The 211356-nt window shown below is 45.1% G+C and overlaps 4 protein-coding genes and 1 long non-coding RNA gene across 7 annotated transcripts; 2 read left to right on the top strand and 3 right to left on the bottom strand.

Moving 5' to 3' along the window:
• Positions 1-15240: 15240 nt before the first annotated feature.
• LOC142570723 (uncharacterized) lies at positions 15241-16542 on the bottom strand. Its single transcript, XM_075679068.1, has 2 exons — positions 16447-16542; positions 15241-16038 (listed from the first exon to the last, which is right to left on the bottom strand). The coding sequence occupies exons 1-2, from the start codon at positions 16540-16542 to the stop codon at positions 15241-15243; spliced, it is 894 nt and encodes a 297-aa protein (XP_075535183.1).
• Positions 16543-37519: 20977 nt separating this feature from the next.
• On the top strand, positions 37520-65326 carry LOC142573161 (uncharacterized). The gene is made up of 2 exons (XR_012826234.1): positions 37520-37598; positions 65056-65326. It is a non-coding gene; the product is annotated as an uncharacterized LOC142573161 (long non-coding RNA).
• rho-7 (rhomboid family intramembrane serine protease rho-7) lies at positions 56535-115977 on the bottom strand. Its single transcript, XM_075682720.1, has 9 exons — positions 115751-115977; positions 107585-107702; positions 98752-98874; positions 84902-85046; positions 75239-75388; positions 65079-65149; positions 62357-62458; positions 61533-61630; positions 56535-56740 (listed from the first exon to the last, which is right to left on the bottom strand). Exons 1-9 carry the CDS (start codon positions 115786-115788, stop codon positions 56647-56649), a joined length of 939 nt encoding a protein of 312 aa, XP_075538835.1. The 5' UTR covers positions 115789-115977; the 3' UTR covers positions 56535-56646.
• Positions 115978-116182: 205 nt separating this feature from the next.
• Bcs1 (mitochondrial chaperone BCS1) lies at positions 116183-206403 on the top strand. 3 transcript variants are annotated; one of them, XM_075682718.1, is made up of 9 exons: positions 116183-116366; positions 118427-118551; positions 123997-124208; positions 130548-130687; positions 139574-139768; positions 161592-161655; positions 164304-164473; positions 165735-165852; positions 203984-206403. In XM_075682718.1, the coding sequence occupies exons 2-9, from the start codon at positions 118441-118443 to the stop codon at positions 204243-204245; spliced, it is 1272 nt and encodes a 423-aa protein (XP_075538833.1). In that variant the 5' UTR covers positions 116183-116366; positions 118427-118440; the 3' UTR covers positions 204246-206403. The 3 variants fall into 3 exon arrangements, with proteins under 3 accessions (XP_075538833.1, XP_075538832.1, XP_075538834.1); XM_075682717.1 differs by having other exon boundaries at positions 116183-116375; XM_075682719.1 differs by lacking the exon at positions 116183-116366 and adding an exon at positions 116420-116561.
• LOC142573158 (uncharacterized) lies at positions 178062-187260 on the bottom strand. The gene has a single exon (XM_075682716.1). The coding sequence runs from the start codon at positions 186885-186887 to the stop codon at positions 185910-185912; it is 978 nt and encodes a 325-aa protein (XP_075538831.1). The 5' UTR covers positions 186888-187260; the 3' UTR covers positions 178062-185909.
• Positions 206404-211356: the final 4953 nt, after the last annotated feature.

Genomic DNA, 211356 nt, shown 5'->3' with positions numbered 1-211356 from the left:
GGTGAGCTCTTCTTCGTGCGTGCGATAACAAACTCTAGGTGTGCCACCGAGGTAAAAGACTACGTTGGCGAGCATAATAGTAGGGTCCCACCGGTTATTGCGGCTGACATGTTCATACAGGTTGATCCAGTCATCGACGTCTTCCCCATCTTTGCCTGAGAATACGCCAGGATCATGGGGAGCGGGGACAGTGATGTAGGTCGTCGAAGTGGCAGCAGGTGTCGGAGCCGGCGGAGTCGGGTTGTCGTCGCCGGGAGCCATGAAGGAAGGCTCGACGTACCGTCCACTGCGAAGCTCCGTGACGAGGTACAGGGAACGTCCACCTCCACCAGATATGTTACGTAGGAAGACACCGACGAAAAGCTATTTACAAGTATATTTACAAGGCAGTACGCTTCGCTTGTCCAAGAGGCAACAGCCCGCGCTAGCTTCTAATCGTCGTCGTCGTCTTCACACTGCTCGCCTTTCGTGATCGCACATATTGTGCCGTAGCAATATCTTCTAATCCAAAGCATTATTCTGCGAGTAGAGCCACTTTTTGGTGGCCAAGCCTATCTCGCCATTTTCGTGGACTGATCACGGTGATAATGCCGTCTAAAATTATGTGCCACATTGGCTAATGGGCATGTGCTACAGCATATGTGCCACTAGGTATCAGTCTGCTTTGAATCTTATATCTTACCATTACAAACACTATCTTACTTATAAATATCAGCACAACATTTAATCTCTACAGTTGCGCCAGCCAAACATGTTGAGTCGACCAACTGCAGTAGAGTTGGCCGAAATTATCGTGTTAGGTGACAACGCATCCGAACAGTCTTAATGCCGGTTCTTGACGTTATCTATCCAAAAGATGAAAATTTCAATAATCAAGCTCTTGTTGTAACTGCAGAAATATATTTCCCCTTCGAAGCCTCACTGACAGCGACACTGGCTGGAAAAAGGGGCGCAATCGGTCTCGCCCCTTCTCTTTCGAAACGCCGTCACAAATGGCCTCACGAGTTGGGGCCTAGGACAGGATTGTTGTTGTTGTTGTTGTTGTTGTACCCAGTGGTAGGTCTGTTCTTGGCCCTATTCTCTTCCTACCGTTCACAAACGACATTTCGTCCGCAATTCGACACTCTTCACTTCTTCTAATATACATGTATAAGCTGATTACTTAAAGCTATTTAAAACTTTCAACGGCGTCCACGACTGCATAGCCCTCCAAAAATACATTTTTTCCCTCTCAAACTGGTGCATAAATAATAAACTCCTAAGTGCTTCCAAAACTACGGTATGAAATTATAAACTTAAAACATGCCATGTGCAATTGCCGTGAACCCTTCGGAATGCTCCACTGCGCCGGGTCGATGAAATGGTGCGTACTTCGATAAAACGCTAAACTTCTCTTGACACGCAAAAAAAAAATAAATTGACTTGCCATCCTCGTCCTGCAAAAGTGGATGTCCAGCGAAGCTGTTGAAGACGGCCCACTTCAACTGCTGCTGGCGCGGGTACTTATTGCTCCATTCCTCCTCCGCGGCGCATTGTTCAGCCGCAGGGTAATGCGCAAATGCGGACTTCTTTGTGTTTGCTGGAATTCCACGGCAATGCGACCAGCGGCTACTCATAGCGGTGCTGCAACAACAATGAAATCGGTTGCTAGGCTGGTTCTGTTATATATGAAAGTCTTGTGACGTCACTCCCCACGCTGCTAGATGCCTTGCCGGAAAACGTACACGCTTCGCATTGTTAGTCGGAGCGCCTTATCACCAATTATGGGGTCTGGATGCTTGTTTTGTGCTTGTTCTTTATTGAAACGAATGATGTGCTGCTGTGCTGTATGCTGTATGCGTGATGCCAAAATGTATGCACTTTTCGCTTCAATCGCTGAAGTTTTCTTTTGTTGTTGTTGTTGTCTCTGAGCGCCATGCCGCGAAAAATCCCGACGAACTAGAGGCTAGCCGCTTCGATGCAGTATCTGAAACAAGGTACCCTTCCCGCTCTTGGTATCGTTTGTCGTATATCGCATAACTTCCTTTCCCCTGTTGCCTTTCTGAAGTTAATTGTATTCAACTTTGTGACTTGCGCTACTAGAGTATGACTCTGGTTTGGGATGGACCATGCAAATCTAATGCTGACCTCATTGAACTTGTTCAAAATAAATTTATATCTATTTTCAAGCACCGGTATTGCCGTTCTGGTGAACATAGTTCCGTCCTTTCAGATATACCTCAACTCATACCTCTAAAATCAAAATGTAATAAATGAGGCCTTTAGTTCTTGTATAAGGTGGCCCATCGTTTTATAATTTGCCCAACGCTTCTTGATCATGTGCAATTTTTCTTGCTGCAACAGTATACCAGGCAACATTCGGCATTCTCTGCCTGGCCTTGTTGCATTAAAGATTGTCTTGTGGCACGACCGCAAAAAACATGCAATAAGTTTTTTGCCTATACTGACATATTTCAGAGTTCATTTCCTGTGTTTTCTATAAATGTCGGAAATCATGTTATATGAATAACTCCCCTTTACGCACGCCTCCTCCCCTTTCTGTTTCGCTATTTGTTTCTCCATCTCGGATTGATTTTCTCTCCACATTTATTTATTAAAAATACTTGCAGGGCCCAAAGGCACTACAGAAAAGAGTGGGGGAATATTGCAAGACGGTGCAGCTAACAAAAAAATATATTACAAGGCATATTGTAAAGCGATATTGAACTCGTAGTCATCAGTTATGCTGGCGATTGTGCAGGGATGGTGGTTCCATGCGACGCTTGTTCTAGGAATAAAAGAGTCATTACACAGTCTTGTGCAAGACGGTAGACCCACCTTGACGCGATGATCCTTGAACATATATAATGAGGTGTATGAAACAGAACGTCCTTCAAATCGTTGTTACAATAATAGATTTTATGAAAAAGGTTAAGGGCGACATAACTTTCGACGCAACGAAAGGTCAGACAAGTTTAAGGTTTTCTTCATGGATGTGACACTGGAATGGTGTGAATAATTCGATAAGTTCAAACGTGCTGCACGATTCTGAATGACTTCAAGAGTTTGAATGAGCATAGCCCGAGCAGGATCCCATATGGTGCACGCGTGCTCTAATTTAGAACGTACCAAGGGTTTGTAAATTGTTAACTTCAGGAACGATGGTCATCAAAAAAGTTTCGACGCAGTTAACCAAGCATGCGATTCGCGTTGTTGGTTACGTATTCGACATGCGTATTCCACCAAAGATTAGATGAAATGTTAGCACCAAGGTATTTGTAGCTGTGAACAGATGGTAATGGAATATTATTGAGGGAGTAAGTACGCGGACAATGATTAGTGCTGTGGAGAGAAACTTGCATGCTTTTACATTTAGTTGTATTAAGTGTCATGAGCCACTTACTGCACCATTCAAATACCTTATCTAGATCGCGAAAAAAGGCAAGTAGGAAGATCATTAGTATAAATCAAGCAGAGGGCCCAGAACGGTCCGTTTTAGGTCCTCTTTCGGGACACCAGATGTCACGGCAGAAATACGTGAACAAAAGTCATTAGCCGTCACATACTGACTACGGTTAAAAATTCCTTATTTCATGCAAGTACATTGGAGTCTATGATAAGTTGATTAAGCGTGAAGATAAATATATCGTATGAGACGGAGTCAAATGCTTTAGCAAAATCTAAATATATGCATTCAGTATCAAAGTCGTCATCCGCGTTAATAAACAAGTCGTTGGTAAAACATAGCGATTGCATTTCGCACGAAACTCCTTTCTGGAATCCATGCTGATAAACACTGAAGAAGGAATTGGACACAAGGAATTCAATCAGGTGCGAGTATATATGTTCTAGGGTTTTTACTGGAATGGATATTAGTGACATCGGACGGTAATTAGGGGGGGGGGAATATACATCACCAGATTTATGCACAGAGACCACCTTCTGTATCTTCCAATCAGAGGGCAATGTAGACATACGTAATGACTGTTAAAAAGCTTTGACAATATGAATGAAGAATAACCTTGTGTACTCTACAGCATTTTTGCTGAGATACAATGTGGATCAGTCGATGAAGACACTTTTAAGTGGACAATCAGCTTTTCGACAACAATTGCATCAATAGCGATGAAATCTATTGGTAAGAGGTTCGTTTTTGGTATATGCAGAAATACAGTGGGGGTGCTCTTATGAAAATGAGTTACAAACACATTGTTCAGGACATTGCAGCATTCGCTTTGAACGACTGGCACATTAGACTGGATTAATTGAATGTGTGTCCTTTTAGCACGGGTAATAAAGCTCCAAAATTTACGGGGGTTAGAACGCAGTACCAAAGGAAGAGTTTTATCAAAGAATTCCTTCCTGGCTTTTGAAAGCGCAGTACAGAATTCTCCGTTAAATTTTTGATAGCAAAGCCGGTGGTCTCTTCTGGCTGTTAATTTTGCGCGTCGCAATATCAGCTTATTTTTGTCGCGCAAGTACTTTAATGTGTTTTTAAACCATGGAAAGCGAGTACTTGATGAAACTTTTCTTTTAGGCACAAAACGATCAATTATATACAAGAGTTTGTTTTTATAAAGTAACCAACCGATCGCTGCTCAAAACCAGCGAACAACCGATCAACAAAGACCTGCAATGCCCTGTTCGTTCAAGTAACATCTGATTTACCGTAGTTTTGGATGACCCTAGCTTTTTTTTTTGGAACCTCTGCCCGTAGAATGGAGTGGTCGCTAATTCCAGGTGAATGAGTCAGCAGGAAGCTAAGTCTGGTGTAGTGGTATGTATTAGGTCTAGAATAATAGCGAAAGTGGGAGTTATGCGAGTGGGGAGGTTAACGAGCTGAGTTAAGTTGATGTTCTCACAAAAAGTTAAAAATTATTTGCTTTCAATTGCCTTGGGTTTTAAGGAAACCGAATCTCTTTCCCACCTGGTGTCAGGGAAATTGAAGTTGCGAAGTACAAAGAGGGGCCGTTTGGGGTATCTGACGAACGGCTGATTGACAACAACGTGTAGTTCATTACAGAAGAGCAGCGATGCAGTTGGTGGTCGATAACAGACACGATAACGTGAGAATCAATGAGCATGCGCACAGACACAAACTCAAGTGAGGATAGAATTGGAATGACATGAAATGCAAGAATATCGGCAACCGCCAGCAGAACACCACCGCCATACTGGTAATCAGGATCACATCGGTAAAATTTGTAGCACTTCTCGCAGTCCTAAATTTCTTCATTTTCAACTTTGCAGAAAGCCAAGTCTCCGTCACACCAACAATCAGCAGGGCAGGAATCAATAGCGGAAGACAATTCAACGCGTTTATTCAGAATACTGCGAACATTGGAAGGAAAAACAGGGGCGTTTTTTTGCGCAGAATCTAGGCAGACATAGCTATGATGCACTGGAAGTGCCAGCACGTGCAGATACAATGCCCGCGCTATCATGCGCATCTGTTGATCGTGGTAAAGTAATTTAGCGTACGCTGTCACTTACTGCGCAGTAAACAAACATTTTCTTATTCATGATTAGTTTATTCATGCGAAAAGAGTACGGCTTCCCGGCTACTTTTGAAAAATCTGTTAGTTTCCTCCTTGAGTTTCGTGAAGCTCTGCAATAATCTTCGCTAGCTGACACACCAGTCCTCTAGAGCTTATATTTCTGCACGCAGATTGCACCCCTGGCTTTAGAAGACGACAACTTGATAATTGGTCGAGTCTTTTTATCGGTGTAGGATCCTAACCTGTGCACGCGGGAAACTTCTTCTGAGTCGGAAAATTGTATCTTAAAGTGACGAGACAAAACATCTTGAACAAGGCCTTCTGACTGAGCCCATGTCTCAGTCGGGCAGTTCAGTATTCCAAAGAACAATAGGTTATCTCGTTTGGATCTGTCTTCAAGATCGTCTAGTCGAGAACTGAGTGCCTGGCCTTCCATTTCGACGGCTTCGGAGATTAGACGTGGCGCATCATTGAGAATTGCATGCAGAACCGTCTAATGATTCGACGAATGTATAAACCGCGGATAAACTCCTGTTAAGTTGGCGACGGTTTGTACTAAGGCCTCCTGTCTTGTCATTAGGTCGTCAAGAACTTCTATGACTTCAAGGTGACGGTGGTCAACTCTTCCAGAAAGTTTAGTGATAGCATCAAGTATTTCTTTGTTAGTAGGACCAGGGTTTAGTTCAATGTCACCGCACCATATTATGAGCTTTGTAACAAATACGCATTCGCACAAGAACTCAATGAGTACACTTGGGCACGGTAGAGGCAGCAGGCAGGCAGGCATTGCTAGTCCGCCTACAATTAAGAGGAGGGGGTTTACTACCCTGCACATAAAAAAATCGGGTTTTTGAGCGACTGCATGGCTGCCGCCCCACCATGCCTACTCACTATGTCTTCTTTGTGCATTTCGTCTCGCGTCTGCGCCAGTACTGACGTAGTTGGTCTCCGTCGCAGCCGAGAGCACGCGCACCAGTTTCTCTCGGGCTCCGAAATGGGTAGTCTACGCGTCATAGAGTGCGCAAGTAAGAGGGCTCCGTAGTTGTTCCTGGGCACTATAATAAACATTATATATAAAATTCGGTCGGTCGGTCATTCTGTCATTTTCCCCCTTTCACTTCTGCAGTAGTTATTTACGTATGCTTCACCACCAGACCTTATACGGAGGGTTCCTGCTAGAGCTTTAGCTTGTCCGGTATTCGGGTAAATGCAGGTGGACTGGGCGTTGGGGCGGAGGCGCATACATGAGCGGCCTGTATGGTGCAGCAACCTGGTGGCGCCGAGCTCAAACAGAGAAAAAACAGCTAATGTTGCAGTAACCAAATGTTTTCTACTTTGCTGCAGGTGTTAATTTTCGGCAGCAACGGGATTAGGCTACTGCCAAAATTGAGGTGAGACACCACATACCATACCATATATAACAGGGTAAGCAGACATTCATAGAAGCAGCAAATGTCAGAGGCGCAGCATCCACGATTAGCAAATGCCATGAACAGAGTACTGCAAGCATATCTGTGTTGTTCCACATTCAAAAATCAAGCCGCATGTGATCAGACATTTCCAAAGTGCTTGCGCCCAAGATAGGTGCTTGGTTGAGCTTTACTGTGCGCTTGGATAGTATAAACAGACAATATATAATTCATCAGACATTGTAAGAAAAGCAATTTATGCAGAGTACCATTATATAGCAGTTCACGAGACAATGCTGCTGGGTCAACTTTTCACCGTTGTTCATGTTAACTTAGTGTTGTGGCAATACATCTTTGAGACACAGACTAGTTGACGCACCTTTTTATTTTTCCATTCAAACAATATGCGGTGTTGGGCTCGAGTGATGAGACCTAAGACCCAGCGGCTTCAGTGTGACAAAAGGGCATGCTTTAGACTGGGACAACATACACCTATAAACAGATGTGCATACATACATAGCAGTGACAGTTAAACATTTACATCTCTCTAGCTCTGTCACCTTTTAACTTGATTATTCATCGTTGGAGCCTATTGGACGGGCTCGCGTTGAGATACAGAACATGCCTGAGACTTATGGTTGAGAATCGCCCAAGGGGCAGACTGCGGAGAAGCGATTGTGAATGCACTGATCCATACAAGTAACTTGAGTACGAGTAATGTACCCTTTTCAAATACTTCTACATGTGAAAGGGACCTAGATGGATCAGTTCATTTACATACATTAGTGAAAAAAAGCCCATATAGAATACATCTCGCATGACACTTCACATTCATTTGGAAGGCTTTCTTACAGAATACAGTACTTAGTGGTAGTCTTCAACTTCTGTATACATGGAAGAGAGCATTTCACATTTGACAAACGCTCATGTTCAAACCTCCCCAATGACTGGCTCACAACAGAAACTACTGCTCACTTTGTAGTCTCTCGAGTGAAAACATGTATCGGACATTTCAGTGAGAAGTAACGTGAGTACAAGTAATGTACCCTTTCGCATTCCTTTACAGTATACACTAAAATTTCTGCAAGAAGAAACATTCTGGGTGCATTTTTGTATTACGCCATACCAATTTATAAAAAAATAAATTTCCTTATAGTTACATTCCATTATCGGCGAGAATTTGGAATGGCGCCCTCTTGCGAGTGACGTCACGGCCAGGACGCCGCTCGCTCCGACTCGCTCGATCGGCTGCCGCTCGCGCTCGTTCCCTTCGTGCGTGCTTGGGGTATCGAGTCGTACTTGCAGAAGGCTGTTTGGGATTATTTTTGCTTCGGTGCCTGAACCGCAGTTTGTTCGTCGAAACCGCGTGAGTCATGAAAATTTGCGACTTGGATATCGCAAGCTATGTAGCGCTGAAGGGGTCGGCATTGCAATACATATATGCGCCGTGTCTGTTCATAAATTTTGTTTAAAAAGAATGTCTGCCAGTTCAACACGTGGAGTTATTTATGATGCTCCTCTAAACACTTAACATTCCCTTATTACTTAAGCATGAGAGACGTACCATTTTACATGGAAAAAATACCTTGATATTTGGTGTCAACATTTTAAATCCGTGTTAGAAGGGCACTGCCCAGCGAAGCTTTCATCATGATTATTATTACTCTGGTGAGTCATTTTATTGAAATGTGACAGCTGTATTAAGGCTTAAAAGGAACAGATAGGCGCGCGTTTTGTGTGAAAAGGTGTGGTACTACTTTCCCCGTTTTCTGAAATAGGCACCCAGAAACGCATTGGGTGTTAACACGATGGAGCATCGTGTATAGTATATATATACTTCACGAATACCATAACAGCAATCACATGAAAGAAAATTTCGTGGTTAAGATCGAGAACCAATCAAATGCAACCGATGAAATGTGTCATAGCGGCCCTCAGCAGCTTTTATCGACGATATGGCGCACCCCTCCCTCAATGGAAGCAACCGACTGTCGTTATGGCGAGGCGCGCACTGTTCGCGAAACCCAGCAGTTCCCTACAACTTCTAATTGAAACCATGAAGTAGCTCTTTACAGCTCCAATTACAATGCCTATAGCACACTCGAGGCACTACAGTGCAGCTTAGGCTGCGTTGAAATGGAAAATACAAACACAGTCCGCCTCACCATGTCTCGATCCTGCGTTGTTTATTTATACAAACTGAAAACCATTTGCTTCGTCAGTGCACAAAAGAGAACCTCCCATACCCGCCTCATAAAGAAGACGCCACAAGCCTCCCATGAATACTTAAATTCCACTGGAGAACAATGATATCTTCCAATATGTGCCACACTACTAATGAATGGGGCTTCGGCGTCTTGCTGGCTCCAGCGAAACGGTCCAAAAGGCTTATTTCACTCAAATATTTGAGCCGAGCAGCCTGTGTCAGTTCTCCAAACGGATTCATAATGTCTGTTTCTTAAGCAAGAAGCACCAGTAAATTGCTCAAGTGAGTTGAACGTGTAGCGCGGAAAGGGAATAAAGATTGGTACATTTCTTTCCGTGTGCTGCAAACAGCTGCAAGCCTCAATCAGCTTTACTTCAAGTTACCGCAACTGAAATTCAACCGGTGTAGAACGGCCTAATTTTAAGAACCAGTTAAAAACGCAAGTGGGTGCTGGCCGAATCTAAACTGCAGTCTTACTTAAGTCCTCGTGTTACAGCCGAACGCTTCTGTGAAGACATAGAAAAATTCGATATCGTACCGTGAACTATTCGTCGTGAGCAAACATGTTTTAGCGGGTTAAAATCAAAATAGATGTTGCAGAAGTCATATATAGCCAGCGTTTAATTGTGACACGCATATTGCACCATGTGGGTATGGAATCTTAACTGGATTCTTATGTGCTATGCTTTTGCGTCTACGCTTTTATTATTCACGTGAGCTACCACTGCAAAGTGTAGATCCGCGCATGAAAAACCCGTAATGGGATGGTCTGAGATCTCTCGGGTGGCACTATAGAACTGCTTTTGAGAAATATATTGTCGTCTAGGAAATAAGCTCCTTGATTACATTTTCGCGAACGAAGACGTCGTAAAATATATATTTGAGAGGCCCGTCATAAGTATAGAAGCATTGGGAATGAGAGCGAACAAGCGGAAACACTGCAGAACTCGCCCGGACACCGCCAGAACTGCAGCAGACGACAGGCGCGAGTCCGTGCCCTGACGTCACGCGAACTACGCTCGCAGCGCCCCTCTAGGTCGTTCTCGGGGCTAATAGCACTTTTCTACTTCAAGAAGGCATGGACATTGACAAAGCATTATTGAAAAACAGAGGAAGGAAATTATTTTTGACGTAGTCCTTGAACAAGTTTTGAAGGCAATGGAATTCCGGCTGGCTCTGCCTTCTGGATATGACTGACGTTGAGTTGACGTCCTCAGCAAGAACACTGTGAGTACCTCGGTGAAGAAGTCCGTGCTTCCAGAGATGATCGCAGTAGCCAAGTCTCACTAAGTAACATAGAACATTGCACATCACTGAAGACTGGCCGAAGAAGTGCCACTGACGGCACAATGTGCATCTACAGAGACGAATGTGGGCAACATTGTAAAGCGAGTTTGTGCTTTCAGGAGTCCCCAAGGTGGTTCCTGATGCACAAGTAGGCTCAGGAGGTGATGGTCATGTCTCATATTGCCTCGCAGGCCGACGAGGAGATGAAGTAGGACTTTGTGTATGCGAAGACGCTTGTTAAGCCGGCCAGCGTGTTGACACTAGCAGGTGCAGGGTCTCAACCAGGGCAAGATAAAGATGTATGAGGTTCGATCCCCAATACTGTCAGGCAACTACCAGTTATACAACGGTGCAAGATATCTTCTGGCCTGGTGCTTGGTTTCTCTGGAGTGAAATGCTTGGCAAATTAGTTCTTGAGCCCCCTCCCTCCTTGTGTAAAGAAAAAGGGCCACAATGGGCTTTACCACACAACGCGCATTTCAGTCACTTGAGAATCGATGATCCGTTGAGGCGTCGAGGGGTAGGCAGAAAAATCTTTAAGTCATGACTGGATGCAGTACTTGACTGCAGTGAACTGTACCCTGGTCTACGTTGATTCAAAGGGAGCTATAAGTATGTCCGTGGAGCACTGCTTCAATATACTAAGGCCGCACTCCCCCTCGGGAATGCGATCACATCAAGATCGTGACTGCATCGGGGCAACGTATCCTCGAAGTTCCCAAGAACAGGGTCCTGGGCCTGCTGATAAACAAGAGCGGTCGCAACGACGAGACCATCTACAAGCTTATCACTAAGGCAATGGACACCATCCGGCTCATACACCGAGTCTCGACACGACGGGCGGGCATGCTTGAAGACAGTCTCGTGCGTCTTGTCCAGTCGTTCGTGATCAGTCACATCGCCTACGTTGCGGCCTACCTCAACTGGCAGGTCACTGACAGGACCAAGATCAACACGCTGATCAGACGGGCTCACAAGACGGCGCTGGGCTTAATGGAGGCCACGAGTACGGCTCGGCTCCTGCAGCTCGGCGTCCATAACACCCTAGAAGAAACAGCCGAGGCACAGCTCACCGCGGAAATGGACCGCTCTCGACTACCAAGACGGGCCGCAGTATACTGACGTCCCTGGGTTACGACCCGCAAGCTCCCAGGCAGCAACCGTGCCAGATCAACGAGGAGGCGCGGGCCCGCATCCACGTGGACCCCATCCCGAAGAACATGCACCCCGAGCACAACCAAGAACGGCGGCAGGCACGGGCCAAGGCCCTCACCGAACACGCCCAAGACCCACACGCCCGGTACGTGGAGGCAGCGGAATGCAAGCGGGAAGGCTTCACGGCTGTGGTCGTTGCGGCGGTTACCGGCACCAAGACAACGGCAGCGAGTGTGTGGTGCACGGACGCCACAGACGCCGAGCAGGTTGCCATCTCTCTGGCGATCACCGAGGTCGAGTGTCGCACCGTGCTCAGTGACTCGAGGAACGCCGTGCGCAACTTTGCCAAGGGGCGAGTATGCGCGCCGGCGGCCGCCATAATTGACAAGCTCCAGCTCCAAGACCGCGGTAGCACCATCCGCATCAAGTGGTTCCCGGCACACGCCGGCGAGTGTGCACCCTCGCCGAACCACAACGAGACGTCCCGTTCGGCGGCGCGAGCGCTTACTCTCCGCGCCTCTGAGAGTTGACCGTTTCGCGTTGTGGTTCGAAACCAAGCACCGAGTGACCAGTTATGGCGAAGTTACCAAGTGTTACCGCTTAGATCGACGAACAATGACGCGTCCCCACCCGGCACTCAGTCGGGGGAAGGCCGTCATCCTAAGGCAGATACAGGCCGCGCCCCGGCAGTGCTACACGTGCTTCACCCAGAACTCTATCCGAGTGGTATGTGCGGTGTTGGTGCACTGGATACTGCAGACCAATGGCACATCATGTGGGACTGTCCAGGACACACCCGCACCCGCACCCGCCCGAACTTCAAAATGCAGTGCAGTCTACAGACAAGGACACTCAACCATGGGCCGTCCAGCACGCTAGGGGTGCGCCCGAACAGCACGAGCCTCACGACCCACCACAAACGGGTCGAAGTGGGGTAATGCAGAATAGGTCGACGCTTGGCCAACGTCACGACGCTTTAAACCTTCGGTTGCCGGCATTTTAATGAAGTTATTCCTGTCCTACCCTATCCTACTAAAGATATGCCAGAGTCAGGGTCAGAAGTTCTTTTATTTAGGCATAAAATGAATTTCAAAAATTTGTGTATATGTATACAGAAGGAGGTCCCATAGTCAGAGACTGAATCGGGACCTTTAAAGCAGCAACCACAGTAGCGAAATCAAACGATAAAATACTTCGCAGGGAAAAAAGAAACAAAGAGCAGTAAACAAAGGAACCAAAAGTCACTATTAGACAGGGTAAAAGCAAAGGTAATTCAACACTCCTAAGCAGTTGCCGGATGGTTGCATGGTGAAAATACTTAAATTAAACGGAAAAAAGAAAACATAAAGAAGTCGCATTCATTTTGAGCACTACAAAAGAGCCCCTGATAAGAAGCTTCATCAAGGTGGACAGGTAGGTGTGATAGGAAGCGGGACAACAAAAAGAAATAACCACACTTATGCAGAATATGGAATGGGTGTGAGGATAGCTTTCAGTTCTTTTTTGAATTTGCCAATTGATTGAGAGCTTTTGATTGCCAGTGGTATGGTATGCCAGAGACGGATTCCGGTAAGTATACCGTTTGTTTCCCATAGTTGGTATGAGCAGAGGGTAAAATGAAATTCTGATTATGTGCAGACCTTGTCAAGTTCGTATTCACTTAGTTGGATTGAGGAATGATGAACAGAGGAAGCCGATTGTTGATTTCCTTGAATAATTACCTATAGCTTGTATTTGAAAGTGTTATCAACCGTTAGGATGTTGTTGTGGTGTAAGAGTGTTTTCGCGTCACTGCGATAGGAACTACGGGTAAGTATTCTGCATGATGGATTGATTTTGTAAAGTTTGAAGGGAGACAAGGTGGCTGCTGTAGGTATTGGCCCAAGGTGTGATACAGTAATTATTATTGGAATGAATAAAAGCGTAGTGTAACGAAAGTAAAGTAGGTTGAGAAAATATATCACTAGATTGAATTAAAACATGTATGCCGCAAGCCATTTTTTTTCGCAGGTGAACAACATGCGAGTCATATTTCAAGTGAAAGTCCATTGGAATCCCTAAAACGTAGCCTTTCCGTCTGTTTTAATGGCAACTTGATTTAAATATAACGGCGCGATATAATTATGCACACGCTGATGAGAATGAAAGAAAACGAACTTCGCTTTAGTGGGATTAATTTGCAATTAATTATGGAAGCATGAAGCATCCAGGCTTGACAGGTCATTATTTAGCCTGTGTGTCAGAGATAGGAGGCATTTATCAGTGTTAACAATTGTTGTGTAATCTGCATAAAGTAAGCATTCTTAAGTAGTAAGAGAAGTTGCCGAATCATTTATGTAAATTATGAAAAGAAGTGGGCCGAGAATGGAACCTTGGGGTACTCCTATATTTGTTACTCTAGGTATAGATTTATAATTTAACAGACTAAAAACGTTACTGCTGTGAAGTAATCTTTTATTAATGAGAGTGTGAGACCAGTTATACCTATTACATCAAGCTTCATAAGAAGAATGTGGAGGTTGATAGTGTCAAATGCTTTGGTGAAATCTACAAATACAGAGCCTGCGCAGTAGCCACGAATTGCTTTCTTTAAATATAACAAAGCGAGGTCAGTAGAATATGCTTCACGAAAGCCAAATTGGGAAGGTGGTAGAATTTTAAATTTATTGAGGTATTTCGTAAGGAGAATTTCAAGTAATTTTTCAAATATTTTACTGAAAAAAGGTAGTATGCAAATGGGTCGATAGTTGGTTGTTAGCGTGCAGTCACCCTTTTTAAGAACGGGAACGACTTTACCTCTTTTCAGTTCTACAGGAAAGATGCCAGATTTGAAAGCTAGGTTGATAATGGTTGCCAGAATATAAGAAACAGCATGCGCAATCACTTTTATGTAGGCGGGTGAATACCATCAAGACCAGCACTTCTTCTCAGGTTGCGAATGACGTCATGAACTTCATGAGATGTTGTCGGAAATAAGAAGGATTGTGGCAAACGATGTGATCCACATCTTCTAGTTGAGCTCGTATGGCATGACAACTGCTCTTGCGTTATGAATGATGTACTCGTGAGCTCAGAGACCTTCAGTTGTGCAACATGCAACATTAATAGAATCAACAGCTCTACCGACAAAGCTAAAGCCATTGATCAAAGGTTCAGCCTGGTACAAGAGGGCTAAAAAACCTGCACTAAAGGGGCACAGATGCGCATGTAGTCGAAGTGAAACGTGGCAGAGGACACAAAATACAGGAAGGAGGACACCTTTGGAGTGTGTGTTAGCCATAGTGTAGTCGAGGTGAGACGTAGCAGCAGGCATAGTCAAGCAGCAGTGAGGACATCTAGGGAGCGTGCGTCAGTCACCGTGTAGTCTAGGTGAGACACCAGTCGGCACAGTCAAGCAGCAGCAATGATGACACATGTGAGGCATTCGTCAGTCATCGTGTAGTCCAGGTGAGACATGGTAGCGGGCACAGTCAAGCAGCAGCAGCGAGGAAACGTGAGGAGCGTGCGTGAGCTATCGTATACTATGCCAGCTCACTGAAATGGCTCAGTGCCAGAGAGTTCCGATTCATTCGTGTTACCACTTCCCAGATTGATGATGATTGGCTCCATCATGTCACTAAACCCACGCAACTCCCAGAAGTGTGTTTCAACGCCCTTCACATGCTGCACAGCCTTGGCCCAGTTCTCTCGTGTGACATTCTCCAATTCAGCAAGGAAAATTGTTGTGCACATCCTTGGTCTTGAATCTGGTGTTCATCGCTGCCACTCCATTCTTAATCTGTGTCAAAATGAGTTCTATGGAGTTACAATAACAGCGATATGGAGAATGCCTGAGGACAATAAAGCCAGCACATTCAGCAGCCGCATCAACCCGGTACTTGATAAATTTAGTCTTGACGGTGGCCACAGTGTCAAGCAGCTGCTTCTTGGTCATGGCGGCATGGCACGGAATCGCCTTCGAGCCCCAGTCTTGGATCTCTGCCCTCCGCCATGACAGCGACGGGATTTTCTCCACGTGCCTGGAGTGGTAAGACGCATTGTCCTCGACACTGACGCGTCGCGGTGGCGGCCTATGGACGACCGAGATGAACCACGTGTCGAAACGGTTGCCGTCCATTTCCTTGTGGTAGTCACCTGTTTTCTTTGCTAGAAACACATTCAGGCAACCATCAACAAATCCGTCCTCACTAACAACATGAGTCGCGATCAGCCGCTGTCCTTTTCCCGACGGCTGCTTGATCCCTGTTGTTAAGCCGCGCAGGTACGCGTCGTGTGACGACTTCACTGTCTTATCAGCCCAGACTTTACTCACTGTGTGGCCAGCAGTGACCCACGTTTCATCAAGACAGAATATATTGCGCCCTTCTTCCCTGTACCGAGCAATCTCGTAAAGATACTTGTGCTCGCACCGCAACAAGTCTTCGCGCTCGATGAGCGAGGAGTTCCTTCCACGTTTCTCGCTCTTCCAGCCGATGTCCACGAGGAGGCGGCGGATGGTCCACGGCTGGAGGGTCGGCAGATCAACTGTGGTTGCGGATGCTAATTCCGCAACGATATTCTGCACGCCTGGGATCTCAATGCGGCGGAAAAATCCGTGAACGCAGTTTCTTAGTGCGGTTAGTGTCAAGCTGTCGTAAGTATGTAGGCCCCTCTTACAGCCTTGATCTCTAGGCCGCTTCCGTGGAGGCGTCCGTCGTTCTCCGTCCATGCAGTGCACCTGGCCTCAAAAATTTTGCGTAAGCTCACATCGGTAAATTCGCTCACCCGCTCACAGATCTGCAGGATCGCAACATTCGGTTGCTGTTTTCGTAGCTTCATATACACATTCAGGAAGATTTGCACAGCGCCACTGCAGAGGGCATTCCCACTACTGTTTCTCTTGAACACGTAGCCTGGAACGCCTGAAGCGCACCTGATGGCGCAGTGGATGAGCCGAGCTCGATGAAGCAGGAATGGCAAATGCATAATCGTGCTCAGCGAAAAACGCTTCCGCAGGAGACACGTCCATGTTGGGAACTGGAGTATGTCTAAGCCCCGATTACGTCAAATTCTGGTCTTTGCTTCGAGATGTTGACAAATTAGACGTCGCCCTGCCATCTGCTAGCCACCTGATTAGCTCAGATGGTAGAGCGGCTGCCCCGGAAAGCCGGTGGCCCCAGGTTCCAGTCCAGGACCAAGGCAAATTTTCCTTCAACTGTGAGGCTTTTCTTTCGAGGAACCCGTATGGGTTTCCTTCGTAGAACTTCGATACGTTCGGATCGATGTTTCATTTTTCCTTTGTTAATTATTTCTCTCCACCTTGCGGGTTTCCGCAGAGCTATTACGTCAAACTCTTGTCTTCGCTTCGAGTTGTTGAGAAATTAGACTTGATCATGGTTAATAGTGATAGAACCAGGCACGCTGTTCGCAATTTAAGTAGAGATTATAATTTTAAATTGGCAAAGAAAATCTCAAAGGCCAGTAAGTGGCGAGGCCTGACAATGAAATATTGGTACTTCGGAGGTAGCCTATGAGATTACTGTAATTTGGCTGGTATTAAAGGGACACTAAAGGTTACTATGAAGTCAAATTAATGTGATAAAGCAATGCTTTAGAACGTCTAAGGCGTCAATATAATCACGAACAGAGCTTTAGTAACCGAGAAATTGAGGTAAATGCATGACACGATTTGAGACCCCCCAGCGACATTCTGGCACTAGCCCGAGGACGAAGGCACTCCTCATCATAATTTATATCACTGGTACTCAATTACTCGTATTAAAAAGATTACTTCGTTAGATTACAAGACGGAAGAAAATGCTACTTGTCTACTTCTATTCGATTCCAAGAAAAAATAACATTTGACGTTACCCTTGAGTAGTATGCGTGGTCGAAAGGTTTCGTTTTCGCTCGACTCTGCGCCGCGCGCGCTTTGGAGTTTCAGTTGTTTCGTTATCGCGTCGTGCTGCGCTGGTTCTGCTGGCTCGTGAAACTTGCATTTGAAACAAGCAGTGAGAATGCCACGTCGATTTGATGTCATGGGATGCGCGAACGGTCCGTGGAACTTGGTCAAGGGCAGCTGCAGCGGCGAATATACTTATCACTGTGTGCACTCCACACAGTGCACTCTTAAGTTCTCCTGGAGTTCCCAACGAGTGAACCTAAGTGCCGTACCTATGCCACAGCGCGTTGGAAAAGAGCCGAAAAATTGCACAGTGTGCTCGCTGAACTTTCGTCCAGAGGATTACGAGTTCAACGCCGGCTTACTGAAGTCGTGTGGAGTGCCTTTCAAAGCAATACTTTCCCGTAACGCTGTTCTGTAGGTCTTGCCGGCATTATCCGAAGCGCAAGAACTGCAGGTCGCAGACGGGGCGGTGAGCGCGGCATTTGCTTTTCACGAAGGAAAAGCTAAAAATGTGCGAATATGTACAGCCATGACATAGAGTTGCCGTCGTAGTGGCACGCAACGACGCCGGCAGCGCGAACCCTCAGCAGCAGGTCACGTTCATCAGTGCTTAAATCGCTGAAGTCGAGCCCAGCATCGCGAGCCAATATGTCGTTGTCAGGCTCGTCCATTGCAACTAGCGTCGAAGTTGGCGTCACAAAATGCTTATCGTCGTGCACTGTCCCTTTTGCTAGCCACCATAGTTCCCCCCGCAGGGGCGTCTGCGTAAGCAGGCGTTTGGTGTGTTGCGACACCACGTACCCGAGCACACGAGGGTTGGACCCTCCCGCGTGTAGCCGTGCGCGGCTTAGCCGTGCCTGGGGAAAAGGGGATCCTGGGGGTTGAGCCGATGCTGGGTGTTTGGACCTTTTAAGGCCCCCCGGCGGAGGCAACACACCTCTTCGGCCTCGGCTTCACATAGACGGCACCTCCAGGCTGACCCACCTGGAGGACATCGGCAGTCGCCTTTTCCTGTCTCTTCCTACAACCTTCGTCTTTCCCTTACTTTCCACCTTTCCTGTCTCCTTCTCTCTTCTATTCACTTCCTTCTTCTTGGCGGCAAGGGTTAACCCTGTGTGGCTATCCAACTTTGGGTACACCATATTTGGCTATAGTGGCGGCGTACGACTGGCGTCGTGCAGACTTGCATGCAAGCTCTGCCGCGTCCCCCCGTTGGGCTCCGTGGTGGGCGGTCGGCGCTGTTGCCGAATGTATACATTTTTCATGGAAACTTCTTTCCCCTCCCTTGCTGATCGCCCTCAATTACGAGGGCGCACCGAAGATGTTTTCAAGTTTTTTGGACGCCAAACCCAGAATTTTCCCCGCTTCCACGTTATTCATTCCGAAAAGCCAAACAAAGCAGTGCGAAACATTTCACCATTCCTTGTTTCAGGGTCCCTGACTGATGTTTTTGGTCCAGGATACAAGGTGTCGAGGATGGCAAGCGGCGACCTCCTCTTGGAGCTCCGCGATGTAAAACAATATGAAAAACTACAGCAACTAGTGTCATTTGGAGAGACCCCCATAACAGTAACCCCGCACCGTACAATGAACACCACCGGCGGCGTTGTGTCAGACGATGACTTGCTGGAGCTCACTGAGGCTGAACTCTTGGAGGGCTTCAGCGAGCAAAATGTTATCAATGTCAAAAGAATAAAGATGGGGCGAGATGGTAAAGAGATCCAAACCAAGCACCTAATAATCACCTTTGGTTCAAGTGTCCTGCCCGAGTCAATCGAGGCCGGGTACATCAAGCTTCGTGTCAGGCCATACGTGCCCAATCCACTGCGATGTTTCAAATGCCAGCGCTTCGGCCACAGTTCGCAGAGTTGCCGAGGCCGCCAAACATGTGCGAAGTGCAGTGCCCACGAACACACCTCTGAAGCTTGTGACAATGCTCTCCACTGTGTAAACTGTGATGGGGAGCACGCCGCGTACTCGCGATCGTGCCCATCCTGGAAAAAAGAAAAGGAAATAGTAACAGCTAAAGTAAAAGAAAATATAAGTTTCAAAGAGGCACGCAGGCGGGTATCTTACCTGCCCAAGAAAACATTTGCCGATGTGGCGCGTAAGGGGGCAGCGTCACAACGGCCTCCGGTGGCTGTCCGACCCACAGGCAGTGAGTTGGCAGTTACGCCATCTGCCCCCGCGACGGTTGCAGCTAGCGCTGCTCCGCCAACCGAGGAGAAGGGACCATCGACCCCGAAGGTGGGCGCAGCCGAGGCTGCCTCAACCTCCCAGGTCCCTTCCAGCGCTGGCAACGGCCGGCGCAGCCAAATTCCCCAGGGAGCCCCATCGACCTCCGGGCTGGTGGGCGCAGGGGTCTTGCCCTCCAAGGCGGGACCCTCGCTGGTAACTTCCCGCTCGTAAGAGCACGTGTCCGGCGCCTCGCAAGAGGCAATGGACACTACACATGTCCTCAAGGCGCAACAAACGCCTAAGGAGCGGCGAGGCTCCCTCGAACGCTCCAGAAAGGCCAGAACCCCCGTTACAGGGCCTCGAAAGAGCTCTGTAACCTAAATCACCACCTCCCTTTCCGTACACACAGCACTCATTTACTTTCAACATGGATACACAAATCATTCAATGGAATGTCAGAGGTCTTCTTAGGAACCTTGATGATGTGCAAGAGATTATACACAAACACAATCCAAAAGTGCTGTGTCTACAGGAAACACACCTAAAAACACAACACACAAGCTTTCTCCGACAGCATGTTACTTTTCGCAAAGATCGCGATGATGCAATCGCATCATCGGGAGGTGTTGCAATTGTAATCCAAAAGAGCATAGCATGTCAACATTTACAGCTACGAACGGCCCTTGAAGCAGTGGCGGTTCGAATAGTTTTGCTTAACAAACTTATCACTATTTGCTCGATTTATATACCCCCACACTACAAACTAAACAAACATGAATTTCAGTCCTTCATAGATGAATTGCCAGAACCCTATGTTGTTCTTGGCGATTTCAATGCACACAGCACCTTGTGGGGAGACTCTCGTATCGATGCGCGAGGGCGTCTCGTTGAACAGTTCCTTTACTCTTCTGGAGCGTGCCTTCTAAATAAGAAAGAACCCACATATTACTCTCTTGCGAACAGAACCTTTTCGTCAATAGATCTAAGTATAGTTTCCGCCTCTTTACTGCTCGAACTCGAATGGGAAGTTACGAGCAATCCTTACGGGAGCGATCACTTCCCCGTATTGCTAAGAACGTCTAAAGAAAATGAATTTCCTCCACAAGCTCCTAGGTGGAAGATTGATACAGCAGACTGGGAGAAATTCCGAACTTTAAGTAGTATTTCATGGGATGACGTGTCCTCGTTAGGAATTGATTCTGCCGTGGAATATTTTACAGCCTTCATAATAGATGCCGCAGCTAAATGTATATCACAAGTAAATGGATTGGCATGCAAACGGCGTGTCCCGTGGTGGAACGACGATTGTAGGATCGCTCGTAAGAAACAAAACAGAACGTGGGGGTTGCTGCGCGCCTCCCCCACTGCGGAGAATCTTATCAGTTTTAAAAAAGTAAAATCCCAAGGCAGGCGCGTCCGCCGACAGGCCAGAAGAGAGAGTTGGCAGAAGTTTTTATCCGGTATCAACTCCTATACAGATGAGGCCAAAGCCTGGAACAGGGTTAATAGGATAAAAGGGCGACAAACATATTCACTTCCTTTGGTGAACACACAAGGTGAAACACTGAAAGATCAGGCAGACTCACTTGGAGAACACTTTGAGAACGTGTCGAGTTCAAACCATTATTCGCAATCCTTTTTGAAATACAAGCAAATAGAAGAATGCAAGCCAATAATACAAAAATCCAGACAGAATGAACCTTATAACCGGCCGTTCAGTATTGCTGAGTTGAGAGCTGCCTTGACCACATGCAAAAGCTCTGCACCGGGACCTGATAGAGTCATGTACGAAATGATCAGAAACTTACACACTGACACCAAACTTACACTACTCACGCTTTTCAACGCTATTTGGGCTACGGGATACCTCCCATCCACATGGAAAGATGCGATTGTGGTCCCTGTTCTTAAGCAGGGTAAGGACCCTTCCTTGGGTGCAAGTTACCGTCCGATAGCTCTTAGAAATTGTCTTTGTAAGCTTTTTGAAAAAATGGTTAACCGCAGACTTGTGCATTTCCTTGAACTCAACAATATCCTCGATCCCTTTCAGTGTGGCTTCAGAGAAAGGCGGTCCACGACCGATCACCTTGTGCGCATTGAGGGAAACATTCGCGACGCCTTTCTACATAAACAATATTTCCTATCCGTATTCCTCGATATAGAGAAGGCGTACGACACTACGTGGCGCTATGGAATCTTGAGAGACTTGTCGGGAATTGGCATCTGTGGCAATATGCTCGTCCTAATAGAAAGCTATTTGTCCAACCGTACATTCCGCGTGAAAATCGGCAATTCATTGTCGCGACCTTTTATACAGGAAACTGGTGTACCTCAAGGTGGTGTACTTAGTTGCACGCTCTTCATCGTGAAAATGAACTCCCTTCGTGCTTCATTACCGCCAGCCATTTTTTATTCTGTTTACGTAGACGACATACAGATAGGCTTCAAATCCTGCAACCTTGCTGTATGTGAGAGGCAAGTTCAACAGGGCTTGAACAAAGTGTCCAAATGGGCAGAAGAAAACGGATTTAAAGTTAACCCCAACAAAAGTTCTTGTGTGCTTTTCACAAGAAAGAGAGGGCTCATTGCAGAACCCAGTATCGAAATGAATGGTCAGCGAATTCCTGTGAACAAAGAACACAAATTCTTAGGCATCATACTTGATTCGAAATTAACTTTTATTCCACACATAAAGTACCTCAAGGTCAAATGTTTAAAAACAATGAACTTACTCAAAGTGTTATCCCACACAACATGGGGCAGCGACAGGAAATGTTTAATGAATCTTTACAAGAGCCTCATCCGATCACGGTTGGACTACGGTGCCGTGATCTATCATTCTGCAGCCCCGAGCGCGCTAAAGATGCTAGATCCGGTCCACCATCTAGGAATCCGACTGGCCACTGGAGCTTTCAGAACAAGTCCTATTGAAAGCTTATATGCAGAATCGAATGAGTGGTCACTTCATATCCAGAGAACATACATCAGCCAAACATATTTTTTGAAAGTCCACTCTAATCCTGAACATCCCTGTTTTAACACCATTAATGATATGACATATGCTACACTGTTTCGTAACCGTCCTTCCGTAAGACAGCCTTTCTCGCTGCGTGTGAGGGAGCTTAGTCATGAAATGCGTGTTCCACTCCTCGAACTTCGCCTAATGCATCCAGCCAAGCTGCTACCTCCTTGGGAGTGGCAGCTCATACAATGTGATATATCTTTCATGCAAGTTACGAAACACGCTTCAGACATTGAAATCAAAATGCATTTCCGGGAACTCCAGCACAAACACTCCTGCACGGAGTTCTACACAGACGCATCGAAGTCACAATGCGGGGTGTCCTACGCAGCCGTCGGGCCATCTTTCTCGGAAACCGATGTACTACATGCGGAAACTAGTATCTTTACGGCTGAGGCCTACGCACTATTGTCGGCTGTGAAACATATCAGAAAATCAAAACTCCAGAAAGCAGTCATATATACGGATTCCCTTAGTGTTGTGAAGGCCTTGATGGCATTCTCTAACCACAAAAATCCGGTAATTAACGAACTCTATTCTGCTCTGTGTAAAGCATATATAGGTAATCAGCACGTCATCATATGCTGGGTGCCAGGTCATAGAGGCATCGAAGGTAACGTTGTGGCGGACCAGATGGCCACGTCAGTTGCATCACATTCTGCTAATCACACCGCTGCAGTTCCTGTCACAGACCTGAAGCTCTTCTTACGGAGGAAACTACGGAACCAGTGGCAACGCCTATGGGACGCGGAAACAAATAATAAGCTCCACGTGATAAAGCCACAGTTAGGATTCTGGCCTTCCGTAACAAAATCACGCCGGACAGATGTCCATTTCTGTCGTCTAAGAATAGGACACACATTTGGCACACATAACTTTTTACTCACCGGAAACGAGCCTCCAACATACGGTAGATGCGGGGAGAGGCTCACCGTCCTCCACGTCCTTCTGGAGTGTCGGAAAGCCGAATATGAAAGAAAGAAACACTTTCCCATAGCATACCGGCAGCAGATCCCCCTTCATCCAGTAATGTTACTCGGCCCAGAACCGTTATTTGACACCAACGCGGTCCTAAGTTATCTGAAAGATGTTGTGTTTCATGTTTTTAGCCCCACATGTTCGTAGCGTCTCCTCTCTTCAGAAAATGGCGCTGTGATAACTATTTTTGAATAGCACATGCCTCTAGGCCCTTGTGGTTCAAGGGCTCTGGCGAGGCAGCAGTGCTCCAAGAAATTTTACCATCTTATATATTTTATATTTTGCATCATCCTTCTACGATGGATTTTAATGTTCATAGTACTCGTCATTAATCATCGCCATAATTTTATAGCACATAGATTTTACGCACTTTACAGCGACTATTTTTAGGCCACTTTACAGCCAAGTCACATCTTCGTCACAGAACTCATCATTCCACCGCGAAATCACTAACACTGTCTTGGCGCTTTTTGGCCATATCTGGCCCTTGCGCCACTAAACCACATACATTCAATTCAATTCAATTCAATTACCATAGTTCCGCTTTCGCGTTGCTGTCGGCTCTGTTTTGGCCGTGCGTTTGAGTTTTGCGCAGAACAGCCGTAGTGCCGTCTGCGGGCGCCGTTTTACTCACCAACGGCGCAACTTTACTATGAGACCATGACGTCACCACACCTCAATCAGAGGGCGGGCGATTTAAACTGCGCTAGAGGTACGCGGACGCTTCAGAACGCATTTTCTCCTAAAGGGACCCTGAAACGATTATGACGATTTTCTACAAACGTACTGAGTTGTTAGAATAGGTCCGCCTGATAATTAATTGACGCATCTAAGTGCTCCGCGTAAAGCGTGTAATTTATTATAAGGTTTCAAAAATGCACATCGCTGCTGATCGAAGCGCACTGCGCGGCGGAATTTTAATCCGCCCCTACCCATATGACGCAAATCACCCATATGACGTCAGTGGGGCGAGCTATCCGATTGGCTGACCAGGGCGCGTGATCGATAATTTTTCCAACTTTATGGTAAACAAATGATGTTTATAATAGTGGGAATGTTAGTTAATTTGTTTTTATAAAAGAAATTAACATAAAGGGAATGCACAATTAAGAATAATTTTTCAGTACACTTAAAGGGCCCCTGAAACGGTTCGGACAAATTTTGTAGACGCGTAGGGTACAGCTTAAGTAGAACATTCGCACCGCAATTTAAGTGAAGCGTAAAGTATTAATGGATTTACAAGCGATTACAAGTTACCCTCCTCCCTAACCATGCTTTTCCTCCTCAACTCGTTCGCCGAGCGAGCGGGGCTAAGCTCCGCCTTCACTGGTTCTGCGTCACGATGCGATGTCACATCGTCCACTTCCGTTTGTTTCGGAGCCCACCCCCGACCGCGCGAGACCTCTCCGCTAGCCGCTTGGCCGTCGACCGAGAGCTATCGAAGCAGCGTGCGTTGCGAGCATTCTGTCGTAGCGCCGAACGCCTCTGGTATTCCGGTAACCATAGGCAAGCTGGTCATTTCGGCAGATGACTGGAGGCATAAACTCAAGCTGATGAAGGAACTTTAGCGTAGACGTACGTGAGCGGCCTGATCGGTCTGCACGGTCCAGACACTTGTTGGCGCAGCGCTTGACCAGCCAAACATAGCGCTAATATTGCTCTAACCAGGTGTAAAACATTTTAAAATTTATAAAAACAACGTGTTCATGATTACACTCCTGCGAAAAATTTACACCAGCAGCATAGGGTATAGGGCAAACGCAAGCGCAAGGGGACACGGTCTGACCGCTTGACTGTGCCGTAACAGGATGAACCATGAGATGAGCAGAAGCGCAAACGTGAATGGTCTGCACGGTGCAGCCACCTGGTGGCATAGAGCTCAACCATACATAGTAACAGTAACAAAATGTATTCTTCGCTGCTGGTGTAAATTTTTCGCAGGAGTGTAACCATCAACACGTTGCTTTTTGTGAAGGTTTGAAATGTTTTACACTTGGTTAGAGCAATATTAGCTCTTTCTTTGGCTGGTTAAGCTCTGCGCCACGGGTGGCTGGACCGTGCAGACCGATCAGACAGCTCACGTACGTCTACACTAAAGTTCCTTCATCAGCTTGAGTTTATGCCTCCATCGTTCCATCGAAACGTTCAGCTAGCGTGTGGTTACCGGAATACCAGACACGTGCGGCGCTGCGACAGAATGCTCGCAACGCATGCTGCTTCGTTAGCTCTCGCTTGAGGTCGACGGCCAAGCGGTACGCGGAGAGGTTTCGCGCGGGCGGGCTCCAAAACAACCGGAAGTGGACGATGTGACGTCGCATCGTGACGCAGAACCAGTGAAGGCGACGTGACAAAATAACAAGAGCCTTGTTTGAATTGCCTTTGAAGAGCAATAACTTTAATATAATTTGTCATTTTGAAAAATAAATTACTACAAGAATTTGTTTTATCCGCCTCGCAACCGAACCGAATAAATTCACAGTTGAAAATGCTAACAAGAGTTTTTATACTCACCGGTGCACACACCGAGAGGCTGCAAAGTTAATCCGCTTTCTTGGGTAGTTTCCAAACAGACTGTGCTCGGTTCCAGCGACGAGTTTTCACGCTAGCTAGCATATTTTCTTCACGCAACACGTCATTACAGGGCGAGATGCGGCAAATCACTGACGACGGAAGCCAAGTATGTAGCCATTATGCCAGTAAAGCGCCGCAGCTGATAAAATTCACCGTCTTTAAACACGTTCGCCTGGTAGCGGCTATCGAATGTCGGACGCATAATCTGGCTGAGATATTATTGTGGTCTAAATAAAACGAACCTGCGTGATGATGTACAAAGGAAACGACCACCCCGTGTCCAAATAAAACCGCCGTACAATTTGAATGGATAAACGGCACGGACTGCAATCGATACCAGTGTGCTGCTGCTTACCACACGTCAGTGAGGTCTCAAAATCTTTATTCAAGTGATAAAGCACAGGCTTTAATAACCGAAGTCCAACAAAAACAACTGTCTGCTTATTTTCCAAAAAAAAAAACTACACGTTAACTATGTTTGACGGTTGCTATATTTAATTTATGCATCAAATATTTAGCCGCATTTAGCACACCTAGCAGAAAAATACAAATTAAAGCATGCGACTGTGGACGAAATTTTCAGCAGCTCCACTTGCGCGCTTCTGCACGAGATTCATTTGAGGGATCGCGAGCCGTTCGTGCGCAGGTGCGAGTAAGAGCGGGCGCGAGAGAGAAAATCTGGGGGCTTTTGCTCCTTGAACATATGTGAATCTGCGCAAAAGCCCCCAGATTTTCTCACGCGCCCGCTCATACTCGCGCCTGCGCACAAACGACTGGCGATCCCTCAAATGAAAGTGTCGTCGCTTACGCTGGATGTATGGATGGATGTTATGAGCGTCCCCTTCGGAAGGAGGCGATGGGTTGCGCCACCAAGCTCTTGCTATTATACTTCCTAATGTCCTACCTATGTTAAACAAAATATAAAGAAAAAAACAATATGAACTTCCACAATCAAATTTTCTGACCACCTATTGTGAACTTTGCTTTTGTACGTCTCCGTTTTCTGTCGTTTCCCTACTTTTCTTCCACCAATCTTCCAATCGCCTCTTACTAATCTCTATTGCGGACATGTTTACTTTTCACCTGCCCTCGCTGTACCCAAGGTAGAGTGTACTAGAATGGGGGAATGGGTCCAACGGAGGCCACAGTAAGCAGCTAGTGAAGCAAAAAACGTTGAACTTTGCGGCGGCGCTGCAGTCGCCTTCTCAATGTTCCTCCTTCTTCTGACGTTCCGGCCAATCCGGCACCTCGGCAGCTCGGCGGAACCACGCCTACCGACGGCGGTTAGGGCGGCGCCGAGCTGTCGTCTACTCGACGCGACGCCGTCTACTGAACACAACGTCGTGCTTGTGTTTGTTTTGTCAATTTTTTTTCCTAGTATGTGCGAAAAAAAAAGAATACAATAAAATTACTGCTTTAGCATGAATTGAGGTTCCTCGCTTCCGTGAAACGATGTCGTCTGCACGATGTTTACGCGCGCAGACGGCCTTCGCATATGTCTATAGTTCGTCTCGTAACTCGGCGACTTGGCAGAGTGTTCGAAGAATGAGAGGATGAGCATACCTCGGCGAAAGAACTACTGTTGTTTAGTGGGTTGCAAAACCGTATACAGTAGATTGAAAGGTCCCAGGCTAAGCTCTCGCTCTTCAGTGTCCCTAAAGATGAAGAAAGAAGAAAGGCGACTCGCGCGGGAGCTCAATCTTCACCGCACCGATCGGCCCTGGAAGTCACCGACTCCATTTGTGAGCTGCACTTTGATGCAAAGTGCATACTGAGGCATTATGTGCATATCATCGAAGGCCAAGGAGTATCTACACAGCGTGGAAAGCCTGCGCTTCGGTCTGATGCGGTACCCACAATATTTTGCCATATTTCTCGGAGTATCTCTACGAGCAGCCTACACGAAAGAGAACCGCCTCATATGCAACAGATGAAGGCCGGTCATCAAAGATAACGCTCCCGCTCTCAGTTGAACCGTCATTCAGATTGGAGGCATGTGACAATGGAAACCTGCGCGAGCTCGAAGACATAGACAACCGATAAAATGCTTCCTAATCGAAGCAAATATAAACAATGTGTTTTGCTTTATTCACCCAGGGAATCTGGAAAACCAACTACATCTCAGGCGTATGACGCATAAAAATAGGGAAGAAAACGGCTATCCCGTAAACATTTTCAAAACACACAATTAACCTACAAAAAAATGTGCTGCACGTAACGAATAATGTGACCCACATTCTCTCTAAATGTCAAATTGTTGCCGTTATTAGCGCATCGGGGAAATTTTGTTAGCATTCAATATATCACCTTGAGAAACGAAGGAAAAAAAGGCTTATTAATTTTTATTTCACCCAATTGTGCCACACAGTTCATTTATTCCTGTACCTCATCCCGTTACTGCACATGATCCCCATTTCTTCGGAATATGAGTTCTGCATTTCATTACCTCATGACACAGTGAAACACGCACATAAGCTTTAAAAAGGAAAGCAAATTGCAAACGGGGGGGGGGGGGGGGGGGGCGGTCCATCTGACTGCGTGGCTCCCATTAATCCAGGCACGGTCCTCCACGAGCGCAACGGAAACGCTGCGCTCGACCGCGGCCGACTTCTCTTCGATCGGCACGCTCTGACAAGGGAAACTGTACCTTTCGCAGTGGTTCGAAAATAAGCAGCGGCAGCGCATGGAACTTACTTAAGTGGACGCCAGATGACGTTGCTCAATCCGGAAGCGGAAGTACACTTTTTTTTTTAGAACAAAATCCAATATGGCCGTTTTTCGCCGGTCGCGTACGCTGGTATGCGCCGTGCTTGTCCTGCCGGCTATGCGGAATGCCTCAATGCCTTCGCTGCCGCGTAGCTGGTGCGTTCTAATTGCCAAGAGCCTCTACTGACGCCCATACAAACAAGCCACAAGTGAGTGAACAGAACGTGCGACTTTATTGGCAGAAGACAAGCAATGTACATTCTCGTGCAATAGCAGAAATAAAATTTGCATGTCGAGATACGCTGGAATCATTGACGCGAGCTCGTAAACGGCTCACCGTCGTCGTCGCACGTGGTGGTCAGGTTAACGAGCGACAACCAGTAGCGGAAACAGATTGGACAGTGTGCCACCTGTTTGCAGCGACAGTCGCTGTTAAAGATGAGCAACTTGCAGTGCGAAGCAATCGGATGACGCAGGCATCTGCTGCCGCAGCCTACACAGCGACATGGACTACCCCGGATTTTAGCCGTTCACTCCTTTCCAACCTGCACGTTTCTTTTCTTTCGGGGGCCGCTAATGTGTGGCTCACACTTGATGTCTCACATTGTCTCAATATGGACAAGTCGATTTCGTGGGCATCGCTTTCATCAGCTACTTTTGCGGGCCTTTCCAACCATGTGGCTATCAACTTCATACGCATCGGACTATGTAAGCACGTATGCTGGTATCCGTTCATGCCTAATCGCGGCCGAGAAAGGCCAGAGGCACAATTTGCCCATGGCTGCAGCATGAAAGGGTGAACGAGGAGCACAAATCACGGTGTGTGTAAATTGGGAGTCTATGTCGCTCTGCAGGCTGCAGGAGCAAATGCTTACTTCGAGAGACTGCTTCCCAGTGCAACCGACCAGGCCACAATATTCAAAAAAGATAACACTGCAACCGTAACCAAGTGACATAACAGCAAAATAAACAGCAATCAGTCACCGCATGAGGTTCAGACAATACATTATACATTGGCTACGAACCATCTTACAGGCATAATGCTTGCCTTTGTCGCATGTGGTGGTCTGGTAACGTGCAACAACCAGTGGTACAAACAGATTGGACAGATCCTCGCACCTATTTGAACCAACAGTTGCCATTGAAGATGAACAACTTCGATTGCGAAGCAATCAGGTGACGCAGGCATCTGCTGCCACAAACACAGCAGCATGGACTACCCGGCATTTTAGCGTTAACTCCTTTCCAAGCTGCAAATTTATTTTCTTTCAAGGGCCGCTAATGTGTGGCTCACACTTTGTGTCCCACTTTGTCTCAATGTGGACAAGTCGCTTTTGTGGGCATACCTTCGGCAGCCATTTTTGCGGGCCTTTTCAACCATACGGCTATCAACTTCATATACTTCGAACCATGTAAGCACATATGCTGGTCTCCGTTTTGAGCAAATCATGGCCGAGGTAGGCCACAAGCACAATTTGCCCATGGCTGCAGCAGGCAAGAACGAACGGGGATCACCAGTTACGGTGTGTGTATAGTGGGGGTCTATGTCGCTTTGCGGACTGCAGGAGCAAATGCTTACCTCGAGGAACTGCTTACCAATGCAACTGACCAGGCACCCACATCCGAGAAACGTAACACAGTTACCACAACCAAGTGGGCAGCAAAACCGGATTCTGCAATCAATCACTTCAGTGTAGCTTGCGCAAAGACCCAGGCTTTGAGGAAGAAGAGCAATCATCAACGAGACTAGGAATATGGAAAATGAGAAAGCTTGCATTCAAGAGAGAAGCCACTCTGCTCTGCAGGCATTGAAGGTTAAAAACATAAAGAAAAGTAAAATGGTGCATAGCACATGGTGCATAGGTTAATGCAAGACACACGTCGATGCTGCATCAGCTATTTCAGGAGAGTAATTGTGCATGACAACATACACTAGAAGATACTGCTACAGATATGTTAGACTACTCGACAGTGACTGGTATTAAGTATCAGCGAAGAATCGGTTGACCTTTATGTTTGGATGAGGATGAATGATCTCTAACAAAAATGGGCAATGAAAAAGCTTGCATTTATAGAAGAAAAAATACACTTGGCACAAACGGAATTGACATGGCTAGGAAGCTGATTAGGGGCAAACTGACGGAATTCGAACTTTTGGCCAGCGTCGCTCGTGCTTGGTCGGATGTTGCAGGTGCATGTGAAGACGAAGAATGTCTAGAAAGTCCTTTTTGAGTTATCTGGATGACTCAGCCAAATGTCCGTGCTGGTGGAGTGGTGACTGAAGCTCTGTTAAGTGTTAACACAGTCCTCTGCAGACGTGATATCTCATCCATATTCTTCTGCATGCGCTTCTTTGTTCGTGGTGTAAAAGCCTTGCAAATTCGGCTCCAGCCCCTTCCTGTTGGTGCCGATAGGAGCTCCTGTGATGACCAAGATTTGCTTGGCATAGACTCTGTTGGGGCAGAACGGTGACACATGAGATACAGCACAGATTAGCCAAACTCATGTGCATTTTCTTTTATGTTCGAACCAATTATACTGAACCATAATATGAACAAACATTCATATCTACTGCAAACAGCAAGCCAATACAGCATATATCAAACATATTTATTTCTGAACCACGCGTTGTTTACCTTGTAGTAGTAGCCAACGTCCACACAACGACCTTGTTGTAGCAGGCAGCAGCTTCTGTTTAGTGCGTGGAGTGTGTTGCTTTATACTGGTGCCGTCCTCACTACTGCATGTCTGGAACAGAAATTTTGACTGAATCAGAAATTGAAAAAGCAAAATTTTGCAATATGAAATGCAAAAAGGTGTGACATATATATTGTAATGGTTTGCGACTACAGAACACATGCAAATGTACACAGTCTGTTCTAGGGTGCTTAAGCAGCATGTTAAATAAATATTGCTATTGTCCATAAAACTGATGTCTGCCTAACTACAATGCATGTCAACAGCTTAAGTATTATTAAGATCACAAATGAGAACATTTGTGCGTTCATTTATACACTAGAAGAGATCACACTGCTGGTTCCACAAGCAAATGCATGAAAGTCATGAAGTTATTAGAACTGATGCATTATTTTTCTGCACGAACGTGATGCACCGCTTCACTACTGCGAAAATAAATGCCCTACGGTAAACCAAACTGAACAGCAAGAACATTTGGAACCAACAAGTACGAAATAAGGGCGAATTATCATGCTTGCAACTGTTTAATACATTAAATTCTGTACTTTCACTTCATTTTACCAAAGGATTATTCGGTTTTGTGGACGAAAGAAGTTGCCGGCGGACTCGAAAAAAAAGTTTAATATGTATATTGATAAGGCTACTCAGTCACCTACCACCACGGCTACAATAAGATGAAAAGTAAGACGCGCGTTCCGATATCGCTCTTTCTTTCCTGCTTGTGTGTGTATAACGACAGCATCGCAAGTAAAGGTTTATTTAGGAAACAGCAACTGAGATCCTGACTGCCCATATGTAATGCAGGATCTAGTTCGTTAACTTGTGCCCGCCTGGAAGGTAATGAGACGGATGTTATATAACGATTCAAGCAGCGGTGTTAAACGACTCACCGTTATTGCCGTTGTCAGCCGCAGCAAAATCCGGCTCCCGTTTCGATGCAGACGTGTTCCGAATGGCTCACGACCGAAACCCAACTTCCGGGCTTACATGTCCGCTTGCAAACACGTAACTTCACCCCAAGTTAAATAACGCGAGACATCGAAGCGCAAGAAACTAGTTTTAGAAACAAAGAAGCAACCAGTCTGAGTGTACGAACGAATGAATCCGTGCCGCCGTGCACTCGAAAATACCGGTAAAAATTTTAAATCCAGGCCAGAGGTCACGTGAAAGATCGATGATGCTGAACGCTATTTGCGTTTATAATGACGAAGAAACAATAAACTTACTAACAAAGAGTACAATATCTAATTAGCAATGATAATTTTGCCCTGTTTTTTATGTAACGAAAATGCTTCGGTAATTGTAAGAGAAAGTTTGTAAGATAAAATTGCGCTTATTACGACGCCTCTACAGGGAAATGTTGGAACTAACATAAGTATCCCGAAGTGATGCTACTACGCTGGCTTTGTTAGCAGCAGCGCGGGGTCGATTTTTTCGCCCTCTGTGGCCATTTGTTGAACTTGAGAGTGTGCTATCCCTCTCTGACGCTGCCGAACGGCGCCTCCGCGGCCTCCAGAAGGCGACGGTGGCGCCATCTGGATTTTCAATTCAATATGCCTCAGCGCGGAGTCCTCGTTGGACCCACTCCCCCAGTCTAGTACACTCTACCCCAGGGCTTCAAGGAAGCCAGTGGTGCCTGAATCGACCTCTGGGCAGATGTCAAACGCGCCCCGGTCGATCTTTCGCCCTCTGTGGCGATCGCTGGAACTTGAGAGAGTGCGAGGCCGTTTCGCGCGCTCGCTCCTACAGAACCGGAAGTCGACGACACGACGTGCCATCATGACGCAGAGCCGGTGAAGGCGGAGCTTAGCCCCGATCACTCGGCGAACGAGTTGAGGAGAAAATGCATGACTGTGGAGAAGGGTAACTTGTAATCGTGCGTAACTCTCTTAATATGAGACGTTTCACACAAATTGTGGTGCGAATGATTAACTTTAGCTGTACCCTACGCGTCTACAAAATTTTTCCGGATCGTTTCAGGGGCCCTTTAAAATTGTAGTTGCTATAATATTAGACACTTGCGCTTTCTATGCTTCGGAAATCAAAAGCGCACGCGTGGCTACGGCAACACGCTGAACTGCGTGTCACAAGTAAAATCGTCGTTTCGTTTTCAATCCAATTGGTTTCGCGTTGAGTGTTTAACTGGTTTAACTCTTTGTGTACCGCGACATTGTACATAGTTATCCCGATAACGATAGTTTGAAACGCCGCTTTGTAAACCTTCCGCGCCGCTCACGGACACACTGCGCTATTGTACGTGAAAAAGGAGAACTATATTTTTGTTTTGCAAGCAGTTCGCCTTTTTCCAACCAGGAGGATATTTTTGAACGCTCTTTGATGTTTCGCGATCATCAAAGTAGAAACATGGTAGAACGGAAAAATGGCCGCCCGCTATGGGTTGTTTAAAAGGCCGCTATGGTGGAGAAGAAGCACATTTTTGTTTACTAAGCAGTTAGATTTTTTCACGCCAGGCGGTAATTTTTTAATGCGCTCCGAATTTCCGCGATCGTCAAAGTAGAAAGCAAAGATGGCCGCCTCCAGGAGTGGTGCGTGCGCTTCGAAAGAACGCAGATGTCGCGATCCTCGTCGGTCTGCGGCTGACTTTATCGATGGATCGAGCAGCAGTGAGTCTCAGGATGCTGCCTATTCGACTTTGACTCAGATAGCGACGACGATGCTAACCAGACCGGAACATGCGCGGCACGCCCTGCTGTAGTGCTTACAGTTAAATTTTTGTAGTGGGATACCTGTTCAATGAAAAATTGATTTTTTCGGAGGTAGTGCCTATTAGACGGTAATACATTTTGTTAATCTCATAACTTTTAGTACATGTTTTTCTTCGTAGATACAAGCATGTCTTTACAAACGTTGTTCAATCTTATCCCACAATATTGATTCTGGCAATTTGTATTTTTTATGACATACATCTCGTTAATAAATCTTTATTGCGAAAAGTGCATTCATTCCGCTTTTTGTTTATCTATTACGTAAAATATTTAGTGCAGCATTTCCTTCAGAAAAAGAATCTGGCGTAACCTACAAAATACACCTATTTTCCCCATGGTAGGGAAAGAGTTAAATACCAAAGCAGTTGGGCAGGAAACAGTGGGAAACACGTAGCTATTACTGCAGAATTAAAGAGGTGGAGACACCAAAATTTTCGTTCAAACGTTTGTTGATTCAAACGTTGCGTCATGCTTCAGAGAGCACGATAGACACAGCGGGATTCATATATATCCGATAAATAATTTAACAATAGCATTATTATACCGAGCGATTTCGGTTTCGGTTTCTGGGCTCCGGGGAATGCTATGACGTCACAGAGGAGGAAACGCAACATGGCTTGGTCACGTGGGCCACAAAAAATAGTGACGTAAAACTATGCTGCGTCGTCCGCTCGCGCATACGCGTGCTCTGCCAGCAGAGGTCAACAACTGGCGATTCGAAGTGCATGTCGCGATTATATAATTATTGCGAAGAGCGACAACAACGGTAAGAAAATATTGCGGCTTGTGAGAGTCAGTGATTCATTCCGAAGCGCCGTAAACTTTAGCTTTGAAGTGAACCGGAAAAGGCCTAGCGACGATATCGGCGGCGCCGAACGATCAGAGGCGGTGAAGCTGCCGTCGGTGCCAGAGTGACCATTCCTCTGTCGCTGATTGGCCGCTTCGCCGTACGGCTGCCGCACAAATGGGTCCCGGGCCCGTCCTCTCTACGGCAAGGAAATCTCGCCGTTCGCGAGAAAAACCGCCGTCGCACGGGGGCCCGCGAACGGCAAACGGCGTGCGGCGAGTTTCCGTGCCGGTAACGTGGATGGGCCCTCACATTGAGAAAGGCCAAGCGAACAAGAGACCGCTCCGAGCTGTCGAACTATGCGACTATGCAAGGAGAGAAGCGGACAACACGAACGCCGCATATCCTGGTCCCTTTCGGAGTCGGCCGGCTAGTGTTACACTCAAACGTGTGAAGGCCCGTCCGCCTGGCAACTCGCCGCACGCAGTTTGCCGTTCACGGGTCGCCGTGCGGCGTTCGTGTTATCCACTTCTCTCCTCTTGTGTCCGTGTCTGCACGTCTTACCCCTTCTTTGCATTAAGAAAGGATTTCTATATGCCTGTAGCTCGGTCATAGTGGAGGCTATGCTCGGTACCCGCCGTGGTTGCTCAGTGGCTATGGTGTTGGGCTGCTGAGCACGAGGTCGCGGGATCGAATCCCGGCCACGGCGGCCGCATTTCGATGGGGGCGAAATGCGAAAACACCCGTGTGCTTAGATTTAGGTGCACGTTAAAGAACCCCAGGTGGTCAAAATTTCCGGAGTCCTCCACTACGGCGTGCCTCATAATCAGAAAGTGGTTTTGGCACGTAAAACCCCAAATATTATTATTATTATTATTAGCTATGCTCGGTCGCTCGGCTCAGCAGGCTCAGTAATCGGCATTTCATCGCTACTCATCATACGTCACGTTTTTGTGCTAGTATGCTATGACGTCAATATTTTCGTTCCTCCTCTGTGACGTAGTAACTGCCGCGCTAGCGATGGGTCTCGACTACGAGAAGGAGTTTTTAATGACTTTTTGGAGCTGAATTAAAATTATTTTGAAATGTTTGCAGCGTCCAATACCTCGTTCTGGGTGTCTTTGCATACGGAAGCAGCCTACAACATGCTTTTTATAGCCTCAATATTTGGTGTCCCAAGCCCTTTAACTCTTCGGAAAACATGAGTCGCAGGAACGTTGAATTGTTAGACAAAATACTTTGTCGCAGTTACGACCGCACTTGTCGTCTGCCTCCCACTAATGCCGGCGTATAATAGCTACCGCGCTCACCTATCACCGCCTTCAGCAAGCTTACAGTGAACGTCTACATCCTCACTGAAGATCAAAAATTCTGATAAGGAATGCTCCATGGCGTTTTCCGCGTTACCACTTCTTGATTACACACATTGACCGGTAAGCTTTCCAGTGCATTAAAAAATAGGTACCATGAAAATTGGTTCTCAGTCCCCTTAATCTTCAGCTTTAAGAGTAGAACGCGATAGCATTTAAAGATCCCCGACTGCTTCCCACGCTTGCCGGCAACTGCAGCTTGTGTAACCATAATGTTTACCTGCAAACGCTGGAGGAAAACGATATACCCGAAGGCGAACTTTCTGGTTCTTTTTTTTTTAGAGCGCAGCTCTTTGGCGTCCGTTCCTGTGTTTCGCGTCGGCGTCGTCGTCGGCCTCGTAACCAGCTCCGCCCCCCTTTCATCCCCCCAGCGCTAGCAGCGATCGACTGATACCGCTGGATGCCGCTGACGCCGCTAGAGAGTCAAGATAACGTGACTGCATAGAACACCGTCGCCGCCATGCAGAAAGAGGAGGAAAGGGTCCCCCCCCCCCTGTTCTTGTGTGGCGGATAGGGGGCTCTTCAGTTGCCGACGCGCCGGTTATTCATTGTCCCTGAAACCAACTCCGCAGCTGGGGTTGACTCACTATCGGCGTCAGCGGCATCAGTCAGTCGCTGCTATCTCTTCCCTCCTCCCTTTATCGTGTTGTCCGCTTGCTGCGCGCGCTTCTGCCCCCATCGTTTGCCGCTGGGTGTACACTTATGCGGGAGAACATCCCGTTCCTCTCGCTCGTAACGCGTCCCACGGCTGTGACAACCTCGCGAGGCACTTGTATACATCTCGTCTTTGAGAATCAAGCATTGGTGTACCAAGTCGAACATATATCAGTCTATTTCTCCGACCACAAACCTTCCTTCATGACTGTCAAGAACTGTTAGTGGAGTCTTTGTTAAAGGAATACGTGTGAAAAATAAAAAAAAATTCTGTGATAGCGCATACATGTGTTGCTAGATTTCTTTGCCTCAATCTATCGAAAAGGTGAAACAGCTTATTTGCTGCGCTCAAATTTCGCATTAGGAAGTAACGTAATCGTCGGCAATTTTTTTTCATTCCACCCTCACGGTAGGCACCGCCGCTGCCGCGGAGGCGAGTGCCATCTGGATGGTGTTGCAAGGGACCAAGCGGGGTGCGCCGTTCCTACTTGGTAGGAACCGCTTGTCCTCGTTTTTTCCCGTGTCCCCTGTCCCACTTAGCACTGCACCACAGTCTTATGGAAAACCAACTAGCCCAAACCATCACCATCCTAATAAGACGTCGAACAGCAGCTGGAAAAAGGGTTTGTGTTCGAGGCTCTGCGTAACAAACATATGTTTTCTCGTATATTCAAATTACCATTCAACGCTACTATGTCTGCAGGTTGAGTGTAAGTCTTACTTTACGAATATTCTAACGCGTTTTTGAGAAATCCAATTATTTCAGTCACGCATATGCTCCAGCCGAAGGGCCTATGTGGTTCGGGATAATTTTTCTCACACATACAACGGCACCGAGGCCGGATCTTTTGCGACACGGCGCTCTTAACGCTATCGCGTTAAAGTTCATCTGGCACACAAAGGAAAATGACAATAAAGATTTTTAGTAGAGTAGTCTGCTGGGCCAGTTGATGCATGGTGAATGTGTAATGGTTTCCAGCAAGTACGGACGCGAGCACAAGTAAAAGCAGACAGGACAATGCTGGACTTACAACTGAAGTTTATTGTGAAAACATTCCACAAATCTCCGCCACGCATGCGCATACAACCAAGAACAATAACAAGGTTTGTAGTCAATTATCAACAAAAGTTCTACACGTACACAAAAGCGTAGTCACACCCCTTCCCGACAAAGGCAACAACACGTGGATTAACATGATAAATTTAGAAATTGCAGTTCTTTATCATTGATATGAACCGAAGGTTCACTCACACATGTATGCACGCCCAACTTTTTCATGTGGAACGCTTCGCTAATTTCTCTTTCCAGTTTGCTGCGCTCTCTCCCCACTATCGATACACTATCAAAAACTGATCGGCATTCATGCTTTTTGCAATGCAGTGGCAAGTTCCCTCCTGTGCCTGTAGGTAGCAAATAGCGACGCTCACGCATGCGGTCATTAATGCAACGACCTGTCTGGCCGATATAGGACAGTCCGCATGAGAGAGGTATGCGATACACAACGGAAGATGCACAGTTTTTGTGAAAAAAAGTGGTGTGCTTTCTTCCACAGCCACTAGTCGCATCTTTTTTTCTCTCCTGTGATGCTTTTGCACAGCCTAACCAGTTTGCTCGGCGCCGAAAGCACGAGTGTGACACCATTCTTAGTGGCCACCCTCTTAAGATTATGAGACAAGCCATGCAAATACGGCATCACTACGACCTTTTTTCTTTTTGAAGAATCATTGTCGTCCGCGGTTTCCACGGTTTTCTTTTTTGAGTACTTTCTAAACAAGGATTCTGACACAGCCATCAAAAGTGAGACTGGGTACCCTGCCGACATTAATCTCGCCTTCTGGGGTTCAAAACTCTACTGCAATGAGTGGGTGCAACTCTTGTTCAGAGCGTTCGTCAAGCACAAGGAGACTATGCCATGTTTTATTAATTGGGAGTGGGACGATTCGTACGGGAGGAGCGATTTTTTTCGATCTAGGGCAATGCTGCCAACACACAGACTCTGACTTTTAAATTTAATTTCCAAATCAAGAAATTTGATCAAGTTTTCTTTGCAAAGTTCGAACGTGAACCTGAGATCTCGGGAGGACTCTTCGAAACACGTTAAAATCCTTCTCGCGTTTGATTCAAGGCTGTCATCGGAGTTTCACCTTAAAGGGACACTAAAGGTTACTATTAAGTCAACGTGGACTGTTGAAATACCATCACAGAAACCTCGAAACGCTTGTTTCGTGCCAAGGAGAGACTTATTTTAAGAGAAAATGCGTTCTGAAGCGTCCGCGTACCTCTAGCGCAGTTCAAATCGCCCGCCCTCCGATCGAGGAGTACTGACATCATGGTCTCATAGTGACGTTGCGCCATCGGTGAGTAGAACGGCGTCCGCAGACGGCGCTATGGCTTTTCTGCGCAAAACGCGAACGCGCGGCCAGAAACAGAGCCAAGACAGAGCCGACAGCAGAGCGAAAGCGGGAGTATGGTGGCTAGCGGAAGGAGAAACGAATTACGTCCCACATTACGTCCCACGGCACACGGAGAGTCCGTTTTCGTTAAAATATAGGCTGCGGCGAGCTCGCAGCGTGGTCGGCGTGGTCTATGAGAAGCGACGAGCCTTTTCGCACTCGCAACAGGGCATAAAAATGTGCGAATCGACGCAAAACTCGGCCTAGAAACGTGCTTCGCCACAGCCAGGGCTCAATACGACCCAAGCTGGCACGACCCAGATGTCGTTTCCCGCACCGCCACCAGGCGCCGCTACTATACCTCAAACTCCAGCGCAAGACGCCCATAAGCTGGTACTTCATTCTATGACGCTAACTTCGACGCTCGTCGCAATGGACCCTGACACCGACAGATTGGCTCGCGATAGTGGGCTCAACTTCAGCGATTTGAGCACCGACGAGCGCGACCTGCTGCTGAGTGCTCGCACTGCCGGCGTCGTTGCGTATTACGACGGCGGCCTCGACACCGGCTCTCCGGAGCGGGAAAGCAACGAGGGCTTCCCACGACATCACATGGACGTGGCATTCTCGCTGCTTGTTCCAAATGAAAGTTTCGCGAGCCAGCAGAACCCTCACAGCACGACTCGATAACGAAACTACTGAAACTCCAAAGCGTGCGCGGCGCAGAGTCGAGCGCGCAGAGTCGAGCGAAAACGAAACCTTTCGAACACCCATATTACTGAAGGGCAACGTCAAAATGTTATTTTTTCTTAGAATCGAATAGACGTAGACAAGTAGCATTTTTTTTTCGTCTTATAATCGAATGAAATGATATTTTTAATACGAGTAGTTGAGTATTAGTAACACAAATTATGAGGAGTCCTTTCGTCATCGGGCTAGTACCGGAATGTCGCTGGGGGGTCTCAAATCGTGTCATGCATTTACCTCAATTTCTCGGTTACTAAAGCTCTGTTCGCGATTATATTGACGCCTTAGACGTTCTAGAACATTGCTCTACCACTTTAACTTGAGTTTCTGGTAACCTTTAGTGTCCCTTTAAAAGCACTAAAAAATCATCCACATACCTAAAAATTCGCACAATACGTTTGTCCTGCAGCCTGCGAATTACATTACTGTCAAACATTGATAAAAAAATGTTACACAATACAGGAGCAACCTTAGGTCCGATGCAAATACCCTTTCTGTGAATGAAAACATCTTTGTTAAAGGACAGCGCAGTGGTTGACAGGTAAAACTTGAGAAGTTCCATAAAAGACTCAAGTGACAAAGCGCAGGAATTCATAAAAGCTACTTCCCCACTTTCTTCAATCAGATCACGTACAGCTGTGCACAGGTCATCGTGTGGGATAGAATAGAATGCTCGCGTTCGTACTTACTGGAAACTATTATACGTTCACAATAAAGCTTACCGTGAGAAACGCGGAGTAGGTGCAAAGCTGTGCCCAGCGCAATACTTCAATCAGACGCCTTCGCCATGGACACACTGGAGCGTGCCATCTACCCATGTTTCCCTTCTTTCATGCTGGCGCCACGATTGCCCGACTCCACTGTTCTCCGTTTCTGAGCATAGCCACGTCAGTACAGTGTGCTGTGAAATGCCCTCCACTCCCAGGCACATTCCGATGCCCGGTGATCGGGTGTCGGGATAAGACGAAGGTGAGACGACGTTGCTGGCATAAATGTTATAATGGTGAAGCGCGGTGTAAATTTAAGTGCGTCAAGGATGAAAATCACCGGCCCAGAAAACGATGCACTAAGGGGGGGGGGGGGGGCACTTCGCGCACACACGCACAGCCGCGCTGCCGGCTCAAGCAGTTAAAACATAGCCTTCGAGATTTGTTTCTGCTCGATCAGAGTCACCTCTGGAGAGTGGATTAAGGCGCCACTTATAGCCCAAACAATGCCAAATCGCAGATTTTCAGTAGCCCAAATATAGCCACGCCAAACATCTTTTTCTGCAGTCCAATTTGGCTATATATAGCTTTGGTGGAAACAAACTTGCTGTTTCGGTTGGGCCCAGGATCATTTTAATCATGACACGGCAGACGGGAGCTTTTTACATGCAACATGGACTTTATACAGACACGCTAGCACGACACAGACAATTTACATACACGCGGACTAGAATTCGGAACTCGTTTGTCTTTCTATGCATGTATAAGGATGTGCCTAGCACTCATGCACCACGCCTCGCCGGTGTGCGTCGTCGTCGCGGTGACTCTGACGGTTGTCGTTGCGCAGTGCGTCGCTGCGTGGTCTGACACTTGAAGACAGCTGGTGTGTTGCTTGCAACGGCCACGTCTTACGCCATCATCATCACGCCGCACCTTGTTGCGACGTGGAAGCAGGGGAGCAGCAGGCCGGCAGAACACCACGCTATTGCTGTAGCTGGCCCGTAACGCCTGGCCTGTAACGCCTCGGCCGCTAGAACGTCGGGCTCAGTCGGCAGACAGGTAGTTCAGGCAGGTAGCAACAGCAGGTGCCCAGCAGGAAGCACTGCACCAGGCCGCTATAACAGCTAGCCGCTGGTGCACCGGAGAGCTCAGCCACGAGCGGGATCTCCGACTAGGTCTGCACGGTAGCAGGACACCTGGTCGCCAGACATCGAGCTCGCTCAGCAGGCAGGTAGCTCAGGTCCTCAGCAGGAACAGGAAGCGCTGTACCAGACCGCTATAACAGCAGGCCGCTGGTGCGCAGAAGGGCCCAGCCACGAGCGGGATCTCCGACCAGGTCCGCACAGTAGCAGGACACCCGGTCGCCAGTAATAGAGCCTTGCACCACCGTTCTTGTCTTGTGTCCCAGACAGTGGCGCATACCCACTATGGGGGATTGGCCAAGAAGCAGGCGGTTTTTCGTATGCTTAGAAGTAAAGCCAAACTAGATTTAAATTGTGGAGCGTCAGACTAGAACTGTGATTTAGACGTGCCAGCTGCCGCTCGAGACTTCCGCTCGCTCTCACGCTCTGCACGCCGCTTCCTTGTTCGTGGCACGTGGTCTTCTTCCGGAAGCACCATCACCAATTCTATTCTTCTTGTTGCTACAACATAATCATCATTCCAAGCAGGTCTTGTCACCGCCACATGCCACTGTCCACATCATCAAAATAGCCAAACCTGGCAACACTGCGCTTGACGGCCCGCTGGTTGTCCTTGGCTGGTTGCAATTTCGATAGCACTGACGGAAACGAGTCGGCGTCGCGCCCGTAAAGTTGGCTTCGCAGCGGTGCAGTTGAACATTTGACGTCATTTTGCACCACGTGATAGCACTCCGCGAATAGTGGTGCGGGCGTCGTCGGAAAAGTTATGCGCAACTCTGCTCCCTGTGGGAGCATGTGCAGGAACACTATTGTAGGCGAGATCGGCGCTCTATTTAAATATTATAAAGATTTCTTTTTTAAGGGGGGACGTGGCTTTGAAGATCAACTTCCTTATTTCTTGATGGATTTTGATGAAAATTGGCACAAATGTTTAGAATGTCTCCCTGATGCTTCCATAAAAGTTTCAGAGCGATATCTTGAGAACATTTTATTCAATTTCATTGAGCTGAATTTTTCACCCTCTTACTTTCTGGAGAGCCAGCGGAACGTAAAGAACGTGATAGAAGGCTTGTTAAAGTATTGACTGCATAGCTAAATGCGTGCTGAAGGTCGTGGCATTCTTGCATTCTTTCGCAACACAAGTATTTTGGAGTGCCATATTTTATGTTACCTTCACATCAAGCACACTTTCAGGGTAGACGAATAGAATATCATAAACTCACAAAAGGTCAAGATAAGAAGGCGAGAATGTCACGAACTGCACTGCAGCCCAAGGAACCTGACAAACAAAAAAAAGCGGAGTCAGAATATGTTAAACAGTAACAAAGAAACAGTTCCAGAAACTGAGCAGAAAGGCAGAAAATCAGTTTTGAGAAAACGGCTCTCAAAGTTTCAACTTCTCTTCAGTTCTCTAAAAGGCACCAAATTTGTAGTCTTTGGGATGTTTTGTGATGTGGGGCTTCTTGTACATGTGGCCTCTGGTCTGGGGTGCTTCCCCCCCCCCTTTCTTTTTATAGGGCATTCTTTGCTGCTTTTGCTCTACAAAGAGCATGGTGCCTAGGTTTCAAACCAAGTGACGTGCAGAACTCTGTGTGGGCATGAATATAGTTCCAGTGTACATTCAGGCAGCCTGTACCCGCATGCCCGATTGTTGGCAATCTCCAGTACAATCAGTGAGGCTTTCTTTTTTTTTTGTAGAATTGACCATGTTACTGAATGAAGGCTCTGAGTGTCAGCAGCCTCCCAAGTCATCGTTACTTGACAATGGCTGTAGAACTTAGGATCAGAGAGCCAGTGATAGATCTACAGTTGCTAGGTGCTTTCCAGAATTTTACTTTCGTATGATGCCTCGGTCACTTCTGCAGCCAGGTGCCTGTGCCAGCCCAAGGGGCCTAGTGAACAGAGCTCATGATAAAGTTCTCTTTATGAAGGGGCGGTATGATAGATATTGTTACGAGTTATAGTGACAATATGATAATAGAGTGAACGCGCAATATGCTTGGTTGCGGGTCCGAAGTGCCGATGTGCGAAATGCCTAGCCGCAGATACAAGGACCCGACGCGCGATGTGCTTAGTCGCGCAGTCCGAGGTGCTGATGCGCGAAACGCCTAGTCGCGGGCTCGAGGAGTCGACCCTCGACGCGCTTATTCGCACAGTCTGAGGTGCCGACGCGCAAAATGCTTAGGTGAGGGTCCGAGGAGTCCGCGCACGATGTGCATGATCGCCGAGCCGGAGACTCCCTATGCGCGAAATGTTTAGCCGCGTGTCCGAGGATAGCGTGTGCGATGTGTTTCGTCACGAATTCCGAAACACCGAGTACTGAAAGGCTTATGGCGTTTTTTCACTGGTCGATCTGGAGCGGCCGCCGAAATCCTCGAGCGAGCGCTCGGGTTTCACAAATCCGAATAGGCCATCGAAGCGCAAAAACGCTCCGCGGCGGATCACACAGGAAGTCTGCGTACACGTCGCACGAACCGGTTCCGAAAACCATGCCCTACTTCCGTTCTGTACGTTTCCACGGCAACCAAACTCGCCGTCCCCCGAGTGTAATTTGACCGTGGCAGGCGCATAGTCCGTCATGTCGCGCCCGCAAGGATTGTGCATGGACATCATCATCATCATCATCAGCTTGGTTACGCCCACTGCAGGGCAAAGGCCTCTCCCATACTTCTCCAACAACCCCGGTCATTTACTAATTGTGGCCATGACATGCCTGCAAACTTCTTAATCTCATCCGCCCACCTAACTTTCTGCCGCCCCCTGCTACGCTTCCCTTCCCTTGGGATCCAGTCCGTAACCCTTAATGACCATCGGTTATCTTCCCTCCTCATTACATGTCCTGCCCATGCCCATTTCTTTTTCTTGATTTCGACTAAGATGTCATTAACTCGCGTTTGTTCCCTCACCCAATCTGCTCTTTTCTTATCCCTTAACGTTACACTTATCATTCTTCTTTCCATAGCTCGTTGCGTCGTCCTCAATTTGAGTAGAACCCTCATCGTAAGCCTCCAGGTTTCTGCCCCGTAGGTGAGTACTGGTAAGACACAGCTATTATATACTTTTCTCTTGAGGGATAATGGCAACCCGCTGTTCATGATCTGAGAATGCCTGCCAAACGCACCCCAGCCCATTCTTATTCTTCTGATTATTTCCGTCTCATGATCCGGATCCGCCGTCACTACCTGCCCTAAGTAAATGTATTCCCTTACGACTTCCAGTGCCTCGCTGCCTATTGTAAATTGCTGTTCTCTTCCGAGACTGTTAAGCATTACTTTAGTTTTCTGCGGATTAATTTTTAGACCCACTCTTCTGCTTTGCCTCTCCAGGTCAGTGAGCATGCATTGCAATTGGTCCCCTGAGTTACTAAGCAAGTCAATATCATCAGCGAATCGCAAGTTACTAAGGTATTCTCCATTAACTTTTATCCCCAATTCTTCCCAATCCAGGTCTCTGAATACCTCCTGTAAACACGCTGTGAATAGGATTGGAGATATCGCATCTCCCTGCCTGACGCCTTTCTTTATTGGGATTTTGTTGCTTGCTTTATGGAGTACTACGGTGGCTGTGGAGCCGCTATAGATATCTTTCAGTATTCAGTTTTCTTTCAGTGCATGGACAACGTGCATAGAAGTCTTCGTACAGCACCTGCGTCACTTCGTAATCGCTGTCGTCCGAGCTCTCATCGCTAAACGCGAGCGCTGTAGCAGCACCGAACGTAGCCATTTTGCGTAAAGCAACACAATGTTGTGCGTACGAACCGAGTACCGATTTCGCTTGAAGACGGAAGTGACGCGAGCTATTTCCGCCCGAATCCGCGCCTCGGCGGCGGAGCAAGTGAGAGCGATCCGGCGCGGAGCGAGTTGATCCGAAACGACCAGTGGAATGCGCGAACCCGCTCCAGATCGACCAGTGAAATTCGGATTCGTTGCCGCGGAGCAAGAAATCCTGCTCCGAATCGACCAGTGAAAAACTCCATTAGCCGCATGTTCAAGGATTTCGCGCGTGAATAGAAAGTTTTAGAATAGGGGCCCCAAAGAAATAGCGTCGAAGCCACTGCGCATGCGCAAGACGCAAACTACCTTTGGGTTTTGCGTTGGGAACGCTATTTCACCGATTTAGCGGGAGCCCAAATAGCGGCCCCAAAAGTTTTGCGCCGGCAAATATGGCGGCACCCATCGAAGCGACGGCTCTAACCTAGCACCAAACTGGGTTCGATTCGCGGTAACGCGTGAAGTTCGCAAGCTAGGATGAAGTGACTGCGGTTATCGCTTTCTCTCAACTAGCGTGTGTTATGAAGATTGACTCATTAGACGCCGCTGATTTTGAATTCGATTGTGAATTTTATGGCTCGTAGGCCTAACATGGCTAAGCTTGGCTGGTGAAGGCTAGTAAAGTTGGTTTGCTCAAAACTATAGCTAATTGTTTGCTGCTTACAGAATAACCTCCAAATTGTAATTAAACGCGAATACACACAAGTCAAAATTACTATTCCTGTCATAAAATGGTATATTTTATTTAATTATTCCTAATAGCTCTTATTTGACGCCGTAGTGGCGCTGTCAGCGCAACACGCTATCCGCACACGTAAAATTCTAAATCTTCTTATTCTAAATCCCTTCACTTCTTCGTGCCCCAACGCTAACACCCGCAAAACTCTTTGGGGCCCCAAACTATTGGGGCCTCTAGTACGGCGAGTGGAGACTCGCGAGGTGCAAAGAGCCGAGCAGACGACGCGAGCGCCGAACCAATGGCGGACCGCGCTGGAGTCACGTGGCGGGTGCGGCCAATCGCAGACTCCGGCACGACCTTCAATCATTTGCTTTTTGTGCGCTTGTTTCTGTATGGAGGGGATCGCTCAAGCGGCGAATTTGAAGACGGAGAAAAGCGCTTTCCAACGAGACCAAGATGGCGGCGCTCGGTCGCGCCGTTCCGGATATATTGCGGCATGAAAAACGCTGTTCTTTCTTGATTTCTCCGAGAGTATTTGCCACCTTAGCTGATGTAACGAATTTTTAGAGCACTTCTAAGTGGTTTACAGAGATGATATTTGGGTATCGGTAGAAAAAGGGTTATAGAAATTGAATATGTGAGTTTCAAAAAAATCATTTTTTTTTTTTTGGCAATTTCTCGCGCAGCGAAAGCCGCGTTCCCTTTTAAGTCAATCCAGCCTCGTTTGAGATTTTGTGTTGTGTTGTTTAATTCTTTTGCCTGTCTCAGGCATAGAATCATGTCAAGCAGGGGAGCAATGAGTAACACAGTATAAACAAAAGTAACCCTGCTCTCCACGCGTCTGCGCATGCGTGTCGTCGCAAGTGAGCGCAACGTGGCCACGACCTACTGCATAAGGGGCGACCTGCGCGTGCGGCGCTCCGCCAGCGCCGCTGATTTGCTTTTGCTTGTGTGGCTTTTTTTAGTTTTCCAAACCGCCGCCGCGAACAGTAGCGCTAGTGCTCACCCCCACCTACCCCAACCCCGTGGCCGGCCGCACGCACGGGCAGCAAGCAGCGAGAGCACGGAAGGACGCAAACGCACGCGCGCGAAACAATCGATTAGCTGAGTGCTTGGTGATCTGTTGGTGTCGCTAGACCTTGATTACCAAATTCTATTTCAGTGACACTGTGATTCTCAGCCCCGTGGGCGCCGGCTTTCGCGTTTGCGGCTTCTTCATGCACGATGGTTTACTTCTGCATACCGTTGTGAAAGTCAAGCGGCCGAGCATCAAGAGGAATTTCATTTCATGAGTTCCCCGTGACCGATGTTAGAAACCAATGGTTGAAACCTGAACAACAACAACAACAAAAAAAATGGCTGGGGCTTAGCTAAGGTTAAGCCTGGATATCTCGAAGCGATAAGGTTCGGTGATGCTTATGGTTTAGCTTATAGTTATGCTTTATGATTTAGCCCATGATTATTCTTACGGTTTAGCTTATGATTATGCTTCATGATTTCGCCTATGGATATGCTTACGGTTTAACTTATGGATATGCTTATGGTTTAAGTTATGGATATGGCTTACGGTTTAGCTTATGCTTTATGATTTAGCCTATGGTTATATATGCTTATGGTTTCACTTATGGATGTGCTTTGGTAAGATGGTTATGCTATACGTGTGCCTTGTGTAGTGATGCAAATTTCTTATGAATGATATATACCATAAGTTATGCAGGATTATTAATCTTCTTTATTCATCGTTGTTGGGCACATTGCATGTCTTGCGATTTCTACAGCCATAAACACAGAGCTCTGTATCGGTAGTGTAACTCTCTTCTCCTTCCATGTTGAATGCGCACGCCTGTTCTCCGGCAAGCGGTTATATAGTCTGCCTCCGCGATAAACACGCGCTTGCGGCGAACGTCAAACGACGACGCATAGCGCGCGGCAGTGGCCACCTGCGCCGACTCCGAACACGCTTACGGAGCCAATTCCGACATACGCCGGCTCGCGCGAAGCGTCGTGTCGACTAACGTAGCGAAGCTTTTCGTTTCAAAAGCCCAACTCCAGAAAAGTGCTTAAAGTGTAGTGACTATCTGTGTGATGGCACAATAAAGCGCCCTTGGAATTTTTCAAGCTAGACTTTCGTTATCATTTGGTAAAGTGGCGTAAATAAATACGTCAATAACAGCACGTTTTTACGATTGTGGCATGCACTGCAATTAAAACCACTCACGTTCTGCCGCGCTCTCAACGGCACGTCACTTCAGTGAACGTGCCGAATGCAGCAAAGGAACGCGTGGGCCCTGCAAAGCGGTACGTAGTGCGTTCATTGCGCCCGGCTCGGGACTAGCGAAAGCTACGGGAGAATGAAGTGCGGGCGCGCTCAGACCTCGGCTAGCGCGGCAAGTGCGCACCAGACCTTATTGGCACCACAGCACTAACCAACATTTTAGCAGACGATGAGGGGGAAAAAAAAAGCTCTAAGGGATTACACTATTTCAATCCTGGCAGCCGCGCGGCCGCGCCTTCAAAGTAGTTAATTTCATTGCACTGCACAGCGAAGATACCAAATATCTGGGGCATGTATCGATGCGGATTTTTCTAGCCGCACCCTGTCAATAACGTGAAATGCCGAGTTTACTGCAGCTCCTCTGCGAATTTTTACCGTCATCGCCGTACTCCTAAAGGCAGGGCCAGAGCGTTTCGGGCGTTGCTGTGAGGGTGAGCACTGGCGGCCTCTGTCGGCACGCTTGGTCCCTACTCAATGATCACGTGGTATTTCTTCGGCCGCGCGCTGCCGTAGGCGACCACGGGATGCGCAGGTCGCCCTTTCTACAGTAGGTCGTGAACGTGGCATTCCAAAACTTGACCAAAAACGTAATATGGCGCAACGAGAAGAAACAGCCACCTTGCAACGTAGGAATGACGGTTTGAGGGTCGTCGGCACTGTAGTTGCAGGTCGAATAGGATATGTCTTATAGTGGCATCAACGCGATAGATGCAACTTGTAGCAAGGTAGAAATTTCTGGCCTCGATGTGCTAAAAGATGCCGGTTGGAAGTTTTTGCATTATTCCGGCCGTTGCATTCGAAGGAGCTTTTCTACATTTTTACGTGTAAAAAATATTTTTACATGTTTACTGCATGGTGCTGTTTCTATGTAGCTTTAATATAAAAGATTGAATGCAACTGACAGTGAGAGCTGCAATGAGCTATAAAATAGTTTCAATGTGCAGGTTAAAAAAAATTTTCTCGAGAATAATTGTGCATTCAAGCAATGCCTGCATTTCTACTAATCCATACTTAGTTCATTCAACCTGGTGATGCAAGTTAACAAATTGAGCATATGTATTTTTTACCGCATCATAACATATGCCTCAGCTGAAAAGAAATGTTCAGCTAGTGCAGAAAAAAAAGTATTTCGATTCCTTTTTCTGCAGGGAAAAAGGACGTTATAACAAAAGTTACATAAGCAAAGGGTGATTAATATTCAGAACAAGTGATTTCGCTTGTAGTTTAGTCGCTAAGGTGGGTTATAACATCTGCTGATTGGTTGACAGCTTAAGCGCTGAACCCAGCAAACGTTTGTCATAGAAAAGGTCATAGAACAGCCATCGGCTACGACTCGGGTATGCAGTAAGCACAGATGCGAGGATTTCTGCTACGGCGTCTGGACTGCGATGTTTGCCGAGTAGCAGAAAATGCGCACTGAAATGCTCGCCCGCGTCCACTGCTCGGCTTATGTCATGACGCTTTATTTGGTCTATGAACTTGTTGATACTAGATTCTGCCAAGTTCACTGGAATGGAAAGGGAGCGGTAAGAAGCGCAATAAAAAAACGCATGGCACCAGGTCTCAGCAGCGGGAAATCGCACGCTGAGAAGACTGATGACCATACAGTGCGACGCAACCTGAGTAATAATTTTCAAACGTCCAAGAATTAAGAAAAAGGAAAGATCGAATTGTCGCGACGACACATCACAGTCATCGTAGGCGTCGAAGTCTCTCTAACAAAATTATTTTTGAACAGCTCTGATAGCATCCACGCCACAATGGTTGCTTGTGTACAGTCAAGTGCTCATATTCTGCACCCTAAAGTTCACGGCATGGTGCGAAAACGCGCTCGCAACGAAAGCAAAACATTGTGCGCAGACATGCTTGCAGACGCGCAGTCGGTCACTGCAAACCCGTGTGATCGATGCATTGAGGCTTCATTCTGTTATGCTCCATTCAGTTATACAGAGGGCCCACTATAAGAACACATTTCACATAGTTTGTTTTCAGCCATTTGCCTACCTTTCACGTAAGAAGCCGGTTCGAGAGACTCCATCGCGGTGACCGCGCATTGTGACGTTCACTGTACTGTCGTGAGCAATATGAGCGGGTACCTAGGAGCGCGCGTCAGATAGCCTCGAGCACTGCTATGGGTGATACGTGGCGGCCGTGTTCAGAAACAAAGTAGAAAGGAGGACATTGTTCTTATAACTGTTGGCACTCCCACCATGCGTCTCTTTATACGAAGTGCGGAACTTCGCATCGCCAGCGCACATTGATAAAGCTGTTTGATATTGTGTTTACTGATAACTTTGTGCACTGAAGCGTGGCCCATAGCAGCACTGTTTTGATGCTTACACATTCGGTAGCTACTTCCCTGGGAAATCTGTCCATATGTCTGGGACGCCTGAAACGATGCGCTCCATAATATATTCATGAGGTCCTAAAGGGATATATCTGAAAATACTTTGCACTAAACGCAGGAACGGGTGCCTAAGAACTGTGCTCTCAAAAAAAAAGAAGGAAAGCATGACTGAAAAAAAAAATGACTCGCTGTAAGCTACTGTGCACGTAACCGTATTATCGGCTATCGGCGGCCAGTGAAATGCCGTAAGCTGCCGTTTTCGACAAACGCAGGCGGAACAGTTCGCGGAAAAGCGCCCCATCCGCGTATCGCTCTAACTCGGTTTCGAGGCTACTTGCCACGCGTTCGCGTGTTCCCGCTCATATTGCTCACGATAGTACCTATTCAGTAAAAAGAGAGCGTCTGTAAACAATTCTGGTGCTTCCAGTTTGCCCAAGATTATTATGGTGACAGTAAAGAACTTCCCTCGTTTTGAGAGTATACTTACAGAAATGACCAGAAGGGCTGCCGCGTGGTGTTTTTAGAGCACCGTAAGCCAAACCTATGAGGAGCACGCCGTGTTATCTCGCATACTACGCAAGGGAGACACTTCCAACAGATGCCGACTCCGTAAGTCCTCGCCCCCAATAGCAAGCCACTGGTTATCGCACAGGTTATCTGCTAATGCTCATCATACATATGCCATCCACATACACTAAGACTGATAGCGATTGCTCTAACACTACTCCATTCTACTTACGTGAGAGGTTAAATCATATTTTACTGCTCTTTTTCTTTCCTGTCGCCTTACATAAATTATCTTAAGAAAGTGCCGATGTACAGTCCTCTCGCAGACCTTCGCTGTCTACAGTTCCCTGTATACATAAGCCTAGCTGCAAAATCTGAACTTTATTTTCCATGTATATTTCCGTTACCAGTTCTGTCTTCATTCACTTGCCCCCCTGTAAAGAGTATTTAACAGTTTTCTATTTAAATTGTCATGTGCACCACAAATGCCAGGAAAGCTGTGTTACAGTTTAGTTTCGGCCTCTGCTACTTTTATACACGGCATTAGCACAGGTTATCGTTAACCCATAGAGATACCCGTACCACCATAAAAGTTTATAATGACGGATGCATGTTTTGGCTTCAGTGATGGGAAAGAGAATTTGCTGTAACTTTAGCACTGACTGCAAAATAATTTCTTAGCCTTCTCATCATCATCATCAGCCTATTTTATGTCCACTGCAGGACGAAGGCATCTCCCTGCGATATCCGATTACCCCTGTCCTGCACCAGCTGATTCCAACTAGTGCCTGCAAATTTCTTAATTTCATCACCCTACCTAGTCTTCTGCCGTCCTCAACTGCACTTCCCTTCTCTTGGCACCCTTTCTGTAACCCTAATCAGTGGTCGACCGATTATCTAACCTACGCATTACATGACCTGCCTAGCTCCATTTTTTTCTCTTAATGCCAATTAGAATATCAGCTAACCCCATTTGCTCTCTGATCCACACCACTCTCTTCCTGTCTCTTAACATTATGCCCAACATTCTTCATTCCATCGCTCTTTGCGCAGTCCTTAACTTGTTTTTGAGCTTCTTTGTCAGTTTCTGCCCCATATGTTAGCACCGGTAGAATGCATCGATTGTGCACCTTTCTATTCAATGACAATGGTAAGCTTCCAGTCAGGATCTAACAATGTCAGTCGTATGCACTCCAACCCATTTTTATTCTTCCGTAAGTTTCCTTCTCATGATCAGGGTCCTCTGTGAGTAATTGACCTAGGTAAACACTCCTTCACAGACTCTAGAAGCTGGCTGGCAATCCCGAATTCTTGCTCCCTTGCCCGGCTGTTGATCGTTATTTGTTTTCTGCACGTAATCTTCAACCCCACACTTACAGTCTCTCTGTTAAAGTCCTCAATCATTTGCGGTAACTTGTCTGCATTGTTGCTGAATAGAACAATGTCATCGGCAAACCGAAGGTTGCCGAGATATTCGCTGTCGATCCTTTCTCCTAAGCCTTCCCCAGTTTAATAGCTTGAATACTTCTTCCAAGCATGCAGTGAATAGGACTGGAGAAATTGTGTATCCTTGTCTGACCCCTTTCTTTACAGGCATCTTCCTACTTTTCTTGTGTAGAATTAAGGTAGCTGTGGAACCTCTGTAAATATCTACCTAAGCGTTCTGTACTCCTTGATTATGTAATACCTCTGGTGGTATCTCTACTGAATCAAATGCCTTTTCGTAATCTATGAAAGCCATATAGAGAGGCTTATTGTACTCTGCACATTCCATGATAACCTGATTAATGACATGGATGTGACCTATTGTAGTATATCACTTCCTGAAGCCAGCTTGTTCCCTTGGTTGACTGAAGTCCCGTGTTGCATTATTAATGGGAAATTTTGATGGCGAATATTTTATATAATACTGGGAGTAAGCTAATCAGCCTATAATTCTCAATTCTTTAACGTCTCCCTTTTTGTGGATTAGTATAATGTTGGCATTCTTCCAGTTCTCTGGGACCCTTGATTTCATAGACAGTTCATATAAAGGGCCGCCGGTTTTTCAAGCATTATGTCCCCTCCATTTTTGATTAAATTGACTTATTCTATTGTCTCCTGCCACATATCCCCATTTCATGTCTTGCAAGGCCATTCTAACTTCATCGCAAGTTATAGAAGGAGCCTCTGTAACCTGTTCATTACTACTTTCAATGGAGGTATCCTGGCTGCTCTAGGTATTGTAGAGACCAGTATAAAAGACTTCTGCTGCTTTTACTATATCTTCGAAGTTGCTGATGATATTACCCTGCTTACCTTACAGGGCATACATCTAGGTTTGTCCTATGCCAAGTTTTCTCCTGACTGATTTAATGCTGTGTCCATTTTTTACTGCTTCCTCAGCCTTTTTCACATTATAATTTCGGATATTCTGTATTTTCTTGTTGATCAGTTTTGACGGTTTCGTGAATTCTATCTGATCCCTTGAGTTGGGCCATTCTTTGCCATTTCTTTATTAGGTCCTTTGCTACTTGGGAGAGCTTACCTACTGGTTGTCTTGGTGCATTACCTCCCACTTAAATTGCTACTTCTGAAGCCAGCCTAGTTACGGTTTCATTCATTACCTCAATGTAATCTTCATTTCTCTGTTCTAAGGCTGCACATTTGTTTGCAAGTACCAGTCTCAGGTGACCTACTTTTACACTTACAGCATCTAGGTTGAACTTTTTCTTCTTGATCAATTTCGCTCTTTCTCTATTCAAATTGAGGTGAATCCTAGCCCTCATTAACCTATGATCACTGCACTTCACCTTACTTAACACTTCTACATTCTGCACTATGCTGGGATCGGCAGAAAGTATGAAGTCAATTTCATTTCTTGTTTCACTATTAGGCTTTTCCAGTTCTACTTTCTGTTGCTACATTTCCTGAAGAAGGCGTTTATTATTCACAGCTTATTCCTTTCTGGAATTCTACCAACATCTCTCCTTGAGTGTTCATAGAATCGACGCCGTAGTTGCCAATTGCTTGTTCACCAGCCTACTTTTTCCCCACTTTTGCATTGAAGTCACCCATTGCTACAGTATTCTGAGTTAGTACTTTCCACATCGCTAATTCAACATCTTCATAAAACTTATCTACTTCATCATCATCAAGACTGGAGGTTGGAGCATGGGCTTGTACTACTTTTAATCTATACCTCATATTAAGTTTTATTACAACTACTGCTATCCTTTCATTAATACTGTAGAATTCATCAATGTTGCTCGCTATCTGCTTATGGATTCGGAATCTTACTCTGTACTGCTTCTTATCTGGAAGTCCTTCATAGCAGAGGATGTTGCCATTTGTCAGCACTGTATAAGCCTCACCAGTTCTAACGACACTAAGGCCAATGATATTCCAAACAATGCCTGGTAGTTCATGAAAGAGCGCTGCTAAGTTAGCTTCACTCGAGAGGGTTCGGGTGTTAAAGGTTGCAAGGGTCAGTTTCCATTGGCGGCCTGTCCGGGTCTAGAGATTCTGAGCACCCTCTGCTGTGTTACAGATCTGAGCGCCGCCTTGATCAGGTGCTCCGCAGCTGCTGGGGACTGAGGGCAATTGGTTGATCGAATGAGTTATTTGGGAGGGAATGGCCGAATACTGCACCAAGGAGGCCAATTCCTGTTCTGATGAGGAAGTGTCTTTTGTTGAAGCTTAAAGGCCCTTCCTAATTTGGTTGTACCTGGATTAGTATAGCTCCCCTGGCTCTCGGCATTCTTGCTGGTGTCAGGCACCACTCCAAGCCTCGAGTGGCGCCTCTTAAAGTCGAGACCAAATCAGCCACTTACCTTAATGTCAGCACAGTAGCTGACTGAGCCAGGATAGCACCATGTGCAGGGTTCAGAAGTTTTGGTTTAAAGCGAGGAGAAAAAAAAAAAGAAACAAAAAAGCTACACCAATATTTTGCTCAAGAATTTGGTTTTAGCCAAAAACAGCCAGTCAAAGCAAATTTACCAGAGAGCTAAGTCACCAATCGTGACCAAACTGTGAGTCTACATAAGCTCCACTGCAAAGAGCCTGGTGAGGTCAAGGTCATACTTTAACCTGCCGCTCAAATAACCTGAACTTTTTTGAATATTTGCTCCCTTTTGCTGGTCACAGTGATGAAATTTAGAGGCAGCGAGGGAGGTGTTGGTGCACAGAGGTCAGGTGAGCCCACATACTTGCGGTCTCATTATGGTGGTAAGGTGCAACAGGGCGTGAAAGAAAGTGAAGTAAAAAAATACAGGAAGGATGAGTGATGGCTTTTCCTGTCTTGGTTTTCCCTCATTTTGTCTAGTGCCCTGTTACACTGTAATAAATATGAACCAACTAGCCCAGCAACAAGTAGTGGTACATTACAGTCCTTGCAGTCTTCGCACTGTGGCCACTATGGTGGGCAAACTGGTAAAGTTCAGTGATGGTACCGTAGTGTTGCACCAATATTTCATGTTTTTTTAAAATGATTTGTTGGATCTCTGTACCCACATAAAATAAGGTCCCTTTCCATTTTTTGTTGACTAATAAATGTATCCTTTTCATTCTTTCATAGTAACATTGGCATGTGGCATAGTGCCTTCCTATAGAGTGCTTCTCAAAAAGTTTGTGAATCTGTATTGAATACAGCTACAGTGTTGAGAAGTAGGATGTGCATTGATACAACATGCTTCAGCATCAACTAGTGGACCAGATATTTATTGAAAGAGAGGTTCAACATAAAAGATTACCTAGAAAAAAAAAAACTGTGGAAGGCCTCAACAAAAATATATTCAAGAAATTTTTGGGTGGGAATAAAAACCAAGATCGCTGAACCCTAATGTGTTACCTGCAATATATCTATGAAACGAGTCATTGCGCAAATATACTCCGTTTTTATTTATAGCTCAATCGCAAAGTGTCCACAGACTATACCGTAACCCAGGAAGCAGGGTGACCCTGTAACATCGAACGGTGCCTTCACCTGGGTCATCAACCACGACCCCAGCTTTCGCGCAGCTGGTGCCATGTCTTGAGGATAGGCTCCCTGCGCTTCCACATCTCCTGGCCATACAGCACATAGCCCCTGCAATGGTGTGCGGGCATGTCATGCTTTAAGCAGCGAAAACATGGCTCATGCAGTATAAGATATCAGAACCCTTCTATTACTTTCTCATCATGTAAGGCTTCAAACTGTGAAAACTTGTCATTTGTGTCATCGAGACATGCAGACGCCTGCCTACAGATGACATACACGTAGGACCCTGATGTGCACTAACATGCATGCATGAATTGCGTGGCCTCATCTTCATTATCCAAATTTCAAGCCGATTTTTTTGAGCATGGCCGAGGCTGCAAGAATGCCCTAACAACTGGACAGTCCCGAAAAAAGAAAAATATATTGACTGTAAAATTAATTTAGCTGTTTCTCACAATGCCAGTGCAGCGGAATATTCGATCACAGAATTTTGCTCTAGCTCGTGCTTCACTGTAACAAAATCTACTTGAAATTTTGCAATGATTGAGGTTGCGAGTGCACATTGCGTACGCCCATAGCACAGACCAATATGCCTGGTGTGTGCAGTCGTAAAGTGCTGATATCGTGCACGTGTATGAAACTCACAGAAGCTGTCACTTTAGCTTTGTAGCACAACTTAAGTTTAGAGCTTTATGCCCAGATTGACCTTATGTCAGTATATTCAGCAAGTACAAATACAAAATTGGTAGGTGTCCACAATTAGTTACCGACTGGGAACCTGTGGTCCCAAACTATACATCATATGCTGGTCAGTCTAGCCCGTGCACGAGATCTCATGCCAAATCTCTGATGTAGTCCTCTACGAGTATGAACATATTAAGGGCGAACTTCCCACGATGGCTTGCTACCTGCCATTTTCACCGGTTAGGCCTAACCAGCGCCGCACCGTCGCCAGTCAAACTTGTGGTTTGGTGCCAAGTCAACAAAGCTTCTTGCAGCAGCCGTACGGCATGCTAAAAACCTAGGAACCACCTTGACAAGGAAATTGACAGCACAGAAACAGCCTGAACTACACAAAGTTTGTTTGTGGTAGCCATGTTTTCAACATTGTGCGCACGCATATACAAGTCCGAAAAATCAAGCAACCAAATATGCGATGTCCGAAATATCGGCCGCCATGACATTGCCTATGTAATGCAGTAAGCAGTGGTGCTACAGGGAAGCCCCAGTAATCGAAGGTCAGAAAAACAAGCCGCCGACTCGTATGCCATAAGCAAGAATCGATGACTGCTGTATGTCCAATGGTTACAGGAGGTATTCAGAGACCTGTATTGGGAAGAATTGGGGATAAGAGTTAATGGACAATACCTTAGTAACTTGAGATTCGCTGATGATATTGCCTTGCTTAGTAACTCAGGGGACCAATTGCAAGACATGCTCACTGACCTGTAGAGGCAAAGCAGAAGGGTGGGTCTAAAAATTAATCTGCAGAAAACTAAAGTAATGTTTAACAGTCTCGGAAGAGAACAGCAGTTTACGATAGGTAGCGAGGCACTGGAAGTGGCAAGGGAATACATCTACTTAGGGCAGGTAGTGACCGCGGATCTGGATCATGAGACTGAAATAATCAGAAGAATAAAAATGGGCTGGGGTACGTTTGGCAGGCATTCTCAGATCATGAACAGCAGGTTGTCATTATCCCTCAAGAGAAAAGTGTATAACAGCTGTGCCTTACCAGTACTCACGTACGGGGCAGAAACCTGGAGGCTTACAAAAAAGGTTCTACTTAAATTGAGGACGACGCAACGAGCTATGGAAAGAAGAATGATGGGTGTAACGTTAAGGGATAAGAAAAGAGCAGATTGAGTGAGGGAACAAACACGAGTTAATGAAATTTTAGTTGAAATCAAGAAAAGGAAATGGGCATGGGCAGGACATGTAATGAGGAGGGAAGATAACCGATGGTCATTAAGGGTTACGGAATGGATTCCAAGGGAAGGGAAGCGTAGCAGGGGGTGGCAGAAAATTAGGTGGGCGGATGAGATTAAGAAGTTTGCAGGGACGACATGGACACAATTTGTACATGACTGGGGTAGTTGGAGAAGTATGGGAGAGGCCTTTGCCCTGCAGTGGGCTTAACCAGGCTGATGATGATGATGATGATGTATGCCCAATGCAAGGGTTGCACTTTTTTCAATTAAATTTACTAGGTAAGATCCATAACCAACAAAAATTTAACGAGCATCTGCTTTGATAAATAGATAAGCTTGCTGCAGCATACCTGACAACCTTAAGTTTACCTCCATCTGCTGTCTCATTCATTGTCACCAGCATGCAACCACAAATCCAGAATTACTGCAGTCTGGTTCACTGGAAATGCACTCTCTGTGTATGGTTATCAGATAAAGCCGTCATGGGACATTCATTCACACATTGCACCGTGCAAAAAGTTGCAGTATACACAGCAAACTCTAGTTAACTCAAACTCTGTTATCTCAAAATATCGGTTAAGTCGAGTTTCTTTCCCAGCCATGGTTTCAAACCATGTGTTTTTCACCTTTCATCTCAAAAAGTTTATTGCCAGTCGCCACATATCTCAAAACCTTGACTCTGAAAATACCAGGAAAAAGACTATGGGGCAGCTTCAGACAGCACTACCTGCTTATTTTTCCCCCATCTGACTATCTATCACTGCTCGCTGCCACCTTGTTGTGGCCTCAAGCAGCAGTGGTGAACTGGGAATGTATATATATTTTTTTTTGCTTCAATTAAGACAATCTCAGTGATGCATCAGTGTGGTCACAGCGCAATAATCAATCACTTGTGGGCGTCTGCTAAAGGCGTGACAACAGCAGTTTCGTAGTTTCGGCTTTTTCAGTTAAATTTTCAAGAGTTAATTACGATTACGGCACAGAAAGTAATAGTGTGAGTGAGCTTTATGGATGTCTGAAAACGGTTATGCTCAGATGGCCGGCTTCAAATATTATAAGGATCAATCGTCAAGACTCTGCTAAGCACGTGGTTTTGGCACAGTGCCAGTAATGCCATTGCCCGTATACATTGACGTCTCCAGTGCCGATGCATGCGAAAATGACTGAAAATATTACTAGACTTACTTTGGGAAAGGCCCCATGCAGTCTATGCATGCTGAGCAGGAGTCCAGTTTTTGCAATTTCACTTATCTTGCATTTTTTCTTTCAGTTTTTAAATGTTTGAATTAATGGGGTTTACAGCATATACATTAAACCTCGAGACAACGAAGTAGGTGACATTGGCAATTAGCTTCACTATATAAATATTTGACCGCTTATGCAAATAAGTACACTTGCCGATGGATTTTTTCTCAAACGGAAGGGGCCACAAAATATTCTGAATCATCGGGCAATCAGAAAACGAAAATTTGAATGTTAAAAAATTAATTTTGTTGAATTTGAGAATCTATGAGAAGAGGTACGGTTCCTTGCCATGTCGACGATATCTTCACATTGGCAGTACCAAGCGAAGCCAGCCACGTTTTCGTGTCCACTCTACTCCCGCGACTGATGGTGTCACACGTGCAGTGGTACGATACTATCGTGGAAAGCACTGGCAGTGGGGAGCGAATGCTTCATCTGTTTCTGGCTACGAGTCTTGAGATTATGCAACCTCCAGAAATCAACATGCAGGAAGGAAGTGCATGATTCCATGCCACCTCAGCTCACCCAGTTTTTGCACACTCAGCAGATAAAGCTCTAAAACAGGGCGCATAGGCTGTGTGTGCACCTTCAGTCACACCGACAGCCATGCGCAGCCACGGCTGCACTAGAAAAGGAGACGCACTTGACTGTGTTACCGTGAGCTCACTCCCCTTTTCTCTTTCTTGTGCAGGAAGATGGGATTCATCAAGCCACCATCCTTCTCAGCTCACCCTCGCGTGCTTTCATTTGTGCCCGAAGCACAGTGTGTGGGGCGTGATAGCATCTTATCCCACTTGCACTTTATATGGGGAAAACACGGGGAAGGCAGGAGATGAAAATTCAAGATGATGAGCAAAACGAGAACAAGCTGAAAGCAGGAGCCAACGTTTCGACAAGTGGACTTGTCTTCTTCATAGCGACATATGCTATGGAGGGCACCCTCCCGCCTTACACCCTCCCCCCTTTAGAAGAACTCCACCTGCACCTCCCGCCTTACACCCTCTTCCCTTTAGAAGAACCCCCCCCCCTATATATACTGTGGCGAGGAAAGCATACGTCACCTTGAAGAAGACAAGTCCACTTGTCGAAACGTTGGCTCCTGCTTTCAGCTTGTTCTCATTTTGCTCATCGTCTTGCACTTTATATGAAACATAATGTTGCTCAACTTTGGCGGTTGCTTTTGGTCATGCAGCGTGCTATTAGATAGGTGCGTTCACAAGCAGTTACATGTAATTAAACTATCTGAACATCTCTGTCCATGGAAGTCTCTACTTAATGTCTTGGCATTCCTTCGCGGTGGCAGTGAAATTTCATTAGATTGAAATTTTGTATAAACACACTTCGTTATATTGAGGTACAAAATACATGGTGCTCTATGGACAAGAAGTTATAAAGAGTTAAATACTTCATTATACATGTATTCAGAATTTTGTTATATTGAAGGTCATTATATCGAGGTTTAGCTGCATGCATACATATGTACTATATATACACATGTCCTGTGGCATTTTGTCCTGTATTTTGCAATTGCATTGTAGCTCAACCATCGGCTGACGTGTTCATTACTAGAGATTAATCATTAGATACCAACACTGGCGATGATGATGGGACAGAAACAGAGAGATGTTGCGTCTTCATGATGCTTTCTTTCTGTTGCTGCGTCCTCAGCAGTGCTACTTTCCGACGATTACCATGATGACGCCAAAGAGTGTGCGAGTACTCACACGCCGAACAAGGTGCCTCCTAAATGGGCCGCATGATCCAGTAGGCGCCACCGCAACAGCATACCGGCCGTGTCAAACACCAATACACCTTTCAATGCCTGCAGACCACACACCAGCAGAGTTAACATGAAAGAATGTACGTGAGGTACTGTGGCACAGCACCTATTAGGCACTAATGAGAAGCTCTACTTTGGGAACATACATAGGAACAGAGAAATCATGCTGTATGGCATCCTCTGAAACGATTCTGATGAGATGTGTTAACCTTAAACGATATGCTAAATCTACTGACTCTTGGAAGCAGACTTTTTTATTTAGGCATAAAATTTTTGGCCATGAAACGGAAAATTGAAAGGCTTTAATAAAGAAGAAAAATGAAACGTCAGGTTTAGAACTCTGCTACTCAGCAACGAAAATGAAAAACAAACGCAGGAGCGAAACATGACACTCACATAATGCCGCCTGCAGCAGGTAATGGTGGTGCATTTGGGTTATCACCTACTAAAAGCGTGCAGCACATTTAGATCAGTGATATGCCCCACGCACTGTAAAACAGATAAGTGAAGATGCTCATCGCAATAGGGTTGCCGGTGATAGCCATGAATGCGGCGTGCGACGACCCCAGAGTTGATTTGCTGGTATCGGAATAAGAAATTTAGCAAGCACCGGCGTTTTCACGTGAGTCAGGCGCACAAGTATTAAACTGAAGCTGCCGCGGTGGGCGGCTACTGTCCTCCATCGTGTGCATCTGCATTCGATCTTCGTAGTCTGCAGCCGCATCCAAGAAAGCAGGCGTGCTAGCATTGCTTGAGAAACGGACTCACCGCAGCAGCCGAGAAGGTGAAGAAAGGCAAGAAGATGATGCTGAGCTGTGCATCTGGGTACTGCAAGCACAGGGCTCCCACCACGGCCAGGATGGCTCCCGACTGCAGGCACAGTGACACATAGTGGACAGGTCAGCACAAAATACAGCACCCCGTCACACAGCTGGCAAAAGGTACAACTACTTTCTTCCTCTTCCACATGAACTGAGTTATGCAGCACACAATGTTCAGCATGTGATCTGCTGCAGTAACAGATGCTGAAATTAAGCGATTGGTGGAAATCGTCTAAACAAGACACATGATACTTAATAAGATAATACAAAGTCAAAACAAAACACTTATGATGTTTCCAGGTTCCTTGGGGAACCCTTGTTCACAATGGCGGCAGTTTTGTGGGAAACTTAGTATATGCATCTGATTTAGCAATTATGCTAAAGGATAACAAGGCTACATTGTATTACAAGCGATAAAATATTGTAGGTAAATTTCACTCAATGGCTACAATTTTAGTTTATCTTGTGTCCAGTCTTGTCACAAGATAAATTGGGTTGGGCCTGAGATTGTGATCACTGAGCAAAAATTACATAAGAATTAATATCGATGCTAAATCCTGGTGCATGCTAAGATGTACAGTTAAACCTTGATATAGTGAACTTCAATATAACAAAATTCTTGATACAACAAAATATTTAACTTTTTACAACTTCTTGTCCATAGAACACCATGTATTTAGAATGTCAATACTATAACAAAGTTTGCTTATATATTATTTCAATTTTAAAAAGTTTAACTGCCACAGTGAAAGTACACCAAGACAATAAACGGAAACTTCCACAGAATCAGATGGTCAAATGGTTGAATTACATGCGACTGCTTGTCACTTCACTACTGAAATGATGTGCCGCATGATCGAGAGTGACTGCTGAAGCGAAGCAGCGTATAAAGTCGAAGTGCGATAAGATCCTATCGTGCCCTATGTGCTGTGTGCTTTGAATACGAGTGAAAGGAGATGAAAGGAGCCTGCTCGCAGTAATGTGATCAAGTGTTATTACAAGTGGCGTGTAACACCCGGTGCAAAAAGAATGATGAAAAGACCATGCCTAATCGCAATGGAGGATGGATCCCTAATATGCTATGGGTGTCTCGAGTGGTTGCTGGTCTGGCGGGCGCCCCCCAGTTAATACGGGCCCCTTTGTGTGTGTGCGTGACAGGAGGGAAGGCCGCCTTCCCTGAACTGTGCGACTCAATGGGAGACTCCTTTCCGCAAACCAAACTGGAATCACGGGTTGCCGCCAGCGGAGGCAAGCACGTGCAACGTCGCCAAGGAGAGAGGGAGCAGCCGCCCGTCATCGACTGGACTCAGTACATGTCACGTGACGTTGACATGAGCAAAATCCCGTCTACAATCTTAGTGGGCCTATTTAAGCAGCCCTGCAATGTATTTTTATAATTATTTTCTTCTTTTATATCCTTCACCAACCATTGAATAAACAGTGCAAGTTTCGCACTAGAAATCATCTAGCCCCTGCCTGGTCGCCATGGTCTACCGGACGCCTGCAGCCTGCCGACAATGCCACACTACCCAGTAGTAATGCTGTTCGAGGTTCGAGTAACCGGCGTCACAACAGTGTGCGCGAGGGAGGGCAGATTGGATAGCACCGCCTTTTCCAGTTCGGCTGTGGCTGCTCATGGCTGTAAATGCAGCTGAGTGCATACACAGCCCGTGTGCCTGTTTTAGAGGTAATCCGCTGCATGCACAAAGCGTAGGCGTGCCGAGATGGTACGACATCATGTGTGCTGTCTTCCTGCGCATTTGCTACAGGAGGTCCCGTAATCTCGAGTTTCAGAGCTGCATTGAAACGAGAGGCAGATAAAGCATTCACTCCCCGCTGCCGCCGCTTTTCACCCTAGCTTCATTTCACTGCAGGTGACACTATCAGCCTCGGGGGCAGAGTGGACGCAAAAGTGTGGCTGGTTTTGCTTCGTACCGCAGATGTGAAGACCTCGTCGACACGGCATGAAACCGTATTTTTTATTGCCCAACTCTCAAATTCATAAAAATGATTACTTGTTTTCTTTTTCTTTCAAATCTGCCTTCTTTGATTGCCCAATAATTTGGAAAATTTTGTGGCCCATTTTGTGTAAGAAAAATTCATCAGTGGCTGTACTTATTTGCATAAAATGTCAAATTTCAATGTAATGAAATTTTGATTAATGAAGCAAAGTTCGGATTTTACTGACTTTGTTATATTGAGGTATAAATGTACGTATATAATGGGCTGCCCATGAAACAAATGCCACGGTGAACAAGGGTTTTGTACGAAATGCAAAACCTAAGATTTTTTTTTTTCACTTTGTCAGTTATCCACTCTTTCAATTAAACAATGCATTTACACCAGGGTAGGATCACTTGTGTGTGCACCAAGACCGCTGTGGGTGCAGATTGCTGTAGCAAGTGCAAATAACTGGCAATAATTGCACAACTTGTAATAACCCCGCAAATAACTGTAGTGCACTGTCCCCAGGAGCTAGAACTGCTAGCAGATTCATGATAGAGGTGGGGGTACATGAAGCTACTGTATTGCTACAAACTGTTGTTGCCCAGTCTTCTCCCTATATGTAGCTTTCCAAACTTGACCTTCTCACACAACATGGTCTCAAATGACAACTGGGCTAAAATAGGAATAATTTTCACGCAGGTATGCCACATGGTTATACGCACCGCGCCCAGGGACATGGCAGCTCGCCGGGTGGCAACCTTGTGCAGATAGCTGGCAAGGGATGACACAACACCTGCAGAGGCCCAAGCACAAAGGCACAGTCAATGAGAAAAAGCACAGCTAGTAAAGGCTTCCGCAGGGACAATGAAAACCAGTACTGTTCTCCTTCTCATCTGCTGTTTAACAAGCATTAGTCACAATTAGGCTCCCATATTACCACACTTAATATTGGAATAAATTGTCAGATGTCTTTCAGTGCTTATTTTTCTAAAACTAGCTGCATGTGAAAATGCAATCAGGGATAAAAAGGACTCTACAATGATGTCTTGTGCAGAGTGCCTACCAAGTTGACATTTCCGAATTCCCCGAGTTTTCCAGGTTTTCCCTGAGTGCCTTTGCAAAATTCCCTGAGTAACACAGAACTTTGTTTTATGTCAAGACAGGCTGACACCATGTAGCCCGATACTGTCACTCTCTAGTAAGTGTATTAAAAAATAATAAAAGCCCCTTTATTCAGTTTGAATAGTAAGGAGTAGTGCTTATTTTATTTAAAAAGAAATTAGAAGGGAGGGGTTAGTAAATTGCACAGCGAATAAAATATCTTAAAAAAAATGGTAAAGCCCATTGCAAATCTATTTGAAGATTTTCAAACACGAAAAAAAACATGCATATAGAAGCAAATATCTTCAAATATGAACTATTTCTACTAACTTATAGCAAGCTTATTGATACGAGGCCCAACTTTGTAACAAGTCTCTCTCAGCAGCTGAAAAGTCAACCTCAACTGTCCTGGCATACTCTCAACCCGTGCACAATGCCTCAGTGTTGCGTTTCACTGCTTTAAAGAGTTTATTTTGGTTTGGATGAGGGACACCTGCATCTCGGCGTCAGCCAACGGTTTGTTTTATGAACTCAAGCTTCTTCAAAAAAGCTGCGGCACGCTTGCGTCTCCGTTCACTCCTCACTACATTGATCCTTTCTTATCTCGTCCTCCTTCCACCACACATTCATCCCACAGACCATTTTAAGCATCCTCTTGGTCAGTTGTACAGCCAACGTTCGATTTTTCGGATTCCCTAGGGGTCCCGAAAACATCATAAAAAATGACTGCATGTCTTCTACTGCCTTTAAAGGCTCAAATCACCACAGGCACGTCTGAAAAAGCTCTGAAAGCCTGCCAGTGCACATATTTGTGTAACCGAATACGTGTACAATACGTGGCATATTGGTGCTCGTTTTGTGACAGGAGACAGCAGGTGCACGCGTACAGTCGAGTCCACTTATAACAATGTTCAAGTGCCATGAAAATTTCATTGTTATAACCGATAATTGTTATAAACGGGTTGCACGAAAAAAAAGCATAACAACTGCAAAGAGGGGTCACAGACGGCAAGTGACATGCCAGCAGCGCCGAGGCATCGTTTTGGTGGTCCTGAAAGGGGCCTTGTAAAAAATACGAGAAGGTTGCCGCGGCTGCCTCTCAGCTTGAAAATCCCTTAGCGCCCCCCCCAAAAAACAAAGAAAACATGAATACCTAAGAGCATTTAATGAGGGCAGAATAGCTTGCACTTCTCACTTCTTTGCTGAAACAAACCCGTAATCGGCAAGTTTCGACTGCTTCGCAGCAATCTTGCCGATGTCTTTCTGGAGGGCACCCAAATGTTGAACATGTCCGAGCCAAAGGTTTTTTGCAAAAATGAAGTCCCGCAGGGAATCGATCATTCTTGAGGCCTCCTGTTGAGACACAACTTGTACAGGTTCCGGTTCATCTTCGTCGTCGCTGCTGTCATCGTCTTTCGCACCGGTGACTGCTGCAACGATCGCCTCGTCAGTCAATTCTTCGTTTGTCGCGACTGCATCGTCTGCGTGCAAGAATTCTTGAAGCCCCTCTGCGTCGCCGTCATCACCACGCACCGTAGACCAAAGTTCTGTAATGGCTCCATTGGCAGTAGCTTCGCGATACTCCGCATCACTGATATCCCCGGCAAAGTCCGCTTTTCGGAAGCAATTCATGACGGTGGAGGAGCTGACTTCTGCCCATGCCCCAAAAATGAATTGGACAGCCATCAGAAGCGAAATCTTAAAGTCTGGAGCGGGTCGGCATTCACGCACAGCAATGTCCAGGTTAAGAGCAAGCCTGCTCAACACACGTCGGTGATATAATGCCTTGAAGCATGCAATCACGCCTGCGTCCATGGGCTGCAAGCCTGCAGTCATGTTCGGCGGCAGGAAAAAAATTTTCACATGCGACAGCTTCTGGGCAGTCTGGTGTGCAGTACAGTTATCAAGGACCAACGCCACCTTCCTGCCTTCGTGCTGCATCCGCTGATCGAACTCGCTCAGCCACTCACGGAAAAGTTCACGCGTCATCCACGCTTTCTTATTATGACGGTAACAAACTGGAATCCTCGCAGCACCACAGAAACAGCGGGGATTCATAGATTTTCCAATTACGAAGGCAGGACACTTGTCGCTGCCGTCCATATTCGCGCAAAGGAAAACGGTCACCCGTAATTTGCTCTGGTTGCCGCCTTTACAGGGATCGCCTTTGAGTGCATGTGTCTTCGATGGAAGCATTTGGAAGAATAGCCCGGTCTCGTCACCATTGTAAAAGTCCCGGTCCGCATATGCTTCGCGGATATACGGCAGTGTTTCATCTAACCACTTCAGTCTAGCGTCGACATCGAGCGACCCTGCCTCGCCCACGACTGCCTTGTAGACAATTCCGTGCCTCTCCTTGAACTGCTGAATCCAGCCACCACCAGGCTGGAAATCGGTATTTTGAAGGAGATACGCAAAGTGCTTCGCCTTCTCTGCCAAAATCGGGCCACTAATTGGCAAGTTCATAGCACGTGCGCTAAGGAACCACTGATACAGTGCCTCCTCCACGTCTTTGTAGGCACCATGCCGAATCCTTTTCCGGCTGTCCTAGCATGGCATTTGTTTTCAGTCTTCTTGAGCGCATTGTGGATAATGGTTGAAATTGTCGGCTGTGACAGGCTGTACTTGCGTACTAAGTTGCACACTTTTTCACCACCTCTGTGCTCTCTCAAAATGTTTCGCTTCGTTTCCAAAGATATTGCCGCTCACTTTCTCTTCTGTGGCAGTTGATCCAGTTGAGCCACGCTGGCCGTGCTTCCTGAGGGGAATCCTCCATCGTTGAACTCTGGGGGGGGATCCGATGGGCTTGCAGAACCAGTAGGACCAAGGCCAGTGATGGCGGATGACGAAAACCTCGCTGGCAACGCACATGCTTTAACACTGTACGCTGCCTTCGGAACGCGTGCAACTGGTGAAGCAGGAACCAAGGAGAATGAAAAAGATGGGGCAGCCCACACTCAACTGCCGTGACGCGTTTTCAACGAGCGGCACACCCTCAGAATGGACTGCTCCCCGCGCGCCGATACAAAAGCAACAAAAGAAATGCCTTCCTTCCCTCTCCTACTCTGCCCAGAGGAAAGCGTCCGTCTTTTCTCCTGCTCACCCCATTCTCCTCGCATGCGTCATCATGTGAGGTTTTTGCCGCCCCTGTGCGGGCGCATACACGCGTGCGCTTTTGGCGGAGTAGTTTGGCCGGCGTGGTCGCTGCGTTTGCGCGTTTTTTCTCTGTGAGGGTTGGCTCCAAATGACTACATTTAATTGTTATAACCGACAATCTAGTATGATAGCATTGTTATAAGCGGTTTATTTTACCATAGAACACACTGAAAAGGTGACGGTGCTGCGGCTGTCCATTGCTATATCCGATATATTGTTAAAAGCGGTATTGTTATAAGTGGGTTTGACTGTATATAGTTCATCATCATCATCATCATCATCATCATCGTCATCATCATCATCATCATCATCATCCTATTTTATGTCCACTGCAGGATGAAGGCCTCCCCTTGCGATCTCCAATTATCCCTGTTATGCGCCAACCGATTCCAACTAGCGCCCGCGAATTTCCTAATTTCATCTCTCCACCTAGTCTTCTGCCGTCCTCGACTGCGCTTCCCTTCTCTTGGCACCCCTTCTGTAACCCTAATTAATGGTCAACCTATTGAACCATTATCTAACCTACGCATTACATGACCTGCCCAGCTCCATTTCTTTCTCCTAATGTCAATTAGAATATCGGCTATACCCGTTTGCTCTCTGACCCAAACCGCTCTCTTTCTGTCTCTTAACGTTATGCCTAGCATTCATCGTTCCATTGCTCTTTGTGTGGTCCTTAACTTGTTCTCAAGCTTCTTTGTCAGTCTCCAAGTTTCTGCCCTATGTCAGCACTGGTAAAATGCACTGGTTGTACACCTTCCTATTCAAAGATAATGCTAAGCTTCCAGTCAGGAGCTGACAATGTCGACCGTATGCGCTCCAAACCATTTTGATTTTTCTGTGAATTATCTTCTCATGATCAGGGTTCCCCGTGAGTAATTGACCTAGGTAAACATACTCCTTCACAGACTGTAGAGGCTGGCTGGCAATCCTAAATTTTTTTTCCCTTGCCCGGCTCTTGATCATTATCTTTGTCTTCTGCATTTTATCTTCAACCCCACTCTTACTCTTTCTGTTAAGGTCTTCAATCATTTGTTGTAACTCATCTCCAGTGCTGCTGAACCAGACAATGTCATCTGCAAACCAAAGGTTGCTGAGATATTCGCTACTGGTCCTTAGTCCTAAGCTTTCCCAGTTTAATAGCTTGAATACTTCTTCCAAGCATGCAGTGAATAGGAATGGAGAGATTGTGTCTCCTTGTCTGACCCCTTTCTTTATAGGTATCTTCCTACTTGTGTAGAATTAAGGTAGCTGTGGAATCTCTGTAAATATTTTCCAATTTATTTATGTAAGCAGCCTGTACTCCTTGATTATATAATGCCTCTATGACTGCTGGTATCTCTACTGAATCAAGCCGTATAGAGAGGCTGATTGTTCTCTGTGGATTTCTCGATTACCTGATTAATGACATGGACCTGATCCATTGTAGAGTATCTTTTCCTGAAGCCAGCCTGTTTCCTTGGTTGACTACCTCTTTCTGTACTAATGATGAATGATGAAATAAATTAAAAAAAATAAGAGTAAGCTAATGGGCCTATAATTTTTCAATTCTTTAACGTCTCCCTTTTTGTGGATTAGTACAATGTTTGCATTCTTCCAGTTTTCTGGGAACTTTAAAGTCGATAGACACTTCGTATATATAGCCTCCAGTTTTTCAAAAATTATGTCTCCTACGTACATACCAACGTTACTAGATTATTTTCAGTTGTCAAACTCCGCCGCGGCACCTGGCCCCTTTCTGTCGCGCCCATGGGGCGGCACGCGCGATACTGTCGGCCCGAAGGCGGGCGGTGAGAGCAACGTTTGTGCAGGCGGACAGAGACGCTGATGCGTGCAGCAGCGTGCCACGTTTTGCTCGTGTTTTTTATTTGTGTGCCAGGAAAATGCTGCTTGCCTTGTGAGCAAACATGCCTGCAATGAAATGGCAATGAAACAAGAAAAACCACGAGAAAGAGGCAAAGTGATAGCTAGGGAGGGTGTAGCGCCCTTCCTATCACTTTGTCTATTTTTACTCCTACTTTTTTGTTTGTGTTAATAAAACCTTGCGAGCATTCTATGACAAAATAGTGTACCAGACCACCGCTTTTGAACTCCGTGCGTATTTCGTAAGGGCTATAAACTTGTTACACTAGTCATTTCAGGTCACCAAAGATTTTTTGGAACTGCTAAACTTAACAGAACAGGATGCAATTCAAAAGAACCTGAAGCTTTTTGCATCACAACAAACAACAGAGTCGCTGCGAGTAACTCTGATGTCAACTTTAAACATTGTCGATAATCTGCTGCATCAAGGTGTGCTCTATGTTTTGACAGCCAAGTTAAATCAAGATCCATTGGAGGTAATGCACACTGTTCACATTTGTTGTGTCTGCATTCACATTGCACTGTTTGCTAGGAAATTCACTCACTTATGTTTTTTCAGCGACACTTTGGACTAGTGCGTTCCTTCGGTGGAGATGAGTCCCATCCAACTATAATCAACTTCACGCAGATATTCCGCCTTCTAAGCCTGTATACACCCGTTAAAACGGCGCTACGTGGAAGTGTGGAAGGTGTGCCAGGCCCTGTGCTCGTCGGCATCAAAAACACATTCAAGCAGACCAGCAAAGCCTGCAAGTCAAAACATAGACTTCGCAATTCCATTGAGGTGACGTTGATAAGTTGCGTGGAGCCAAGCAGCTCACCAGCATGTGCTCGCAATGAGCACACTTATGCTCGAGGAAACATGGAGGTGTGGATATGTCATTCATAAAGTCAGAAAGGACGCACCATCTGATCTATGCATAGCGCACATAAACCCTGAAATCCCAGCCGTTGGCTGCGACAGTTACTTAATTGAGTACAGAAGTCTCAAGCAAGGTTCATTAAAGCACCTGACGCCGAAAATGCTGGGCTTTATGAAGACTGCTAACAAAAGTGTGTCAGCTTCCCTGGATGAGGCAGGCCTTTACGAAGATATATTTTGGAAGGTTTTAGATGATCTAGAGGGGTGCTGCCTCCCTCTTGATTGTCCAGAGCATATGTTCGCGTTCACGTGCTAAGTACTGAATTTCTTCATTGTTATGCGGATGCATTTTTACTCCAGGGATACAAACTGTCAACTAGAAAGCAGTCACAAGGTAGCTGTAGCAACCAAGAAAGCGCGTCTTTTGTGAATATCGATGCAGCATGCTTAGATTCAGCAATCCGGCGTTGTACCGGTCCTATTCTTCTTTTTTTTTACATGTATACATAAAACAACATGCCACAAACGAAAAGCCTCACTCTCCTCTTCAATGCCCTATTAGCTGATTTTTACAAAGTGCACAATGTAAAAAGGTTATTCTTTGAACATTTAGTGCCACGAAGAGCAAAAAAAAAAAAAAAGAACTGGCAGAGTCGGCGGCGCGCTGCTGCCTTGGGAAGCTTCCGTAGCCAACCGGGCCAACCGTGGCGGAAGCGCCACCTCAAGAGAGGATACGGCAGAGGGTCACGTTCTCGCGGCGCTTCCAGGCGGAGTTTTACAACTGAAAAGTATCTAGTAGCGATGATACATACTGTGTCCCATGACAATTGCCCCTTCCCACGCTTGGTAAGCTTCACCGCGTAACATTGCTGTGTAGAGGCGAAGCCGACTTTCGGAAACAGGAATTATGCAACGCGTTGTGCTTTCCGAGCTTCGAAGCCAATCGCAAGGACCGGAAAGACGGAGTCAGTGCCATTGCTGACAGCGTCGAATCCTTTCAATGAAAAACACGGAACCGAACGACAAGAAGCTTAATAGCGAACTTCGAACCAGCTTGAGCTAGCGTTGCCGCGTTGGTGGCTACGGCTGCCAGCGGATCTGCGTGCGACAGCGCCGGTTCGAGGCGACGAGACAATCAAAATGGCGGCGTTGGTGGATTTGATTAATGCCGTTTCAAACCTGCGCTCACGGCAAAAAGCCCGGAAATTTCAGACGTTCTTATACATTGACTCTATGGGGTACGTGGTAGTGCCGCGAAGCCGTCTGAATTATCGGGCATGTCTCAAAACTCGGGCGTCCGGAAAATCGGTCGTTGACTGTACATTGGCAACTCCTACAGCCGACGACACGGCGTCAATGGCGATTCGTTACGATTCCTCTTTGTTATTACCGCGACCTTCGTTCCCTTTCAATAAAAATTACAGCTAATTTTCCCCGATTGAAGCAAAAATTCCCTGAGTTTTCCCTATCTCCAGACTATTCAAAATCCCTGAGCATTCCCGGTTGGTAGACACCCTGCTTATGAAACATCTGGTGTGTACAACAAATGAGCTTTTTAACGCGATAGCGTTAAGGAGCTCGTGTCGCAGAAAAGCCGGTGTCGTCGGCGTCGGTGTCGGCGTCCGCGGCGTTGGCCGTGAGCGATAAATCACGGCAGGCACTTCATAAATAAAAAGCAACTTCCGAGATGGGCTGGGTGGGAATCGAACCAGGGTCTCCGGAGTGTGAGACGGAGACGTTACCACTGAGCCACGAGTTCGATGCTTCAAAGCGGTACAAAAGCGCATCTAGTGAACGCGGTGTTGCCTTAGAAACGAGCTGTTTCTAAGGCTCAGGCGTGCGTCGCTTGCTCAGGCGCACATTTCGTTGTCGCGCCGAACGCCGCGTTGCTCGACGCTCACCGCGTCCGATGCGGGGCGCGTAGTCGCTGCGCCGTAGCCCATTGTCTTACACCCCTTGGCGGGTCGACGGGAACGCTGTCGCGTTCAACTCTTGAAGGCGAAGCTTAAGCGTCCTCCAATTTTTCCTATGACACATGCATTTATTTCAAATCTTCAGCACAAAGAATAGCAAAAATAAATAAATAAAACAGGAATAGAGGAATTAGACAAAGGTGACCATCACTGTCACCTAATTACTTTTATCGGCACTGCGAAGAATAAAGGCCGGGTAAGTGTTTACTGGAAATTAATGCATTTTATCACATATTTGGGGAAGTATTTTCGAAGCTGGTGCACAAGCACAAGGTTTCAGTTATATGTACTTTATACTTCACTACTACTTGGCTTTGGTTCCAGAATTGAGTCATGTGATTGAACACGGTTTGTTAGAAATCTTTCACGTAAATTCTTACTAATTAGCTAATACTGATCTACAATGTGCCTAAGTGCACTTCGTAAATGTCTCAAGGTGAGGGCAGTACTTCCTTTTTTCCTTCCTCCATGCTTGAAGGGATTTTCTTTGCATGATTTGTGGCATGAAGCGCCGATAGGATGGTGGTGTTTTTTGCACATACACAAAATTATGAACAAAATTCATGTATAGTCCAGTGAATCAGAAGATGAGTTCAATATATTCACATGGTCAGCCTTCAGATGGTCAGCACATGTTCTTGGATGAGAGCACCTTAGAGGAAAGCAGTGCAAACCTGCAGTGCAAATCCTGGTTTCCACTAAGGAAAGTGCTTCCGAGTGCTACTACACAATGCTCAAGTACTGTTGAGAGCCTCAGGAATAAATAAATTTACTGACGACTTAAAATGCATTTGTTTATGTGAGTGCTTTTTCTACAGGGTGGTCTAAATGAGTGAAATGGTTTCTGACCAAAACTACCACAAATTGGCTAAATGCGCGTGACTACAAAGATGTCCATTTCAATTCACCATTTATTTTTTCCATTAAGTGGGGCATTACATAAATGGGGGTGGACAATATTCAGAAATAAGAAATGGTAATCTAAATGTGAAAAAATGAATTAATTTACTGGTAGGTACACTGGAGGAACTCCCAGGAAAAAGAGCTGTCATAGCAACATGACGGTGCTATGACGCAGGGTGCTCGTCAAAATTGATAGCCCAGTACATACACACATGCACAAAGACAACACAACTATAAGAAGCAACGCAACGGAGAGCATAGGAGAAATCATGTTTTTGATTGAGATGTACAATTAACTAAGAGATGGGGTTAGACTTCAATAAACTTGATTTAAGAAAAGGTGGAATGAGAGTGGAAGAAAGAACAACTTCACTGCTAGTGAGAGATGAACCCACAACATCTGCACGATGCATTAAATGCTCTACAAACTGAATTATGTCAACGGTTGTCGCTCTACCCACTTTCTAGATTTGTATATATGTAACTTGGCCCTGACACTGTCAGCCAGTTCAATGCACGGCCACGGTGTTGGATGTGGAACATGCCCATTATACCGCAGGCATCGCATGGCATGTCATCTCAGGAGTAGGCAACTGGCCAATTAAACCATTGTGTGCTACATGGTTGAAACGCTCGTTACACAATGAGCTAAAAAAATAAAAAGGATAGAGAAGCTCAATTTAGTAACAATCATAAGAAGTCGATAAAGACTGGGTGCATGCTAGGTGAATTACCTAAGTGCAAAAAGATTTTAAAATAAACATGCAAACCACAAAAGTTAGGTGGCATATATGCCCTAAAATGTGTCGGGAAAACCTTGGTGCAGTCTGAGGCACTACTCAGGACATTACCAAATCTTTTCAGGTTTCATCGACTCGCTGGGCTGCTATGGCCTCTCTACAAATGCTGCCACTGCAGATTTTGACAATAGGTTGAAATCTGACACTGTCCAGAATAGCATCCCTGAACTGCTTCGATGGGGTCTTCGCCTAATCCAGCTATACAGAAACTGTGAGACCCTTACCGCCGCTGACGTACATAGCGAGGAACTGCTCTCGCCCCAGTAAGGCCACGGCTGTAGGAGCGAAGCTGTTCAGCACCACCATGTTGGCTGCTAGGTGGAAGAACGAGTGGTGACTGAACGTAGACAGGAACATCGGCAGGCACAGTGGCTCTGTGGGTCGTTCAACAGGACAGAACACAAGGTAGTCAAAATGTTTTGCATATACATTTTAATCTCAATATGACAAATCATTGGACAGAACAAAGTAAGACATTAAATCTTTATCGCTGATATGAGCAGGCAACAGATATATATGCTTATAATAAATATTAGATATACCGACAGTATCTCTATTTCGGATACAACTTTAATATAACTAGGTTCGATTGTACCAACTAGGTTCGATTGTTCGATTGTGTAGAAGTTCACCAGGTGCCAAGCACATCTAGGAAACTATAAAAATGCAAGAAGTAAAATGAAGGGGAGGAATTGGTTCTGCTGCCATTCATGATTATAGGACCACTGATTGATTTTCTTTATTTATCGACTTTCATTCCCCACGCCCTAACAAGGTTGTACAGTTTCCAGAGTGATGCTCCAGTACTCAAAGTTAACTTTGATCACCTGGGGATTTTTGGTGCACATCTAAATTTAAGTACATGAACATTTTTTAGTAGCCAAAACAAGTTAACAGATCACCCACAGCTCCTCAGGCTGTCAACAGTTCAGTGGTCAGGAAGTCATCACATAAGAAAATCATTTTAAAAGGTTGTCTAGCGTGGAGTATCACTGACTCCAAACAGTCTTTGCTTCAGAATAAATGCATTAACAATTCGTAAAAGAAAATGTGCGCATAATAGCGCTCAAAGATGCCTTGTTATAATAAATTGCTTGCCTCTGCAGATGTATAGGTTGCTCTGGTCCTTAGCGAGCATAACATTGGAAGTCTAAAAATAACGAGTACGGCTGTGATTCAGTATAGAAGAACATACATACGTACTTACATGCACGCTACTTTAATGTACATACACACTTTAAGTATGCAAGAACATACATACTAGATTGTGATGATTGTGATGTCTCCACAGCTGCGCATGCATGCGTCACAGGTGACCTTGCATACCCTTATTTCTCAAAGGGACGCTTCTACACCTTGCATCTCTCACAAACTTGTGATTTTGTGCACACTGTGATGCGTTCACTCAACACACATACAGTGTTCTGTTAAATACAGTAGAACCTTGTTCGTATGTTTTGAAAAAAAAAAGTGAAAAGAAACCGTACTAACTGGAAAAGTGTATGATCCGAAGTAACTAAAATATCCGACAGCTTTTCCTATTGTTGACAACTACATAATGATAAGCGTCGCACCGATTGTTGCAGCACGAGACACCGACGTGTGTCAAGCTGGTGGTGCTCTGGCAGCCCGGGCCGAGTCTTGTTGTTTTCTGTACTGCATGGTGTTTTAAGAGGGCGACAGGAAACCAAAGCGACATCAAGCTGGTGGGCGATGCCAGATGACACCGAAGCGAAATGCAATGCTCACATTGCAACGTCTGCAGCCAAGAATGATGGCGCGTTTGAATTATTGCTTACTAAAAGCATGCACTATGCTACCAATGTCACTACGCACCACACACTGTAAAACAGATAGGTGAAGATGCTTATCGTAGTAGGTTTGGCGGTGATAGCTGTGAATGCAACGTGCGATGACCTGGGCAGAGACTTGCTGGTAGCAGAATAAGAAACTGTGCGCGCCGTTGTTTTCACGTGAGATTGGTGGCTATATGCTGCTCTCAATCATGCGCGCCTCGTGCCTTTTCTTGTTCACATGGGATCTAGCGACCGGAAAACGTGTACAATTGCAGCCTACAGCAGGGAATAGCAGCACATTTCAGTTATCACCTATTAAAAACGTGCGCTACGCTTCCCACGGCCCCACACATTGTGCTACAGATTGGCAAAGATGCTTATTGCAATAGGATTGGAGGTGATAGCGCTGAATGCTGGGTGCGACGACGCCATACAAGATTTGCTGGCACCGAAATGACAAACTGAGTACGTGTTGGCTTTTTGGCGCAAGACAGGCAAGCGAGTATTGCGGTGAAGCTGCCGCAGTGGGCAGCTATATACTGTTTTCGATCGTGCATTCCTCGCACATTTTCTTGTTTACATGGCATATAGCAGCCGGAAAACATATAACATGATTTAGTTTTGCAACATACTGAACGTTGTTGCCAAAAAATTGTGTTTTCCGGGAACGCATGAACAAGTACAAGATGAGCGTAACTCTATTGGGTCACTTTTATGTTCTCGATTGCAAACGTTGGTGCCGGGAAAATGCACGGAACATGAACATATGAACAAGGTGCTACTGCACTTTCAAAATGGGTGAAATCTGCCTATAAAGGCATAAAAGGCATGCTATAAAAAATGCATGACCAATTGTGCGATCTAACCTCTGTCTTCCAGCAAATCAGCCCAATGCTCTGACCATTAGGCCGCAACTGCTGACATGCTTCTCTCTGGCCATAGACACCTTTTGAAATGTCTGGCCCGTGTGTCACATGTCAGTTTTTCACATTCTTCCCTTGTGAAAGCTAGTGATTTGAGACACTGTGTCAGCCTTTGCTGAAGATACTGGATACCTCCAAAGCGAGTGAAGTGCGCATGTAATGCTGTCACTTCAGAAAGGGCAGTGAGAGTTTTCAGAGACAAGTGATGCAGAAAATAGTTTTACTTCCACTTCATCTGTTTGGCAAACACACCTTCAAATGCAAAGCAAAGCCTCTAGCTGTTTGACTGTCTTGGACCGTGTATCGCTACACTCAAGCTCCTCACCTCTACGCTAAAGCAGCTTCTTAGGCTACGTCACTCTTCACAAATGAGTTACGCCAATTGGAGCCATCTCTGCAGATTTACATAACGTGCCAACCTAGAGTGCTCACTGACGCAAGTTATAAATCGGCGCCATGCACTACAAATACCCTCCCCCTCTCCACATTCCTTCTCCCTCTTCACATGCCTGACTGCTGCATCGTCAAAACCTAGGCTTTGGCCCTTTCCATGCCAAGAACAGCTCTGACTCACCCAAGTGTTTCCTCTGAGTCTGACTAGTCCAGGCAATTGCCTTTGCCACTGAGTGCGACAGACAAGTGGCCGTCGTCTCGTCATTTTGGTGTGAATGCTGCGCTGATAACTGGAGTCAGGTTTCCAAAAAGCTCATTTCTTAAGGGCACAGTTGGCGGAAACAGAGACCTAACTCTCCTGAGTTTTAAAAATGGTGGCACGAAATGAGGCGGCTGCAGCAATGATGGCTGCCTTTTTTCATGCTGAAATTGTGGTGCTATTGGGCATTTCTTCTCCTTGTGTAAACAATTGGACCTTGAAAACTTTAGCGAGTCATGTTCAGAGCTTCAATTCGGTACTGATTATTGCAAGGAAGACTCAAGAGTCCATAGCGGCCTGTATCTTGTGGGCACAACTCGAGCAAAACGTTTTGCCATCACCACCTCTGTGATTTCCTTTTCTTACTGTGCCAGTATAAGGCATCGCATGGACGACAATAAAAGAACATTTGGCTTGTGTTCTAAAAATATCAAACTCTATATTGGCTGTTTCTGTAGCCTTGTCTATCTGCAGCTCAAAAATAAAGAAGAAGACTGGACAACAAAAGACACCAGAAAATAACAAATGAGCTGTTGACATTACAATAATGAAAGCTGACCTTAACAATCAGTCATTAAAAATGCAGGAAATCTTGGTGGTTTTCTGAAACAAAACCTGGCATGAAAAGGGTAATATGGGAAAACAGAGGGGTGCAAAGATCAACATTTTTGAGCATAAATAAAATATGAATACATTTGAACCAATTTATAACCAACTTGATAGTTCAGTGAAAAGTGGTCGTTATGTCAGTAGTTCTTTATACATGGACTCGCCTTTAAAAGCACTAAAAAATTTACTGCACTGAAGCTGGCGTCAGCAGTTACAATTTGGCAGCACTTTGGTCGGAAAACCAGATTTTCAGTGTCGATTTTGTTCCCGGTGCATTTCTGCACCTAGCTGCATACTTCTGTTAGAAACATCCATTTAAAAATTAAATGTGGCATCGAATAGCTCTTTCAAAATGGCGCCCGGTTCCGAACACCTGTCATTTCAAAACTGCAAGAGCAGCGGCTATTTTTATTCGAGAGCTTGTGATACATTTTACTACCATCAGTAGTTGACCGTATTCTGCACATGAGAGTGAAGCGTTCTAGTTGGCTGGAAGCGTGAACATTGGAAACTACTGAGGCATGCCGCCATTCTGTGCAGGTCTCAGACATCATGGCTTCGGCATTCCAACTGCCTGTCAGCCATACAAGAGCCATAAAATTACGTTATCTATTTCACTTTGGGCAAAATAAAAGAAAAAAAAAAACAATGCAATATTCACAAGTATAAATGCCACGACGAACTGCTGTCAGCAATTGGCAAACATGTAAACGTAGCGTCGCCAAACCATGATCTCCTGATAATGGCGCAGTAACTGCTGACGCTTTGCAACATTGAATGGCGGCAACGTGTGGTGCAGCAGTCTCGCTGACTCAGGCTGCATTGACAGGAACACTTGCGCGACCTCTCAGGGTGTCTACCAAGTTGAGATATTCAAATTCCCTGAGTTTTCCAGGTTTCCCCTGAGTGCCTTTGCAAAATTCCCTGAGTGACACAGAACTTTGTTTTGCATCAAGACAGGCTGACACCATGTTGCCGGATGCTAAAAAACAACTTATTCCAGTTTGAATAGTAAGGAGTATCATTTATTTTATTTTTAAGAAATCACAAGGGAGGGGTAAGCAAAATGCGCAGCGAATAAACTCTCTTTGAAAACATGGTAAAGTTCATTGCAAGTGGAGTTGAACATTCTCAAATATGAATAAAAAAGGATATGCATACAGAAACAAATGTTTTCAAATAACCCCTTCAGTCACGAATTATGATCGGCTGTCGACACATGTGTGAAACATAGGTGGTGCTTGAGACTCCACTGAAAGTAAATCAAGGTGGTAGAATGGGGACTCTGAGCATTTTATGATAAGTCATTATAATTACTAACTAAATATTTGAATATTGCATAGTCGGTCATGCTACGTTTTTTTCATAAAAAGAATTAAATCCCCTGCTAGAATTACATGCACAAGTTATTCATTGGCCTCAAGCATTTCAAGAAAGAAAAAGAAACATATACCAAGATTTCTACCAACATGCCCCAAGTCAAGCGCCACGTAAAGCATGGAAGTGCCTTTACCAAAGCGATACTTTGTATCGATACATATCACTCAGAGGCAAAATGGAAGTAATTTAGGTTATCAGAGTATTCAATTTGCCCTAAGCTTAATGTTTGTGCTCTATTTCTTGCTAGCACTGCACAGAAATGGCAATAATAGGTCGCATCCACAAATGTGGACGCCGTGTCTGAAGGGGATATGAGCTACTTTTATCAACTGATAGCAAGCTCATTGGTATGAGGCCTGAACTTAGTCACAAGTGAGATTCTCTCTCAATAGCTGGTGTGTCAACCTCAACTGTCCTGACATACTCTCAACCCGCGTGCGACGTCTCAGTGTTGCGTTTCACTGCTTTGCAGTTTATTTTGGCTCGGATGAGGGACACCTGCATCTCGGCATCAGCCAACACTTTGTTTTTTTTTCACCTCAAGCTCCCTGAAAGAAGGCATGGCAGGCTTCCCTTCCCGTTCATTCCTCTATGCGTGGGTCCTTTCTGTTCTCGTCCTCCTCCCACTGCGCGTTCGCCTCACGGACCATCTGAGGGATGCTCTTCGTCAGTTGCACAGTCAACGTCTGATTTTTCGGACTTCCTAGGAGCCGCGAAAACGTCCGTAAAATCGCACAGTTCGAAAAAAATGGATGCATGACTTTTACTGTCATTAAGGGCTCCAATCGCCACAAGCACATCTGAAAAGGCCTGCCAGTACACTTATTAGGCATGTCGGTGCTCGTACTGTGACCTGAGATGGCAGGTAGACGCGTGTATAATTAAGGAATACATACTGTGTCCCGTGACAATTGCCCATTCCCACGCTTATGCTTCACCGCATAACATTTCTGCATTGAGGCGAAGCTGACTTTCATGACCCGACATTGCGCAATGCGTCGTGCTTTCCGAGCTTCGAAGCCAATCGCGAGGACCACAAAGGCGGAGTCGGTGCCATTGCTGACAGCGGCAAATTTTATCAATGAATAACACGGCGCCGAACGGCAAGAAGCTTAATAGCGAACGTTGAAGCAGCTAGGCCTAGGCGTTTACCACGGCGGCGAGGTAATCAAAACGGCGGCAGTGTTGGCATTGATGAATGCCTTTTCAGACCTGCGGGCACGGCAAAAAGCCTGGAAGATCGGACGGCGAAGGGCTTTCCGAAATTTCAGACGTTCTTATACACTGACTCTATGAGGTACGTGGTGGTGCCGCGAAGCCGTCTGAATTATCGGGCGTCTGGAAAGTTGGCCATTGACTGTACACTGGCAACTCCGACGGCGCCACGGCGCCAAAAGACGATTCGTTACGATCTCTCTCTGTTAAGTGGGAGACACATGGTGCGATCGGTCGTACGACCATTCGCATCGGCAACCGCGCTCAACAGGTTCTCAACCAAATCCGCCGCACGCGGCGCCGAATCGCACGCCGCACTAACGCCGCACATGCGACCAACTTGCTGAATATGTGCGACTGCCACATCAGTCGGGCGACCGCAGCCAATGACAGCGCCGGTAGCGCGAACGTCACGGCCACGTCGTAGACCCGACGGGGCGGAGCCGGCGAGCGAGCACCTCGCCGCTCCGATCATGTCTGTTTTTTTTTTTTTTCTCCCTGGTCGAAACGAAGGCCTCTTTCGCCGCTGACGGCGGCACATAAATAAGCTGCAATTTGTTTCTGACACGAAATAACTTATAGAATAAAGTGGCCTCGAAAGAGTGCATGTTATTACCTTCGGAGGCTCGATCATATATACAACATACAAACTGGCGGCACGACTATAGCAGCGATCAGCACGTAAGCTTTTCCAATTTTCACAATTAATAATTCTTGTATATGAAATACAGCAGGTAAAATTTATGACGTTGTGCTTTGTGAATCACTTAACAAGGTTCCAATGCACTGAAAGCCAAAATTCGCATTTATCAGCCGTGTTGAAAGCATGTCCACGTTTGTGGGCAGACGTGAATGTAGAGTATTCGGTGCCCTGTTTCGGTGCCCTGTTTGCGAACATAAGTTGTGGGTGAGGAAATTTGGTGTGTCTTTTGCCATGTAGCCAAGACATTAACCAGATCTAACCCAAATCAATATAGTACAAGGGAATAAAGGTATGAAAGTAGACCAGCAGCTCCAGAGACCAGACCAGCCTAGCTGCCTGATGGCGACACGAGAGAATGGTTTTGACCACTTCCCAGAATTTTGTAAAATTGAAAATGCAATGCGATGCATGAACAAAGATTGCAAAGCAAAGTCAAGGGTTTTTTGCATGAAATGCAATGTTTTCTTGTGCCTGCAAGGGTAAAATTTTCTTTTATTTTGTGGGGATGCGCGACTCACGCGCGTCCCCAGATATCTTGTTTTCCTCCATCTCCTGCAATCCCGCTTCGCCGCGTGGCCTGCGTGACGCCCGCGGCGGTCGATGTGGTTGAAGCGCGGTGCGAGTGATGGCGCGAGTGTTGCGATGATAACGCCGCCGACAGGCGGGGCTACTTGGGCGCCGGAAGAGAAGGCACTCTCTCTTGGGTTCGAGATCAGCAAGCGGTATGGACGTGCCGTGCCGCGCGTGCGCCGACCCAGGCTTCTGCGAGACCGTCTCGCGTGGCCGTCTTGGAATGCGCCGCCGTTCGCGTGACAGGACGCGCGAACGACCAGGCGTTGGGATCCAGTATGGGGCGAACATATTCGCTCGCTATGCGGTCGCGGTGAGTCGGACTTCTAGATTTGTCGCGCGCCCATCGGCATGTTTTGTGGATAGCAACTCGGCTAGCAGGCATTGATCTATGAAAGGTGCAATAAATGCCCTTGTGATTGTTTGCACTACTGTGTTGTCGTTCCTTTGTCCCAAAAGCACGGAGGAGAACACCCACAATTTTTACCATGCTCCCAACTAATGTACACGTTTGCGGACACTCATTTGTAACATTTGAAAATCAAAACTGTTTCACAATTTCTTTCTCACCACTTCTGAAACCATTTCAAATAAAGTGTTGAAAATGTTCCTGTTTCTCTTGCCTACTTTTTTTCGGTATTGAAAAAGTTAAGTGCAGTTTGTACCTTACCTTCCTTTTGTGTCTCCTTACAGTTTTAGCGCTATTATAAGGTTTGACCACCGCCCACCGGTGTCAATAAATTATTTTCAAACTGGTCACATGGCTGTCTGCAAGATGTCGATGAAAAAGGCACTAAGGGATGCAAGTGAGAGCAAATCATGAACATTTGGTTACATGCGTGGTTAGTTGCACAGATTGCCAACAGGATTAAGCAACCCCTCCCGCCCCCCCAAAGTAGGCATCTGGATCAGCCCCTGGTGATGCCATTGTGGCCCCCGATATCGCACCGGCACGTGCACCAGCGTACGCCTTGCGCCTTGCTGCTTATGCTTGTACACGGCATGCCTCTATTCTAGACTGTAGGCGTGCCTTGAAACCGCGTAACCGCACATGACCTTTGCGGCTTCCAAAATTTGTGCAAGGCAGTCGCTCGCTCATCTCGAAGTCTGTATCAGTGATGCGGTTGGACTTGAGCAGGGTGCATGCTGCCATGTGACCAGTTTGGTCGCACTTCCGTGCTTTGGCACTTTGCACGTGCCCTCTTTTTACTGTGACCGAATCGGAAGTGTTTGTTGTAGCAGCACGGCGGTTTAAGGAAACATTCATTATATCTAGAAGCAGTTCCCATGGGGAAGTTCGGAAATTGGCAAATGCACTGAAATGTGGTCGTTATATCTGGGTTCGACTAGCTAGTTTTAAACATCGAATCAAATATTGAATAATGATATGCACACGCATTTGTTAGCAAGTTTGGTTATTTTAATATGTTGGAACATTGCAATTACATGTCAATGGTGAAAAATTAGACTAGTAAGCCATTATACTAAAAGTTCACTTGGCTGATGTTAACTTGGAAAATTGAGTAATTCCCAGAAGCATTTGATGCTGTGCCAGTTGTCACTCATTGAATCTGCCATTAAGCAATAAGCTCAGAATTGGGGGTGGTGCTGCAAAAGAGTGCACCCTCGCTGTCCGCAAACCCACGCTCCTTGTTACTAAGTGGGCTTTCCCACCACGCTTCAACGTTGAGTGGTTGAGCGTGCATTATGGGTGACATTTTGCCCAGCAGCCCAAAATTAAACCAAAATTCAGCACGAAATGAGATGCACATTCTTAAATTAGACAAAAGCAAACGCCAAGAACAGTTTTCACTTCCCTACGGTTAGAATATATTCGATTTGTTTTGAATATTCGCGTCCTACCAATTATTTGAACATTTTTGAATACCTAATTTTCAAATACGAATATTAAAGATAGAATATTTGATACTATTGGAAATTTTCTAATATTCCCACACACCCCTAATTCAAGTGAACGTAAGAAACTGAGGAGCGTAGTGGGAGTTACGGACAGGCAGACAGTAGCGTGCGTCACTCACTGGAAGCCGGATGGGAGACAAAGTATCGCAGCATGATGGGCTCCAGCCGGGGCACCCGCCACAGCAAGAAGACTGCCGCATTGGCTGCAATCAGGCTGTACGCCACCCGGCTGCCCTCCGGCACGCTGTGCCACCATGTATTCAGCTGAGGGAGAAAAAGGCCCACCAGTGGATGAGCAGATCCTCAAGAAAACAAAAGAAACTAAATCTTACCAGCTGAATGCTATTTTTCAGACTAGAAGCTTGTATGCCACAGTGCTTCGGGTAAGTTACAACAGCCATGATGTCTTAAAAGTTCAGGCAGTGAGTGAAAAGATGATCACAAAAAGTGTACACATGGATGCCATATGGGCTGTTCATATGGCGGTTACCTTTTCATGCTACCTAAAGTGTCTCCAGTTAAGCACAAGCTTGCTCAGCCACAAGACCTCTTAAGATAACTTGTTTTTGGGCTAGTTGGTTGACACTTAGTGAAGCCATTGTAGTGTATTGTAGCCACTGAATTCCAATGGCTTCACCAACTCATCTTGCAGTGAAGATTCCTTTGCATGGCTCATATGTTTTGCAATAATTCTGCAATGTTAGCCCATTTTGCATTGAAAGTGGTTGCAATACTGTCAATAAACATTCTTCTTCACCTTAATTCTTTCAGGCAACCACCAATTACACACAGCCTTGACTAAATACTGTCAAAAAGTGCAAGGTAAGAACCTCTGCTGAAATTTCGATCATGCAATTTAGGCTTGTAAAAATGGAATAGCCATGTTGTGTCTTAAGTTCTCCCACAGCAAGTCATGTGTGCAGATGAACCCCAGCTCTAGTAGGCAGGTCATGCATTTCGTAGAAGCAGCTTTTCCTTGTGTCACTGTATCCAAGCACCTGTAAAGGTATAACATCATGTTTTCCAGTTTGTGCATGGCCTGAGAAAGCATAGGTGTCAACTATGTGGGGGTAGCGGGGCCAGCGGCCCCACCAGGAAGCTTTGGACCAGCCCCTCCCAACTTCTCCTACTCAGAGAGAATTCCTTTTTTGCCACCAGAAGTTTCTGGAGTTCTGCAAAACCTTGCGAGGAAGCAGAATTACAGGGATGTGGAAAGGGTCCCCTCAATGAAAAAAATAATAATAGACAGTTGCTTGAACAAAAAAACCAGGCATTGTCCTACGTGTTGGCATCAGCTAGATCATGTCTCATTCTAGAAAATGCGATTATTTGTGACTGTTATAAGAAATAAAGAAAGCGGAGAACTCTTCTGGCCGCATCTGCAATTACTGACCTCTAAACAATGGCCAGTGCCCCCCTGGGACCCCAAGAGAGGTGCCATAGTGACTATTAGCTTAACTTACTCTGGACATTTTCAAGGTAGATCATGAATACATGCTGCTAGCTGACAGCATAGATCGTTAGGCCCACAGGCCGTTAAGAATAGAGACAGACATGCATGATCCTCATGTCTGTTCATGGGTTACAGCAGAGGCATTTTATCCCTTTCCTTACCGAGTTTTTTGGGCAAATACAAAAATACCGATCTTTTTTTATTTGCCTAATTAATTCTATGTATTTTGAAACAACCAAAAAAAGAACTTCAATGGCACTTTATTTGTAAGATACCTGCAAGATATATTTTTCTGAACATATGGAGAGAGGATTGACTACACTGCACTCCACAGCAGAGTCTCCGGGCTTCTGTAGTCCTCGGTGCAAAATATGCCTCTTTGGAATTTCAAAAACAATACTGTGACAAGTGGGGCTCATACCTGTGGCAAGGGATATCAGGTCCCTATATTGTAGGCTTGCTGCACCACATTTCAATGAATGGAATAGCGCAGACACATCGAGACCCTGTCATCACCTAAATCCGATGATTCAGAAAATATGTGCTGCTCAGTATCACTGCTGCACTCTTAGAGGAGAACGGAAGTTCTTCACTGGCCGAGTTCGACAAAACCTCTGCAAATAAATGTTTTCCTTCCTTTTTCAGGGGTGCAGCCGTTGCCCACGCACGCATGCACAGAGGAGGACGCCATTTTTAAATTGCAGTTGCCAGCATCAAAATGCTTCTCCACCAATATGCAAGCATTGAGCCCATTTAAAATTTTTTACTGTGCCATGTGTTGAAGCCAAAGAGAACTAGGCAGAATTTATCAGAGTAGCTCGACTGCAGCAGCCGCAAACGCTTTTCTCGGTGTGGACAAGCCTAGCTTGTCTTCGGTGGGAGCAGTACACACCGCGTGGACTAGCTCAGCTCGTCTACGGAAGGGAAAGGGTTAAAGGGAACACACAACTTGCTCCCACTTCCCCAAGTCATTCTAAATGCTTTCTAAGTAAGTCTAATTCTAAGTCTTTCTAATACCCCTGTCAAGCGGGCAAGTTAAGTGAACTTACGGAGAGTGTACTCAGCTTTAAGTGCACTTTCCCAAATCTAAATGTCACAAGCGGAGTGTACTCGCAGAAGAGTGCACTCCGGTCGGAGTGCATTCATGGAACGCACATTGCTGGTCGAGTGCGTAGCCTTGCCGCCAGCGGTTTCAACGATACAAAATGTAATGCATAGAAAAAGGACACAGAAGTTCATTCTAGCTGCTGAACAGCTTTTAACAAACAACAGGACTCGCTGATATTCTGTTCTAGCAGGATCAAATGCCACCTCATCGCATGCGACCATCTTGTTGTGGATTGGCTAGGCATTCGTCTTAGCCAGCCTTGACTTGTAACACTCCTTTGATAAAAATATTTTAGTGTTTTGTTGAGTAAATACAGATTAAGATTGTTTTTATTTATAATACAACTAAAGCAATATCTTTTTAGAAGGGTGTTTTATTTTAAGCTACATTTTCAAAAAAACATGATTTTAGCCTGCCGGCATTTTTTTTTTAATGCGAGTGCGCTCTGTTTTCCCATTTAGCACTGCGTAGCCTAAAGTGTCACTCAGGGTTCCGAAGTGCACTCCTCGTGAGTGCACTTAACTTGCCCGCTTGACATGGGTATGAGTGCTTTCCTCAAGTTCTTTCTAAAGCTACAATATACCACAATCTCTAAAAAGGTTGCATAAAGTGGCCCATCTTCCTCTCTGCGATGACACTATCACAATCTCTCTCTCACATTTATTGTTATTTATTTACCCAGAACATACTGCAGTCCGAACATCAAGCAGGGGTGCCATAATACAAAGAAAACTAACAAACAAGTTCAAACAACATACAAAAAATAGAAGTGTTAAAAATATGGTTCAGTGGTAAGAGACACTATAGAACTATATGTACAGTTAAAAGTCATGCAACACAGCAAAGCATTATTCACATACATTTTATATGCAATGCGATATTGACAGCCATCATAGTTTTAATCCTGTGGTGATGAATAAAAAGACACATAATTTTCACAATGCAGGTTATTCATTTCCCCCCCCCCCCAAAAAGAAGGCTTCAGATGGTAAAGCGTTCCATTCATTGATAGTTCAAGGAAGAAACAAGTACATTAAAAGATAAGTACACAAGAAGTATGGTTCAAGCGTGTGAGCATGTGTATGTCTAGTTTGTCTAGAGTCTTATGTATGTTTCAGGACTAATATTTAATATACGAAAGTAAAGCAAGTGGATAAACTTTAGTATAGTAATCGCTCTTCGGTACTGTAAGACAAGAATGTTGTTAGTGGCCATGAGCGTTGATGGTGAATCATTCCTCTGGTAAGCATTGAAGATGAAATGAATCGCTTTTTGTTGCACCATCACAAGTTTATTAATGTCATTCTTTACATGAGGGTCCCAGAAGGTACTTGCACATCCTTATTTGTTCCGTATCAAAGCATTGTAGGCTAATATTTGATATTTGATGGCGTTGTTTTTGGCTTGTGCCACAAGAAACTGACCTTTTTTGACGCAGATGAGCAGATTTTATAATATGGCTGGACCGCGTTAGATTAGTAACTGTAACACCTACATATTTGTGCTCACCGACCTGAACTAAAGAACAGTTGTTAAGGAAATACCTATGGTTAAGACGACATTTCTTATTGATATATGCATGAAAACGGATATGTCATTGTTTAACGTAATAGACCAATCTTCGCACTACACTTAAAAACGGCATGCCAGTTAATTTGGAGGTAGTGCTGGTCTTGTGTTGTATATTAAAAAGTATGCAGTAGTTTGAAAAGAAGTCGTATATTTACTTCTGATGTATCTACTGATGTAATGACATCATTTATATAAACAAAAAAAAAGGACAGATCTCAGAACGCTGCCCTGAGAGACTCCCAATGATGTGGGCAGTATGCCGGACTTGCAGTTATTCACTTGAACATGCTGTTGTAGATTGTTAATATAACAGCATACACAGTTAATGAGATTAATGGGAAGGCCTATGCTATGTAATTTAGAAATGAATTTGCTGTGTGTTACAAGGTCAGAGGACTTGCTAAAATCTATGTAAATTTGTCTTATCAAGAGACGAAGCAAACTCGTGGATTATTGTGACCAGTTGTGTAGTTGTTGATAATTTTTCTTAAAACCATGTTGGAATGACAACAAAAATCTGCTTTCTTCAAGAAACAAGGTGATATAATGTGTGACTACATGTTCTAAATGCTTACATGATGTGCAAGTTAAAAAATATAGGTCTGCAGTTTGCAATGTTCTGCCTTTTTTAAACACTGGCACCACACGTGCTGTACGCTAGTGATCAGGAATTACAGAGCTATTGTAAGAAAGTTGGAACACTTGTGTTAAAATATACGCAATGGATTCAGCACACCTATGCAAGAATGCGTTTGGAATATTCTCTGGACGAGCAGACGATTTAGTTTTCAGCTTAAGCAGTAAAGAAAATACACTCTCATATGTTATAAAATCAGGGGATAGCACAGGAAGAGTTACTATGCATTGATTCATGCTGGGAAGAAGTAAATTGTGGAGCAGAAGTAAGTATTAACCTGTTCAGAAATTTTAGATCCATCACTGACAAGGCACCTGTCAATGGAAGTTTGACATGGTGCAGTACTTGTGTCGTCTAAATAACGCCAGAATATTTTAGGGCTTTTTCTCATAAAGTTAGGCAACGGTTCAGTGAAGCATCTAGTTTTAGCATCAGAAGATTCTTTAGAAGCACGCTCATCATTTAGAGCAGAGTTTATGCTAGGGGGGGGGGGGGGGGTCTTCTGCTTTTTTGGCTTGTTTTAGTCTATGAAGCAAGTGAATAACTTCTCTGGTCAGCCAGAGGTTGTTTTTGTTTGTGGGAACACATTTGTCAGGCACAAGCCTTTCAATACAACAATGAATAGTGTCTTTACGAGCATCCCAGAGTGACCTGACACTGCCTGTCATGCTATCACAAAAGTTCCTCAGGCAGTCTAATATTGCCTTAGAAAAAATCTTGCATTTCTTTCTCTTGTTTTTTTGTGTGATCTTGTATCACCAAGCGGAAAGCAGAGACACAACAGACTGCCTTGTGGCCTGAGATGCCATCAGCCACACCCACACAGTATGTGGATATGTCAGTGCTAAGAAAAAATTTCATCAATAGCTCAGCGAGTCCATCCGAGATCTCTGGCATTCTCTGTAAAAGTCAGTCATAAATCACACATAATCATAATATCAACTAAACGGTCATTTTCAATGCCGAAGTCAGAAGCAGGGGTGTGCCAATCGATACAAGGAATATTAATATCGCCCACAAGGATAACCTTGCTGTCAGTGAACATGTACTAATCTGGAAGCCACTCGCATGACTGGTGCTTTACTGGCTCAACGAACCTTTATCAAAGAGACAAGGTCACATATAGTTTCTATAATGCCAACGCTTGTCTTTCTCCTAGACAAAGCAAACTCACAGACGTGCGCACATGTAAAATCCTTCTCTAGCTGCGTCGCGGTTCCGTTGCACATGGCGGCTTCTTCCTGCGCTGAGATGTGCCCCCTCTCCCACCTCCAAAGAACACCTCTCTCTCTTCCATTCACATGAAGTGGTCAAGCAGAGTTGAATAAGCGATGGTGCTGGAGCCAGTGTTCCAATAGTACAACTTGTATTTGCCAGAGGAATAAGTGACAGGGCCTCTCGATGGAAATGTGCGGCTGAGAAACTTTTTTCCTTCTTCCCTCGCACTCAATGGCAAAATCGAAATGGTGGTGGTGGAAGGTCGAAGTTCAAGTGTTAAAATGTTAGGGTGCTTAGATGTATTAGTGTGGGGAAAGTAAGAGGGGTCCTGCCAATTCTTTTAAGTGGTAGCAAATATTGAAAGGAACTTTCATGTGTAAGCAGGCATTATGAATTCTGGGGGCCTCATTTTCCGGTGTGCGGCCTTGGCAATATAGAGCTGTGGCCTCTTCTTGTGCCCAACGCCTGGCATTTGTAAGGAAGGAGTAAAAAATTTTCGGCTGTGTAAGCTGTCGATGTTTGGGCAGCATTGGACATGGACAGCAGAAGTGCCGTCGGCTTGCGTCACTAACTGGAGCTGGCTGTTTACTGTACTAGTGCTGCAGTGCACGCCATTGGACCCAATGTCTGCAGGTAGACATCACCCGGTTTACCTTGATAAAGCGTAAATTGGAACAGGTGCCGTGCATTCGAGCTGTATGCGAGAGCGGATTGTTTACCGGAGTAGTCCGCTTTGTCGGACCCAATGTCGTCAACTTGCCTCAGTGGACGTCTGTCAAGTAGCACCGAATTCACTCGTCAGCACAAGCACCAGCCAATGGATCATGTTATGGTGTATAGAGAACTTTTTCTTTAATTTTCGTTACATGGTTGTTTTTCATTACTGTCGTGTCCGGGGTGGGTCATTCCAGCAGAGTGGCTTATTCGGGCAACAGGTTTAGGAGTCACAGAAACCTGCTTTATTTTTTTTTATATCCATCATTGTCCTCTGACTTGTATATTTCTTTTTCTTTCTTGTTTACTTGCATACTTCATTTTGTTGGGCTCTTGTGTGCTCTTTGTTTACTGTCACGTGTTCCACTTAGTCTCTTTGCTCACTATTCTCTAATAGTAATTGAACCTTTTCTTTTTCTCAGGAGTAATGGTAGTGTCCTTCTTGAGTCTTTGTCATTCTTACACAATATCACCATATGTGCACAGTGCACGGGTTGGTTACCAAACTAAACAAATTCGTTAAGCACTACTCCAAGGCTTAGTGCATCAAAGATGGAAACGGCAAGTGGAAGCCTGTGCCATTGTCGGTGCTGTCATTGGACAACGGGATCCAGGATTCTAACAATGGCTCAGAGCTCAAAGCGGCCAAAGCAAGACAGCATTCACTTTTTGGGACAGCATTTACATATAGCAGATTCCCATTCGTCTGCTGACTTGCATTCCGCTGGCGATTAGAGGAGAGCAGATCACACGGAGGTAGCCACCTCTCACCTTCAGTGCGTTTGCATGCATAATGTGAGACAACTTACCCCATTTCGAACTATCCACTCCTATTGAATCAATGTTATTCGCCTTCCGAATAGGGCTGTGCGAATACTCGAATATTCGACTTTGAATCTAATAGTGAATGTTGGAATAATTTTATCTGTGAATAAAATATTGGTACCTTTTGGTAAATGACTCGGCCATGGCCAGTACCTTGACACATGCAGTGTTCCCACAACGCACAATTGTTATCAGTACAAGGTTCGACCAGGTCAACCGGACCTGGTAGCGATCAATGCTATGTGAACAGAGGGAACAACAAAAGCAGCTAGCGCGTGTGGAAAGATGATGATGATGATTTATGGATTCTATTGGAGCAAGGGCCAGGTATGGCCAAAGAGTACCAAGCAAAAGGTAATAAATGGAGTGTCAATGATAGTATGTGACAAATGTCAGGGTGTGAATCAGGATGTGAATGGTACATGTTACTTGGCTGTAGAGAGGCCTAAAAATTAGTCAATGTGAAGTCCGTAAGATGTGCAGGTATCAAAATAATGACAGTGACTAGTGGTGCAGGCTATGAACATAGCAGTTCTTTTACCCAAGGGATTATGTACTGAACGAGTGAGTAACAGTACTGAGTAACATAACTGTTTATGGACAAAAACATCACAGATATTGACCTCAATATGCACGAAATGGTCAGTTCTTGACCGGCCTTCTCTAAATACGCACTGGTATGGATCAAGCATTTTCTCTGATTCATGGCACAGTCACCGACAGTTTATTCGGACCTTGCAGGTACTGCAGAAATGTCCGAATAAACAGAAATCCTTTATTTCCGCGCACTTATTCGGGCTTGGCAGTAGGCTTGAAAAAATCGTGAATGTGCCATTTCACGCTGTTCCGTTTACGTGCAATCAGATAAGCCTGAATCTCGGAAAGGGTCGTACGGTCACTGTAGGCGGCTGAAAGCACAGTCACTGCTTGTACACGCTCCGCATGCGACACAAGCGTAGGTGCATCATCTTTCGACTCAGAGTCGTCGTCCAGTGTTGTAGCAGAAACCTGACGAATGAGCTCGCCGTCGTCGAGTTCTGCGCATGTCAGTACAGCAGTGTCAGTACCTGTGAAACTGTCAAATGAAATGGTGTCTGGAATCGCAATGCAACCACTGCGCAGGTCTCGGCAGGACATTTTCGGTGTCAGTAAGGAGCAGGCTAGGCCTCCCGGCACCTGCTTGCCGGCATTCCCCAGCACAGTCTGTGTGGGCACTGTCGGCGCCATTAGACACTTGACGCGATGTTTCCGTATGCTGCGTTGGATCACTGCAAGCTGGACAGAGCACACAAAGCAAACATCATCACGCTGTCATGCCGACACCAGTCGCACAAATGAAAAACGTGGCCTACTCGCAGCGTCGTGCAAGAAGAAACAAACAAATCAGCTGCTGGATTGTCTTGACATGGCTTACTATGGTGAGACCAGAACTGCCGTAGCCACGAACCAGGCAGAAACGATGATGATGTGCAGGGATTTGCAGTAGCGCCACTGCGTGGGGCAGCAAAAAAAAAGGCATTCAGCAAGAAGAACCATGCACCGATCAGAGTCGGTGCATGGCGCTCTCGGTCGAGTTGGCTCAAGGGGCATCCAAAAAATCAGATGAGAAGTTGGAAGGTGTCCGAACTTTCGGTAGTTGTTATACATTATGGTCTATGGGAAGAATGGCGGTGCCGCGAAGCAGATTGAATAATCGAGCATGTCCGAATTTTTGGACTCCGAAAAATCAGTCGGCGACTGTAATATGGAAGGTGATGATTTATCACATTTTTCAAGCAACTTGCAGAGGCAACTTGTTAGGTCTATCGGACGATAGCTTGCTACTGAGGAGGGGTCTTTGCCGTCTTTTACCACAGGGATGACAATAGCTTCTTTCCATGAGGATGGAAGGATGTGATCTGTCTGTTTTTGTGAAGGTGTTTAACCGTCTCGTACACAACTCTGTTGCAATCCGGAGCAGAATTGTGACATGTGTTTAAACATGTTCCTATGGGTGGGCAGCGCAACCTGGACAAAAGAGAAGAGGAAGTACTCGATACGAGCGTATCGTGTACTTCCTCTTGTCTTTCGTCCGGGTTGTGCTGCCCACCCATAGGAACATGTTCAATCATCAACTCACACAGCTTGCGGTGGTAAAAATGTGTTTAAAGACGGTTTCAGCTCAGCAAGGCAAAAAGGCTGGTTAAAAGGTTAATTTTGGCTACATTTACGGTTAAGTGGCTTCCGTTCCTCCGTTTGTTATATTTCAGGAAAGGCAAGGAATAGTGCATAGAGCTAGAAACACACTCAAAGTGCTCATTAAGACCGTCGGATTGGTCCTACGGACTGTCTCCTTGTTCGTTTAGCAAGAGCAACGGATGGATCTGCTGCCCCTTCAGCCTTCCCAGCCCGTTTCATACTTTCAGCTCCTGTGTGCAAAAATTAATACCGTAAAGAAACCTCTCCCAGCTTCTCCTCCTTGCTTGCCTTCACATCTTCCTTCCCTGCGATTTAATTTGCCTGAATGCAATAAGGTTTTCAATATTAGGATATTGACGAAGAATGCCCCATGCTTTGTTTTGTCTCTTTCGCGCCTGCCTACAGTCATCATTCCATCAGGGGACTTGTCTTTTGCACGAGTTCCCTTTTGTCTTTGGGATGGATTCTTCTGCTGTGTCTATTATAAAAACAGTAAAACGAGCTACTGCGTCGTCTATACTAAATTCATTGATAAAATCTTGTGATATATAACTTGATTCTTTAAAAAGATTCCAGTCGGCAAATGAAAGTTTCCACTGAGGAACATCAAGAGGGCATTCATGTTGCTGCAGCAGGTTTAGCGTTACAGGGAAGTGGTCACTTCCAAAGGGATTTGTCATTAAACTTCATTCTAAATACAGAAAGATGGACACAGAGCCACTTGCTAAATCTTTTGAAGAGTACGAGTGATGTTGGACACTGTAATACATGGGCTCTCTTTTATTAAAGCGGCACACACCAGAGGATACAAGAAAGTTTCCTATCAGCTGGCCTCTTATGTCACGGTGTTAGTCTCCCCAAAGAATGTGATCAGTATTAAAATCTCTGGTGATAATGTATGGTTTCGGGAGCTGGTCAATGAGGCTATAGATGTCTGTTTTGCTGAGCTGATAGTTGGGCAATATGTAAATAGAAGTAATGGTTAGGAACTTGTTGAAAAGAATTGCTCACACGGCCTTGAGAGGAGTCTGAAGGGCTACACGTTGGCAAGTAACAGACCTGTCAGCAATAATTGCTACCCTACCAGACGAGGCAACAGCGTCATCATGGTTTTTGCAAAAAATTGTGTATTGCCGGAGAAAATTCACTTGCCTGGAATTTAAATGTGTCTTCTGGACACAGAACAGCTTCGGCTGAGATCGAGATATTAATTCAGTTACGTCGTCCAGATTACAGATAAGTCTCCTGGTATTCCGGTGCATTATCTGCATGGCCATTGAGTGTTATAAAAGGTGTGTTCTGTAGGTCAAGGAGAAATTCAAATTTATATTCATGTGTCCTTGCTTGGACCCATGATCTTTTGCTTTCCTTTCTTGGCGGGGCCGAGAGAACTGCGCTGCTCTTTTGGCATGCCGGTGTTGTACGTATTGCCTCCCAGGAAGCTTTGGATGCCCGCCTTTGCAGGCAGCTTGTTCGTGTTTTAGGCCTCGGCTGGTGAGTAGAGGCCTTGTGGTCCGATGGCCCAGGTGTTGCCAAGCTCTTTTGCTGGGTAGGTGGAGTAGTTATACCTACTGCCACCGCTGGGCAGTAGGTATAACAGTAGGTATAGGTGGGCAGGCGTCATACCTGAAGGCTCGCTGCGCACAGGCTGGGAAAGTGGCAGAGGCCGATGCAGCACTGCACCCTGACAAGCCGCATCCGCGTAAGCTGTACTGTAAAAAACTGAGCACCTTTTTCTGGCTTCATTGAACGAGATATTTTCTTTGATTTTTAAAGTAATTATTTCGATCTCTTATCTCCACATTTCCCAGGATAGGGAACATATCAGGTGGTCGACTTCGCAGTTCACACAGTGGGATGTGCCATAACTGTTATCGGAGGGGTGACCTTTATCACCACATTTTGTGGAAGTGAGCTAACTACGGCAGCTCTGCGAGCTGTGGCCGTACTTCTGGCACTTGAAACATCATCAAAGGTTAGGAATGTAGGGCCTGACACGGGTTTTAGTATTGCCTGTCTCAAGGGTCTCTGGCAGAACATTAGAGGAAAATGTAATTATCAGATGCTTTGTTGGGATTTCGTTGTTGTCTCGCATGATTTTTATTCTTTTTAAATCAGACGTTGCTCTTGCCAGCATTCCAATAATTCTGCTTCGGTTTCTTCTAACAAGTTGGACTTGGAGATCATGCCTTGGACTGTGTTCAGGGAGCGATGTGGGGTCACTGTCATTGTGATGTCAGTGAAAGCTGTGAGATTTTCAAGCATTTCATATTGCAGCTTGTCATGAACCTCACAGAGGAGGTCACCGCTGGCCATCTTGCAAGCTTTACAGCCTGGTCTGATGGTGTCCATTAGGGATTTAGATACAAGGAATGGTGATCAAACTTTTACTGGTTTTTCAGGTTTATCGCTGTGGATAATGTGGTACTGTATCGTGGAAAAGATTTTTTTGTGTTGAACGAAGAAGTTCAGGGAGACTTCAGTGCGTGCGCACTTTGCAGCGGTACGATTACGTGGCAAAGGGAAAGACGCTGTATGCATGTTATATGTTTTTACTTCAGCAGCAATGGCAGCCACCCACCACGAAGTCCAACAAGGGGATGCTACAAGCTTGACAGAGCAATGACTTGCACATGCCAGCCGTGCATCGCTGCCATAACCCCATGCGCCATACTCAAGGTTAGATATACCGCACCAGGTTAACCCAAGCCACGTGGGAGAGACTGGAAGATTGGGAAGAAAGGAGATGACAGGACAGAAAAGGTAAGTCGATAGCAAAGCAATGGATTGAGGAGAGGGACAGGAAAAGGCGACCACCGATTTCCCCTGGGTGGTTCGGTCTGGGGGTGCCGTCTTTGTGAAGCAGAGGCCAAACGGGTGTGTTGCCTCCGCCAAGGGGTCTTAAAGGTCCAAACACCCGACACTGGATTGAAACAACTGGCATTGAACCCCAGAACCCTCTTTTCCCTGAACACGGCTAAGCTGTGCACAGTTAGACACGGGAGGGTCCAACCCCCATGAGCTCGGGTCGGTGGTGTCGCCACACAACAAATGCCTACTGACGGAGATGCCCCTGTGGGGCATGTGTAGAAAGCACGGAAGCATGTGTGAATACTGGGCCAATTACCCACCGGAAAGCGCACCGGCTGCATCGAATATGCGAGTTCAGAGTTCGCGTACACACATTCGCGCAGTTTGGAGCTATTTACCCATGTGCTGAAATTGGCATGGACGCTCCCAGTAGTTGCCAGCTGGTCGACTGCAGACTCGAACACTGCTTCAATGGCTGTCAGTCTAACACATACACATGATCTCGCGACCATTCAATGATGAGCCACCCGTAGGAACATAGTAACGAAAAGCTTTCCGCAATGGTTTGCACCCCATTATCACATCGACTGGCGGCAAATCTTCGTCACGCATTACCAGGGCATTACCAGTGCGTACACGAATGTGATACGGCATGCCGCCAACTCTTCTTCCTCTACAAGCTATATATTTGTGCATGCAAAATAAAAACAATTGTTGGCTGTCAACACTCATCCTGTCTTCTTCCTTTCTCATCCATGTCTTTAGTGCTGTTTTCTTTTGATGGATTTATGCCAACGAGCTCAAACTCTCTTAAGCCGTATAGAAGTAGTGCGCAGAGTTCCTTTTAGCTATAGGTGCTTTCATATAGCATAGACAGACTGTTGCATCGATCAAAGATTAAATAAGCACGAACGATTGCTGACCAGTGGAGTGTCACCTAATCTTTCGATGTACTGTCACGATTGTGAGCCTGGCACAGAATTTGCAGACAGTGCTGTTCTATTCAGACCTGGGTGCCATGTTTAAAAAAATGCAATGATTTCATTGCTTGCACTGCATTTGCTGCTATTTCTGTGCATTTCTACTGCCTGTTGGAGATATTGCTATGAGATTATACTGTTACACTGTTATTACATACCACTACTAACTAACACCACTCCAATGTATACAACATCTCCTTGCCACCATTTCTACCTCTCTTCACATGCACCATAGCGGAACTACCTTGTGACCTTTTAGCACAGATCTTGGCGGAGGGAAGAAGCTGATTTGGCACACATTCATAGGTGAAGGAAATGGGCTTTATCCCGAAATTCCTTGTCTGTATAGTTTTTCTGGGGGCATACATTGTAAATATTGGGGCAAAACATAAGGACAGACAAAATAGTCAGGTGAACATAAATACATCTGCGTGAGATACAAAAATTTATAGAAAGCTTAAACTGGAGCTGACCTGCTGTCGGAAGCTGCCACGCTTTGGCTCCCAGGTCCATCGGTGGGCAATGATGGCTCGTGCTTCACGCCGCATGCGTTCGTACTGCCAGACAGCTGCACCCAGGAAGGACACCCCACAGCACTGAAAGAAGAACACTTTGGGCTATGATCCAGGTGCAATGTAGTAGTGCTACCACTAAACACGGTGAAGGCTACCATGTACAGCGCTCACGGATTGAAATGTGACAGTCGTAGAGCATGGCCGCCAGTACACACAGCACTGTTTGTGGATGCCTGCGGAAGCAAGATGTTGCACTGTGGTACACCATGAGGGTTACAGCATTTTTTGGAGTGGTTACTGCTTCCGGTCACCACAGACCCGACTGTTCTGACTGTTCAGGCGTCGTGTTTCACTCTGCGAGTACTGTACTGTGAAATACAAAGTGAACACAATGTGTATTATGCAGTTGATGAATGAAATGCAAACAAGTGAATTTTACAACTAGCCTAAGAAGTCCAATTTGAATGCATTCTTTTGTTTTCCCTTTCGCTTCTTTATGTGCTCCTCACACAACTTCAGCTTGTGTGCTTAATTTTCTGGCCTAGACTGCCTAGACTGCCCTTGGTGACATAGCTACGTAAAATTGTTCTCCTCAGATATTAATCATAAGAGATGTTCTACTCATACTTTCTAATTCTTGATTAACTCGTCCACAAAAGTATAGTATATGGTATATATTAATGGCTGACATTCACACACAAACATGTGAATCTCAACTAGGACATGTTTTCAGTGACGAAAGCGACTGATGCTCTTGGAACAGGCAGCCTTCTTAGTGTACCGCACATGCATAAAATGTAAGTGCAGAGACGACTGTGCCATTATATACAACTGCATAAAAAATTTGTACAGTAAAACATCGTTAAACCGGTGTACCCACTTAAACAATAGTTTCGTTTTAAAAGTAGTAAACTCAAATCCCCGATTCAGCTGCCATTGAACATAATGTGTTTTGTATCCGCATAAACCCTACTAGCTTATCACGTACGTATCAGTTAACACGTAGTGGTTCCAACACGGTGGTGCGTGGCCTGGCAGAACAACAAGCCTCAGAGATTGGAACAACAGCCTCCAAGCACCCTGTATGTTTGCGCGTGAAGCCACATCAACATCATTTTGGTGGCATGCCAGAGAGCGTTGTGGCGTCGTGCAAGTGAGGACTCGCGTCATGCCGAAGCTCGGATAAAAAGACGCCGGGCGCTCAGCATAGAAGAAAAATTAGACATTATTCATGCTATCGAATGTGAAACGAAGAAGTCGGTGCTGGCACGTGACAGGGATCTGCTGTTGACTAAGGTGTGTGGCATTTGGAATGCGAAGAAGTTGCTCGGCAGCGCTGCTGCGACCGTGAAGAGATGTCAGCTACGAGGTTCGACTTTTCACCATCATTTCCTCTGTTGTTGCCGAAGTGTCAACTGATGACAGTGATGAGGACGACACGGAAAGTGACAGCACGGGCGATTCAAGCCCAACAGTGGCAGAGTCTGCGCATTATGTCAGCCTCGTGAATGCAATCATCACGACAAGAACAGCACCCCGCAATGAAAAAGGCGCCCCGCTACTTCTGCAGCACTACCGCGCGCATGCATGGAGAATATGTGACGCCGACGAGGAATCTGCCATGCGAGTGTTTGCCGAGAAGAGGGGGCTAGCTGAAAAGCTGGCTCACAGCTTCACTAAGTTTGAGGCCGCTTTCGTCGCTGCTAGGCTGCCGCGGCATCAAATAAAAATAACACTTTTGTTGCGCAAAGTGAATAAATACTGCATGCTTTTCCCCTTTCGTCGCACTCTTTACGAGTTCCGTTTTTTACAGGTAAGTGGGCGATCTCATGCTATTTCGGTTAAGCAGTACTACCGTTTAGTATGTACTTTTTCTGAGCTCCGGCCAACTAAGATTTAACGCAGTTTCACTGTATTTATTACTAGGTATGTATACATACTTCATGTGAATATGATAAACACAATATGACTATACATGTTTTGCAACGGTTATCTGCAAGCATTGAAAATCCTTATGGAGCAGCACTTAGCTACATTCAAAGTGAGGCATGCTCAAATGTTCGTCTCTTTAAATATGCTGAATTCTTTGTGAACAATCATCAGTTTCACAGGCTGAACCTCGCATAGTGCATTAAAGGGACACTAAAGGCAAATACGTCAACGTGGGCTGCTAAAATACCATTCCTGAAACTGTGCAGCACATGGTTCGTGCTAAGAAAACACTTAGTTAAAGACTTAGTTTAAGGGCCCACATTTCTGTAGTGCTATTTAAATCACCAATCTATGAGCAAGAAGTTATGATACTGCATACACCATTACTGCCCTTTACTGCCATCAGTGAGTAAAACGAGGCTCAACAGCTGGTGCTATGATTATTTTTTTCCTTCTTTTTTTGCATATAACACCAAAGCATGGCCAGAAACTGAGTGAAGACACAGCCGAGAGCATCGAAATTGGATGCGAAACTTTCTGCTGCTGGTGGAAATTTTGCTTGTCGTCCGGAAGTCTGTGCTGCGGCCTGCCATTAATGTGTAACTGCATAACAACAGCAACTAGTATGCCTGCCTCAATTTGAATTTGCTCTTGCTACTTGCTCTCCTTCATGACAGCAAAAAATTAATGCTAAAATCAGTCTTTGATTTGTCTCATATCATACTGAGTATACACACTCACACTAAGCATCCCAGATGGCACACGTGCCACAGTTTCAGAGGTCGTGTACTCGTGAAAGTGTTTTCGAACCCTAGATGTCCGATGGCGCCACATCATTTACCACTGGTGATGACAGCACATTTAAACTAGATCTAATAACCTGTGGTTAAAATGTTGGCCTCGCCGCACATTCAAGATTTTTCTTCTGGTGTACAATTGTAATGATTCAGACAACAACAAAATTTGTCACCAATCTTTTTATTTTCTTGATGCCACGCCCATATATATAGCTGTCCCACAGCAAGACACAACAGTATGACAGAGTCTGTCTATCGCTACGCTTCAATATTGCGTGCATGTGGTTGCCTCTTTATTAGCATCGTGAGCCAGGAAGTGAAAGCGTAGCAATATGCAATACAAAAATGACCAAAACGTGAGGGTGCAGAGGGAGCAGAGTCAAGTGACAGCAACCTTTGACTACCTGCCGCCTTGTTGTCAAGGGTTGCGTCGATGAGTTCTTTTATAGCGAAGCTGTTTATGGCTACGGTTCCATGTCGTGTTTGTGTGTCAACAGTAGAGATACACTTAGGTGAGCATGGGCTGATCCCGGAGACAGTGCAATATTGGGCCAACCTGGGGCGGAGGTGAAGCAGGCTTCAAGCACTGCACCCCTAGTAATAACTAATAATAAATACTTAATAAAATAAACAAATCAAGATGCATCGTTTCTAGTTGATGAGTATACTGGAATAATCTGTGAACAGTACACGAACTCACGAGCAGGAGGTGTTGCCACAGACGTAAAGGAGAAGATGTATGTACAACCATACACCCTCGACTTGCAAGAGGACAATGCAGACTGTGGGGATGTCTGTGCCATACAAACGAAAGACGAAACTGTGATATGAACTGTGTTTATATCTCCAGGAACATTCAAGTGTGATATTGAGAAGTTCATGACCGTGCACTTTGCATGGGTTAGCCCTGTGACACTAGCCCTGCCATCATCATTAGAGACACAAATGTGGACATTTCAAAGCCAGACAAGAAATGGTTCACTCAGTTTGTGCTAGAAGAGTTTGATTTGAAGCGCCATACTAATCCAAAGTCAGTAATGTACTCAACAGTGGTTGTGTATAGAATTAACTTTGGCCAAGGACCTGTCTAAGGTTGTAACCAAACCAATCAGTGCATATCACAGTAACCACAAAGCTATCTTCACTACTCTTACCAAATGATAAAATGAATACATGTACCCTTCTCTAACCCTGTGTGATGTGCTACAGCTTTGCTTGTCATCCCTCTTCACTGAGTAGAATGGCTCCTCAACTTTTTCTAAGAAAAAATAAAAAACAATCTGTGACTTAAAAGCATTAAAATTTCTCTTTCTTAGTATGGCATCTTAACCCTTTGAGCATCCGTTTTTAGAACACATCTCTTAGGCGCCCGTTCCTGCGGTGAGCGTTGGCGTCACTTGTAACCGAGCGAACGAGCACAGTGAAAGATGAGAGCGAGTGCAGCATGCAGTGGGGGATGAAAAAAGCAGCGAGAGCAAAGAGGCGCGAGGAGAAAAGCAGAGCAGAGGGTGCAGCAGAACCAGGAGATGGAAAATGGAGTAGGGTGTGGTGAAAGGGTGAGGAGGAAAGCGGAGTGCTGGCGGCAGCCAGGCATGCGGCCAGTGCAGAAACAAGTGCTGGCATGTGCTTGCACTATCACACCTGCGTCACCGCCGCCGCTAGAGAATGCACTCAGCTCGATCCATGCTTCCCAGTGTTCACACTTTATTTCTAAACAATGAGTGATGCAAGCAGTGGAAATGCTTCGTCTGCCATTGCTGCTAAATGAGCCTCCGAGCAGAGGTTCAGTGCCACTGCTGAGAGGACCCTGTCGTTCAGAATCAAATTATTTGCCACAGTATATCACGAATTCAAAACACATAAGCAGCTGCACTCAAAATTCGCATTAGGGAGTATTGTAATTGTCGGTGAAATTTTTTCTCTTATATTATAAAACGAACACAATGGTCTATTTTTGGTTATGCAGAAGGGGAAAAACAACATGGAAAATGGCAAATGCACTCTTAGTACGGTCCTCATATCCCTATCTCAAAACACGAATAAAATGCACAGCAGACTCAAAAACCCCATTGTTCTCAATACTTTCTCATAATGTCAGGGTCAATATTCAACACAATCAAAGTCGCCTCTTCCTTGGAGGACAAGCTGTGGTTTCCTGATTCTGAGCTTGGCTTGTGTTCAGAGCCAAAGGAGCCGCTACTCCAATCAACAGTCGAAGGTGTGCGCAAGCAGCCATGTCAAGGCGATCATGTGGCCACGCTCAACAAAGCAGAGCTACCATTTATTCAAATTCAGCCGGACAAAGCAGAGAGCAACAAATAAAAGAGATATGACAGAGGGCAGAGCCATCCTGGAGAAACTGCATTCAGTTTGCACTGCAATGCATGAGGCATAGAGAAAGTGCACTCTGGCAAGAAGTGGGAGTGGCAACAGTGCGAACAAAAGTAGAGAGGATACGGTCACTCCAAAGATGCAATCAACATCTCTGCAAGCCTTGAAGCTCTTCCTAAACTCTGCCGAGTGACCTTCTACGTGCATTGCCCTTCAAGTAGAGCAGTCACTGAGCTGCAGAAACACCTTTCAGCAATTCCAGCAAAGAGGAGCTCCTTGTGGGAATGCCTCTCAGCTCCTGTGCCTCGGAGGATAATTTTTTTAAAAGGTATGACCAAACTGAATACTGCTGCATACCACATTAATACAATGTTTATGCACATTGCTTGTTCATTTCAGTGAAAACAAATCAGAAGTCTGCATCACCCTCAGTGAAGAACTTGTAGGAATGGAACAGTGGCACGTCATTTTTCACTGCAGGGCCAGAAATGGTGCAAACTCTTTTTGGAAGAGAAGCAGGGAGCGATGGAAAACGGCACGTGGTTGACACCCACTTACCGTTGAAAAGAGCACACTCACCGCTCAAAGGGAAGTGTGCCGTAGCAAATACAGCGGGAGACAAAAAATAAGAAAAAGTTCTGTAAACGTATGACAGATAGCAGAAGCATGCAAGAGTGGTAGCCTTGCACTATGGCACAAATATTAGGATAGAGAATTGCCGCTGTAACAATGTACAAAGTCCGGGAGACAAAGCTATCCCTCCCATCTGCGAATGCATGTGTTCCGTGCTGCGCAAACCCACCCACTAAAAGGCATGTTCCGAAGCAGCGAAAAAAGACTGCAGACTCAGCTAACCCAGAGAGAGGAGAAAATTTGCTTGTAGAAATACAGAACAGATGGTGGAACCACCTCGGAGCTCGTGCTACTGTGATCATTAGAGTGGAGAGAGTGGAGAACATACAGGTATATCAGTGACATAGCGGGGCAGACGTGGAAGGGCACCAGTACATCAGTGACGTTGAAAGGGTTAAGCATTGAACAGTACTGTGTGAATACCATCTCTGCCTTAAGTTGTGATGTTCAGTGCAAACAAAAAAGAGAAAAAGATGTAGATGAGAACCAACGAGCAAACTAACATCTCTTTTAGGTGAAATCAATTAGGAGATTTAGGGTAAGTGCTAATCAGGTTCTAAAAAATTACCGACGATTACGTTACTTCCTAATGCGAAATTTGAGCGCAGCAAATAAGCTGTTTCACCTTTTCGATAGATTGAGGCAAAGAAATCGAGCAACACATGTATGCGCTATCACAGAATTTTTTTTTTATTTTTCACACGTATTCCTTTAACAAAGACTCCACTAGGTAAGCTTCTGCTTCGGCGGCACGCACCTCTGGATTCTGACGGCGACGGCGCTGGGCCTCTGCTCTGGCAGCTCGTTTAGCAGCAGCAGCAGCAGCAGCAGACGGAGGACTTCCATCGGTCGTCTCGCTCATGGCTCAGAAAGAACTGGCAGATAATTTCGCAGTGGCGAACGGCAGCGGCAATTTCGGCTCGGGCGGTGCACATATACAGATCCGCCGCCACCGATCTGGCTCTCTGATTGCCACCGCACAGGGCGAACGGCAGCGGCAATTTCGGCTCGGGCGGTGCACATATACAGATCCGTTGCCACCGATCTGGCTCTCTGATTGCCACCGCACAGGGGTTGCATTGGAGGAGGAGCGAAGAAAGGAATTAAGTTCGAGCCGGCGCTTTGACAACCGGAGACTCGCAGGAAGAGGGGGGAGGGGGGCGGCGTGTACACCCAGCGGCAAACGATGGGGGGTTCAGGTATATGTCACCACCGACTTGTAACTTACATTTATCATTTTAAACATATAATTTGCTGGCTATATGTTGATAAGACCACAATTAAAATCACAGCTACTTATGTCACACTGGGAGGATAGTGGTGAAAACAAGTGGCCTACAAGCAAGTAGCACCACATTTTCAGCTAGGAAGCACGACAACATACAGAAAATGGGAACTACAGAAACATGTTACTTCAGTCCTGAAATCAATGGAATGGTAATGGTGGTACAAAGAAAACCTGAACCGACATATAAAACTACTGGAGTCATGCTAATACGAAAGAAAACATGTGCAGGAATTAACTTCCGGCAGACTTGGAAATACGCCCTTCAAAGAAACAAACACTTCTTCAGTTTTATAGTACGTCAGACAAAATGTTGAGAAAAAAAAAAATGAAATTCTGCAATGAAAGGTGAGAGGCATACATATATCCTGTTTCTTTTTTTTTTGCTTCTTGCTGAAAGCATAGAAAACTTGTGTTAACCTAGATGGTCACATATGTACTAATTTAAATTTTGATTTCTTTTGTTTTCTGTACATATCTTTTTAAAGTGAACCAATGTTATTTTTTCTAAAAATATTATTGAATATGCCAGCTGCTGTTCACTGTTTCGTTATCCTGCTACAGTGACTACTGCAGCCATCAAATATATTGCCTTCCATTTGATGGCTATCAATACTGCAAATATAATATTGTGATAGCAATTATGTACACACTCTAGGCATGTCTGCATCGCCAACATGGCCGCCATCACCATTCTGTCCCAGTATCGATGGTACAAGCATGGTCACATCCTATGCTCACGCATTCATGACGTAATCTGTCACACCCGATATGTCTGCCCATGCTCAAGCACTGTGTGCTTACGTTCGGCAACACATGTACATGTTTATTTGTTGTTTGTACATGGATGCATTTCTGCACAATAAGGCTACTATTAAAGTGCATAGCCTTGACTTTTTTGCCTGTTTTGTTGAGTGAAGTCGTATTTTCACCACCGATACAAAGGCACCAACGCAAGGCACGCATGAACTTGAGCAACCGAGTTGTGAGGCATATTCATTCATTCATTCATTCATTCATTCATTCATTCATTCATTCATTCATTCATTCATTCAATTCATTCATTCATTCACTCATTCATCATTATCATCAGCTTCAGCAGCAGCGGCAGCAGTATCATCATCAACCTATTTTAACTCCACTGCAAGATGAAGGCCTCTCCCTGGGATCTCCAATTACCCATATCCTGCGCTGACCAGCTCCAACCTGCACCCGTGAATTTCTTAATTTCATCACCCTACCTAATCTTCTGCCATCCTTGACTGCGTTTCCCTTCTCTTGGCACCCACACTGTAACCCTAATGGTCCACCTATTATTGAACCAACATGTTGCGTGGCCTGCCCAGCTCCATTTTTTTTTCTCCTAATGTCAGTTAGAATATTGGCTATCCCCGTTTGCCCTCTGATCTACACCGTACTCCTTCCATCTCTTAACGCTACGCCTAACGTTTTTCGTTCCATTGCTCTTTGTGCAGTCCTTAACTTGATGCTGAGTATCTCTCCGAGATGCACATGTTGCCTACCTGTATTACTGCCACAGATGTGGTGGTTCACTGGTCTTTTCTCAACACAGTCAACAGAATTATGCAACTAAACAAACAGCAAACACTGCCTCAATATACTCACTGCAACAAATATGTGCAGTCAATGGCACTGTTCATTTAATAAACCCAATTCTTGAACCATTCAGCTATTCGCTTACACTGACAATCACTGTTGATGGTTTCTGCGCAATTATTTTTGTTATTGATTTATTATTACTGTATGCTGCCACAGCACTACAGACACAAGTGTGCTCAGAGAACGCACATACCCCAACGGTGAATGCAGTGGCCTTGGTGAGCTGAGCTGAGCCAGGAGGAAGCGGGGCCTCTGGAGGCGGCGGTGGGGGCCGCGCTTGCCGCACCCATGGCTGCTTTACACTGCGCCAACTGAACACATGCGCCAGAACATTTACACAAGAGCATTGCAATGGGAGACAGAACAGATCTACAATAGGCACTCTGAATAACATCCATTTGGCCTGTTGAAACATGCAGTTACTGTTAACGAGAAAAAGTGGAACAAAGGGGCCCGATTTTCATTTGTCGCAGCCATATGAAGCCAAGGAAATCATAGGGGAAATCAACTTGTAGTTCTAACTGAAATTTATGAACTACAAAGAAAATGAAAGTGCACCAAAAAGCAGATTTGTCAAATCAGTTCTGCAGAAATGTACAAAGTGGAGCTAGTTTTAGTTTTATGAAAGAAAAAATTGCCATCTACCCAACCCGCAAAGTTGACAGTCACTTAAGTATCCTTAAAGCATGAAAACTGGCCTAAGTTATCACCTTAAATTAAAACTCCACCTTAATTCACCTTGCTGTAATTTCCACCACCTTAAACCACCTTAATCCACTTCAATTCACCTTAATTCACCTAAAGGAACACTCGACAGTTTGTTCTTGACATCTCCAGTATGTTCTTGTTGCTCAAACTAATAATTCCTAGTAGCTCACAGTGTTTGACACTGTAAATTCAATTTGACAGAATCAAAGCAACCAAGAACTGTGAAAAAAAAAAAGCACATGGAATTATCAAATTGTTTCTGGAGTTCCAGTTGAACTGTACAGTTCAGCCACTAAGATTAGCATTCAAAAGCAGCTGTGTCCCATTTATTTGTCTTGTCATGTCGATTTAATAACAAACGAAAAAATGGACACACAAAAATTTTGCACGATCTTATAACTTAAACTTGAAGCTGTGGAAGGGAGCTAATTCCAATTGAGAAATTCTATCTCAGTTAGGCTTGTTCACGATCGTAGACTACACTGTGTGACTGAGGTCTTATTCCTTTAGCCCTAAGCTACATTGCAGGAAGCAGAGATTGTGCACCTCCCATTCAACCCCATTGGGGTGGCAGAGTTGGTAATTTACTGTGTGCCTATAACACAATGTATGCTCTGAGCGAAGAGCATCAGCCCGCAGTTTGGTGAAGGACACTGTCAGTAGAAGATACTTGTTTTAGGTCCTCCTTTGCATATAGTATGAAACTGATTTTAGTGCTGCCAGTCTTAAATTGCGGCAACACTACAGTTAATGCTAAGCTGAAACTCGTGCAGCTTATTGCAATGACTTCTTTACCAACACTATTGAACAAAGATTTGAACCGAGGGTCACATAGATTTCTTTGTACAGCAAAATACACTGTTAAAGGAAACAACTATTATTTGGCTATTAAATAAAGTTGTATTACAGCATGACAGGATGAAGACTATTTTTTAATGTACAGGTACATCCTATCAGCCTTGCACTTTTTTTGTGTAAAGTAGGCTGTAGTAATAATAGTTAATTCACGACCATCTAGGTGTTTCCTTAGGAGTGGATTGCCCTCTATGCCTGCAGCAGAAGACATTTGTTAGTCTCGCAGGATGTGACTAGAAAATGAAAAAAAAAAGAAAATCATCACTTGGCATCACTTTCTGCACCCAAGGCCTTAAGGGCTGTGCTGAAGATTTTAAGGGCTTGTGGATCGTGCGACTGCCTTTGACTGTTGTAGCGCAGAGCATCGCGTTACTGTGTGAATTTTTCTTATTTTTTTTCTCTTCTTTCTCCTTTTATTCCCCTTACCCCTTTCCCCAGCACAGGCTAGCCAGGTGGTATTTACACTGGCTAGCCTTCCTGTCTTTCCTTTCCCTTTTCTCTCTCTCTCTCCTAACTTTGGTGAGTTGCAAACGAAATTTAAGCTATGCAGGAATCGCATTAATGCCATGGTATCGCATCAATGCCATGATTTGTCTTGCCAAGCACAGACACTTTCAAGGAAAGTTTATTGATGCCCCAGCATGAGATGAAAATTCAGCAGAACTCATCTCCTGACGAATGCCGACGGCAATGGGAATAGCAGTTGAGCAATGTAGCGATAGACCATACCCCTGAAGTGATGTTTATTTAAGACGTGTAATACAAATTCTGAGACTTTCACTGCTTCGGCTGTATGCCACATACTCTGACATAGTCCTACTTTGCTACGGCACTCGCTTGCCTATAGGTCGCCCGCGAACATGGAGGCATGATGGCAACCGAGTGATGCCGACATGATGACGAAGGAATGATATCAATTTAATGACAAAGAGATATAACAACGATGGCATGACAATGATGAGATGCCGATTCTTAAATTATGACAATGCTGTAACAATGACATGAAGACACTGAGTTAACGATGACTGTATGATCACAACGGCAACCGGCTGAAGAAGCTGGAATGATGACAATGGCATGACCAAGATGGCATGACGACAACATGATTATGACAGAATGACAAACTGCGAATGACAAAAGTAAGGACGTGAACGGATCGACGAAGATGTGATATGATAACAATAGGATGATGATACTTAAGTGATGACGATGGTGAAACGACAGTATGACTACGATAGCTTGATGACAACGGCATCAAGAGAGTCGGACGCAACTTATAGCTATGAGGATTGAACAACTGCAATGGCATGACAATGGCATGAGGACATTGAGATGTTGACCAGTGTACGATGACAATGCCGTGATGATAACTGTATCACGCCACACAGACGATCTAGGCAGTTACACTGACAACAACGGGAAGTTAATGCAAGATCTCTGTGAGCAACGTAACCTCATTATCGTGAATATGAGGCCTAAATGTGATGGCCAGATCACATGGGAAGTCGGAAATAGACAATCAACCACTGATTACTGTCTCACGACAGAAGGAAGTTATGATAAATTGAGGGAAATGGTTATTGATGAGGAAGGGTACAATAAGATAGGGAGTGACTATAAATGCATCCTTTTGAAAATGGGATACTCGCATGTAGTTGGGAAAGCAAGCAAAGAGAGAAGAATGGCCAGTCCAAATCAGAACACTGAACAAATAAATATAGTCACAAGAGTCAAGAAATAACTTGGCAAATGGCCAAGCAAAGAGTGAGCTTCGAAGTGTAATGAGAGAAATAAGGAAAGAGAAGCAACACGTATGTTGGGAAAGAAAAAGGAAACCGAAAAGTTGGTGGAAGAGGGAGGTACGGGAAGCAATCGATGAATCATAGAAAGCATCACGAGAGCATTGGCAGGCAAAAAAAGCACAGTTGCTGCACATTGAAGTAGACAGAAAATGTGAAATATGTCGGTAGAAAAAGATCTGTGGTTCAAATACTGGTTCAAGGAAAGATTCAAGGTGAAAGTGAATGTTGGTTGTCAAAAATACATGAGAAAATGAAGGCTGCACCTAGCATATTTTAGGACCACATTAACTTATTAGGCAGGAAGTCTGGAACAATACAACACCATATCCTAGACGAAGATGGAAACAAACCGGAAGGGGACAGGGCAATAAATTACACTCGTAAATTAACAGCAGCATCATTTCAAGGCAATGACGAGGTAGTTTCTGAAGAAATAAAAGAAGAGCACGAACGAGAAACAGACAGAAAAGGAGCTGGTGCCGACAAGTCTCAACTGGAACAAAGCCGAAGAGAAAATTCCTAAATGCACAGCCACAGAATTAGACGAGGTTCCCGTTAGGCTGATAAATGAACTCGGACCAAAAAGTACGGACGCTCTGTTGACAGCAGTCAAAAAAAGTTTAATAAAAGATAGGTGAATAGCATTCAATTGGTGACAAAGTAGAATGAATTTAATTTATAAAGGTAAGGGCAAAAAAGACAGAATTCCCTCGTACTGACCATTAAATCTGTAATAAACAGGTTAGCAATGCAGGCGATTAAATTAAAACAGCAAGCATGGGGAAAATACAATGGCATGTAGGGAGGACTCCTGAATGGCTTCAGAATTGGTAGGCATCTGGATAAATTATTTGTTCTTACTAAGTGTTTTCGAATATCCAGAGAAGAAAGGAGACTGTTATATGTGGCTTTTTAGACATTACCGGAGTGTATGACAACATGTACCGCAACATTAAGTTGGATTTTCTGTGAGCAGAAGGCTTATAGGTGACGAGTGTCTACAGCTATTCTGAGAGATTTACCTAGAAAATACCGGCTGCGTTGAATGGCAAGGAGAAAGTTGATATTAACAAGAGACTGAGGCAGGGCTGCCCTTTATCCCCACTGCTGTTTATGATGTACGTGGTGAGGATGGAAAGGGTGCTACAGGAAAGTAATATCGGGTTTAATCTCTCATACGAACAGACGGGTACAGTAGTAGTGCAACAGATTCCAGGATTGTTTTATGTTGACGACATTGTGTTGCTAGTTAACATGCAAAGTGATACGCAACATCTGGATAATATTTGTGAACAGGAATGTGAAACTTAGAATTTAAATTTAGCGTTAAAAAATACGGTTTTATGGTATTCAATGAAAACAGCGAACAGACAGTGTCAATACAGGGCCCAGGAATACCTCGGTTAAAAGAATATTAATACCTTGCCGTATGGATAAACAAAGGCGAGAGCTATCTGGAAACATAGGAAAAACCAATAACAGCGAAGGGGAAGAGAAATGCAGCCATAATGAAACACAGAGCGCTATCGGGATACAACAGGTAGGAGGTGCTCCAAGGTATGTGGAAAGGTGTAATGATACGAGGACTTACATTTGGAAATGCCGTTGTCTGCCTGAAGTCAGGGATAAAATCAGGACTCGATGGCAGCCAAAGGTCAGTGGGACTCCTCACACCGAGTGTTCATGGGAAGACTACAAATGACGCTGCCCAGGGTGATATGGGCTAGACAAGTTTTGAAGTGAGAGAAGCTCAGAGTAAAACTGATTATGAAGAATGACTGAGGAATATGGAAGAAGTAAATGGGCAGGGAGAGTGTTAAGATATTTGTACAGAAAAAAACATTGTTTCACAGTGGAAGAAAGGAACTGGGAAGCTTACCAGCAAGTATGCGACCAGTATGGTGAGCAACATGGCAATAAAAAATGCCAAGTGGAAAGTCAGAGAGGCTGAGATAATCTTATGGGTGGCGGCAATGGAAAAGAAGCCTGCTATGAGTAATTACTTAAGAGGAAAAAACAAAATCACGAAAGAAACAGTTTATCATAACTTAAAGGAAAGCTCCTTACTTTTCGAAGCGAGATCAGGATGTCTTAGAATGCGTAGTTATAAAGTGAGGTACACCAAGGAAGATGAAGCATGTGCTTGCTGCGGTATAGCTAAGGAAACGATGGAGCATGTTGTATTAGAATGTGAAGACATCTGCCCACTGATTGATTTAGGAATCACTGGCCTCCTTGAAGCCCTTAGGTACAGCGAGAGCAGGGGGAAAGTAAACATGTCCACAATAAATATTAGTAAGACTCGATTGGAGGATTCGCGGCTGCAAGGTAGGTTGACCACAAACAATGTAAGCATACAAAAACAAAGTTCCCCGCAAAGTTCAGAAAGTTTGACGCAAGGAATTTTTTGTGTGCTTTCTTTAATATGATAACTAAGGCATTAGGCAAAATAAGAACAAGAGCTTGGTGGCACAATCCACTGCCCCATTTCAAAGGGGACGCTCATAGCATCCATCCATTTATTCATCCATCCAAGAAACCTGTATGACGAAGATGGCGTGACGACGAACGCATGACAAGGGTCACAGAACCACAATTGAATAACGACAGTATGATTACAATCATGAAGAAAGATTGACGTAGATGTAATGAGAAAGGCAGTATGATGACTATGGCACGACAAAAATAGCATGTCACTGAAGTGAGGACAGTGATAAAACGACAGCATGATGACAACTGTGTGATGACGATGACGTTGGTAAGAGTCGGATGACAAAGCTGGAATAATGATGCTGCAACATCCCTGACAGCATTATGTCCCTGAACACATACCTAGCAGCTCAAGCTATTACACAACTTGGACCGCTGGGTCGGAGAAGATGGCATGAGGACGACAGCATGGCAAGAGTCATGTCATCAAGCTGGAATGTGAACGACTGAACCACTGTGACCGCTTCACTATGGCAGCGTCACAACGAATGCATAATTGTATAACGATGATGGCATGATGAGAGGAAGATAATAAAGAATGACAATAATGGAACAATCCTGCAAGAGCTAGAGATGTAGGTGGTCGAAAAAAACAGTGAACATTTCGAAAAAAGACACCTTTTTTGTTTTCTTCAACCAGAATAAAATTGAAAAAAAAAAAAAAGAAGACTCCCAGCAGAATTCTGTTGTGATGTGACACCTTTCCACCTATCTGAAAGTTTGGTCAAAAGATGGAGTTTGGGAGTCTGCGAAGCACCTAGATCCATCCACGTGGGGGCATGGACTTAAATTTGCTTCAACCAACCCTTGAGCCCCTCACCTACCGTGTACTGCAGATTCTCCTTCCTCTGCGGCATGTGAAAGAAACTGGTCCGAGTTTGGAAATGTGCGCACTAAGCTACACAACAGGTTCCCAGGGGATTGCATGCAAAGACTTGTGTACGTGCACTCTAACCTCAATGTCCGGAAGGCTTCGTCTGCTGCACAGTGAAGCGTTGATGCATCAAGCGGAAGTAAATTGAACACAGATTGATGCTTGATGCGAAATCAATGCTGTGACGTGAAATCGTGCCTAGATTTTGAACCTAGAAGCTCTGCTGGGCCTTTTGTGATGCAATACCATAACAGTTATGTTCGTTTCAGTGTTAAGAAATAAACGTGTTGGATTTTTCATCGCTCTGTGTGCAATAATCTTTTTTCAATTTTTCAGATCTTTATTCTTAAAAAAAAGAAGAAAACGCATGAGAGAAACCAGCCTTTTTTTTTTTTCATGCACCTGAAAATTTCATGAAATATTACATCTCTGCAGAGCGCATACCTAGTGGCCCAGGCAGAGAGACAACTTGGGACACTGGGTTGGGTTAAGAGGCTATAGATAGCTAGACTCAAACGTCTGAAGTAGGCAAATGTTATTCACACTAATAGCAACAGTCAGTATACAAGAAATTAATGATCTGTTAGTGTGGTTATACTGTTCTCGATCTATAGTCTTGAATATTTCAGCCTCTTAAATATGTTCGCTTTTACATATGTACACGGCTTATGGGAGCAGCACGTATAAAGCAATGGGATCCATCACGCTTGTGAGCTATCTGAGCGATCGAGACAAGTTTAGGGACCAGCCAGGGAACAAAACACGTACACAGACAGTAGCATACAGACAAAAAGATAAAGACCAAACAAAACAACGCAAGAAGTATATGTTCTTAACGTAACGGATACACAAAGGAACGAACAGAAATTCTAAGCGCATTCAGCACTTTAAATTATGCGACAAACAGTCCACTCATCTTAGCACAAACTTCTTTGGCGAGGACTAGAGTAAACATGGTCACAACGTCATCGCGAATTGAATAAGAACTCTCTCGCCCGCGCGAGCATCTTCGAAAATGCAGTCAGCCGGCCGCATTCGCGTTGTAAATACAATACAACCACGACAACATTACGAGCGGCCTGAAAACGCAAATGACCGCGAATATCAGCCGCTCTGCGGTTTCGCTTTCCGCGTGATAACTCTATGTAGTGGCGCGTAACCGTAGGCGTGCTGAGCGCTATTTTTGTTGTCATATTGCATTTTTCCTCACTTTAGGTAAAGCTTATCTGTGAATGCAGTTCAGTTAAATGCGACGAAACGGCAACTCAACATATCCGAAATTCAAAACGAAACGTCAACCATGCTTATCGGCGACGAAGCAGCAACGCCCTCGTTAGGACGTTTGCCAATGCATAGCCGCTCGTTCCAAACACAGGCGCACGAGAATGATGGTGGCTTTGTAAACAGATAACACTGTCCATTCAATGCGGAATCACGTTGCATCAGCAGATATGAGAGTTGGCAGTCAGGCATGGACTGCAGACCTAAACAGACAATTTAGGCATCTTATAAAGCGAGATTGCTTGTAAACTGACAAGCTTAGCCTTGCCAATGTGGACATTTAAGGGGCTAAAGTGCAACGTAGCTTAAATTCGGATGACGAAAAGAAAGAAAGCCGATGAGCACGCACCGGCAACAGAGTCGAGTAGTTACGCCCCCGGGTAGCATGCCGCTGTCCTTTCCCTATTACTTGCTGCTACCTAACTTTCAGGCGCATGTTCTGTGTGCAAACGGCTAATGTGATGCACGGTTAACCGGACACCATGATTTTATTCAGGCACTTTCGGCAACAGCTATTGGCAACGTGATGCTATGGAGCAACATACGGACGGCGCGACGCGAAACATGCGCACGCGTGCGCAGAAGAGATTGAACACTGTTTGCAGCTGATTCGTGGCACCGCTCTAAGCCATGTAATACTAATAAAATATAAATAATTATTTTACAGCAGTACTCGACATTTAAAAGCCGTTCCTTGCAATAAGTTTAAGTGTTGGAGTTTACATAGAATATACCCTGCATGACCTGAGATCTTTTATGAGTCTGCAGTTTGAATATTACAAAACGAAACTGATACTCGGGCGGCGAGCCGGCATGCGATCTTGTGATTTACACGAGGTTCGCCCAAAGTATCGTGCACGCGAAGTTTGAAACGTAAAGTACTAGGAGTGCAGCAGTTGTTACCGCCATGGCAAGATCTTAGAAATCGACGCATCTACACGTCCTTGCGTTCACTTTTCGCCTACGTAAGTACAGTGAGTTCCAACGGTGTCCCCAGCTAACCGGCTCTTGCTGCGATCCGCTTGACGGGGTTTCGTTTCGCGCAGTTTTCGCGCAGTTTTCGCGGTTTGATGGAGAGCAGTTGAACTCCTTGCCACCTCCGAAGTTCATCTCGTGCGAACGTCACTTCACTGTAAACCTACCAGTGCCTCGGTAAACTGGTAGGAAGAATTATTGCTGCATTCAAGAACTTAACGGCGCTTAACGAGTTCTTCTCTTTCTTCTCAAACAGTTAGGTTAGCTTCGGAAGAGCGTAGAATCTGTAGCTTGTGATAATGAAAAATAGAAGCAGAGAAGGGAGAACCTCTCTGGTCCATAATTTCCTGTGGCGACTATATTTAGCGTACGAGGCTTTCGCGGTCTAGCTAATTGCCTGTACATAAAACGTTATAGAACAACCAAAAACACTAATGCACATTTTGTGGTGGTGATCGAATGTTACTGACGCATTCTGGTTGGCATACAAAAAAGAAATACTTTCGTTAATTATTTTATCATATTCGGCGTTCATTGCATCATACATATATAAACTACACATACTCTATCTGCGACGTGTATATTCATCAGCTTTGAACTCCCTGCATGCTGAGTTGACGTGCTAAGGTGTGTTGATCAAGCTATGCATGGTGTTTAGTATATAGACATAATTGTTCACTCTGATGAGGTGGCATTCAAGGCAACTCCATTGAATCTGTGTGGGACCATGTCTGTGTATGCTCTGTCTTCTTGTGTCGAGCATGCTTGCATATGTGGAAATGTATGCATCCAATGACCTTTTGATCTTCAGCACATCTTATGCCCAAAAGAAAATGTGCTTGGGTCACATGTGACTCAAAGTTGACATGAATTTCTTGCTATGAGAACGTAATAAAAATCGAAATTTGCCCATTGTTCCTTATAAAATAATTTTTGGAGATGTTCGCAACTCTCAGTAACCACATCATAGACAGTGAACACTTGATCGTGTCAGTTAACTAAACTTAATCGCAAGGCTTTAAGGAGTCGCAAGCATTTCCATGGTCTTCAGCCCAGTAATGGGGACAAGGGGTTCAGTGCATGGACATAGTGGGCAGGTTCAGCATCAAGTGCAACACAGACAGACCTATTCACTGTAAAAATTGTGCACTTCCTTTATCACCACATGGCTCGACAACTATGGAATCCCCGGGGCTGTGAGATCAAACCTGGAAGTCGTCTGATCAGCTTGTGTTTGTCTGATAAAATAATGTTTTCTGTAGGCTCATTCTGATTACGATGCAATGCAATGGAATCCATGTACCAAGATATTGGAGCATCATGAAGGCGCAAAGGGCCAACAGCCAGAACTTTCACTATATATGGCATATCACTCATAGCCCACATTGCAGTTTTGGAATGTCTAGACCCAAAATAAGAGTACCGTATTTACTTGAAAATAGGCTGAATACGCAAGTAGGTCGAGCCCTATATATGGAACTCGGCGAGAAATTAAAGATTATAATTCAAATAGAGGTCGACCCATAAATAAAAAAAAAAAAGCTTTGAACATGACGCACCTTTATTTACCGTAAGCTTGGCTAAAAAAGCACCTTAGTCGATGCCACAGGCTACGTCCTTGTTAAAACTGCCGGAGAAGCACACGTAGTTGGATGCTTTGCGAGCATCTTTAGCACCCCAAACGACGTCATCCTGGGTGCCATATAGCTCTTTGAGTACACAACATCCTAAAGCCATTCTGGATAGTCTCCAGGCTGGCTTTATAGTGGTTGCGATGGAGGAACTCTATTAGCTCGGTACTTTTGCTAGCTTTGTTTATGAATCTAGGTTGATAGCCCATTTTGAGAATACTAAAAAAAGTCTACCTATATTCACATAAATATGGCGTTCAGCTACAAAATATGAAAATATCACCAGAAGTATGCCTGGTTACAATGTTATTCCTTCATGTCTGCTGCTGTTAACTTAGCCAATTAGTGCTCACAGTAGGCAACACATTTCTAAGTGCGCTGAATTGAAAATACAACCTCTGGACTGATGTGTGTTGCAGGCCTCAAGACAGAGATGACCGTGGCCGAGTATCTGTCGCAGCTTGGCACCAACCCATACTTCGGGGCTGGCTTTGGGCTCTTTGGGGTGGGCGCAGCAGCGGCAGTACTACGGAAGGGAGTGCAGGTTAGTGATGCGTGTGTCAGAGTCCACCGAATCGTCCTCTGTGTGTCGTATTGCTGCAAGGATGCTGAAAATTTCTTGAGATGGTGCATTCGTGGTGGAAGGCGGTATTTAATGCGATTAGATTTCTTAGAATACTACACGTGCTTTCCGGTATCTACGCCCGAACCTAACTGTTTTCCTTTCATGTGAGCCAACTTGGGTCACAGGGTGTGTGCCGCCCTTCAGTGAACCTCTATGACGCCAACTTGGGTCACCATATATATATGTGCAACTGGGTATGTGCCGCCCTTCATAATAATCATCATATTGGATAAAACGTGTAATCATCAATTACTCACCCATCATAAGGTAGATTTCTATCACATGAATGTTGCCAGTCATCTCCAAAGGATGTGTCCACTGCCAATTTTTTTCTTTAACCAGAGGATTATTTGCAGCTGTGAACATAAAACACTATGTGATCGGGGCCATGGCACTGGTTTGTCTATTTACAGCTACTGAATTTATATCAAGCAGAATCCATGCTGGTAGATTACTCATTCAAAACTGTTTGAATTTCTTTATCCAGAAAAGGTTGGTTTTTTATGGTGGAGGAAATGCATGCAAAGCTTCCCTATTTCATTTCTGTGCCCAAACCTCGACACAGGTGTCATCTGTGTGATATCATTATTGTCATATTATTATTTTTGTGTACCTCAGCTCTTCTATACGCCAAAGGAGTATATTACTATTGTATAGTTACCAGGTTGGATCATTGTTTGCATTTGAGTGTGAGTAAATCCATTTCTGTTGACAAATAACCAGTCCCAAGCAGACGGCGTCACAATTTGTGACCTCATAGAGAGCTGTAATTCCAGGATGCCATTGTCACCTGTCTTTTGTTTCTACACCTTTTCTGGCTTGCCAAGCTTCTTGTTATGGTAAGACTTGCATGTCCACAACTCTCGACATAGTAATCTATCAGTCCAGCCTAACGGTGTGCTGGTTTTTCTTAGTCCCCTTTTAAACTGATAAACACACCTGATGTTATTCCAAGCTACCTACCCTTCATTGCTGCCTTTGTGTGTCCTTGGGGAGACAGCATGTTGTGAGGCACCTTCACAAAGAACCCCTTCACATAAATAAATCCCAGAGGTCAGGCACTGTCATTCGTTGCCCCTTGCATGTGCAGTCCTTGTCAGAAATATCTGGACAACTTGAACCTTCAACATGTATGTTGAACACTCCAACACTCCAGACCTGTGGATAGTGAGTACGAGAGTATGTTTTCAATCCCCAGTGCATTAGAACTTGTAGCATGCCACAGGCACTCTGTTACTCGCCGTGGTTGCTTAGTGGTAAGCGTTGCATTGCTAAGCATGAGGTCTCGGGCTCAATTCCCAGCCAGGTGGCTGCGTTTCTGTGGGAGCAAATTGCAAGAACACTCAGTTTAAGTACACAAGAACCCCAAGGTGGTCAAAGTTATTGTAGAGTTTATCATTATAGTGTGTCTCAGTATCATATTGGGATTCTGGCACTTAAAATCTTAGATTGGTAATATTTTTTAAGGAACCCACCTAAACAGCCTGTATTTCGTATGGTGGTCACAGGTGATGTAGCCCGTACACTTTTGATAAAAAAATGTACAGTCAAACTACATTACAATGAAGCCACATCCAGGACAAAATACCTTCATTACATATTTATAAGCATACTTTGTGATATTGGTAGGGAAAAAAGGGTGTATTCTTTATTTGCTTCATTATATCTGTTACTTTGCTATATCTGTGTTTGTTATATCGAGGTTCAACTGTGCAGCACTATGGGGCTAGAAATTGGTGCGTAACAACAGCAACAAGAAGGAAAAGCTTGAGAAGGAGCTAATTACCATGCAAGGATTGATGGAACAGGAAATGATACCGCAGCATGGTTCCACGGTACTTTGAAAATGCAATGTGGGCTCCCCAAGGCCAGGAAGTTTGGGAACCCCTTTATTACAGGAACAGAAGGAGGGTGCAAAGGGAATGGCTTTGTTGCATTCATGTGTGCAAGGAGATTGGGTGGTTCGATAAGATAAGGGAACTTGCAAGCATATGATGAATTTGGCTGAAAGAACACAGAGGTAAGAGGAGATTGCTTCGAGAGGCATTTGTTCTGTGAGAGGAAATAAATAGGCTGATGATGATGATTACGTATCAGCCTAATAGAGCAATATTTTGCTACTTTAGTTCCTAATTACAATGTATAGGACTGCAAAAATGAATTGTGTTTGTAGCACTGAAGTCGACGTTCGTGGCATGTCCATTTACTGTGTTTGCAGCAGCTTTCGGGTTATGAAATGCTGCAAAGTACACTCACCCACAGAATATTGCGGGGTGCGCGAGCGCGTGGCGAAACGACCCTCCTCCCCTTCTAGCGGGGCACCCGTGGCGTGGAGACCGACGCCTGCACGCGTGTGCTTTCCTCCGAGACTGCAAGCGTGCATGTTTCCGCGCTTCCTCCTTGCGTGCCGGCGATATCTGAATGTAGCCGCGAGGTGCCCCTCTTGTGATAAGCGCTGTGGCGGCTTCGACGGGCGAAACTATGTGAAGCGTGTTTAGAAGCGTGAGCTTGCGCGCGCCACTGCGGCCGCTTTTTGTCGAGTCACGAGCGCTGATGCATAGGGCCGGCCCGGTGGCGAGCGCAACAAGTCATTTTTTTTTTTCTGCGCTGCACCTTTTAGTGCCAATCTTCGTTGTTTCTTTCTTTTTACTAACGGGGCGTTCTCCCGCAGAAGAGCGTGGCAGAAAACGCGCTCTGTAGAAGGAGACAGGCAAGACGAAAATGAACAATTGATTTTCGTTGTATAAACGAAGTTCTGCTCGTCGAAGCCGCCACGACGCATATCGCAAGAGGGGCACCTTGCGAATACACTCGGATATCGTCGGCGCGCAAGGAGGAAGCGCAGAAACAGGCACCCCTGCAGTCACGGAGGGACGCGCATGCGCGCAGGCGTCGGTCTCGACACCAGGGGTTCACCGCGAGAAGGGGAGGAGGGTCGCTTTGCCACGGGCTCGCGCACCCCGCAATATTTTGTGGGCGAGTGTACATTTCTGTTCACTGTAGCATGGTCCCTAAACGCACGAGGAAGGTTTTTATTGAGTGTAGCATACTTTTCCAGTAGGTTTTATGCCTGGTGATTCCACGGGACATCAAAACAAGTTACAATATTTCACTTTTTAAATTTGATAATTATATATATATATATATATATATATATATATATATATATATATATATATATATATATATATATATATATATATATATCCGAAGTAACTAAAGAATTTGACAGACTCACCTATAATTGACATCTACGTAATGTGAAGCGTTGTGTTACAAGATGCCGATGAGCATCGAGCTGGTGAGGCTTTGGCGGCCCGAGGCACATTGTGTTGTTTTCTTATTGCATAGAGGCTTGAGACAGTGACAAGAGACAAACGAAATCTAGCTGGAGGGCAACCCCAGACGCTGCTGTAGTGATGCTCACATCGTGCCGCCAGCAGCAGGGAATGGTGGCGCGTTTGGGTTATCACCTACTAAAAGCATGCAATACGCTTCCATCGGCACTACGCCCACGCCATAGTCCCACGCGCTGTAAAACAGATAGATGAAGATGCTTATCACAATAGGGCTGCCGGCGATAGGTGTGAATGCGGCATGTAACGACCCGGGAGGAGATTTGCTGGTACCAGCATAAGAAAATTGGTGCACACCGGCATTTTCACGTGACGCGGGCGTGTAAGTATTGCGGTGTAGCTGCCACGGCAGGCGGCTACTGTTCTCGTTCATGTGTGCCTTGCGCATTTCTTTGTTTACATGTAATCTAACGGCCGGAAATGTACCATATGATCGCAGCCTGGCGATGTACTGAACATTGGTGCCTAAAGATCATGTTTCCTGGGAATGTGTGGACCAGTTAAATATTGTTAAAATTGGGTCATTTTTTGTGTTCTCAATTGCAAACGTTGGCCCCAGGAAAGCGTACATTGTATCAACGAGGTTCTATATAAGTGCATGCACTAGTCAAAACCATTATTTCATCACCAAGCAACTGACCTACGAAAAAAAAAGACGCCATGGAAGACCACCAGTTGGAAGCACTGTTTTCATGCAGAGTGTGCTTTTGCAACTGCAAAGCCACTTCACATGTGTAATAATGAATCCATAATATCAGTTTTCATCTGGCTCTGAATGATTTGGTGCCCTGAGAAAGTGAATTTTTGAAAGAAAAGTTTGAAACGCCCCTAAATTTATTATATTTTATTTCCATTGTTATGTAATTACACTGCCGAAATAGGAGCTGTCATAAACATCGTTTTTCTTAACAACAATTGGTAGGGACCTTTTAACAAATTCGTTGGCTCCCGAGAGTGCTTACTTTGTAATTGAACAGCTTACTTATGTTAAAGTTTCAAACTTTGAAAAGTATCACATACATGAGGCTTTAAGTCACAAAGGAATATGCCACATCTTGTGGTCCTAATAATAACATAAAATTTGAAAATTGATTTCTTCTATCAATATGAAATGTTGCCTTTGTTAAAAATTTGAAATAAAGAAAAATACATATAACAGCCATGAGGGGTTGTAAACAATGTGAATCTGGGCGAGTTTGATGATTCATCATAGCTGTGGACAGGGACGGCGAAGCAGACATAGATAAAATGCTTTTTCTTGTTTCTTTGCTATGTCTGTATCTCTCTGTCACATGCTAGTGTGCTACAATTAGCTGCATTCACTGGTCTTTTCTTTCTTTTTAATCTGAACATGACTTTTCACCTTGAAGTTGAGATGTTGGACTTGTACGTAACTAAAATCTAATTTAAATAAAGAGTGCCATTTGATGCCAATGGACAGTAGAGCCAGGGAAAGTGAACGAGCGAATTAGGGCTCTCTTTAATTGAAATCAACTTCAACTTACCTAAAAAATAAATTCTACTAAGAAAAATTAAGTTACCTTGTACGGCTTTCCTTGGCTTCATTGTCTGTTGGTGTCATGTGGTTGTAACTAACAAAATATCGATCCCCTCAGTTTCCCAGCCGTATTTTCTGTTGCTGCAACAATTTCTTCTTTTAAGGGTGTGCCTCTGTGCAGTTGCAGCTATTACACAAACCTGTTTGACTGCTCTTATGCATGATGTCACAGCCATTTAATGGGTTCCACGTTAAAACAAAAAAAGAGTTACAATCAGTGTTAAGATGGAGTCTAAAACGAGAGCTGGAGATCTGTTCCTTTGTTAAGTGTATCGACGACACGATGTGCTGGCTGGCCGGTTGGAAGACAGGGCTAGTCTATTGAGTGGCGGATGTTCATATGCAGAGTTGGAAAGAGATCCAGCACCCTTTTGTTCGCAGTGCATATCACTCACAGCTGTAAACTCGGTACTGCACACATCACGTGCCACGGCTCCATTGTTCCTGCAGGTAGGCATGGTGCTGTTTCGGCGCCACTACATGATCACCCTGGAGGTGCCCTGCCGGGACAAGAGCTATCAGTGGCTGCTGCAGTGGATCACGCGGCACGCTCGCCACACACAGCACCTGAGCGTCGAGACCACCTTCCTGCAGCCCGAGGCAGGTGGCAGTGCTCGCACCTCCTTCGACTTCATACCCAGCGTGGGCACCCACTTCTTTGCGTGAGCTATTCTCCCCACGCAGGGATGCCTTTGTTTTTGCTCTCTTCTTATTTGGGGGGTGTGCAGCTCCCTTTGCTGTATACAGAGCCAGAACAATAAAGAAAAAACAAACATTTTGCAGGTAGCTGGCTATCCAGCATTTTCTGGAATTGTGCATACCATTGCGAGATGGCTCTACATGTTCGTGGAAGGCTAGATATTCTGTGTGATGTGAGCATGGGGGTGACGACAGCAGCAAGATGGCAGTGCAGCATTGACAATGACTCGACGACAGCAACGGATGGTTTCGTGGCAACAATAATGGCACAATGGCTGGTTCACTGTACTCCAGCAAAGAAATGTTGCAACCTGTTTCATTATGACGTGGGTCAATCTCATAAGTTGCGATTTCATTCCCTTGAAAGACTGAGTCTGCTTTAAAGTTGGTTCAATGTCATGATAGGAGGGACACTGGTGAGATTGGTATTCAGTTATACCACGAATGCAATTGTGGTCTAGTGGGTAGAGTATCAAGCTAATGGGCTGTGGGATGCTGGTTTATATTACGCCATTGTACAGACAGCTTTTGTTATTGAGTTACAGCTTGGGTCACAGAAGTCATTACAGTTAAATAATGAAAATAATACATCACATAAAAATAAATTACAATGTCGGGCTACTTGGTACTTAACTCTCAAGGTCTATAGTGAAAAAGATAAGTAGAAGGAAGAACAAAGGCAGGTGCAAGTTTGCTGCTCTTTCTTTTTATGACATAAAGCGTAACAGTAAATGCATCACATGCGTGTGTGTTGATCACACATATAAGTGTTGCTCATAGATGGCAGCACCGTACCGTGTTGAAGTGTTTAGCAGGATGTGGTTGCTTCATCCTGTAGCCCACCAGCAAGGTGTTTAAGATGAGCATAGCATGTAATATGCATTAAGTCAGAGATGCAGCTGAGTGCTATTGTGGTTCTAGAGGTAATAGAGAGTTTTAGAATAGGGGCCCCAATAGTTTGGTGCCCCAAAGAGCTTTGCGGGTGTTATTGTTGGGGCATGCAGGAGCAAAGAGATTTAGAATATGGCTTTGCATTTGTGCATGGCGTCTTGTGCTTCAAGCGCTACTACAGCGTCAAAGAAAAGCTATTGTATATAATTGAAATAAATATTCCATTTTGTGATAAGAAGAGTAATGTTGACTTTCATGTTTTCACATTTAGTTACAGTTTAGGGGTTATTCTATTAGCAGCAAGCAATTAGTTGCACTTTGTTTTGAGTAACCAACTTTACTTGCCTTCACCAGCCAAGGTAAACCATGTTAGGCCTATGGGCCAGGACGTTGGCAATCGAATTCGGAATCAGTGGCATCTCATGAATGAATCTGCATTACATATGTTAGTTGAGAGAGAGCAATATCTGCAGTCACTTCTCATTGCTTACGAACTTCACTTGTTGCCACGAATCGAGCCAGTTTGGAGCTTGGTTAGAGCCGTCACTTCTATAGGTGCTGCCATGTTGACGCAAAGCTTTTGGGGCAGCTTTTGGGGCTCCCGCTAAATCGGTAAAATAGGGTGTCTGAAGCAAAACCGAAAGGAAGTATGCGTCTCGCACATTTGCAATGGCTTCGACGCTATTTCTTTAGGGCCCCAAACATTTAGGGCCCCTATTCTAAAACTCTCTAACGAATTTACCTTTTGTTCATAATAAATGTAGCAGTAGCAAGCAATGAGCTGGAAGTTTTTGTACTTGCAAGTTGTAGCTGGTATTGTACACAGCCGAACCTTGATGTAACAAGCACAAATATAATTACTTATCAATATAACAATGAATATAATGGTTTATGAGATATAACAAAGTATATCTGAAAATTTGTTTCCCACTATCAACATGTAATGAATCCATGCTTATAATGAATATAGGTTATAACAAAGGTATTTTTGTTTCATATGCGACTCTGTTATAATGGGTGTTTTATTTTCATGTTAACTGGATTTTTAAAAATTTACCTGTGTCGTCTAGCACAAATCTACTTACTGAGCTGGAATACTCGAAGAGGTATGCTTAAACTGGAAATCAGTACACATTATTGACCAAATAAAAAAATCACTAATTAACTTGTAAACTAATTACATTAGTGCAGATATTGCAGTGCATGAATGGAAGCCAGTGATTTCACAAGGCACATCCACTTGGAATGAATTTCGAAACTAGCACCATGTTTGAAATAAGTGCAATCAAACTCGCCATAAAAATGCACCATTGTTCCATTTATATTTTTAATAGAACGCCGTCTTATGCATTGAATCTCTTACTGTAACACCAATGCATTTCATAGCAAACTTTGTAAATACACGTCTCAAAACTGGTGTCATCCTCTGAGTTCATTACAAGTGGATGTGAATTTAGAGGTCACTGGCTACAATACATTAATTGACCTGCCGTGATGGCTTAGTGGCTTCGGTGTTGCGCTGCTAAGCCCAACATTGCGGGATTAAATCCTGGCCACTGTGTCCGCATTTCAATGGGGGCGAACTGAAAAAAACAAAGAAAGAAAAAATGCCCGTGTACTGTACATTAGATATGTGCTAAAGAACCCCTGGTGATCAAAATTATTCCATAGTCCTCCACTGTGACATACCTCATTATCATATCGTGGTTTTGGCATGTGAAACCCCAAAATTATTTTTAATTAGTAAATTTCAATATGTGGTGTAAATTAATTAGTTTAAAAGCTAATTAACAAAACTGTGTTAATGACTCAAATATTCACTGTTATTTCTTGTGCAAATAAAGGCTGCCTCTAAGCGTAATCTAGCTCAAGAAGTAGAACTGTGCTACGGTGTTGCCAATTTAGCGGTTTTCCTGCTAGATTTAGCTTTTTTTTCTCGCTGCCAGCAAGAACATTTTTCTTCATGCAGGCGGTGGATTTTTTAGTGTTTTTATAATGGCGGCTTTCTTTTTGTGATTTAAAAGCTTAAATTCTTTTACACTAATTTGTGTGTCTCGTGTACCCAAACATGCAGCTTTGGAAGTAAGAGGGAATTCAATTATCATCCACAAACCGTGTGCTTCACATTTCTACTTCGCATTTCTGCCATCCTTATTGTGTCAGCTGGTCTCCGCAATAATGAAAATTGCTGCAAAAGTTACCTGCTGCCTGAGCACGTTTCTTGCAAGATCAGCACGATGGAGGTCTATGGGTTCAGTGATAGTGCTGATCCGAGACACAGCTATGCCACTGAACTTGCACACAGAGGACATGCAGCTGTAATAAGGTAATAGTACAAAGGACATTTTTCTTTAATTTTAATCACTGCCCGTTAGTTCAACCAGCTTTCCGGCCACTGATTGTAGTTCATGGAAGCATATTTTCTAAAAATCTTGTTTCGCAATACGTTTCTGCTATTCACAGTTGCACAGAAAAAGTGCTTAATAATATGGATAATTATCTTATTTCATTATTTACAATAAGAAACAGGCTCTTCTGTCTAGTGTAATTCTTTTCCAGCTGTGTGTTATGTAGAAAAAATAAAACATTTTGAATGCGATTTTGATTCTTGTCTGTATTTAGTGAGGTTTTAGCGGATTTGGGGGGTTCGTATCGCAGGTTTTAGAGTATTGGGAATATCTTGACTTGTGGGGTTTTTTAATTTCTAGTTGGGAGCGCTGGTGTTACATGTCATGGGGGATTTTTAAAAGTTTTGCTAACGATAAAACACCCCATATAACAAGGTTTGACTTTATAGTGGGATTTGAATATTATATAACAAACATGAATATAACTATGTAAATCTGAAATATTTCTCGCCAATATCAGCAAGCAGTGAATACTTGCTTATGACAGATATTGGATATAATGATGGTATTCTCATTTCAGATATGGATTTGTGATATGTATACAGTGAAATCTCTATGTAACAAACTTCAGAGGACCGCAGCAAATTGTTTGTTACTCTGAAAGGTCATTATAGGGAAAGCCCCAAAATTAACCATTTCGCCCTTCAACCCATCAGTTCATCAGATATAGTAAGGGTGGCGCACGCAAGAAACGCTGACGCTAAGAAAACCATGACAAAGAGGACGCTCCATGTCTCCTCGAAAGTGCAATGTTTCTTTTGTTTGTTTTTCACATCCTTGCCATGGACGCCACAACTAACTTGCTTGAGACAGACACCTGAACTATTCCAAAGCGTAAGCGCCTGTAAAGGACACCGTCCGGGAAGTCCAACCATGTGGCATCCACGCGAACATGGGGGTTGCATTTCTCCGCGTGTGTAGCTGGTATGGCTCTAGAAAGAGGCGCAAGAGGAAGAGGCATGCTTTCGTCGCTGGGCAACGCTTGTCTGGCTGGAGCACACGCTCACAAAACCTGATGCGTTGTTTCCTGCGCAAGAGAAAAAAAAAAAAAAAACTCCCTACCCATGCTTTTGTCCTCTGGTGCCATCTCAGAAAACCCATGCACCGCAGCATAGCGTTTCCTACAGTAATTACTAGAGAGAACTCTAGCGCTCAGTGCTGTGATCATTCAGTCGCCATAGGAATAATGGGTAGCACATAGATTTGTCTTACCTTTGTGCTTCTGGATTCAGACATTATTGTGGCTTTGTTTATTATGCTTTATCTGCCTTCACTGGCCTAAATAGTAAAGCAACCTATACATTTATAAATGCAGAAGACCCTATGAACACACATAATTGCCACTAATTGCAGCGGTTTAGTCTGTTGAGGTGGCCAAATCGAAACGCATTAAGCGTTTCAATATGCATGCTTGCCCCTTTCCTGCTTGTCGACGCATGCATCCGTGGCGTAATGTTTTCTATATCGGGCTTCTTTACTAGTTGTCCTGTGTTCTAATCCTCGCTTTGGGCAATTTTGATGGTTTAATTATTGATGACACGGCACTTTGTTTAAAAGGGTGAGATTAGAAAGCCATGAAACTATTTGAAGTGACAAGGATGAAGTTTAGGGAAATCCATGTACGAACCATTATTCGCGTGCCAGCTGAACCGCCTCGATTGCAGCTCCCATAGACACTAGTGCCAGAGTTCTCTCTAGTAGGTAATGTATGAAGCTATATGTGCTGCGACATTCACTTTCTGCGCCTTGTCGTCTACTAGCTTACCATTCTGGCTGCCATGAAGGACACACAGAAATCGAAGAATCCCCAGATTTTGGAATATTGAATCGTACTGAGAGATTGTTAACAAGACATGTAAACTGAATGTGGTCATGTAATGCGTAGGTTAGATAACAGGTAGACCATTAGGGTTACAGAATGGGTGCCAAGAGAAAGGAAGCACAGTCGAGGACGGCATAAAACTAGGTGGGGTGATGAAATTAAGAAATTCGCAGGTGCTAGTTGGACTCGGTTGGCGCAGGACAGGGGTAATTGGAGATCGCAGGGAGAGGCCTTCGTCCTGCAGTAGACATAAAACAGGCTGATGATGATGATGGTGATGATGATGATGATGATGTAAACTGAATAACGATGAATTCTGGAACGTTCGGTATTCTGAAGTTCATAGTACTAAAATCTCTCTACATTGGGAGTATAAATACTCAGTAGGGAACTTCTGAGATGGTCGTTAATGTGGCGTTTATAGTAACAAGCGTTCGCTGAGGCTGTGTGCCTTGTAAGTTGCTCTACCTGGATTATTTCTTACATGAATAGTTCTCCTGCTTTATGATGCTTTTAATGCTTTGATTGAGGCTTGAAAATGGAAGAAAGTATGTCTTTTGGCAAAATTAGTTGGAAAGAAAAACACAAGTTGTAAAAGAGCAATAACTTTCAACATTTTGACTAGATGTTTCTTATCATAATACCCCGTTAATGGTCAGCAGATACAGATCACTAAACACTACTGAAGCGTGCTAATTTACGAGCCCATTGAGGGCTCGTAAATGAGCCATTGAAATGGCTCATTGAGCGAAAAGTCAGCATCTGTCATCTGTAGGAGCGAAACAGCACAAAATTTCCCACTGGTTGCAACGCCAGGTCACGAGCGCATCTCAACAGAGCAGAGCGGGTGAAAGGGCACACCTGCTGCTGTGATAGCACTCCTAGTATTGCGTGAGGGGAGACCGCATCACCATAACACCACATCACCCTCACTTTCGAAAGCCATGTGTTATCCGTGCATTCCTTGCCCTTGCAAGCTCTCGCCTGCCTTCTAACTGTGCTTATGTAAGGCCAAATCAAAATGCACCAAGTGTCTCAACCCGCGAAGCTTGCCTGCGAGGAGTTCATAACTCGAAGGATAGCTCGACGGTGTTGAATTGGACATTAACGCTTTCGCATTTTGACTTGTAAGAAGTGCTTAGGTATCCTAGTTTTTTTTTTTTCCACTCTCTCATTATCAGGTATGGGGGCTCATGGATCCGAGTGGAACGGAGCCGGGAACAGCACACTCTGGACTTGCACATGGGCGTGCCTTGGGAAACTGTGACGCTAACTGCCCTGGGCCGAGACCGGCAACTCTTCTTCCGCCTGCTCGAGGAAGGTGGGCTGCTCAGCTTCAGTTGCATCACTCCCACTTTGTCACTTTTGTGTATAAATTGAATCTAATTGGATTATTACTGTGTCCAAAAATAGCGTACTTGCCTTCTAATTTGGTGCACAAGGATAAAAAGAACAACGGAAGACATGACAGAGCAGAAGAAAATGCACAGAACTTGGAGAAGTAATTCAGAGAATGATCTCTTTAATTTTCATTTTACATTCTTCTTGTGCAGAATTATCGTTACTGTGGAGTGTCTGCATGCCTTTCCCAAAATATTCAATAATGCTTTCTCTACTTCAGTATACTATAGCAGTGGCAATGCACTTACATGTGCGTAGCCAAAGTTTCATCCTGAGAGGTGTTTTGCAGCATGTCATCTGTCTTGTACATACATGCCATGACATGTATGTGTAGTTGTTGTCACACAAGAAGACTCTCTTGTTTTAGTCCCCCATCCCCCTTGTTCCCTCACCATTATAACTAGACTCGACTGCCCCCACCATTTCGACTAGCGGTGTGCAAATACTCGAATATTCTTTTTCAAATCAAATAGTCAACATTCAAATAATTTGATTTGCGAATCGAATGTCTGATATTCGGCTTCCTGAATATTAGGTTTTTCGAATATCGGTACCCTCGGTGATGACCCGGCCACAATCAGTGCCTTGACGCGTGCAGCATTCCCATGGCGCACAATCTTTATCGGTACAAGGGTCGACCGGGTCGACCGGACCGATTTAAACAATTAATGGTACGCGATCGGAGGGATCAACAAAAGCAGCTTGTGTGGAAAGTGCGAAAGCATGTGTGAAGATTGGGCTGGTTAGCCACCGGAAGGTATGCTGATTGTATTGGATACACGAGTTCACTGTTGGCGCGTGCAGATTCGAGCACCTTGCAGCTTTCTACCCACATGTGAGCACACAGGCGAACTTGGCACGCATGCTCGTGGTAGTTGCCAGCTGGTTGACTGTGGACGCAAATGCCACTTCAGCAGCCATCTATCCAACCAGTACGCATGATGTTATGGCCGATCACTGATGAGCCAGCCATAGGAACATAACAGTGACAAGCTTTCTGGCATTGAATTTCTGTCGTGGCCACACCATTGCCCACACTGTCTAGCTGTTTAGGCCTAATGGGAGCCGTGTTGTCAGGTGTCGCCGTTTAATGTTGTTTTTACCAAATCAACACAGGTCTATTCACAGTGGTCGCACCACGACCCTCAGAAAGCAGACAAACCGCCTCACCAACAAAGGCGAGTGCACAGCATGACCGTTGCGTGTTCATAGCCGCCATCTTTGTGAAATACTATAGGGTGGCCCCTCATTCTGAATGCCATTTGTAGGCGCATGTTCTCTTTTCGTAGCTTTGAGTGACCCATCACAAGACTAGCTTTGGATTCACATGGTGGGCTCAAAAATGTCATGTTACAGATGCATTTACACAGACGGCAGATGGATATGGACAAAAAAAGAAGGGGCGGGTCATCACACAAACTTGCTGTGGGCCCCCTGACTTGAGAACTCTTCACCGTTGGCACTGACCGCAGTTGATGCATGTGGCACCATTGTCTGCCAGAGCAGTGCCGAGTGTCCTGATACACATTCCTCACTTTTGTCTTTCATGAAGATTGGCCTTAACGAGCCGACAATAACCCACAGAAACCATCTGCCATAACGATGGAAAAAAAGAAACCTCCCATTTCGTGGAAGAAAACTGGAAACCAATACTTTCTGATGCCATTAAGCTCAGGAAAAAACCATTGGTATTTAGGACGACTTCATATATCTTCAGCTAGCTTCAAAGGGAAAAAGAAGCATTTAATTCCATTTGACATACATTCTAACGATAAAAAAATATTTTCCAGACTTTTGTATATGAACTCAGTTATTATCAATGCTAGCATACTAATTTGGTGTTTCCTTTAATGAGAGTAGAGCATATCATGCATCTGGACTCATAGGTACGTAAGTTGCTGAAAGCTAGCAAGATTCGTGCTTGGTAATGTGATCAGCCTCCTGAGCTCGTGCAGCACTGTGCTTTTTGCACAAAATTTGAAAGCATAGAAGTTTGCGTTAATTTTTCTGATATTTACCGTATTTTCGTGATTCTAAGCAGCCCCCGATTCTAAGCACCCCCCTCTATTTTCGCGAGAAAATTGGGAAAGAAGTTTGCATGCGAATCTAAGCATCCCCCTATTTGTTAGGAAGAGCGCATTGCCAAGGCCGCCAAGCGTGCTTGCTCACTCTTTCATCAAGCCGGAGCCGTCGGAGTCCCGAGGTGGAACGGCGTCCGCGGCGCGAGTACGCCGTACAGCCGGACTGTACGGCAGTACGGCGAAAGCTGCAGAAAGCGTACCCATCAACCATCGCAAAGGAGATTTCGGACGCTTGGAAGCGGGTCCAAGTGGACGTTGTGGTCAAATCATTTAAGAAGTGCTCGATCCCAAACCATTTCGACGGAACGGAAGACGACATCACAGGGTACGGAGCCGTGGTTCAAGCGGTGCGACGAACTCGAGCGGCAGTGACAGTGACTGAGCATCCGACACAAGCGGTGGGTTCACTGTCTGCACCGATTTTTCTTTTGAATGTTTGCAAAATAAAAGCTTATTTCTCGCACCCGTCTCGTCGTTATGTCGCAGCGAAAAGGGGAAGGGAGGGGGGGCATTCTAGATTTTTCGAATCTAAGCGCCCCCCCTCACTTTGGGCATCGCGATCGTGAAAAAAAGGGGGTGCTTAGAATCGAGTAAATACGGTAATATTTGACTTGATATTCCGCCTTTTCTTTTTGATTTGATTTGATATTTCATTCTAAATCTATTATCAGTGTTCACACACTCCTGATTTCAACTTCTCTCGCCCTACTCCAAGCAACTGCCTAATCTCCTCCCCCCATTAGCATTGGGAAATGAGTGAGCTGTATATAAACGTTGCCAAGAAAAGCATTTGCTGCCTGCCTTGGTGAAGACCAGTCCCCTTGTTTAAATGTTGGATCCAGCAACACTCCTTGCTCTAGCACTGTTGATCACTTCTGGCGTCCGTTTTCCCGTGAACCCATCTTCTTGTGAACCACGTTTGGCTAAGAAGGGCACTTCCACTCTGTGAAGAAGCATGACCAGTGTAGCTGTGTAGCAGTGGTTTAGCCAGAAATTTTATTCGGTAGGGGGGGGTCACGTTGCAGCTCGGCCTCCTCCTTATAAAATTTGTTGAGGGATCAAGTACATTAATAATAACTGCATTGCCATTGCCAAAAGTGCTGCAAAGAAATTCTTAAATGCTGTGCAATGTCAAGACAAATAAAATATGTATTTTTTCGTAAAAGAATATACTCGTATGTCCCAAAAATTGTGCCGGAAATAACTGATATCAATGCTTCCACGTTCTTTATCTATTTAATAAGTAAGGGAAAGATGACACGAACTTTAGTACTATATCAGTTCGAAACCAGCAAAGCAGTGCTTGCCGCTGATATGAAAAATGTAAAGGCCATGAAATGAACAAGTTCAGGGCAAATATTTTAATGAAACTTTGTCATTCAAGAACCTTGTTTACATTTTTGTACATATGCAACCACCAGGGAAAAATCTCAGTGATGCTGTCCTTTGTTCCAACGTATTGTACAGGAACAGCTGTCACCAGTCATGTATTGTGAGTAATTGCACTAAAATTATAGTTGCAGCAGAGAGCACATATAAAAAGCAGGAGTTCTGCAAAATATACGAGGGCAAGTAAAATGAAAGTATGCAGATGCAAAATGCAAATATATGAAAAACGAGGTATTTTATTTAAAAGTAGTCTCCATGAGCATTTAGACATTTGTCCTTGATACTAAAGAGCCGCGTGATTCTCGTCTCATAAAACTCCTTGGGTTGCCGCTTCAAAAAGACTGCAACTGGCTCTTTCATGTCATCGTCCGACACGAATCTCGTTCCCTTCAGCTGTTTCTTCAATTGCCCCAAAATCTGGAAGTCACAAGGCGACAGGTTTGGGCTGTATGGCGCATGTTGCAGCGTTTCCCATTTGAACTTTGCCAGTTTTGTGTTAACCACATCAACGATGTAGGGACGGGCATTGTTGTGGAGCAAGATGACCCCAATCGTCAATTTTCCACATCGTTTGTTCTTGATTGCGACACGCAGCCGATCCAGCATTTCACGATATCGCAAACGATTGATAGTCTTTCCAGGTTTAGCAAATTCAATCTGTTATGGCCCCGGACGAGAGAAAAAAAAGTCAACAATGCCTTTCCGGTGGAAATGATGGCCTTTACTTTCTTTGGAGGTGGTGAATTCGAATGTTTCCACTAAGCTTTGCCGTCCTGTTTCAGGCTCGTAGTAGCGACACCATGATTCGTCCTTGGTCATTGTTGCAGACAAGAAGTCATCACCCTCATTGTGATACTGGATCAGATGAGTCAAGGCAGCGCCATAACCTCTCCGTCCTATGGCGGTGGTTCATAATCTTGGGCATCTATTGCGCACACAAGAGCCGATAACCGAGGTGTTCATGAATTATGGTGTGAAATGAGCAGTGACTGATGTTCACATCCTCTGCCAGTTCATCGAAACTTATCCTCCGTTCTTGTCAGCTCCTCAATCTTTGCTATTGTGTTGGGGGTGATTGCACGGTGGCTTTGGCCTGGTCTTGGATTGACTGCAACTTTCACGTCCTTCTTTGAACAGTTTGCTCCAGTGCTTCAATGTGGCCAATGAAATGCAATGTTCAGCGTACACGACTACCAAACGACAACTAATTTCTTTTTGGGAAACACCTTCAGCTGTCAAAAACTCACGACACTACGCAGTTGAACTTTTGGAGCACCTATTATGTCACGCGACCATGTTCAAGCCAGTGTATGAGAGCATAAAACATTTAGCCTCACACCTGTGTGTCACTTTTGTAAATGAGAGATGCCTGTGTGCTACGTGCATGCTTCACAGATAATGAACCGAACCATTATTATGTGCAGTGGGTTGGCTCACTTTCATTTGAATCGCCCTCGTGCATTAGGAATGCGAAGATACAATAGAATATACAGATGCGAAGATAGAGCTTGACAAAGGGCAAAAAAGTGTCACTGGAAACAAAGTTCACTGCACGTATACACAAAACCTCGCAACAAGATATTTAAATATATGTATAAATCTCCAATAAATCTATGTATCTGAGAAAATGTCACTGTATATAATATGTCAAACAAGGCAAATAAACAAGTTGCGCAATCACAGATTCACAGATCACAGAATCCTAAGGCCCGCCACCCCTCCCTTCACTCCAGCTGATGTATCGCGCGTGACGGAAGGCGGCACACTTCCTCCCCGCTTTTCTCCCTTGCACACACAATACTGAGCCACCATCGTCAATTCACCCAAGCCACCACCACCCTCCTACGCTTTCACTCGCACATACAGCACGCGGCGCGTGGTCGCGATGTTATCGCCCTTGGACTTTATATGGAACATGAGGGCGACGGCGACGACAGGACTGTGCCTGGAGTGTCCATATAAATGCTATTGCAATAACAGATTAAGAGCATCGGGGAACTGAAGCATTCAGTGGCCGATTACTCTCCACAAAAGAAGAAGTAACAAAATCGAACTTTCACCATGCCACAATTTGCTGCGCCGCAACAACATCTTTTTTTATTTTGTGAGGTGGGGGCACCGAAATGAAAAAACGCAAAGGAAAGCACTCTGGCCAAAATTGAATGCCTACTTTGGGCACCTAATGTGGCTACTGAAGGAATACCAAAGAAAACGTAAGACGCTTGGTACACAGAGAAGCATGCGTATACTGCTCGTTATCCTACATCAGCGACACAAGGCTTTCCGAAGAGGTTGCGCTCAAGCGCACGCATTGCAATCCATCGAGTCCCCACAGTGATCATCAGCAGCAGCAGCAGCCTGGTTGCGCCCACTGCAGGGCAAAGGCTTCTCCCATACTTCTCCAAGTACCCCGGTCATGTACTATTTGTGGCCATGTTGTCCCTGCAAACTTCTTAGTCTCGTCCACCCACCTAACTTTCTGCCGCCCCCTGCTACGCTTCCCTTTCCTTGGAATCCAGTCCGTAACCCTTAACGTCCATCTTCCCTCCTCATTACATGTCCTGCCCGTGCCCATTTCTTTTTCTTGATTTCAACTAAAATGTCATTAACTCGCGTTTGTTCCCTCACCCAATCTGCTCTTCTCCCATCCCTTAACGTTACACCTATCATTCGTCTTTCCATAGCCCACAGCGATGGCAGCGAGCAACCATTGTTTCTTCTCATCTGCTAGCCAGAAAGCGTCCGAAACTCTGCCAAGCGAAAATCCACTCGGCCAGAGAAAAACAAACGCACACCAAAGTGCGCCGCGCAATGGTCGGGGCAACATGAGAAAAACGCATGCAGCCCGCGGCCCGTGGCAGCCCGCGGGTAGCGAGAACAAGAAAATTGAAGACGCTCAATGTGTCCTAGCGAATAAAAGTCAAAGTAGAAAAAATAAATAAGAACGTAGTTGTCTTTGCTGGCCTTAGTGTCTTGACATGAATGCTTTGGCATAGGTGAAAAAAATGGTGATATTCTTTTCTTTAACATGATGGCAGAAATGAACCATTAAAACGCTTTGTCTCATTGGACCTTTGTGCGTGCTTTGTCAACTTGTTTGATAATGTGTTGATTTGGCTTGTCTCGTTGTATGGTCCAACGTACAACTTTAGAAAACTTAATGCACCTTTGGTGTCAAATGCTTGTAACAACACCAAACCCACAAAGTTCTGGAATTTAAAATCTAAAGCACAACTTTGGAAACGTCAAAGCACCTTTCACATCAAAAGTTTATTAGAACTTTATACCCATAAAGTTTCGGAATTGAAATCCATGCGCTCAGTAGATTCCGTGGCCTCCGTGAGATGCCGCAACGAGCCCGCTCGCCATCAAAACGCCCTTGAAATTTTGTGCTTGGATGGGGCTCCTTGCGTCATGTGACTCCCGGTGCATGGGTGTTGCCACGAAATCCGGTCCGAGTTCGCAATGTTTGCGCTGAAATGTCTTTTCGAGCGTGAAAATAACATTCTAGACAAAATCCAGAATGATTTCTGGCGCCAGGGGTTGTTTTGGTCGGTGGTGCATGACAGCACAAAAGAAATTTCGGGGACAGGCTGAAGCCCCTAAGCAGTCTCCCCCCCCCTGGCTACGCCCCTGTGGGCCCCTTAATGGCGAACTGACCCTCCGCCGCGGGTCGGCCCGGCATTGCACTATCTTCGGGATTGGCCAGCATATGGGAAGTTTTGTGTCTACACACGGGGACGATTCTGGGGGAACTAGCCCTTAATAGCTTCGCTGTAAAACAACATTCATTGGCTTCTGATTTTGCCAGACTTACATGACACCATTTAATACCTAGCTTGTATCTGTGTGTAATTGGGTGTACATGCATATCATTGCTTGATAGGCCACTCCCTTAGATAAATGCACTGGGGTAATGCCAAAGGCAGTGGTGCTTTCTTTTTCACTACATACATGCCTCAATATACAATGACAAGACAAAGTTCTCCCACTAAGTTACCAGCTGGATAGTGCCTGTGCAAATCTGGTACAAACTAATAAAGAAATACATATATCTTTTTTTGACAGCTGAGCTACAGTACTAGCCATGTGATTTAGTACAGAAAGACATATTGTTGAACTTTTCTATAAGGGACATAGATCAATTAAAACAAATCATTGGATTTAATTAAGTAAATATAAGATTTGCTTGCTCAAGCTTCATTTCAAAGGGGTATTCTCCTGCTATAACGAAAGTAATAATATGAGATCCAACGCACTAGCAGTTATAGTGAAGCAAATTTATTTGCACGGGGCTCAAAATGTGTTCTGGTATTGAAAATGTTAAATATAGTCACTAACTGATATTTCCGATAATTGATTTTTGAACCTGCCTTGACCTTTGGGACTTCGCTGCAGCATCATCACCTGCCCCTCGAACCAATGTATAACAGCAGCTGAAATTTTGAAGACTTCATACTTGGCTTTTTACATTATGTGCTCGTGCAAAGCACCGCGGCTGTATGTAATGCTGCTGCCATGTTGACTCGGCACCAAGCCAGAACTTCGACTGCCGACTGCTGTGCAAGCAGATCTGGTTAGAGCATTACACTGCTGAGCTTGAGGTCGCAAGTTCGATTGCAGTCACAGCAGCCAGATTTTGATGACAAAATATGAGAACGCTTGTGTATATAGATCTAGGTGCACGTTAAAGGTCCACAGGTGGTCAAAATTAATCCATATTTCCCCACAATGGTGTGCCTCGTAATCAGGTCATGGTTTCTGCACACGAGACCCCAGAATTTCATTTTTTTAATCACCATTTAGGCCTAGTGGCCTATGCAATACAGGGAAGAAAATTTGCTGACAGCAGGTGGAGTGGCTGCCAACAAAGTTTAAGGGAAGCTCCCCATAAATATGCTCATACCTGTAGGCGTCATCGTTGATCAAACCTGAGATTGCAGACACAGTCTTGACTGATGGCGGTGGCAGTAGAGTTAAGTTTGTGTATGGCCTTCTTTGTGTCTAAAAACGGCACTGGTTGTAGTACTTAACAAGTACAACTCAAAATGCACGGGGGCAATTTTTTTTTTACTCTATATTAAGATGGCACACTCTCTATGCACATGTGCATTTTGGCCCTTACAACTTGGCTTGGTTGGGCTGCCGTGAGTTGATGGGGGTGTGGGCGTTTGCTGCGGTGTCTCGCTAATGAGATGGTGCTTAACATCACGATGTTGGGAGCGCCGGCGGCAGTGCCCTGCTGTGTGCCCTGCTGTGCCAGTGTTGTTGTGAAGAGGTTCGACTTTGATAAGGCTGTGCCCTGCTGGGATGTCATGAAACCTCCTGGTGTGCAGCGCGTGCCCTTGCCCTGGAGAAGGAGGCTGGCCGAACAGTCGTCTACTGTGCCATGGGCTCAGAGTGGCGGCCCTTTGGGCTGCCTCGGCAGCGAAGGCCCTTGGACTCAGTCATCCTGGACACCGGCATAGCCGAGCGTCTGCTCGCTGACATCCGGGAGTTCATCGCCAACCCTCAGTGGTATGCCGAACGAGGTGAGCCTTGTGTAGTTGCGTGCAACGTTAGCCTGACTGGCACCTCTTAAAAACAGTAAACAGTGTGAGGAGACAGATGCGAAATGCCCTTTAAAGTGGACAGCTTTCATTGGGTCTTTCACTCATTGTTGTGTTCAGTGGCCCGACTTTTTTTTTTACGTTGCGAAGGGAAATACTCTTGCACAACTGAGCTGCTGGGCACATTCTTCGCCAAACACCACCTAGCTCTTTGGGACGTGTGTGTTTCCACGCGAGAGCTCTGCGGTGTCTGATGATTTAGACACTGCGGTCAGCGGTTGCACTTCGCTGCTTTTTCTGCCACCTGGGATGATAATTTCGGAGCACGTTTGGCGCCAAAGTGTGCTGCGTGTCTGTTATCGAAATGTGCTGTTTCATTTTGTCAGTGCACCACAGTGTCACTTTATTTATTTATTTATTTATTTATTTCCTCATCGAAGGTCTCTTGTTGAGACATTACAAGAGGGAGTGGGGGTTAGTGACAAAGAAACATACTGCAAATTACAAAGGCATGATTTCGATGAGCCGCTTGAATGCAAGTGGGTCAATGATAGTGGCAACTTCGGTGGGCAGGCCATTCCAGTCTCGTGTTGTGCGCAGAAAAAGTTAATGCTGAAAAGTCATGGTATGGGCTTGTGGTACTGTGTTAGAGTGACTGGTACGGGCAATGCTATGTGCCCTTTTTATGTACGGGTTGTCAAAAGGCAAAGAATGGAAAAATTTATGAAAAAGGTTAACACGTGCTATTCCACCGCGTGAGGCTAGGGAGGGTAAGCTTATTTGGGCTTTTAGTGCTGAGATGCTTGAATTGGTATGATAAGTTGACAGACTAAATCATGTTGCGCAGTTCTGAACTGACTCGAGGGTGTTAATAAGGTTATTATGGGGGGGTTCAAAATAGCATCGGCATACTCCAGCTTGGGCCACACAAAGGTTAGAAAAGCAAGTTGTTTAATATAGGGAGGAGTGCTGACTGCTAGAGTTCGTGGAATATGACATCCTCCAGTGCACTACATCTGCAGGCTTGGAGTGATGCCTGACACCAGCGAAAGATGCCGAGAGCAAGTGGGTCTATACTAATCCAAGTACAACCAAATTAGCAAGGCCCACTAAGCTTGAACAAAGACACTGTCTCACCAGAACAGGAATTGGCCTTCCTGGTGCAGTATTCGGCCACAACCTCCCCAATGATATCTATAATTAACTTACGGCCCTCAGTCCCCAGCAGCTGCGGGGCACTTGTCCAAAGTGGTGGTCAGACCTGTAACGCAGCAGAGGGTGCTAAGAATCTCTGGATGCGGACAGGCCGCCAATGGAAACTCACCCTGTCAACCTTTAATTGCCGAACTCTATCCAGTGAGGCTAGCTTAGCAGTACTCTTTGAGGAACTATCAGACATTGTTTGGGATATCATCGGCTTTGGTGAGATTAGAAGAACTGGTGAGGCTTATATGTTGTTGAATAATAGCCATAGCCATGTCCTCTGCTATAGAGGTCTCCCTGATAAGAAGCAATACGGAGTAGGATTCCTAATCCAAAGGACAAAGCGAGCAACATTGACAAATTCTACAGCCTTAATGAGAAGATAGCAGCAGTTGTAATCAAAATTAATAAGAGGTATAGATAAAAGGTAGTACTAACCTACGCTCCAACATCCAGTCACGACGATGGGGAAGTAGATCAGTTTTATGAAGATGTTGAATTAGCGATGAGAAAAGTGCAAACTCAGTATACTGTAGTAATGGGGGACTTCAATGCAAAAGTGGGGAAAAAGCAGGCTGCTGAACAAGCAATTGGCAACTACGGCGTCGATTCTAGGAACTCTAGAGGAGAGATGCTGGTAGAATTCACAGAAAGGAATAAGCTTCGAATAATGAACACCTTTTTCAGGAAACGTAACAATAAGTGGACCTGGAAAAGCCCTAATGGTGAAGCAAGGAATGAAATTGATTTCATACTTTCTGCCGATCCCAGCATAGTGCAGGATCTAGAAGAGATAGGTAGGGTAAAGTGCAGTGATCATAGGTTAGTGAGGGCTAGGATTCACTTCAATTTAAAGAGAGAAAGTGCAAAATTGGTCAAGAAGAAACAAGTCAACCTAGAGGCAGTTAGGGTAAAAGCAGACAAATTCAGGCTGGCACTTGTAAACAAATTTGCAGCGTTAGAACAGAGAGATGATGATGATGACATAGAGGTAATGAATGAAACCGTAACAAGGCTGACTTCAGAGGCAGCAACTGAAGTGGGAGGCAAGGCATCAAGGCAACCAATAGGCAAGCTCTCCCAAGTAACAAAGGATCTAATATGGAAATGACAAAGAATGAAAGTGTCCAGCTCAAGGGATCAGATAGAATTCGCGGAACTGTCAAAGCTGATCAACAAAGCCAAAATAAGTGATATTCAAAACTATAATTGAGAAAGGCTGAGGAAGCCGTAAAAGATGGATGCAGCCTGAAATCAGTGAGAAGGAAACTTGGCATAGGACAAACCAAGATTTATGCACTGAAAGATGAGCAGGGTAATATCATCAGCAATCTCAAAGGTATAATAAATGCAGTGGAAGAATTCTATACTGGCCTGTACAGTACCCAGAGGACTCAGGAGAACTTCATTCAAAACGATAATGAACAGGATACAGAAACTCCTGCTCTAACTAGAGATGAAGTCAGAAGAGCCTTGCAAGACATGATACAAGGAAGAGCGGCAGGAGAAGATGGAATAACTGTCAATTTAATCAAAGATAGAGGAGACATTATGCTTGGAAAACTGGCCACTCTCTATACGAAGTGGCTATCAACAGCAAGGGTCCCAGAAAACTGGAAGAATGCAAACATTATACTAATCCACAAAAAAGGAAACATTAAGGAACTAAACATTTATAGGCCTATTAGTTTACTCCCAGTGTTATATAAAATATTTATCGAAATAATCTCCAATAGGATACGGGCAACACTGGGCTTTAGTCAACCAAGGGAACAGGCGGGCTTCAGGAAGGGAGTCTCTACATTGGATCACATCCCTGTCATTAATCAGGTTATTGAGAAATCTGCAGAGTACAATAAACCTCTCTAATGGCTTTCATAGATTACGAAAAAGCATTGAATTCAGTAGAGGTACCAGCAATCATAGAGGCATTGCGTAATCAAGGAGTACAGACCGTTTACGTTAATACCTTGGAAAATATCTACAGAGATTCCACAGCCAGCTTAATTCTACACAAGAAAAGTAGGAAGATACCTATAAAGAAAGGATTCAGACAAGGAGACACAATCTCTCCAATGCTATTCACTGCGTGCTTGGAAGAAATATTCAAGCTATTAAACTGGGAAGGTTTAGGAGTAAGCATCGACGGCAAATATCCCAGCAACCTTCGGTTTGCCGATGACATTGTTCTATTCAGCAACACTGCATATGAGTTATAACAAATGATTGAGGACCTTAACAGAGAGATTAATAGTGGGGTTGAAGATTAAAATGCAGAAGACAAAGATAATGAGGAATAACCGGGCAAGGGAACAAGAGTTCAGGATCGCCAGTCAGCCTTTGGAGTCTGTGAAGGAGTACGTTTACCTAGGTCAACTAATCATAGGGAACCCTGACCATGAGAAGGAAATTCACAGAAGAACAAAAATGGGTTGGATCGCATACGGCAGACATCGTGAGCTCCTGACTCGGAGCTTACTGTTAACATTGAAAAGGAAGGTACACAATCAGTGTGTTTTACCGGTGCTGACATATGGGGCAGAGACTTGGAGACTGACAAAAAAGCTTGAGAACAAGTTAAGGGCGGCGCAAAGAGTGATAGAACAAAGAATACTAGGCATAACTTTAAGAGACAGAAAGAAAGTGGTTTGGATCAGAGAGCAAATGGGTGTCGACGACATTCTAATTGACATGAAGACAAAAAGATGGTGCTGGGCAAGTCACGTAATGTGTAGAGTAGATAACCGTTGGACCATTAGGGTGACAGAATGGGTACCAAGAGAAGGGAAGTGCAGTAGAGGACGACAGAAGACTAGGTGCTACAACGAAATTGGGAAATTTGCGGGTGCTAGTTGGAATCAATTGGCGCAGGACAGGGGTATTTGGAGATCGCGGGGAGAGGCCTTTGTTCTGCAGTGGACATAAAATAGGCTGATGATGATGATGATGAGAGTTCGTGGGATCTGGATAATGTTAAAGTGAACAATTCGAAGAGTATCTGGTCTTTGTGGAGCAAATGGGCACAGAAAAAAATTCCCTGATAATTATGGTACTCCCTAATTCGAAATTTGAGCGCAGCTCTATACGCATTTTTATTTCGCTATAATTGGCTGGCGCGTACAATCTGTCTCATGAGGCACACCACTGCCTCGTTAACGTGGATATCGCGAGAGGCAGTGCATGGGTAACGTGTGGACGTGATTCACAGTGGCCGTCACAGATGGACCTCTCAGACAATGTGTGCTACTCTGGCGCCATCTTGTAGCCATTAGCTGCACTATGCTTTTCTTCGCATGCTTTCGCCTTACCCTCCTCCTCCACCTTCCACCTCGTGGTTCTACTGCACCCTCCTGCTCGCGTCTTTCATCCCTCACTGCGCTCCGCACTCTGCATCATTCTTGGTGCGGACGTGCACAGCTTTTAATTCATACTTTCGCTTGATTTCTGCAAATCCTAACAATAAGAGGACAAGCGCATTCGAAGCACCAGCAGCAACTATTTCATCCATATTTTCTAACTTCATTTTCTTTATTTCCACTGTGAGCACTGTGCGCAAACACAACACATTTAAATATATACAGAGCACAAAATTTATTATATTTTTTCAAGACAAGGAGGTAGCCAACTAACAATTATATTTAATGATATGGATAGTCTATGCCTAGAGAATGAATATGTTGCTGTATGTTCACCTCGCTTCAAATTGCTTTGCGTTTTTTTTTTTTTGTCCCTGAAAGAAAACCTACAGACTTTACTGACCCCTTCAGCAGATTCTTTTATCAATGGCGTGCAAAATGCATGGGAATGATATGTCTCAGTATTGCTTCTCTATCCAGTCTGCAGTGCTAACAACTCGCAAAAAAGAGACCTCTTCTAATAATTTATAATGGTTGTTAGGGATGGAAACATCGCCACTTGCATGCAGACGTCAAATATATATATATATATATATATATATATATATATATATATATATATATATATATATATATATATGTAATTCACTCAGTCACCAAAATGAGGCTGAGCCAAATTCACTCAAAATCAGATTCAATAGCAGTCATGTGCAGCAGCGCTTATACTCGGACTCACAGTAAAAGAAAAGGAGAGAGAGGCTGCAGTTTTGCTGGAAAGCGAAGCAGTATCAGTGTGTGATGCCCAAATATGGGGACAAAGGTTCGTGTACTCAAAGGTTCTGACGGTTGTCTTAGGCGGAGCCTCCGAGAACGCAATTGAGAACAAAGCCGTTGGTTTCGAAAACACACACACACTTTTAATGGAACTAAAAAGAGGATTAAAATAAATAGAAGAAAATATAAAACATAAAGGGAACACTCAAATAGACCTCACGGCAGTAAGAAACACACTTGGGGCTGTATGAAATTAACTAGTGCGCGAGTCCAGGCTTGCCACGACGTCAGGGACGCATAACAGTCTCAACGCGGAGACACGGCGACAAGTTGACGAAAGGAGTTGTGCCGCTCTCACCAAAGGTCGGGGTGTAGGGTGGGTGACCGGGCGACTGGAGCACGCCAGCTCTGGCTTGGAGAGGTAAGACAGGCGGCTTGGCGGCAAGAGCAGATGGCGGCGGCGGAGTTCTGGCCGGGCAGCTGGGCGTAGAGCTCGGGCCCGTAGCCCGACTACTCTCGTCCTGCCCATGGGCACAGAAGCTCGAACGCCAGCCTCGAGCAGCTGGAGGCACGCTCAGGTAGACTGGCGACATGCAGGGACAAGTTGGCAGGAGGCACCGGTCGGGTGAAGTCCTGGTGGCTCAGGTCTGGAACCCGATGGCCGACCTTCTCCTGGCGTCTTTGCTGGAACTCTCCCAGTGTCTCCCCTGCGTCTCCCTCCTGCTGCCAGCATGCGTCGCCTTTTCTTTCACTCTGGCTGATTAGTCATTTTCCGATTGGCTGCCTGACGCCCCATGGTCTTTCCTGATTGGTTGGCTTTTCTTCTTTTAGTTCCTTTTCTTGCGCCGTGCGTTCACGTGCCGGATGCTCTTCGGCATTGTTTTCCTCCAGCACAGAATTCGCCTCGGTGCGCGCACTCCTTGTCGTCTGCTCCTGTCTGTCCCGATCACCGCACCATGTCGCGCACCACACATCACACAGTGATAGCAAAGTTATTACATGAAGGAAAATTCTTACCATATAAATCTGTGAAAGGGCTGCACCCATGTAAGGGCCACACCCCCAACTTGACAGCTAATATTTAAAAAAAACAAAACACCCAACTAAGAAGCAGTCACATTCAGTGTGCTTACTCCAGTCACGCTCAACAGCGAATTTTTGCGTGCAGCGTACTTTAGCGCCTCGCTAGTGCATGGCGAGAGGAGGCGATCGTGGTGCTTTACGGTGGGCTTTGTACATGTGGTTGGAAAATTTAGTTCAAATAGCCCGGTCCTATGTAAGGTTTGTCAAAATCGCAACAAAGAAGTGGGGCCCTTACATGACTCTATACATTACATTGGCCATATAAATTGTAGTAAACATTCACTTCCTAATTAAAAGCACAGTGTAATGAGCAAGCCATGTAAACCTGTATATATCTTACTGCATGACCACGAGCACTCGCAATCACAACGCTGGCATTGTGAAGAGCACCGGCAGTGGGGGCGAACAGTTCTTGCAGCCACGTGATTCGCCGCGACTCCATAAATTAGATTCAGCATGGTCATCTGCCTATTTTTATTTCCACTACAAGACAGTCTCAGCCAGCAATATCTCCAGTTACCACTCTCTCAACTACGTGATCTGCAACACTAGGGGCACGGAAAGACAGCCCGAGAAGAAAGACAGCACACATAAAGTTAGTAGCCATCCCTGCTGCCCTTTAGCATTGCACACACCAATAAACTACCAACAATTAGGTGCGGCCCGCGGGCCGTGTAAACATTAGCCATGCACAGTCATTCACAGCCACGGCAGGGATAGAGGAGAAGACGTGCGCTCACCTTCTCAAGCGCGCGTTTCGTCACGTGACCTCCAACTAACTCAAACATTGAGCACTTGGGAAGATAATGCCCATCAAGCTGCCATCCTTTTCAGCTCACTGTTACGTGCTTTCTTCTCGCATCCACGATGTATAAGCCGCTCATTCATATGGCTTTTTGGCCTCATACGAAACATCACAGCGACGATGAGAAATAAAATGAGAAATAGAAAACATGTGTCAAGTTCGCTTCTTCCATGGCTGCGGACGTCGCAATCTGCACTGGCTACAAACACAGCAGGAGCACCAACGACAAAGCCAACAGGGTACGTCGCTTATCCATACTTTGCCAAAACACATCTGATGCTGAGAAGGAAGCGTATTTTTTAATGTATAAGCACCAGCGGAAACGTAACGCTAGTTGCACGGGGAAACAGCACACATGAAGGAAGCAGCCATCTCTTATTGCAAGCTTGAACCCAGTGCAGATTACCTACAAAATAAAGCGCACCACCTGCATATGTGGTACTGCTCAGGCACACAGACAGCCAAGTGCAGTCGCTACAAACTAGAAGAAAACACGCACTTTACTGACTGGTTCGACATAACTGATTGATTCGGAAAAGTGTTCGCTCTCGTCCTAATGGAGGGGTACACCTTCGTGAACGTTGTGTGGCAATAAGTCTGGATAAAAGAAAGAAGTTGGGAGCTATCGCATAGCTCTAGTGTGTTCTGTACCAGGACGCTAGTTTTACAGAGTTTTCCTTCTACACTAAGATGATGAGCAAAACGAGAACAAGGTGAAAGCAGGAGCCAATTTTTCGACGGGTGGACTTGTCTTCTTCAAGGCTCATCGTCTTAAATCTCGCTCATCGTCTTGAATTTCCATCTCCCACATTCCCCGTGTTTTCCCTTCTACATTCCCTTCGCGAAATGCGAAGGTTGTGGGTTCGGCTCCCACCTGCGGCAAGTTGTTTTTTCATCCACAATAATTTCCACTAATTGATCGTTTCTTTATTTCATTTATTCAGTACAAGTAATTTCTCCTATGTTGTCCTTGGTGTCAGTGTTTGTTGGCTTCTCATGATATGACTAATAAAAATCGGGCCCCTCGGTTAACCCCCTTTCTTCTCGTTTATTACATAACGAGGGTCTCAAATCCGGCAACATTGATGCCTTCAGGTAGCATATGTGGGTTTATTGACCAGTTGCCTTCACCTAAAAAGATCACGTTCTCGTGACGCCTGCGGCAAAAATGACGTTCCACGTCCGCCGCCAAGGTCTATGAGTGGTGGCGCTGGCTAACACTCCCAGGGTTCTACTAGTGCACATAAATACCCAAGAAAGTGGATGGGGAAACGCTGCCGTGGTAGCTCAATTGGTAGAGCATCGCAAGCGAAATGCGAAGGTTGTGTGTTCGGCTCCCACCTGCGGCAAGTTGTTTTTTCATCCACTTTAATTTCCATTAATTGATTGTTTCTTTATTTCATTTATTCAGCACAAGTAATTTCCCCTATGTTGTCCTTGGTGTCAGTGTTTGTTGGCTTCTCATGATATGACTAATAAAAATCGGGCCCCTCGGTTAACCCCCTTTCTTCTCGTCTTCTACATTAAGGCATACATGAGTTATTCAGTTGGCAAAAGTAACCAGGTACTAATACGAGGCCAGGAGGCAGTGAGGGAAGCTTCAGGGAAGTGAGGCAAGCTTCAAGCAAACTACCTGGCTTAGAAAACAATGCAAGAAGTTATACAAAGAACAAAAATAGGGTACGCAAGCAGGGTGAGGCCTTTTGGGTACCCAAAGATGCTTGGTTGCGCTGTTTGTAGAACTCTATAGTCTATACTGTGAATTTCCCCTATAAATTTTTATTCGTCATGTGCTTTATCAGCTGCTCAACAACATAATCTGCGCCGTTCCTACTCGCTATCGTGTCCTTTTGCACTTTTGAGATATCGCTGTGCCTTATTATTTATTGATTTATTTGTTAATATTGTTGTTTATTTGTGCGCCTGATAATTTATTACCTGATAGCCCTTTATTCCGCCGCCTGGAAATAAATGAAACCAGTGGAATAAGGCATGCTTTGATAAGTAATTGAACTATTGCATTATGGATTCACATTGCATTGTGCTAATAATTCTGTTCATATGCTGTGTTCAGAAATTGTTATATATCGTGCAATTTTTATATATGTTATGTCTTATTTTCTCAAATGACCTTTCATCAGGAAAAGGTTTCTTGATTTTACCTTTGTGTATTAAAACTTTCGGAAGGTGTTGCGGGGCTTTTTTTTCATTGATGTGTGTTTGTGCAACCTAATATGCACAAAACACAAATATCTCCCTAATGTGCTTAACTGAATCTGCTTGTGGTAAGGATCATCTGAGAGATGCCAGTCTCCCGGCGGTGTGAGGGTAATCGGGCTGTAACATTGAACTGTCTCCTACTATGAGGAGACAGTTCACTAATTAGGTAACTACTCACATAAGGTCATCACTCCTGTGAACAATTCTTCGAGGTCACGCATAGTTTCTTCAAATACAACTCTTATTAAAGATTATATATATATATGAGGGGGAGTCAGAAAGATGGTGAAGCCCCAGCAGCCCCCGTCCCCCTCCCTAGAAAAATGAAAGCTTTCTGCCTATGCTTGAGTCTATAGACTGGTGCTCTTTAAATAGTCCATAACAGCCCTTGTAGGTGTTGTTGCTTCTGTGTGTATAGACAAAACAGCACTTTTTGACAGCATTTGCCGTCCATTGCCTACCAGCATAGAAGCCAGCTCCTTCTGCTGGGACACATAGATAGGACAGTTGCAAATAACATGTAGAGTCTCAGACACTTGGAAGTGTTCACAGTTCTGGTTGACTGCACGGCTGATAAGATGGGCATAATGTCGAGCGAAGGCAACATCCAGGCAAATCTGGTCAGGCGTAGTTGCTTGGCTTCACTTGACTTTAGCTGGGAGGCGGAAAGTTCTGCCAGAGGCTATTTATCACAGGTGCATGCACCGATGGCCTGGTATGTGTTGCTTGGTTCTCAGTTAGGAGGAGGAGGAAAAAAAAAGGAAACAAAGGTAGGGAGGTCAACCAGATGTGTGTCCGGTTTGCTACCCTATGCGGGGAAAGGGGAGGGAGGAAAGAAGGTACTCTCAGTGTGAACATGTTTGGTTGTTCATCACTTAAATCCTGAAATTGGTCACTCAGGCCAGCCGATTTCATGAACCAGGGTGTCTACCAACCGGGAATTCTCAGGGCATCTCAATAGTCTGGAAATACTCAGGGAAAACTCGGGGGACAATTGCTACCTCGACAAGCTGATCACTATCCCTGAGGTGCAACGAGCACTCCATGCACTCACACGAAACACCACCCCAGGCAAGGACAAAATAAATACCTACCATACCGGGTGTCTATCAACCGTGAAAACCGGGAATTCGTAGGGATTTTGAGTAGTCTGGAAAAACTCAGGGAATTTGTGCTTCTATCAGAGAAAATTAGCTGTAATTTTATTGAAAGGGAACGAAAGTTGCAGTAATGCTGGCTCAAGTATCAGAGAGGAATCATAATGAATGGTCTTTGACGCCGCATTGTTGGCTGGAGGAGTTGCCAAAGTACAGTCAACGAGTGACTTTCCGGACGGACGGCTTCGCGGCACCACTTATACATTGACCCCATAGGGTGAATGTAGAAGAACGTCTGAAATTTCGGACACAAGAACCCTTCGCCGTCCGATTTTCCGGACTTTTTGCCGTGACCGCAGGTCCGAAACGGCATTAATAAAGCCACAACCGCCGCCATTTTGATAACCTTGCCGCCTCGAACCGGCACTCTCGCACGCAGATCCGCTGACCACCTCGGCAATGCTAGGCCTAGCTACTTCGAGGTTCGGTATTAAGCTTCTTGCCTTTCTGTGCCGTTTTTTTTTTTATTGAAAGAATTAGCCGCTGTCAGCAATGGCACTGACACCGCCTTTGTGGTCATCGCGATTGGCCTCAAAGTTCGGAAAGCACGGTGGGTTGCATAATGCCGGTTCCCGAATGTCTGCTTTGCCTCATTACAGTAATGGTACGCTGTGAAGCATAACAAATAACAGTGTGTAGGATAGGGATAGGGATAACTTTAATAAAGTGTCTGCAAACGACGGTTTAACGCGTCGTGACGCTGGCCAAGCGTCGACCTGAGGTTATGCTCTACTCTGCACTACCCCAGTTGGGCCCGCTTGTAGTGGGTGGGTAAAGAACCCCAGGTGGTCAAAATTTCCGGAGTCCTCCACTACGGCGTGCCTCATAATCAGAAAGTGGTTTTGGCACGTAAAACCCCAAATATTATTATTGAAGTTGGTCATGAGGCTTGTGCTTTTCGAGCGCACCCCGGGCCTGCTGGACGGCCCATAGTTGTGTGTCCTTGTCTGCAGACTGCTTGAAGTAGTAAAGGCAAGGCGCAGAAGACGAGGACTCAAGAAAAAGAACAAAAACGAAAGGAACTCTTGCTTGGCGCCGGTCCTGTCGTTTGTGTTCTTCTTCTTGAGTCCTGGTCTTCTGCGCCTTGCCTTTACTACTTAAAGCAGGAACCAGCTAGCCCAAGCAAGACTTTTACCTGCAGACTGCAGTGCACATTGAAGTTCGGGCGGGTAAGTCCTGGAGGTAGCTGCCGTCGGGAACCTGGCACAGTCCCACATTATGTGCCATTGGTCCGCCAGACCAGCTGCACAAACACAGCACAGCCCACTCGGATAGAGCTCTGGGTGAAGCACGTGCAGCATTGCGGGGGCGAGAAGTGACGCAGTCTGTAATTGCCTTAGGATTACGGCCTCCTCCCGACTGAGTGCCGGGTGGGGAGGCGGCATTGTCCGTCGAGCTAAGCGGTAACACTTGGTTACTTCGGCATAACTGGTCAATCTGTCCCTCGTTTCGAACCACCACACGGAACGGTCACTCTCGGTGGCGCGGAAGGTAAGCGCTCGCGCCGCCGGATGAGCCGTCTCGTTGCGGTTCGGTGAGCATGCACACTCGCCGGCGTGCGCCGGGAACCACTTGATACGAACGGTGCTGCCGCGGTCTTGGAGTTGGAGTTGGAGATGGCGGCCGCCGGCGCGCATATTCTCCCCTTGGCAAAGTTGCGCACGACGTTCCTCGAGTCGCTGAGCACGGTGCGACACTCGGCCTCGGTGATCGCCAGAGCGATGGCAACCTCCTCAGCGTCTGTAGCGTTCGTGCACCGCATACTAGCTGCCGTTGTCTTGGTAGCGGTCGGTGCCGGTAGCCGCCGCAACGACCACTGCCGCGAAGCCTTCCCGCTTGTATTCCGCTGCGTCCACGTACCGGGCGTGCGGGTCTTGGGCCCGCGCCTGCCGCCGTTCTTGGTTGTACTCTGGGTGCATGTTCTTGGGGATGGGGGCCACGTAAATGTGGGCTCGCGCCTCATCTGTGATCTCGCACGGTTGCCGGCTGGGAGCTTGGGGGTTGTAACCCAGGGACGTCAGTATACTGCGGCCCGTCTTGGTGGTAGAGAGGCGCTCGATTTGCGCGGTGAGCTGCGCCTCGGCTATTTCTTCTAGGGTGTTATGGACGCCGAGCTGCAGGAGCTGAGCCGTACTCGTGGTCTTCATTAAAGGGAAGCTGAATTAAGAGTCTGTCGAATTCAATAAGACGCTCGTATACGGATGCGGGAACCTTACAAACCATGAAGGTAACATTTTGGGGAGGATTTTTCACTTAGGAGCGACGCAATCGTCGGTTAAAATTGTGCTGTAGCTCCGCTCCCCGTCGAGCGCCGCGCGCTGCTGCTGACGCTGACGATGCGAGCGGAGACCGGAAACCGCGGCGTAGTGACGTCAGCACTGGTGTTCCGCTCCTTCGCAGTCTCCGCGACCGTGCCTGACCGGGCTTATTTCTGCGTGCGTGCCGTCCTAATCTGCTTCGCTCGACCCTACATTCCTTTGTTAGTGTGTATATAGGAGTGGTAGTTGACGTGAGCAGCATCAATTGAACTTGTAGGGCGATCATGCCGGCGTTCTGTGCAGCCTACGCTTGCAAGAACACCAGCGGCCGCGACGATGCTTCGATGTTCCGTTAGTTCCTGCAAGACAAGAAGCTTTCAGCTAAGTGGGAGGCTGCTGTGAAGCGAAACAACTTCAAGCGCTCAAGAACAACAGTGTTGTGCTCTAACCACTTCCGTGACGATTACTACTGGAGTTTATCAATAATGCGTGCTTTGGATTCTTCTAAAAAAAAAAATTGGCACGCTGAACGGAAGGTGCATGTTTATCTCCCACCCTTGACGCAGGTTTCATCGGCAAGCGCCGCGAATTTTTTATTCGCACGTGTGTTGTGAAACAGCCTGCATGCAGCTACCACAACACAGTGCAAGCGTAAAGTTTGCATGTGTTGGAAAGCCTGCTAACGCCAGGACGCTGCGCTCCCCCTTCTCTCGCACACATAGAGAAACCGACCATCTCACGTAGCTGACGGAATTCGCCGGTTACGAGTAGCGTGCAGATGGCGCGCTGATGAAGGTTCTATACTACACGTGCTACAACAGCCGGTAAACTTTTCCCGCGTTTAAACCATCTGTGTAGATTGCTGACAGCTTTGGGGCAGTGCACAAATGCCGAAGATCGCATCGCCGCTTACGTTCTACGAGGAGGCATGCAGGAACATAACACTACAGCTGTTTGCCCGGAAAAGTACTCACTGGAACGCTGAATGCAGCTTAGCAAAAAACATACTTGCCAAAGAACATTTCCAACACAAGGAGATGCTTACACTTCGCCTTCGTTCACGTGGAAAGCAGTGCTTGTACCAGCATTTTTTGCTTCTTGGAGAGGCCGGCTCTTCGCACTTGGCTTGTACATGTAGGGAGTAAAGTATAAACCCTTTACAAGTGATCTTGCATGCGACAGCGCGACAAGCGAGGTGATGTCTGTCGCGTTCACTCGTCGCCTGCAAGCCGAACTCCACGCGAGCGACGGCTTTGAGCGATGACTTCCCGGTATGAGGGCAGCAATATACGCGCCGAAACTAGCGTGACGCATGCTTTATCAAGTTAAGTTGATGTATTTTACTGAAGAAGGAGCATAAAATATTTCTGAAGGTCTCGCACTAGGTTCTTATTTTTGCACGTGTAAAATTCAATAGTTTGCTCGTTCCGTGCGACAAACAGTAGTATTTGAGTTATGTACATCCAGTTTCGGCTTCGCACTATTGGCTAGTCACTCATAGCATTCGCGGGCGACGAGCGACGAGTTCTAGATTTCTAGAAACGACCGATCGAGCGACAACACCGAGCGATCTGCTCAAGCGACGGTCCGTTTTGTCGCTCGGAGCCGTCGCCCGTCACCGTCGCGTGCAAAATCGCTCTCGTGGAATTTGGACTTAACGCCGAACACTTCAGAGAAACGCAAGCTTTCGAAATTTTCCATGACCATCTCAGCAAAACACCACCAAACTGCCTTGAACCGTGCTTCCTGTGTAGCGGCAGCAGTCGGTCCGGACGAACGCCATTGTTGACGTCACGAGGCGCCTGACCAATCACAGGCGAAAATGAGGCGCGCGAGCTGGGTGTGTCTGCTGCTGCACTTTTCGTTGAAATAAAATATGTTTGCGCTTTCTTTCGCTCAATTTCGATGCGATATTCGAATGCAGAGGGTTGAAAACCACGATGTACTGCTGTTCACTCATTTTTTCTGGAAAAGCTTTCAGCTTCCCTTTAAGCCCAGCGCCGTCTTGTAAGCTTGTCTGATCAGCATGTTGATCTTGGTCCTGTCAGTGACGCTCCAGTTGAGGTAGGCTGCAACGTAGGCGATGTCACTGATAACGAACAACGGGACAAGGCGCACGAGACTGTCTTCATGCATGCCCGCCCATCGTGTAGAGACTCGGTGTATGAGCTGGATGGCGTCCATTGCCTTGGTGGTAAGCTTGTTGATGGCCTCATCGTTGCGGCCGCTCTTGTTGAGCAGCAGGCCCAGAACTCTGATCTTGGGAACTTCGGGGATGCGTTGCCCCGATGCAGTCACAATCTTGATGTGGTCACACTCCCGAAGGGGAGCGCACTTCCGTCCCAGTCGAAGCGGTGTGAGGACGAATAGCTCGGATTTGGCGGGCGAGCATATTAGGCCTGTGCCGTCAAGGTGCTGCTCGATGGCGGTACCGCCGCTTGCAGCTGTTGCTCGATGCTGGTGTCTGTGCTGCCGGCCGCCCACAGGGCAATGTCGTCTGCGTAGATTCTACGCTGGACGCCGGTCCCCGCTACTGCCCTCGCTACTCCGATCATGGCGAGGTTAAAGAGCAATGGCGAGATGACCGAGCCCTGTGGAGTACCCGTACTACCGAGCTTGTGTTCGGGGAGCTTGAGGTCTCCGGTGTGCAGTTTCCACCGTGAGGTTGGTCAAGAAGTCTTGAATATAATTGTAGCTCGTTACTCCCATGTTGCGCCTTGATACTTGTGCTAATAAGGCGGAGTGTTTGACTTTGTCGAATGCACTTTGTAAATCAAGCCCCAAAATTATTTTGCTCTCTTGCGTCTTGTTGTCGATGATTTCTTGTTTGAGTTGTAACATGGCATCTTGTATGCTGAGTTTGCGCCGGAAGCCGATCATCATGTCAGGATAGAGGCTTTCCTTCTCTAGGTATTCCTGCCACCGGTTGGCGACCACGTGCTCCAGCACCTTGCCCACTCAGGACGTCAGCGAGATGGGACGCAAGTTGCTGATGTCCAGTGGTTTGCCCGGTTTCGGAATCAGGATCGTTCTTGCCGTTTTCCACTGTCGGGGGAGCTTGCCCGAATGCGAGCATTCATTGAAGTAATGGGTTAGGGTCTCTATCGAAGCATCGTCCAGGTTGCGTAGCATCTTCTTGGTAACGAGATCGGGGCCGGCTGCTGAGCGAGTGTTGAGCTCGTGCAGCGCTATCCTTACCTCTGATATAGTAATCTCTCGGTCGAGCCACGCGTTGGGCAGCCCCCCGTACGGCGGGTGGGTTTCCGTTGGCGTGTCTGGCAGATACTTGGCTTCCAGGCTCCTGATAACAGCTTCTTTTCCTTGTTGTTGTGTTATGGTATGCATGAGGCGGGCCAGGCAGTCGCGCTGGAATGACTTGGTCTTTGTTTCGTCTAGAAGGTGCCGAAATAGGTTCCATGTACAACTGCGATGCAGTTCCCTGTCAGCTCGGTTGCAGATTTCATTCCACTGCTGACGGCACAGGAGAATGCAATGATGTTCAATGGCCCTGCTTAAGTCAGCCACCTTCTTCCTCAATTTTCGGTTCAACCGGTGCTGCTTCCAATGCGCCTGTATCGAACGTTTGGCCTCAATCAGATGGGCCAGGCAGCTGTCCATGATGATGACGTCCTCGTCTGTTTCTATGGTCTTTGTGGCTGAGCGCACTGCATCGCGAAGCTCCGCTGTCCAGGTTTCAATCTCTGTGATGTCTTGTGCTGTGGTAAGGTGTCCCTTACGGATCTGTCCCAGTCTGTCCACTTGTGTATAATGGTATTGCTCCGTAATTGGTTGGGTGTCGTAATTTCAAGGATGTAGTGGTAACTGCCCAGGTCGACGCCCATGTTGTGCCATGTTACTTTGCCCATGTGGTCATTTTTGATGAATGTAAGGTCTGGTGTAGTGTCTCGTGCTACGGAGTTGCCGATGCAGGTAGGATGCGTGGGGTCTGTGATTAGGACACAGTTGTGGTCCAGGGTATCCTGTAATAAGTCCCGTCCCTTGGCCGTGTCGTTCATGTAACCCCACGCTCGATGGGTGGCATTGAAATCCCCTCCAATCAGCAACATGTTGTCTCTGGCTTGGGTGCTGGCTGTGTGTAGTAGGGTCTTGAATTTCTGTGTTTGGTGCTTGGGGTTACTGTAGATGTTGGCGATGAACAGGCTGCCTTTTCATTGTTTGCTTGGGATGATTTCGGTGAAGGTGTATTCCACGCTGCTGCGGCCATGTTTGAGTTGGTGCTCGGTGAACGTGAGCCCTTTGCGGACGAACGTCCCTCCGCTTGGCTAACATGAGCGCGATATCCAGGGAGGGAAGGGGTCAACGTCGCCGTTTCTTACAACAGGATAATGTTGGGTTTCTTGTTTACAGTGGTAATATGTTGTTGCAGCACTGCTTTCTTGTTGTTGTAACTGTGGCAGTTCCACTGCCAGACCGTAAGGTCCGGCAGCGATCCTATTGTGGAATGGGCTTGGACATAGTTGTGGCAAAGGTGGGGCTTGCGTCTGTTCTTGGAGGTATGGGTGGTTGGCGAATTCCGCTGAAAAGGTGGGGCTGCGCACTATGGGCTTGAGGGTGTGTTCAATGAATTCGAAACGCTCTTGTATGGTGCGGAAGGACGTGGTGATCAGTTCCTCCAGCCGTGCCAGTCGTTGGTCGGTCACGGCAGCCGTGCTGGTGTAGGTGTTGGCGAGCGCTTCAATTTTGGCTTCGAGCTGAGTTTCCCACTGAGACACGTCCTTGTAACGTTGTGACGAAGTGCGTCTTTGTTTCTTGGTGGTTGGGTCAGTGGTCTTCGCCTCCTGGGGCGTGTCTTGGGTTTTGTCCTTTGATTCTGTGCCTTGGTGCGATAGCGTGTCGGTGTTCTGCTCGGGGACAGCGGTGGGTGTAGGTTCGGTGTGTGCTCGTTCCTTGGGGGTCGGATCAGTGGTCATCTCCTCCTGGGGCTCGTCTTGGGTTGTGTCCATTGATTGTATGCCTTGGTGTGATGGCGTGTCGGTGGCGGGTGTAGGTGTCTCGGGTGACTGAGCTGGGTCTGTCCTTGGATGGGCTTGCTGTGCTAGAAGTTCTTTCTTGACCTCGGCTAGCTGTATGGCAAGCCGGCCCGTGGTTTCTAGCAGCGTTGCATTGGTTGCGCGGAGTTGTTCGAGTTCCTTGTAGTAGGGGCTGGTAATCCACGCCTGCCAGCTGCTCGGAGTGCTTCGGCCAGTAGTGGTGCTGTTGGAGCTGGCTCTGCTGCCTTTAACTTCACCCTTGGCTACGTCGGCCCAGCTGACTTTGTCACGGGAGCGCGATCGCTTTGCACTGTAGCTGTTCCTTTCCGACGAGCCGCGGCCACGAGATGCGCTGCGCGAGGCATAACGGGAAGCATAACGTGATGCGTGGCGTGAGGCATGGCGCGACGCGCTGCGGGATCCGCAACAGGAAGCGCTGCGTGAGCGGGAGTGTCCTAGGTGTGTAAAGGAGCTTGATTCGAGTGCTTGCTTTCGCTGTTCTTCGGCGTCACGGCGTTCCCATCGCCGTCGCCGCACCACATATGGAACCACATATAGCTCTGCAGAGGCAGTCGCCAGTGGGGTGTTCTTCGCCACAGAGCTTGCACTTGGGGACACACTTGTGGCCCTCTCTAGGATTAGAAACACCGCACGAAAGACAAACACGTACGTTCGGTGTGGGGCACACATCACGCCTGTGGCCGACCTTGCCGCATACTTTGCAAACTTCTATTTGCTTCCTGTAGAGACTGCACGGATAGAGCGTGGATCCATAACGCATATACTTAGGAACCTTGATACCATTGAACACTACGATATGTATGTATTCCTTAACTATGCACGCGTGCACCCGCCATCCCCCGTCACAGTACAAGTACTGATATGCCTAATAAGTGTACTGGCAGGCCTTCAGAGGTTTTTCGGAAGTGCCTGTGGTGATTTGAGCCTTTAAGGGCTGTAAAACACATGCATTTGCTTTTTCGGATGCTTTCACGGCCCCTAGAGAGTCCGAAAAATCGGACGCTGACTGTACAACTGTTCCAGGGGATGCTTCATATAGTCCGTGTGGCGAACGCGCAGCAGAAGGAGAACAAGGAGACAAAGGACGTACACATTGAAAAATGAAGGGGAAAGGAAGCATGCCGCCGCTTTTTTGAAGGAGCTTGCACTCTAAATGCAAAGTGTTGGCTGACACCGAGATGCAGGTGTCCCTCATTCAACCAAAAGAACTCTTTAGAGCACTGAAATGCAACTATGAGGCGTTGTGCACCGGCTGAGAGTATGTCAGGACAGTTGAGGTTGACTTACCAGCTGTTGTGGGAGAATCTCACTTGTGATAAAGTTCGGACCTCAACCCAATTAGCTTGCTATCAGTTGATAGAAATAGCTCATATCCCAAAATATTCTGTATGCATCTCTTTCTTATTCGTATTTGAAAATGTAAGACTTGATTTGCAATAGGTTTCACTATTTCTTTTGAAGATGTTTTATTCGCTGTGCATTTTACATAACCCCTCCTTTCTGTTTTCTTTTTGAATAAAATAAACACTACCCTTTACTATTCAAACTGGATTAAGTTTTTTTAATTTTTTAACATGCTTACTAGAGACTGACACCATTGGGTGACATGATGTAGGGAGCCCGTCTTGACATAAAACAATGTTCTGTGTCACTCAGGGAATATTGCAAAGGCACTCAGGGAAAACCTGGAAAACTCAGGGAATTTGGAAATGTCAACTTGGTAGACACCCTGATAAACTGAAGCAATGCCTACATTGCTTCAGTTCGTGTGTCTGTGGTCCAAGAATCTGTGTCTCTGGCTAGGTCATTACCAACGATGCCACAGTGTCCCGGTAGCCATTGGGCAATGATATCATGTCCCCTTGTGTGAGCTAGATGGATAACCTCTCTAGTCTGCAACACAAGTTGTTCATGTGTCCTGCATCGTAACGCTGACTGTAGGTTTTGAAGGGCTACTTTGGAGCAGCAAAAAAGGACCCACTTTTGAGGTTGTGTTTGCACAATGTGATTAACATCTGCACACAGGGCAGCAAGTTCAGCTGCTGTAGATGTAGTTACGTGGGACACTGAACTTGATTGTGACTAGTAAGGCCAGGTTGACAACAGCACCTGTGGAGCTGGTGGCTGAGACAAATACATTGTGATGCATACAAATGTGCATTCTTTGTCCATATAACTTGTTCAATAGTGACAAGGTGAACTGTCATAGAGCCATTGTTGAATTACAAGTCTTCTGTGTGATTCCCAGAATTGTGTGGCATCCTTGTGGTTGTTATAGGCACCACCAGTTTAACAGTGGTCTTGGTGCTGGTGTAAAGCCCAGCAGAAAGCAGCCTTGATGTGTTGCAACAAGTTTTGAAAATATGGCTTAAGGTCTTTGTGCCGGCGAAGCAGCAATGACTGGAGACACAACGGGTGTCGAATGTGTGCTCTGAGGTTCTCAACTGTGATGCGCATATATTGGAAGCAGATGGTCTCTAGCAATCATGGTTGTTTTATGAGTCCAGGCGCACTGTGGTAGTCCAAGACACGTGTGTGGGGCCTGGCCTTTGCAAACTTTCGAGGGTGCAAACATTTGTTTTGCACATTTTTGCCAAAACTGGCAAGCTGTACTGTAAAAACCCAGATATGTAAAAAGCTCTGTACAGCTGCAGCATGGATTGCGGTGGCTGCATTTCGATGAGGGCAGAATGCAAGAATGCCTGTGTCCCGTGCATTGTAGGTGCATTAAAAATTTCCTGGTGGCCAAAATAATCCGGAGTCCCCCACTATGTCGAGCCTCATAATCAGATTGTGGTTTTCGGCGTTTAAAACCCCAGAATTCAATTCAGCATGGACCGTATTGACATGCACCAGGTTTTTCTGTACAGGAGCTTCATTATATGAATTATCGAAATTAGTCTCCGCTTCAGGTAGATGCAGTGGGGGCTCCACGAAAGGTCCCAGTGAATAGTCACACCTAAGCAGCGATGAGACTTTTGGTATGCAATAGCTTGGCCATTGAGAGAAATAGGGTGCAGTGTCATGGGTTTGTGCATAAATGCAATTAACACACATTTTTCAGTGGATGCACTAAGGCATTGTTTGTGGTATTAACAAGTTAGGGTGGCTGCTCACTGGATCCTTACACATACTTCAAGACGATTCTCCGCACAAGGCCAAAGACAAATATTGTCAGCATATATTGATTAGTGAACTGTCTCGGCTAAATGTTCAGCAAGGCTGACCACAGTTAGATTAAGCAGAGTAGGGCTCAATACCCCGCCCTTTTGGATGCCACCATATGTACCATATAGTGAACAGTGAGGCCATCTTTGGTCTGCACAAGAAAGGACGTTATCGTCGAGCAGTCATGGATCCACTGAAACATTCAGCCACCAATTTGGACATCCTCCAATGACTGTAGGTTCACTTCATGTGTGAAATTATCATAAGTCACTTTCACATCAGGAAAAATCACCACTGGTATGTGCTTGAGGCATTGGTTTACAATAAATGAACAGAAAAACTTGAGGCCTCCTTCCTCCCCACCCCTGTATGAATGCCGAAAACGGGCCATGTAAGAAAACAGGTGCTGGTAAATTCCAAATTTGTTGAAAAAAAGAAATTAGAAATAGATGCCGAGAAATGTTCACCAAATCTTGGAAAAAAAGATTCACTGCCAAAAAATCTCATTTATACTTACGACATTTCGGTTGACGGTCAGGGTTTGTGTTCAGGAATCTATACGTGCATCAGTTCATAAATTTTTGGAACCTAGTAGGAGTGCACAAGAGATAATAGACATGGATGACAGTGCGCACATTGTGTTTTACAACGTCCATCACCTCTTGTGAACTGCTATTAGGTCCCTAACAGTCATGTTGTCGTCACTGTCCCCCTGCTGTCCATGCTTTATGTAGCTGCTTTTAGAACGGTGGATCACGTTCTGGTGCAGGCATCCCGTATCGAAGAGGCTACCTGCTGTATGGGCCCCCAGGCTGTGGCAAGAGCAGTTTCATGTAAGTGACTCCAGGGCGTCTATGCAGATGCTAGCAGTTGTGCCTTAGCGGCACATGCAATTTGTAAAATGAACTATCTGGTGAGCTAAAGTTGGCGGGTAGAGCTTACATACCGTATATAGCAGGATTCAAGATGGAGTTAGATGGCATTCAGTTTTTGATGCTTTTAGCACACAAAAAAGACTGTGGCTAATGGCATGTCTGTTTTATCCCTTTGAAATTCATTATAAGTATGTTATTATATATGCCCACTAGTTTAAGAAGAACTTCACTTTGGCCTAGTTGGTATTTACTGCATATCATATTGACCGCAAAAAAGACGGGGACAGAGGGAGAGAACACATAAACCGCCCGTGCTGTTTATGTGTTCTCTCCCTCTGTCCCCGTCTTTTTTGCGGTCAATATGATATGCCCACTAGTTTGTTTATGGAAATATATTTAATAGACCTTATTATAAATTTCAGCATCATTCATGTTGAATACATTGGATGAAAGCACTCAAAGTAACTGTACATAGAAAGAATAGTGTCTTTTTTATTGGTACAATGCGAAGGCACAATTCATTTCTGGAAAGGCATCCGTTGCACATATCTGGTTAATTTTTGCTGTATATGTTGAAAGCAGAGAGCTATACAAGACCACAAGGAGTTAGATGATATTTGAAACAGCTTCGACACTAGTTTGAAAAAATGCTCTTAGATATGCGTCTTGTGAAGTTATTTATCTGCCATGCCTTGCCTAAAAGCCAAACATTCACTACCTCTCTCCCAACACGCTCGTCCTGTCTCAAGCCAGCTATGCCGCAATACACCTCTGTTATGTGGTAAAGCATGCAAACGCCGCGAAGGCGGTTTTGATTTCGTGCGCAGGCAGTTTTCAGCTTAGCTTCTCTGAAAAAAAAAAAAAAAATGTCGGGTATACCGTAAACAGACATTGTTTGCTATAGATATCGCTTGAAAATCTGCTTAGGGCAGACCGGAAATAGGCGTTTTCGACGAGAGATATTGACATTTGTTAAATGCATTCACTCTCCACTAAGCTCCATTGAGACAGACACTGCCACTGAAGATGTCACTATTTAGGTCACCGTAGGGGCCAGGAGTGTGCTTGCTGACTGGTCAAGCTCGAATTGTCTAGTGAAGGCCAATTTCGGGTTAGAAATAACGAAAGTTTGGGACCATAGAAAATCATGAGTGAAAATCAGGGCATTCAGTTAGGATCGAATTAACCAAAGTCGAATTAACGAAAGTATATTGTATTCCATGTCATGGCTATACTTTGTCGTGATTTGATTGTCTTCTGTTCATAAATAAAATTCTTATTACATATGTAACACAAGTTCATACATTTTGAGCCAATCAGAAAGGGGCATATTAAGCCATTCAGAAGAGCTGACAAGATGGTAAATTCAACAATGTGGCAGAAATTGACAGTTTTAAATATGGCATCCCAATTTGGACTGTCAAGGTGCTGTGTAAGAAACTGGCATTTCTCTGGCACAGAAATTATAATTATTACCGGAGACAATAAAAAAGCCAATCTTCCTGTTTAAAATTTCGTGCCCCATTCTTGCATGCCAAATCTGTCACTGTGAGATTCTTGATGTTGTTTTTTCAAGTATCCCACTTGTTACTGTGCAAGAGCAGCTCTATAGAGGTTGCCAGACTGAGCCTTTGGTTACTTTTGGATGCAGTGTAGTGTTTCTTTATTGATTAACATTCAACTGGCCCTAAGCAGATGCTGTCAAAATCTATAAATTTAATGTCATTATGAAGATCTCCTGTGGGAACTTCAACTCTAAAGGAGCTGCCACACAACTTTTGCCTACGCATTCTTTCTGTCCTACAAATCCTATTCTCCCTGTAAGGCTGACCTTTCTGGTAGTCTAGTAGTGTGATCTACCAGTTTGGGCTAGCTTTAGTTTTCTTTTTGATGTCCCTCAAACAACTGGTGCTGTGTATGGATGTCAAATTGCACTACATAGCTGTAACAAAGCACAAAGATGCAGTCACACACTCAGGATGAGGTTGCCGTATGTTAAATGATGTTAAATGTGTGTGTGTACTTCCTTGTGCGCTGTTAAAACTATGTGATGATGGTGATGATGAATGTGGTTTTTTGTGGCGCGAAGGCCAAATATGGCCAAAGAGCGCCAGCCCAATGTGAATGAGTTCGCAGTGGATCTGTGAATAACGAGAGGTTGATGTTACATGGCTGTAAAGGGGCCTAAAAAACAGTCGCTGTCAATTGCCTATATGAGGTAAAATTATGCCAACGGTTGATGAGCTTTACTATAGGCATGAAAGATACATTGTGAAACAATGATGATATAGTAAAATATGTTGGAGGTAAACATTTGCATGAAGCACTACTGCCTTAACAGAGCCCTTGAAGTGCGAGGACCTGGAGGCGTATGCTATACAGAACCAATATCACAGCGGCATCCTCTCGAAAAAGGATGTGCTATGAATTAATGGGGCTAAAAACATGCAATTCGACATCATTCAAGAATCCTATAGCTGCTCTGGTGTCGAACGGTTCTGCGCCAAGGTACGTTACAGGATGGAGAGGGCTGCACTAGAACTATGTAGCGCAACTTCACACTCATGATCAAAAACAAACCACGAGCTTTCATTGGGCCCGTGCAGCACAGCTTTGGCGGGTGCCCTCGAGTACAGCATCTGTGTGCTCAACCTGAGTGAGCGGGGCCTCTCGGACGACCGGCTGCAGCACCTCATGTCAGTGGCACCCCAGCAGAGCATCATTCTGCTCGAGGACATTGATGCTGCTTTTGTCAGCCGGGAGGAGAGCAGCACAGGTGGGTGGTGGTGGCGGTTCCCACTCTCTTACTGTGTTCATCATGGCCAATGCGAAACAAAAGCCTCTCCCTACAGTCTTCAGTTATCTCTTTCCTGTGTCAGCCAACTCCATCTTGCCTATTTCAAGCTGGCTATTGTAACAACAGCTTCAGGGTAGCCAGGTTTGCAAAGTTTTTTTTATCTGACCATCCACGCACTGTTTTATGAAGTGTTGGCAAGACTTGATCACCACCGAGCAGACGCAGGAAAAGGCGATGCCATTTTTGACAAGCTTGAAATAGCATGAATGAAAGCTTAGGAAGGCTTTCGCAGATCAGGACATGTATTTCGACTATACCTGTGATCCCCCAAGCACAAGCTGCAGGTTTAGGAACTGAATCCTGTGTTCTTTTGGGGTCTCGAACAAAAAGTCCAAAACCTAGCCCTTGCTCTTTGAACACTTTTAGCACCTTGTGGTTGACTGACCGTCCACAGCTCTTGGATTTTTATTTTTTATGAGCTTCGCCATGGCACAATTACCCTTTTATAACTTACTTTATTTTTTTAATTTTTGGTGAGTGCGGAAGAGGGGGGTGGGGGGGGGTGTTGGTGTGCTTATGCAATGGTGTACTTTGCTTTTGATCCCTGTGTCGACTGATAAATAGACGTGTTTTTCCAAAAATAAACTTTAGTTTTAAGTAGCGTTCATCCTGTCTGACTTTCCATTTTGTGTCCTAAATTTTTGCACTTTAAAAGTCAATTACAAATTCTTACAAACTCACCCAAATTTCAGTTCTTGTGTTCTACACAGTAGAGTAGATTTTAGTTCATTCGACTGTGGTTAATTCGAATTTCCGGCTAAGTCGATCCCTATCGATGGTCCCGGCAGGCACCCAAGCGTTTCAGCGCCCAAACTTCAGGTATTTTGATCTCAAAATTGTCCTTAACCAAATAACTCGAACTTGACTAATAAGCTTCGCAGTGTTGTGCAGTGAAGCACAATAATGGAAAGGGGCCACTGTCACGGGGCATAGTACACATTTATTATTATTATTATTATTATTATTATTATTATTATTATTATTATTATTATTATTATTATTATTATTATTATTATTATTATTATTATTGACTTGAATGGCAACTTTTTTCTTGCATTGTGTGCTGTCACATCATCTGCCACAATCTGGGTACAGTGAGGAACAGCACTTCAGTTGGATACCTAGCTGCAGCAGGTATTGAAATGGTGTCATCCTAGTGGATTGTTGTGGTTCATTGCAGTGAAGGCAGCCTATGAAGGGCTTAGCAGGGTGACGTTCAGCGGTCTGCTCAACATGCTGGATGGAGTGGCCTCTGCAGAGGCACGAATCGTGTTCATGACCACCAATCATCTGGACCGGTGAGTCCCTCTTGCAAGCATTGTACTGCTGTCTTTTGTGCAAAAGGTGAGTCTGGTTGGCTGATGACATACTGAAATGTACGAAGAAAATAACAAATCTGGCAGTGAAAGTACAAAGACAAATAGTATTAGTGCAATGCCTTCAGCTTCTCTGGTTCTCTGCACGGAAGGAATTGGACGCACCGTCCTTGTTTGAAAGATGATAGTTCTTTGCTAGAAGAGCCAATTCTGAGGCTAGTTGGCACTAGCTTGTCCAATACCATCTGCATTAGGGTTGCAAGCTCTTGAGTGAACAAAGTCGGGATGGGGAGGAGCGAGTGAAGAGGGCGAGGGTGGTGGCTGGCAACAGCTGACCTTGTCATCGCCAGGAGCCACTAGTCTGTACATGCAACAAACTTCAGCGAGCGTTTTAGTTATAATGTGTCGCGATTTTCAACAAGAAAGGTTGCTTGACTAACAAGGCTATCAGTACAGAGAGAAGTGCTGTGAACAGCTAGAGCCTACAACAGAGCTAGAACCACAACAAAAACGAAATTGGCTTTCTGTTTATCTCAGTAAAACAGAAAAAAAGAATACTGTGCAACTGAGGTGTCACACATTATGAAAAGAAAATCTGGTCTAGTTTTGTTATCCAGTAAGAAAAGAAATAAAAGTCAGGACATTTGGCCATCTTGACTTAACCAAGTCGATGCACAGGGCATATACTGATAAGTCAGGACTGTCCCGCTAAATCTGGGACGCTTGGCATTCTTAGTCTGGATCCATTGTGTGTCCTTGTGCTTTATTTCACAGTTGTGTTATGCAATCAGTCAACTAGTTTTTTGCACTTTTTAGCCCTAATAGACCTACCGAGGCTGCTGGATAATCTGCAGAAAAAAGTGCTAGAAGAAAGCAATATTTTTGGCTGTGGCGAGCCATAATTAATTGGGAAACTGAAGATGTAACTAGGTTTGACGAAAAGGCAACAAAGATGGCATATTTTCAATTACGGTGAGTATGAAAGTGACTCTGAAACTTGATTTGGTGGATTACCATGGAACTGAATACTCATCAGAAAACCTCTGTTGAAGGCAACAAGCCATCGGTGCCAATAACCCACCTTTTAGCCTTCATTAGAGACATTGCCAAAGAGCTCACATCTCTGTGCAACAGGCACAGGAAGCCAAAGCCTCTTGAACAATGCTCAAGGATGTAGATGCAGAATACATATAAACTGGGCATGGCTTTATTGTGAAAGAGGTGCTTGAAGAAAGTTTGCACTCCTGAGAACAGCGGAGTGTGTCTGCAGCAGTGTTTGAGCATTGGCTCTGCTAGAGTTCAATGCATGCAGCATCATGTGCTATGTGTGTCTTGTCCTTCCTTTTGTCTTTGTCTCTTAGCCATATTTGCATGCTTGCAATGCTGAACCAACTCATCCAACTAGCTGTGTTGACCAAGAGAGTGCTTCATGAATTGGAGCTGTATTGTGGAGTTCAAATGAGCAAACACGTCCACCATGTAACTATGGGATTCACAGGGTGTCTACCGACCAGGAAAACCGGCAATTCTCAGGGATTTAGAATAGTCTGGAGATACTCAGGGAAAACTCGGGGAATTTTTGCTTCAATCAGGGAGAATTAGCGGTCATTTTATTAAAAGGGAACGAAAGTCGCCCTACTGCTGGCTCGAGTAACAGAGAGGAATCAAAACGAATTCTCTTTGCCAGTGTACAGTCAACAACCGATTTGCCGGACGGCCGATTTTTGGGAAATGCCCGATAATGCGGATGGCTTCGCGGCACCACCACGTGCCCCGTATAGTCAAATGAATAAGAACGTCTGTAATTTCAGACGCAAGAACCCTTCGCTGTCCGGTTTTCCGGACTTTTTGCCACGACCGCAAGTCCTAAACAGCATTAATCAAAGCCAACACCGCCGTTTTGATTATCTCGCCGCCTCGAACCAGCCATTTCGCGCGGCCACGCGAGGTCTAGCTGCTTCGACGTCCGCTATTAAGGTTCTTGCCGTTCGGTGTCGTGTTTTTCATTGAAAAAATTCGCCGCTGTCACCTACTCCGCCTCTGAAATACTCGCGATTGGCTTCGAAGCTTAGAAAGCATGACGCGTTGTACAATACCGGTTGCCGAAAGGTAGCTTCGCCTCAGCACAGAATGTTACGCGGTGAAGCGTACGTGAAGTATTGCGGTGAAGCTTCACAAGTGTGGGAAGGGGCAATTGTCACGGGGCCCAGTATGTATTCCTTAATAATACACGCGTCCACCCGCCGTCTCCTGTCACAGTTCGAGCACCGATATGCCTAATAAGTGTACTGGCAAGCCTTCAGAGCTTTTTTGGACGTGCCTGTGACGAATTGAGCCCTTAAGGGTAGTAAAAGACATGCATTCGTTTTTTTGGACTGCCTGGTTTGATTTTGTGGACGTTTTGGTGGCCCCTAGGAAGTCCGAAAAATCGGACGTTGACTGCAAAACTGACCAAGAGAATGCTTCAAATGGTCCGTGGGGCGAACGCGCGCCGGAACGAGGACAAGAACAGAAATGACAGTCGCATTTAGGAATAATCGGGAAAGGCCTCTTCTTTGAAGGAGCTTGAGCTTGTTTAGCTCAAGCTCCTTCAATGTCTAGGCTGACGCAAAGATGCAGGTGTCCCTCAGCCAAACCAAAATAAACTCTTTAAAGCAGTGAAAGGCAACACTGAGGCATGGTGCACGGGCTGAGAGTATGTGAGGACAGTTGAGGTTGACTTTGCAGCTGCTGAGAAAATCTCACTTGTGACAAAGTTCGGGCCTAATACCAATGATCTTGCTATCACCTGATAGAAATAGCTCATTTTCGAAAAGATTTACTTCTGTATGCATCTCCTTTTTATTCATATTTGAAGATGTTTGACTCGACTTGCAATGGGCTTTATCATTTTTTTTTTCAAAGATATTCACTGTGCATATTACTATCCCTTCCCTTCAGTTTTCTATTTTGAATAAAATAAACACTACTCCTTGCTATTCAAACTGGAATTAAGTTTTTTTTTTAGGTGCTTACTTTAGAGTGACAGCATCGGGTGACATGGTGTCAGCCTGTCTTGACATAAAATAAAGCTCTGTGTCACTCAGGGAAAACCTGGAAAACTCGGGGAACTTGAAAATGTCAACTTGGTAGACACCCTGGGAAAGCATTCACGAGCACAGACGAGGCTGCTGACACCTGAAAAGCAGTTGCTGCTGCAATTTATACTGAAGCGATCGCTGCTGAGCAGTGTCACTTTGAAGAAAAGGGCACAATGCAGTGAATATGGTGAATAGTGATTAATCACTATACACCACAAAGTAAAGCTGCATGTCCTGCAATCTTTAAGTTTATTTTCCCTATTTTGCACATTTTGTCCAAGCAACACTATTACAAAAGCTATTGTTTCCCAACGTCATTGATAAAGTGACTTTCAAGGTAGTTTCTAAAGTGAACTTTGCTCAAAAACAAGGTAAGGTACTCTTAGGTTTCTAAATACTTTTTAACAGAAGTGACGCCATCTTATTTTTTTGAGCATGTCACTAAACTGAGGTAATGAGGTCACTAAATTCTCATTAAAATTTTCTCTATTGTTGCTAAAAATTTTGCTAAAACAGCCAAGTGATTTTCATATAAAGTAGGCATTCTTGTAACGTTATAATGTAAGCTAGGATGGTGTAATGCTACTAGCGGAGTGTTCTGCATTCATCTAGTGTCCATGCCAGTGAAGAATAAGTGGTAAATTTATCAGCAGGGTGTAGAGAACTTCGTTTAATTTATTCATACATATAGAAAATATGCATGATGACAGCCGAAATCCTGCATTTACCTCTGGATTTCAAGATGAAAAATTTTACAAGGTTCAAATGACCACGGGTCACGTGATTGTCCCACAAGAAAGATGGACCGCATTACGAATACAAAATTTCTAGCTTTAAGTGCTCGTGTCAAAAAAAAAAAAATATGCAACACTATCTTGGTCATGGTGTTTACACGGCGATGAAAATTATATGAGCTTTATACAGGTGAAATATTAGATTGCTGCCACTTAATCCACTTGAACGCTCCATGCAGTATTGATTTGTCCAAGAGCCGTGTGAAAAAGGAGACAGCGTATTGATTTGTGTCAATAATGCCAGCCGATCTTATCTGTATGCCTAAGTTTTTATAGTTCATATGTCCTATTATTCAGTTTAAATCTATTGCAATAAGTTTAGATAATTTACTGCTACACTTGTGAACATCTAGCAGTCAAACTTAATGTGAATCTATAGCGTCCATAGCATTTTAAGAATCCTTCTAATAGCTTTCCAAAAGAAAGAAAAAGAAAGAGATGGGACAAAAAGTGTCGCAGTTAACCGCAGCCTTTGTAAGTGCAGACCATGGTTGCTTCATCATGGTCACAGAGTTCATGTGCTGTACAACCAATTTCGATGGTCTTTCTCTACCTATTGAATAATAAAACACATTCTAGAAAGTAATTTTTGAAGCAACTTTCTTCACTTCAAAGTCGCTAAAATGTCGCCAATTTTACTGTCGCCTTGCTACAAAATAGTTGCTGGTTGCTAAAGAAAAAAGAAATGTTGCTAAACATACAAGTTACTTAATCTAGCAACAAAATTGCTAAGACGACAACACTGATATTATCAACGCAAGAAACACATTTGGTTTTCAAGTGACAGGATTTTTACAGAACTGAAGTAAATGAAAAAATGACTGCCCTATTCTGCACTATATACCATATTGAATGTATTAGATAATGAGTGTATCTCCTTTGTTTTTGAAATGATAACTTTCCTAAGCTTGATATGATGACTATAGCTTCTTTTTTTTTTCTGTTCCTGCTAGAGTGATGAAGTTCAAAGTGTATTCTAATGACAAGAAGGTAAATCAACCCACAAAATTTGACTAAACTTGGTTAGAAAGTTCAAAAGCTTATCTTCAGCCTAGCATTCCCTTAAAAAAGGAGGCACTTGATAAAGGTTCAAGTGTTGTCTTTATGGCTGACGACAAGTTAGGAAAAATATGCACTCCCATGCAAAGAAAGAAAGAAAAACCAGTTGAACTGCACTAAAAGACCTGATCAGTGGTATGTAAAGCATACCAACAAGCTCACTGAATGAAGAATGGGTGCAGTTAATAAAGTTCAGTTTAGCTGCGGCCATTTTTGTGCAGGGCAGTCAGGGCATTGCATCAGTCTCAGATTAATTGAATCTAGATGTTCATTGACCATTGCAACACCGTCTAACGTTTTGTTACACTGTCACTATTGCAAGTGTACTCCAATGTTACCAGAAAGTACTATAGCTTTGCTTAGAGACAAGAATGAGGAAATTCACCGTATGGTTAAGGCTTGGCATACCGTTAATATTGATAGCACATGCATTATTCAGCACTCAATTATTTTGCACCCAGAGGAATTGTCATGCCTAAACATTTATTTTTTGTGAGCAGCCGCACATGTTGACGATTGATGGGATTTCGCTGCCTTCCCTTGAGCATGCACAGATTGGTTTTGAGTCTTCCTTCTCCTCCACCACTGTGTGAGCTCTCAATTGACAGTCGGTGTTTGTGCAGTGCTTTTCATTGCTTGTCGCGTCCACGTTTGCACACCTGCCTTTCAGTAACATGAATCCCTACCAACTTGCTCAACTTTCAGTAATTTTAAACTTAGTCAATTACGATTAATCATATTGACACACGCACATTGTTTATCTTTTCCTGGTGACCGTTTTTCACCAGCTAACGAAGTTAGCGCTTGGTGCAATGCACAACTTTCTCTAATGTTGTCGGCAATTATGTATGAAAGAATCCTATCAGATTGCATGCACAAATCGAACGGCAGTGTATATTGTCATGGTTATAAAACCATTTACACAGTGTATTTGCAAGGCGTATATAAACAGCAGCTGAGAATCCCGAGAGGCTGTCGCCATTTCATCATCTTCACCGTCAAGGACCTTGTCCTCTTTTTCCACTGTAACAATATTATATGAGAGCGCCAGCAGTTGCACTGCAATGTATGACGAGTCACTTATAAAATAGCCAACACACTTGACACGTAGATCAGATTTCATTGACTGACAACTGTGCTTGCCAGTATCATTGTGTTTTGAGTGTCACTTGTTTTCCTAGTCACAAGTTTGCCCAATAAAGAGTTAGATTAGTGACTGACAATTTTGCCAATGCTTTGTTCTTCATCGTCATGGCAATGTAACAATATAACTAGTGAATTACTGTCCGAATTGACAAGACGTCAATTAATAAGTTGTAGACAGTTATGCGAAAGCTCAAACTGGGATGTTTTTCTGCTTGTCTACTGTAATATCAATTCAATTCAATTCAAGTTTATTTGAATCTATACATGTACAGATGACAGGAGTACAGACAAAAAGCCAAATGAATTCGGCTTGACGGGGCCTGTACCCCCTACAGAAATAGCACTGTGCACAATAAAGAGAACACAAAGTCATCCGAGTCATCCCCCCACCCCGCCACCTGAAATTGATAAAAAAAGTTGGGTGAGCCATGTCTTGGGGACTAAACAAAAAAATTGGAATATGCAAGAAAATATGCATTGTTTGTTAGCATCTAGCATAGCTTGACAAGAGATACACTAAATTTTTATCATGGGATGTTATCTTGTACCCTGAAAGAAAGAAAAATATCCGAGTCACAAGCTGGCAAGGTGACAAGCGCTGAAAGCAGATAAGGAAGTGAGTTGTGAGCAAACAAAATTTGGAGGATGCTTAACCTTGACCTTTAAGAGTGGAATGTGATAGCGTGCAAAGATCCCGGTGTGCTTGCTACGTTTCCTGTCAACTGCAGCTTTCTTGTGGATGCACAGAGGTGAGCGCCATCTGGGTGCTGTTGGTGCAAGGAACTGAGTGGGCCGCACCACTCTGTGAATGGTAGAAACACTGGAAAAGGGGTTTGTGTTCGAGTTTCCACGTAACAGAATTATGTTTTCTGGCATATTCAAATTATAATCCGATGCTATTATGTCTGTATGTTATAGGTCATACTTTAAGATTTTTCTGACGCATTTTACTTTTAGGAATTCAATCAGTTCAGTAATGCCTCTGCGCCATGTGGAAGACCTACGTGGTTGTGGTTTGGAACGATTTTTCATGAAACGACATCCGATGCAAGGTGCTGACACTGGATTTTTTGCGACACGGGGCTCTTAACGCTATTGTGTTAAAACTGCTGTATGTGTGTGCGATGTCTACACAGTGGTGGCTGTCTGGGCGGGACGGATGACATACCGCTCGACCTAAACCGAGCGTGACAAGCCACGAACGGCTTTCACGGATGAACTGAAAGAAAAAGCTTGTGTTTGGCGTTCAAGAAAACCTTTATTTACTGGTCGTCCTCATCAAGACCCTCAAAGGAAACATCATATTCGTTCCAACGCCGAAACAAATGCACAACACTTCAGAAGGCCGTGCTCCCCTCTGTGTAGTCCGCCAGAAACTTTAGGCTGCCACTGGTGGCAGCACGCAGTGAAACATTGAACCGCTTCTTTCATCGGTAGAGGTACTGGTGGGAGGCCTCACAGTTACTGAGGCCCATCTCCCCGGCAAGCTATGTCGCATGCCCTTGAAGGCTCCAGTTGCTTACCGTTCATCCCGCTGCTCATTCTGTTAGGAAATTCATCAATCCCTCGTTGACTTCTTCGCTGAAGACTGCATGGCACCTGTGGATGGTGTGCTTATGTGTCCTACTTTCGTGGCACTCGTGCAGCAGCGCTTCAAAGTTCAAATCTAACTCCTGTACACGCTTGCAGTCCACGTTGAAATGATGTTCGTTTCATGATTCCGGTAACATTCAATGACCTCCACTTTCTTCTTGACTGTGTAACTGTTCCTCGTCGTGTATAAAAAGGCAGCAACACCACTGGCAGTGACTGTGCGATTACAGACTGCAAGACTGCAGCTTAAGTAGACCCCTTTTGAAAGAAAGCACCACCTGTTGCATGCAACTGCATCTGGCTAAGTGCGTCAACAAAACAGTTTCTTTCTGTCTTGTTTTTTTTTCTTTCTTTCTTATTTTCTTCCCGTCACGACATTCAGGAGGATATTTCTGCAAATTTTGCAGGCTGCGGGATATGTTCTATGGGGTGGGCGTTGACTCGGTGGTTTTGACATAATTGATCTTTTGCCTAAATGGGGGGTAGGCGATGACTCAGGCTATTGAGATTATTTTGCTGAAAAAGGAAACCCGCAAAAGGAGAATACCACATGATTACACACTGACCCGCACTAAAAAGCAGTGCCCTCAAAAAGGCTCGCTGGGTAAGAAATGGATTGTGGCACGAAAGATAACTGTGCATGCACTCTTTCTACGACATGCCAATAGCTATCACAAGTAGAGCTGCAATTGGGGCCAGCTGGTAATACATATTTGGGTAAAGGTACAGTTATTCAGAGGGACGAAGCATATATACCATGCAGGGTGTGATGTGTGGTCTGTGCTTCGTCCAGTTTTGTTACTGTGAATAACAGTGCGTTTATCAAAAAGAGAGACAAAGAGAGAGAAAAAGAGCTATCGCCATATGTTCCGCATCAATGCCCTGCATCATGCAAGGTGCAACGGATTAAGCAGTAACTCCTCACCTACACTTTTGTTCTCATTGTGAGGTTTTCCAGCGAGCCCGTGCGACAAGATGGTGAGTCGGGCTAGTTGGTTAAAGTTCATGTTGAACAGATCTCGAAACGCACCGGCACACAGGCAAAAGGTTACAAAAAAGTAGGCAGGACAATTGTTCCTTTCAGAACCACTGTCTTGTCTGCTTCTGCTTTTTCTTTTTAGCCTTTTGTCTGTGTGCCAGTGCACTTCAAGGTCTGCTCTACATGAGCCTATGTGAAGTACGTTTCTCAAGGCATGCTTCTAAATTAAAGACAAAGGAAAGGAACATGGTTCAACATTTTGAACAAGCCACCCTGGCGCAAGGAGGACTTATTAACAATCATATGTTCTCAAGGTTGCAGCACCGTGTATTGTGGAGCCCACAAAAGCAGCAGCACACTCCTCTTTTCGATGCCTGCAACGTTCCTTTGATAGCTTGGCATGCAATGAATTCCTCTGATGTCCCAGTATTCCGAGCATTGATTTGTCCATCACAACAGTATAGAAGTTAACATAATGCATAGATTTTTTGGTGGTTTACTTCTTGCAGCAAAAGCAGTGCAAAGATAAATTTGGCAAAGCATAAAAAAGTTACTGCTTTTTCAAGGTGGACACAAGCCCTGCTCTTTGCAACTATAGTGGATGCTCTTGGAACCTGCTTTTGTTTTGGTGCAGCAAACAATGAAGCTATAAGTTGGGCACCTGGACAGTGTGTCTTGACATGAATTGCCAATGTGACACAACAGGGGGTATGCATGTAGCATTGCTGATCAAGGAGGCAAGGATTTTTTTCAGAAACACACATATGTTGAGTGAACATCCAAACGAGTGTACCTGGTCATGGGGTTTTGAGCCAAGCACTCTAACCACATGCCACGGTACTTTGCACAAGCAATTACATAATGCTTGTATCGTTTAATAGTCCTTCCATATTGGAAAATGTCCAGAATAAGCAAAATTAATATCGTGGCAAACTTCTATTTCTGTGCGTGTGTGAAGCGAAGAGTTTGTATGAGGTACAGCAAAGAATACTGCAAGGCTATAGTAACGAAGCACATTTAATACAGTGCAGCCTTGAAACGTTACTTGGCAAATTTAAGGAATAAGATGCAAAAAGATTGTTTGAAAGTCAGAGCCTTTGGTAGAGCACCTGTGTAGTTCGACGAGGGACGTTAGTGAACTCAGAACAATGGGGATTCCTGGAGGCATGTGGAACAATGTGCTGCAGATAACGAGGTAGAGGGTTTGGCTTGTTTGCATTATGGTGTCCGTGAGATACAGGAGCTTGGTTTTCGTGTCTAAGCATGTTGTGGAGTTTGGGGCTTGTAACGGCAGTTTGCAGTCACAGACTTGAGGGAAGCAAAGAGTTACTGAAGTCTGTTGCTTTTTTTCTATTTTGACTACGTGGTTTGACATCTCAGGGGCAATAGAGAGGGATATATGTGCAGTCGAACCCACTTATAACAATATTCAAGTGCCATGAAAATTCTGTTGTTATAACCGATAATTATTATAACCGGGTTGCATGAAAAAATCAAAATAGGGGAATGGCAGAGCCGATGTGAGAAAACAATAATGGTGGGGAGGCCATTGCCCCTCCCCACCACCTTCCTCCATCCGGCTGCTGATTATGTTCACTCATGTAAATGCGTCCTGGGTGCTGTGATTGCGTATAACAAGCCACCACTGTCGGCATTAAAGAATGGCACTGCTATAACTGTAAAGAGGTGTCACGGGTGGCAAGCGATATGAGAACACCGTCGAGGCATCGCTTTGGTGGCCACAAAGGGGGCCTTTTAATTAAAAATTGTGAGAAGGCTGCCGTGGCAGCCTGTCAGCTTGAGAAATCCAGAAGAAACGCTTAAGACAGATCACCAGAAGTATCTCGCCATGTACACGTACTTCTCACTAGCTTGCACGAGACTAGCCTATGTCTGTCAGCCTTGCATGCTTTACGCAAAGCTTGCCGACATCCTATTCCAAGGCATCCAGGTGCTCCACGTAGTGCAGTGGAAGGTTTCTTGCGAAAATGAAGCCCTGGAGGGACAAAATCATCTGCCGGGGCTCCAGTGAGGACAACATTGAGGTAGCCTGCCCTACCGCGTCATCGTTGCCATCTGATGCAAGCATGTTCGTGACAATCGTCTCATCGGTTAGAAGCACTTAGTTCCCAAATCTATAGCCGTGCACTTTCTTTTCACCGGCAACAGTGTGCATTGCCGATGATCTGCGGGCAGATCAGCCATCTTCCCTTTCAGCAGCGAGTCAAGTGAGGCTAAGAAACCGTGTGGCCAGGAATGATTTCGACGCAACCAGCAAAGATGGAAGCGCACGATTAAGCTGTTTGCAGAACTGCACTGAATGAGGAGCCAGCGAGCAACATGTGAGCAATCGAGCAATCTGTGAGCGGTGCAGTTGGTGCAGTCCATTCGTGTTTCGGAGGGTGGGGCAGTGTAGAGCTATGGGTGCAGCCAATTTGTGTTCGGAGGGGCGGAAGGGCAACAGGAGAAAGCCATGCGGAGATGGCTGGAAAATGAGCACGCAGCAGCTGTTGGAGCAGCGGCCCATCGTGCAGCGGCTCAAATTTGTTGTTATTGTTAAACTATATTGTTAGAACCAGTATCGTTATAAGTGGGTTCGACTGTAATTTGGTTGCCACTCTAATAAGGGTCTGTATTTTATATGTCTGTGGGCACGTTCCTTGTTTCTCTGTTGTACGTAGCACAAGAAGAAAAAAAGTATTTGAACACTTCTGTGACCCAAGGTCATGGTGAGGCGGTGTAGATTCGGTCAAAGACTGTTAATACTCTTGATCACAGATGGTACTGAGGTACCTCAGCAACTAGCACACACTGGCAGTGTCTACTTTGGTAAAGAAAATGTTTTTACATGTTGAGCGGAGCGGATGTGTTCGCAACTTCTCTGGGTAGCATGCACCCCACGGTCATTTATTGTGGATGAGAAGTGTTTGTGGGAAGTGAGAAGATGCAGTGCTAGCATCAAGAACTGGTTGTGAAGGCTTTTTCAAGTGACACAAGAAAGAAAAATGTATGAAGCAGCACTGTGTGACATGCTCATGTGAGCTTGTATGGCTGATTGACTTCGTTGGTAGTGATGTTAGACGAGTGTTTGACTCAATAGACTATAATGGTGAAGGCACACCTGCACTTGGTTACTTAGAAATGCTAAGCTTGCCAATTCACCTCTTCCAAAAGCTTCTTGGAAGAATGCCCTTAATTCCTATTGTAGAACTACTTTTTATCTCAGTGGTTTATGGTCTACCTAAAGAAAAAGAACAGGCACCAGCTTCGGTGACACATCTAGCTTCATTCATATATTTGAGTCAAGCAGGCAGCTCAAGTCGGGCCTCTCAGTGTGCTTGCAAGACAAGCGCTGCTGTATGCAATTATGGAAGCTATTTAGGTTTGGGCTTGTGAATGTACAACGCAGCCACAAAAGCCATGACATGCCCACACCACACTAAGTAATTGGTGCAAAATGTGTGCAAGATGGGCTGATGTGTGAATGTGGGTGTCATTGAAAGCTATGTACAAACAGAAATGAGTACTCATGAGAAAGTGTACAGAAGAATATCACATTGTTGCATGGCAGGATTTAAATACATATATGCAAAATCTCCAGAAACACCATCAGACTACTTCACATACACCTTGTTCACTGGTTCATTCGGCATGCACACCAGAAGTTCGACACTGGGCACAGAGCTACACAGTACTTGCACACCTAGGATGCGAGTAAATCGGTGTGATTGGCCAAGGTTGCGGTCTACCAGCCTCTTTATCCATTGCATTTTCTTTCAGGTGTGAAAAATACATTGCTGAAACTGTGGACCATCAGTGTGAATAGCAGACGCAGCATTTTCTATAGTGGCAACCCATTCTCTGTTGCTAGATGCCATCTAATAGCGCAAAACGTGCACCTCAGCTCTCAACTGGCCACCAGTACAATTTTCTGTCACATGATCACAAGGTGTGCGAAATGCCTGGCAGTGGTTGTACATGTTTATCACAGGTGGAGCAGGAACAATTGTAAGATATCTGTGCATTAGTAGAATGCTTTGCCTGAAGTGATTTGTGCCCACCTGTGCACTGCACATCGCTGCAAACATTGGATTGTTCCATTGTGAAGTCACATATCTGCCACGCGAAAACTGCTCAATCTGCAAATGTGGCTGAAAGGCTGTGGTTGTAGTGGTCATTGCTGTCCTTGGGTGCCTGGATGCCGTGTCCAGCTAGGCTATCTGAAACAAAGCTCCTTTCAGGAATACACTGTTGGTGCTTATAGAAACATACAAAGGTTCTGAACATATTGCACATCTGCCTTTCTTGGATTTGATGGCACTCTGAACATGACACAAAGATGTATTGCTCCATATTGTTCATTTGGTAGACATTTCATTGTGGCCAGTGTAGCTGAATGTAATCTTGTCAAGCCTGCCTTTCTTTGTACACAGAACTTCTTTTCAAAAAGCCTGAACTGGCATAACACAACACAAGTGAAAACAAAATGATGGGTACTTTGCTTGCTCGGGTTTTTCAAAGCACATGAACTAGACCAATCTCTGGCCCTTCCAAGAAACTTCCTCCACTAGTACCATAGTTTCATGGATACAATAACCATGGTTGGGTTGAACTTCAATTACAGCCTGCTGCTGTAATTCGTTGTTAGGTGATAAGCTAAACCACGCTTGAATGTAAAGTTACCGTAGTTATTAAAAATAACTACAGTTAGGAGATGAGTTCAACTGTAGTCATAACCATGGTTAGAGTAACTAGGGCGCAAGTTGCACAGGTGCTGACAATGGAGAAGGTGTCCATGTGCTGTCTAGGCCATAGTACTTGTCAAGGATTTTATCGAAAACAGTGCATGGATGTCACTACTTCCTGCATACTGCACCCATTGGTGGAACAGCAGTCTGGTTAAAGGAACACCAAAGGGAAATGGCTACCTTTGTCTAGACATGCAACAGATGAATCTCTCCAGAACCCATTATGCATTTCTCCATAGAGGCAGGTGACCTATAGGCAGACAGAATCAAAGTAGCACTTCCCTTGAAGAATGTGGCTGTTGCTGTATTTTGGTCCCTGTGCAACGAAGACATACGTGTCTGAGTCGAGTTGCATGTACAGCACAGTCATTTTTTTTGTTGAGAGTTTAACTAGCCTTTGATACATTTCCAGTCATCGTGGATGTGTCATTGATTATCAGTTTCACATATATATCCCTTTTAGAGCACAATTGACCAAAGCAGCACATGTGATCAAAAGAATGACAGACTACCCATCACTAATTTCATGCTGCTTAATTCCAAGCACATGCATAGATTGTCCAGCACTTTAGTAAGGCATAATACTGCATCATGAAACCGCTCTAAAAATAATTGGTCAAGAATACAGTTGTGGTGCAAGCATCCCAAGGTGGTGGTGTCATCTGTCTTTTGTTTTTATGTAGTTTTTGGCACTAAGCTTTCACTTTTCGTAAACATTGCCTCTATTGGCAAATGTGTGATCTTCCAATCTACCTAATATTTTACTCTCTTGGCCCATGTGGATGTTGTATTTGGCATCACCTTAATTTATGTCCAGCGCACCACAAAAGCCTTTTCCCCAGTGACCTTCTGCTGCCCGACTCTTGTGTAAGCTCACTGCATTCTATGCCTGCAAGTTTCCTGAACTCCAGCTAATCCTCTACTGCCGCTGACTTAACCTTCGTGTGACACCCATTCTGCTACTCCAATAGACAACCATCTAGTCCCTACAGACCTGGCCGCGTCCATTTACAGTCGAGCGCCTCTTCAACGAAATGACCTAGGTAAAGAAGGAATAGTTCTGCCCCGATTCTATTGTGTAGTGCATGACCTTTACAACAAAGTGATGTGTATAACAAATGATTGTGGAGGCCCCAAACACTTCATATAAAGGAATTTGACCGTATTCCTCTTGGTCTCAAAACTGCCGGCTAGCTGTGTACTTGATATTACCAGATAAGAAGATAGTTCTATGAATTGTTAGCCACATAGTTCTTTTCATTCCATCCCTCCTTGTGAGGTCCTTAGCATCTTTCCGAGTGTCCTTTCCTGTTGTTCAAGTGTCCCCTTATCATGTACTGGATATTGTAAAACGGCAAGAAGCATTCTCCTGTGGGAATTTAGCCTTCAAAAGCATTCAGTACAGTAGTAATAGAGATACAAGGAGATATGAACTTTTGAAAGACAGTCAGTGACCTAGCAAGACATTTTTTTTTCAGGGGGGGGGGAGGCATGTGCCTGGTGTGCCCCCCTCCCTGGTTATGCCACTTATGAAAATGCTGGCAAGAGCGATTCCCACTGCACAGACATTCTCTCACATTTTTCCCATTCCTTTTCTCTTATTGAAGTCAAACACGCAAGAAAATGAAATGGCCACCAGGCCTTTCTTTTTTTCTTTGCTTTTGCTACATGTCGTGGAGTTGACAACCAAGCATCCATGCTTATACCGTAGTGACACCAGTGTGTGCGTGAAGGACATCTAGGAACAGTCAGCACGTGTGCAATAGAAAAAGTTGAGACAAGCAGGAGTGGCGCAATACAGGTGATAGTATGTACTGTACATGGGCTTCTTTAAAGCATACAAACGAAACACAGCTCAGTGACCAGACCGTGCATGCACGTAGCACATCCTTCCAGATATTATTGCCTCTCAACCTCCTGCAACTCTAAAGCTGAATCTGCTGTCGGGATTTACCAGCTCAGGTGATGATGAGATCAGCCACTTTTGCTAGAAATTCATGCTGCATTTGTGGCTTACGTGGTTGTAACATTTCTTAGATACAACGATCATGACTGCATGATCTAAGCACCAGGCAATGTCTGAAAATGATGAGGAATACATTCTTTGAAGTGTTTCTCCCATGTCCTCCTCCTGCTTGTGTTCGTGTGTTATTCACCATGCTCGGACAATCGTACCTTCGCTATGCACCAGCTTACCCAGCAAACCACCCTACTTGAAATAATTGTGGCTTGCCATCAAGACGTTTGGTTTTGTTCGTTTTCTTGTTGACATTGCGAAGCAGCAACAGTAAATCAGTTTTTTGCCTGGCATTCCATGCACAGAAGAACCCTGTTGACTATGCGTTGCATCTTCCTGGTCACACAGTCATAGTGCGAAGCCCAAAGACTCACGTGCATTGTATTCCAGTAGCACAATGTTCCTGCATTTTAAGCTGCATCTTGAACAATGTAGTCGTGCAGAACACAGAGTTTTTTGCATGCACAAACAATCTATTGAATGAATGAATGGGCCACATTTACTGCTAGATTCCCAGCAGCATAGCATATCACAGAGGCAATAGCCTACCAACTACTCATGGTAGCACAGTGTTATCTTCACTATAACTGTCCTCAGTTAGTAGCTGTTGTAAGCCGGATGTGTATAGTCATGTTGTCAACAACATCACTCTGAGCTCTTGTAAGCCTTGAATGCTACCTTCAATGAGATGAACCTTCCCAGGTGAAAACTGTACTGCATTCATTTGTTCTGGCTAGGGGTGTACAAATAGCAGTTTCTTAAGACCAAATTGAATATGAATAGTGCCAGAAACGAATAGAATAATAATTTGTGGATAATGTACTGTCAACCACAAAAGTTTACAGGACGCAGGATCTGCCAAGAAGCTGAATTCTCGCGAAGCGTAGTCACACAGCACTGAATAAAATGTTCCAGCATGTAGTAGCCTTCGCCACCTACACAGTGATTCATTAAATACGAGGTGTCATGCCTTAACAGTGCAGGAATTCACATTTGAAGGGGAAACTGCATCCCATAAACTTTTGCTGTTGACTGTACTTCGCACCTCTAATATAAAAAAATCTTCCCATCCTGGTATTCATAACATTATAAAGTTGCTGCCATTACACTGCACATTATAAAGCATGCTTTATAAAAGTACGAAGAGACCGTTGGGAACAACTAAGCAGATTGTCCATGAACTTTGGGCTCTTAACAGCTTACAGTCATGCATTATCATAAAACCATTACCGTTATCGGAAAAGTAACCTTGCAGGCCTGCTAATATCTGTGTACACCTTTGCGACCAACCCATCAATGCGTGCCGTCTGCAGCGATAGCAGAATGAAAGAAAAAGCATGTTTTGTCTTGTTCAAATGGCCGCGGCAGATAGTGCCACTATTGTACAAAGTATGCTGCAATAAAACGTATTGTGTCTTAATTCGATGAGAAGACACAGGTGCTGCGTCTATAAATAGCACCAAACAATACCCACTTATGAATGCCGCGTCTACATGTTTTAATGCAAGGAATTGTGTTTAGCGGAAAAAATCTGCCTGTCTGAGGATGCAGCATGCTCTAGTATATGTGTCTGTTGTGGATGGGATGAAAGCTATTGCATTTTTGCTTCAGTTAATGTTTGATCATGTACAATTGATGATGTAAAGTATTAAAAAAATATTAAGGTTCTTGAATAGCAAGTATTTAAGGACCTAACCGAATAGGACAATATTGAGGTTGTTATTAGAAAGCATGAAACATTCGCACACCTGCAATTTTAACGACTCCTGACTCATCCACTTTTTCTCTGTGGTTCCACGAAAACACACCAACGGCAACCTACTTCAAATATTTAGCATTGGCTGCGTAGAACTTCCGGCAGCGGGTTACATTGTGAATTGCAGCAGCATGATGTTGGGCTAGTTGGTTTAAGGAAAACCTGGTAGACAGTGCAGGCCGCAGGAGAAGCAGGACTCATACTTTACGTCGCGACGTTAATTGTTGTAGTTCTACATTTTAGTGCACCGAAGCATTCTGCGAGCTGTACGTAATATCTGCTACTGATGTAGCTGACCACACTTATAGTACATAACTTTCTTGTTATGAATGGTACAAGACTGAGAGCTCGGTTGTCAGCAGCCATTCTAACCTGTGCAGGTTCCACCCTGAGCAAAAGTATACACTGAACAGGGATTCCAGAATAAAGCAAATTTTTTTTCTTTGCCTATGATTGTAACTTGAAATTGAGCACTGCAGTCCAGACTTGGCATTGCGAACTTTCCAATGCACACATGAATTACCTGCGTCTGAATCATAAATGGGTTCTTTTCTTTAAGCGAGTCCGTGTACTTTTGCCAGAAGATTAAAAGCCACTACCTGTTTTACTGTACACACCACTGGGTCAAGTAATGCAACATTTGGGGGCGGGGGGAGGGGTTATTCTGTAAGAGTCCACCTAGTGGACTGTCTATTTCAGCCGCTGCTGATTGGATGCAGCTGTACGAGAGAGGAGGAGACGACAAGTCCCTGCCAATCAGCAGCGGCCGAAATGGACAGTCCGCTAGGTGGACTCTTACAGAATACCTCCCCCTGCATGGCTTTAACAATTGCTGGCCTTTGCAGAGTCAAGCGTACCACGGTAGCCCAGCAGCATTTCTTATCACTCACAAAGCAGCGTTGAAACTTTGTTTTTATGCTAGCAAATATGAATGAGGACTTTGTGCTTAGCAGTGCTTTATTTTCATTTAAATATCAGAACAAGTTTGCATTTTTTGGCCTGCACGATTCAATAAAGCATTCACCATTTCTGGTTGCCTGCTTTGTGGGGGAAAATTTAAAACCACCATCAAACGTGCACCCTGCCTTCAAAGAAGTGAGTTTGTGGTCGAAACGTGGACTGTCTTTGCAAAGACCAGATGTGACATTAAAGAGACTATGCCCAACGTGTTATTGCAATGCAGACCAATAAATGTTGAAAATCTGAGTGAAAGCAGTGGCAGCAATAGTAAGTGCTAAGTCTTCTTTTTTTATGTTAGACTAAAACTGCAGGTTGCAGTACATTGTCTGTCACCCCATCCTAGAGCACAGGAGTGATAAGGTCATGGCTGCTGCTCTGAAACACTATCCAGTGTAGCTGAGACAATGGCAGGCTAGCGGCTGCTGGCCTGCCATGTCAGCACACACTGACATTGCACTTTTGCAGCCATTGCTTCTCTGCAAACCTGCTTTGCATCAGGCATGTCTTGCCACTAGTCCTGTTGCAATGCAAATGTGTACCGTGTTGTCACACATGTGTAAGTGCTTGCAGCAGCAGTCTGTGTTGGATCACACAAGAAGTGTGGACAGCAGTAGGCTGGCCACGATGCAAGATGTGCTTGGAAGGAATGACTCCTACAGCAGCCTCCGTCGATAGAAAATGATCGGGACTCCCATCACCTAGGCAGCGGTGGTACATACTGCGCTCACTATGACCTGCTTGAGTGTTTCTGGCACTAATTCTTAAAGAACTATTTGCACATAAATTTTGCATTTTGCTGTAGATAGGTAAAAACAGTATGCTACCGGAATTCCTTGAATGTGCAACAAATTGTTACTCATATCGCCTAGTAAAGCGACTTGCTGAAAACACGTGCCAAAAGGAGTGAAACTTAATGGCACTGGGTGTGTTGACAAAGGCCTCGAATCACAAGAATTGGAGGTAGTGGAAACACGGTACCAAAAACCGCTGATGCATACATCAGTCAGCCTGGTGTGTGGTTGCAAGCCATACTATGGTGGCTGCGTCACCAAAGCAGGGCAAGCATCACGTCCGGCATTTTTTTTTTTTTTCTTTCACTTGGTGCTCTTCCGCATTTGTCACTCCCACTTTCCACCACTCCCAACCAGTACTTCTGGTTTTCTGAGGAGCCCGTCATCGCACCTGCAGCCATGCTCCATTTAGTTCACGTTTTGAAGTTGTCACTTAAATGATGGTATAGTTCGTAATTTGGTGCATGCCTGAGAATGAAGTCTCATGCTGTTATTACGGCACATCTGTAGAGTATAATAAAGCATTTCTTGCTTTATTAAACCACACAAACATTCTTTTGTCAGTACTCCTTCAAAATTTTACATAGAGAACATGCACAGTTGCATTGTCGCACACAGCTTAATCTCATAAGTCTGATTTGCCAAATACTGAGAGAGTTGCATCTTCTTGTGCTGAGAATGGGTTAGGGAACATCATGCTATTCTTTCCTTGTGCAGGTCGAGCCACAAAGCTACGTTTTGTGGCTCGACACCTGCACAGCCACCAGCTGAGAGTGTTGGAGTGAAAACTTGATCTATGAAAACCCGGGATTGTATTCTAGTTTGATCACTCCAGAGCGAGTTGATCGGCGGTGACTCACTGGGTGTCGCGTTGCGCAAGACTATTCCCAAAAGTTATTCACCGAGAATTTCGGACTGTGTCATCGAGCGGCGAGAGCAGTGACTGGGTACCCATCCGCAGTCACTGCTCGTGAACACGGTCCTGCTCGATCCGTGGATAAGCACCACGCCACCGAGGCAGCGGAAGGGCGGCCTCGACGCTGTGCCGGGCACCGGCCCGCTCGGTTCGGAACGGCGTCGCACACCGAAGCAGCACTGTCGCGCACAGCGAGTTGGCTAAGTGAACAGGAAGGCCATCTGGCGCGGCTTGAGGCGGCCCTGGCCGTGCGTGACGCGCAGGTGCGTGCGCAGGTCCCCGGGCCAGCTGAACGTCTTGAGGCACAGCGTGCACTGGTGTTTGTGCCGGTAGGGCCGGTGCATGAGCATGTGCCGCTTCAAGTTGCCCTTGGTCGAGAACACGCGCGAGCACACACTGCACACGGGCGGGCGGTCGTCCGCTGCGGCGGCCGCGCCGCCGTCCGGCGCCGGAGGCAGCAGCAGGGGCTCCCGCTGATGTTGGTGGTGGTGAGCGGCCACGGCGGGCACCCAGTTGGTCTTGTCGTCCGAGTACGAGTGGTCGAAAGTGCGTCGGCTCGCGGGTGCCGGCGGCTTGGCTGCCGGTCGCGCCTTGGGCGCCGCGGCTGCCGGCTCGGGGCTCTCTGGTGTCTCGGCAGTCAGCGGCTCGCTCGGCTCGTCGTGGTGTCGCGGTGCCGCGGGCTGTTGCAACGGCGGCGGCGGCGTCCGCTGTTTGCGTTTGGGCAGCCGGGCGGCCGAACCCCTGACGCCGCTGGACGCCGGCTGCTGCGCCTGCGACGGGTGCCCCCCTTCGTCCGAACAGGGGTTCTCGCCGGCCACCTCGGCTAGGCCGCGTACCTGGAGAAGCTCGGCCGTACGCAGCAGCGCCGGCAGATGGTCCTGCGCGACGTTCACTTCGCCCCGGTACATGAACTCGAGCAGGGTGCGCAGGTCGGCCTCGCGCGTCTGGCTCATGATGACCACCGGGTGCGCGCACGGGTTGCGTTCGAACAGCGCCTCGAAGAAGGGGCTGCACGCTGCCAGCACCAGCTTGTGCGCCTTCATGCTGACGCCTTCCTCGCAGACGAGCGTCACGTCAACAAACGCGTCGCGGCTACGCAGCTCCTCGTACACCGACACCAAGCTGCCGTGATGCTGGTTCCACTTCAGGCAGAAGTGCTGCGCCGTCAGGCCACCCATCGTCCGCCGCCGCGGGTTCTGTTTGGCGATCTCAACGTCCTCGTGCTCGAAGTTTTTTCGCACTCGTAGCTGACGTTCAATATTGATGCTGAGATGTCCCTTCTTGCGCTTCTCTCGACTGCTTGCACTTTCCACTGATGGCGATGTCGATTCGATCTGATCCGATGCGCACGATGGTGGTGTTGCTGCTAATATTTAGACGAGCGCACGGTGTAAGATGGTCACGAAGGTCTGGCAGAGATCGCAACTATAAATAAAGCAACGTACGCTAACACAAAAATGACAACGAAGAGCACCCTTCACAAGTCTTAATGAGAGGAATTAAGCGCCACCGATCATGGAGAAACCGGCCGCCCGCCTTCAGACGCGCTGAATGAGCTGCGCAACCCCAGTTCACTCAAATTAATTGCATGAGAGCGTCAACAGAGGGGATTGTCGCATTGCAGCGAACGCTCGAGGCTATTAATGAAGTTTGTAACAGTAAATAAATAAAAACGGGTTTCGGGGCGAGCGGGGGGGGGGGGGGGGGGTGACGTGGACAAATAAGACTTGAGTTTCGCATTGCCTCTGAGGTTACAGATGCTACCTCGGAGGCCATGTTTTTAGCTCACTACGATGTCTTTTTTATTCCTCGACTTTCCAAACTCAAACACTCGAAAAGATGTTATCTCTACTACATCAAACTTGGAGCGCCAAATGTTTGGATGGCTACGGGCCTACTTCTATAGGCCTATTAGTTTCAGTGAGCCAGATAATACCTAATGTTGCTTACTTAAAGCACATAATTTAAAACTCACGGCTCGTGTAAACGCCTTAAATGGGACCATTTCAGGTAATAAATAAATAAATAAATAAATAAATGAGGCAGAATTTAGACATATGCTTTATGAGCAGGAAGCATGATTGGTGGGCAAGACATGCGCGTATTCATTTTTCCATAGCCGAAGTAAACAACAAAAGACAAGAAAGAAAAAAGAAGCATTATTATGTTGCTGGATACCTGTCTTCAACTTTTACCATCACAGGGCTGGTGTGGCGCCATCCTGTCTCTGACGAATTTGTGGAAAAAGACGAGACTGTGGATAATTTTTTCTGATTCTGCTGCCTGTTTTCTTCTTTAATGAAGAACATTTTATAATGACAGTTTGGACAACTTGGTTTGAAACAGAGGTTCCTACAATTACCAGAGGGAACTGTGGTGCTGTGATCATTCAGCCACCATGGGATTGATGCGTATGATGGGTAGTACATGGATTTGTCTATTCTTCATGCTTGGAACTTCACACGTTCTTGTGGCTTTGTTTATCACGCTTTATCTGGGCCTAAATTGCACTAAATTTCAAAGAAATTTATGATTTTATTTAAAGCAGAAGTTAACAAGACTCTGCTAACAAGCATAGTCGCTGCTGATTGCAGTGATTCCACTTGTCCATGCGTTCGTGGCATAATTGTTTCTATATCGGGCTTCTATGCTAGAGGTCCTGTGTTCAAATCCTGTCATCGGGCAAGTTTAATAATGTTTATTTAATTGATTATAATGCAGTATTTTATGAAAACTGATTACCTTGCAATGTCACGAAGCCATTTACAGCCAGAACGACAAAGTTTAGACAAATCCATGTACCACCCATTGTTCCCATGCTGACTGGACTGCCCTCTTGCAGCTTCCATAGAGACTAATGCTGTAATTCGCTCAAGTAATTGTATGAAACTCTATGGTGAAGGCTACAGCGGAGCAACAACACTACACCTACCGAGCGTTATGGGGTGCACAGTTCAAATTTGATTTTGGATGTTCACATAGACCTCACTACTTGCGATTTTGGCACCTATGATGCACCAAACTCAGTTGTCCTCAGTGAGTCACAGTGCGTTCAGCCAGTGAACTCATTGTGGTGGCATCGGTATCTACTCTACCTGTGGCAGTCTGTACTTACATGGAACTTTAGTGAGTTGCCTTGCCCATGATAGGGCTGGAGCGCGAGCTCGTGCTCAGATGCTGCAGTCAAGCCTTGCTACGTGGTGCTTACCGGCTTTGTCCTGCACCGGCTTGGCCGACAGATAGTAGCCGCATCCAACTTGCATATATTGAAGCACTATCAGTAGCCCATTACCAAGCGAAATCTCCCAAGGCGTCTGAACAGGGTCGACCAGGAGTGAGTGCGCACTGGCAAACATACATGTTGTTCGACTTTAAGTTTTACCATGTAGTTCGAGGCTGGTTGAGTGTTGAAATCCAGTAAAAAATTATTGCAACCCGATGGCTACGACCATAGTGTACTAGAATAGTGGTAGTGGGCCGAGGGGGAGGTGCGGGCAATGCACGCACATGAAGCAGAAAATTTAGAAAATCTTTGCGGCCGTGAGGTGGCGCTATGGAGCCTTTCACCTGGGGCTTGCCTTGCCACCGCCACACTCACGCATTGGCCACCGCCTGTACTCATCCATGTATTTGTGTTGTTCTGGGTTTTGTGCGTGCATTTGTTACTTCATGTGCAGTTTTTATCTGACCAATGAGGTGACATGATGAAGCCTCGTCAGAAGAACTGCTTCGCTCCCAGTTGCAGAACTGGCCATAGTGGCGTGAAGAATGCACCAAAGTTGTTTGGTGTGCCTGAGGACGATGAAAGGCACTGTGTTCGGAATCAGAACCTTCACCGTGCTGATAAGCCCCTGCAGCTGACTGACGCTGTGTGTGAGCTACAGGTTCAAAGAAAAGCAAGTGCTTCAAGACTACGTTTAAGTCATTGATGGAGACCCAGTACGGATACCATGTGGGAAGCCTTCGCTTTCACCGGACGCAGTACCGACCATTCTTCTGAACGTTCCTTAGTACCTGTCGAAGGTGGCAGTACGCGAAAGCCCTTCAAGAAAAAAGGTGTGCAGAACATGCAGTGTGTGGCTCGTCTAAGAAACCTTGCTTGCTATTCGATGAGCTTGAAGTGGATGGGCCAGCAATCGACGTGCAGTACATGCCATTTCATTTATGGAATGTGCTTCAACTTACAGAGCAGTCGGCTGTTCACAAATTTCCTGACTATGGTGGTCCTGCTTACTTTCATGCCTCTTTTAACAGTGATTCTCACACTGTCATGATTGAAAAGACTGTTTTCATGAACTCAGAAAGTACACAAAGCGACGTTGTCTGCCCGACGTATGTTTGCCGCACGTTAATATCAGAACCACTTCCGCACGCCATGGAAGAAGCGAAATAGGTGCTGCATGACTCTTTTACTTCCTCTTTTACAGCGAAGCTATCTATCGCTAGGATCACGGGATTTCTTCGTGGCATAATGCCGACAGAAAACTATCATCATCTATGACTCATAGCTCCATAAGTCAGAAGCTACAAGCACTCACCTAAGTGACGCAAACAGTGCATACATTCTCTGAAATCACGCATATGACATACAGAACAGCATGTGTTTCAATAAAGAACTAGCTCAGTACAAGCATCCGAACCATGTGCCTAAGTGATGATAAGGCACTTCTGCGCCTACATGCAATGCGAAGCACGTAGCGCCCCCTGCATATGTTTCTTGGTAAAGATTACCATGGCACAAGCTGCTGCATCGACGGCAGCTCGACTGTTGCATACGAAGCAGGGAGTGACGTAACTACACTTTCATACATAGAATAAGAACTCGCCTAGCAACTGATTTGTGTTGTGACACGCACATATAATGAGGAATCCTGAAGAACGGCATGCATACGAGGTGTGGCGAATTTATCTTCTCTCTGGCCCACTCTTTGTAGGTGTGTGAAGTAGTGGCGCAAGCCAAGTTGCAGGCCGTCGAAACTTAACAATTAGGTAAAGTCAATGTGAATGTCACCACGTGAATAATTTCAACCTATGTCGTAATGGGTAATTGTTCTAGTTGTCATTGCAGCTTCGATGTCCGACCACCCTTACAGCGTGGATTGGAGTCCATTTTTTATGTGTAAATAAAGCACTCTCTGCAGAACTAAACCTGTGTGTGCGCTTAATGTTTTCTTTTCAGTGCAGGTTCTGATAAGCCAGTCGTGCCACCGGCACGTGCTTGGACTCGCGTGTACCAATAAAATTTTTTGAACTTGTGTCCTTTCAAGAAAAAAATAACAAGAAAAGAAAACGAAGCAACTTGGTTTCTTTCCCCCCTTTCTCTCTCTCCTGTATGTTAGAGAATGCAGTGGCGCATATTGAAATGTGGCGTTCAACGTATATGAATACATGAAGGGCCAAGGCAAAAGGTCCAGCAGCACCACCTGTGTGTTTCTGGGAAAACTGCTTCACCTTCCCACGGACCACTACCGCTAATCTAGTGCACCATAGCTGCGACACCGATAAGCAGGGTGTCCAAAGTTTAATTCCTACACGAGCGGCCACAGCCGAGCTTGAGCAGATGATAGCCGACTTCTTCAGGAAGTATGTAATTATTATTGAAATTAGAATGCAGATTTTTGCTTACTTCAGTCTGCTCATTAAACTGCGTCAATAAATATACACAGTACTAGCAGGAAAAAGCGCACTGATCCAAGCACCCTTCTTGATTGACGTCAGCTATTGGCCAATAGCCGCGTATTGCTTAGCATAACCCTTTGAGAAACTACCAGGCATTATGTGGGATATCATTGACCTTAGTGAGGTTAGAAGAACTTGTGAAGTTTATACAGTGCTGACTAACGGCCACTGTGCTACACTACTCTGCTATAGACTCCCAGATAAGAAGCAATACGGGGTAGGATTCCTTATCCATAAGGACATAGCGGGCAACTTTGACAAATTTCTAGCATTAATGAGAGGGTAGCAGTAGTCTTAATAGAACTAAATAAGAGGTACAGAATAAAGGTAGTACAAGCCTGGACTCTAACCTCCAGTCACGATGATGAAGTAGAACAAGTTTATGAAAATGTTGAATACTCGGTATACTGTAGTCATGGGCGACTTCAATGCAAAAGTGTGGAAAAAGCAGGTGGTTGAACAAGCAATGGGCAACTACGGCATCGATTCGAAGAACACTAGAGGAGAGATGTTGGTAGAATTTGCGGAAAGGAATAAGCTGCGAATTATAAACATTTTTCAAGAAGCATAGCAACAGAAAGTGGACCTGGAAAAGCCCAAATGAAGAAACAAGAAATTAAATAGATTTCATATTTTGTGCCAATCCCAGCATAGTGCAGGATGTACAAGTGTGAGGTGGGGTAAAGTAGAGTGATAATAGGTTAGTGAGGTCTAGGATTCACCTCAATATGTAGAGAGAAAGAGTAAAATTAGTCAAGAACAAACAGACCAACCTAGACGCAGTAAGGGTAAAAGTAGACTGGTTCAGGCTGGTGCTTGCAAACAAATTTGCAGCCTTAGAACAGAGAGATGAAGATGATCTAGAGGTAATGAAGGAAACTGTAATTAGGCTGCCTTCAGAAGCAGCAATTGAAGTGGGAGGTAAGGCACCAAGGCAACCAGTAGGCAAGCTCTCCCAAGTAACGAAGGACCTAATAAAGAAATGACAAAGAATTAAAGTGTCCAATTCAAGAGAGCAGATAGAATTTGCGGAACTGTCAAAACTGATCAGCAAGGAGAAAGTAAGGGATATTCAAAATTGTAATGTGAGAAAGACTGAGGAAGCAGTAAAAAATCGACGCAGCATGAAATCAGTGAGAAGAAATCTTGGCATAGGACAAGCCAAGACGTATGCACTGAAAGATAAGCAGGGTAATATCATCAGCAATTTCGAAGATATAGTAAAAGCACTGGAAGAATTCTATACTTATCTGTTGTGGGATTCTATCGCAGACAGCCAATTTTTTTGTTCGAACACCTCCTGGCATGCTTCGGCCTCTGCGGCTCCAAACCCATAGGTCGCCCTGCTTCCAGCTTTGATCCCCCGCTACCCCTTGGGTGCCCCAAAGATCCTGCGCGCCTGCTTTACTATAACCTCAGGTGCTCTCCTGAGGCTTCCGTTTGTTGGTTACATGTGCCCTCCTGGAGCAGTGCTTGTAAAAAATCCAATCTATCGTCGCAATGAAAAAAGCGACCCCCGACTTATACAACACCAGTCAGAACCTTGCTCCTTCAGATACAGCGATCACCAAATATGGTGTCCGTGCCCACTGCCTCACTTCGCAGGCACCCAATGGCCGAGTGTAAATGAACTTGACCGCCCTCCGCAATGCCAGCATGTCTTGGGGATAAACGCATACAACACGCGCTAAGAAACCTACTCCGTAGTGCCTAGGCAGAGTCGTATATTCAAGGAACAAAAGCCCCCAGATTTTCTCTCTTACCCCTGCTCTAACTTGTGGCTGTGCCCAAACGACTGGCGATCCCTCAAGTGAATGTCTCGTCTCCCTCCCTGCCACAGACCGTTGCCTACCGTCCCGTGCCCGTGACTCTACTCCATCTGGCGGCGGCCCGGTACGCTCACAACGCTTAATGATAATTTGCAACTATTGGCATAATAGTGTAAAATTCGGGAATGTCTATAAACTTTGATAAAACTCTCCGTTTAAGCTTCACTAATAAGATTAACAAGCTAGCTTTTACGTACATGGTAGAAGACTTCAAATACTTCGGTGTCACCTTTTAACTTAACGTCCGAGATGGACAAAGCAAGTTGATTGTGTATGTTCTTCGGCATGAAGGAAGTCAAGTTTCTTAAAACTCAAGCTGAAAAATTCAGCTAATTCACTTCGACTAAAGGCATGAAAAGCAATTATTAGACCAGCTTTTGAGTACGTGAAAACAGTATAGGTGGTATACATTGGAGAAAAAAAGATACTTGAAATCATTCAAAGATTATCTGCCCGATTAATATTCAATCGTTATGAATGTCATGGCTCTCCTTCAGCTATGTTGGCACTACCAAATCTGCAATTGCATTCAAAAGGGAGGAAGATCGAGAGTCATGATGCTTCTTTCGATACGCTTTTATAAGCTGCGAATTCGACCTGTGGATGTCTTTGACAAGTACAGTATACAACGAAAGTATCCCACCACAAACATATGTATAATATTAAACCCGTTTACGCATGTGTGAATGGATATATATACATTCCTTTTTCTCTAAAGATGATAGCTGAATGGCATGTATTACCAAATAGTTTCTTATGCCTCCTGAGTGAATTGTATTGCACTGAAATTGTGTCCCTATTTTGTATTATGGTGGATGTTGTTTTATTCATATTTCTTTCTTTTTTTTTCATTTTTGAAAAGATTCATGTCTGCATTGACTGTTTCTACTTCCTCTCCTGCTTGGATCTTTATTGGTCTACAGCATGTACTAAATAAATATAAAAGATGATGCTGAACATAGGTTCCAAGAACAGATGGAGAAGTCTTCTTAGCAGCATGAGACGTACAGGGGAAATGGGGTTTGTAGGTGCAAAATTCCTCAGAAAGCGCCTGCTGAGTGCCACGGTGAACCCTTCCTACAGTCGTTCCCTACTTTCGCTAGCTAGGATACGTCAACATAAGCATTGCTGCAGAAGGATTTAAAAGTGGGCAAGTGAATACCTATCCATTACATACAAACTTAACACGAGAAAGAATACAGGACAGGTGCTAGACAGTTGTTAGACCAGCACTTGTCCTGTATTCTGTCTCTTGTTTTGTTTGTATGTGCGCTGCCTAAGAATGGAGAGGCATTGCTGTTGGCTGCAAACGTGGTTAGCTGGAACTGGTGTAGCGACACCACGGTGAAAATGAGCGAGGCCTAGCTGTACAATTATGCAATTACATCTTGTGCACGGCTTTCATTTGAGAAAGGTTTGAACGAAGAAGCTGTTGTAAACGAAAGAGCTGGTGGCAAGCAACTTACATTGACACGCAAATACTACCTGCTTTGTGTGTGTGAAGTGGGAGGTCAGAGTGGGGAGGAGGAGGAGGAGGAAACAACTTTATTCAAGAGAAATTTCAGGGCTTTGTAGATGCCACTTGTTTGTGGCGACCTCTTCCACCCAGGCAATGATTGCTTTTTGTACTTTTTCTTCTGGGGACCTTATTAGGGTCTCCTATGTTGTTTCTGAGGGAGTTGGCAGAAGGTCTCTGGGTGAGGGAAGGCCCTTGCATTCCCAGAGAATGTGGCTTTGGTTTGCTGTGGCGTTTTCATCGCAGTTTTTGCAGAGTGTGGAAGTGGCATGAAGTCTGTGCTTCAAAAAGCTTGCATGGCAAATAACACACTCTGTGTCATTTGTCTGAGCACTTTAAAAGGTGTACACATCACATTCGCAACTAATCAGAGGGAACAGATTGCAATAATAATAAGATGTAGAATTAAGAAAGGACAGCAGTCTCAGCGATTCCTTTGTCTTAGAACTCATTTATTGTGACAGCAGCAGTCTCCCCTAGTGAGGACCACCATTCTATGCTTGCCTGCTCCTTCCTCAAATAGTTGCATTCACTCGCATATGGGGAACCACACAAGAACCCAGTGGTTATAGGGCTGTTTGTTCGGGGAGGGGGTGAGGGGGCAGGTGAAGAGTATGGCCCATGAAAAAACATAAAGTAAGCATGATTTTATTGTTGATTTTTGAACGTCATCCAACCAGGCACCATTGCTCGTAGTGACATACCCATCAATGACGTTAACATTACTGAAGAAGGTGTGTTGAACTTAATATTGAAACTCAATATTAAGAAGTCTGCTGGGCCAGATGGCATTCCGAACTTCTTTTTGGTACGGTACTCATTGTGGACCTGTCGCTACCTCACTGTCATATTTCGCAAGTCCCTGGCATCCTGTACAGTACCCTCATCCTGGAAAATGGCTCAAGTTGTTCCTTTATTCAAGACTGGTGACAAACACCTCTTATCTAATTATAGACCAATTTCTATAACCTCTCATTCGTGTAAAATGTTAGAGCATATTATTTACAAACACATTATGGAATACCTTGAGTCACATAAATTACTAACTAATGTCCAGCATGGCTTCAGACGTGGGTTCAGCACATTAACACAGCTAAGTGAATTTGTACATGACATTTGTATTAACCTCGACACGGGCAACCAAATTGACGCAATCTTCATTGACTTTTCAAAGACATTTGATACAGTGATCCATTCGAAATTTATGTATACACTTGATGCCATCTTTAATAATCCCTGCATTCTCAGCTGGATTTCTAGTTTTCTCTCCGATCGATCTCAATTTGTGTCCTTTAACAGAGCTAATTCCAGGGTGACAGAGGTGCCTTCAGGAGTGCCACAAGGTTCTGTGCTGGGTCCCTTGCTTTTTCTTGATCTTTATAAATGATTTGCCTCATCACATGACCTCAAATATATGTTTGTATGCTGATGACTGTGTAATATATCAAAAAATTTCCTCCTTTGATAACCTTTTACAGCTTCAAAACAAAAACCATTTTCTAATTTTAGCTCTTGGTGCGATACCTGGCAAATGACAATTAACATCCGTAAAACCGTTGTTATGACTTTCACTAATAAAACGCCTTCCGCTTTTACTTATAAAGTCAGTAATACTCTAATTCGGAGCGTTAGTGAATATAAATACCTTGGTCTTCTTTTCACACCCAGTATGTCTTGGTCGAAGCACATAGATTTAATAACCTCAAAAGCACTGAAAAAGTTAGGCTATCTGCGCCGCACATTGACCACAGCCCCAAGGAATACTAAACTACTGATGTATAAAGCACTAATCCGGCCTATACTAGAATATGCTTCTCCCATCCACACAAACAGTGCGACATTAATCAGATTGAGGCCATTCGAAATAAAGCAATCCGCTTCATATGCCATAGGTACGATAGGGATTTTTCACCGTATACGGCGCTTTCATCCCTAGGCTTACAACCGCTCTCATATCGCCGACGCACAGAATCACTGAAGTTTTTGCATTGCATTATTAACTGTTCCTGCTGTATATCTTCAGATAACTACCTAACTCCTGCAAAACCATCTAATACTAGAAGTCACCATCACCTAAAGATCGCACCTTTTTTTGCCCGTACAGACACTTTGGAATACAGTTTATTTCTCCGTGTAATCGAGTACTGGAATTCTTTGCCTGGTCCTACTCGTTCTCTTCCTTTAAACTTATTCTTGACGGCCATTGAATAGTTTTGGTTTGTATTGGTTTGTATTGTTCGTATTGCCTGTATTACTTACTATTTTCATTTCTCTGCCTTTCACACCCACTCCGGCAACAGCCTGATTGGGCTGCAGTATGTACAAATAAAAACAAATAAAAATAATAAATGTTTGAAACAACACCAACATTAAAAAAATATTTAATTGAAAAGTAGTTATGATAGTACAGAAAACATTGGGTGGATTAGGTAAGTTCTGTTCTTTTCTTTTTGATGTACACAATGTACCTGTAAATGCATGTTGTGAAATTTGAACTTCAACATAGACAGACCCCTGCGTAAGCAGGCTATGTTTATGTAGTCAAAATGCACAGCTTTGTAGAACCTTTCATTTGCAGTGGTTTGGCCAAAGGCTTATGCTATTTTTTTTCTTGGCAGTTTGACAATTTGCCTTTTAAGTAGATTTGATTAAGATAATCTCAGTGAATCAAGCTTATTTTTGCTTGTTTTCTGCGAAACAGTCACATTTCTTTGTTTTCACCGTTGAGTTGGACAACGTCCAAGCACTGATCTGCCTGACATGGCTCCATCATGGAATTTGACCTTCAAATTTGAAGTCTCCTTACACAATTTGTGAAATTAAGTTTTTATGTAAATCAATATTTAGGCCGCTGGTAATGAAGCAGTTGCTAAGTTAAACGCTTCATGCTGTTTAGATGACTAGTTTCAAATGTCTCTCCTGGGACATTCAAATAGACCATGAGGCCAATAAACTTCTACTAAAACTGATATCATGAACAAAATGGCAAAGTGCCACCTACGAGATTACAGTGATCTTGTTGTGTCTGTATATTTGCAGTACTACCATTTCCATCATTTGGCACCTGTGTATATAGTGAAGTACCGTGTAAACGACATGGTGTTGTCGCTTTGACGTCGCTGTTCACTTCCACCAACTACCTTATTCTTGGCGTATTCTATATTTAGGTATGTGCCATGTTTGAAGCTTATCATCATCATCATCATCATCATTGCCATGTGCTCCTTCTCTGTGCCACTGATGCTGTTTTCACAAAAATCATAATGAAGAATTGCGCGTAAACATGCTGCCATCTTGTCAAGAACAATTTCTGTGCGATGCACACAATGTAATCCTTGTGCACTACAGTATTGCTTGTCATAGCCTCCGAAATACATGCACAAATGCCACTGCGCTCAGAGTGTGTGTGGAGCACAAAGCCTTGCACTGATTGCCCAGCACTGCCATTGCACGATAGATCAGCCTTATAGGCTATAGGTTGATCTGCAAAATAATATCTTTATACCCATGTATGCTAGCTGACTTAGTCTGGCGCATCTGTTAGTGTGACAAACTGCTTGTTGTTTCTTCTTTCTTTTATGATATTTCACATCCACTACTACAATAGTTCATACAAGTTAATTTAGGGAATGCTTTACCCAACTTGGTACTAGTTTTATGTCAATATTCTGAACATCCTTGTTTGTGGGGTTTTACGTATGAAGTATATTTTGCTGTGCAATTCCTCTTGGTTGAGTTTTTTCTACTGAATATTTATACACAGTGTCGAAACAAATTTAGTATCAATGGTTTTCCCACCTCCCCTTTACCATTCTACATTCTCTTATCTGCCAGGGCATGAGATACTTCAGCGAGTCTGCAAGATGCCTTTATCCTGATGTTTAAAAACATTTTTCTTTAACTTACACAGTGAAACACTACCTGTGAAAACTTGATAGCACAAAAACTGTATTTTTTGTATCTACTGTTGCCTTTCCAGTGGTGTACCTGAAACTATAGAGCATTGCTTCATAAGTTGTAAAGTTGCATTAATGTTTTGGTATGTGCTTCAAAGGACTGTTAAGAAAGGCTTGATTTTGAACCAGCATACCATCCGATGCTTGATTGCACCCTGCAAAGATGTGCCATTTGACATCTGCCATATGATATCGTTTTGTCAAAATTTCAGTGTGCTAAAATTATTAATCACTTGAAGGACATGTGTGACCTAACAGAGTTTCAACTGTACTGGTGCCACCTCTTGATAAACAGCCTATCGTTGCTGTTTTTTCTAGGCAATAAGTTTGGCACAGAGAAATCGAGAATTATGATATTTAATGAAGATACTAGTAATTACATGCTATTAATTCAACAGCAAGTCATACCCATAGCTAAGCAATATAAACACCTGGGTGTAAACAAAAAATGAAGGAAAGACTTACTAAAGCACTCACCAAGATAATCTGAATATAAAAATCGAGTCGCCATCACGGGCTTGCGAAAGTGGATGCCCAGCGAAGCTGTTGAAAACCACCACTACAACTACTGATGGGGTTATGAAATGCTTTATTGCTTTAAAGTAATGGTAATTTTGACAGCACGCCGCCGCCCATAGTGGTGTTGCAACAACAATGAAATCAGTTGCTAGGCTGGTTCTTTTATATATAAAAGGCTAGGGACGCCACTCCCGATGCTGCAAGTTGTCGGCGTGGCAGCTTGCACAACAGTTATCTTTACTGGGGAGCGCTGCATGCTTTACATTGCTCACAGAAGCGCCTTACCAATTATGTGGCTTGGATGATTGTTTTATGCTTGTTCTTTATTGAAACATGTGCTGTTCTATATGTTGTATGCATGGTTCCAAAGAATGTATGCACTGTTTGCTTCAGTTTGCTGAATGCTTTAAGCTTCTACCTGATGGGGGTATGAGCAACTGCTCCTGACCCTGCACTGCTGCCGAGATTGGACCACATTTTTGCTAACGCAAGCGGACACGAAAAATGTTGACCAACTAGAGGCTACCAGCTTTGCTGTGAAAGGGGAAGCGGAATGCAGCAGTAATGAAACACAGAGCACTTTAGGGTCACAATAAATATGACATAGTGCATGGACTCTGGAAAAGAGTAATGGTGCCAATGCTAATGTTTGCTAATACCATTCTATGCTTAAAATCAGATATCTTGTCGGCGTTGGAGGTTAACCAAAGATTGGTAGGCTGGTTGACTTTGGGAGCCCATGGTAAAACCACAAACGCGGCAATGCAGGGTGACATGGGTTGGGCTTCTTTTGGAGTCAGAGAAGCGCAGAGCAAAATCGGTTTTGAAGAATCGTTCAGGAACAAGGACTGAAATAAATGGGAGGCTAAAGTGCACAAGAATCTGTAGCTGAAAAGCGTGGACACAAAATGGAGGAAGAGGTCAAGAACAGGGTTTTTGAAAGTCTAAATATACAAAGGGGGGGGGGGTAGTCAGAAAAAAAGAAAGTGAGAAAGAGACAGTGAATTGGATGCGAATAATCGAAACAAAAAGAAACATAGATATTCACATGAATGGGAAGGAAGAAATTAGAACAGAAGATCTGTACGATAACACAAAGGGCAGTGCCTTGCTATTTGAGGCTCGACCTGGTTACCTAAGGAGAAAAACATACTGGAGCAAATATTTGCAACAAGATGAGGAATGTGTATATTGCAGCAAAAATCCAGAGGCCACTCAGCACTTCCTAATGAAATGGGAAGAGATTCACCCAGTGAGACCCGTAGGTAACGTATGTCTTCCGGAAGTGCATGGAAGCATGAACTGGTCAGCAGTCGAGATGAGCAAGGGACATTTAGTGTACCGGTGGAAAAAAAAGTAAGGAAGAGATTGATACGACTGGATCCGTTACATGCATATAGGCAGCAGTACAAGGTAGGTAGAGAAGTTTTGAAGAGAAAAAATATTAAGGAGATGTGTAGAAAATTGCTAGAATGAAAAGCATGTACCTGATTAGCTCAAGCAGGCTGGGTGTCAGTGCCTCATTTCTAAGGGGATCCCAATAAATCGTCATCGTCATCAAAGTGTGAGTGGTGGGGCCAACTTCATTACACTGTCTAAAACTTGACGTGTTTTGGCAGTGCCAACACAATGTATCACTACATTGCTTTATTGCTAATTGCATTAATGTCGGCATTTATTGTGACACAGGCTCTGCTGATTTTCCCCTCCTAATGTCAACTAGAATATCGGCTACTCCTGGTTGCTCTTTTATCCACACCGCTGTCTTCCTGTCCCTTAAGGCTACGCATATCCTTTGTCTTTCAGTTGCTTATTGCGCATTCTTTAGTTACCTCTCAAGCTTTTTAATACGAAGCATTTCTTTGCCTAGTCGGAGTCAAGATCAAATGCGAGGCCGCCCAAGGTCGCAAAGTCTGTCGCCGATGTGTGCGACCTCATGTGTCTGCTCGCTGGCCGCTATTGCCTCAAGTCTCCTTGCTCAACGTGCGTACACGTGCTCTCCCACGCACCTGCTCGCACACCGCTACTGGCTTCACATCTCCTCTTCTTGCTCTACTCGTTGATACTGGTGTACGCGCCACAAATAGATGTGGCTCGGTTGTGCCAGTTGTGCTTTGTTGCACGAAAGCCTCTACTACCACATGCAACAATAAATCCTCGAAAGTATCATGCGGGAAAGGAGCGTAAGAGTGCTAAGGCCTTGCACACACTACAGAGGTATGCGTACAGAAGCGACAAGCTGACGAGACATGCATGACTATAGAGTGCGGACAACAAGAGAAGCGACATGCGACCGAAGAACAGTGGCGCCCTACTCGAATGGCCGCTGAACCAGTTGAAACCAAACTGCGTTGATTGGAGGACTGCCACTTGCGGGAAGCAGATGCATACTTTCAAAAGCACTCTGTCGAAGACGAACGTGGTGCGGTGTGTACTGTCTGCGACCACCTCTGTTTCTGATTGTACGTCGTCAGGGTGTCACAGCCCACGCATGTGGCGGTCCTCGAGTGAGCGTTTCCCCGTGCGCATGTGAGTTCGTTTGGTCTTTGAACCACATGCGGGGAGAAATGCTTTGCATTGACTTAGAGAATCATCAAGAATGGTTTCTGCCGTAATTTTTGTTAACCTCCAAGGTTCTGCCCCAGATGTTAAAATGCAATAATAGTACACTTTTCTTTTCGTGGATAGTGGCAAGCTGCTGGCCACGACTTTGTAGTGTCTACCGTATGCGCTCCATCCCATTTTTATTCTTCTGTAAATTTCTCTCTCATAATCAGTCCCTTGTGAGTCATTTGCCTGGGTAAACATATTCTTGCACAGATTCTAGACGATGACTATCGGTCAATCATTCTTATCTTGCCAGGCTCAGTGACGATTGTCTACATCTTTTGAGAGAGATTTACTTAGGAAATACCGTTTGTGTTGAATGGGAAGGGATGAGGAGCAAGGAGAAAGTTGATATCAACAAGGGACAGAGGCAGGGGTGCCCTTTATCCCCACTGCTGTTTATGATGTACATGGTGAGGATGGAGAGGGCACTAGAAGGAAGTAATATCGGGTTTAATTTCTCACGCAAACAGGCGGGTACAGTAGTAGAGCAGCAGCTTCCAGGTTTATTTTATGTGGATGACATTGTGTTGCTAGCTAACAAGCAAAGTGACTTGCAACTTCTAGCTAATATCTGTGGACAGGAAGGCAGCAATATAGGTTTGAAATTTAGTGTTAGGAAATCAGGTGTTATGGTATTCATTGAAAACAGTGAACAGACAGTGGCAATACAGGGCCAGGAAATACCTCGGGTAACAGAATATAAATACCTTGGTATATGGATAAACGAAGGCAATAGATATATGGAAACACAGAAAAAAGCAATAACAGTAAAGGGGAAGAAAAATGCAGCCGTAATGAAGCACAGAGCGCTATGGGGATACAATAGGTACGAGGTCCTCCGAGGTACGTGGAAAGGTGTAATGGTTCCAGGACTTACTTTTGGAAATGCGGTTGTTTGCTTTAAATCAGGGGTACAATCAGGACACGACAGTAACCAAAAATCACTGGGACGCCTCGCATTGGGCACTCACAGGAGGACTACAAATGAAGCTGTGCATGGTGATATGGGCTGGACTAGTTTTGAAGTGAGGGAAACTCGCAGTAAAATTGAGTACGAAGAATAACTGAGGAATATGGAAGAAAGTAAATGAGCTGGTAGAGCGTTGAGGTATCTGTACAGGAAAAACATTGATTCACATTGGAGGAAAAGAACTAGGAAGCTTACCAGCAAGTATGTGGCCTGTAGGGTGGGCAACATAGCAACAAAAAACGTCAAGCGGAAAGTCAGAGAGGCTGGAATAATCTCATGGGTGGCGGCAATAGAAAAGAAACCTGCCATGAGTAACTACTTAAGATGAAAAAACGAAATCAGGAAAGAAACAATTTATGATAACTCAAAGGGAAGCTCATTACTTTTCAAAGCGAGATCGGGATGCCTTAGAACACACACCTATAAAGCGAGATGTAAGAAGGAAGAAGAAGCATGTGCTAGCTGCGCTAAAGCTAGGGGAACTATGGAGCATGTTTTATTAGAATGTGAAGACGTCTGCCCAGCAGTCGATTTAGGCACCACTGGCCTCCTTGAAGCCCTTGGGTTCAGCGAGAGCAGTGGTAAAGCAAACAGGTCTGCAATAGGCATTAGTAAGAGGCGATTGGAGGATTGGTAGAAGAAATGTAGGGAAACAACAAAAAACGGAGACGTACAAAAGCAAAGTTCGCAATAGGGGATCAGAAAAATTGGTTGTGGGAGTTCATAGTGTTCTTTTTTGTTTTTGTTTTTTTCTTGTTTAACCTAGGTAGGACATTAGGCAGTTTAATAGCAAGAGCTTGGTGGCACAACCCACCGCCCTGTTCCAAAGGGGACGCTCATAACATCCATCCACATCCATCCATCCATCCATCCATCCATCCATCCATCCATCCATCCAGAGCTTGGTGGCGCAACCCACCACGCCGTTCCAAAGGGTACGCTCATAACATCCATCAATCCATCGCGGTGCATGCAAGAGGCCGCATTTCGACCAGAAAGCCCGCCTTCATGCACAGCATTCGCCGCGAGCGTTTCCCGGTAAACATTACGGTTACATACACTGCAGTTGCCGGGAAGCGTGAGACGCTGTCGGGGATCTTTGAATGCTATCGTGTTCCACTCTTAAAAGTGAAGCTTAAGCGTCCTCCAAATTTTTTTCTTTAGTGCGTTCATTACATGCACTTCTGTTTCGTAGGTTGGACCCCGCCCTGATACGTCCCGGTCGCGTGGACGTGCGTGAGTTCGTGGGTCCTGCGAGTGACCACCAATTGGCGGCGCTGTTCCGTCGGTTCTACCCGCAGGAAGGGGAGGCCGACGCCGGCGCCTTTGTCCAGGCCGTGCGGCGAGAGTTCGGCGAGACGCCCCTGAGCATGGCGCTGGTGCAGGGATACTTCCTCTTCCACAAGGACGAACCACGGTCGGCCATCCGAGATGTCGCACAGATGGCCAAGTTGTGACCACAGCGCGGCCCATTGGGCACACCACTGCAGTTGTGCTAGTATATATATATGTGCGAATAACGATTTATGCGGAATCAAAGAAACTTGGAGTAACTTTGACTTCGGCCAACTATAAAAGGCAGATGAGTCGCCGTTTCCTTGGGAGATGCAACAAAGACCATGCGTACAATTTCTGGATTTTGCACTTCTGTCTGATTGCAGTAGTAATCGGTTTTGGAGTAATACAATACCAAATAGGAATTTTATTAGCGGTGTGCGAATAGTCGTTTTTGAGACAGAATCGAGTAGAGTAAAAGCGAATCGAACCGAATATTATTCGTGTAGTTTTCGTATAATAAACTGCCGTTCCTGCCATCAATGCCCTATAGCATAAAGACTATGTTAGCAAGTTTTTGTCGTTACACTGTGCATCTTGAGCATTTGTTTTTTAAAAGAACAAATGACATTACGAGCAAACAAGCAGTTTATTTCATATTCAGGACTCATTGGTCAGTGGGCACTATAGTGGTTTACCCTAAAATGTCAGGCTCCATGCATGGGTGACAGCATGCTCCACAATGTAACTCCGAGTTTAATGTCTACTACGGCCTCCAAAATGAAAATTGTCACCGAGTTTTCAATTTGAATTATTCAAAAAAATATTTGAGAAATAGTTGTGTTTACAAATATTTTCTATTCGATTCAAAGCCTGGATCAAATAGGGTGATATTCAATCGTTATTCAAAAGTTTCGAATATTTGTACATCCTTTGAATTTTATGCCTTGCAATCTACTTTCACACTGTAACGATCGCGGTATGTTTACTTCTTAGATTTGATACACTTCATTGTAATAACTATCGGGAAACAACAATTCAGGCAAGAAAAAAACAAAACACATAATTAGCCTTTGCTCATTCTGGAAGAAGACAATGAGTGCGAATTAAGGTTATATTTGTGGGCTTCTGTTTGCATAAAAACGTTTTCATCTACTGATGGCACCCACTACTGGCCAGCTATTCAACAGTAAAAATACATGTTCTCATAGTATATAAAAATCGCATAACATAAATGTGCGGCTCAGATAATGAACTCCCAAGAGACTTTAAAGATCCTACATCTGTCCCAAAAATAGCTGCAATTTGTTCTATAAGGACTGGCATATAGCCACCATGCAAAGCTTTGGTTGCGCCGAAGTGATCGCCAGGAGGTCATGATATGCCATATGCTAGGGGCGAAAGAAATGCTGACAAGCGAATTGTTTCAGTATGCGCCATTGTTACCAGCAATGCCAAGCAGGCAAGTTATATGGCATATACGAAGGCATTTGCGTGGTCTGTCGTGAAAAAAGAAAGAGAATCAATCTGTCCCTCTGTTTTTAAATTATACGGATGCTGGAATGACAACAGCGCCGTCATGCTGCTGCCCCACTCGCCAGTGGGACGGCCTATTTAAAGACGTGGAGTGCTTTTGACTGTGAAAACGACAAAGCCCATGCAGCCAGCATACCAACGGCTCTACACGCAGTCACCTTGAGTGAGCGTTCTGCCTTGCGCTGCTGGAATGAGCGCTGTGCGTATGCCACTAAGCACACTAGCATTCCAGCTGAGCTGCTGTGTACATGCACTTTTCTGAGCGGAACCAATGGTCGTGAACCTGACGCCTAATGGGCGCTAACTAACGCCGTTCGTCTCCCATCGGTCTCATCTCAAGCACGATCGAGGTGTGACGCCTGCAATGCCACCTGGTGACGCACCTCATCCTGTCAGCATTGTGAGATGCCTGTTAAAAAGGAGGCTGTTCCTGCTGCACAGCCGCAGTTGTTTCGAGTGCTGCGTTGTGCCAACTCATCACCTCCACGTATGTTTAGAACACTGTCCGAGGAGCTCGACTGCACCATTCTGGAATGAACTTCCGCTTCGTATAAGGGAAGCTTCTCAATTTCATTCTGCCATAAGGAGATATTCTGTGCGCAGCGTTGGCGGTCCCACTCCGATGGCACGAGCCCCTCGTTTTCAGTACTTTTGGAGCAACCGTGGCGGCTCTTCTGCTTAGGATATAAAGGTGTTGTTATACCACAAGAAAGCTTAATTCTTGTAGAATCTAACTACATGTATATATAATATATAGAAATTGACTAATGTGATTTAGAAATCAAAGTTCAAGAACAAGCATGAGATACATGGTCTTTGCAAACTGTGTCTCACTTATGACCATATTTAGATGAAACTACCACATTTACTGCATTGCGGCTTGCTTTGTAGGTTTGGGACACATTTATCTCTTTCTTAGACACAGCAATATGTTGAATTTTTACTTTCTGGATAATTTGCTTTTGAAGATTGCCAAATATCCTAACTTCTGTTGTAAACAGCCTGGCAACTACACGTTCAAGGAAGCTAAATTTTGGATAAGTTGGAGTTCAAGGAATTTCCATTTAAGACGCAAAATTTCATTCGTGTACCTTTATTAGTTTTCGTAATAATGCGACCGAAATTTATTTCGCATCAGATTCATTTTTGTTACTCATGGTGCAAAGGACAACCACATAACACGAACTGCAAACGCGATACACAGGGTCAAGTGCTGTGCCTTTGGTGCACCGTTTCCAAACTTCCATCCACCGCTGCACCACTTCTACGAACTTGAAAGGTCGAACTGTTATCCCAGAATTTACAGCCTGAAGGAATAGACATAGGTTTGCGGTAAAAAAGTGAGAAAGAGCTTTGGTAGACAGATTTGTTAGTTTAACTTCTCTTCCTTGTTATTTTCCATTTCTTTTATTTTTCCCCAATTGTTTGTTTTCTTGGATCAGTTATGGCCTTCAAATTTTATCGGAATCTTGGCCAAACCCCCATAATTGGTATAAGCAATGAGCAGAAGGCAAAGAATGAAGCAGCACAGAGAGGAGCACAAAAGCGTGTTATCTTGGCATTTTTAACTTTTTTTACATGACCCTGGAGCAGACATTGCCACGTTCGTTTTTTACAGTACAGCATATCCACTTTTGACCTACACTTTCATGGCTGGGAGTGGAGGTTTCTAGTATGCACAGGAAATATTTTCACTCACTCCTGGACAAATGTATCACTTGGTTTCCATGGCAGTAAGCCATACCATGCTGTGGCGATTCCAAGAACATAGGAAAAATGAAATAAAAGGCCAGCAGACGTAATAGAGAAACGAGTCCTCAACCCTAGAGGAAGTACGGACTTATGTTGTCAGATCAAGACTGAACTTCAACTACATCGAGATCCACTGCATCTCTCAGTTCGCAAGCTGTGTGTGTATCATAGCGTGTCTCGGGCAACTAACGTGCAGTATATGCGTGGCGTGTGACGTCGCCCAACGCAGCGCTATTCGCAGTGCTCAGCGTCAGAGACGTTAATTGAGATGTTTCTTGTTTATCGACCATATAAAGCAACGTGAATGCAATCCACCTAACGTCAATGCAATTACTGCCCAAGCATTTATCGAAGGCATGCTAGCGTCAATAACTTCCCGCGTAAACGGCAACACGATCATGCTCAACAAAGGTGGTGATATGGCGCTTGTTCGGTGAGCAAAATCGAATTGGTGTGGAGTGTAGAGCAACATGTGGACATGGATACAAGAGTAAGAAAGGCTTCACGCAGAGAGCTTATATTCAACACCAAAATATCATATCTTCATCCGTTCATGGCTCAGCTAGTTGCATCATAAAAAAGTGCACATGTCAATACGACCCTCTCAGAATGGATACTCAAAAAAAAGAGCCTTTAATAAAATACCATAAAAGCGAAAAAGAAAAATGGGAATTTGGGCATTGACGTTATGCGAAGCGCTTTGCGGGCACTTGGCAATGCAACATTGTTCGGGGATTCATTAAGCGTTACCAAATTGGCCAATGTGTTTGTATAAACCCAGTATCTGAGTTTGTAATGTGGGTAAAGTGAACCAAAATTAATGTGAGAGTGCATGTGTGACAATGACGGCAGCGGTGATTGTATGATAATATGAGCGCCAGTTTTAACTGGTCTGCTTTTACCCTTGCTGCGTCTAAGTCGGCCTGTTTCTTCTTGTCTAATTTTACTCTTTCTCTCTTCATATAGAGCTGAATCCTAGACCTCACTAATCCTAGATCACTCTACTTTACCTGACCCAACACTTCAACATCCTTCACTATGCTGGGATCGGCAGAAAGTATGAAATCTATTTCATTTGTTGTTTGTCCATTTGTGCCTTTCGAGGTCCACTCTTTGTTGCTACACTTTCTAAACAAGGTGTTCATTATTAGCAGCTTATTTCTTTCCGTGAATTCTACCAACATCGCTCCTCTTCTCACGCGGCGCCCACCTGTGTCCGATAATAGCCTTGCGAGTATGGCCACCGCTCTTAACATGGACGCCCTTTAGATATCAGGATATTCATGGCAAGAATGAAATGATGACATGTGTCACATGAATGACATGACATGCATATCATGACGTAGTCGTCATGAATGACATAACTGACATGATGTGACGATGTTGTGGCCATTTAATTGTATTGTAGTGAAGACGAATGTCTGGCGCTGCAGCCACATCGCCGGTCACTGCCACTGCCAACGCTGCCTGCTGGACTCTTGTACTGTCCTTTGTTCGCATTAGATTTTGGTGGAGGTGCTGCGGTTTTCGCCACCCTAAAATTATGTACCGACCTCTGCCGTCCGTCATGCCTGACAACGCCAGCCAGACATCCCCACCGGTTTCACCAGCCATCGTATGTGCCGGCACCCAGCATCAGCGGGATGCTGATATCTACAGCAGCACCCACGGTAAAGACGTAGACGATTGACTGGAATTGTATGAAAGAGCGAGCACCACCAACAAATAGGACGATCCCCTAAAGCTCAACAATGCAATCTTCTATTTATCGGGCGTTGCACAGCTATGGTTTAAAAAACATGAAGCCAATTTCCGCACGTGGGCTAGCATCAAAAACAGCATTGCGGAAGTTTTCGGCTGCCCGGCGTGCGCAAGCTTCGTGCTGAAGGACGCCAATGAAGCCGATCCCATCAAACTGGTGAAACGTTCACCAGCTATATAGAGGAGATCGTCGACCTCTGCCGGCGTGTCAACCCGACGATGACGGAGGCGGACAAAGTACGTCACGTCATGAAGGGCATTTACAATGATGCTTTTCATGTGCTGCTGTCAAAAACCCTGGCACTGTTTCTCAGGTCATTGAGCTTTTGCAGTTTCGACCAGCTCTGCCGTCAGCATCTTCTCACGCGGCGCCCATATGTGTCCGATCACACCCGCGCGAGCATGGCCACCGCTCCTGACATGGACTCCCTACTTTGCCAGTTAAAGGAGTTCATCCGTGCTGTAGTATTTCATCAGCAATCGCTGCTGTCCTCAGCCGTGCAACCACCTTCGCTTTTGCCTGCCAACCTTCGGCAGGTCATACAGCAGCAAGTTCATGCAGCTCTGCCTTCTTCCAGCAAGACTCCGCCGGTGCCGCCTCCCGTTGCCTATACCGAGGTGGAGTACAGTATCTAGCTGGGTAAGTCGGTACATCTTCATAACTATTACACACAGCACATGTGTTTGTCTATTCTTCGTCCGTGTTTTTTAGTGCACGCTGTGTGTAATAGTTATGAAGATATACCGAGGTGAATGCACCATTCAGCTATGGTGCCGCTATCGCACGGTCACCACTTCAGCCCGTTGCGCCATTCCCCCAAGCCGTGTCACTGCGTCCAGCTCTTCACTTCGTTCTGCCGTGGTACCCACACAGCAGTAGAGAATGGTGCACTCCTGACAACCGGCCAATATGTTTTGCGTGTGGTCTACCTGTCCACATGCACAATTTTGCCGTCGCCGAGCAACATCATACCACCGCAGCTTCGCGACTTCGATCCAAATGTTTTACTGTACCTGTCGTCCTCTGCATCTCAGAACCCCGGTCAGATGTCTTCATACTCGCACCATTGTATGCCTTCACCTCGACGCCGCTCACTTTCGCCGAAGCATTGTCGCCCTTCTACGTTGGAACAGGAAAACTAAATGCCACAGTTCCAGAGGCACGAAAAGACCAAGGCCTCTCCCTTCACCAACTAACGTGATCGATGTATATGTCGACGGCATCGCTGCACTCGCCATCGTGGACACCAGTACCCCAGTTTCAGTTTTTAGTGCCAAACTTTGCCATTTGCTAAGAGGTTACAATGGCAGTGTCAAACAAGTCACTTCGTACTGCCAGCACAGATCCCATGACGCCGGCAGCTTCATGTACTGCTCGTGTTGCGATTAACGACCTCCTTTACATTGTGAAATTTTCGCTGCGGAATCCTTCTTCCCGCAATCTGATTTTGGGCCGGGACTTTCCGCTAATAAGGCCGTCATCGAGAGTTCTTGTGGTGAAGTGGAATTTCAAACTCTTTGCGACGCCCCATTTCTTGACGCTCGTGAAGCTGAAGTATTTGTTGGAGAGAGAGAAGTGGTTCTTGTAGGGCAGGAGGAAAGGCTAGCACTATTATCTGCAACCCATGCGGGAGCACGGCTCATCGCCAGCAGGGTGGGGGAGATGGGATTAAAAGAGAGAGAGGGTAGGAGGGAGAAAGGTAGAGGGTCGTCCTAGCAGCATCAGAGCAGCCCGGCCGGGAGGGCCCAGTGGGTTCGACCAGAGGGGTAGGCTGGAGGTAGACCGTATAGGAAGTGGCCCAGCAGAAGTCAAGTAGTGGCGGACCAGGAAGCCCGAGGCGGTGGAATGGCCGTCAGGCCATCCGTCTTTGTAGAAATTTCCTATATTCTCGCCGAGAGCCCAGACGAAATTTCCACAAAGACTGATTGGAGAATACGTTGAAATACCACCGCACTCCTCTCCCCTTGCCACGGTGTCCTGCAACATCGTCACTGATGCAAGCGCACTTTTTTTTGCGCCATCTACTATCTTCGTTCATCACAAATGTTCCCCGCTGCCTTCCACTCATATAGAAGCTTGTGACGGCGTCAGCAGAGTGCTCGTATCCAAGCAATTGTTATGTTCCCTCACTTTGCATCGTGGGGAATGCGTTAGCCGCGTTCAATTGTCAACCCTGCTGCCATCATTGACATGTCCACTGGTTCCATCACCACTCATGGAGTCGTCGGAGTGAGCTGTAAGCC

Source organism: Dermacentor variabilis, chromosome 2 (assembly GCF_050947875.1).
Source record: "Dermacentor variabilis isolate Ectoservices chromosome 2, ASM5094787v1, whole genome shotgun sequence".
In the NCBI taxonomy this organism is placed as follows: domain Eukaryota; kingdom Metazoa; phylum Arthropoda; class Arachnida; order Ixodida; family Ixodidae; genus Dermacentor; species Dermacentor variabilis.
The sequence above is the reverse complement of the archived record's forward strand: the minus strand, read 5'-3'. Positions and strand labels throughout refer to the sequence as shown.

Excerpts from the sequence above, each read along its gene's own strand:
- LOC142573158 (XM_075682716.1), bottom strand. The coding sequence starts at position 186,887 with ATGGGTGGCCTGACGGCGCAGCACTTCTGCCTGAAGTGGAACCAGCAT.
- Bcs1 (XM_075682718.1), top strand. The coding sequence starts at position 118,441 with ATGACCGTGGCCGAGTATCTGTCGCAGCTTGGCACCAACCCATACTTC. Across the intron at positions 124,209-130,547 it reads GTGGGCACCCACTTCTTTGC|GTATGGGGGCTCATGGATCC; the intron begins GTGAGCTATTCT and ends TCTCATTATCAG. Across the intron at positions 139,769-161,591 it reads TCAGTGGTATGCCGAACGAG|GCATCCCGTATCGAAGAGGC; the intron begins GTGAGCCTTGTG and ends GTTCTGGTGCAG.
- LOC142570723 (XM_075679068.1), bottom strand. The coding sequence starts at position 16,542 with ATGGACGTGTCTCCTGCGGAAGCGTTTTTCGCTGAGCACGATTATGCA. Across the intron at positions 16,039-16,446 it reads CTCATCCACTGCGCCATCAG|CCGTGGACCATCCGCCGCCT; the intron begins GTGCGCTTCAGG and ends CCGACCCTCCAG.
- rho-7 (XM_075682720.1), bottom strand. The coding sequence starts at position 115,788 with ATGCTACCCGGGGGCGTAACTACTCGACTCTGTTGCCG. Across the intron at positions 75,389-84,901 it reads TGTCTCCCATCCGGCTTCCA|AGCCACTGTGCCTGCCGATG; the intron begins GTGAGTGACGCA and ends AACGACCCACAG. Across the intron at positions 62,459-65,078 it reads CTGCCATGTCCCTGGGCGCG|TCGGGAGCCATCCTGGCCGT; the intron begins GTGCGTATAACC and ends CTGTGCCTGCAG.